The sequence below is a fragment of the Acipenser ruthenus genome, chromosome 22 (genome assembly GCF_902713425.1).
Source record: "Acipenser ruthenus chromosome 22, fAciRut3.2 maternal haplotype, whole genome shotgun sequence".
Taxonomy (NCBI): domain Eukaryota; kingdom Metazoa; phylum Chordata; class Actinopteri; order Acipenseriformes; family Acipenseridae; genus Acipenser; species Acipenser ruthenus.
Window position 1 is genome coordinate 25,417,996 of NC_081210.1, and position 288,358 is coordinate 25,706,353.

At 37.9% G+C, this 288,358-nt stretch overlaps 13 protein-coding genes and 2 long non-coding RNA genes across 35 annotated transcripts in view; 8 read left to right on the plus strand and 7 right to left on the minus strand.

The window, feature by feature from the left end:
• Window positions 1-5,560, minus strand: part of LOC131699463 (SH3 domain and tetratricopeptide repeat-containing protein 2-like) — a 12,575-nt gene extending 7,015 nt beyond the window's left edge. For 3 of the 4 annotated variants that reach the window (XM_058996230.1, XM_058996228.1, XM_058996229.1), the window contains exons 1-5: window positions 3,099-5,292; window positions 1,861-1,917; window positions 854-952; window positions 248-375; window positions 34-139 (exon numbers count right to left, since the gene is read on the minus strand). In XM_058996230.1, the coding sequence (XP_058852213.1) occupies window positions 34-139; window positions 248-375; window positions 854-952; window positions 1,861-1,917; window positions 3,099-3,324 (616 nt within the window). In that variant the 5' untranslated portion in view covers window positions 3,325-5,292. Of the gene's footprint in view, window positions 1-33; window positions 140-247; window positions 376-853; window positions 953-1,860; window positions 1,918-3,098; window positions 5,293-5,324 lie in introns of those variants that run through there. The other variant, XM_058996231.1, reaches the window with a different exon arrangement.
• Window positions 5,561-9,367: 3,807 nt separating this feature from the next.
• Window positions 9,368-81,664, plus strand: ablim3 (actin binding LIM protein family, member 3). Of its 7 annotated transcripts, XM_058996237.1 has the most exons (23): window positions 9,368-9,988; window positions 23,892-24,032; window positions 37,491-37,674; window positions 49,939-50,054; window positions 53,737-53,863; window positions 54,837-54,930; window positions 58,859-58,946; window positions 62,823-62,881; window positions 63,108-63,179; window positions 63,999-64,154; window positions 65,120-65,149; window positions 65,886-66,015; window positions 67,520-67,618; window positions 68,915-68,965; window positions 72,853-72,990; window positions 73,558-73,622; window positions 73,977-74,130; window positions 77,815-77,844; window positions 78,194-78,252; window positions 78,618-78,678; window positions 78,968-78,975; window positions 79,592-79,672; window positions 80,070-81,664. In XM_058996237.1, exons 1-23 carry the CDS (start codon window positions 9,976-9,978, stop codon window positions 80,181-80,183), a joined length of 2,070 nt encoding a protein of 689 aa, XP_058852220.1. In that variant the 5' UTR covers window positions 9,368-9,975; the 3' UTR covers window positions 80,184-81,664. The 7 variants fall into 7 exon arrangements, 1 of the variants encoding a protein (XP_058852220.1); XR_009308153.1 differs by having other exon boundaries at window positions 72,829-72,990; window positions 78,968-79,672; window positions 80,070-80,208; XR_009308155.1 differs by having other exon boundaries at window positions 68,918-68,965; window positions 78,968-79,672; window positions 80,070-80,208.
• A 228-nt stretch (window positions 81,665-81,892) lies between these two features.
• Window positions 81,893-117,287, plus strand: LOC117431141 (actin filament-associated protein 1-like 1). 6 transcript variants are annotated; one of them, XM_034051786.3, is made up of 19 exons: window positions 81,893-82,133; window positions 99,313-99,441; window positions 99,973-100,056; window positions 100,332-100,423; window positions 101,142-101,253; window positions 103,309-103,407; window positions 103,708-103,919; window positions 104,475-104,654; window positions 105,400-105,492; window positions 106,133-106,226; window positions 106,841-106,999; window positions 107,543-107,754; window positions 108,824-108,969; window positions 109,391-109,469; window positions 111,495-111,606; window positions 112,873-113,037; window positions 114,721-114,896; window positions 115,449-115,577; window positions 115,764-117,287. In XM_034051786.3, the coding sequence occupies exons 1-19, from the start codon at window positions 82,118-82,120 to the stop codon at window positions 115,788-115,790; spliced, it is 2,316 nt and encodes a 771-aa protein (XP_033907677.3). In that variant the 5' UTR covers window positions 81,893-82,117; the 3' UTR covers window positions 115,791-117,287. The 6 variants fall into 6 exon arrangements, with proteins under 6 accessions (XP_033907677.3, XP_058852216.1, XP_058852218.1 ...); XM_058996233.1 differs by lacking the exon at window positions 81,893-82,133 and adding an exon at window positions 94,652-94,838 and having other exon boundaries at window positions 106,844-106,999; XM_058996235.1 differs by lacking the exon at window positions 81,893-82,133 and adding an exon at window positions 94,652-94,838 and having other exon boundaries at window positions 100,335-100,423; window positions 106,844-106,999.
• A 280-nt stretch (window positions 117,288-117,567) lies between these two features.
• Window positions 117,568-119,730, minus strand: LOC131699464 (uncharacterized). Its single transcript, XR_009308159.1, has 3 exons — window positions 119,417-119,730; window positions 118,633-118,782; window positions 117,568-118,170 (listed from the first exon to the last, which is right to left on the minus strand). It is a non-coding gene; the product is annotated as an uncharacterized LOC131699464 (long non-coding RNA).
• Window positions 119,731-119,884: 154 nt separating this feature from the next.
• Window positions 119,885-120,838, minus strand: LOC131699465 (uncharacterized). Its single transcript, XR_009308160.1, has 3 exons — window positions 120,680-120,838; window positions 120,259-120,326; window positions 119,885-119,986 (listed from the first exon to the last, which is right to left on the minus strand). It is a non-coding gene; the product is annotated as an uncharacterized LOC131699465 (long non-coding RNA).
• A 1,173-nt stretch (window positions 120,839-122,011) lies between these two features.
• On the plus strand, window positions 122,012-130,593 carry LOC117431149 (grpE protein homolog 2, mitochondrial-like). The gene is made up of 4 exons (XM_034051808.3): window positions 122,012-122,169; window positions 126,588-126,744; window positions 126,968-127,049; window positions 128,169-130,593. Exons 1-4 carry the CDS (start codon window positions 122,087-122,089, stop codon window positions 128,519-128,521), a joined length of 675 nt encoding a protein of 224 aa, XP_033907699.2. The 5' UTR covers window positions 122,012-122,086; the 3' UTR covers window positions 128,522-130,593.
• Window positions 130,594-131,603: 1,010 nt separating this feature from the next.
• LOC117431438 (prenylcysteine oxidase-like) lies at window positions 131,604-136,565 on the plus strand. 2 transcript variants are annotated; one of them, XM_034052328.3, is made up of 6 exons: window positions 131,604-131,899; window positions 132,704-132,910; window positions 133,202-133,376; window positions 133,922-134,133; window positions 134,270-134,407; window positions 134,810-136,565. In XM_034052328.3, the coding sequence occupies exons 1-6, from the start codon at window positions 131,785-131,787 to the stop codon at window positions 135,463-135,465; spliced, it is 1,503 nt and encodes a 500-aa protein (XP_033908219.1). In that variant the 5' UTR covers window positions 131,604-131,784; the 3' UTR covers window positions 135,466-136,565. The 2 variants fall into 2 exon arrangements, with proteins under 2 accessions (XP_033908219.1, XP_033908218.1); XM_034052327.3 differs by having other exon boundaries at window positions 131,606-131,899; window positions 134,807-136,565.
• A 12-nt stretch (window positions 136,566-136,577) lies between these two features.
• Window positions 136,578-138,373, minus strand: LOC117973705 (interleukin-17B-like). 2 transcript variants are annotated; one of them, XM_034926803.2, is made up of 3 exons: window positions 138,000-138,075; window positions 137,467-137,729; window positions 136,578-137,068 (listed from the first exon to the last, which is right to left on the minus strand). In XM_034926803.2, the coding sequence occupies exons 2-3, from the start codon at window positions 137,691-137,693 to the stop codon at window positions 136,822-136,824; spliced, it is 474 nt and encodes a 157-aa protein (XP_034782694.2). In that variant the 5' UTR covers window positions 137,694-137,729; window positions 138,000-138,075; the 3' UTR covers window positions 136,578-136,821. The 2 variants fall into 2 exon arrangements, with proteins under 2 accessions (XP_034782694.2, XP_034782693.2); XM_034926802.2 differs by having other exon boundaries at window positions 136,579-137,068; window positions 138,004-138,373.
• Window positions 138,374-139,713: 1,340 nt separating this feature from the next.
• Window positions 139,714-142,286, plus strand: LOC117431440 (large ribosomal subunit protein uL24). The gene is made up of 4 exons (XM_034052331.3): window positions 139,714-139,811; window positions 140,940-141,112; window positions 141,398-141,538; window positions 142,109-142,286. The coding sequence occupies exons 2-4, from the start codon at window positions 140,945-140,947 to the stop codon at window positions 142,235-142,237; spliced, it is 438 nt and encodes a 145-aa protein (XP_033908222.1). The 5' UTR covers window positions 139,714-139,811; window positions 140,940-140,944; the 3' UTR covers window positions 142,238-142,286.
• A 2,295-nt stretch (window positions 142,287-144,581) lies between these two features.
• Window positions 144,582-154,180, plus strand: LOC117431441 (V-type proton ATPase subunit e 1-like). Its single transcript, XM_034052332.3, has 5 exons — window positions 144,582-144,835; window positions 146,725-146,772; window positions 149,393-149,520; window positions 151,047-151,622; window positions 152,941-154,180. The coding sequence occupies exons 1-3, from the start codon at window positions 144,732-144,734 to the stop codon at window positions 149,484-149,486; spliced, it is 246 nt and encodes an 81-aa protein (XP_033908223.1). The 5' UTR covers window positions 144,582-144,731; the 3' UTR covers window positions 149,487-149,520; window positions 151,047-151,622; window positions 152,941-154,180.
• A 7,926-nt stretch (window positions 154,181-162,106) lies between these two features.
• On the plus strand, window positions 162,107-174,160 carry LOC131699466 (CREB3 regulatory factor-like). The gene is made up of 8 exons (XM_058996239.1): window positions 162,107-162,241; window positions 162,639-162,764; window positions 163,117-164,209; window positions 165,025-165,219; window positions 165,361-165,550; window positions 166,436-166,509; window positions 166,902-167,024; window positions 167,304-174,160. The coding sequence occupies exons 1-8, from the start codon at window positions 162,233-162,235 to the stop codon at window positions 167,420-167,422; spliced, it is 1,929 nt and encodes a 642-aa protein (XP_058852222.1). The 5' UTR covers window positions 162,107-162,232; the 3' UTR covers window positions 167,423-174,160.
• A 1,045-nt stretch (window positions 174,161-175,205) lies between these two features.
• Window positions 175,206-178,814, plus strand: LOC117431178 (vesicle transport protein SEC20-like). Its single transcript, XM_034051873.3, has 6 exons — window positions 175,206-175,335; window positions 175,591-175,683; window positions 175,884-175,975; window positions 176,308-176,412; window positions 177,041-177,159; window positions 177,532-178,814. The coding sequence occupies exons 1-6, from the start codon at window positions 175,252-175,254 to the stop codon at window positions 177,726-177,728; spliced, it is 690 nt and encodes a 229-aa protein (XP_033907764.1). The 5' UTR covers window positions 175,206-175,251; the 3' UTR covers window positions 177,729-178,814.
• A 6,176-nt stretch (window positions 178,815-184,990) lies between these two features.
• Window positions 184,991-187,461, minus strand: nkx2.5 (NK2 homeobox 5). The gene is made up of 2 exons (XM_058996240.1): window positions 187,000-187,461; window positions 184,991-186,177 (listed from the first exon to the last, which is right to left on the minus strand). Exons 1-2 carry the CDS (start codon window positions 187,298-187,300, stop codon window positions 185,573-185,575), a joined length of 906 nt encoding a protein of 301 aa, XP_058852223.1. The 5' UTR covers window positions 187,301-187,461; the 3' UTR covers window positions 184,991-185,572.
• A 14,113-nt stretch (window positions 187,462-201,574) lies between these two features.
• LOC117431490 (stanniocalcin-2-like) lies at window positions 201,575-208,457 on the minus strand. Its single transcript, XM_034052440.3, has 4 exons — window positions 207,792-208,457; window positions 205,305-205,447; window positions 204,472-204,683; window positions 201,575-202,456 (listed from the first exon to the last, which is right to left on the minus strand). The coding sequence occupies exons 1-4, from the start codon at window positions 207,949-207,951 to the stop codon at window positions 202,039-202,041; spliced, it is 933 nt and encodes a 310-aa protein (XP_033908331.1). The 5' UTR covers window positions 207,952-208,457; the 3' UTR covers window positions 201,575-202,038.
• Window positions 208,458-249,737: 41,280 nt separating this feature from the next.
• LOC131699468 (biorientation of chromosomes in cell division protein 1-like) lies at window positions 249,738-253,604 on the minus strand. Of its 5 annotated transcripts, none has more exons than XR_009308161.1 (4): window positions 253,254-253,583; window positions 252,143-252,267; window positions 251,489-251,753; window positions 249,738-250,936 (listed from the first exon to the last, which is right to left on the minus strand). XR_009308161.1 is itself a non-coding variant. In XM_058996244.1 (4 exons), the coding sequence occupies exons 1-3, from the start codon at window positions 253,389-253,391 to the stop codon at window positions 251,555-251,557; spliced, it is 387 nt and encodes a 128-aa protein (XP_058852227.1). In that variant the 5' UTR covers window positions 253,392-253,604; the 3' UTR covers window positions 249,738-250,936; window position 251,554. The 5 variants fall into 5 exon arrangements, 4 of the variants coding, with proteins under 4 accessions (XP_058852227.1, XP_058852226.1, XP_058852225.1 ...); XM_058996244.1 differs by having other exon boundaries at window positions 251,554-251,678; window positions 253,254-253,604; XM_058996243.1 differs by having other exon boundaries at window positions 251,515-251,678; window positions 253,254-253,598.
• Between the last annotated feature and the right edge of the window lie 34,754 nt (window positions 253,605-288,358).

Here is a 288,358-nt window from a genome sequence, read left to right on the forward strand (position 1 = left end):
CAGCCAGATACTCTACAAGGAACGTCCTTCTACCTAGCGCAAGATACGTTGAGAACTTCCAGATCTCTTCTACTGTCTTGAAGGTGATGGAAAAGCAGTCTCTTTCAATGTGAACAGATACCAGCCTAGCTGACAAATCCTGTGAAGAAGCAAGTAGATATAATTTTAATAGTCATTATAAAGGTTTACAATGTGCAAGCTTTATTGTACTGTTAACCTCATCAGCATGAGCTGTACAGTATCTCACCTTGAACAGCTCAGGTATTTCCTGACCACTGCTCTCAACAATCCTCAGCCTCGTTCTGACCCCCTCCTGCAGGGCTGAATCCTGAAGCCCACATGACCGTCTCCTCACACAAAATGTGAGCTGCACATCTAGGAGACATAATACAGACACATCTTACCCTTGGCCAGTATCTGTGAATTCAACTGTTGTTGTGTGTGTTTTTGTTTTAAGTTAAAGCTGAAGCTAAATCTGCCTTAAATGAACCATAAACATGTCAGGATTTCTACAGCATGCATTCTTGTCAAAGCCCCTGAATTCCTCATAATAATAACAACCCAAATGATTGTCTTAGCTGAGGTCCTGTAAATGGCCCAAGGTTGTTATAAATCTTTTATTTTATAATATCAACAGTAAGTCTGTTTTGTTTTACAAAGCTTATTTATAGTGCTACTCGTCTTCGTAGCCAAAGCTGTGGATGATGTTTTAAGAAGTATTTACGTATACCATACCCATTCTATATATTTTTTAAGTATTTTCAAATGTATCATGAATTTGATTTTGTGATTTTTCCGAAGGCCTTAACAGTGGCTTAAGCAGAACTACTTCATTCTCCTTTGTGCATCGTACCTGTGGAGAATTCTTGCCCCGCTGCGAGGGACACTGTTTCTTCCTCATTGTCCGAAGAGCTTTCTGGTAGATGGGGTTCCATTAGAGGCCCCAGATTTCCTGAAACAAAATTCCAGAACATGTTTATGTACCGGATCCAGTCATGGCATTGGAGTTTGGTCAAAATTGTTGAAGGAGCTGCAGGATAATTAATTAGCTTCTCGTACCTTTTTACCTGCAGAGTCCAAAGTTCAAATCCCACTCAGCACACAAGAAAATCAACACCCTTTATCTTTCATGAGAACTATATTTTATTTATCATACACTATCCATGGGGTTTTATTTGATTACAACTGTAAAGAGAAATCAACGTGCACCTTGCTTTGAGATCCTCGTGTAATACAGATTGACACTTTTTAATCATACCGTAGTACCACAGTGGCTGCCACCAATGTTGAATATTGGATATTGTATATTGAATATTTCACCTTGCTTTGAGATCCTCGTTTAATATAGTCATTAAAGTAATATAACTGTAATTTATGTCTGTGACCTTTGATCTCTGAAACTGCTGTTCATATCAATAGAATGCACCACCTGTTGCCACAGCATAAAATCCTAAACTATATTCATCAGCCACATAAATGACTAATAAAAATATATTTTTTCTCTACAATCAAAACCTCAGCTGTTTTAAAAAAAAAAACACACAATCTTTGACATTACACGGTTAAACAATACAAATTTGGCACTTTGATTCAGTTCAAAGCATTTGCGAAATGCGTTATGTTATTATTAGCTGTGATGAACATGAAAACAGGAACTACTGCAAACAAGGTCTGAAAATACCCGCCAGGTGCATCAGTGTGGTAATTCAGTACTCTTCATTCCATTGTGACCAGCATCCCTTGCTCTTTCCTGCCCCAGTTATACTGCTTGGTGGGAGGTAGTGGATGGTTAATAGACGCAATAACACGTATGCTCTAGTCATTCAGTTAAATGCTGTTGTCTGTTCTCTGGTGCTGTACCTGTTGTTATGTCGTCTTCCTCTGTGAAGTCTTCATTGGCACCAGCTGATCTACACACTATGAAAAGAAAAAGACAACTGCATCTCTATAGCTTGCTCTTCCATGCTGGAGAATGTGCATGCTTAAGATCAATTGCCTACATATTCCATGTTTAATCATTGAAATGTGTTTTATATTGTAACACTATCGTTGCTGGTACTCAGTGCATTGAGATATATTTCAAGGTATTTATGAGGTGTCATTTGATTATTTGTATTATTATTAATTAGTAATTTAGCAGACACTTTTACGACTTACAGAGATTAGCGGGTGAACTATGCATCACAACTGCTGCTGCAGAGTCATTTACAATAGGAACTCAGTTTTATGTCTCATCCGAAGCACTTCTGAGTTTGTGTCTAGTTTTGTTTTTAAAAAATGGTGAAAATGCACTTTGAAGTAAACATTTTAATCCTTTGTCCTTTGTAACAATTATAGTAGTGTAGCCTAAAAAAAATGGCTCTGTATTTCTCGTGTGGGAATATAATTTAAGTTGCTATACCTGATATACACTAGAGAAAAGGGAAACGTTTCCTATGGTTGTGTGGTTCTCCAGGTAAATGGAAAGTGCTGGTTACCCAGTTAATGAGAAACGTTTCTCTAGCACTGGGAAAGTGCCGGCTATGAGAAAACACTTCTTATTGTCTTTACAGTTTAGGGAGGCTCTGACCTGTAGTTTGAAGACCCAACAGGGTAAGGCATGTCTTGAGATTGAGACGGAACATCAGGATATAGAGCAGTTATAACAGCCTCATGACTAATATTAGATAGGCAGCCGGTCTTGGAGGCCACATAGTACAAAATGAACATAAAACAACAACTCTGTAAATTGCTTTGAAACACAACGTTTCATTTTATTTGAAACAACTTTATTTTATTCAAGAGCACATTACTGTTAATGCTAAACTAGCAACACTGAACGCTGATGCAGTAGCTGCCCTTCTGTAACAAAAATCATTTTTTCCACTAAAGAAAAGAAAGTAGGAAACTAGGAGAAAAGCTTTAGTAATTCTGGCCCAAACTGACTTCAGGCAGTGATTGCTCATTGGTTAATTTCCTTAGAGAAAGTATTCTTCTTCTATCGGTGTAATTAGGTTGTTAAAAAGATGACTTAGGTTGAAAGAAGAAGCTGAAGTTGCAATGCATGTCCCCCCCCTTTGTAAAAGATAAGAGTGGTTAAAGAAAACCAACAAACCAACCTGAAAGCATGAAGTTCCTCACCAAAGAGACATTGCAGAAGAAAGCCATGTTTTTACAGAAAATGGTGTCCAAGGTTAATTCAACAAGCGCAGTGCTGAGCTCTCCAGACAAGCAGATCTGAATATTCACGCAACATTGCTGAATGCACAATGCATGCTTTGCAGATAATAATGCCAGTGTAGGTTGGTCAGTACCCCAGTGTGCCAGTGCTGTTGTGAGCATCATAACTCACATGCCTGGCATATTTTGCTTTCCTTTTTCTTATTTAACAAATAACAGCGTTCACTACAGAAATCAATCATTGTACTCTTCTTTCAGTATGTGTTCCTAGTAAGCCAAACCAATAATATACAGTAAATAGATCAAGTACTATAATGTAACATACTGTACTGTGTAATATATATTCCAGACTTTTCCCAGATAAGATGTTGTTATCTGTGTACAACCAAAAGAAAAGTCTAGAAATATATATATGTTACGTCCCTGTAATTAAGCATTAATAACACACTATACTACACATACCAATAATGATTTTAATTTTCTTAATAAATAGTAAATCTATTAAAACAAAAAGGGAAAGACACACAATTTGCCTAAATGTATAACTGCGTTTCTCTGTAGTATCATTGGTTCTGACAATTATTAGAAGTATGACATTTTGAAGTATATTATGCTGTTAACGATATTATGTTATTACAGTCAAACCCTTTCAATATAAAACAAGATGTAGTCTTTATAAGGAATTCTCCAATAGCCTGGGGAGAAATTATTAAATCAGATCCTAGTAACATTTTCAACCAATACAGACTATTAAAATGTATATGTGTAACAAATTGTAATAACAAAATACATGCAATACATATTTATGCACAATTCATATCCTCAAGCTATGATATGCTCTCCTGGGTCTTTTAAGCTATCAATCTACCATACATGTGCAAGTTAAACAGTGTTGCATTGAAGTTTTTATACATCTAAATAGCTTGCACATGGACTGGTTCTGGAGGCAATCTAAGTGATGTAGAGTAGCACCTTATTTTTATATACACAGCACGTGTCTTAATTCTGTGATAGACACCAGAGAAACATGTAACCACCTCTGAATCATAATCATTTTTAAACAGTTTATTTATCTAAACTGACTGCCCTCCCTCAAACACTGTTAAATGTGCTTCACTAGCAGTAGCAGCAGTAACAGGAAGTCTTGGTACACAACCAAGCCCAATACAAGCCTTTCCTTCTCGAACATGTTTACAAGAGTCGTGAAAGAAGAATTCAAATTCAAAATAATCCAATTAGCTGCTGTTGTGTTACCATTCCTCACTGATTGATACACAGCAGCAAATATTAAGGTTGTTAATCTATAGAGTATGTACTGTAAAGTTTAGTACTAGGCTATTTACAGGAATGCCACCTTACTCAGGCTTCCTAAGAGACTTTCACAAAGGTAGTTTAGAATACTTTCTGCTGGTGACTTTATAACACATTTATCAAACCAGGAGCGCTGAAACAGTAATACATGATTTTGAAGAACATAAATACTGTATACTATTATGCATTTGATCTGTTCATCAATATCTCTGTGATTGAACTTATGTCATTTGCATAAGAACGTGTTTATTCAGACGCTACTTGAAACATTGACTGGATCACACCCCTTGTTTAGCACCGGTGTTGTGCATCATTGCAAACACAATTTGTAGAATAACATTTTTGTCAATAATACATTTGAATAATAAAAGAATGCTATCTAAGATATCATACACCTCCATAAGCTATAAAACATCTATAGAGTAATGGTAGGATGGCAAGACATGTTACAAGAGCTACCTATTTATTGCTAAAGCATGCTGGCAGCAGTTGAAATACACACAGTATGGATATCATTTTGACCAGGAGCGGTCGTAATATGAGTTGGACTCGCTGAACCAAGTTTAGATTTAACCCTCAGAGAAGAGCTTGAGGGCAGTATTAATGCGACAGGTACAACTCATTACCAAAAATAAAAGTTAAGCTACTGCTTCGTTTAAGTCCGTTGTGGTGCTGTTTCATGAGCATTTTCACTGGCCAGCGATTCATAAACTAAAACACCATTTTTCCAAATGTAAAATAATGTTTCTAGACAATATTATAACCGTAAAGGACAACACACCACCACTTACCTGCATTTCAGAAGCAAATGAGGTCCACTGTTACGCACAACAACAACAAAAACTAAAACTAACCTCTTTCTTCCTTGTTCATGAATGTTAAAGCGCTTCTCTGTTTACTCTCTGCTGAGTTTCAGTTTGGTAGCAAAACAATATCCTGTTGAGATTGAGATTGAAAATGTTCTTTCCATTTTGCGGTACATTGCCTGTGTTCAGTATGTAAGGTACTGCCTGTCACTGGGGCAGGCCTCCTATGAGAATGAGTTGTAAGCATTGCTTTGATTCTGTTAAACCCCTCCCTCTGCTCTGAAAGGAATGCCTTAGCCTTATCTTTCACAAGACTGGTTTCCTTAGCAAGTTAAGGAGCCGTGGGGTCAGCAAAATGTGACTTATTAAAAACACTGCAGGTGATATTGCCAACTAAGACATGAATGTTAACCTGCTAACTCAGTGTGGTTTAAATGCAATATGTAAGGTTGTGTTTGTCATAGAAACACCCCTCTGTTAGAAATTCCAAAGCTAGCCTCTTCAGTCTGGTCAGAGCCAGTAGCTGTGCAAGTTCAGCTGGTATGTGAACTCCACTGCTGGTTCACTTTTTGTGTACTGAAAACATTTTTGTTTTCTTTTTACTGTGTCTTTTTTTGTGTCTTTCTTGATCCGATATTGCATTCTAAATGATTTTGTGTTTCTTGATCCGATATTGCATTCTAATGAATATTTGCCAGGGTCACACAGGGTCTAAGTGCTGTTGGGCAATGTCACCATCCCTGCCTGCTTTTGTACAGCACAGTCTAGGAGATAAAAGAGCTTTGGAGCAGGAAGCATGTCATTTCTGAAGGAGAGACAGTTAACTGTCACACTTCAATGGGAGTGTACGTCAAGGTAACCTTTGTTCTTGACGTTGCAGAGGGAAGTTGGGCAGAGAGCACAATGCAGTGTGTGAAAACGAAAGAGGCAGGACCTCAAGGTAAGATGTTCTGCGATAAGAAATTTAAAGTGACAACTTACTCATTCTTTCGTGAATTGTTTTATCTCTTGCAGTATGGGATACTACCAACTTATTAAAGCAGTATAATTTAAGATGTATATTCTTACCTATTTTTAGCATCACCTCCCCCCCCCAATACAGTATGTACAGTCGATTTAGCACTACAGGGACAAACAGCACTTCCTTGGGTTGGTTCTGCTGCTTCCTGGTACAAAACCACTTCCTGTGCTAGCTACAGGCCTTGTGACCTACTGAACTGGAAGTGATTCAATATAAAGGACAAGCAAGTTCATTTTATTTATTTATTTTATCTAATGTTGTTCCTTACAAATGTGTATTCCATTAATAAAAATAAGCAATACTGGTATGTGTCTTCAACACACAGAAAAGTACTCGTTTATTCACCAAGTGCTTTGGGCCTTATACTGCACAGTTGCCCCCACTGCAACGCATAGACCCTATGGGTAAAATAATTATTGAAAATGGATTTTGAAATAAATTGACCAGGTGCAGAGTGCAGGAAAGCTGGTTTCTCATTCCAGATATTGTTCTGCAGGAAGCTCATACACACAACACGGTCGCTCTTTTGTAGGTCGTCAATATGAGAGCGATTGTTTACCTTTTCATTTGCCTTTTGTTTCTCAGTAAGAGCACTCCAAAGGCCCAGCCTGCGACAGTGAGAGGCCCTTTTGTTTTCTGTTGGTTTGCTACTCTGTTACAAAAGCCATTCACTGCTCTAACAACACAGCTTCACCACGTGACTGACAGATATGTGTTTGCTCTAATGGCCATGATGTCCTTGGTTTGCTGATGAGTTGCTGTCTAAACAAGTCAAGTCCACTGCCTGATTGCCTATAATATTTTACAATCCAAACACATTATGGGTAACACTCATTTCCTTCATTTCTAATGGCCAGGATTTCATAATCAGTTATGACAGAATGTTATATCATGGGCATAACATCTGTTCTATCACTGTAGTTCTTTGTATTTTATTAGATTCTGTAAAACAGATCATCTATTTCATCTTATTGAACAGACATATTGTATACTATTGGTAAACTGGTCATACTCGATTAACTAACGTTTGTAAAATTCTAATTTCAATTACTGTTTTAAACACAGCATTAAATTAGAACTGAATAAAAGGTGGGCAATTGTTTAGAACAGAAGCTATTTTGACATAAAATGGTCAGTAATTTAGTTACATAACAGTGTAAAGTTTGTTAAATGAAAAATGTTTTTTTTTTATAAATGACACAGAACATCGAAATAAAAAAGCTCTAAAAATAACCAATGCACCTGAATATCTATTTGGGTGTTGCCAGCTGTAATAAAGAGGCCTCTTTATATAGCAGCATTTGGCTGGAGTCAAACTCACTTGCACACTTGCTATGGAATTATGATGTCACTGAACACCAATCAAACTACATCAGGAAAATCACCAGACAGGGACATTCTAGAATATTCGCTTTTGAGCTGAGTTCTAATTTTAGTCAGAATACTGAAGCATATTTGAGCACAGACAAATCTTCAAGAGAACAAAGTGACATTTGTACTGTACAGTATCTCCTTATTAATTTATTATGTTTACGTTATAGTTGGTCAGGAGGTTTTAGCGTGCTGCGTTCCAGTTATTACAGTGTTTTGTTTTCAAAGTCTCAAATATGCTTGGGTTCCAGACCAACACTGAATAACTTGACATATATATATATATATATATATATATATATAAATATATCTTAACCCCAACTCACAAGACCACCAACTTCATTTTAATTGCAACTTGAGAAAGATTGGATCCCCAGATATGAAAGCTTAATGTGTCAGTCAATTGTTCCCCATATCCCTCAATTGTTCTGTTTTCCTCTCAGTTCAGTGCAGGAGTATAGAATGTGCTACAAAAATAAGAGCTTTTGCAAGTCTGCAAGTCTGAAGCAACAGGCCTTTATTATTATTATTATTATTATTATTATTATTATTATTCAATTTTGTATATGGTGAGGGCATATTTAAACTGCCTCGTTAGTGCTATTATTAAGAACTGCTGATTTGCTTTGTTTGTCTTGAACAGTTTTGTCTCAAGCTCGGCCCAGGGGACTAGGTGAAAAATGCTTGGCCACCCCTGAACTAGTCAAGATTTCAATCTGTACAATGATGTTAATGTGTTTTTTGAGTAACTGCTATTTATGCTATATCCACAAGAGGGCAGAAACGTAACATGATACAGTGTATAAATATCTTCCATATCTTATGAGGGAAAAACAAGGGAAATTCTGCATAGCTTATCGGCTCTTTAACTTAAGTTAAAGACTCTAAGTAAAAATGAACTGGAAGTAAGCCAGAAAGCTTTAACAGTTTTTCATGCCAGTCCAAATCAAACATCTCAATATACTAACGAACCTTCTGCGAGTAGTTAGAAAATAGACATACAACAATGAAATCATAACTGTGATACTTTATTCATACAAATACATGAAAGGGCATTGCCCCAGGGCTAGAGTGGTTTGAATTTTTTTTTTTTGTTACTTAATCTTTAAGATTGCATTTTCCTATTTCATCAAATAATAAGGCTTTCCTTGTTTCGCAGATTAGTTTCCACTGGAGATAGGAGCGTTTCCCTGTCCCTCTCCTACTCCTGTTTTTATATATTTATTCAGAATCCCTGTTCTTGAGGCATCGCCCTTTTGAACAAATAAGTAGCTGCCAGATTTTTTAAAATAATAAATGAAAAAGTTAGAGGTTTCCCTCTTGTGGGGATGTTGTTATTTTGTATTGTTGTATTTATATATTGGCAACTCAACTGACGCTACCTTTAGTGTGCAGGGAGATTGCATTGCAATTAAAAATCTGCCCAGAATATGTTAATCTGTACAGTCAACACAACACACTATCGTGTACATTAGCGTGTTAAAAGAGGGTGCAGTAAAGAAGTAACCACATACCGTCAGCTAACTTTTACACGTGAATTCTTAAGCAAAAATGATTGTATCGGGTGGGAGGTATTGGAGGCTTCTTTAACGCCAATTAAATAATTAAGAAATCCAGCAGGTGGCAGTGTGTTGCTTATTCTTCAGCACAAAACACAATTTGAATGAAAAACACCCGTGAGCGCTGAACATAGCTTACAGTCAGTGCATCTTTCGTCTTACATGACCTCGGTAGTGTGCATTAAGCTTGACATTCTTTTACGTACACATGGCAGTCAGTGTTTACATGTCAGGTCACGGCTGGCTCTAGATTATGGGATTAGTGCAGGCAGTACTACTGTATTATGGGCGCTCAGTTCTAAGGGTGCCAGCTATAGACCAATAGCTCTGGGTTTTCAGAATACGAAGAAAGCTGGAGAAAGGATGTGACTGCACAGCATAGCACTTCCATCGCAATCATCATTCGAGGAACCCCCCCAGCAGCTCTGTCAGGGTATTGTAAACTGCTTCTTCTGAGGGGAACACCCTAAATACTGGATTCCATTCCAAGCTTTGACCTTGTCCCATTAGCAGGAGAGCCAGGCAATTCGGGAGACAGTGAAGAAGAAAGGGAACGTATCGCGAGTGGAATTTCCCAGCTTTTCAATATCCAGTGGAAAAAAAGGGAGTTATTCAATGAGTAATATTATGAACCCCAAAGCTAACAAGGAAATACATTTATTTTAAATTACTGTTCCAGACCTAGACCTATTTCTCAGCAAATAGATTGGGTTTCCTTCTATCGGAGGAGAATACAATTCTATGCACCATGAGCACCCGTGGTAAGTACATTGATTTGTGCTACTTTGCCGATCTTCTGGATTCTGTAACGTGAGACGGTGTGGTAGCATGCACGCGAGGTTTAGGGGTTCGCAGACGAAACCATGCATGGACACGGATATTATTTCAAATGTGATTTCCACTTATGTAAACGAACTGTGCAGAAATCTGTTTAATTTAGGGTTAGGGTACGAATGGAATCTGCGTGTATTGATTATATAATGCAAAAAGGTTGTGCTAACCTCCATTACACGTGATTTCGTTTTCATATATATATATATATATATATATATATATATATATATATATATATATATATATATCTTTTAATATTCATCCTAGACCCGGTGTATTCAAATAACCTGAGCCACTTGAATTCGATGATAAAGGTGCTTAAAGTATTTTCACCAAACAAACAAACAAACAGACAAGCAAATAAATAAATTAATTAAGTGCTAGTTTTGTGATGGATTGTTGCCGGTTACTTTGCAGCACTGACATGTACCACCTACTGGTTCTGTATCAATATACCATAAATCTTTTTTTAATAACATCCAGCATGATTTGCTCAAGGGATAATGCTTGAGCAGTATTTAAGTTAATGTATGGTTATATTGTTAAGCATGCTTTTACTTGCTGATTTCCTCAATATGGATTGATAATAACCCAATTATGAATTATAGCCAACCCCCTCACATCAACACACAAATAAACTCACCGCTCAGTGTTTAAGGCCATTCTGACAGCTTGAGGAGGAATGTCCTTTCCCTGTCTTTCATGTATGTATTAGTCTAATCTTCCAAAGAATTGTACTCAGTAGGAACTCAATACCTCATATCAGTTAAGTTACATCTTCCATTTTCTGGTCTTCAGATTAACTTGAATGCCCTAGCCTAATGTCTCTAAAATGCTACATTTTACTCTATAAAATATGTAGGAAGTCACTGCATTGGAAATATTTTAGTCTCTTGACACAGTTCAGTGTTGCATTAATCACCACTTTTGCTGTAGATTTTGTAAATTCACAGTTATACAAAATGTGTTTTGAATTCTAAGGATATCTTTTACCACAAACTATGTGATCTTTAAATACAGACGATGTGTTCCCTGATCAAACTCAGCACTGCTAATTTGAGCTCATTTGCAGCGTATCTTAGCTGCAATAGCTGTGTATCCCAGTGACTGTATAACACAACACTTGCTAAAACTCGTCCTGCCCCAGACTGCTGGAATTCCACAGTCACAGCTGTTGGGGAACCACCAAGTGTGAGGCTGGGTAGAGTTTCAGGCTGTCTTTAATTTAAACTGTGTAAGACTTTGCACGCGATTATCCCAGACAAGCAAGTAAAAATACTTCTGGACACACCAGTTGCCAATTAGCTTGCATGACAAATCAGATATAATGAGCAATGGACAATGAAATTTGATGTTCTGTTGCTTAAAAATAAATAGTTGATCAAGTGTGCAGTGTGGATCAATTCCTTTCTTTCATATCCAGCTATATTTCGATTTCTAATACATGGCCAGTATTGTTTTATGCATGCTTCATGGAGAAGAGAACACGTGCCTTGAGGTATGATTAAGCTGTAGCTCATCTCAAGATGGGTTCCCAGGACACAGTGCACTGCCGCACCCCTCTTTGTGTTCTATGAGCTACACATGGATACCCATCTCATAGAATGCGGTCGTGCTTGTAAGAAACTGTTTAAATTAATTTGTATACATCCAGATTCTGGAATGCATCTTTAGGCTCCTTTGAAAGATTGTCCATTGCATCAGTGGTATTCAATACTCCATTACAGTTCACAGGTCCCTAAAAGCTGTGTGTAGTTCATACCATTATTTACTGTATCTGTACTAAACTGTCTGATTGATGCATTGGCATTTTAAATGGTTAAAAAATGATGATTAGTTAAAGGGTTAACTTTTGGTAAGGTACTGTTGGTAGCCAATAATTAAGCAACCTCAAGAAGTGTTTATTTTTTCAAAGGGCCACTTATTTGTACTATGGATGGTGAAATATGTGAATTGCTGCTCGTTTTGCCTCTAAGCTTCTTGGAACAGAAGAAGTGTCTGTTTTGTCTTGATTTCATTAGTAAATCATTAAGAGGGGAAATCACGCCATGTAGTACCAGTAGGAACACAGCAAAATGATCCTTCTGGCTTGATTGGCTGTGTTGATTGAACTGCATACACCAAGGGCACACGTTGCAAATTGCGGCCAGCTTAACTGTGAACACCAGCCTTAAGCTAGTTCTAAGGGGAAATGTTTCTGTCCTTTATTATACTCCTTATCATTGTACATGAAACACAGCCTAAAAAAAATATGAGCAGGAATATCAGGGTTAATTAATAAAGAGATGGCGGTCAAGAGCTGTTCACCTGACCACGCGTTTAATTATCTGATGCTGGGTGGAACATTACATTCTAAAAATGTTCTTCTCTATACAGTACAGTTACCAATAAATACATATTGGTGTCATTGGTAGTAGTAGTAGTAGTAGTAGTAGTTTTAGTTGTAGTGTTTATCTTTGTTTGCATGTATAAACATGGTAGGAAGGTACAGTATGTCGTCACGAGCGCATCCTGTTTCTGTATTTGCCTGTTGCTTTTCCGGAATACGTTTAGAAAGACGGTGCAGGCTTTCACCGACAAGCCAGCTGAGAGAATTTGAATACGGAGCTGAAGATTCAAATCAGTTCTTCATTAGGGTCAGGGTCAGGGTTAGGGTTAGAGCAACAGCACAAAGGGAACGTTTTTTAATGTGTTTCAAATGTAGGGCAGTTTTACATCGGCTTGTCTTTCTGCACCAGGTTAAGCGCGTGGACCGTCTTTCCGCACCTGTCCCACTTTTCCAGTGTTTATTCAAATCAATAGTTCCAAGAGTTTCCTTGTGAAATGCAAATGAACTACAAAACAGACAAACAAAACAGCAGCATATAATCAATGGGCCACCACTTCATAGTGGGAAGATGGACTCTTTTTATTGACCTGTAAGAGTGAATAATTTATTATTTATTTATTTCATAATAGACACTGTACTGACTAGACTAGGCTGGACCAGGATTATAGCAGACACCCAGCAGCAACCACACAGGCACCGGGGACGCCCCCTCAGTATCTGCAGGGTGATTGAAGATGATGAACCGTTTGTGAACCTGGATAGCAGAAAGAATCTCTCTGACTTACATTTCCCCTTGTTATTTTTATGCCGTTGTTTTAATGACTGGGCTGCTCCACATATCAGGATTGACATGTACTGAGAGAGCTTTACCTTTCATAAAAAACAGAAACAAACATACAAATAAATAAACAGAATTAGACGGAACAGCAGGAAGGAGAGGGGAGTGAACCATTGCAGTAGCTTTGCACTGCCACAAAAATGCACCTGGTCCTGTTTGTCCTGTCCAACCTGTGACATGACTGGTTAATTCTTGTCAAAAAAAGTCATCTGATACAGCGATGGCGAACGCTACACCAGAACATAGGACTGTATGCCGTGTACCTGGATTGCTCTCTGTGTTTGAATACCGGTAGTCATATTATTAAGAGGGAAATGCTTTGCATTTTTTTACGCTTTTGAATTCCTTCAGAGGAATTCTCCTTCAGGTTATTCTGTGCAGCAGAATACAATGCTCCTTTTATTTAAGTTATATGTTTCCATTTACAGGACATGCAATATTCAAACAAATGCTATCTAAATTAAATACGTTTTCATCATTACAGCACAGTGGAAAATGGGGCCCATTACTCAGTAGCACCTCGTTTCATTTGTTTTAACAATTTTTTTTTAATTTTTTTTTTTTTACAAAATTAAATGTTGACTGTGGATGGAAAACAGATCCATGATATTCACACCCCAAAATAATTTTAACTAAACGTTCAAACTGCACCAACTGCCAGATAGTTGGACGTGTTTTAGTATTTACTTCACTTGCAAAATGAAAAGCAACAACAGAAAACAAACAGACATACTGTTCAAACTGAATCGCTGACTAATTTTACTGTGTTTATAAAAGGCTGACCTTTTGCTTTGAAGTGGGAAGTGTTTTTTTAACAGTGAATTCAGGTTTTACACTAGAATGGAGATTCATGCCCACAGCAGAACTTTTGTTAGTCACCGCACTATCAGTTGCATCCAAGTTTACACGCCGCTGGGTAAATAAGAATGTTTTCTTACATTATATCCATGCTAGACTAGTGAGGTATTGGTTCTTTAAGGGCTATGTCTAGGAGGGAGTACTGACAGTGTCAAAAAGGGTTCTTTTTAATGATGAGCATTCAGGTGTCCCTAGGCTAAAAACTGAAAATAAACATGCTGAAAAATATCAGCCAGCTACCTGAAAAGTCTACAAACCATGTCTTGTTAAAAATGTGAAGCAGAGTAATCTTTGGTTATCTTCAAAGTTTCCTGTCTGTGTAACATCAGACAGCTCATGGAACTTGTGTTTGCTGGTTGCTTTGTGGGGTCGTGACAGCTGGTTAAGAGCCTGGTTAGCACTATTCTTAGGACTGCAATTACAACCTTGCTACTACAGAATTAATGCTAATCACGGTGTTTGAAAACAGATGCATTCAGAATAATTCATTATGTATGAAGACATAATAATAGTTGATGGATAGTCTTTGCAATCCAGTTTCTAGTTTGTTCAAAAGTTGTTGAGGAAAGGGTTAAAAAACTTTGCTACTTTTAATCATGTAGGTCTGACATTTCCTGCTAGATACTGCCGCAGTGACGTGTATTTGTGTCGCAAGCCAAAAGCAATTCATTTAGAAGGGAATGTTTTATGTCTTTTAAATATGCTTTTATATCCAACTGCTTGAAACAAAGCTGTCGTATACTGAGAATGTCAAGTTTTAAAGCTCTGTAAGCTTTAATGGCCTCTACCAAGGGTTAATGAACACGGGGGACCTGATTTGCTGAAGTGATCAGGGAGGTCCATTACTTGCTGGCTGCATCCTCCGTTGTAGACTGAAACAAAGCTTTGGTCAAACAATGGGTGGCTGGCATCCAAGAATCATCCTTGTATGCACAGTGGGTTGTGAATCTGGAGTTACATGGTATTGCAACATTGTGAGCCCATCCTGCAGTGGGGAGGAACTCAGAGCCATTGCTGGTGATACAGTTTCTACAGAACAGTTGGTCCTTTTCTGTGGGATTAGCAGCAGGTCACTGCCAGGTCAGTGCATGAATAAATCTCCAAATAAATAGCATAGACTGCAAAAATGAAATGTTTCCATCAGCTGCTTCACCAGCCTTTTAGAGATACAAGCCATGTGCGTGCAGCTTGGTCACTGCATTCTGAGCAGTTCTTGTGTTTGTTAGGTGAGACCCATGTCCTGGAGGTTAGAGGGCATGGAATCTTCATCACATTCTCCAGACAGTTGCCACCAGGTCACACATCAGCACCTCTGGCTTGTAATGTTCCAATGTGGTATGGCAGTGAGGCATCAGTTATCTTAATGGATGTATTATTTACTTTGTATGATTCTCTCTTTCAGTCATCACAACATGGTGACTTTTTATTTATTTATTTTTTATTTTTTATTTTTTTTAAAGACATTGAAAGCACACAGGTGGCCTCAAAAGTGCTCTCAGAATCACGTCCAGTCTCCAAGTACCTCTTATATCCCAACACTCTGCTTTGGGTGGATGTATTAAATACCACGCAGAACAAATGTCATATTTCTTACGTGGTGCAGGGTGACAGGTGAATGGTTAAGTCTTTTGCAATATATGTTCTTGGAAGTTAGACATAATTCTAATAGTTAAATTATTGCCATAGGGGCACTTTCAACTTTAAACCAGGATGTGATGACAGAAACAGAATATTATACAAAGTGAATCTAAACAACAACAAGAACACACAGGTTTGGATCATTCATTTTGTATTTTCCCACCCGCACCTAGTTGACCTTTAACTTCAAAAAAGGGCAGTTCCATATAATTATAATTTCCATTTGTAAATTAGTAATTTAGATACTGTACATTCCAGAGCTGCTAATCTTACCCATCCCTTATTAATATGAACTGCCACTTACAGTATTTACTGTGCCCTGAAGATGCTGGTGAGTGTTACAACCATTGCCACAGCAGGAAGCAGTGAGACTTGCCTGTACTCTGTAATGTCAGCGTCACCATGGAAACCCAGCTGTCATGTTTAACTTGATACTTTCCACTTGATCCTTTCTGTTCCAGTGAAGTGTCTGGTTCTGAAAGTTGTACTCTTCTCGCTGTGTCATTAAACTACTAGCAAGGGCATTCAAGCAAAAATGTCTGGGAGCATAAATGCCCTTCTTACTCACACTAAAGTATCCGTGCCATTTTTCAATGGAGCACTTTGTGTTACATTCAGTGTTTTTACTAGAGCACACTAAATACATGTTCCAATGATCTAGGTTTCCATTCTTTCTATTTCATTTTTATTCCTGTACATTTTCAGTTTGAAGGATACCCTATGAAAGTATTCCCATGTTTAAGGTGCTTTGTGTTTTAAATGACTATGAATGAGAGGTGAGACAAGGAGGAGACAGTAGGAAACTCCAGTAATGACCTGGTTTTAAAAGTTTCCCAACAAGACCCACCTTATTGTTTCTGTTATCTTTCTGGTAGAAGCAAGTACCGAATGCTATACTCACATGGAGCAAATCAAATGGTGCAAGAAGGTTGTTTTAACCACAACACGGACACTGCTTCTTTAAATGTTAACAGTTCCCTTATAAAAGTTTACCTCCATGTGATGCATTTCCCCCCATGCTTTTCCCATGGTTATACTATGGATTTACCAAAGTGTATCCTGGTTTGCCATGTTTATTAATATGCTTTACCATACCTCAGTATTATTTACAATGCTGAACCATGCTTTCACTATGCTTTATTACACTTTGCTATGCTTTTACTATGGTAAACTTGTATAAGGGTTTAAACAGTATTACCTGTCATCAATTAAAATTGTGTATTGTGATTTCCTGTTGAATGGTAAAACCCGTATATATCATGAATCCAGGCACTGATAAGTGATGTATTCAGGGAAGTCAGGCATCAGGAGAGTTAACTGTTTCACCGAGGTCAACTTCTAGTTCTTTCATCAATACAAGAAGGTAACAATCGTGCTAATAACTAGTCTAGTTTATATTAGTTTATATACTGCAAAAGGAGCTTTTCTCTTCAAGTCTGTTTGAACAGCATTAAGTATTACAGGGTTCCCCCCCCCCCCCCTCATGTCTACTTGGGGAGCAATGAGGAAAGCTGATTGGCCAGCTCCCCAGGATATGTACATTAGAATGCACATTAGAGAAGATTTTGGGGCATTACATTGGTTTAATACAGTACTTAACTGGAGCATTTTAAATTGAGTAATGTTTGAACCTGAAAAGACATTTCTAAGGCTAATAATACATTAATTGCTAATCCATCACCTTCTTGGCAGGTTGCCCTACAGAGAAACGAACATAAGAATCAGTAAATTATTTAATTCAGGGGAATTCGACTGTCTTTAGCTTCATTATCTCTTCTGTTATTAAAATTACCAACTGTTCTCAACAAATCTTTCTGGGATATTATTCCAATCTCAATTAATTTTACCTTTCTGGAGGAAAAAGTGAGATTGCATGAACCCAGGCAGTTGTTATCACTGCACTGTTATATGCCTGCTTCCTGAAACTCGTTAATCTTTGGCTTGTGTTTGACTGAAGGGAATGAAATGACTTATGGGCACACTGTGGCTCATGTTTTCCCTTAAAAACAACTTTTCTTTTCCTGTGCACAGTTGCGTAATCTCTGGTTTGTTGTTTTCTCACTGACCAGTTTATTTCATGACAACCCAAGAATGAAGACTTTTAAAAGAAAGCATCAAACAACAATTCATCTTTAATTGTGTAACACCTATTACCTGAAAAAAAAAAAAAAAGAATGTTGTAGACTATCAATTTTGTAGTGAAGGTAATCTGTTTGTACCCCTACAGTGTCAATTTAAAGAAACTGGACTGCAGCTACCTTTATAAAACCTTACCACAGTATTTTTGCAGTCTTACCATGCTTTCCCCATGGTTATATTATGCATTTACCATAGTTTACCATGGCTTGCCATGTTATTAATATGCTTTTATTCGCAATGCTTATTTGTGTTGTACCATGTTTGCACGGTGCTTTATTACACTTTGCTATGCTTTTACTATAGTAAACTTTTTCTGATGGCTTTCTGATAAAGGACAGTGCAGGCTAACTATTGAATAGTGCATATCACAGCAGTAGTTTATTTTTAGTGGGAAAGTGGACACAATTGAATGACACTGCAGCTTTGAAACACCACCCAAAATGGTGTATTTTGTCTTAAACGGGCAATGGAGTGTTAAGTTAATTAACTCTTCAGTTAAATTGCTAAATGATGACCTGACACTTGCTAATGGACTGAAACGGAAACCTCGTTAGTTCTGAGGCAAGCCCGGGATACTGGCATGATAAAAAGCTGTGTTTTGGGGCCTGACTAACAGAGCTTAAAAATGTTTTTAGGAGATTTAGCCTTTGAATACAAACAGTGTGATTTAGCAGCACTGGAAACAGCCACAGCAAATGTCGGTGTCTTTCTAAGATATATATTCTTTTACTGCTCAGCAGAATAAAACTGCAGATTGCAATCAAGCTTGAAGCTGAATTGGGAGGCTGCAGTTGACATTTGTAAAGCTAAAGGAGCATATTTATTATGAAGCAGGAACTAGATAAAAAATGACAACATGAACTGTTTTGAAGCACCTCTGCCAGGTGACTGTTTATGCCAAGCAGAGACAAGCTTGACACTCAGGGATTAGTGTCAGAGAGTTGCAATACTCTATTATTTCTTGTTTATATAACTAACGTGGTAGGGAAGCTGGAATGCAATAAATGGTGTCAGTCAAAAAACATGTTTGAAAGAGTTTTTAAGAAGAATAAGAAGGGTTTAAAATTCCTTCTAGTACTGTACCTGGCCTGCAGATGAAAGGAAGTCTTCAGTGCTTGACAGTCCTTTGGCTTTCATCAGCAGTAATATGGGGGAGAACAGCTGGCTTGTACTCCTGTCACTGAAACAATGACAAGGGACCTGAGAATGTCATCTCACTGACTCGTTTTGGAAAAATTCCAGTGAACAGCTACTTTACAGAGCTCTGAAAAACCTGGATATGAAGCATACATAGAAATCATGCTTTTATTGCCATTTGCTGTCATATGGAGTGCCATGTTATTGAATAGTATTGAATCTGTGATACTTCAACTTTCATCACAGTGTATTGAATACAGCGAATGCAATTAAAGCTAGTGAGAAATTTCAAGTACTGATTTTTTGTTTCTCTGTATAAAATGCCCTTTGTTTGTATATGAATGGTGTAATGATACCACTAACAAGTCACTTTTTTACCACTAGCCTGGTGTGGTTGTTCCATGCTGTCAGGAGTTTATACTGACAAGGCCTCAGCCAAGCCTGTCCGCTCTAATCCCACATTATTAATTGTGATACTAACAGATCTTGATACTAACAAATCAGCATTAGATTTCAGACTTATTATCCTTTCATTCAGTTCAATTTCCCTTAGTAGGTGAAAACTGTTTGGGACATAAAGTTGTAGTATAAATACATATGTGAAATCATATGGTGAAATACAGTTCAATACTGGCTGCAGAAATGGAATGGTTTACCTGTCTTAGGTTCCTGTAGGCAGAAATGGCACAGGTTGTTTTCTTCTGAAACAGCACACTTGGCCTCTGGTTGTCCTGTTTAAGATACCTACACAGTTAGAAATGAGAGAAGATTATAGAGGTTATTGCGTATTCTTAGCAAACTGAGACACAGTGTTTGATTCATCTGGTCAAGTCAAGCCAAAACTGTCCTGCCAGGGCAGCCTTGCTTTTCACTTTGTCTGTAAGGACACAGCCATGGCCTGGGTTAGAAAAGATAAACTCAACCCAATTGAATCCTCTTTTGAACGTGTTATGTATACATGGAAGTCACTAAATTTAGCTTTGGGGAGCCAAACATCTCTGTAAATGTGTAATAAATACAAATTACTTTGTCTGTGACCATGGATTCCTTACAGTATAATTTCAAATTATTAAATGACCCCAGAGGGTCTTATTCAAGCAATCTATTCATTTGACCTCTATTCACTTAGCATCAATTGAATAGTACTGCTGGGTGTTTCTTTTGTCAAATGACTAAAAGACAAGCTCAGCCCAGTTTGTGCTACCGCCATTCTGCTGTGTCAATTCTATTGCTGATTGAAACATAATAAATTGTTATTTATACCTACTGTACCAACACAAAGATTAAATTCCTGTAACTCTAATATTGTACCACATGAGAGTTGTATGAGATAATACATTTGTATTATTAAGTTGCCAACATCCTGGCAAAATTCCAATACATATTCTTAACTGGCTCAATCTCACTATAAATAGGGTTACTAGGGTCCTTAAGAACAAAATGTTGTGTGATTACTACATAGTGAATCTTTGCTGCATTCTATTGTATGGCCGTCCCCACACCACTTTGTGCAAATGAGGTGCGTCAAAGCTGAATTCCCTGAATCTTAATGGATTTCTGGATATCGCTGGTGCAATCCTCTTAAGCAGCAGGATCTGTGCCAGAGATTCATTGCTTTTCTGCTGAAGCACGGGGTCTCTGCCCTCCTGGCTACGAAGCCCATCAGCACTGGATTGTTCACTTTATACATGTAGACGTTGTTGAGTCATCCCTGGCCTGAGATCCAGTTCACTGCCAGTGCTCTTAGCCTCCGTCCTATTCACTGCCACTCTGCCTCTAATACACCTTGTTTGTGTCGGCTCCAGAGCCAGGGCAGGGCCTTTTACTTTAAGCAGATGCATCCTGGGGTTGCTGGCATTTGTTCAAGGCATGTACATCACTGATACCTTTCAAATCAAGGCCAAGTACTTGATACCAAAGTAACCGAGCAATCCTCACTACTGACTGCTCCGCCCCACAGATCCCCTCTTCTGTTAGTACCTGAGTGCACCAGTTACTAGTTGTTTTGGTCTGCACATACATAGAAATATGTCAGAGAGGACTTACAGCATACACGGGAGAGTTGCTTACTTTGTAATTATACTATTTAAAAACAATAGACAATTTACGGTTACTGTACAGTATATTTAATGGCTGGAAAACCTATTGGATTTTAAAAAAAGTAGTTAGTAATCCCTGGTAACCCTCTGTCAGATACCCTAAATTGAACATTTGTTTCTTGTTCTGTAAGACTCCCCCCAATCCCTTTTTTTGTGTAAACTCTGCACTGGGGCAAACCTTTTCTGCAGTATGGAAATCATTCAGCACTATGTTTATATGACCTCAAAGCTACCATTTAAGTGTAAAGCATCTGGAGTGCTTTATCTTATTATAGTTAAGCCAGTACAGTGATTTGCAAACACTGATGTTTAATAAAGGCTATGTGGTGAGGCTACTGGGCTTTGTGCTGGAGATGGCTTACCACAAGCCCAGATCCCTCGTCCCCTTTCTCTGAGAGACCTTTAATTCGACTTAAATTATAACTGGATTATACTCTATAATTAGATTGCCGCCAAGCCAACTGCCACTAGCCCCATGCATATTGAATCAACAGAAGTCTGCTGTTTTGCTGAGGAACAGTACTGTAAAGAAAGAAAGAAAGAAAGAAAGAAAGAAAGAAAGAAAGAAAAGTTATGTGAAAGTATTTCATTGAAAGAAATGATGGTCACACAAGTTTAAATTGTAGAAATGCTGTATACAATTCTGGTGCTTGTGATCAGATTAAAACATGTACTTGGGTTAGACAGGCAAACTGCAGCCATTGCACCGGGGACTTTTTTGACCTGAAAAAAGAAACAAGGACCAGGGGTCACAAATGGAGATTAGATAAAGGGGCATTCAGGACAGAAAATAGGAGGCACTTTTTTACACAGAGAATTGTGAGGGTCTGGAACCAACTCCCCAGTAATGTTGTTGAAGCTGACACCCTGGGATCCTTCAAGGAGCTGCTTGATGAGATTCTGGGATCAATAAGCTACTAACAACCAAACGAGCAAGATGGGCTGAATGGCCTCCTCTCGTATGTAAACTTTCTTATGTTCTTATGTTCTTACTGTGCCATATTCATTCCAGCAATGAAGCAATGAAGTTGGCATATAATTCAGTTGGGAATCTGAGAATCTCCCTAAACACTGGCAACATGCAATGTAATTTAGTTTTATAATATTCTGCTAGTGTCTAAAACATGTTATCAGTAACACTCAGTTAAGGCGATCGTGCATTACTTACATGACTCAATTCTAGTCCAATGGGTGCTGTCTTCTGTTGTGCTTCCTTCTACTAAAGAAACTGGTCAGTATAAAAAAAAATACATTGTAGGTCCAGGCACCAATAAGTATAATCCCAAATCATTTATAAAAATACAGTGACTGAAGAGGGTACCATTAAACTGGAGACATACCCAAACGTGGACATGCTGTATTATGTCCTAAGTAAGTAGAAAACTATTTAACATCTTAGAAGATCAGGTAAAATATATCCAGCTATTTTTAACATACTATACTTGTCTGTCGAGGTAAGATCTGTCCATACCTGAGGATTTAGTAGTACTTATAGCCATTTCAGTGTTGGTCTTGAAATGCGTCTTATCACAGATTGACAGAAATGGGCCCTGTGCTTTGATCGCTTCAGTTTAGGACATTTGATGTGCATGCTGTATTTTCAAATTGTGTGGTTTTATTTGTTTTGTTTTGTTTTGTTTAATGGGTTGTGTCAAGCAAATGTTTAAAGAATGTAAAATTGGCAAGAGCCAGGCAGTTAAAAAGTCATTCCAGCTAGTGCAGATTTGTACATGCTGAAACGCTGTTCTTCGGGATGAGCTCCCTGACAGCTCTGAGACAGCCCATCAGCACGCCTGTCAGCACGCAGTTGAGCTGCACATTTAACTTGAATAAAGCTTAGACTAAACAGACTAAACCAATACCAATCAGCGTGTCTTATTAGGAATCCTCATGAAAGATAAACACGTACAATAGTTGAAAAAATGACTCAAAGTGATTTACCTGTACTGGCCTCTCTGTGTGGACCCTGAAGGAACAATTTAAGCATACGATAGACAGTAGTAACAGGATTTTCTTTGTCTTTTTTCTGTAATATAATTACGCCCCAAATCAATTGCACATGAAGCTATGATTGCCCTTGTCTGATACACAGATCAATAGGAAAATTGCTCTTCATTCCAGTTGCCCCATTTCACCTTGCTTCGTGACCTTGGTTTGCACATACACCACAAGGCCGAACATCATCTTTTTTACTGCAGTGTAGGATCAAGGCTAATAGGATTGGCAGATTTACAATGGTAGGTTGTGAATTCAGTGATCTCAGGCCAGAGAAAACAGTCTAGATGGAAATGGTGCAGTAAATAACATGCTTCTCTTTTGAATTGTCCTTGATTTTTATAATGTTATTTATTCACCCAGAAGTAAAAAAATAATAATAATAATAAATAACATAGGGGTTGGGAGTCATGATGGAGAGTTCAGAACACAAAAGCATCGATTCCCATCAGGTTTCAAAATTGAGCCTGTAACTCTGTTGCGGCAAGTCCTCTCCTACGGTGCTACTGAGCATCTATGCAAATAACACCTAAGGTACATGTTAACTACATTGAGTTTTACACTTCTGACATTTCAGGAGTGTTTCTTTCTTTCTTTCTTTCTTTCTTTCTTTCTTTCTTTCTTTAGTTTTAATAGTTTTTTGAAAAACCGTCTTCCCAGGTGCTTTTCAATAAATTGAAAATGAAACGGCATACATTTTAACGACTGTGGTAATGTGTACTCTCCTTGTTTACCAGTACATTGATCTGTCTCTAGTTCCTAACCTTGCTCTAACTAATTTATCCTCTTGTTTCCAGCAGTTCCCTATCAACACAACTCGTACAGCGCAGGCCGTGGCTCCTCAGTGATTCAGTGTTACAGGTGCCGAGATGTCTGCAAGGGGGAAGTGGTGAGAGTGCAGCACACCCACTTCCATGTCAAGTGCTTTACCTGCCATGGTAAGAACACACTTCATTTTAATTACCCTACTAATAAATACTACAGTGAGAAAACATTAGCCTACTTCAGTATGCTTTATGTAACAAAATGACGACAAACGGCACTTGGATAACGTTTTCACGTCATAAAAATGGAAACATTTACATTGATGACTACCTTTCAGAGATTCCTGGGCTCTAACATTGAACTGCAAAACGGAGGTACAGATCCATTGAGGATCCATTGAGGCAAATGACGCATTGAACCAAATCAGCTTGGTATTCTGGGGTCTGACCATTTAAATATTTCATGTAAGCACTAAAATCTGATTGTCAATTGTTTGTCTTACTGCATAGGTATTGGTAAATTCTCAACTGGTTGTAGCTGAAATAGTAAAACGGCTCTAAAGGTATTGCTATAGCTGCATGGGGGGGGGGGGGGGGTTGCTGTGGAAACCATGTCTGGTGACATCTCCTCCTGGGAATGGTTTATTTTCAGCAACATTTAGCTGGCCAATAAGAATTCGTCTCCTGGCAACGGCAACTCTACCCACCTAGGGAGGAAGTGCTTCTGCTATAGCATGTGAATAAAGTTCTGATAATTAACTGAATGTCACCTGCCACACAAGCCTATTTCTCTTCAGTAGTTCAGCAAGCCATTAACGCTGTTATGTGTCATACACCTTAAACCACACCATTCTAAAGCCAGGGTAGTTTCAGACAGCTTCAAATCTTCGGAAGCTTTGCGGTTCAATGGCTGTCTATAACGTCATTCATCCTCTTCCTCCACACATTCAGTATCATTCACTTGTTTTTTTGCTGTCTAACACTTGCTCTTCACCACCCTCCCTCTCTCTTCACCTCCCCGGAGATGGGAATGAGCTGCATCCTGGAGCTCTAACTGGTGGAGCTGTTGCTCGGCTCCAGGAACTTCACCACTTTACTTCTGGGTCACTTGGTGTCTGGGGTGCACTGGGAATTTGCATGCCTGCGTCATGAGGCAGAATTGCACTCTCTAGGAGCCTGTCATTTGCTATAAGGAAGAGTGTCTTGAAAATGGTTTTTGTAGTGTAGTACATCACAGTAAAATAAGACATCAGCACCACATCAGAATATTTCGCTAAACTGGAAATATGAGTACATGAGTCTTGTGCCTGTTGTACAGATGGGTCAGTAAAGTGATATACGCACGCCACAAATGATATCCTTGTAAATTAAAAACTAAAAGAAACACTATGAAAATACGTCTCAAATACATATTCTACGCTGCCAATAAACAGGATGTAGCCTCAAATTCAGAGCCACAAATGTTATACATATGTAATTACACAAAACCATAAATACTTTCAACATAGGCTTAGAGTCTCAGGCTATTTTGAGAGAAGTGAAAACCTCAGTTGCACATGCAAATAGAAATCCATGGGGTTTGTTTTGAAAACCTACAGACACATTATATTGGCACTCTGTTTCAAACTATTGCAAGATGCAGTACTAAAGTATTGAAGTGTGGTGTCCAATTGCATTCAGTTGAAAATGTTTTTCGTTTAATTTGCTTTTGAGCCAAACAAGTATAGTCCATGCATTGAGAATGTTTTGCTGACTAGAGCTGAGTCATATGAAATCGGAAAGTTGTTTCTCATGATAAAGTGGTACATTGCAGAAATGTACAGGTATTGAAAAGGATAACTAAACTACACAATACACAAATCAGTATGAGACTGGTTATGTGATACAGTCGTGTCACAATGATTTCTGTTTTTTTTTCCCCCTTTGAACAATTATTCTAATGTAAGTACTGGAAAATGGAGTACATTAACATAAAATAGTTAATGTAATGGACCCACACACTTTCAAACACAGCACCAAAAATGCATGTATTTTACAGAGGAAGTCTTCTAAAATTCATCAGTCACTTACAAAAAGTAAGAAATGATCATATGCAATATTATATTTTTAAAACAATAAATATTGTTTTGAACAATTCATTTTTATTGTGCAATTTTGTGATAAAGCGTTGACTGTTCATTTTTGGTTGGAATATGCCAACCCTTGTCAAATCCTATGTTGTTACAAATTTCTCAAAAATGTCAAGGAACAGTAAGACTTTTGTTGTGAAATTTTATACGGGGAACAATGGGACAATCAATATTAACTTGAAAATGTTTGCAATGTTCTTGGATGACATCCAGGCAAACTGGAAGCTAAATTTTCGCTCTTGCAAAACTCATTGCAAGTATTGCTTTCCCAATTATGTAGCATTCTTCCTTTCTCTTTAAACATGCATACTGTACATATTTATTTAAGCGTTTGGCATGAGGAGCTGTGGAAATGAAAGTTAAACAAATCTAACGTTTCCTTTTCATTGACTAGCAAATGCAAATGGGGGGGTGCTGTGTGTTTTTCCTTTTTTTATCGCACAGACATTGATAAGGACAGGTATATAAGGCTGTACGCAAAATATACCGTACGTTCATGTTTTCATTGCGGTAGATGCAACTCAAGGAAGCCGAGACATTGTGGGTTTAATAGAGAGGTAAAAACAACTAATGGGGTGGGTAATTCATCCATTGCTCAAAATGCCAAAAGGTCATCAGCAACATGAGAATTATATTTTAAAAACATCTAAACAGATGCTTTACCTGACTGTAATTGTACAGTATCATTTGAATGTAATTGTACAGTATCATTTGCTAAAGCACATTTCATCTACAATTATAAGGTCATTTATTTTATTGTAGCAGAAATGTGAAGCTGTGATCGGTAATTTATTGTCAATTGCAGGATCAACCCTTTAGTTGAACTTTGAAGTGATTTAGAAATCTACACAAATACCTTCATGTATTTGCCAATCCTGCCACTATTAAATAACAAGCTGAGCGCTAATGGTTTGCATCAAGAATAATGTAATTAAAATAACTTGTTATTGGAATCAATACACCATAAATACCAGTGGTTTTGTTTGATAGCGCCAGTCACTTTCATACTCACTTTTCAGTACACTTCTGTGTAACAGATTACTAATATTGAACATCTGGTAGCACTTCTATATATGTTGATAAATCCATAGGGATGAGATCATTTTAGATCAAACAAAATTAGCTCACTACTCATTTAGAAAAGCAGTTTATTAAAATATGTCAAATTGTCAATCAAATAGACACCTAACCTTTTCACTCCTAAAGCAGCCTGATGCAATGTAGTATAGAAATACTAGGGACTTTACCCTTTTAATAGTTTACCTTAGAAATGTTGCAGTTTTCCCATGAATTTCCCAAGCTTGCTCTATGCATTTACTGTTCTTTATCATGGTTGACCCGTTGCTTTGCCAAACGTATTGGTTAGCCATCAAGCTGTCATGTGATCCACCATGCTTTCACCATGCTTCTACAATACAGTAGACCTGTATAAGGGTACATACAACAGTTACCTTGTTCTCAAAATCCAAGAAGACATTAATAAAGACTTCTTGTTGAAACGCAGTTGTTAAATCATTTTACTAGTTTTTTTTTAGTATGAAAGTACACTGAACACACCCTTAGAAAAGTTTACCACAGTATTTTTGCAGTTTCCCCCCATGTTTTTCCAATGGTTATACTACACATTTACCATAGTTTGCCATGTTAAATAATGTGCTTTACCATACCTCGCTATTCTTTACAATGCTTTCACTATGCTTTATTACACCATGGGCAGTTTCTGATGCCCATTTTGACAACACACAACACACTGCAGGAAAACTAAATACATGATGATAGAAATTGAATTAATCCAAGCAATGCTTATTATAAACGCCTATAAACAATTTTATCGGCTGTTAAATGATACAGTACTTCTTTAAACTGTGTGCTTTCAAAGGGCATCCTTCCTAATGAACTTCTGTCATAGCAGTGGTTATTTCGGAGGTTATTTTGGAATTTCTGCTTGAATGCATTTCTAGTCAAATCAAAGCAATTTGGAGACAAAAAAAATCCCTCAAATTGATTCAGCATGTCTCTCTGTTTGTACATCTCAGGATTTCTCTGTGTCAGCAACTATAAATAGAAAGTAGTTTAGTTAATAAACAGGTTCTCATACAGGATTAAACCGAATGGCAAGACTATTAACCGGCATGTATTAATTGAATTGAGAATAGAAAATCGGTACAATATTTTTAAGTATCTGCTGCATTTGCAATTATTAAGTGAACCATACAAGTCAATACAGCAATGCAAGATGTTGTAACAGCTGCATAGGGATACACATCTATATAATAATCATCCACACTTATTTATTATCAGCCCGAAAACTAACAATAATGCATCAGCAGTCCCTTGTTGTAAAGTGTGAATTATTGTGTTGTGGTTTATTACTGATTTATTAATGGGATCCGTCTTTATTTAACACGTCCATTTCTGATTTGGAAGGATGTGCTTAGAGGAAAGAGACTCATTAAAATGCCTGAGACAGACCGGGTATTTGTTCCTAGATTTAATTGGGTGTGTAAAATGGCCCATCAAATATGATCAGCCCAGTTCCCCAGCAACATCATGAATAGTCTCTTTTTTTATGAGCCAATCATAAAAGTCCAGAGCGGGATTCAAAATGTCAATGAATGCAAAGCACTTGATTTGAAAATGGGCTTAAGTTAGCCGCCGTTCATGTTTCACACAGTTAAGAAAACATTAAACCATTTACCTTCCTTTAAAACCTGTGCAACTAACCCCTACTGTCATTAATTAGCATACAATTAGATTAATGACTATGTGCTGGAATTGTTTGGTAATGGACAGAAAACTACAGAATGGGATGTAATACAGTAATACAGTAAATTATCTTGTTTCTTGAGCTAGGGATGCTGTCTGTCTGCAAAGGGTGAAGTCAGTTAGGTCTCTGACAAGTCTGGCAGATTTAAGTACTTTTTTAAAATAGCAAGCCAGCTGCTACATCGTGGATGTCCCTATATGGACTCTTAAGAAGGTGATAGGACTAATCCATTGCTGTTAGTTGGCAGAATCAGCAAAGTAATTAGGACTCGATATCTTGCCAGTGGAGGGTGCGTTGTCTTTCTGATACCAAAGACACAGAGTGGGTGGGACATTTAGGATGCCTCCTTATTCTGTTACACCTACATCACAAAATGACTCTTATCACAATATGTAACATTAAGATATGCACAAGAGTACATGTGACACTCGTGACTGATTTGTGACCATTTATAAATGACCATTTATGACTGAAGTTTTTTTTTCAGGCAAACTTGATGAGAAATGATGCAACATGTACGGTATTTATTACACAAAAGTCAATTGGCAAACTGTAGGAAGTATGCATGCAAGTGGACTTTGGTGATCACGATACTTACATTTCAATTGTCACGATTCATAAATACAGCCGTGAGATGTTATATTGGAATTCTATCTTAGCAACTTCAACATCCAAAGTTTTGACAAGATATATTCTCCTGGTTTCTTTTGTTATATTCAGCCCCTAAGTTCAAGAAGTGAGCAAAAGTTCAAGAAGTGAACAAATTAGATGATGCCTCTATGAGGTATGAATCAGAAGCTTTTCCCAGCTACCACTGAATAAAGACACAGATCATGTCAAGAGTGAAACAACCAATAACAATCTGAGGTGCTGGGATTGGCAGTGAAATCAAGATGCTCATTGAGGTGTCTAAGGTATCTTAAGATTCATCCCATTGAACCAGAAAGGGATGAACAAGAGGCAGTGGGAAACGACCCGAGGTACCACACATCAGCATTCATACAGGCAATAGAAACGTAGCCTCTTTTTATTCTAATTGCACAGATTAGTGTTATTATCACATTTCAGAGTGCCTGACTGTCTGCAGGGTGTGGGCTACATTAGGATCAAGTGTGCTGGCAGTATTATGGAGGGTTATCGAATTGCTTTTCGTTCCCCTGGACCCAGATTCAGTGACATCATAAGCTTTTTTTTAATTTCACTTTGGATAGATTGGGGCTGTTCAATCTAGTATTACAGAAACAGCTAACCGCTATCTTGGAATCCTTCCGTTGTGTAATATAAAGTCTAGCCAGTTCATACAGTAATTTGTAAAACTAAATAAGGTCCATGCAGTAAATTCACAAATATGACAGAGGCAGAAGTAATCTTCTTGTGTTTCTTCTCCTTATGGGAGTAGTCACGTTTTCTGATAGCTTTCTCTTTTTTTAATGCGAATCCCCACTCAGTATACTGAAATCCATTCTAGTTGTCTGAAGAGTGGGGCGGTATCCACCATTAATAAGAAAGCCAGTCTCATGCACCCTCTCAGAAATAATTACAAACATAATATCCATGGCAACCCCTTTTTATATCAAACAACAAGATATGTGGTTGGCATACGTTTTATGGGACATGATATCTGTCAACACCAACAACTGTTCCTTTAGTGGCAAAGATTAAGAAGCATCACTATGTCTAATAGCAAGTATAAGTCCTCTGATTCAACAATAAGGTAGGCGAGGAGTGGTATTGTGGATATTTCTTTGGCACTATTATACACTTGCCTCAGCAGAAAGTCATTAAATCTGATGGTCCAAAACAATACATTTAACTGATCCTTTGTTCCATTAAGAAATATTCCGCAGGCGGTAAACAGAATCTAGGTTGGTCTGTAAAACATTTGTACTGATTTGTACAACGGATGTTTACATGGGTCCTTAACTTCATAAGGATGTACACGTTCAAATAAGCAGACTGAGAAACCAAATGTCAATGCTTTGCCAAAGCTTCCTTTGCACACCGGCTGTTGGGATTAAGCCCACAAATACAGGTCAAATATTTTTAATGAATGGGGTAAAGGGGGTATGATTCATAATAATAGTGATAAGCAGAATATTATCCTAATAAGCAGAATATTAATAATTATACATAAAACAGGTCTGGTTACTGGAATAGAGACATATGGAAAGGTATGTAAATTCTTCATTCTTCTTCACTTAAGTAATGATGGTAAATCATCAGCTTTTGCCATGGAAACCAATCCTCCAACATAGAGAATATATTCTCTTTGAGACACAAAGAAAGCATGCTGACGTTGCAGAAGGCACACTTTACGGTATATTCATCTGAGCAGTCCAACCATGTAAAACATGCACCAGTTACTTCTCCATTCTTGTATGTGCCAGAATTGCATTTACCTTCATTTAATTCAGACTATGAATAGGGTTTGATGGCTTGGCTTGATAAACAGCACAGCATGAAGCTAGGAATATTCAGATGCAGGTGTAAGACTAGGATGATAAATGTATAGTTTAACCTGAGTTAAATTCTAACCAGCAAAGATCAACTCTGCCAGTTGTGCAAGTTGTGCAAGGGAAGGATAATTATTCTATAATTAGACTGGGATGCTTTTTAATTGCTGAACTTCGCTACAGCTGACAAATTCCCAAGCAGTTTCAGAATGATGGTTTAATAGACTATTTTCAGAAGCTTTGCTGGGAGAGGGTAGGGCTCAGAGAATGACCACAAAGTTCTTGTCTCCTTAGCAACTACGTGTGAGTGACTGGCAGATGCTAATAAAATTAGACCAGATAATGATTTAGCCTTCTTATTACTCAGGTACAGGTTATTTTATTTATTTATTTATTTATTTATTTTTGCATATCATCAAATCTCCTTTGTGGGATTTTGTGATTTCTAGATTAGTTTTACATTTTAAATCCAAGAAGCAAAGATATTTTTCTGTAAGCTGTAGGTGGTGGATCTTTTTTTTTTTTATTAACACATTTTGCATCACACAAAATACCCACAAACCAATGATGCTTATGTATCATCTGCCTTGCACGGGATAGGTTTTACCTGATGTAACTGCAGCTAATAAAATTCCACATTTTGATACTAATGCAATCTTACACGGTAGTCTAAGATTTGAGCCTGTGAAACCAGCCGTTAGTATCAGCACTTTCAGGAAATAGTCTGACGTGTTTGTTTTGTGTACAGGTGAAAGCGGCAGGCAGACACTCAGTTTCTCACTATTGACGCTGTGTCCTGCAGGAAGTACTACAGGACTGGCAAACCACACCCATACAGGCAGTGGAACATGCTGTTTGGAATTAATCTAGCATTTTCATTTGCTTTTGCTCAAGCTTCTGCATTTGTATTTACTAAAGTCAGTGGATGTGTCTGCTTGCTTCCTGTCAGCATCTTTAATCACAAGGCTAGTCTACAATATTTTAATTACAGAACCTACTTATAAGCCACCTCGCATTTGGCCATTAAAGTGGTCTTAGGTGTTCCTTAGATTTGATACACAGTTAAGGATATCCAAGTTAGAATGTGTATACAGTACAGTACAGTAATCTTTTAGTTCAGCAGTTCAGAGTACTGGTCAAGCTGTACAGTATAGCAATCTGGTTACCTTCCAAACCACTTTGCACTGTGCTTCATTATGAAGCTTAAAGGGCTAACATAAAGCTTTCTTGACCTGTTGTTTCCCTTGCACTTAGTTCTGCCAGGTAAGTTGCAGAATGTATTTTATCCATACACTTAAATTCCTCATTCAAAAAGATTGATTCAATTCAGTTCAGGACACAGAGAACATTTCTGCAGTGACAGGAGTTCAGGCTGTCTGTAGGATAGGTTCCAGCTCACTGGATGATCAGATGAATAAGCTCCCCTCAGTTTAGCATAATTTGTTGGTATAAAACATTTGTGTGCAGACTGAAAGAATTTAGACGAGAAGCAAGATTTTCAACCACCGGCTTCGGTTTCCATGGTCTAAGTGTTACATGCTGATGCGCGTTTTAATATTCAATTTTTGGGAAATATTTTGTCTGACACTTTAAAGAGCTCTAAGATGTGGATCACGAAAATAGCCAAATTTAATCAGCGGGTCCTGCTTTTCATAGCTTATCTTAAAAGCTCAAGGCCATTTCTGCAGTCATAAGGAGTTTGTACATAAACACGATACAAAGTCTATCATTAAGAGGTGGAAAATCCTTTATGCAGCCAAGCATTTTAATTGCATCTGTGGGCTGGCGATGAATATATCTAAGTGTGCTATGGGCCCCATTCAAACCCAGCACACACACACACAAACCCACAGACATTTCAGATGTTGGATGTCTTACCAGCAGCTTTGCAGGGAGTTTAAGTAAACATGCTGTGTCATTTCACATGGCAGAACTTAAAAGCATATTTAATTTAGGGTGTCCCTTCATTGGGTAATGTGTTGTACCTGGTAGTTAATGTAGCTGCTGCATTGCTGCAGAACTGTTTTGTTTGAGGAGTAAATAGTACTTAATGGTTAGTAGTTTGTGATTCTTTGTTTAGGACATGGTGCACTTAAAATATGCCATTATATGATAATGCATTATAATACATAGAGTGCTGTTTGGTAAGCATGCAGTATCATACCACATGTGCACTCCAGTGAAAAACAGTATCTGAAATGATACACTTCACATTGTCCCTGAGATTAGAATAGAGAGGTGTGTTATCGCCACTTCCAGACCACTGATAATACAATTACATGCATGGGATTCCCTGTCCTTCATTTCATTTAAGCACAAACTTGCATTTCAACATATATGATAGGTGCTTTTAAGGCAGCAATAGAAGCACAGAGAAATCACCTGCCTCAGCTGTACAAACGAAGGCCAGCAGTCGCCAGGGCAACCAGCAAATTCTCTATAGCAACTGCAAGCTGAGGCCATGATTCAAGGCTCTGAAATACAGTCAACCAGGAAGGATGTATTAAGATGATGGCCCTTTTTTCAACCCGAATTAGTATGCAGCCAAAACATAGCATTCCATTACAAATAAAACAGGTTATTAAACATGTGACATGCTTTTTAAAAATCTCTCTGGCCAGTATCCAGTTAACCTGCATTATCTTTGCTTCCACCATTGATCCAGCACCCTGTCATTTCTATTATTCAAGCAGGAAGAGAATTCAAAGAGTCAAAAGATGTATTTTTCTTGGCTAACAGAAATCGTGTATTCTGTATGGATAGTTTTTCAAATGTGTTCTGTGGTGGTTTAAAAAGATGGTTGGTGATCTCAGTGAAAAAGGGACACAATATAGAAAAGAATAGCATATAGCAGATATTCTGTACAGTATTTATAGTAACCAGCCATTCAAATTATTATTGCTCTATCCTATCATGATTGATACAGACTTGCAACAGCACAGTTTATATACAGTATAATCTGTATCAGAATACGTGTCAAGGATTCTCTTTACAATACAAATGACTTAACTGTGTTACGTGTGGGGCAGTGTGTGTTACATATTAACACAGTTTCTATGTTTCTGTCTAACCCAATCAGTGAGTAAATTGATTTTATTTACAAAGTGTTTTAGAATATCACTTTACAGATCGGGGAGCAGAATTTGCAGGTTTCCCCAGAGCCACTCAGAACAAAAGCATGGAAAATGCATTGAGTGAAATTAAACTCATATATCTTCATATCCCTGTTCTGCAAAATATTTCTTGTTCCACACTCAGTGCCAAAAGGTGCTTTGTGGTTTCGCATGGGACCATGTGGAATTAATTTTGTGGTGTTTGCAAGTGCAGTGGTGTAATAAATAATGTGTTTTTTTTTTAGTTTGTTTGTATTATTGGATTCAGTCAGTCATTTTAAATTAAGTGTTTGGATTTGAAACTACAATAAATGATACATAAATTCAGAATAGGACCCAAGATGTTGTCATCTAAATTTAAAAAATAAAAGATTTGTAAAGAAAGCATGTGACATAAGGCACATATAATGGTGTTTAAATAGTTTTCTGATCTCTTAACCTGTCAGCATTCTGCTAAAACATAACCCAGTGACTTCCTTTGATTCTTTTTCTGTTTTGTTCTCACTGATTAATTCAGTATTGAAATCAAAAGCCAATACCAACTGGATGCATTACATGGAAAATACTACTTTGCTTCTATTTCCCATTTTAATACAGTAATAGCTGGTTCCAGGCAAAACAATAAAAAGTTGTAAATGTCCTGTATTGTGCTGCCAAGTCACTGTACTGCACTGCATGTAATGGGCTTTCAACTTGATTGCTAAATGCCAGAGGCTTTTTATTTGCAAGCTCAGTTTCTGTAACACCCAGATACAATAATGTAACAGTATCTGCATATAGAACAAAAAACACACATGAAGTACAGTATGTGAATGAAGTCTGTTTGGTTTTATGTCATTTCAGTACTTTAGACATGCCTTGCTTTGGATTTTCCTCTGCGTTTTGCTCTGTATTTAATCTGTGGCTGTATGCATTACACAGGCATTAGTACATTAGTACCGTAAATGTACTTCATTATTATGTATTCCCTGGCTCATGAGTGCTTAATGTGGGTTGTCGGATAAAACAAAATATTAAAAATGAAAAGTATTGTGGCATGTCATTTAAGGTCATAAATTACAGTGATCCTATTACAGTACACGTATTGGAGTTGATTCAATTGAAATTGAAATGCTGTTTAGCCCTGATGGAAATCACAGCAATGACCAGCACTGGTGTATCCTGGTCAGAGCTGGTCAATGTAAGGTTCAGGAGACATGGTGCTGGTTTTAGAGATGGGTAAGCTGGTCCAAAACAAAAACAAAAACAAATGATAATCCAAAGCCAAACATTTGAGTTTTCCTTATAGAATGAAATTTAAAAAAAATAAGTAAATCCTAGAATACTCTTCAAACCTTCTTTCTGCAGCAAACGCTCAGCCTCAGTTGAACATATCAGTACTGTGGTGGGTACCTGATTAGAAGGAAGCAATCTTGCAACATATAATTATATACCAGCTTAGAAACCACAAGTGCAGTACACAACCACCTCAAAACCAGTGCTGAAGATACCGCTGCTCCTGTAGTTAACAACGCACCATGAGGTCTGTTTCAAGGTAACGTGCAGTTCCTAGGATTGTTTTTAAAACTGGGTTCATCTTTGTGAACTTATGCACTATAAATAACTGTCATCTTTAGAAAATAAATGTACTGATGTATTACAGCACCATCTACAGGGGCAGTACAGCATCTGAGAATGAGCTTAAAATTGAACAGTTTCCAAGAAAAACATTATGTAAAAACTACCTGACTACTATTCACACTCGCTGATGCATTTAAAATAAACAAATCACATTTTAAACAGTTGGCTTTTCATTTCCTGTGATTCTTTCTAATCTTGGAGTCTAATTAGTACTTTCAGTCTTTGGTACTCTCAGTCCTTGAGGGCATTTGGGATTTGAGGTTTCGCTTCAACATTTCTAATTTAAGAAATAATTAGGTTTCCTATTACTGTGTCATCCATATTGACAATGTGTGAAAATACTGTACATTGCCCATTGCATCTTAAATTAGAAACACAGTCCGTCAGATGAAGTTATACATACTGGTACAATTTGAATCTTTGTTTAATTCTGTAAGACTGTCTAAAAGCAAAGGTGATACAAAACGCTCACTTTTACATAGTAAAACCATAGCAAAGTGAAATAAAAAGCAGTGAGAGCATCGTAAAGTATAGGTATTGTAAGCATTGTCACGCTCAGAGAGTTATGATAAAGCATATTAAAAACTGCAAAGTTCGTGTGCCATTCTACTGTGGTAAACTTGTATAAGGATTATACTACTGATTTATACACTTCAGAAACTCCAGGGGGTTGGGAAGCCTCCCATAGGAATACCTACTTCAATCTACTTCTCCATGTCCCAGGATGTACTGTAGGGTGCTGCTGATTGCCAGTGCTTAGGTCTTGTGTATTGCCAGGGTAATGTGTTCCTGATGAAAGGTTCCAGCTTACACTGCCTAGCACCTGTCTGACAGGTGTCTGCCTGGCTGCCAAGTTCCCATCACTCTCTCTGCTCAGAAAGGATCTCCTTTCAAAAGAATGCTGCATTTCCAGCTTGGCTGACAAGCGGGGGCAAAACACTAGGTGTTTTAATAAGACAGCAATGTTAAGGTAGAAAATGTACCAACTCTTGGACCAATTGTAAAATACTGCATGTTTAGTACTAGCTTTTTTGGTTGATTTCCAGCAAATATCTTTGCACGAAATGTTGATAAAAGAATCCTTTGTAAGCATGAATACTACAGGTTATGTCACATCTAAAGTAGGTCTTGTTATAAAACAAACAACATTCAAGGAATTATATTTTGCAGGTGGAGGCATCAAATGATGGATAAACTAGATTCTTGGACAGGCACCAGGGGTAATAGAGGGCGCTAATGTCAAGACCTGAACTGTACAGTATATGTAATTGCATTAAATGCCTAATATGATCTATTTTTTCTCCAAAAGGGCTTCCGTAGATGAAAATGTCTTGAAAAGAGAATTACATTTTCACAGGGGCACACAAATCCTCGTGATGAATGACATCCTTCATATTGGAAAATGTTTTGCCACCCTCCAAATACCAATAGATGAAGTTAAGACCACAAAGGAAATAAAATATACGTGTGGCTGTATATTTTTTTCATTAGGTTCCTAATTTAAAAAAGAACCAATAAAATACAAACAGAGCTCTTTGTGTGTTCTGCAGTGTGCGGATGTGACCTGGCCACATCGGGCTTCTTCCAGAAGAACGGGGAGTACATCTGCACTTCGGACTACCAGCGGCTGTATGGGACACGGTGTGACAGCTGTGGGAACTTCATCACTGGGGAGGTGGTCTCAGCTTTAGGCAGGACCTATCACCCTAAGTGCTTCGTCTGCAGCGTCTGCAGGTAAGACGTCTACTCAGAAACAATTCAGATTTTTATGCATTTTTTAAACAATGTCATATTTGCTGAGCATAGGGTTTGACTGAAATGTAGTTTCAACTCTCCATTTGGGTTTCTGGGAGTAACAGGAGAACGCTGGTGGTTTATTCAATTGATTTAAATTCAGATGCCGGTAATCATAACCTTGATGTAGCAGTAGTTGCATTAGCTCGGTATCGTATTAGAAGGAGATTAATTGATCTGTCAAGACTTTTTAAATCATCGTATCGTCCAAATTGTTTGCTTTATATTGCTTACATTCAAAATGTAATATTACACCAAAGGGGAAATTAACTGTGATATGCTATACAGATGTGAAGTGTCAATTATTCCAATATTTCATTGGTGTTATGACCTTTTATTAATTGAACAGGTTTATCCATGAGTGTAGGTTATTTATAAAGCAGCCAATGTAATTTCCAGAGGTTTGGGTATACGCTCTTTGTTCTAGGTTTTGATGGTGGGTTGTTAAGCACATGCTTTCCTGCTATGGTAACATTAAAGCAAGAGATTTTCATGTTATTCCCTCACACGTCACAAAAGATGAATGCACATGCGTTTGTTAGAACAGAGTACAATATAAATATTTTTTTTGTACTTGCTCATGCACAAAGTCCTATTTATTCTGTACATCTGGGGTACAAACTCACACACACCCACAAACACACTGAATGTATAACCAGTGTAACGGTAACTACTGTACAATATTGAGACATATTATGTGTATGGACATCAAGGGACTATCAAGAATGGAGGTGCCATCCTCACATTTCTCAAGGACTTCTATGTTGCTTTTTAAAGTACCAGTAAACTTGAATGTCCTTTAACGTAATATAAATATATAACTGCCAGCTTGTGTGATTTTTTTATTTTTTTTTTAAAGATGGAAGTCAGGTATATCGTAATGGGGGCAGAAATATCAGAGTGATCTCGGTTTCTTTACTGTCATGATTAAGTGGTGCATTTAAAACAGAGAGATATTACAATGCTGCTGCTTTCACTGCTTACATTCATCATCATTGTTTTTCCTTGAAAACTAAATTACACCTCAGTTAAACACACTGACACCAAAGCAGATTAGAAAGGATGCATCAGGCAAAGAGGAAAATGAGAAATTAAAGATTTCTGTCCAGAGTACAACTACTATACAGTTAGTAGCCTTCATATTTACACAGAACCCAAATATGTAGACATAGCATCCTGACACAAAAGGGTAAAAAATACCACTTGAAATACCATTATAGTACCAGGGTATAACCCTGAGGAAGTCCTGTAATAAGATCACCTGTGTTCATATCGTACCACTGTACTACCGTTTGTATGTCAAAATAGAAAATGTTTCCATTGTGGTGCAATACTCCCAGCGGCTCATACCCTTGTGCTACCATTATCCCAATGTTGCATTGTCATTGCATTGTTCCACTGTGCTGCCTTTGAGTTTCATTTGGAAAGGGAAAGTACCAGCTACTTTGTGCATGATGCAATCCGTTCTAGTAAAATGTTTCTCTGTCACATGCCCGATGTAGTATTTTAATTTTTTTAAAGGAAATCGTATACAGCGTTTGTAAAGAAGAAGCTACGATAAAGGATTTTATGGCCACGGTGCAGCTGTGTGTCTATTTTGAGTGTTTTAGGGGAACAGCTGTTCCTATATTTAGAGTCTGGACACCATCTAAACTAAAGCAGGACTGCTCACAGTGTGTTAGAATGAGCCCCTTATGGAAAGGAAGTTAAACACAATGCTGCTGGGTTACAGTCCCATGTGCTGGAGAGCTTGTTTGGAACACATCATTTTGCAATGAGGAGTATGAAAATGTTGCTCAATTGCCAGTTCTATTCATCACTGTAAAGGAAGTATTGAAGCCTCTGGAAGTCATTGAGACATCGCTTTGTGGTGGGCCACCAATAGCTTTGCTGTTACTCTGGAATGCATTTCAAATGGCTTTCAGGCTTCTTTTCTTTCCAGGCGCATGTATGCTCAAAGACTCCCTGTCTGTAAGCTATGTAGATACAGACACCATGGAGTCTAATCTTAACTTTGTTACACCTTAACAGCAATTATTAACTAGTTAAGTAACACTATTAGTATGTCATTGTAGATAAAAAGTGTCTTAATCCTAACTTGTTACTTCATATCTCATATTGTATTCTAGTAGTATTTGCTCTTACTGTAAACTATACTTTATTTAAATATTGTTTTTGCACTGTAACCTTATATTGCCGTGTAACACCTGTAAGTCGCCTTGGACTAGTCAAGTAACATTAAACTAATCACCTAATAGTTATATAAACTACATAGTAGTTACCAGACAATTGCTCTGTAAGTGAAACCGCTGTCAGAGATACTGCACGTACTGAACTTTCAGAAGGCCCAGATTGGCATTGCAATATCCAGTTTTAGAATGGTCACTTTATATGGCAATGCTGGCCCAAGAAGTTGACAGTGGATCCTCTTCTTTTAGTTTGTCAGCATGATAGTACCAGTTGTTGGATTCAGTCAGTATCTGGTCTAAAATATACGTGCAACTTGATGTTAACTTGATGTTAGCACAGATCTATAGTATTAATTCGACTTGTTGACTAGAAGTATAGTCACGCATGGTCAGAAAGTGGTCAGCCATGGTGAAACACAGTACATGCCAACATCAGTATTATCTTGGGGAAAAGCTTGGGAAACTACCACTTTACAATGTGACGCGTGGCCAAAGAAAACATCATTGGACCCATCTGAACTTGTCAATGGCTCCCAGCACAACCACCCCTCTTGTAAAAGTTCACAGGAATAGCAGCTGCCTCACAGCTTTGCCAGCACAATCCAATTAACTGGTTAAATGGGGGGGAAACGTGTTGGGAAATGCTCATGTGGTAAACTGTCCACTGCAGCTAGTGTACAAGTTTTACAAATATTTGCAAATTGCCTTCATTATTTTCTAATGCAATGCAAATAACTAGCGTTTCTCGTTCAGTGACGCTGTGTTAATTGCATGTGTTAACCCATGTATTGCATCCATTTCCCCAGCTAAAAAGGTAATTGAATCACTTGCCTCTCATTGCAGTGGTTTTCACATTCAGAAAGCGCACTCATCCGGGTGGTTAGCAAATAATTCAGACGCATAGGGAGAGATTCTCAAAGCATTTACCCCAGTGCACCATAAGTAAAAGCAAAAACAAACAGCTAATGTTCCAGAACTAGCTTTTTAAACCTCCTGAGTTATTTCAAGCTTTAAAAAAAAAAAACCCTGGATTAAATACTTTGTGGATATCTTAGACTGCTTGGCACATTGTATTCCTTTCATTTGCATTATTTACTTCATTAAGTTCAGTTTTGACTTCACCACGTTAGCTTCCCAAGGGCCAACAGCTGTTAGAACAAGCGTAACACAATGTGTAATACAGACAGTAACAAAATAAATTGTAGGATTCTTTCAATTGAGTAAGCCAATCTTTTTTATATTATTTTATTTATTTTTAATCTTGCAAGTTACCAGTACAGTTTCTGTACAATAAAGAATGTGGTCTCTCAGTCCCATTGTCAGATGCAACCAATTTGACACAGCTAAATACACCACCCCGAATTCTCACCTCCAGTCAGAGAAGTGTAGTTCATGGTGCTGTTCTGTTATATCTCGACTTGTATGTGTCAGCCTGTCAGTGGGCTGAGTCCTATAGGAATCGGCTCACTGCTATGTGCCATTTAGATACCGCCTCTCCCTGGGACATCAGTGGCAGCCATGGACACCATTACCATTTCTGCACTGACAAACATATTTATTATTTGTCGGTGTACTGAAAATTACAGAAAGAATATGCATCAGGAAATAATCTTGCATTAGAAGTGACCAGGTCTGTATTGCAGATAACATCCTTGCCCTAATGAAATTCTTTGCAAAATCAGGTTTTTAGATGAGAGGCAATCTCAAGTAAGCTTTCATAAGATGACACTACTCTACCTCCAAAAAAAAAATGATTGCCGCACCTTTGCTTTGTAAAGATACTTTGCTTCAGTTTCATTCTGGAACTTTCAATTAGGGGTGGGTAATGAGATTGATTGTAGTGGCATAACTAGCATGCAGGAAAGGTTTCCAAAAACATTAAACACATTTGAGATAATGATTTTGCATTAACAAACCTGCGACGTGTAGAGGCAATCATTGTAGATAGCTGGGCGGACTGCCAGCACATTATTCAAGCTTTACCTTAGTGAAGCATCTCCTGGGTCATAAAGTCCCTGGGTTTCAAATCATTGCTGGTAACATTAGTAAGCTTAAAGCAATTAGTATTTGAGCCATTTAAACTAGAATAATCCATCCTTAAGGATTTTCAGGCAACTTCAAGAGACAAGGCAGTAAAGTAAATAATTCAGCATGGCTGCACAGCTGCGTTACTGTAATAAAGGCAACCACTTGCTGAATTAGGATTCCCATCTCATAAAATAAACAAATACCAACCTAAGATTGAAATAGCTCAGCTTTTATAATGCATTTGTTTAGCTTTCCATTAATTGTTCTGCAGCAATACCTGTGTTGTGGTGAAAATGACAACCAAGTGACTCAAGGGAATCTATCCCAAAAGAGGCTCCTTATGGCTTACATTTCCCACAGTCTCACTGGGCATACATGGGTATCACAGTGCTTGATAAAAATGTCTCTGTGGCTGCAGATACTGCAGATACTAATCATGTTTGTAGAGTGGTGGATGCGTGCAGTAAACGCTCTTTACATATGAGCACCAGGTTTGTGAGAAGAACATGTCTTAGCTGCCAGTGTAGAGAACCCACAGAGGAAGAATGGAATGTGGACATGCTGTAAATTCTAGTGCTCTGAAAATTCCCCCAGAGAGAACTGGCTTTGATTTGACTAACGTGATTTTTTGATTATGGATCTTCTCAAGTACATTAACTGGACTGTGGATCTCGGGGCATGAGCTTGTTACAAACCAGGCTCAGGGTTGTAAAGTTCTCATTTAAAAATGGGTTTAAAAAATGGGTAAAAATAAATAAATAAAAAAATTAAGTAGATTCCCAATTGTCCTTATTCATTGTTAGAAAACTCAGAACTTTCATCCACCAATCAGAAACCCCATTGCAGAGCAGTGCCACATGGTAGTTGAAGGCAGAACTTTCAGATAGAACATCTGGCTTTAAAAAAGCAAAACAGAAAGAATGCAAAACTTTGAAAAGGGAAATAAACCTGCAAATTAGAGATTAACATAACAATAAGGTTTTGAATTGCAATAAAACCCAGAGTATCCAACATTACCTTGGTAGTTAACCTTAGACCTCCCTGATATGGTCAACTACCAGATGGTAATACCCTGTAACCCTGTAATCGGAGGTTGGGTTGATTGTTTAGGCACAGTAAACAACGTACCCACCTCCAAAATTTCATGAGGTCCAAGTGAGAAGGTAGGAGGCAGTCCAGAACATGGGGGATCACTGTGAAGAACTCAAGAGCAGTGGTACATGTATAAAGATTTAATGCTTGAGTAAGAAAATGCGTGGAGGGCTGGGGTTTACTTAATAAGTCAATTTGATTCAAACACAAACCTTTTGGCTAGAGGTGACCTAGAGATGAACCTAGCCTTTTCCAGTTGGCCAGTCCCAGCGGTTGATGATAGTTTGGGTTATTTATTTTTGTTGCCTGAGGTTAAGAATATATTACTGAAAATATGTATGGAAAAATATGTAATTACAGTGCAATTACTGAAACTGATGCTAAATTCCAAATACGTTGATTTTGTTATTACATAGCATTTACACCATTAAACTGTAATGTCGCATAACTGATACTATGTTTTATATTCTATCACAAGAAAACCTTTCTCCTGGAAAAATCCTTCGTGATTGAGAGAATACTAAAGTGAAAAGAAGAACTAGGTAGTATAACAGGTAGTAGGAGGTGTTTTTCTCTCCACAGAATTAGGGTAAGTCATTTGCATAACTAGACTAGATCCAGGAACTGATGTACTCTATACAGGGTTAGAAAAGCAACTTCACAATCACTCTACCAGCATGTCGTGTTAGATTGGATCAAAGTGAATGATAACAATGTGATTGAATTTACATCTGAAATGCTTGGGGTTAGATAGAGACTTGTGAATAAAAGCACAGGATAAAAAGTGCATCACTGTGCTGTATTAGAGTTTTTTTATTATTTCAATAACTGGATGGATTTATGAAATCGTGACAGTCCTAAATACAGCACAACCACTGTTTTAACTTCAATAAAATGGGGCTGATTTATGTGGTATTAAAGACTTATACTTCAGAACGGTTTGTTTCAAAAAGTTTTGCATACCATGTTGTTCTGGTTAATTAAATGAAAGTTGTGGGTAGATTTTCATTCACGCCAGACAGTCTGGCATCCTGTTTGCTGCTTCTCAGCTTCCCAGAAATTATAGGAAACATTAAAAAATCATCTGCATTCAATGCCAATTTGATTTGGTTGCTTAAAAGTTCAGACTTGCACAGCCATAACAAAAGGTATTGCACTGATTTACTAATAGTGTTGCAAGTATGTTCCTTGCTTTGGTCCTGATTGCTGGTACAGAAAGCAGATATTACTGTGTATGATGTATGTTCTTTTTAGTGTGCTGCAACTTTGACACAGACCATTAATTACAATATACTAATAGCATGATAATAGCTGTAATAAAGGATCTCCGGTAGCGCTGTCAGATACAAAGTTATCAAGCAGACTGCTCAGGACTGTCCATTAATTGAGGACACGGTGGCTCAGCTGTTTCGCAATTGGATAAAAAAAAAAATACAAGCTAATAATAAATACAGGGGATGATATAAACCATCCCTTTAACTGCTTGCTCATCACCTAACAGGGAGCTCTGGGTCTGTTGTGCTCCATTGAAAGGGAACTTTAGCTTCCAGTGCCATCACTCTTGCTCTGTACTCTACACTCATAACTATTGCTCATTTCTACAAACAAGGAGAACGCTCCACAAACAAAAGAAAAAAAAAATAAGAGCTGAAAACCCCAGCAGCAATATAGAATTTTCAATCTATAGAACTTGTGGTTTTCAGAGGAATAGAGAAATGAAGTCATGGAAACTCAACACCCTTTCAAAAAAGCTGAAGATCCTAATGCCAAGCTTCAGGTAACAAATGCTATAGTTAGTCTCAGTGGTGTCTGCCTCGAATTGGTTTTTATATAAATCTATTTACTTTGCAACTACTGAATACTAAATATTAATGAACGTTCATCATGACATTTCATCTGCTCAGTAGTACAGTATTTTGCAAAGCCAGAAGAGCCACATATGTCTTTATGAAACTCCGAAATCCAAGAGCCAATATCTTTATAGCTCAATTCTTTTAAACCATGGGATTAGTCTGGTTGCTCTTCATTGAACTGTCCCTTTGGTACTGTGGTGATCAGAATTGGACACAAGTACTGTGCGATCTCACCAATGTATTATATCATTATTATATATCCTACGATTGACTGTTTTCATTATAAAAAATAAAAAAAATTATATATGAAAATTATTAAAACTTTTTGTTTGAACTAGGTCTTAAACATGACATCTTCATAACTTTCCCATGTACATAAAAGGAACATCCTGATATCCACCTTTGACGTTTTGGATACAGCAAGGATCAACCAATAACATGTATTGGAATGGTGCCTCTTGGAGATTTGGGAAAGGCTGGCAAGAAACAAGAGACCAGCTGTGGAGGAGTTGGGATAATCAGCCAAATCATTCCCAGAGAAATAACTTCTCAGTTAAAAAAGACCCCATCCTTTGCAGGAAAAACTGCCAAGAAAACGACTTGTGAGAGATCACTGCCAGCCATTTGGCTGCGGATGGTGTGTGGGAGAGGGAGTCATGCTTAGAGAGAGAGAGAGAGAGAGAGAGAGAGAGAGAGAGAGAGAGAGAGAGAGAGAGAGAGAGAGAGTGCAATGTAATGTTGAGGAGTAACCATCCTGCACAGCCACCTGGTGTAAAACAGAGTTCAGCTTTGATCCTTTCGTCGTGGTGCCAGTAACCAGACTCAGAGTGTGCTGTCTCCATCGGTATTGACTGACTGACTGACTGAAAGATGGAAATGCAATACTCTGAGAGGGAGAGGAGAGTCAAGAAAAGACATCCGCTGGCAAAGGCTAATGCATTATTTGCTGACTGCAGTGGGATAACAATTAGGAACCCGGAAAATGCAGTTAATCATCCCATCCTAACTACAAACACTTGAATGGGATTTATTAAATGTATTTTTGAATCTTAAATTAAGGATTTGCAAAAATAATTCGATTTGTAGATGGTTTCATTATTGTATCATCCTTCCCTTAGTGTGGACCCCTTTGATTTGGATAGGATTGCAATTTAGCACAGTTTGTAATTGAGGATTATTTAATTAGGTTATATTTTTATTTTAGCACAGATGATAAAGAGAAAATAGGTTTATCTCCTGGTATTATTATAACTATTCTGTTTGAAGTCACAGATGCTGCAGCATTGGAGCCTATGTAAGCACCCCTCCACCAAGCCCTCTCAATGATCCTCAACGACCCCCCTCCCACTGAAACCATTCCATTCACCGGAAAGTAACGTTTTCAATTGTGTACTGTAACAGTATTTTGTAGGATGTATTTATTTCAGATAATCAAGACTAGTTCCCACCTCTAAACAGAAAGACTGCTTCAGAATCATAGTTAACCTGGAGATAAAAATTATTATAAGTGATTCCTTGTGATTTCAGGATTCTGTTTCCTGGCAGTTGAACATAGACCCTTATGACCTTTCAAACACCAAAAAGCGGTGGGAAGATGTCTAGTCTAATTCCACATAAACCAGGAATGGACGACTTTGATCCTGGAAGACTGTTTTATTAACAAAGTACTTGTTTTAGGACCTGGTTTAATTGTTTCAATTAAACAATTGATAACATAGGCGTGGTCAGCAAGAGTCAAGGTTGCCCATCTATGAGGTAGACACAGAGTCAAAGAAATAATAAACACAAATAGACTTATCATCATCACCACACCACATATTAGACTTATCATCATCCCCATACCACATGTGGTGTACTGAGAGTCAAACCAGCAGGGAGCTGACTAGTTGTTTAATGAAATGACACTGCACGTTGGCAGCAGAATTGAACCAGGACATTCTGTATGAACAGGGGGGCTCTTACTGCTTGAGCTAGATGAACTGTTCCCCTATCCCTAATTTGACTCCTTATAAGGCTCATTTCTGTTTAGGCCTAGCCTTTTCCCTTTTCGGTTCAGTCACCCAGCAACCAGTGTCACCTTTCATTAAGTGGAAGAGCCTTGAGCTGTGGTGAGGCAGTGTATTGAAATCAGTCAAGGAGCGTTCTCTCTGCCTGTGGCACCAACACTGTGATTGCCATCCGTTTCATGAGACAGATTACTCCTTGCAGCTGAAAAACATTCATAGAAATTATTGTGATAGCAGGCTGGCATTCAGGGTGTGAATTCAAACAAACGAAAATAACCTCTGAAAGATCCCGTTTGAATTGCCTAAAGATGTGTTTTCCAGACACGCAGAAACTATTTTTTAAAATGTAATTATTTCATGGTTATTTTTAAGTAGCTTAAAATTTTTTTTTTTTTTTTTAATGCCCACTTACCTTTTTTGATGTTTGCAATTACTGTGTAATATTGTGGGGTTTTATATATACAGTATATTATTCAGTCTGTCAAGAGTTCAGGTCTGTCAGTTCAGTTGCCCCATAGACATATATAGCCAACATGTCTTTTAGAAGTAAAAGCCAGCGCCATCTAGTGTTCAGCTATTCTGGATCAAGCTACCTATTGTACTGCACAGTTGTGTACTAGATGGTGCTGGCTAACAGGAAGTGTGTACTGTGCAGGACTTTAGATTCACAAGCATGCAGTGTATGTAACTGAAAGTAACGAGTATAAGCAAGCTGGTGTTGGGGTTCAGCCATCCTTAAAATGTTCTGCTGTGCCAAGGCTGAACCGTGAAAACAAACAAATGCTGTTTTTGCTCCATCTGTCAAACTGGACAAACTAGGCATCATTTTGTAGTGAGTAGGTCTGTGAATAACATCCCAGCCCTGAAAACAACATGAGGTGGTTCAGTGAGCACTTGAAATATGTTCCAGCCTTATAAACCACCATGCTACCCTAATAAAGACAGTAATAATAATAATAATAATAATAATAATAATAATAATAATAATAATAATAATAATAATAATAATAATAATCTAGTACTGCCATTCTGAGTTCCAAACATGTAATTGGAGCATTACAGTTTGTACATTTTGATGGCCATCTTTCACATCACTGTGTATTTCTCTGTTTTCAATCGCTGTCTTTTTGGCAGCATTTTAGAGCAATGTGTTCTTTTTAATTATTTATGGAGATGTTTCAACATAACTTTTTTGCCAAAACCTTAATAAGAGAACAGGACTGAACACTAAATTCCAGTGATTAAGTGGGACAGCAATTACTGACGCTGTTCAACATTACAGGAAGGGTATTGGAAATCACAGCTACTACACGATAGAAGGAAATATGTATAACCATTACACTGTTTAAAATGATTGTCTGCACCTCTAAATTGTATTTGCTTTAGAATTGAACTGTGGGAGTTCCCATATCAGCGCATTAACCTGTGTAGGGAGATATGCGACGTGAGTGAACGAGAAATGTGGGTGAAATGTGTAAGCAAGCAATAGAAGCTTCACATTAACCTTGTGTAACTCTCTGTACTTGTAGCATGTGCTCTCCCATAGAAAGCCTTTGGAATCTACCAGCATTGTTCTGGCAATCCACCCAAGCCCCTACAGCAGTAATAACTTACAGTAGCTTAGTGGTAGCAACACTTAAATACAGTAGTCATATCCATATAAGAAAATGTCAGCTGGCAGATTTATAGCAATGCTGTGATATCTATAGTCACTGATAACTTTCCTTATACTGTATATCACCGCAAATAGACTACAGGATTGTATGTCGTCTGTACGCTGCACTGTGCCTGAAAAATGATCATTACCCACACACCTCCTCAGAAAAGGCATATCAGTTCATCACCCTTGTGACCAAAATATAAATATGCCGGGTGCTATTTTTAGAACTGAAATTTCATATAATTAGCTGTGGTTTCTGTCACTACAGATGAAAAGCTAAAAAAAATTTAAAAAAAACTTTAGATAAACAACTTACACTACTGGTATATTTATGTGTGCAAGCTGTGGGATGCATATTCTGTTTTTATATGTTTTCAGTGTTAGTTTCAATGAGTTTGTAAGGCTTTCAACTTCTGAATGCCTTTGTGATCTGAAATGCATTATGCCGCTTCACATTGGTGGGGGGAAGAAACAGACACAGTTACAGCTTTTATATCAAACTTTTCACCCTAAAGACTCCAAAAACTCACTGTCACTCAGTCTCTTAATAGATCTATGAGCATATGAATGTGTAAGAATAGTTCATGTATAGTGTAAGAATGACAAAAGATTGGTAATCGTGATTGTGACGTTGGTGTTATAGACAGTTTATAAACAAGAAGATTCACACTTTCCAAACTGGAAGAGCGTTTGCATGGTGACTGAGTGTATGGGTTTGTCTCTTCCCCTTCAGTCACTTTTCTAAACAGTCTTTATAAAGAATACCCCAGCTCCCATTCTGTGATTCTAAAAGCTGTGCGTGGGTTGGGCCAAAATGCTTTGTTTTTGTCTTACTATAGTTATCCTTTCTTCTTCTTTCAAAGAATGACAATCATTTTCCATGTCAGCAACACATTAAAAATACAGTATGTTCAAATGCCGCTAAACTAGTCTGTTGGAAACCGAGCGACAATGTCTTCTTGTGGCTTGTTGCCTAATTAAAGGGTCTTTTTGTGTTTGTTGGAGAAGATTCCTTTGCACCCTAATGGATAACAAATAGGCTCTTGTAATTTGCTATTGGACAGCATGATTTGAAATGTACTGCTTCATTAAGTATTATGAAGAACCACTTTTAGCCCACTCATAGGAAGAAAAACATTTATTCATATGAAATCATTTTAATTATGTAGTACTATCTAGACGTCAGTGCTGTGTCAGGCAAACATGATAAGCAGTTGGCTTGTTTGTCTGTCATAAATCTTTAAAGTTGCAAACACAGGTATGTAATCCCAGTATACCAAATCTGTGCTGGGGAATCTAAAGTGGTAATACTGTTTGAGGTAACTCCTAGATTAACATGAAATTCCCATTTTTTTTTTGTTGTGGTTGTGTTACAGGAAAGCTTTCCCCATTGGAGACAGAGTGACTTTCAGTGGAAAAGGCTGTGTTTGCCAGCAGTGCTCTCATATCCTGGCCAGCAGCAATGAACCTGTGAAGATTCACGGACCAAGCCGTAAGTATTGAGCTTTAAATGTTCAGTAACAGGGAGAGTGACAGAACTGGGAGGTTAGGCCACATATTTTATTTCAGTATTGGAGTAGTAGAGCGAGGGATTTTCTAAGCAATGCAGAAATAAAGACCCACGTACTGTGGTTCAAAATATCCAAATAACCGTGATTGTGATTAAAAAGAAACTTGCATCCATAAATAGTTGGCTCACAGGGCAGTCAGTATAGTAAATTTATAGTAGTCAGGGGTGTTCTAAAACACTTTCAATTCACACTCTTTTCATAAGTCTGTCGGTTTGCAGTTGTATTATACTGAACACATTTCTGAAAGTGTAAACTACAGCTTTGTTGAAGAAACGAACCACAAAATAGAGCAACAAAAAGCCTTGCAGTCTGAAAGCACAGTTTAGGTAGGGGGGATAAATGAGACTCTCTAGAAAGTGGGTGATGATGACGAATGGCTTACAGCTGTCATTTAATCAATGACCCTTGCAATAAACTGACATGTAGCAAATTCATGTGGATTTAAGGCAGTGGTGGCTAAAAGAATACAATTTAAAAGCTTTCTGTCATTCCTTTTAATTAACTGTTCAATTATTTGTAAAAACCATCAATAATCTAGTGATCTGTAGCCGTGAACAGGATGCCTATTGTAAATGAGGGGTATTGCAGCCCTCATGCTATTAATAAACTCCTTTTGAATTCAGACAATGTACTACAGTATATACATAAATGAAATGTATCCTTATGTTCTGATGTGTTAGGAATACAGGGATATAGTATAGGCAATATAATGCTGTCAATACAGGAATATTGTATAGAGTGTTGTATGATACAAGTTGATAAGACTTGGTTGACCTTGACCAAAAAAAAATACAAACCACAACAAACAAAGTCTCACTATTAGATTAAAATAAGTTCTTGCAGTGTTTCTGAAGTGCTTTTAACGCAGCGTTATTCCAAATGGAATACCTGCTGACATATTCAGTACTTCTCTGATTGCAATAAAATGCAGTTTGGCACAGACAAGACTATCAGGAGGAAATGTGGTTTGCTTGTTCAGTGAAATGGTGATCGTCTCATTGCTGGCAGCAGCTGAGGAGAAATTTGTCAAGAGTCCAGGTGTCTTTGACAGCATCGGTCTCTCACACTCAGCACACTTCATTTCCTGCACTAAAATCTTGAATCTAATCATTTACCCTAATAATTCAATAATTCAAGACTTTCAGCAGAATCCAGTTTGCAATGAGCTTTCCCAGACAAAGATATCACGAAAGGCTTCAGGAATAGAAGAATAGCACATTTTAAATGTAGAATTTAAAGCTGATATGAAACCCAAATTGGTGCAGATTTGATACAGTTGAAAGATACGCCAGGAAAATATTAGCGACCCTAAAAAAACTAGGCTTAGCAAGTAGCAACACTAGTCCATGTAGAAGAGAATGAGAATATAACTACCATTTGTTTCCACAATGGCTGGCATACACCAGAATATAGGGTACTGTACATGAATACACTAGGTTCATGCTTACTCAGGAACCCAAATACTGTGCTAAGTTCATAACAATACAATTATTTCTACTGTAAATACAGTAATATTAGACAATTGCAGACACAATGTTTGTACACTGTGGCTGTACTGAGTCCTTTAAGACATGGCTTAATTGTATTACCCTGCTGCTTCCTTTTGATACGCTGATTCCTGCTTTGTGGCGTTGAATATCGAGCTCCGGACACCGTCCCTGCATGGGATCTGTACCTTTGTATATAAACATTGCAATGATTGATTTTAATTGGAAATAATAACAATGATCTGGAGTCCATGTGCTTCCTGTTCCGTGTGTCTATTCTGGCGCATTGTAACTGGAAAGGAAGGCAGTCTGGTAAATATACAACGTACAGGATGTGTGTGTTGGGAAAATTCGGGGTTAAAAAAGCACCAGCATCATTTCAAGGGAAATCGCAAGCTTTTATTGTTTTTATAATAGAATTGCTTCTGCCTAAAGTGACTAGACTTTAGGTATTATAACCCATTGTAAACATCTTCTTTTAAAAGTAGCTTTGCGTGTGATATAAAACATTTCACTAATCCTGTAGAAGCTATTATGGTTGGGAGTAGTACACACAAACAGCATTTGAGCTGGCTTTTTTTTATCAGTGTGCGGGCATGTTTATATCTAGTTCGTCCTCTTTTTCTGCTTTGTGCATGGCCGTGACTTGAGCTTGTATTATTGAATTGTATTGCTTGTATTTATTTAAAAATAAATAAATAATGTGATATCTGTATAATGTGAAATAATGTGATAATTGTAAGTCGCCCTGGATAAGGGCGTCTGCTAAGAAATAAATAATAATAATAATAATTGTAACAGGATAATCAGTTCTTTACAAAACAAGATGGCATCGTTTTTTTTCTAAAGGACAAACACCAGTAAAAGAATAACAACTCAAAAAAGCAATGTAACCGTTGAAGGACATCATAAGGGTTCACTTTAAGATACAGTGATGATTTAGAAAATGCAGAATGGGACTAGGTGTAAAACAGTACCTCTTTATATGTCTAACAAACATACCCAGGCTTTATTTATCTCAATGGGGACATGCATGACGTCTAAAGGAGGGGGTTTGTTATTTGATGGCCCTTTTAGCACCTTCACATGAGAAGTCCTTTCAATACCTCTATCTCACACATAACATATTGAGTAGGCACACAGGGATTACTGTGAGTCTGACTTCTTGTTTTTTGTTTCATTGATTGAGTGACAGCTGCCTTTTCTGGTTCTGTTACACTACATTGGAAAGAGCAAGGGCTGAACCAGGTCATATTCCAACACTGATTATGTGCCATGCAGTCAATGCCCTGCTATTACTAACTACAGTTAGGTCAATAGTCATCTGCTGTAGCCCAGTAATGTATGTCACAGTTTTACTTTGCCTTGGGGCTAAATGAGAGCATTTATGTTACCTAGCAATGCACTGTATACAGCACACTCCAGTCATAGGATTTTAGACTGACTTACACAGGGATGCAATGTATTCTTGCACTTGTGCAGCTGTGTATAATACTGGTTTGAATTGCGGTTACTATGTACTGGAGACAGCAGCAATGATGTAGCCACAGTGCAGTTAAACAGCTGTAGTATGAACTCTGCTCTGCTGTTTGCAAGATGCTCATTGTACCACTTTAAAATATCACTGTGCCGTTTAAACAGTATTGTCTGCAGATTCATATGAATACAGTGGCTCAAGGAATATGTTCAATATCAGTTCCAATGGCTGTAATGATAACTGAGATGATGGTAGCACATGCACTCAATCACAGCCGTTAAAGTGGAATTCATATGGAATGTGTTTTCCACATTTAGAGTTGTTGATAAGGAAAGGGTAACACAGAGTTAGAGGAGTGTGTTATAGAGCGGTTATGTTTCCTTCGCTGCAGTGTGATTCTCCCCCAGTTTTGCACTGGCAGCCCATGCTTGCATGTCTCTGGGGGAAGTTCACTCTGTATTGAGCTAAACTTCAGTACAATGAAAACAAATAGCTTTGTAACCCTCCCAAAGAAAATCCACTGCAGTTAATGTCATCTCAATAAATCTTCCGCTCCAAACGCTAACCTTTAATCATGTATTCATGATGCTCTGTTGAATTGATTTGCACGGGTCTGTCTCTCTTTTTTGGTTTTTATAGATTGTGCTGGGTGTAAAGAGGAGATCAAACAAGGACAGTCCCTATTAGCGTTGGAGAAACAGTGGCATGTGAGCTGTTTCAAGTGCCAGACATGTGGAATTGTGTTGACAGGAGAGTACATCAGCAAGTATGTATACTGGCTTTCAGGAACACGTTTGTAGACAAACGAGCAGAACTTCCAGGCATGCTGAGCGCTCTAATTAGCTGCGAACAGGGGGCATTTGTAAATGAAAAATATAATATTTAATAGGAATGCCCTGTAATGGTACCCCTGTACTTGGAACCTAGTCATTAAATTAATGAAGCATTACCAAATCTATCCATGTACTGCTATACTAATGATTTATAAATACAGCTGTTTGCATAGCCTTAGATTTTATGACTATAGCTTTAAAAGACGTCTTATTTAAAAAATAAAAAAAGATTATTTTGAGTCACAGAAAAGATTCATTTTGATGTGTGTCTTTCAGTCCTAGAGAAGAAAAATCAATAATATTCTCTGTAGTTCAGCATGCTGCAAAAAAATCTAAAGATTTGATCTCAGCGGCCGGTAGCTCTCACAAAATAATTACCAGCTAGTAGCGCTGTGTTTGCACAGAGCCAGTCAGAGCACTTGCCTTAGGTTTGAGGAAGGAATGAGAAGCAGCTAAAGTAAATGCCATTTTGAAGGATGCAACACGAGAATCATAATAAACAGTTCATGTTTTATAATTACATTTTCATTCGTCTTCTAATACAAGGTGGGTTATAATTATGCATCTGTTCACTATAGCACAGTACAGTGCTGTTCCGCATTAACACAACTAAAAATAAACAAAAAGGGCTAGCATAAAAAATCACGTTGATGTATTGTAGCTTTTTGTTATATGCACCCATATTCACTGTATTTTTCAAGATAAGCCAATATAAACTACACGTCATCAAATACTGTTCCTAAACAGCTTCCGGGTAATAATGAGAAAGTAATGCAGCACTATAATTACACTGATCGTTTTAATGAATTCAGTATTCAATAGAAACAGCATGTTATTTGAATCCTGTAGAGACACTGAAGAGTTAAGTTTCGTTTACCAAACAGAGCTGTGTTTTGTTCTCCCCAGGGATGGCGTTCCATACTGTGAGTCCGATTACCATTCCCAGTTCGGAATTAAATGTGAGACCTGCGATAGATATATAAGTGGAAGAGTATTAGAGGTAAGTAACCTTGCAACACTTCACAGTGGTTTTCTTGGTTTGGTTTCTGTTCTGGAGTGTTCTTTCCTCCTGTTCTGTCGTACTGCCCATGTAATGCTATCGCTGTTCTACAGTGACACAGACTGGAAGACTGTGGAGTTGTCAAAGATGAGTTTGCAGTCACAGTACCTGCCAGCTATGCAGTGCTGTGCATCAATTATTGTTTACACAAATATGTATACATAAAAAGTTGCAACCTCCAACAAATTCAACAGTTTTATTTTTTCCTGACTAAATTGAAACAGAAAATGATATAAAGTGAATCTCAACAAGAAGAAGAACCTATTAGTTAATATGGCTATGACACTTCATTCCGATATCAAATCGCTCTTATTACTGCTTATATCCTTCATTTCCTTCTGGAGGTCAGTCCTGTGTGTTTACTGTATGTTTTATCTAAATTAACAAGAATTCACTGTTCTTCATAAACGTTAGTGTGAGAAGGCAATGTGTTGATTTGGGTTAAGACTCGGTGTTTGGTTTTGCTTGACCTTTTGCAGTGGTACATGTTCTGCTCTCCTCCACGAAGATGTAGATTATCTTAGATTCTGGCAAAACAGTGTCTCCCCTACAGCGCTGAGTTTTAGATTTTCCAAAAATCAAACTTGGGACTCTTAAACCTCATTCAGTTGTCATGGAAACACAACTGGGCCCTTGCTTTCTTTTCACAGATGAAGATATATACGTTCAATATGCTTTGTCATGTTGATGTTGTGTAGAACACATTGTAGGGTTCAGTTATGTTCTTTTGTTAAACTCTTCAAGTACAATCAGGCAATAATGCCAAATAGACTTCCTTTCTAATTATTCAGAATAATGATATGTTTTAAAGGGCTCTCAGGGATTATATTTTTTAGGAATTCATTAACATTGTATACATGGTTATTATACTGTATAATATGATATAATAACACTGCAACATCTCCACCTGTCCATTTAATAGATGTGTAAATGCCTGTCCTGCAAGAAGAAATAATTCCTTCCTTCCTTTTGAACGACCTTGTATACACAGGACAGACGTGGTTCTGCACTAATACCCAGAGGGGCCGGGGATCTTTTTAAATTGGATTCATTTATTCAACATAGAAAAAGAAGGAATAACCTTTTGGCTGTGCCTGATATTTGATTGTCACTTAATTGAGGCCATGCGTACATCACACCCTTAATTTACATCCTCTGAGCTCTTTGCATGTCCAGCTCCAAAGCTGGAGAGATGTCTGGGGCAGGATGGTTTCTGGCAAGAATGGGTGAATTTCCTCAGTTTCTGCCCTGAATGGTTTGTACCTTTCATTAGATGGCCAGCAAAGGCTCAGGATTATTTCTAACTTTTCTTTAAGCAAAATCTAGTAATCCTGTCGATCCTAATTTAATTTTGCAGTTTGCTCAGAGCAGTTCCCTGACCTTGCTATAATTCCCTTTGTATTTTCTGTATGCATTAAAGTGAGGGTCTGTCATAACGTTATAAAGGTTAAAAGATAAAATGCTCTTGAATGAAGTGGTGACTCACTTTTTTTTCCTGATTACGGGCATCTGGGATACTACAGAGAGGAGTATCTGTCAGACCGCCTCATTATAGGCACTCAAACTCAAAAGCTGCTGGTGAGGAAAGCAACTGCCTTGATTGGGAACAAGGGACTAGGAAATCACTCTGTCTTTCTCTTTATCAGTCTGTTGTACTGAATCAAGTTCTGCGAAATCTGCCGGGTGAACCTCCCTCCAGAGAGACTGTAGCAGTTCTCATCTTCTGCCTTTGGTTTCGTTAAACAAAAAGTTCTCAAGCGCTTTTAGTGCTTCTGAGGAGTAAGGGAAACAATTCAGTACAGTTGAAACTTGTATTTGTATTGAAAAAAAAAAAATTGTGATATAGCACAGTGTCCCTGCCTAGAAAACCTAAGAATGTGCTCCTGGTGGTACATCTCAGGGAAACCCTTATTGGTGTTACACAGTTGACCATTGGGACTTTCAAACATATTCAAGCAGAAGACAATTACAAATTCCATCAAATTATTTTTAAAAGAACACTCCAGTTTAGTAATTTAGTCAACAATAAGCCCCTCCCATTTTGGGTCCCTGTGGAGCCATGTGTGATGTGTGGTCTCATTAGCCAAGGGAAATGCTACATTAATAACTCTATTACATTTTTTTCATTACTTTTGCTTACTGTCAGGTTTTCTAATTCCGGGAGGTTTATTGTGCTTTCATTAACTCTAAATGTAGCATCACTAATAATTCTTATTGCAGATTATTCTTGGAATGATGGCATGACATCATTGTGCTAGTCAATAACATTTGTTTTAGAGTATGTGAAGAGTTTTGCAGATGTGAAGACTGGTTTGATTTAAAGCAGAGATGGAGCTGCTGTTGCTAGCTTGCTGGCACAGATGGGTGTGCTAATCTTAATGTCCCATAATGTGCCATTCTTGTACAATAATGAAGCCATCCAAACAGAAGTGAACGGCATTCATTTCCAGTGCCTTGCTTGTGAATATATAGCTTCCCTGACCATGCATTGGGATAACAGATGACAAGCAATTTCTTCTGTGCCGCAGTAATGATTATTTATAAACATCAAGCTGACACTGAAATGACAGCCCATACTTGCTCAGAACACTCCCTGGAGTTTTCAGATGGATGGCTGGGCACATCAGCGCATCCAAACCTGGTGCTAGCCTGTTTAACTTCATGAGAAATGCAAGAGGCAGCCAAAAGCTGAGACCATATATATATATATATATATATATATATATATATATATATATATATATATATATATGAGAAAGATATCCAGACATAGAGACACTACACTACTTAATTCCTATACCTCTGGAATCACCCTGGTTAAAATCAGACAGGGCAAACAAAAAGAAAAGATAACCCAGACCTGCCTTTAACTGTTTTAATCCAAAAAGTATTCAATTCTATAAATGGAAACAGGACTAAATATTTTTTGAGCACAAATTCTAGACAATTCTACTCATTGTAAAACACCTTTGGTGGACCCCACGACTGAGTTATAAAGACCCAGGGGTGGCAAATCATTTGAAAGAAGCACTATTCCAGTGAGGGCAAAAGTCTTTGAAGTCTCCTTCCATCTCTCATCTACATTTATTTTCCCAGCAAATCAATGTTGTTACGAGTTCTCTCCAGGGTGAATATTGAAAACTGGAAATGCACAATCAGATGGGAATACAGTTAAATGTGTTTCAAATAGCCAGCACTGCGATGTGGCTTATACAATAGCCATTCAAATACAGCATCCAAAACTACTCGCCATCTATACTGATTCAAATTGCAACAGCTGAGAAATTCAATAATTTGAATATGAGAGGCGTTTAAAAGCAGTACATAAGTGTGGCATTGTTGAGCACAGCAGTACATCATGTGTGCTTGTCAGCAGCATAAATGCCATTAAGAATCAGAAGACATGAAAAAAGTCAACTTTTAGGAAGTCTGTGAACTGGCAAATGAAAAATGCATGTTTTTTTTTTGCTGAAATAGACTGAAGATAAACAAGGCAAGGTTTTCTGTTCCTCAGATGCTAATCCACCCTCCTGTAAAAAGTTTTGTATGAGAAAAGGATTAATTAGAGACAGGAGAAGAAGAAAATGACACCAAACTGATTTTTAAATATAAATTCTCCCCAAAAGTGGTTTTAGATTCTAACCATGCTCATTCTTATTTCCAGCATACACTTGAAGAAGATGAACAAAACAACTGTTAATTAATAATACTTCATACTTTCAGCACAGAATAAAGCTGGTACAGTAGGTGCTGTTCTTTTTAACAGCTTGTGGAAACCGCTATCTGAAGTATTTAGGTTTTAAGAAGCTAAATATTTAGTTCCATGATGTTCTTGTAGATGTCATGACATGTTCCCTGTTTTTTATAGGCTGGTGGAAAGCACTACCACCCAACATGTGCGAGATGTGCTCGCTGCAATATGATGTTTACAGAAGGGGAAGAGATGTATCTCACAGGTGAGCTGATTTGCTCTGTTCTGAGAGTTTTCATATATAAGGTTGTTACACTATAAGCATTTTTGAGTTTTTGTATAAGATTTTGGATAGCGCCCTTTGTAACGATGGGTTTGGATTAAAGTTTAAGTAAAACACATTGGATAATTGCAACAGTTTGCACACAGGGTTATCCAAAGGCCACAGGCTATTGGGCAAACTATTCATTACTATGAAAAATTAAACCACTAAAAGGTTGATACAGGATATATGATTGATGATGTTCATAAGGTGGACAACCCCAGCTATGAGTTGTAATGGTGATGGAGATTGTAAATCTAAATTCTGAGAATTGAAACCCAAGAGCAGAAGTTCAAATAATTTTATAGAAGCAGTATTCCGGGGAGAATACAGGTCTTTGTCTGATGTATCCTTCCATCTCTAATCCACATTCGGTTTCATAGCAAATTAATGTTGTTACGAGTTGCCTCCGAAGCGTAATTTCAAATGGCAATAGCTGGCGGATGATATGTTTAAAATGGGGTAGGATGAGAGCCATTTAAACACAGTAAAGTCTCATTTACTTTACTATCAAATTATTCTGTATCATTTTGTGGCATCTGTTAACACTGCAGTATAATACAGGTGTACCTCGTCAGCAATAAAAGCTATTAAAAATAAGAGGTCATGACAATATGAAATTAGCAGATATTACCATGGTACTGAACCCTAGGGGCCAGGCAGGACCCAACCTAGGGAGTCTCCACCTGGACTCATTGGCGAATGTGATGTAGTGAACTAGCCACATATGATTATCACCTCGAACCCTACAGGAGTGCAAAGCCCAATGCAGCGCTCCCTGTGAGCCCCGAGTCAAGATCAGCAACGCGTGGGATTCAAACACACTTGCATGGATCATGCTGCACTTCAAGCAGTGCTTTTACTGGAGACTACTGTGTGTCTCTTATGGCAGCCCTACCCTTGCTGCAGCACCTGAAATATGCATTCATATGTATTATAGAGGCCTGCTGTGTGTGCCCCCAAATTCTTCAGCGCTTTTTTGTAAATCATCTCTCCCATCCCTGGGACGATGTTGAACAGAGTTAAGAGAATGCATTCTGATGTCATTATATCATTTTAGACTGCAGTTCTCCTTAGATATGATTTTATGAATATATAATTACACATTAAAATGACTGCAATGCTTAAAGTCATAAGCATTTGCTGCAGTCATGACAAATGGATAATTACTGTGCAGAATGGCTGCCCAAGTGAGCACGTAATACTTGCCTAGAAGCAGAGAAATTAAAATGTTCCTTTTCACAGAGCAGTAACTCATAGAACATGATTGTAAATATCAGACTAGCCGCAAGATACACAGTTGACATATAGGATTTGTTGAGTACAACATATGCTTCTCTTCAGCTAGTGCCGTGAGAGTACTGAATTGTGTGAAAGATGGAGCATTGAAATAGAGGTAGAGTGCAGGTTATAACAGTACTGTAGAACATACAGACTGGGAATACAATTATTGAGCGATACAACCATGTGAATTTGTTTTACTCATTTTAAAAACGAGAGTTGCTTATTTTTTAACATAGTACTGTTAACATTGTACTGCATAACAGTTTCCTATTCCGCAACAAGGCTCTGATACCTAGTCTGACATGCATTGTGGATGCATCTGTGAGCTTCTCCGCCCTGGCAATACGATCATTATGGATTCCCTTATAAAAGTCTACCCTGATAAATTTGCACAGTATTTTTGCAGTTTCCAAATACTTTTGCCATAGTTTACCATGATTTACCATGTCGTTTTAAAATGCGTTGGCCGTACCACTTTGGGCTTTACAATGCTTACCTATGCTTTACTGTGCTTTCACTATGCTTTATTACACTTTGCTGTGCTTTTACTATGGTAATCTCTTTAATGAAGCACAGAGCCAGCTGTCACAGGTGGAGAGGTCAGGAGAATTGTTGAATTGTATAATTTATTTTTAAATTTAAGACAAGGATATGTCAAATAAGTTCCAGTCGTTTAGGCAAAGACTGTAGAAACATTAATAAGATCCGAGCTGAAAGTGTCAGCCAGCTACATCCTCTCAAATACCACTTACATTGATGCTGGTGGTCTGGGGTAGCAGAGGAAACGCCCATGGGTATAAAGGATACAGAAGACTATTAGATGGAGATTCATTACGTTATTATGTCAGCAATTCTGTTAACTGAAATACTGTTAGCAAAATTTCCCAAGGGTAATAAAGCCATCGAGGGACAGAGTTAACGCCTTGCAGACTAATCTCTTTGAATCAATCCCGTTCTGGCTGCCCATGGTGGATCTATATATCTAATGACAGTGTTATGACAGTGGAAAGTGAGACTGCGATACATCTTTTTATCTGAAAGCAAAGGCAGTACAGCAGATGGTTAAGCGTGTTAGGCAGCGAACAAAGAGGTCATGTGGACAGGCATGCTGGTTTGATTTTTTGTTTGGCGCTAAGAATGAATGTCCTTTCTATATTACTGTGTCGTGAGCACACTTCCAAATAAACATGATCATTTTTTTTAATTCTGAGTTTGTTAGGAGCTGAATCCTCTGCAGTAAGTATGATGATGCACAGTGAACAGGGATATGAGTCTTGTATCTCTGCGTAGGTTTGTTAGCAGCTGAACTCCACAGCAGTAAGAGTGATGACGCACAGTGAACAGGGATATTTAAATCTCTGCATTGCGGGGCAAGTGACCTGGCAACGTCACAGCATGTTCCTGGCCTAGTTTTTAGCAACCAGACTAAAGAATAACTGAATTATGCGGCGTGCCAGTGGTAAGAAAATATTCCCCATATCATATACATGGTCCTGTGGATTTAAAAAATGCCTGACAGCGTTATTCCCTTCTGTTTATTTTTTAAAAACAATTTATAGGTTTAATATCATCTCATGCAACTCTCTCCACAGCAGCTTAGAAAATACTCCCCAAAGGCCTACGACTAAAGATGCTCCAAATTTACATTGGGCCAGTACATACAGTATACTGTACAGTTTTGTTTTCCCTTTACACAATATTATCTGTACAAATACCCAAACATGCTTTCAAGGTGCAACTCATAGCTCACTGTCCCATTTGTCTGCTGTGAGTTACTGGACTTTTAGACTCATACCTGACCCCAATATCAGCTCCGGCACTGTCTGTTGTAACTGTACATGCCATCATTAAGCACTTGACATAACGCTAAATCAGCTTCACAGCCATATGAAATACCGCAATATAGGATACAAAAGGTAAATACAGGTATTTGAGAACAGTAGGATACTTGGCAGTGTTACAAATTCTACACAGTTTTTTTTTTCTTGTACAGTAGTTATTACTTAAAGCATGAGATATACATGGTTCTTATATTGCAGTAAGTGGTAAAAAAAAGAGTTGCCTGTGCCACATCATTTTAAATCAAATTTTGAGTCTCTTGGGGAGTACTTTAAATTAGCCGAAATCATATTAGTGAAGGACTAACGTTTAAGTCGTGGTGAGAAAAGGTGCTAATAAATAATTTATAAATTAATACTAATATCTAATTATCACTGTTCTTTTTAAGTGTAATTCAAATGTGCAATTTAAATTAAATATATAGGTGATAAAGTTCAAACACGTAAACTGTAGTGAATTATTTAAAAGAGAGCCCTGCTTTGGGTATTTTTATTTTATTAGAGTTCATTTGTATCCTTATGGACAAGGGTGACTGCTGCTGTTGTTAAGCGCTCTGGTGTTATGTTGTAATACCTTTCCATAGAAATTGAGAGTGTAAATGAATTTCTCCTGACTATCAGTATTCCATGGCTTGATAGTTAAATAATCATGTCTACTGTATATAGTATGTTTGAAGTTGTGTTTTTGCTGATTTAGGATCTGCGGTTTGGCACCCACAGTGTAAAAAGGCTGCGAGGGCTGAGAGGAAACTCAAGGTAAGAATTGTTTCGCCGTTTTAATAGATATAAGAAAACTGTAAAAAACAAAAGCACATTATAGTTATGCTGTTGTTTACACAAACAGTAAAACATACTTACATACGATCACATCCTCTTGGTGACAGGAGTTATTTCATTTCATTGATTCTATTTCAGTTTGTACTCAGAGGTTAGCTTCCCTTAGGCTGAGGGGAATTTACACAATGCTTGTTTGGTCTTACAGCACAGACGTACTTCTGAAACCTCAATTTCTCCACCTGGGTCCAGCATTGGCTCTCCGAACCGTGTCATTTGCGTGAGTAACTACCGCTGAATGCATACATTCTCATTGTATCTGGTGTTGTAAGGACCTTGCGTACTGATTGCATTGTCTTGATCGATACAGTGTGTTCCCATTCTTCCTGCTCAGAGGTTTATTACCTTTCTGCTTTGCCACTGTACAAATCAAAATCTGCTAATATAAGCCAATGCTGTTTCAAATTGAAGGGCATTATATGTGCTTATTGTTGTTCGCTTGCCATCAGCACCACTAACATGAAAGAGCAAACAGCACACTGGTGGATTCCATGTCCTAAGATCTCTCATTACCTTTCTATTCTGGGTGTTAGTTTTTCCTGATATAGTTAGAGGATTTTTGTATTTTTCCTCCAGGCAGGAAGGTGACATCAGTTCTCCTTTATAAACTCTTTATATAAAGCCTACAGCTTTTCACAGTGACTGTGGAAGCATATTGTCCCAGAACGAGAAAAGGAAAGTAGAGGTGGAATAGCCTATGGAAGTTGTATATAAACAGATATGAAACTCAAAGAAGGAACATCTAAAAACAGAAATCTTCTCCTTTGTGACCGAACATCACTTCTCTGTCAGTTTACACTTTACCTGCTTTCTATTAAGAGCAGTTTAGACATGCCTTGGGTAGGGGGATCCACAAGATGTTGTGCTTCTTGCTTTTGAAAAGAATCTGTGTCGGTCGTTGCTGTTGGTCATCTCACAGATCTCCATCTGCTCATTTAACTTTTCCTTTCCATGTTATCTCTTATTTATAAAGGATACGTATTTGACCTTCAGCCTGTACTGTAATTCCTTTCATCCCTCTTCTTTGTGTCCTCTCTAGGCAAAGGTGGAAAACGAGATCCTTAAGTACAAAGATCTCGCTGCTCTTCCTAAGGTTAAAGCTATATATGACGTTCAGCGGCCCGATCTCATTTCCTATGAGCCCTATCACAGATACACCTCAGATGACACGCTAGAAAGATACAGCTATGGGGAGGTACCGAGACCCAGAAACTAAACTTAAATGTGCTTTAACTGTCGATCGCTGTTGTCTGTTCCTTCAGTAATGTAATGCGGGAACATAGGGTGGTCATGATGGTCAGTGATACTCTAGTGAGTAATTCTCTGAAAGATAGTCTTGCGTGCCACCCTGAACATCTCTAACTCTATGCCACTGGCATTACATAACTGGTAAGGATGGGCAGAGTATGTTATCTGTGACTAATGATTCAAGATTTAACTGGGGAAAAAGCATTTCGTACAACACACCAAGCAAACAAGATACTGCGCATTAATTCCAATTGAATATTTCTCCTCCTTCACTTATAAATTCCCCATATGCCTTTTCCTTGCTTAAAATATAATTGAATTGAGCCCTAAGTATTCAATGTAAACTCTGGCTTTTCTGTTTAGAGTGTGATAAATGTACTGTAACTACAGCTGTATTGTAATGAGGGCATTTTAACATATACTTGTTTTGCTTGTTTGCGCACTGTGTGACATTTGTACAGTTGTTGTATCTTTTACCTTTTGTCATGTTTGGAATTCTGCGAGGACAGCTCGCTCAAACCCATACGTCATGCATCTTGCCTACAGAACAATTTTTTGGAACGATAAAAACCCATCGAAACAATGAATTCATACCTTCACAAGTACATAACATAAACTACAGTTTTGTACAAACAGTGCCGCAGTGCAATCTTAAGCCACTTTAAATAACTCTGTAGGTGCTTTATTCTTAATTGAACTGAAGAGATCCACAGATACACTTGTGTCAGCAAGAATCAGGGTGTCCAAATGTTATGATAGAACATCAGCAACCAGTGCTTTTGCAAGCTGTGACTTTACTTAGTGCTGTGAATTCTGGCAATGTGTGGCAGGCTGCGATTACTTTAAAGGCATGGATTGCATTGTGTGAACTGGACCTGACTCCTGTTTCATTTCTTATGCTGTTGCCTGCAGTCTCTGGGAACCCTTTCACCATACTCACAGGTACTTAACATTTACTCTTTCAAAATAACATGTGAACATGAAGTCCTAGTTCATGGGCAATTATCAATGAATCCTCAGCCGTGCCTACTTAGACTCAGTGGGCTTACAGTGAATCTCTTGGAGAATATTTGCTTTGAGAGGGAGCTTTATCACATAAGGAGCTGTCTCAGGCTCATGCAATTTGTTTGAACCAAAAAAGGAATTTCTTACACCCTGGGGAGTGTTAAATACATTTAATCTAAACTCTTCCAGACCAGATTAACTGTATCTAAACTCGAAACTATACAAATTGAGTGCTCTTACCAAAGCATCACTTGTTTAATTAAATGGTGATATGTTACATGCTGTTATAGCTTGTGCAGTTCATTTAAGTATTAGCTGGTGTTGCTACGCATGGGTCGCATTTAAGAGCAGAAGTTCCAGCTCACCCCATCTAACTATAATCTTGATTTCTTGAAAATGCAGATTCACTGTAATTCTCTGACAAGATGCTCTACTGTGACTGTATTTTTTAAGACAGATGTAGTAGTTATTGCTATACAATATATGAATATGAAAGCAGACAAATATAATACGCATGTCAAATTGATGCTTTCACCATTGACTGACACCCAGGTCGTACAATGGTGAAAGCTCTTATAGGTTTGTAAATTTATTTGATGTGCAGTGTTGAAAATGACCCTGATGATATGCACTGTAACACTGAATGTGAAAACATGGCTGTTTCTCCTGACAGGACATTTATGACAGTATTGATCTGAGACAGAGAAGGGCATCCAGCCCCGGATACATAGACTCCCCGAGTTACAGTCGTCAGGGAATGTCACCCACTCTGCCTCGCTCTCCTCAGCACTATTACCCATCAGGTAAGGCAGGCTCACAGGCAGGGACATGCCATTCTTTTGTAGAGATTTTGGAGTAAATCCCATTCACAGCAAATGCAGCTTAAGCAGCTAATGCAGCTACAACAGCAAAAGCCCACCCCACCCATAAGAACCTTCGCTCCCATTGCCCCACTAAAGTCGTGCAGTCTCACATATAAGGTGCTGCAATATCACACTCATAACTGGGAGGACTCTGATTGGTCTTTTAGAGGTTATTGATCTGTTATGTTGGAGCCTATTAGTCAGTAATATCCCCCACAACCACAGGTGAAGTTCCTAAATCTCACACAACACAAAGGGTACATTGACTTTCATTGCTCAAGAAGGAGAATGTGGAAAGGAATTCCCAGTATGGATGTAATGCATACATCTGGTGGTCCTCACATTTCCCTCTTGGATATTTCAGCATCTTGAAGCTCTTGGAAGCAAAAGGACCATGTTGTGGTTTGCTTGAGTGGTGGAGACTGGGGACACTCCAAGAATTTAGGAATTACTGCATCTATCACAAGTCTGGCAATGCAGCACCAAAGAACTGTTTTGGTCATGGATGTTTTTCAAGAGCAATCTCTCAGAAAGTACAAGACTTGCTCAAAGTGTCCCAGCTGTCCTCTGTATCCAAAGACTTTCACTATCACAACCATAACATCTTTCAATGTTGCACCTCTGTACTGACTCATGAAGTTCCTTGATCACATTTATTACTACATTTCTTTAATTCCAGGTTCTTCCATCACGTACTTAGGGTTAGAAACTAACGTTCGCCTGAGGCAAATTAAAACTGATGAGGACTAGTGGATGTCTGTGTCTCAGCAGTCCTGTGGGCGAGTGCTTAAAGAAAATGTACAGATATACTCTCACATTCACAAGCTTGCATTTAAAAAAATGCAGGCAAAGTCAATTTTCTAACAGGGTGTAGCAGTTCTGAACAAACTTTCATGATGCTTACAAAACAGTCACTGAGAACTGAAACCCTTCATCTCCCCATCATGCCGATTTTGCATTATTTTGAGACATTGAATTATAATTTGAATCTCTTAATTTAATCATCGCCGTGGTTTAACTGTGAACTTTCAGTATAAACAGGACGGATACACGCTATTGCGAGGACCCAGCATGATATGCTACGTGAAGTATGCTGTCAACAGTGTTGTCCACACAGACTTTATTGAGGTTCGGAATGTGGGGAAGGCAGATGCAGAAACCCAATCAATGTATCTGGGAATGAGCATTAATATTCAATGTGACTTGACCTCCATGTCCCATGCTCTGTTAGAAACCAATCATCTCCATTAATCTGTACAGTACATTAAGAGTTTCCATTAAAATATGAACTTTGAACCAGAAAATAGCCATGCCAATTTATTCTGCTCAATGCATATTGCCTGGATACTGCAATTAGATGAAGTGCTTTCTGATGCTTTCTGGGGGTCGGCGCTTCACTCATGTTCTTATTTTACTGCCTCCATTTGGCCGGGCTCCTCTGTAGGCACTGAAAGTGGCAGAAGCTCTCCATATTACAGCCAGGCCGATGTCAAGTCTGCCACTCCCACCACGTACCAAGCTCCTAAACATTTCCATGTGCCAGGTAGGCCTCCACTTTTATTTGAATTGAACCCCTCAAGGCTCCACACCTCATACTGTATCATTACATTAGGGATTCCTCTGCTGTTGGCAATGACAAGTCCTTTCTCTTTGCTTTCTGTTTGAGCTGCTGGCCTTCTCAATCTGTGTTGCCTCTGCTTGTCTCGATCTCTGGTCTCTCTCTAGTATTCAGATGGCTTTTAAGTAGCAGACTTGTAAGGTGAAGCTGACAGAATTCACTGCTAAAATGTCAGGACCATGCCTTTCCTTGCTTTTGCAGTACAATGACCTTTATTTGTATTTGATTCTTTTTTTTTTTACTTTGCCATGTTGTGGACTTCCTTGATGCATATGGATTCATACAGCAGAAGTGTTTACAGATTCATACAGACTCATATAAAAATGTGTGTTTGTGTCAGATAGGTATTAACATTTTGAATCCAAGTGGTTGAGCATTCATTCATCAACAGGTTATTATAGTTGTTTGTTAACGATTTGGTGGTTGTAGTTATGGAAGAATTTCTAATTCTGAAAAAAAAAAGTTTTGATTCCATTCAGAAAAATCACATTGTAAAGCATAAATATACATTTTGTATTTTTTTTAACCTGACAAATAGATCCTTAGTCAGTTGATTTGATGTGCTATTTTGATTACAGCTTGATTTATTTCTATGCAGCTACTTGCATAGATGGATACATGCCTCTTGTACATACAGGTGCAGAGACCCTGCTCTGGGGTGACTCGTCCCCAGTTATGGATGGTACTCATGGCCTCCCCAGGAGCTATCAGCAGTCTACAGATGTAAAGCATTATGCCTATAAATTATTCTGTGTGGAAATCACAGATTGTTTCATCTGACACCAGGATTCCCTTGTCTGCTTGCAGGAAATAGCTCCCTGGTTTCAAAAGCCCTTTCTTCAGATTGATGCTCAAATTCAATGGAACAAGAGCCTTCTTATTGTGATAATCCCAGTGCACACTCCTGTTGTACCTGTGCTTTCAAGATCTCGCTGAGATCCAGGAAGGAAAGGGGAGTTCTTGTTGACTCTTGACCCTACCATAAGCAATATATAGGAAATCAAGGAAATCTGTAAACAGTGGTTGGTAAAAAAAAAATATATCTAAGCTAGAATGACACAAAAAAGACAACAAGTTTTGAACTTTCCTGACTTTCAATGAATTCCACTTTCCTTCCTAACTTGAGAGGCCTGCCTCTTGACAGGGAGCGCTATAGAAACTTCTTGACCTGACCTCCACTCGCTTCGATATTTCACTTCTTGTTTCTCTTTCTGTCTACAGCAGCAGCAGAACCAAACATCTACAGGAAACCCCCCATCTATAAGAGATATGGTATTGTTTGTACCGCTTGCTGTAGCCTGTGGGACCTCGTTCCTGCTTTTGAAAGTATTGCGTGCGTTTGACAATGAACCCCCAACACTTTATAAATGTGTGACAGCAGGAAGCAATCAAGGAGCCTTCTTTGAGGGTTGATGGCAATTACAGGTGTAATTGTGTGCTTTTCTTCCCTCACAAATCTTATAAATGCCAGTCCAAATAAAAAGCATAGCTGCTTGAACAGCATACGCAATGTTTGCCCTTTTCAGTTTGCTACAGAGTCTGCTATATTCATAGAGGAAAGGGGTAAAGGATAGAAAGAGGCCTCCATGATTGGCTTTGAATCATGTCAATTATTAGGGAGTGACGTTAATTGGTGAGGGGAAAGGAATAGCGAATGGCAATACTCTTCATGTAAGATTAATGGATACTTTGCATTAGATTTAAAGTATTTAATCCTTGAGAAAGGCTTAACGTAAAGAGAGATTCTTTTCAAACCTTGGACACCCAATGGTGTGTGTATTCCTTTGAATACAAACCCTAGGGTCAAAGTGAATTTGGTTACAGCATCTTAGAATCAGTCCCATCTGTAGACACTAAGATAAACGTGCATTTTATTAGCCGCAGGTGGCAGCAACTTGCTGCATTTTGTCCAGGTTTCCGTCAGTTGGGTAACCAAAGGAAATGGCAGAGAGGAAATCTCTTTATATATATATATATAATAAAGGTCTGTGGGTTTCAGACCTCCAGAGAGTATCCAGAACTTGCTGAAAAAGCCTTGAATCTCCTGCTTTAAACTGTATTGAAGTCCTTAAAGGATTATCTTATTCTTACTAAGCACCTTTCTTTCACAGACTACTGGTCTATTGTTGTTTTAAGTGGGGGGGGGGGGGGGGGGTAACTATACCTTGGTCTTAAACTTTAATCTACAGTACCTAGAAAAGATCAAATGTTCTTTGAAATCTCCACCCATATCATTGAAGAAGGATGTGACTGTGCAAATAAGAAACTGTCAGTGAACTTCAGCATGTTGGCTGAACAGTTGATTCAACTGCTGTGCGTGTATGTCAGCTTTTAAATTAGTTAAAGATGCATTGATCCCTTTTTGGAGCATTATTATTATTATTATTATTATTATTATTATTATTATTATTATTATTATTATTGTTAGATTTGAGATATACAGGCCCATGTTTAAAAAATATATATACAAAAATGATCCTCTAAAAGGCAGAAAACAATATAGTGAAAAAAAAGTGGATGTATGCAACTTTATCCTTCTGTGCATGTTGTTGTGTGCTGAACACCAGAAGTCTAGCAGTCTTCTGCAGACTAGTTGAAACTTGTAGTACAGGCCTGTAGCCATTTTGTGATGCCCGGGAAAGGGGGTCTGAAAAGGGAGGGAAATGAGGGGTGACCCCTTACACATTGACTGCAAGTTAATTGGTCGCATTTATGTATTATGCTGACGCTAATTGTAGCTTCAAGTACATTCATAGTCAATGCTTACAGCATTAAACCACTTGTTTAAAAAAAGAACCCCCCCCCCTGAATTATCATAAAAAGAGTCTTGGGTTCATTGCAAATATGAAATAGTTAAAAATCATACATGTACATCCAGGTTCCTGTAATTCAGGACCTGGTCACAATATGACCTCCGTGTATAGTTGTGAATGTGTTTATTTGTTTAAAAGTTAACAGTAGGTACTGAATCCCATCAGCACCCGCTTGGCTTTGGGCCTGTAGTACCCCTGCCATTTGCAACCTGTATTTTCTTACTGTGTTTTCCTCTGGAGATGGTTCTAATCTTCCCTTCTCTGTTGGTTTTTTTCTTGCCACATATTCTTTTTCCTCTACCTTCCTGCTATACTGTACCTTCCCTGGTCACCTGTCTGCTTCTGTAAGTACCACTTTGTTCAGTACGTCTGTGTTCCAGATATCAAACTGTAGGGATTTCATTTTGAATACAGTATAGATATGTAGCCCTGACTCGCTGACACTGACTCCACGGGTCCCTTCTGCACTTTTTATTTTTGTAAATCACGCCCTTGTGTTGTGTGCTAGGTGTCTGATGTTTAGTGATGTTGAATTCAAATACTGAAACCCTTTCTAATGCTAGGTTTTCCTTAAGGGAGGCTCTTTTGAGTGGTGGGTCGAGTGAGATCAGTAAACGTAACCTACTAAATGAGCAATTCATTTGCAAATATTGAATATCTCAAAGACGACTGGCATTTTTGTTTAGCTTTTTACAAGCAGCTACCCAAGCTCTGTCCATTCACGTTGTAAAACTGAGAAATACGTTTCAAGGGTCTTGGTATTCTAATTTGTATTTTTTTTTTTTTTTTTATAGGCAATTTCCTTACCTTGTACAATTACTCTTAGGTCTATATAGCTTTTAACAGCCCCCTACATCTCTATTCAGCAGCCATAAAGTAGATCACACTGTCCTCTGAGCACTAAAGTAAACAGAAATTAAACATAGTTGGATCAGCGGGTAACTGCTGTTACAGTTTGCAAGCAGGATAAAGGGTCGCTGGTTGCCTTGGGCTGTATTGTGCTTTATATCATTCACTTAACCTGCCCTGTGTTGAGGAGAGGCACTGCGGCACATATATCAGGCAGTGTCCAGTTCAGCATGTTGCTGTCATTGTAACTGGAGCCTCTTTTGAAGGGGTGATTAGGAATTTCAGTGCTAAGTTCTGAAAGATATAACAATTATAAACCATGTTTATTTGATACAGTAATGGCAGACAGACATGAAATTATAATTTATCGACGCAGTTTTCATTGTACTGTTGGTGACTTCTAGTCAGAAACAAAGCTGAGGGAACACAAAGTCACTTTTTCAGGAACAGTGGCTTGAAACCTGGTTCCAGGAGACCGGGAGACCTAGTCTGAGGCAACTTTGCTGTATCAAATCCCAAGTCTCCCTTGGTGTGCCATGCAGTGTCCTGAAACCTAGTCTCCTGAAACCAAGTTCCCAGCCACAAAGTGGCTTTGTCTTCCCTCAGCTTAGCAGTTCAATGTATTTTTATCTATTATCTAAATCAAACGTGTTTTGATGAGTTGGTACATCTGTGATTCTTGGTACACTGTAATAAGTAATTAAGTCAATTTCTAATAATTCATTCACTATGAAATGTGCTTCCTGAGATTCCTTCAGTTTTGTTGGATGGCTATGGCAAATGTAAAAAAAATTTTGATGGCATATGATAGGAGAATGATAACCTGGTGGCTTACATATATACTTCCAAACATTAAGATATAAAAACTAAGCGTTTGTAATTTGTTAGTGTGGACATTGTTAGGTTTATCTATTTTTATAATGTGCTGTTCAGTTACCAAAATAATCACTTCATTCACAATCATGTTTTCATCAAATATTGATGGTGCATTATTTAGGCTGTGTGAGTAAGGTATTTCTGTGGCCTGCAAAACTGGAAAAGAAGAGTGCAAAGGTGCAAATCATAAACACCTCACAACCCGGCCAAACAGGGCAATGCATCCTAATTGGGTTACAAGCTTCTCTACTGAAGACCAATATGATAGTTTCAGAAGTGTAATATCTATATTCGTTGGCAATATAATTTGGCAAGGTTTTAGGTGGTACAATGTAGTAACATTTGTATTTACCTAGTACCTGCCTACACTACACATGTGTTATTACAAAGTATTTAATTTGGTGACAAGGTGTTGCTATGGTATTGCAGGCAGCCTCGTGTGTAGTCCTCCTGATCCATTAGAATATCAGTGAATTGCGATAGGAAGATCCTAGGATTGTTTCTTTGTGTCAGATGACAATTCTGGTGAAGGTCTTACTGCAGTGTTTTTTGACAGTGGCTTTTGTTCTCTTTCTTGTGCATCTCGGAGCTGTAAAGGTTGTTCCCCGTCTCTCCACACAGACAACCACCACTTTGCAGGAACGAAAAGCAAGACCAGCGAGGATATTTTTCAGTATTCCAAATTCCCAGCTGCCTACTCTCCACACCACTATGAGCAATCTGAATCAGACTACTATCATTACTCAGGTTCTCCAAAAGGTAAGGCTCTGATTTATTTGTTAATCCGCCATCGTGGCTGGAACACGTATGAAAATCTGCTGCTTGTGCACTTTATGCAACTTTTCATTTCTGTAGTTTTTCATGCTTTGAGCTGACCAGTTCAGAATCATTTTCAAGATCGTTTTCTTCTCTTAAGTGTTATATTTTTTATTTTATGCATTGATTTATTTTGATACAACAGCCCCTAGTAATGTGCTATTTGCACAACTTTTGTGTGTAAGGAAACAGATAGAGTGTAAGGAAACAGATCTGCTTACACTGGAGTAAAAGACGATGATAAATAACAGTTAAAGCATTTAAAATTATTACAGTAGAGCCTGTGACCAGTGGCCAGTAGAACTGTGACTAAGTTATATGTCTATCTAATATGATTTAAAATCACTAATGTAGATATACCCCAAATTGAAAATGAACCCAGCTTGAATGAGGTTACGTGCAGGTTCTATCAAGGATTTCAGATGTTCAACTGTAATCTGAATGTAAACTTCATATACATGCATGTCAAGGAGTTGGCCTAGACTTGACCTACTCCTTCTGTCTCGCCAGCCCCAAGAGCTCGGAGATTCTCATCGGGAGGAGAGGAGGATGGCTGGGATCACAGCCTCCACAGGGTATGTCCATACTGTTTTACTTCTGTCATTCCTACTATTTCAGTGCTCTCTATTTTCAGTGCGCTGTATTAATTTGTTGCATTGCATAGCTTTTTTCTGCTCTGCTGCCTAGTGAAAGTCACAAGGCCTCATCAGATCCTACAATCCAGTCATATTTCATTAGTTACCATATGGTTTTAGGCTCACTGGGACCGTTTTGGGTGAGTTCAGTTCTTTTAAAGCTCACATTATAATATATTTGGGTTGTCTATTACCTCTTTTCTGTGAAAAAAAAAACAATTATAATTCATGCCAGGATTGTGAACCTGCCAGGACTACAAGGTTTCCCTCTTTTTGTGTTCCGACCGGTTACAGATCCAGAGTAGCATCGGCAGAATGATTCTGAAGGAAGAGATGAAGGCGCGCTCCGGTTCCTATGACAACGACCCCTGGGCCAGCGCTCGCAACTCCCGCAGCGGCAGCAAGGAGACCCTGCAGAGCATTGGATATGAGCCGTCAATGAATGGATGTAAGGAACTGTGTCACTGAACAGAACTACTTCAGTCTGTATTGGATTTGTTGGGCTTCCGGCCTATTCTTATTGTATGTGTCATAATCTTGGATACAAATCGTCTTGTGTTAATTAATACTGCTGGGACAAATATTCAAACAAACACTGCTTCAAATTTATTTGGAGGCAACAATGATCATGTTTGAATTCCTTCCTATAACAGAATATATAAACAACTGTATGAAAAACTTACTGTGAAAGGATAACCAATGCATATATTACCTCTGAAATAAATATCGGCTGTATAGAAGTGTTTCTCTGCTATTTATAAGGTAATTGACCGGGTATCAGTTTTATTTCCCTCTTGAGACTGCTTTACTGTAATAAGTTACTGATTATGATTTTTTCTGAGCTATTTCAAAATGAAAAACAGTGTGAAAATTCAATTGCATTTAAAAGAATATTCGAACATGAAAGAAAACCCCACGTTCACCCCAGCACTATGAAATACTTTTTTTTTTTCTAATAAAGTAGTTATTGCTGCACGGACCCTAAAGCAACCCCTACACATGACCACCTGGAATGGAAAACAGTATGACTTCATTCCCTAAACCCCTGCACACAATCCCATCCTACTACCCATGTCTATATTTGCAGAGCTGCAGTGCGATGATAGAATCCGTTCTTTTGATCTGCAGCTGTTATGGAAACAGACATTTTTGTGGAGGATTTCCTTAGCTGTGGAAATGTTAGGGGACATACAAGAGTCAGTAAGTCTGCAAAGCAGATGCCTCAGCCTTGTATGGAAGAAGGGCAGATATAGAAACCTCTCCAAGGCTTTGATCATTCAAACTTTAAAATCACACACGAAGAAAGACGTGAATAATGCCAATGCAATTGAGCTTGTTGCCAGTAAATCCATCATAATTGGGGACCTGCTAATTGCCTCCAAATTAAAAGCACTGACAGTGATCTTCATGGGGAGTTGGTCTTTATGTCAAGGTCTGGAGTCACTGTAGTATGTATTTTTTGTTTTTTGTAAGCATTACAATTGGCTTAACATAGACATTTGTAAAGACTTTGTTCGGGAAAAGCATGTTAAATAATAAATGCAGGTTTGCTGCATTTCTTCCTAGCATTCAGGTTTCTGACTTGACGCCAGTGCGCTAATCAATTCGTCAGGGCTGTGTAACCCTTGAGAGCTCAGGTTTCTAATGAGTGGGTACGGTAGACAACCCAAGCTCCCCAGCTTCCTGTGGCTGAAGCATTAGCACCGTAACAGCCACAGTGCCAAAGTCACCTTCACCTTGCTGGAAAGGCACACTCACTGCAGGAAAGGGTACAGCGAGTGCCAGAGGAAAGGTGACATCAGAAATTGTGGACACACCTCAAAGTACACGCCAATCACTGCACTGTAGCTGCACTGTACTTACACTTTTGTTACATTGTTTAATACATATATTTACAGCTAAACTATATGATCAGGAAAGTACCTTAAATATTAAGTATGTGTGGTTAATGTATGCAGTTCCAGCCACACAGTCACATAATTGTGTGCTAAGTGCATGCAGTAAATGCTCTGCATGTAGTTACTGTATCTGTATTTTGAAGTGTGTCCATAATTATGAATAAAGTGTCTTGGAAATATTTGTTAAATACAAGTGAGGCTCATTATACTTTTTTCTACATTCATTTCTCTCACAGGATTTACTCACGTCGTTCCTTTCTCTCTGTCTCTCCCCTCACTCAATTTTCCTCTCTTGCAGTATCCTTCATACTCCCTGTTCTCTCTCTCTCTCTCTCTCTCTCTCTCTCTCTCTCTCTCTCTCTCTCTCTCTCTCTCTCTCTCTCTCTCTCTCTCTCTCTCTCTCTCTCTCTCTCTCTCTCTCTCTCTCTCCTTGCCATCCCACTCTCCAGCATATTTTATAGATGAGGCTAATGAGCTAGTGTGTTTTTCTGAGCAAGACTTACCCATTCATTAGAATGAATGTCTCTACTGGGAGCAGGGGAGAAACAGTTAAATCATCACTGGAGACATGCCCTCTCTGCTTTGGCTGTGCTGTCTGTGCCGTGACTTAGAAGCCTCAGACACGTACAGGAATTTCTTGAAACACAAGTCACTTTTTGCCAGATTAGGGGCCATATTTTACTCCAGTCTTTAATGAACTCTTATTTTTTTAAGAGGTAAAACACAAATCAAACAAGTTATGTATTTTAATTATGGTTTCCTTTCTCCTTTAAAAAAATAGGACTTAATTAAAGAGCCTAGGAAACGTTTTGAAAATACGGCCCGAGGAGATCTTGGACGACAGTGTTCATCTTTGTAAAGTTGGAGGTTTATAGCTGTATCCAAACAGAGAAATACAAGTCGACGGAATGTGTATATTTATTCAGACGTTTGCAAATAATTACCTTCCCCCAATTTGCTCAAATTAGTCTTTCGATACAGATAATAGATAGATAAAGGAGACATAAATATTACACCACTTTATACCGGATACTGTTTAATGGAAAATCTTTACTGGTGGCTGCTAAGTCAGTAAACAATGGCTGCTGAAGGAACATGACAGTGATGTGCTGAAAGACTGCGGCTCCCCTCGCTCCAGGAAACTTGGCAGTGCCAACACAGCTGCCAGCACAGGGCTGTGTGTGCAGACTGCACTAACTGGACAATAATGTGCATGCTGCTGAAATACCTAGGACACTGCTCTCAAATGCACAGGGAATTGACACTCTCTAGCAGAGCCATGCAGCGTGCAAGGCAGGACGCGTTCATGGATTTCACTTCTAAATGTTTTATGAACCAATTTATTTTGTTATAAGGAAAATCAATAAGATGCAAGGAGGAGGAAATGTCATGTATAGGCATTTAAAAGGAAGTTGGAGGGGATGAGGAGGTGCAAATGCATTGCATTTATCATTTCTCTTCTTGCTTGATTACAGTATCTGACTTAATTAGTGTTAACTTTCCCAGGGCAAAATATAACAGGAGAAGAAATCTGAAGGGTCACTGCTCTGTTTTTTATGGATTTTTCTTTGCAAGTATTCCTTGCTGGAATGTACTTTTCTGTGATGATTCAGTGCTAGGGGACAGCGCACCAGGGTGGGGTCAATGCAGGTGCTGCAGAGTGTCTATTCCAACATCTCACTTTCAAAATCAACTAAATCCCTGAAAGACTTGCAAATCAGTCTAAATGTTTCCCTTGCTGATTCCAAGAGGAATGTGCACAATAATGCGTGGATATTACACAGCTACTGTAAAATGGCCCCAGTATTCAGTAGATATGATCATTGCAATATCGTTCTGGAATATTAAGACAGAGCTAGCTTTTTCTTTTAGCAAAACAACAAGTGAAATGCTAAAAACTGCCTTGAAACTGCATTCAGCTATAAAATAAGTGCCTTGCAATTTAGGACCATTAAACTGTAATTGCATTTGTGCCTGCAGTTCACATCCCTAGACATGCATTGTAATTACACTACCCAGCAGTTGCATCTGAACATGCTGTAGTTAACAGGGATTGTTAACAGTCTCTGATTTAGTGTATAGTTGTTTTGTTTTGTTTTGTTTTGTTCATAAGATGGTCAATAAAAGTTTATGGCTGGTGTTGTCGTTAATGCAGGAGCAATAATTCCAGTGAATTAGAGATGCTGTTTGACTGATTTTCTAATTAGTGGATTCTCTCCTGTTTCTAATTTCAGCTCCCCGGTCTCACTACACAGCTGATAGCGGTGAGTATATTATTATTTTGGGGGGGGTCTCGCTATTTTTGAACCCCTTGGTTATAGGGTACTTAAATTGTGTTCTGTGATAAATATAACAATGTGGCTTAAATGTAAAATAGACGATTTTTTTCATATGGTGACAGAGTTAAGATGCTATAAAGGAGTGTGTTACATGCAATGTCATGCGCCCCCTGCTGGCTTTTGAAAGAACTTCATGTGTTTCAGTCAACTGGTGTGACGCAAGTGCTTTTCAGTCAAATAATCTCAATAATAATCCTATGAAAGTTAATTTGATCATCAAGTTGTCAGATACTTACTGTTTTATATATTTGCAATATTTTTTTTTTTCCCCCAGATTCTGTTATTTCTAAGTCAGCCTCTTTGCCTGGTTATGGAAGAAATGGCTTACACCGGGTAAGGCTAGTGTGTCCTTAGGATTTACTTGTCTATACAACAGGCTATTCATGCTAAGTTTACACTGCAATGCAATGCTAAGGTTACACCCATTACAAAGAAACAACAACAGCAGCAAATAACAGATACAAACCTTCACATGTCGTCAATCTGCTACCTCTTAAGCCTTTTAAAGATGTCCCTCAAAGATAATTCGAAAGTGAAGAATGCTGTTTTTAAAAAATCAATTACAGACAGGAGTCTGGCATCTGATAACAGTTTATTGTTCTGGGACGCTGTTAACAGAAAGAAGAACACATGACTGCTTTTGGGATTTTGTATTCATGTGCGCCTCATTTATTTTTCTTGTTTTCTTGTTGTTTTAGCCGCAAAGTGCTGATTACTTCCAGTATGACAGCAGCAATGCAGTGAACTGGGGAATGAGAGGTAAGCTTTGGCATATAGAATGTAGTGTATGTGCGGCATAAGTAGACTGCTACGTGTTTTGAAATACCGTATTGTATATTTACAAGAAATAATATATTTACATAAGCACAGTATTGGTCCATTAAAATAATTATTCATATAACTGGCAGTTAGATTCTAAACTATTTTTCCAGCTAGATTAAAAGAGCACATTTAACCCTTCATCTTATACTCTGAACGGACCACTATAGTAAAGCTAATGAGGTTTATATTTTTAAATTTTCTTCTTTTTTATTTTTTCATTCTGCAGAATACAAGGTAAGCGCTCCTGTTTGGAAACACCCGCTATCAGCTATCAACAAGGTGGCATTCATAAAAACCCTGATTCATCAAAAGAAATGAGTTCCCTTGGATATTGGGGTTTGTGGCTTTGCTGAAGGAGGAGGTGTTTTAAATGCACCAGCTAATATTACAGTAGTAATGCTGACACTGCATTGCTGTTTGATAATTGTATAAAGTTGCTATAAGGACAGTGATGCCATAGTTCAAATGAATTCCCAGGGCCAGTCTGGTTGTGTGATACGCTCAGTGCAGGTGAAGTTGATGTCAGAACACATTTCTTATGTGGCTGTTAATTTATTTTAAATATTGTACAAATAAATAACAATATTTTAAAAGTACTTTACATACCTGAGCAATGAAGACAGAAAAATCGCCACTGCATTGGCAGAACTACCTATAAAAACACAGGTCAGTGAAGAGGTTTAGAAGATGTGTGCTGTTGAATATTGTTGACAATAGAAGCTAGAAATGGCAAAGCATGTGGTAATTACGAAACCAGGATTCAGGTTTTCTTGTAAGCCTTCACTTGGGATGTGTCATTCCAAGTTCAGGTAGCCACCATTATTAACATGCCTCTCTTGTCTTTCTCAAGATTTATTCTTATGAAGCGCTATTAGTAACCACCAGGGGGCGAAACAGGCTGCCAAAAGAAGTAGACAGAGCCAGGTTAGAGGTGAGCAAGCACGTGCACTCATCTCCTCCAGGTTTACCCTGCTCAATAAGAGGTTCCACATGTGATAAGCATTTTAAGAAGCAGCAGTGATTGCTCAATACTATTGAGGGAGCTCAACAACTAAGATGAACAGTACATGTGAATAAATATGTATGTATTTGCATTTCTTGATACACATGTATACATCTTAAAATGAGGTTTATTATTTTAACATAAACATATGGAATTGAATACTGTATTGTTTATTTTCAATATACTAACTATACTTTTTTATTTTTACACTTTATTCTGTATTTGTGATTTTTTTTATGTGAAGATTAGAGAATTATTATTTTTACCATTACAAACATTAAAAACAATGTTTGTTTGTTTTTTTCGTTTTTTTTAATGTTTTTAGCGCCATTTGTCTCCAGAGGAGTTCTACCATGTGTTTGGAATGACAATCGCAGATTTTGACCGCTTGGCCTTGTGGAAGAGGAATGAGCTGAAGAAACAAGCACGGCTGTTTTAAAAGCAAACACATTATTGTGTTTAATACCTTATACTCTTAAGAGAAGGGACTCATCAAGACGAAACCGTGAACAAAGTTACAGCCAGAATGCAACACTGTTTTAAACCCATCCCCCCCCCCCCCCCCCCTTTGCAAATGTATTGAACTTTTTTTTTGTATTCCATTTATAGATTCTGCCCTTTGTAAATATGTCTTCCCAATTCTCTTAAGAGCTAAATAGATATTGTAGCATTTGGGCTTTTTCTTATGGGTTGCATCTGCATAGCAGCAAGCTGTATGACTAGAATATTAATAACATATCAGCCAGTGTATCTGACTGTTTCAGAGTGAAAAATGCAGCATCACTTTTTACCTTTCAAGAAATGTAATGCATTTTAACAGAAACGTCTCACAAAAATATATTGGCATTATATATATTTTAATTCATATTTGTGTCTGTGTGTGTGTGTGTGTGTGTGTGTCTGCGTGTTCGGTCAGGTTATAAGCATCACATGTTTTTAACAATTCCATAACCCTTTCCCTAAAACCTTGTTATTCCAATGGAGCACATTAAATGAATTGTTTCAATAATGTTTGAATGTGTTATTTGTAAATTATACAGCTTTAGCACCATGTTTTTGTGGCTCATACCTTCACCATACACATGTTTCAACCCATTGAAAATGATTGTCACAAAGCAGTGGCACATAAGAGAATGTATTAAGGTCTCCAGGATTGTCATGCATTGAAACACTGTGCTGTATGGTGGCTCTGGTGTACCACAGGGCATGCAACCCAAGTACCCATACTGGGGATCTTTACGTGAGTGGATTGTAGGTTGCCTTGTATTTTTTTTTTTTTTTTTTGCAAGCTATCAATGCTTTCAGAAAAAGACACCAAAAAAAAAGTTTTTTGGTTTTATATTTTATTTTTTAAATGGGTTTGCTTCTGTTTCTAAAGACTACTTTTTTTTTTGCCTGACTGGAACTCCTCCTAACCCCTTCCTCGTAGTTTATAATGTTAGAGGGAGGTTGTGTGTTTTTTCTTGCATTTAAAAAGAAGTTTGTATTCTTCGTTTTAGTTTTGGATGACTCTACTGACGCAAAACGAAATGTAATCTGTCAAGCTACATTTGCTGGCCTTTTGTTTTATTTTATTGTATCCAGTCCCAGGAATATGTTAACAGGGACACTTCTGCTTATATCATATGATATTAACACCAATGTCGGTTGTTAATTGATGCCATTAATGGTTGTGGATTGTTTGAGGGGCAGCACAAATTGCACAGCTACAGTAAGCTGCAGGTATCCTTGCGCTTTTTTGTTGGTGTAGTGCACCTGTGTTATAAATAACTTCTGGTAATTAAGAGGGAATTTTTAAATTGTATTTTTTTTTTTTTTGTAATGATCTACAGCACCTAGTTACTTTATTTATCTGTCAGTAATGTATCAACATACTATGTATAAATAAAAATGCCGTTTAAATAAAAGAATACCTGTCTTCTGATATATTTACCCATCATCAGCCCCGAACACTTCACCATCAATCCTGAAAAACCAAATATCTTCTAATACGGCCTTTATGTCACTTCCATACAAAACAACCAGTCTGCTATAAATATGTTAGCCATGCGCATTAGTATAGCACTGCTATCTGTTTGACTGAATCTGTTCCTCTGTTTGAATATGTGAATACATGTCCTGTAATGGACTTCCCAAAAGGAGATCATGCTTTGGGTAATAAACAATTCCCTGAGATGATGGACGTGTAAAGAACACTAGGACCCAGAGGAAGTTTCAGCTGAGGAAATAGGAATTAGGAGTCACCGGGAAAGTTCACTGTACAGCATGTCCACTGTATCAGTTGCTCTTCGCAGGCATGTATCTTTTATTATGAACTCCCGACAAAACTGAAAACAAACTGCAGTTTGTTTTTGGAAAATTCGGCACATTGAAATGGAATACGACAGTGGTGAGTACCTTGAACACCAGCTTGCTGTCTCGAGTGTCTTTTTATTTTTTTTCTGTGTCCTGTACTGTCATCATTGTGATTGCAGAATGATGCAAAGTGTTGAAATGAATTTGTTTAGCGTGATTAATACGAAGAGATGCGTGTGATGCAATCTATTTCATTCACTTGAAAACGTTTGGGGCTGGTGACAATTGCGGTGCCCAGCGGTTGAGTGCTCGGGGGAGGTTGCCAACAAATTCAATTACAAACGTGATTTCTGTATGCCACGGTTTGACTCTCAGCATGCATGCTATAGAACAAAATAGAACAAAAAATTGAGCGACAAGTTTAAACAATAAATACATTAACTACAGTAATTGAATTTAAAATGGTGTCGCGTTTTTTCTAAGATAAATTGACAGTGCTTCATTTCAATTACTGAGACTGTAAATATTGTTGTATTTGTTTTACTTATCGTGTCGTATGATTTATGTACCTGTTCAACTTTTGGTGGGAAATGAATGCAGTAAAAATTAAAAACCCGGTGCTGGTATTTAAAATGTAAATTATTTAAAGTTCAAATTAAAACACGTTGAAAAATGATGTGGCTGGCACTTGTAAATGCATTTTGTATCGAAATAGATACACATTTAAACGTTTTCAAGTATTCAAGTCCTGTTTTAACTCATTATGCAAAAAAGAAACTTTTAAAAAAGGGGATAGTATTTTGACCAAATTGGTACACCAATAGATATGTTCAGCATCATCTTATATGGTCAGGTCAGATTTTTACTTCACAAGAGTCCTGTCTTAGCTCTTGAAACCTTTGTATGCCTTCCATACAAAATGCCTTAGGCACCTGGGGCTGTTATCAAACTTATTTTTAGCACTAAAGGGAATCATTTACAACTCTAATTGCACAGCAGTTCTAGCCTTTAGTCTTAGCTTAATCAGACACACCATGATTTTATTTTTATTTTTATGTAGGCAACTTTTACTTAAAAACCTGGAATTGCTCAAACTGCCATGCAATTGGAGATCTAAATTATACCCTGCCTGTTCCAATATCTACAGGCACAATTTGACTTACAGTATAAACCAGCATTAAAAATTGCCTTCTAGAACGCAACACGATACATATTTGTGTGTTATGCTTTTGCTCACAGTGTTGTGAGTTTTCAATGATTTGTTCCCATTCAAACTCCAGATGATGTGCAGTCAGCCTAGTAGCCTAAATTGCCACTAACAGTATTCATTCTTGACCTGCACCCACGTTTCTGTTGCATTTTGATAAATCAATCTGGCAAGTAGGTTTGTGTGCCTTTAACACTCTGTGAGTGATGATGCCAGGGAAGCAGCTGTATGAGCTGCTGACAACAGGGTATTAGTTCAGAGTTACTCTGTGGTCCAAGAGCACAGGAAACAGCATTAAAAAAAAAAAAATTCAAAAAAGGGCACCATGGCAGCTGGTTTTCACCTTTAACATTATTATTATTATTATTATTAATTTCTTAGCAGACGCCCTTATCCAGGGCGACTTACAATTGTTACAAGATATCACATTATACATTATTTCACATACAATTACCCATATATACAGTTGGGTTTTTACTGGAGCAATCTAGGTAAAGTACCTTGCTCAAGGGTACAACAGCAGTGTCCCCCACTGGGGATTGAACCCACAACCCTCCGGTCCAGAGTCCAGAGCCCTAACCACTACTCCACACTGCTGCCCATAAATATCTAAGTAACTTAAACAGCATCTGGCCCATAGGATATGTTTTACTTTTGCTTTTTCATTTTATTTAATCAAATTGGAAGTTATATATATACAAAAAAAATTAGAAACGGCATTGATGTATTTACCTGGAAACAACACTTTAATGGTGTAGTAAAAAGCAATTAAATAAAACTGATCAGATTTGAAGAAGAAGAAAAATAAAAATGAATAGGCCGGATGCAATACAAAGCAATTATATATTACATTGGAGTGTCTGCACTGAGACAATCCAAGTTGTCTACTGTGTACAACAAAGCAGTGGCTTATAAATACACGACTGATAGCTGGACTCCGTTCTTATACTCAACACTGTTTATATTACATGAATTCTGACTGTATAAGGATGGCATCTCTAAACCCCTTGGTATTTCATTAGGACTTTAAAGACTCTTCTACTCCTTAAGGAAGGCACCACATATGCATATCCCCAGCAATGGGGACATAGTGAATGCACACGTGTCACACTTTAGAACAGGAGTGACCAGAGTTGGCCCTCCCACTCCTGGTCTTTGTTCCAACCCTGTTCTAAATCATCTAATTGAACCAATTAAACCTCCATCCAGACCTGAAGTAGTTCATTATATCACGGTACCTGTTAAACCTGGAGTGGAATGGTTCTTCAGTACTGTGATTGGACACCCCTGCTTTATAATTGTACAGATATGTAGAGAACCATGTAATGAAACTTGGTTAATACATTCATCAGCACAAGGTATCCGAATTGTCTTTCTGTTGGTCACTACCTGTATGTCACACTTCAGTTTGAACATGTTCATACTGTGGCTGCAGTAGGTCATGATAATCTACGAACATACCTGTTTTACTGATGTACTTGTGTAATTTGGAAAGGTTTGTGATGTCAAGATCCCACGTCCTTCCTGTACACAGAAACACACACAGGCATTAGCATGCCTTCAGTTTTAACTCAAGTCTGCTGACAAGATTTAGCTGCCATAAACATTACATCAAACAGATGTGTGTACTGTTGACAAGGGGAGGGAAACCAAAAGTAACATTCATTTCCAGCGATGTCCAATATGTGGTTAATAGGAGTGACTTGTTTCAATAATGAAACACTTTTGGGATGAAGGCACATCTAACTGGTACGCGAAGGGGGACAAATGTTGATATTTTATCTTCAAAGCTGGATTTCATAGATATCAGAAGTGACCATCTCTAAAGATAGGCATGGAATTTCACCCGCTGAAAGTGACATCTGTCATATCTCTGGCTATCTCTGTCACGGACAAGAGCTATAAATGATGTTAAAATTATTTGATGTAGATCAGACGATTTCACGCATTATAAAAAAAACCTCCTGGGTTTAATTTCACTGATTTGAGGTATTTGGTTTGTGTAATTAACCCAAACAAATCACACTCCTGCAGTTTCACAGTTCACTCGATTTATATTACCTTTGGGGGGAAAAGGGGGAACATATTGCCCTTGACCACTAACATACTTTCTAGTGGACTGGGTTTCAAACTACACAGAAATACTGTCCAGCATGAGGAACCATTGGAGTTTCCACTGCAGTTTTCTCGAGTTGTACGAGTTTCCAGGGTGGGGCTGTGCAAAGAGAGTATTCCCCCTCTCAGGGATTCCTAGCCTTGCTGCTCTCCCTCCTGGGGACTCTACACAGACACATGTGTGTTCTTTAGATTACCCAGATCCCTGCGGTTCCTTCCTCTGAGGCCACATTCACGTAGATGTTTCCCTCCACTGCGGCAGGTGAAGGCCAGGGCCTGGACACTGTTTATTGCTGAAAGAAATACTTCCTCTTCTGCTCCCATCCTGGAAACAATCTAGGTCCGTCCGTTCTATTTGTACAAACAACAGGAAAAAATAATCAGTCTAACAAATGTTTGTGAGGTTTTTTTTAGCAACTGAAATGTATTTTTAGGAGTACAAAGGAATAGGAAATTAATTAGGTTTAGATAAATATCCCCCCCCCCCCCCCTTATATTTACATTATTATAATAAACACCCTCCGATTCAACTCATTAGCCTGAAATTAACATTGGGTTGTTTGTCGATGCCTCACAAGGTCTAATCTATTTTAATCCAGCCTTATTCTCAAAATAAAAGCACCCTAATAGTGATGCAAGGTCTATTTGTCCAACAAGTTCTAGAGTTAAATGAATTCAGATTACTTAAGGAAGGGTTATCAACTTTGTTCCCTGCATTCAGGAACCATCTGCCACTAAAATAATTTCTGTTGAAAAAATGGTGCTGATTTATAACATTTATTGACTATTGTTGCATGTTTCCAGACAGTCAACCAAAACTGGCACTAATTACCATTTGTGGACTGGAATGATGAGATTTGTCTAAAACCTGCAGAAATACGTTGGTGGTTAAAGAGTTAAACCTGCCTTTATTGCTGACTGGGCTGTGGGTATGGCATGGGGTACCAATGAATGAATGAGAGTGTGGAATTGGAACGCGCTTCAAAGAGGTGCATGAAGGTTCTCCTCACATCTGTTATCTGATTGGTGGAAAATGCAAAGGAAAGAGCATCATCAGAAAATGCCTGACCCCATGCCAGGATAATCCCGTATTGTTCCTTCTCCATTGTTCTCCAGGATGACTATATTTCCTTCCTAAAACCTGATGGTAACCAAGAAAAACCTGAATTTGGAAACAACCACATATTTATATTGTGCTTGTTGGAGCAGAGGCAATACCCTTTTATACTCCCTACAAACATTGTCCAAATAAATAACAAAACATTATTTGGTGGGGGAGGGAATTGCTTGGAGAATAGATGTCCAGTGAGTTCTTTCTGAAAATCTTGTGGTTTGTTAACATTCAATAAATGGAAACCATTAACAAGGCACAAATAATTTTAAAGTATTCTACATATTTGTTTTTTATTCCGCCTACACATATGTTAATAAATGCTGCAATTGACAAGACAGGTCTAGTGTGAAGTGCAAGTCTCAAGCAACGGAATGTATAAAAGGCCTGTGTATCACTTATTTAAATAAAACATTTTAATAGTTCTATCATTTCTAACCAAGACAATTGACAACTTGTTTCCTTATCCTTATCAGATAGCTATTCATGCAAAACATGGTATATTGTGGTCTATGTTGCACTTTTTAGTTTTTTTTTAAGAAAATAATTGTAATGCGGTAGAGGGGGTAGATACACATCTCATTCTGAGGGGTGACTGCCTGTGCTAATCCCAGTCTTTTGGGAACTAGTGGCTGACCTTGGATAACTGGGAAATATTCTTGTGGCTCAGCCCTGTAATAGTCTTGCAGGACCCAAACTCTTTTTTTTTTATCAGGCGTGTGCTTTTGATCCTGTGCAAAGTCTGCAATGTTTTCTTCTAAAAGGAAAAACAAACCGTTAATGTTACACAGCTGTAACAAAACACCATAGGTGTAGACGGAAGCTCTTACATTGATGGTTTGTTTATTTCTAGTTTTTAAAGTTAGCATTTTATTCCCTTCAGCCTCCACTGTTAGCCCGCCGTTTATCCCCCAGTGAATGTGCTGACATGTGACTGAAATAGTAACACATCAACGTGCTTATTTAATGTTATCGTAGCGAAACACCGGCAGCTAAAAAAACAGCATGAGTGTTTATTTTACAAGGCCTAAACCTGTCGGATCGAATTTCTCAAATGTAAGCGACGGCAGCAGTGTGGCCTGCCACTGACTTATGGTAGTGTGTGCCTCTGTTTGGTCTTTGGTCCCGCTATGAAAAGACAAGTGAGAACATTTTCTTTAGACATTTCTAGTGGTGGTGGTGTGGTAGTATTTTAGTGGGCCCTATTCACCAAACTTTTTTAAAGATTGTTTTTTTATAAGCGATATCTTAAAGTTTAACAGTGCTTTAAAAAACAAGAATAAACTTCTAATCCTCTCTAAAATCAAACTGTCCCTTGATACTGTGTCGCTTTACAATAAGCTTAATACAATTGCTTACTGGCTATAATATTAGGAGGCAGCAGTAGTGTTCTAAAAATATAATTCATGAATCTGGACAAAGCATCTACTCTTAATCACACAACAATGGAGAAAGCTTTGTACAAATCACTGACTGTATCCCGAAGACTGGAATTCACTTGCAAAAAATCAACGCTGCTCCGACACATAGCTGCCCAATGAAATCATACAGCACTCTGACTAGTTTTAAGATATGCTAGATGAGAAATGGCTGAAGGCTGAAGACCCTCATTGTTTAAGTGCATTGAGTCACTTCTTTCATAAAGTTGGGAGTGGAAATCAAAGAGGCATTAATGGAAGAGTACAGAGCGGATCATTGATCTTAAATGGGATTTTATCAGGGCTGGAAAGATTCATTTCCAATCTAATTTGTCTGTTTTGTTCTCCTCTAGTGCAGATCAAAATAAAAAGGGTTTGCTGAACTTTGTTGAACTTTACTAATAAGGGACTTCCTCACTACATATGGATAGTAAAGACCACATTTAACACTGTGTTCAAGAGTAGTTAGATACCTGTAATTGTGCTTGCTTACTGTATAACCCCATTGTGAAAACGGCTTGGAGCACCTTCACAGCGTGCAAGCTGCTATGTGCCTCGTGTTCCCCATGCATACTAGTGCTGTTAATAACTGCAGTAATAATGTGGAAACATTTGATTAACAAAACTAATGTCATTCTTTCAAGTAACAACAGCTTTTGAAGCCTCATGTGTGGTGGTGTAGGTCTCAGGACCTTGAAACAGAAAGGAACTTCAAAGGGCAGACCCTCCTTTGTAGAAACACAAATCAACATCAAAGCTGGTAAGCGGACGAGCAGGTGTACAACAGCTCAGAACCCTCTTGTCTCAAAGATCGTGGAAAATCTATAAACTACGTGGCAAAATTAAATTAAGTTTTTAGTCGTGAAAAGGCTTTCCCGTGATATTTTTTTTAAGTTTTAAGTTCTTGCAACAAAAAATGTAATTGATGTTGAGCAATGTACATTTTTTAAACACATTATTAATCATATATTTGTGCAATACTTTATCTCCTGTTTCAGTTGTCATTCTTTGTCTTTAAACCCAGACTCTCTCAGTACATTCAGGCTACGTCACACTGTGCAGTACTGTGATTGTCTTTTGGCAAACGCACTTCAATGAACTTTTAAGGAAATGCGCTTCTCAGCCCAGTTGTATGGCTGGATCCGGTTCGTCATTTCCAGTCATAAAAAGCAATTGTCGCTTTGGAAGTGACCGCTTAACGTTGTATCTGGTCCCAGCAGAGGAAGGATGCCACATACACACTTGTAGCGGATGAGCCTTGTGTCCTGATCTGTTGGTCTTGATGAATTTATGACATTCCACTTGCCTTGTAGACATGGAATTGGGGAGTGCGGGGGCGGGGGGGGGGGCTGACATGATTCCAGGGCTGCAGTTCCAGAAGCAGTATTGGATTAATAAGGCATGTTTTCATTGAGATACAGTATACCCAGCATTGCAGGCATCATCTGCTTGCTAACAAACTACCCTTAAAGTATGTTACAAAAGTAATAGAGCAACAGAACATTGTTACTGCATACTATTGACTGATTTTTTTTGTCCTGGAACACAAGAGTGATTGGAATTAAGCCCCTGTTTTTCTAATCAGGAGGATCATGATTATTTAATACAGCAGAGTACACCGTGTATTCTGGTTTAATGTAACAACTTGTGTTGCTTCCTGCACAGCCAGGGCTCCACCAGCAAGGGTCACTGTAGAAGGAAGCAAGGATCTTCTAAAAGTAGTACGACTTATTAAGACTTGTCTGGTCACCACACAGAACAGTTATGTAACGTGTGGATCACTGTTTCGACGGCTCTGTTTGGGTTTTGACTGAAATGCAGCCTAGTCTTTAGGAAAGCAGTTTAAGAAACGATGCTGTTGTAGAGTACGGAAAGGAAGCAGAAGGGCCTGTTGATAGAAGTTGTCGTCGGGGGCGACAGGAAAACGCAGCTGGACTGGACTGATCTAGACTGTACTATATATCTTAACTCTACTCGGTTCTTGTCTGACAATGTGGGACAGCAAAGACACAAAATTAATGTATCTAACATGGATGGAACCCAGATAAAGGTCAGCGCATTTTGCCCCTCAGGGACCTTTAGTCTGGATTTAGTGAAATTTGTTTGGGTTGTCGAATTCTGTCCCTGATGAGCAATTACCCACACTGGAAAGCTACCGTGGGGGAATGTGGCACAAAGGGAAATCTCTAGCTCCATAAAGGAACTGGTGTGTTGCATAAACTCTACATCCACAGGCTGACCTATTTTCTTCTTACCCATGTACAGGAGACTGTGTCCCTCAGCCAGTTCTGACTAAGCTCAAACATGATTCATATCATTCCTGAGCTGAGGTACTTAGTACTCCAAGGCATGTTATTCTGACCACCTTGAAAGCTGCATAGAATTTTGAGTTTTTGTTTGGTTAACATTTCATGAATACTCTCTGGTTAGTCTTATCTTTGAATGCACATCACTAGCTAACCAATCCATTAAATGTTTAACCACAATTTTTGATACAGCAAAGAATAGATAATCTTCAACGGGACATATGTTATTGTGTATTGGAAACCCGTCTAAAAAAAAAGAACATTTTCATTTGCTTTCTTGTTTTTCTTAGAGCACTGAGTGTTTGCTTTTCCTGAAACACACCTTAATCTTCTGTGGGGAGCTGTGTTGACCCCGGGCCATGCCACAATAGACAGATGTGACCTGACCGGGCAAGTGGAGCGCAGTCAGAACATTTTGTTTTTTATTATAATAAAGACTATGTTTGTACAGAACCCTCCATTTGTACTGTACTTACTGTCCTGTAATGAGTGTAAAGGTTCAGTTACAAACGTTATTGTTCCCTGCTGCTTTGTGTTTCTTGTTTTTATTGTGCATTGTGTCCAGCGGCTGTTTATCAGTGAGGAGAGATGCCCAAATGGCTATCAAGAACTTACCCAGTACGTGTGGTCATCCTACTTCCTGTGCACGGTTCCTCTCACCACCTGCCACAGTCATCACAGCCATTGTCTTCACCTAGCATCACCAGGCGTACAGTATGCATTCCAGTGGGATTCCATTTGAATATATTGTGAATCAGTGGCAGATACTTTAAAGTTACCAGTTCATTTATTGCACAAATACTCAGATAGATGGTAGGGATGAGGACTCATTTAAAGATTTGCCAAGGTAATCAAAATGGCTTATCCCAAGAGAATAGGGAAAGTTAATTATCTTTTTTAATTACGTATCAATTTTTATAAAACTGGCGAGTGCGTGACCCCTTGGTCCCGCAAGGGAGGTTAATATAAACAAACAGCTGAAACAACCCCGTTTCTATAATGAGATACGAATCCCAAGAGACAGAGAACTCAGCGAAGGAATCCCAGGGTAAGAAAAAGAAAATTGTATTTTGCTGCGGCAGGAGTGTGTAGAAGTGAACATGGTCAGTTCAGTGAGAACGGGGAACAGTAGATGGAAGGTCAGAGGTCGATGTGTTTAATCATGCTAGTGACTTACACTGTAAGGTGATCACGGGCGGTGTTTCCTGTGCTGTCGTCACTGACCTGAGGGACTGCAGGGCCCTGGCAGCTGACAGGGTGACCCTGGCTACTAGGGAGGGGGCCAGCCCAAGGTGTAGGGTGGTCCATGGGAACAGGGACAACTCGGAAACTCTGAGGTGGTAAAGTTGGCCTGACTCGGCAGGGAGTGGCTTTGGGGTTATTTAATACTCTCTCTGCGAGGCCAGCGGGTTTAAACAAAGACAATGGAAGTCTCTTTCCTGCATTAGTCGAATGGTTTTATTTTATTGTGTGGTTAGTGCTAAAATAATATCAACACATCCTAAACCATAGAGTATATGAATTCACCTACCATTTCTTTGAGAGAACTGTTTCCTGTCTAAAAGTTTAAAAGTGCACACATGTTCTTTACACCCAATACTCACCAGCTGTGAAATTAATAAGCTTCGGTGGGGGGGGACCTTCTTAAACTGTTATTGAAACTCACTAGCTATAGAAAAGAATTTGAGCTGCTTAGTCTTGTGCCTTCTGGTGTGAAACTTCATCCTTTTGATGTTCATTTTTAAATAGCCTTTCTAAAAGTAGTATTTAAATACAAACAATAGAATTATGAATCATTAATAGTTTGAAATCCATTCCTATTGTGCCTTAATGACTGTGCGATTGCAGGGTCCATATTGAACACAATACAATATATTTTGAATTCAAAATGAAGGTAACTCTGTTTCAATCACACTGTAATAACAAACTCCATTTTACACAGCACTGCTTTGTTTTGACCTACGATCCAGTGTTGTGGCGTTGTACCCGATGTACCCGATGGCATCATTGGCGGAAGTGCCAGCAAATCCAATCATATTGGTTTTGTAGGATTTGCAAAAGTTAAAAACAACAGAGGAATGTCTTCTCAGCATTGATGTTGATAGCAAAGCAAAGAGGCCCATTGAAATCTGGAAATTAAAGTTGAACTAACAACGTGGGGATGCAATTGCTGTCCGAACTGTATGAAGTACTATTGCTTTAAAAGGACTCTGAAACGGTATACATTGCAAATACAACTGTAACATCACTTTTGATGTCTCTTAATTAGTACTGTTGAAAGCAGAGCCCTTTGTCACTGCATTACACTGTATTAATGCTACTTAAAAGAAAGTGTTTACACGTTTACAAACTAATGCACAATAAAGACATGGTTAAAATATGGTGCTCTCACCCTTATTCCCTCACAAGATGAACTGAGGCCTGTTGATATAGCTCTGTAGCTCATCCTAAGAGAGACTCTTATACTGACCGGGCTTAGCTTTGAAAAAGCCATTTCAGCTCCCAGGCGAGTCTGCAAAGCAGTTGCCCTGACCTGTTTCTGGAAACGGAAGGGAGATGCATTTTAAAGAAGATGCAGTTGTGTTTCCTCAATAACATAAATCCATCAACAACCATGAAAAAGAAAAGCATTCTGAGGCATGCTTCATGGGTTAAAGGGTCAGGCTTTTATATGACTTGGAGGGTTAGAATCCAGCAGGTTGGCATAGCTGCAATGTTACTGCTTGCTTTGTTGTTTCAATAGAAAAAGTGGAGGGTTTTATTTATTATAAAAAAAGTCTCTACACACTGGAACATTCTGTGGTGGTCATATATAATTGCAAAAAAATGTGCACCCAAACTGATGCTATGAAAAGTTATTTAATATAAAATAATAAAATGAATAAGAGACAAAAGTTTCAGGAAATAAAACATAGTGTTTGTAAGCAGAATGTTTTAAACTTTGTTTTCAAAATGAACGTAAACGTTTGCCCCACATCAAGGACAAGACAGTTGGAAGGGGTTGGTGTGGCAGGGTGAGGTTCTCCGGTCACATGATCAGTAGATTTGGTTTAATTCCACAGGGATGGGGTTCCCTGCAGGAAAATGTATCCCTGACTCCCTCCATTCAAGCCATGTGAGAATGTGGCTGGAATGGAGGAAACTGGAGCCTTTGATTGGCAATACAATTGATCAATTAAGGATTAATCAATCCACCTGCAAAAGGCATTGGATTATAAAAGGGCATAGATGCTTGTATGCGTTTAGACTTTGCTAGTAAAGTGTTTCTTTTCTTTAAAAAGCCTGCTGTGCTCTTTCTTTTGTTTTATTTGAATTAACTTTAATAATAATGTGCAGCATCCTGTGCTTCAAATGGAATGAATCGGTTGTGTGTTTCCTGCCTGATCGTGACCACTCGGGCCACCCTGACACAGTTCCGCATTCCATAGGATTGCAAAAGCAAATTCATTTAGCGCATTATGAGCTCTGCGAGGCATACAAACAAGCCTAGTTATTTTCTCAACCACAAATGGCATTTAAAAGTGTGATACTGTAATGTTCTTGCAGTAAAAGAGTTCTTGTCTGCACACAGAGTCATGCTGTTGTACCAGCAGTGTGGGGGGCGGTGTTCAAACCTAAGACTCAAGGGCTCAGTTTCACAGTCCACCTGCACAAGACTGCTGTGAGAACGACTGTACGCGTGTCTCTGGACATGAGTCACTACTCGCTCACTGCAGAAATGAAAGCTGTGGTTTGATGGTTTTCAGTTCTTTCCTTTTTTAACCTTCTTTCCATTACTTCATGTTTTCCCTCATCCCTGTCCACATATTAGTCCGTCTCAGTGCAGTTCTATACATGAAGCACTTTCTGCATTTTGTTCATTTGTTTTGGAGTTACATTTTCGTATTTATCTGTAGGAAAAATCACACAAATATGGCAAATAAAGACTACATTTTGACATAAATGTAAATGTCTGACAAAGAAAAATATTTAGAATAATGAAATATTCTAAAGTGTATTGCTGTATTACTAACTGAACCTTAAGGTAGTCTAGCAGCCTAAAATGTTCATAACCATTTAAGAGGCATATCATCTCATTTATGATTTAAAATAATTACATTTTTTTTAAAATGTCACCAGCATCATGGGTATTTTAGTAAATGGGATATTTGCTTTTGAAAAAGTTCAGTTTTTTTAAAAAAAAAGAGGTGCAAATGTTGCAAGTGGATTTGTAAAGTTCTATTACAAATGGGGGGGGGGGTATCCTAACATTCTTTATTATAGAAACAGGAATCTCTGTGTTGACAAAAAGTGCAGAGCGCTTGGCACCAAGGTGCAAACTAACACCTAAGCTGAGGCCACGCCCCTCGGCTAAGTCCCTTTACATGTGAACAGAAAGCCTATGGAACCTGAGGCACTAATTAAGCCCGTGACAGAGGTGGTATTCTGAGATAGCACAGTACATTGATTCTCTCCAGGAGGAGGTACAAAGAGCTGTGTGAGACCCAGGCTGATAACCAGAGAGCCGGGAGGGATTCCATGTGTGAGCGTCCAGCTGTCTGCAGAGAAACTACAGTCGGCTACTTGGATTAAATTGTGTGTTTTGGTGACCACATTTTTCGGGGGAAAATGGTCAGTTTTTCTTACACATCAGCTGTTAGTGGTAAGTATGAGTTTGACTTACCATAGTATGTTTTACTGGCAAACTGTTGTGTGAGCAACCTTTTTTCTAACTAGCTCTGTTTGTATCAGATTCATACGACTGAAGAGTGTGCTGTACATTTTTATGAGAGGTATGATGCTCATTGCTCATTGCTCATCCTTATTCATTGCAGGATGGACAGTGAGACACATTACTGCAAGAACTTTGTAGTTTCATTGGTGGTTTATTTATGATCGCATTATAGAGCAGTTGTTTTCCTTTGTGCATACTTTGAAGACTTTGTCAATACATTATTCAGAATCCTAAACATCTGGTAAGGTAAAGGCAGAAAGGAAAAGCTGAAGTACTGTGGTTGATTTTTCTCTTTTGTTATTTGTCTTTAATTCCCCCTGCTGTCTTCCTTGTTGTGTTCGGAGCTGTTGGTAATAGCACACACTGTAAAAACACATTGCCTGTGCATCGCACTGCTGTCGTCTTGTGTAAGTGTGAGGCACTCTGAATAATCCTGACAGTGAAAGCTTTGTCATTCAGTGATTTAACAGATTCCACGCCTACTTGTGAAAAAGTAACTAAAGCCGGTTAAATTTCAACCAAAAAAACGTACTTGCTAACCGTTTTGAAAAGTGAATAGTAGTTATTTTTTAGGTTTGTAATTAATCATTTTGAATGTTTTGTAATGCCTCATTTTAAACATTCAGCTGACGAGGTGTAGTACACTTTTTAAAGTTTTTATTTTGAGATGGAGGTGCTGCTTGAAAACCTTCACAAGGTGTCTGATATTTCTTTAGCCTGTGTTTCTACAGCAGATACACAATATTGGCAGAACCGTTTAGGCAAGGAGCTCCTTGCTTCGTTAGTACCTACTGTATAATCTATTAAATATTGCTACAATGTTAAAAATGGCTAAAGAGCATTACAGTATACATACTAGCAATGCTAGTTTTGTCCTGGTTTTATAAGTTTAAACTTATGTTTTGGGATTCCAGTAATCCCTTGTGCTTAAAAATGTAGGGATGCAAGTTAAGTTCCATAAATCAGTTAAGTGATGTCATGTGTACATTTGTTTTAAGATATTTCAAACGTTAAAGGGGGTAATGTAACTCAACACCACCCCCTCACTAGTGACCCTTTCAAAAGCAGGGCTTTGTCTTTCAGTAGACATGTTATTATTTTTCTGTTGCAAGGATTGGGCTGCTTTTTGATTTAAAGAAAACAACAATTCTTGCTGGGTTGCAAAAAAAAAAAAAAAATACAAAAGAAAAAGAGCTGACAGCAGTGGAGGCTGAAGCTAATCATGTGTCCATAGGGGGGGCAGGCCTGCTAGTGAGTCTTCCACACAGACCACCCAACTTACGCTGGGATATTTTGTCTTCCAGGCACTTCTGTTGGTGCCTGATTCTGGCAGCTTATAATTCCTTACAGAAATGTGTCTGACAGTCCAGTTGAAATTTAGATGAGAGCCTCAAATTTATCATGTTTTTTTTAAAAACATTATCGGCCCTAATTTCCCCCTCAGTTCTCCTTGATGTGTGTAGGGATATTACTTGCGGCCTCTGGTGAAGGTGTGTAGCAAAGGTTACCAGGGATAAGGATCTGTTTTTTTAGAGATTCAGTCCATTGACACTTATGACTTATCAGCATGACAGAAATCTCTGAGGTGCTCTCCCACTAATAGCTTTCTGTATGTTAGAGCACAACCTGCTGCTGTACTGCATTAGTCACCGGAGCGACAGCTAATAAAGCCATACACGTAGTTAACCCTGTGACTGGGGTGCACACCCACCGCGCTCCTGGTGCTGTGAGGCCCTGTCTGTGTGAGCAAGCTTGCTCAGCTGGTTGTTCTTCACTTTATGATGTGCAAACCCCGGAAGATTGTTTTTGGCCCTGGAAAGCTTGAAATTCAGGTGTCCCTTTATTAAAATTCAATCTTATAAGGTCTCTCTGTAATCCCCCTGTTCAATTTCTCCTCACATATGGAAAAGATCTTCATGAGCAATGTGTTACCAATGCATGCAACCACAGTTTGCTGACAGACAAAATACATCTTTGTTATTAATCCTCTTTATGGAATACACCTCCAGGCCGAATAATACAAACCCATATAGACAGTATGTAGGATGGCTATATTCCATGTATTTACCCAATGGGACATTTTTATGAGCCAGGAAAAGTCCAGGTTGAGTTATTTCAGTGTATACAAAACAAAAAAAAGCCTGTGGGCAGAGAAGGAGTGGGCAGTGTGCTGGTATGTCTGGAATATGCTCAAGAAAGATATACTTTCTGAGTTTATAGCTCGGTTCAAAGCAGGTCAGATGTCTCTAAAAAAAAAGGTTGATATTTGGAAATGGACAATTTCTTAGTCCCTTCTAATTTTTTTTGAAACTTTACACATATTTATTGGCACATTTAAACCAACTTTAGTCTGTCTGAAAGGTTGCAACATGAAGGCTTGTGAAATACCCAATTCCACCAGATACTTAAGAGCCAGATAATGAGAATCTACAACTCAAACAATCTCTGTGTCTATCAGCACCATGTATATAGACTGAGACACAGCCACCATGGTGTGTAATGCAGGCCACTAAGTGTTTTTAGGGTTATTCCTGCTTTCAGCATAAAAAGGGACAGGTTTACTGATTTAAAGTTGACAAAACTAGTAAGAAAAAAAAAATATGTGCAGGAGCATTATTCTCTTCAGGCCCAATCCCCAGGCAGCTATTACAGTGGTCAGTGCACTTGCATGAGGATAAATGGCGAGTTTTGTACTGTACTTTAAATTGTTTCTTGGGCGTCCAGTTATTCCTTCTTCCTCGTGACACTTTATTTTAAGAGTGTGTTAAAAGGTGTGTTACACACCCACACAGTCTCCTCATCCCTGCTCTACACTGAGAGCTCCTCATCTGCACAGTGTAGCTCTGTCAGATAAGCAGGCCTCCGGCAGGTCTAAAGTTCAGAGGAACAGACAAGAAGTTAACTGTTTTTTATCTCTTTTTAAGACTTTCTTTTTCTTCAGCTGATAAAACCTACCTTGTTTATCAACAGAAGTGTTGTAAGCTCGCGGTTAGGTGACAGACACATTTCGTCTAGTCGACTTCTAGTCAAAACGTTTGTCATTGAATTTAAGTTTCTGTTAGTATTTCTAAATGCAGCACTAGGTGTTATTCTTTCCCATGCCATGTATTATATCCACAAAAATAATGTTTTGCAAAAAACATTTTTTTTTTTTTTTTTTTAAATCTTAATTCACAAACATAAAGTAAATCAAAGAATTACCTTTTGTTTTTACTTTGTATTGCATGTTTTTTTCTGAGCATAGCAGTTTGCAAATTGTTTTCAGCTAGGGTAATAAATGGAAATGCCAATTAGTTATGGAAGTAGCTGTTTATCCAGCAGATGGGTTTGTAACAAACAGTCCATTCCTATTTCCCCACTGATGTCTGGTACCATGAAATTGGATATGCTGTCTTACTGAAGCTGAATATTGCCAACTAAATTGTAATTTTCTAAGATAAGCAAGTCATTTAGAAGTAATTACATAGTCTACAGTTGCTAACTGTATTATTGTTTACCATTTATTATTTAGTGTTTAAAGTTATGGATTGAATACATATTTTGACGTGCAAAAGCTTGTGTCTGTACCACAGATTCTCACTGTGAGTGGTGTGCCCGCACAAAGTACATGACCAACATTTCAGTAACTAATAGCATCCCAACTGACTGCCTTTCACAATTTAACAGGAAACAGACATTTAAGCTCTACAAACAACTGCCTCCAGTTGGTGGGAGTGGTAGAGCTTTGGTCACTGGTGCAAGAAGTAATGTGAATTATTGAAATAGAGGGTGTCTCCCTGCAGGGAGCTTGACTAGTGTTGTTAGCCTATTGCTCAGCAGCGTGCTTCAGTGAACTCCGAGGGAGGATTGGCAAACAGAACTAACGGAAGCATGTGAGTGCAGGCTGGGGTGGATAGCTGTCTTCAAGTTTATGTAAAGCAACATCTGCTACACATTGAGCGTAACATTGCATTGCAAAGGGGTAGTCAATACTTTAAATGGGAATGCTAGCGTGATGCTCTGTATTAAAAATGTTTTGCAGGGAAATCAATGAACTGCATCAAATTGTGACCACAGTTTCAGGGTGCGAATCTCAAAAAAAAGCCCACAGTGTAACGAAGTAATTTGTTTGCATATTGGGAGAATGGTCAGATTCAAACCTGAGACCTAAGCCAGATCTGAACCTTGTCCTCCAGAGATGAAAAGGCTTATGTATCAATCCCATGTGGAATCTTCCACCTAATACTCTGTTTAATGAAGCCATTCTTTTTTTTTTTTTCATGGAGAATTTACCCCACACAGAGGTTTTATTTTGGGGGGGGGGGGGGGGGGGGGTTCCAGAGGGGGTACCAGGTGCCCATTGATAGTCTTTGATGAGCAGAAGACATCCAGAGTTAAACATGTTGTCTTCTTTCTATTTCAGTGTTAGAACAGCTGATCCCAGAACTGAGTGTCCTGTTGAAACTGCTGGACCATGAATACCTGAGCACCACCACGAAAGAGAAGAAGACAGCAGTGAGCAACATCCTGCAGAAACTCCAGCCATCCTCCGGTGTGTGATGCCAGCAGCTGTGTGTTTAAACGTACAATAGCTCAAGCTTCTACTGTACCATGTCCTGACAATTTGAACTGCTGTAAATACACCTAGTAACATATTTTCTAAACTGCATGAAGTGGTACATACGGTGCTTAAAGATGTTTCATTCTAAGTTACTGATCAGGAAGAATTGATAATGATGAAGGATCTATTATGAATGTGTGAGGGATTGTCTTTAACAGATACTTTGTTTTTTACCATGCTACTTCACATATACATTCTGAAACTGTGTGGAACTCAATTCATTGAACTTTAAGCTGAAAAATATAAATTCCTGCAACAAACAAAACTGATGTGGATTTTTTTATGTCTTTGTTATTGAGGGCGCCTTTATCAAATCAAACTAAACATATATATATATATTTCTCCACCTTATCTCTGTTTAATGCACTCGTGAACAAAACGTATATTTCCCTACCGTGTTCCCCGAAAATTGTTACATTTGAATGTGCTGAATTTTATATCAATGTGTATGTTCTGTTGCAGCGAATGGAACAGATTACATATATATGAACACTACGGCTTATGGGAATGGGACTAGCTTTGTGGAATCTTTATTTGAAGAGATTGGTAAGTGTAGAAACCAGTTTCTATTAATTAGGCACTTCTAGATTTTGTTCTCTGTGAATTAAAATTTTATAGAAGTAATTTTGTGCGGGATTCAAGTAAATAATATGATTAAATACTTTTAAGATTAAGTGTGTTGCGTTCTCTAGGTGAATAGTTACAGCAGGAATGTTCAAACTGTGAACACATGTTACAGGAAGTCAATGAGTGTCACTGATTCCAATGGGCCATCCCTTTGTTCTAATGATGTTCTCTTACATGTATGGTGGTTAATAAAGCAGATTGTAACATTGGGACTCTCAAAGACGCTCCAGAGGAGAAGAAAGAGGAAAGCGAGGCAGAAGCCTTGGAGACATCACCTTCTAAGACAGTAGGTCCTTGTACTTTACTGCCCTTAGCGTTTCAAGAGCATCCCTTTATACAGAGCTTGTAAAAGGCTCGTTATTTTGATGGAAATGGAGAGTGACGTACATGGCTGAGTGACTCACGTCACCTTTGTTTCACACAACTGGATCCAGCAATCCATTGTTGGGGGATGTAAAAGCGGGAATGTCTTTAACCTGTCTGTAAAGGGTTTACATTTTGAAGAGCTTCCGTCAGACTTTTTATGAAGAGGCTGACCTAATACAGTCATCCAGATTTCCTTTTGTTGCACATTTACAGGTGTTGTGCCTCTTTTAAAACTAGCCCCACAGACAGTGTGAACTGAGCCAATTAAAGTGGCCTGACTCGGTATGTTCAACTGTACGCTCATAGGAATACTGAAAAAAACACATTTACATGTAGTCGCATTTAGACACTATTTTCAACTAGAAGCCCTGATGAAAACATCTTTTGAAAAAGATTTTCGGTGTTAAAAGTTCTAGATGTCCTGTGCACTCATGCATAACGATTCACAGGCATCACGCCAGCAGCATGGTTCTGCCTTGTTTCAGACTGTGTGTGTGTTGCATTGAGATTGTATGAAATCTGCACATTGCTGTTAATAATATTGGTGTTCTCTGCTTGTTTGAATGAGCAGGCTGGTGTAAGGCGTGACAGTTGCTGCTGTCTCATTAAAAATGTCTGATTTCCTTAATGTTTTGTAGAGTACAGCTGATACACCTCCTCCACTGCCCACCACCCCACCTCCTGAGGATTATTATGAGGAGGCAGTGCCCCTGGGTCCGGGCAAAGCACCCGAGTTTATCACCTCAAGGAGTAAGTACTAACATGATTCGCCTCCAGGAATAAGTGCCTAGTGCATGACCTCAATAAAAGAGTTCTAATTGGGTGCCTAACTTCAAGACGTTGAGTAGATTGAATTCTGGAAAAGCTGTGCTCTTGATTTGTTTAAAACTCTAGGACTACAACACAGGCATATACTTTTCACTGCTGAAAGAAAGGTCAATGAGAACGCATCTTAACAGAAGCAGAGCTTGGGTGGGGTTCAGTAACAATGTGGACAACAGTATCTTCCGTAGCAGAATTGAACTTACATTAGAATGCTGAGTGGTACAGGAAACACCTGTAAAATAAAGGACTTGGGTAAAAAGGAAAGCTGTCTGTAAAAGACAGGGCTGCTATTAAGAGTTAAAGGTTGTAACAAAAGCTGCTCATGTATGTTCAGGCAGTCATTAGGAAATAAGGGCTGTGCAGAGTCAAAACATGACCTCTGGCTCTTTCTATCAACTGTTTCCTTTCAGCCTGATGACCTGTTGATGCAGGTGACTCTTCGCTTACAGGCTTCGACATGCAAAATAAAACTGGCAGTGCCCCAAAGGTGAACACAGTTCACTCCAGATAGAAACAGTGCCAGTTACATTCATGTGATTGTTTTGTGCACTGAAAAGGTCTAATTTGATTTAAGCCAAACAATATAGGCTATGCAATGCAAGTAATTTCCAAACTACAAATCAACTTTTAATTTACAGAAGGATATCAAAATGGCCATTTGTTATGCCGTCCAAACTTAATTCAAGGCATAACATTTCTGTGCACCCATTGTTATTTTGTGATGACAAACTGGTTTATGTAGAGAAAAGAGAGCAGAAAGGTGTCGTCTAGACTGAAGGCCCTCCACTTTATAAAAGTCGGTACAAATGGAGGGGTAGGGACTTGAGACTGGGAGCGGTGCTCCAGTTGATTAATGACTGAATACAAATTTGAAAATAACCCCAATTCGAAAGCCTGTGTAGCGTCCTCTCATGCCAAGACATCTCAATGCATTTTACAGAGAAAAGATTTTTGCACAGCGTGCATTGTAATGCATTAAAAGGGAAAATCTCTGATGTATCTGGCAGAATTCCACATAACTGTGCTTGAACTGTGCTAGCTAAAAAACAAGCAGCCTCCCACAGTAACATGTTTTTGATGATTGAGCAGAACTTCAACAAGCGGCTAACTCAATCGTTTCTAAGGTCATCAATGCAACCTGCCAGTGCAGAGGAACTGTAGCTGGAGCTCTTTAATTCAATGCATATTTAACTTCAACTTGCATGTTTGTATATTTAATTGAAGTAGGATGGGGTGGTCCTGATGGTACAATAGGCTTGGAAGAATGACAGGAATTAGTGTGAACTGTGTGTGTGTGTGTCGCTTGGCAGGCCAGCGCAAAGCACAATCTCCACTGCCAAGAGTATGAATTTGTTTTTAATGAAGACGGACACTGCCTGTGGTCTTTACCATTGAGAGTGCTTTCCTGTGAGTTTCTTTCCTATCCTGTACAGTGTTCCATTGATTTTTAAATAAGATTAGGAGTGAGTAATTATTAACAGTGTGAATTTCCATTCACAAAAAAAAAGGTGCAAAGTGCACTTTGACGTAAATAGTATTTTAGTGATATCTGCAAGCGTAAATGGCTCAAGCTGGTGGCTTTGTACTTTTACGGTATTATATTCAAAGACTAGTTCCATATAAGGAATTCCACGGTTGCACTGTTTATTTTAAGGAGCTACAGTCTAAGCTAAGTACATTGTTTTGAAGAAGGTTATTTATCCCCAATGTATCCCAGCTGGGCTACAGTTCTCATTTACACTGGCTCCTTGCTTCCAGTCCTTTACTGTGTTACCTCTTTATAAACATCGACTATGCGGGTGTCAGTGAGATAGCAGCCGATCATCACATAAACAATAAAACTGTCCTAATATTGTATTGCCAGAAGAACAATATTGTTTTGCCAGTTTATTCGGGCTCCGAGGTAGGCAGTTCAAGTGAAGGCCTTGACGAATCCTACAGTGTGTTCAGCTTCTAATTCAACCCTCTTCTTTCTATCAGGCAGTTCCAGCCCACCGAACTCAATAGAAGATGGATACTATGAAGATGCTGACAACAACTATCCAACCACCAGGATTAATGGGGAACAGAAGAACTCATGTAAGAGCACTGTGTAGCAGACCCTCTTTGAGCATAGAGCCATGTTATGAGCAGGGTATATATATATAAATACCATCACTGTATATTTCTAAGAAATATAATTTATTCCCAAGGGACTAAAACACATTTATTATGTGTGCAAATATTATTTGCTTGACAAAATAACTTAATAATGTGATGGCATTCATATTAATAGAATAAGAAAGAGACCCAAAAGTCCTGTGATAGATCCACTGAGCTTGAAGAATTCAGACAGATTTTACTCTCTCATTTCTCATAAGAAATAATTTATTTTACCAGACAACGATTCCGATGCGATGAGCAGCTCGTACGAGTCCTATGACGAGGAGGAGGATGATGGGAAGGGACAGCAGCTGACGCACCAGTGGCCTTCAGAGGAGAACTCCATGAACCTGGTGAAGGACTGCCGCATCTGCGCCTTCCTTCTGCGTAAGAAGAGATTCGGACAGTGGGCCAAGCAGTTCACTGTCATCCGCGACAACAGGCTCCTGGTGAGGCCCTAACTTGCCATACAATACCATACAGGGATGGAAAGAGAAAATGAAGCTCCCATTGCTTAGACATTTCATGTGACCTTAGTCACACTTGAGCTTAATAACAGAAAGATGTAAGATAAAGTATGTTTTACTAAGCTTATAGTAAAGCCTGGAATGGCTTAAACTGATATGCAATGGGTGTCTTCAATACAATATAACTAACATTTATTACTGTTACTGATTATTTTCTGTGGACATATGTCCAGACCACAGAGTTTGCATAACCGTATTAATGGAGTGGGAATGGGGTTTCACAACTAGCACCTTCTTTTTAATGGCGTTCCGGGGAACTCACAATATATTAGGTTTCAGTGAAGTTGCTGTTAAAATAAATTACTATCCAGTTACTACAATGAAACATTACAGTGCCTCCAGGGAGTACAGAGCCAGACTGAGATCGGATGACATGGTGCTTTGAAATTCCCCAATAATTTAGCCAGTTTATTCTAGTAAAAACAAAATGACTGCAGTCTTCCTCCCTAACTATACCGTGTTTGTCTTTATCTTAAGTGCTACAAAAGCTCCAAGGTTCAGAGCCCTTACATGGACCTGGCCTTGAACATGTGTAACGTTATCTACGTTCCTAAAGACGGGCGACGTAAGAAGCACGAGCTGCGCTTCTCTCTGCCTGGCGCTGAGGCCCTGGTGCTCGCGGTGCAGAGCAAGGAGCAGGCTGACGAGTGGCTCAAGGTAACATCGATTCAATTAACACATCGCCTACCATGTCTGTTTGCTCTCTGTTGCTTGCAGCTATGCTTTTGTTGGTGGTTCTTGTTCCTTACTTAATGAACTTGCATGTTCCTTCTGTGGCAGTCATCCAGAACTTTAAACTATCAGTCATAAACTCGGAGGCACGAACTGTAAGAAAGCAAGTCACGAAGACAAATGTTTAAACCGGTTTGAGTAATAAACAGAAGTTTTGCCTGTTTAAAACCCAGCCTTAGCATTTGCCACAGGCTCTTACTTATCAGGGCTGTTGAGGAGCACAGCCGGAACACACGGTCACTTGCGTTCCTGTCGGCTCCATAATCTCGCTCTTTTGTTTTCCGTTCTTGCTTGACATAAACAGACCCATTCAAGAGAAAATAAAATGTGCTTCTCCTAGGCTAGCTCTGTGAAAGTGTCTCATTGTGTCTTTGGCAGCATGACTGATAGAGTGGAGCCTGTGCTTATTTACACCTAATCCCTTCGTGCATGTTTCCATTTATTGTCTGGTTGTGCAAGCTGTTAGTAGATACAAGGCTAAACCTACACATGCAGACTGTCTACAAAGAGGCAGGCTGAGTCAATACAGGATTTTACTGTGTCAAACCCATGGCTAAGGTATCATTTCAACAGTTACACCGCTATAGCTGACTCAGTGTTTTATAAGCATTAGCTGTAAACTTGTTTCCTCTTTGTTTTAGAGATCATGTCTTAATATGCTTTCCTACAGGTGATCAGAGAAGTCAGCAGCCAGTGTAATGGGGTTCATGGGTTAGAAGGATCAACCTCACCAATGATTCTGCGGAAAATAGAACTGGACAAGGTAATGGGTGGTGCGGATTGCATATTTATGGTTGTTGTTGACAGTATATTTACATATGGAATGCTTTAAGTGAAAGAGCTGGAAAAGACCAAATATTTAAGCAATTCATAGACGACCATATGCCAGCAAAGGCACATAATTGTCCATTGTGGTAAATAATTGTACTATTTACTAAAGGCTTCTGATTCTTGTAACTGTTGTTGTCTCAATGCAACATACAGACTGGGAAATGCTGTGTCTGGTTTCAAAAGCACTGAGGGTTTCTCAACATGATAATTAAAGAGTTTGTTCCATGGGAGCTTAGAAAAGGAGCATGCTGTGACCTGGGGAAATAAATCTAAACACACCTTCTGTTCTGCATTATATCCCATTAAGATCTAAACATAAAAAGCAATCGTTATTTTGGTGATATAACTTGCTGGCATAAAAAAATGGTAAAGAACTGGTGATGAATATGTCCTTGAAACCAAACCCAAAGCGCTAAGGTAGAACAGAAGGCTGCTATTCCCAGTGTAAGTGTACAGAGAGCAGTGTGGTCAATGGCAGTCCCTGGGAAGGTAGAGACAGACACAGGACCGAGGCTTCCTGACTTTGTTTTTCCAGCCTGTCTAACAGTTTGGTGCTCTGCCTGTTTCCACAGAGATTATCCGTGGATAAACAGACCTCGGACTCGGACAGTGCGGTCACGGGAGACAATAGCAGCCCGGTGAACAGGAGGGAAGGCAGGGATCATGGTAAGAACCTGCTTGCACTTTCTCAAGCACATCGACAACACTAGCCTCAACACCGAGAGATGACCCTGTATGGGGTCTGTTTACTTGCAATGCTGTCATACTATTCTTGTTTCATTTTTTAGTTCTCATTTTGTATGCTTAGTTTTCCATGCTGTCAGTAGAAGCACAGTAATTATTTATAAGGGGATGATCAGGTTTTAAAAGGGTGTTGTCACTTACTAGTAATTCTATGTGCTTTACCACCAGTTACAATGTTACGCTTTCAAAGCAAACTACTCAGTACAACTCCTTTTGTATGGTTTATTATACGTTGCTATGCTTTCAATGTGGCATACCGGATTGACCCTATAAAAGAGATGCAGTACCATCAAAAGCTTTCTGGTGCACATGTGCAGTTTATAATGTCACGGTTTTGTACAGCAGTATCCCATTCCTCCTCTCAGCATTACCCCAGTGAAACAGCTGTGACGAGACAGACTGACCATATCTCCAAAAGCTTATGACAATACAAGTTCCTGTGTTTGTGTGGAGGTTGTGTTTTCAACACTTAAACAGTCCCAACAGTGTGTTTATCCCAGCCAGTCAGTGGTTATTTCATCTCGTTGTGTACACAGCAGTTAAAGGGAAGAGAAGTGGCCTGGCTGAATTAAAGGGCTCCATGAGCAGGGCAGCAGGGAGGAAGATCACAAGGATCATCAGCTTTTCCAAAAAAAAGCCTACCACTGCTGAGGACACCCAGACATCTTCTACTGATGAGGACGTTCCATGCTGTGGTTGGTTCCAGGGCTATACTTAGCCTCCCTCGCTTTTTAAAATCTGGAATCCATGTGATTATAAAAATGGCAATGATATCATACTGTATTTATGGAGAGAAAGAAAAGTAGCAATTATTCCATTACTATTCTCTGTTATAATGATATACAGTTATGGGTGAATCAGTTTAATTGTGAAACAATTGAAATAATTAAACTCTTGGTTTGGTAACTGTGAGGTTTATATATGTTCAATATTTTTTCATTCTGTAAATTAACATTCAGAAACTTGATACAGATTGGGGCCTTTTTTGTGTTTTTTTTAAGCTTTTTGTTCAAAGAAGGAAACTTAGATTTAGAAGTGGGTGAGTTAAGTTGTGTAAATAAAAGCATAACTTATGTTGAATTTGTCCTTTTTTTAAGTGGTCTGGAATCCTGATTGAGCAACATCCACAAAACAGGATGCCTCTCCCTGACTCTCTCTCGCTGAGGGGGACAAGCAGGAAAGAAACCAGAGTGGGCCTCTCTCTAGTATACTGACGCTCATGTGGGTGTTTTCTCCAGGTTACCTGAATGTGCTTGTGAACCAGTGCTGGAAGGAGCGCTGGGTCTGTCTGAGAAGGAATATTCTGTATTTCCACAAGGACCGGTCGGACCAGCGAACCCACGTCAACGCTATCGTGCTGCAGGGCTGTGAGGTGGCAACCGGACTAGGCCCCAAGCACCCCTTCGCTTTCCGACTGCTGCGCCACAGCCACGAGGTGGCAGTCTTGGAGGTACGGGAGAGCGCTGTACCTGTGTTTTTGGTTTTCATTTTTCAAAAATGTCCTTTGAATTTGTGTGGGTTTATTATTAAATTAGAATGTAATGCCATTGACACAACGATGTGGTTTCATTATGAAACTCATCGTGGAAGACCTCAAATATCAGCCTTTAAAAGAAGTGGCATTTGAACATTCTGGGGTTTGTGAACTCAAAAGCTGAGCACTTTCTTTTATTAAAGATCCCATTATGATTAGATGACAGCGTGAAAGCAACACAAATGACATTCTCAAGCAAATGAAAGATACAGATAAAGAGAAGACAAACAACCCTTATTATTCCATTATTATAATTCCACTGTAGGATTTGCCTTTTATTTAGACAAGCATAAAACGCTGAACAATTGTTTTGTGTGAATTTCCTATCTGAAAGACTGCATCATAATTAAAATGAAGACGTTTGTAAATGTTTGAGGTAAGGAGGAATACTGAGCTGCAGAGTTACTCAGGATGTTGTGCAGGTAGTTCTTAGCACACCCCACCCCATCTGTAAGAGGCTTTTCTGTGAAGTGACATGTCAAGGTCCCCATTCATAAAAAATGTTGCCCTTCCCTGCACGCTATCGAGCAGAAACTCAAACTCCATTAACTTCTCTCTCCGCCGCGCTGTGGCAGCACATCATATCACATTAAGAGAAAAAAAGTACAAACTTTGTTACTGTGCACCTTCTCTACAGCCTGTTGAAAGCCTGCCATTTCATTTTAACTCTGCCTGCTCCTTTTCATCTGTGGCCTTGAAGATCTTTGATTTAGTATTGTCCAGTGTATATTTCCTATGTGATAAACACGACCACCCTTTGAAAGACTGCTTTCAAAGTCAGCTCACATTCTGTATTCTATGGCTTTGAAGTATTATACCCTATTCACAAATCTTTAATGTATAAGTTATTTAAAGAAAGTTGCATTTATTAGTAAAATGCTGTCTATAGAACACGTTCATGAATCTCTTACACTGAGCTGCAGCTTTGTGAATAGAGCCTGTTGTCTTCTATTCCGGTACACCGCTGTGTTCTATGATTGTTTAGGCAAGCTGCTCTGAAGACATGGGCCGATGGCTGGGACTGCTTTTGGCTGGGACTGGATCCTCCACAGATCCGGAGTCTCTGCATTATGACTATGTGGATGTGGAAACCATTGGCAACATTGTTGACGCTGTCAGGCATTCCTTTCTGTAAGTGCTTGTAGTGAACAATCCGTTCAGAACCTCTGTGTTATGTGGGGAAGCCTCTGCATGTGCAAGCAGGGGAAATCCTACCACTCTAACCAGTCAACTCTCCTACATCGTTGTGCCATTATTCTATTGAATCTGTTTAGGACAGGGGACAGGCAGTTATTAAGACGTACCAGTGTGGCGCACAATAGAGACACACACTTATCACCAGCTCGTTCAGTTGCAGGGCAATTGGATTGAATGTTTGCATTGGCATTGATTTCTGCAGTGTAGGCCAGTAACAATTTGGAGTTTGGTTGAACTGTGCCACCCACTGTATTTCTTGCTAGTGAGCAATACAGCTTAACTTCAGGAGATTTGTTTGGTTCTCCTATGCAGTAATGTCATATTCTATGATACCATACTCCTCTTCTGTCTGTAGCTGGGCAACCTCTTCTTGCAGCCCTGGAGGAGTGATTGACTCCAGGACGTATGATGATGTACCCTACGAGCAAGTCCAGGTAAGTTTAAAATCCTGCCTTTAGCAACTACATGTTGAGCAGCTCATTGACTTTTGAGCTCAACGTGGAATGTTGTGAAACCCATTGAAAACTGTAAGGTTTTACATTTGTATTTATTTCCATGCATTCTAAGCTTTACCAGTAGAGGGCGCTCTGCTGGTGCAGCGTGAGAATTAATGTGCAGTTTTCCAAGTTAGCATTTTGTCAATGTAAATCCAACTGATTGACACCACTGTCTTCAAAACCCTGTTTAAATTTACACACTTAAGTATTTGGACCAAATAAATAGGTCTCCCTTATTTAAAGTTTTAAGAAGTGAGGTTATCTGTTGAGCAGAACAGTATGCGGTTCAACCACACAATAAAACCTTTTTTTTCTAGTTTTTTAAACGTGTTATTTAACGTGTCAGCACACATGCAATATCATCAGCAGCATTTCCACGTCTACACTCAGTGGTCTATAAACATGGGAGAAATCGGGCTGTGAACAGAGCTTTGGTACCCACCTTTCAAGAACGACTGCTAAGTAATCATATGCTGTCATGTAAGGTGTATCCCACCCCCCACCCCCCACTGCCCAGCCCTGCCTGTAAATGGAGGCTGGACATCCCTGTAAACAAATCATTTCAATTGCTCCAGATCAAAATCAATCTTGTTTTAAGAAACCCAACATTGTATTTCTTCTGGTCGCACTCGACTTTCTAACAATAAAATGTGATCCCCTGTCAAGCGAGGGCTGCTCCACTTACTGACTGCTTCCCCAGATGTTCCTTTGATGGTCAAGGACAGACTCCTCTGATGGGGGGTCACTCGTTACACATGAAGAAACATGCAGTAGTTTGTTCCACCAGTCCCTTTCTCTGCATACTGTCTCTTGTGTTCTGCACTAGATGAAGTGGTGCACTTGAAGTTTCTGATTCAGGGTTATATGCATAGAAAGAAACCTCCATGTATGTTCCACTGAGTATGTTTGTGATTGGGCTGCATTGCAGATGTCTTCTGGACGTGATGTATTTACTGTGGAAAACTTTTATAAGAGTTGGCATCTTGACAAATGAACCAATAGCCACACGATGTATTGAAAACCTAGTTCAACCTTGGCATCATCAAAAGCATAATGGTTTGGCTTTATTAGCTACAGCACTTTGCACGCAGAACATATCCCATGGTGCTCTATGACTAACAAAAGGCTTGGCTTCCAGGGCCAGTGTTAAACAAGTACAAGATGAAATCAAGTATGGTCCAAGGCAGTCCACAGGGAGAGAAGAGTGGAAACTTGTATGGATTTTGTCCAAAAAAACAACATTTGAATCAATTTAAAGGAAGAGATTAAAAATGAACTCTCTGTAGATGTGTGCAAAAGACAGGTGTAAGTTGAAAAGCAGACATGCACCCTGGTGTTTCCCCTGGATCATTAGAAACTTTAAGAGCAGAAAAGCTCCACCTTGACTCTTTAAACAATCCAAGGAAAACAAAGCCGTCCTCCTCACGGCTGGGCGCTCTCCCAGGCTGACGGGGCTCGCTGTGCTGGGTTTAGGTGTCACTCTATCCCCTCTGCAGCTGTGTGCAGACAGACCCCTGATTTCCATGTGATAGCCCCTCCAAGAAACCAAGCCTTTCAGTGCTTTATAACAGGGTCTTATAAACTGAGGGAAAAGAAAGCAGCTTCCTGCTGTGTGCACCCGTAAAATATTCCTGGGGCTGATATTGAAGCAGTAAAGTACCACGGTTACAGTACATTAATATGCACTGCACTGTGTTTCGACAAATTACTATCATTAAATACAAGTTGGAATTGTATGGTGACTCTATACACTTCTATTGCATTTTTTGTCATAGGTGAAACCGTACTTAAAAAGTAGAATTAATTGCTGTTCCTCCCTACCATTAATATGCACAGCATTCTAGATGCAAAACCTTACGTAAATATTCTGATTTCATATACATTGTAAGAAAGCCGTGTAAGAAAACAACACTTCAGATGGGATAAGCTCACGGTTTTGTCTTTTTTTCCAACATGGTCCAGATGGAAGAACAGAAGCGTCCCGCGGTGTCTCCAGTAAAACGGCACTCATCCTTCTCCAGTAAAGAGACCCACAAGATAGACCCACAGGTTAAGATAAAACGCCACGGCTCAAGTAAGACTTCATATGAACCGGAGTCCTGCAGCCCTGCTAGACTCCTGGGTGTCCTGCCTTAAGTACCCGTCTTTATTTTAGTTTGTAGTCTTTTCCCAAATGCAGTCTCCTTTTAAATAGTTCAAGTTCTTCATTTTTTACAGCTGAATGGATTCCAAGTGCTGCTTACATTTGAAGATCTTTAAAGACTTTCTTGCAGTCAGTAGGACTGACTTTAGATTTATAATGTATCCTCTGGTAAGGACTGGAAAGGGATAAAGAGGGTTCACCCAGTGATCGCCTCCTAGTGTGTATGGGGAATGGGGTTTCATCCCAGTGCTGATGACCATGGCTTCTCTTGCAGGGCATGAGTGCAAACTCAATGCGAAAGCAACATTGAACTACTAGAGTGTGTTAAAGCCACAAACGCCTTCTTTGAAGAACATTGAAATTCCAGTGATGCCTTTACATTTTATGGGGACCATAAAATGACACCGCCTCCCCACCCTGAGCCTCCACCTCTTGAGTTCTTCACGGTCATTGTTTTAAGCTGTCCGTGGCTCAGTAGGCAGTCCAATCACACTCATCGAAGAGCAATAGCATTGGTGGGGTGGGTTGGGACATGGAAGAATTGCCATTGCTAGTCTCAGGACAGGGATTCAGCTCACCCCACCATATTGTTTTTAAGTGTTATATGAAATTGTTTCAGAATTGATTAATCTAAACTAAGCCACTAACTTTATTAAATTTATTTTTCATTTGAGTATTTTAGTAGATTACCAATATTGTATTGCTTTAAATTCCCATAATTCCTGAATGTTGGTTTTGGATTTTTCTTGTGTGAAATAGGGATTATTATTTTTTTTTTTTAACTAAATGTACAGTCTAGTTTACTGTAGTCAGTATAAACTCACCCAGACAATTTGAGAGCTAAAACTCAGAACCGCTATCTGCTGTTAAAGTGGTGGTATTGACAATTGAGGTTTTTAACATCTAATTGGAGTTTATTTCTATATTTGATACCTCAAATACTACAGAAAATACTATGTTTAAGTGCTGCATCATAAAAACACATACAATGAGACAAACCTTTCATTGTAGGTTATTAAGGTTATTATGGATTTTGATAAACTTGTTAGGTTCTGCTCTCTCCACTGAAACATTTCCAGTAATAAGCACAGGGAAAGTCATGGCTGTACACATCCCTTCCAGCCACACCTGCCTGCTGTAAGCTGGTGTTGTCAGCTGAACAAGTGCTTATCCTTTCCTTGTGTGTTTCTTTTCTAGATGCCAACCAGTATAAGTATGGGAAGACCCGCGCTGAAGAAGATGCAAAGAGATACTTGAGTGAGAAGGAGAAGCTGGAAAAACAGAAGGAAGTGATTCGAAATGAACTGGTAGTGCTGCGCAAGGAGAGGAGAGAAGTGAAGGAGGCTCTGAAAAGCACCACAGGTACTTTATATTCTTCACATACAATCAGATCTAACACCATGGGAAGAGTACCTGCACACAGATATTCTCCAATACAAGATAATACCATACAAGACAATACAATGCAAAACAATACAATACAGTCTTCCATCACAAGGACCCCAAAGCACCTTGCACACAAATACATTAATACAACACAGTAACAAAACTGGAATTAAAAAAGGACATAAATACAGTCCTCATTTGGAAGCTAGTCAGATACTGCTACTGAAATGTCACTGTGGATCTCCAAGAGAAGACAAGAGCCAGAATTATAATAGAATTATAATTATAATAATATTAATAGAATACTCTTTTTATATAGGTCTGTTTTTAATTACATCCCCAAATGGACATTTCAACAGACTTACGCGTTTGGAAGCTGTTATTTATTGTATTGTAATAGATAAGAAATGGAAAATAACATGCTAGTCCAATGTAGCATTAAGTATTTTGTTCTTAACAGAGACGTCTGCTGCTAAAATGGTGATAATCCCTGAGATTTTTTATTACCACATAAGATTGAGAATTTGTTATAAATTGATATTGAAGATACAATGCACAATGCAATGGAACCCGGTATATTTAACAGAATATGTTCTAAAATAGTAAATCAACGATGTGGAACATTTGTAGAAATGTTTATGTTTCTTAAAGATATTAGTAAATTGCTATCTTTCTTTGTGTACGGTTAGGCTCATTTTATGATTCCTTTGTAGTTAAAAAAAATGGAAATTGCTAGAAATGTTCCTTATAAAACCAACCCTAACTTTTTACAGGCGCTAGTAGTATCAACAATTATTTTTGAGGTCACTAGATATCTACAGCTGAGAATCTACGACAATTGAAATTAAAACCACCCATTAAAGTTTGCTTCCATGTTCAGTATCTGGTTCAGTTGCTCAGGGTATTTGAAGGTGAAAAGGCATTTGAAGTTAAGGTATTCATTACTGTGTGTAGGGACTGTGAACCATTTCCTTTCCTCGCTTCAGTTACTTTGGTGTCGAAAGGATATTCTGCTTTGCTTCACATCCTTTAAGTGTTCCATTTAAACTTGAGTATGCGTTATATATGCTATCTAACTCTAGTGACTTGATTTTAAATATTTTAAATGCTGAAATGCCAGGACTCACTCAGATGGTAAAAGAGCAGGAGAAAAAAACCGCCCACTTTCTGCATAAGTGGGAAATCACTTATTAAAACAGTGGTACTCAATTCTGCCCCTCAAGATCCATTCCATTCCTGATCTTCAATCCAAGCAGGTCCTAAATTAGTTCATTGCCTCTTAGCAGGTTCAATGAACTATTTTAGAACCTGCTTGGAGTAAAAACATGGACTGGTGTGGCTCTCAGGGGCCGCAATTGAGTACCACTGTTTGATTTCATAGGGGGATACTGCCCTCTGGTGGTCATCATGAATAGTGGCTACAAACCATACACTCTTGTCTATACTGCTACACCAGCTAATGCCAAAGAGCCTTTACCAGAACAGAATCACTCCTTTCATTCTCCAAAGACCGGCTGGCTATTAAGGTTTCACTTAGGAACCACTTGTTGGATTTTGCTGAACCTGTGCATGGTCATTTGTTTTGTGTAATGTGTTTACATCACTGTCTGGGGGTATGTTGGTAATTCACACAACTTGTTTTATTTATGGGTGATCTAGGTAAGAAATCGAAAGCCCTGGAAGAGAAGATTGCACAGTTGGAAGAGAAGTGTCGAGAGAAGGAAAGCCAGCGAGTGGATCTGGAGCTCAGCCTGACGGAGGTGAAGGAGAACTTGAAGAAGTCATTAGCGGGGGGATCTCTCGGGGCAGCCGGGGACAACACGACTGGCTCACAGGTACACAGCTCTCCACACCCACAGTCCCCTCTGCCCAGGACTTCCATCCAGTCCCATATATAAAGAGTCTGGTGCGTTACTATTGATGCCCTAAAGGTAATCTGTAGAGATGTAACAGCAAGCACCTTAACCACAATGCAAGAGCCAGGCTCGTCTGCATTTGTGGTTTTAGAGCTTTTAACCTCATCTGATCTCACCGACAGGGGACAGCATCCATAATGGCAGTGTATCACATAGCACTGCCTATTACAGAGGCAATACAGTGAATATAGTGGGCCTGTCCATCCATCCGTATATCTGCACTTAGGCAGGTCACGCATTAGAATTTTACATATCCAAAAAACCTAAATGTGCATATAGTGAATGATGGTCATGGCAATCTACTACACTTCTTCATGATACTAATAGTTCTAATGGGTGATGTGTTTGTTTTGGATTGTACAGGTGTTTTTATCTTGGTTCAGGGGATATGCATTCCTTTATTTTAATAGACAGATTTAATCAGGCTCTTGATGGGAAATCAATTTGATTTTTTTATTTTTTTGGTCAAAGAGCTCAGGAACAAAAAGTGAGAGCAACTACGCAGAGCCTTACCTTCCAGTGAACTGTGCTTCAGAAATCCGAAAGCGCACCCCGTCCATCACTGCCTCAGGGAAAGGCAGTGTCATGAAGAAGGCTAAGGTATTTATTTATTCATTTATTCAATGAGTTCTTAAGTGATTTACTAATATAGTCTGGTTTTCTTTTTTAAAAAGGGTTTAACCTGAGCTTCCTCTGAAAAATCAATCTCTCTCTCTCTCTCTCTCTCTCTCTCTCTCTCATTTAGGTTATTGTTCTGTTAATGTTTCTTTCTTTTTTTGTTTACAGGAATGGGAGATGAAGAGAGGAACCTAAGTGACTGTGTGTCATGTGGGCACTTCAAAACTGAGAGAGGTTTCATTCAGCATAGAGAGCATTTTGAAATGCAAATTCAGAATCTATTCCAGTTTCATCTTTTGCTATTTTCAGAATGCCTTATGTCATTTTGTAACTAAAGAAAGAAGACTGATTAGTATCTGCCATGGTGTTTGTCAATCAGTGGGATTACTAAGGGCAAGACGGACAAAAGGGTCTTTTATATATAAAAATAATGCAGGACTTTCTTCAATTGGTGTCCAGATATTTCAGTTACTCTTGCATTGAAATGTAAGAGAAGCATGATTTATGAATACAGGGTCCTGGATTTCAAAGCTTGATAGTGTACACTGAGCAAATCCTCCCAGTGTAAGTTTGGAAAGTAATTAAGTACATGTAAACTTTAACTGAGCAAAACCAAAGAGAACTTATTTTGTTAAATTGAATATATTTCCTCAAACTTCACATACATTTTGAAGTGCAGGTCTGTAGTGTATAATGTTGACATTTCTGTATTACAAATTTTAATTTGCCACCATCTGTGAATTTAAGAGTGTAATTAATAATAAAATAGCCTAGAGATAGAGAGAAGATAGAAACTAGGAATTAGATATTTCAGCTGTGTGTGTCAAAATGCACGCTGTACATGTATTTGACTGTAAGAATGCTGTAAAAAAAAAAAAAAAAAAGATTGACAATTGTTTTTATTTAATTTTTATAGAATTTTCTGACCATTTTAGATAAAATCCAAGAGATTTTCTTTTTTAAAAGTTTTTTCTTGCTTTGTTATTTACATTGAGTATTAGTGTTCTTGTGTATTTTATATTCAGACAGTATGTCTTTAAGATAAGTTTTTCTTAAATACTAAGAAGCCAAAAGCCAGGTTGCAAATTTTCCATTCCAGGTTTTGGCTAAATGTGAGGATAACAGGATATATAGAATTTCTAAAAATACTAAAAGGTGACGGGTAGATCTGTACTGACCTAATACTAATACTGCAGTTGAATACTTAAACTAAAGCTAGTTAGGACTTTCAACTGACTGCCATCTGCTCTATCATAAAAAAACGGCAAGGGCACTTCAGAAAACTGAAAGCATGGGTATTCCTGGAATTATTTTTAAAAAAATGCTCTCCAGACCTGCCAGAGTATACAGATAGGTTCGTAGACACATGAAGAAACTAAACATAGTAAATGAATTAACACAAAAGTGAACCGATAAATTGAGTTTCACTGCTGGGGCCGTTTCATGTATGAATCCATTTCCATATGGAGTGCTTCAAAGTGCGTAGATCTGGTAGAGAAGCTGTGAGCTCCAAGTCTTTGTTAACAGAAGTTCTTCTTACCCGGATTCTTTCAGCTTCTCTACATTGAACTGGTTTCTCTGTTTCAGTAACTTCTACTTGTTCAAATGTATGCACTTTAAAATATGTTTTCAATAACTAGAGGTGGCGATGGACCACCCAGTGAAAATAAAAGAAGCATTATCTTTCCCTAACGTTTGTGTAGATGTGTCTTTCTTGAGACTCATTCTTTTTTACAACAAGAATAGGGTATTAATGAACTGAGGAAACCAGTTTCCAAAAACAGCACTCGTCTGGTGCTCTAAACATAATCTGCAGAGGCAATATAGTGCCTCCAATCTAAGCAAAATGACAGCAAATTACCTTAAAAGAACTGTTGTCAAAATACAGCACTCATAAAACAAATGTTCAACATATGCTTGTGGAAGTGGACAAAAAACTGGTAAGACATATTTAGCTTGTGCTTACCGGTCTGTTTTTACTTTACAATTATAACATTAACCAATAGATCCACAGTGTGTATCTACAGTAGGTACAAAAGCGATTCACAGTCTCAACGTTCATTTCTATGTTCACCAGGTAAGAAACAACATCATAATGATCACTTTTTGATCAAGGCTAACCCCAGTGGCTCCAGCACTCCTTAGTTCCGCATTCACACCTGTGCATACAGTTTATAAATAGTTTAAAATGTGCGTTAACCCTTTCAGTTCTCAAGGTCCCATGTGTTAACATGCCGTCGGAAATCACATTGGAACCTAAGTCCCAGTCTGAGGTAGTGTGTAAATATAGGTCAATTAAATGTCCTGTTCTGATGTATACTCAGAATGATATAACTGAATATTGCATTCTTCATTCAATGTTGCAGCAAAATTGAGGTTGACTGTTTTACCACTTTGTTTCCAACCCAGCCTATAAATATGATATATACACGAGCCCATCTGTTACACACACGTCTGCATCATACTGCTCCCAGTCTGCCATCATCTTCAGCTTCCTGGACATTTCACACACAAAGTCCAGAGGCTGCAGCACAAGATATAGCTTTGTCCCATCATCCATTCTTTTCAACAGCCTCTGAAAAAAAAAAAAAGAAAAAAAAAGTTTAACCAGAATCATACCTTAGTGTTGTGCCAAGCGTTCTTCAATGCCATCTAGTGTTCACTTGTTGTATTACATCAACCTTACTTGCACATCTACCTGGATTTGAATTAATTCCCTTATCTCTAATACTCATAGAAAGTACTTCAGCTGTTTCAGAATTTAAGTGAGGTAAGCCTGATTTAGAGGGTTGGGAATCTCATGACTATCAATAGTGATGAGTCTAGAAGTTAAATATTTCAGAAACAGTTACAGCGAAGGAAACATTTGAACCTTACAATACATACTGTGTAAACTGCAGTAAACTGTACGAGAGGAAATAGCAAGCTTTGCAGGATAGATGTTTTATTCAGGATACACTCAGAAAGGAGAATGCTAATCCTCATTGTAATCCTCCCCCTGCTCAATAACCTGCCTCCTACAGAGTTCAACACAAACCTGGGTGGACCTCTTGTCCTCCTGAATCAAGCTGACAGGTTTGAAGTTAATCTCAGTGATGCACCAGGGGACTGTGCTTTCAGTTGTGACAGCCATTGGACAGTCCAGCCCACACTGGGAAGCACTGGAGCCAGGAGTAATGTACCTTATCTGTACCGACAAACAGGACGAAAACACACAGCAGAAAGAGGCTCTTATCAAAGCAGTGGGCAAAAGCTGCTTCGTGGTACATTGAAGGAATGCTATATCTGTACAACTTGAATTATTTCTTGTTTTTATTACAAATATTAGTGATTTTTTTTAAACATATTGTAAACGAGCAAAGGTCCTCACCATTATGCAAGTGCCAGGCTCCTCTGCATTCATGGGTACAGGCATTAAATCTTATGTCTCTGACAGGGGTCACAAAGTGTAATGGCAGTGCATCACGCAACACTGCCGATTACAATATGTTATATATTTTTTTTAATTCTTTTTCAAACTGTATCTGCCATGAAAGGGTCCAGGAGTTCCACCTACACCCATAGCTATACCGATGACTTTCTTGGAAATCCATTGCATGAGAAGCAACACTTCCTTTTCAGTCAGTGGGGTTGTGTCACAAACAATAATGCAAAGTTTAAAAACAGAGATACGATTGCGGAACTAAGGATGTTAAACATGTGTCACATTCCAATACCTTTATTGTTTTTATTTCCATATACTTTTTTTTACCTTGCATTGTGCATAAAGATTGTAAAATGCATATATATTTTTTTTATAATGAAGAATATCTAATTCCTACCTTGGGCCCATCCAAATGGATCCCCCAGTCTTCTCTGCAATCTGTCCGAACACAGGTGAAGACACTGGCCTCTGGCAGGCGCCTAATCTCCAAAGAGCTCTAATAAATGGATAAATAAGTGTGAATGTGGTGATCTCTACCATGAACCTCAAATGCAGGTCAGCTATCTGCTGCTGTTGATGCAAAGTACCATTTCGTTAGCATACTGCTTGCTGAATAGCTTCAGGTGGTCTATGTTCTGTGGGATCATGTTGTTCAGTTGACAGACTTCATCTCCAACGTGGAGTATCCTCAAGATATTGATCTTCCCACATTCTCCAGCCTGCAATACTAATGTGCAAAAGAAAAGGACAAAGACAAATCACCAAATGCACTGTACCTTCCAGAAATCAGATCAGGACTGTACTACAATCTGCAGCCTGAATGGATGGATGTTGTTTCGGAGAATGACTATGAACCTTCTCTTACCAGATCTTATTTTTGACTTGGAGGAATGCGATATTGTTGTGTATGAACTCTGTGGGCAGACTGAGAGTTATACTCCTCCTCTGTTGTTCGGATTTCAGTACACTAAAGAACAATGAAGAAAAAAAAAAACATTTCTGCACATAAATACCACGTTTTTCAGTGATTACTTATTTCAGCATTGGCACAACTGCCAACTTTATTTTAAACTAAGTCTAATTAACATTGAAGACATTGAGAAAGACGTCTTTGAAACATTTCTTATTTAATTTATTACGTTACTTTCAGTATTTATAAATGTTAGTAAGCTAGTTGTAAAAAAAGAGCTGCTCATCAAAATGAAATGTCACCAAAATGATTACTGTAAGACAGCTTACCTTGGATCAAATATACAATCTTCTTTGTCATAGCGTTTTATTTCGTATAGCTGACTTGGATGGATTTCCTAAATAAAAAAAAAAAAAACTGTGATAAAATATTCTATAAATTGGTTCAACTGGTGTATGTAGTATATTTTAAATGCTATTTTTAATGGGTTCCAAGTTTTAGAAAGAACACATCATCAAAATAATATATTATCTATTAGATGTCTATTTCAGTGGACGTAGACAAAGTGCTTGCATTTTTTAAAATAGCATTTTCTTATGTTCTTATTTTAGTGATCAGTTTTTACTGAACTGTGTTTTTTTTCATTTTTTCTTTTGTGCTGCTTGGACTAAAAGCTTTATCTAAAACTGTTGCTGTTAAACCTAGGATACCTTTTCAACAAGAAGGTTTGCTGGAAAGCAATGTGCTTACATATTGTTGTGGAGAATGGTGGTGTGCCCTCTGCACACAGGCAGGGGCCGACCGTTTCAGAGCCAGAGGAGGCTTTTCCATAGGCCCTGGGACACTGCGGCATACGTGCTTCAAAAAACAAAGCAGACATCTTTTACCTTTCTAACTGAGACAGCATTCAGTAAACAGAGTTATCTGACTTGTATTCCTGTTTCATCATTGTATTTAAAATAAAATATAAGTTCCGAGTAGCACAGTGAATTGTTTTACTAACAATGATAGCATGAAGGTATAGCATGGTCCGACGAAGACACCGGCTTTGACCTTTGCCTCAGACAGCTTAGGGAAGAAGTCTTGAAGGTACTTGAAGGCTGCCGACTCCTTATCTAGAGCTGTGCAGAAAAAATAAAAAATAAAAAAAAATCCTGTACTGTTGTTTGTTTATCTACTAAACATTTGACAGCAGGGTCATTACTGTTTTAATAACTAAATATATGTTAACTATGTGATAAATATATGTTACAAAAAAACTGGAATGCAGGTGATTTCAGTAACACTGTCATTTAAAAATAATAAGGGCAGCAAATTAATAGAACTTCCAAATGTTTAAATTATTACATAGGAATAACATTTGGAAGTTCTATTAATGTTAAACACCACTGGGAATTTAAGAGTATTTTACAGCACTGGAGAATTATTCCTGGATTGCATCAACCAAGTGTCCTCTAAAATAGGGGGAGTTTCCCAGTGTGAAAAATGCTAAAAATAAAAAAATTAAAAAATTAAAAATCACTGTAAATCAAATAAAATGTGTTTATATGATATAAACTCTGTTAAGCAATGTCAAACTTGACTACTGTGAGTGTAATCCTGTTTAATTGTTCTAAACAAGACATTCATGGTGCGTGTTTTGGCCTGCATCATCTTGAATGTAAATACACTTTCAAGTTGTACTCGCTGGTGTTTACCTTTCAGTTTCAAGGTTTGCTGATAAGCAAAAACGGCGCTACGGATATTAAATCCAGCACTGCCTTTTATTCATATATCGTCAAACTGTTTTTTCCTTTTGAGATGTTATCTTGGATCTGGGATAAGCAGAGGATGTGAGGATCTTATTCTTGATGTTAGAATAACCACGTTCACTAAATCTTAGAAAACTCATGTTTTTAAAATCCACATCCGAATAAAATTGAAATTAATGTGATTGATTATTTGGGGTTTTTATTTGATTACAGCATCCATGATCCTGTCTGACTTAGTATTATTGCCAGTGCTTCAATCAAAGCCCCTTTCTTGGTTCTATGTTGTTGTATTACGCCAGTGCCAGCTGGGTGTTGTAGTACTATCATACCTCGCAATGCCCTATGGGTCTTGTAGTTATACAGTTCACATGATCTGCGCGGCTCTCAGGAAGGTTGTTATACGAATATGGCTATGCGTTACCTTCGGGCGGCTGCAGAGAATCTGAATCATTTAAAGTGTTTAATATCGCACTCCACCAGGATTAACAAGTAAGAATGCAATTATCAGGAATGTACTTAACGAATATGTAGAACTTGCGATAGAAACAAAACGTGGTTTACATAGATATTTATGCTCCTCCATACCATACATAGTGCTGCTGGAGAGGCAGCGGGTATTGCGCAGCTCAGTGTGTGTTACTGCCGTCTGCAGTTGACCTGAGAGAGAACAACGTAACATTTACATTTAAAGAAGTGTCTGTCACTGAATGATGTGTATTTTAAACCCACAGGTATCTGTATGTTTTGTAAGACTTAGAGGGTAGTATGAATGTAGAATATGCCTGAGACGCTCCGACTGAGGCTGCCTAAGTTTGTCTCCAAATTGCAACGATATGTAACCCAGACTCTGAGGATGACCGGCGCTTTATGTATATTACTATTGTATTAGTCTTATTTCAGAAGACACCTGTTGTGTCAGTTTTTGAATGTTAACATAGATTGCAGTTGTCCAAGGTACAGTCAGATATTTTGTTAAATGAAATTGTCGGCGTGTGACTGGTGACAATCTAATTATTTATATTTGAGGTGATTGTAGACGAACCCTTAGATATTATTATTATTTTTGCTGAGTTCAGTCAAGTTCTTAATTTTGTACGTTTTCTAACAATACAGATTTGGAAGTGCAATGTCGTAGCACAGCCTAGTCTTACTGTCTATTAATTGTCATGCCAAATTGCCTCAACACTTGGTGTTAAGGCAATTTGGCATGATGATGGCTTAAAATGCGATAACGGTAGTAGTTGCAGTGTATTGCCACATTCAGTTAAATGGTGGCATTTTGTTGTATTTTTAAACAGCGATTCTATTTTCGGCTGTATAAAACAGAAAAGAAAAATCAAATGCAGGTAGCGGTAATGTAATAATGTATCTTTCAGTTTGTTCAAAGTGCGGTCTAATGTTTACTCGGCACAACTAAATGTCTCAGTCCATTCCTTTTGGAATCCATTCTGCTGAGGCTGCTATTCACGTAGGCTTTGCTAGGGGACTGAGACGACACAGCGCCAAATGAGGCGAAGTCCTTACGCTGCTTGCTTGCCCTTGCACTGCAGAAGTGGAGATGAATGCTGAAATCCCGAAAGTGTGGAAATATACCAGTAACTTATGTAAAAGAATGAATTTGCTTCAAGTTTGCCTTTAAATAGCTTTGTGTTTTTAAAATTTAAAATTATATGTAATTACAATTATTTCGATTGTTCCAACCTGTACAGTATTATAAGTCTTGGAATAACGTCTTTGTCATACTTAATACACAGAGTTGACGCATGAAAATTCAATATCAATACATTATTGTTGCATTTAATACCATGTTGCAGACTCTAATTGTGTTAAGTTGTTAATGATTTAAATGTATTGCTTTGACACATTCATTATATAAGTGACAGCTCATTGATTATACTGACACATCCTGGGTGGGCGCAGAGGGCCCTGAGCTACTTATCAAAATAATGAAATTAAAAATAGAGATTCGTAAATGTCTGCCGGTTTAGTACAGCTCTTAATTACTTGCTTCTACAATGGTTTGCACCAATTCCATGCTTTTTTTCTTCATTTGAATACATTTCAATATCATTTAAATTAATTAATGCTGGCAAAGTGCTAATTTGATAGCGGGTGCAGAACACCAGGTGAAAACCATTCTTTACATACAGCACATTTTTAGTGGCCGCTAAAGTCCCACTTTACAGACGCTAAACATGGTTAGTGTGTGCAAAACTGCAATTTTGACCGCAAGATGGGTTTTTGCAGCCGCAAATCAGTTTGCACGTAAACTTACATCAGCCCGTTAACGTCAAAGGTATTGGTTCATGTACTGATTTTTTTTTTTCTAATGAACTCGATGAGATGAATTGTTTTATGCTGTGCACATAGAAACACTGCAATCAGGCAGTCCTTTGTACTTGAGCCTGTCAAATGTACAAAACATTAGTGAACTATTAATAAGCGTACATGCCAAACACAAACCTGTGATTATTGAACTGGAACACTGTACGTGCAGAAAAGGACAACATCTCGGTATCAAGAGGATACAAGGTCTGGTTTTCCAATAATTTCTGTACAATAATGCATACAAACAGAGCTAGTGTGCTGGCTCTGACACATAGTACTGAAAAACATGTCCACATTATTTTCTTTAAGTTGTGAATTCAGCTGAATCAATTTGAATGCACTTAGCTTCTTAAGGGGTTAACTAGGGTACAGGGTACAGTTTTGCTACAATTTCTGTAAAGATGGTCAAAGCCTAAAAATGTGTGTTTTCTAAATTGTGATTGCTGACATCGTATGTCCAGTTTTTTTCAGTAGCAGTGTTTAGTTCTAAGTGGCAGCTGACAAGTGTATAAAGACTCAATGCAAATTCTCCACATGCAAGAAGATTCTTAAGCCTTTAACTAAAATATTTGCATGTTCTCAGTATTAGGATCGTTGTGCTAATTTCACCAGGGATTTCCTTTTAATACACATTTCATGCCAAGGTTTATGATCTTAATTCCAAATCAGTAGGTATGCATTAACTATATAAAAACAAGCCACACAAGGAAGGACTACTGCATGCATTAACTGCAACAATAATTACAATTGTACGACTCTGTGCAGGAGCCTGGAAATGAGCCAACATTCGGCTTCAGGGTATTTGAGTTTGATATTCAAATTGAGACATGCTGTGGAAGGACTGATAAAGCCGGCCAGTGTTTCTAAACGTGATGGTAACCATGACTGAAGAAAACTCGCTGTTAGTTATTTTTTCATTTTTTTTCTTTTTGCAGTCGTGGCTATTCTGGCTAAGGGAAACCAAAACGTTTGTCACATTGACTTGGGAAGGTTTGGTTTAGGTCTGGGGGAGAGGTGATATTTCATGCACATCCACACCTCCCCCCAAACAAACATTCGCTGTGCTGGAGATCAATCAGTTGTTCCATTTGCTTCTCAATGCTAGATGCATACTTCATTTACTATTCTGTGAAGCATTTGGGCCTAGTGCAAATCTGTCTCTTGTTAAAATGGAAGAGGTAACTGTAATTGCTAAATTGTCTTTAATGGTCTTTGCCAGTTGTATTGACATCTTATCTTTTTTTTATATATATAACATATGGAGAGACTGATACATTCTTGGTCCAAAAAGGGAAGCCATTCATTATTCCTTGGTGGTCCCTGAAGCCATCTGTCTGCCTGTTTAAATTGTAAAAGGGCCCATTCTCTCACAGCAGGAAAGGCGGAGATCATTCATTGACATGGATCAATAGATGGTCTCAGATTTTAGGGGGTTGTCATTGGAGTTCTGTTTGAATTTGCAACCAACAGGCATTTTAGAAATAACCTGATGATCTTAAAATGGTCTGTACCCAAGCGGTTACTGATTTTTAGACTATAAAATACATGCAAGAACAAGAATTGCATTTTTATTAGGCATCCTTCCAACAGCTTTTTAAAAGTACCAGATCACAAAACACACTTGTGATGTAACTGCTTCTTTACATTTTATTATTGGCTTAAGGCTAAATGACTGCACACAGTAATGCTAGTTTACTAATGAAAATGAATGCTGCAGTTTAAAGTTAATAGTCTACATGTTACCAGTAATGTGGTTTTTTTTTTTTTGGTGGGGCGGTTTTGTGTCAATAATGGTACCTCCTCCTGCTCTCCAGGATGGTGCAAATTACTTTCCTTGAAAGATTCTTTTTGTTACAAATCGGTATGGTGATCCCAGTGTTCTCATTCCAGTGTAATGTAAAGTAGGTAAGAGTGGGCAACAACTAGGGTGTTTAAATGACCTTTGAATTAAGACTAAAGAATTGCCTTAATAGTGATATTATTATTATTTTGTTATTGTTATTATGTTTATTATTATTATTATTATGTTTATTATTATTTGTTTATTTAGCAGACACCTTTATCCAAGTTGACTTACAGAGACTAGGGTGTGTGAACTATGCATCAGCTGCAGAGTCACTTACAACTACGTCTCACCCGAAAGAGGGAGCACAAGGAGGTGAAGTGACTTGCTCAGGGTCACACAGTGAGTCAGTGGCTGAGCCGGGATTTGAACCGGGGACCTCCTGGTTACAAGCCCTTTTCTTTAAAACCTGGACCACACCGTTATCCCATGTTGCTTGCAAACTGAACCCATTCTGTAATGTTGTGCTCTAGTCTTGTGACCTCAAAGTTTTTTTTTTTTTCCCAGGACAGTAGAGAGTGTCACACATTTGTAAGTGTACAAGGAATTACAAAGTGTTTGTTATTTATTTGGTTGTGCATTAAACAGAATGGTATGGGATGTTTTCCCATGATTGAACTGTATTTCTTGTATCAGAATGCTGTTCTTTGGTGAGAGTTGTCTTGTTAGATCAGGTGCCCTGTTGCAATGTTTGATTTAAATGAACTGAATGTTTGTTTTCCCTGTTTTTCAATAGGGGATCCCAGTGCTTGTTCAGTTCGGCTGCACATCAAAGAAGCGCTGGGGACGAGAACAATGTGGACGACTCCGAGGATGAGCCAGGGAAAACTATAACAGTTCGCATGCTCGAAATGAGAGCAAGTAAACTTGAAGAACAAGTTCAAGATCTCACAGTAAGATTTTTATTAATCAAACACTATAACTGTATTCCTTATTGTATCAATTCTACTAGTAGTTGTCTGTCTTCCTAAATACATTATACCAAATGTAATTGAAAAAGTTGGAATCTGCTAAAGAGACGAATCCTGGGTTCAGACAATCCTGAGAAAGAAACTTGCAAGGATCTGCTGCCTGTGCACGTTGTCAGAAGTTACACTTTCTTCTTTGCTTTTATAGGCGAGATATAAGAAAGCTTTAGCTGATTCTGATACAGTCAGAAGAAGAACTCAAAAATTTGTGGAGGATGCAAAGCTCTTTGGTAAGACATGTTTTGTATTATTGGAATTGTTTGTTAGAAGGACCCTGAGAACATAACACACAGAGCTGCTGACCAAATTAAATGTTAATAATTTTTTGTAAAAACAATACATTATATGCAACCTCCATACTGTCTGTACATACAAAAATGTTGAATGTGTTGAATGGCCTACTCTTCAGCCTATTCTGCAGTTGTATCTTGCATGCAATTTGCTAAAAAGCCTTTGGGTAGTAATCTTCGTTTTAAAAGTACAAATACAAATTGGAATTTATTATACATTTATTATACAAGTTTAAAGTGGTAACCAAGTTTTAAGATCAACTTTCTTAGCACTTGTAATAATCAACAGTTACTGGTCCCACTTTTCTTCTGTTGAAGATTACCTTGTATCATTAGTACTTGTTTTTTAATTTTTTTTTTTTGTTCTGATCAGTTATCAAAAATACCCAGAACAGTACACCTGTACTAAAATGAAGATCTCATGCAGTGTCTTACAGGTACATGCTAGTAATATGCAGGTATTTTGAATTAGTTGAAGATGATGAAGGATGGGTTTTGCTTATATACATATGTAATAGAGGTCGGCACGGGTACCAGGAAACCCAGGTACCTGTCAGGTTTAAAATTACCCGATCTGGGTCTCTCTTTACTACCTGGGTATCAATTTTATTAATTTGAGAATTTGAACAAAATGTAGAAGATATGACAATGCAAATATCCAAGCTATATATTTAACCAACAAAGAAAAGCCACAATCAGATGTGTAATAACTGGTCAGACAGCATTAACTTCCTAGTTTGACAGCTTTTTATTTAGTGTCCCTATCTATATACACTGCCCTCCAACAAGCGTGGACAAGTAGCTTAGTATCGCTTAATATATTTGAATGAACAAGCTGTCTCTCGAGGGTGTTCACACACACACCTGCTGTCTATGAATGCTGAAGACATTGCAAATTCCATGGGTTATTAATTCTAAATAACATCTGTTGCATACTTGGTGGTGGGTAAGCAGTTCTCTGGTCATACATCTACAGGGTGTGAGTAGCCATCCAAATGGTTGTATAATGGTTACTGTGTCATGGGTGCAGCTGTATAATTGGTATTTGTCTTGTTGCAGGTATCCAGAGTTTCTGCAGAGATTTAGTAGAGGTTGCAGATATGCTGGCGAAGACCACAGATAGTGTGTCTGAGGAGGAGCTCGGTGATCAAAACCCAACTCTCAAGAACCTTTATGACGGACTTTTGCTCATTCAAGAGCAGTTGCACAGTGTGTTTGGCAAGCATGGGCTTCAAAAGATGACACCCATTGGTGGCAAATATGACCCCTATCAGCATGAAATTGTCTGCCACGTAGCAGCCGATGGTTCAGAGCCTGGCACAGTAACGGTTGTAACCCACGAAGGGTATCAACTTCATGGGCGCACAATTAGGCACGCGCATGTCGGAGTAGCAGTCGAATCCCAAGATTGACAGCAACTCCATTTCAACTGAGACCTACTTCAGCTTGGCATTGCCTCTTATGATTTCCTGTCTTCTGAGCTATATATATATATATATATATATATATATATATATATTAGCTCAAAGAGCCAGCTGCCCATACAAACATTTGTATTGTACCTTTTGCTTCTTAATATCCTGTACAGTCTTTATATATTTCCTGTTTCTTTTTGAAAATTATGCTTTTATATTTTTTTATTTGATACTTAGTTGCTGATGGTCATTCACAGAATGTAGGATTTGTTACCAATTTTCAAGGTACCGTAATTGTTTGAGATTTTCACCCTCAACAATTGACTCGTATCACAATTGAAAGTTCAAACTTTTCTCGTGCAAAAGTAAGACTTTCAGTATTATAAATTATCCTTGAATTGTTTAGTTTAAATCTTTATTGTGATGGTTACTGCACTGAGTGGTTAAGTAGATCTCCCTTTTCCCAGATTTTTTTTCCCCAGTATATCCACAGATAGGTGGTTGATGCAATCCAGAGTGGTTTCTCCCCAGTGCTATAAAATGTGCTTATATAATCAGCTATGGCTTGCTATGTCAGTTTTTAGGTTGATCAATTCAACCCCCAAGTCATTGAATTAAAGGTTAATTCTAGTTTGGTATACCAGCAAATTATTTAATTGTGTGACTTTGTATATTTACCACCAGTTGTTTGTTACGTTAGCATTTTTCGAGTGATTAGTCACAAGTTCTATCGCCATATGAGGTTTTCAATATTTGCTTTTGGAAAAGGCATATGGAAACAAGTGTCTTGATTTTAGTATTGTCATAAAAGATAAGAGATGCGAGGTGTGTTCTACAGTTTGACCCTGAAAGCAGCTAATAATGTATGGGCCTGAGATTAAATGAGATGCATGGGATAATGCATGTGTACATGTTGTGTAGAGTACAGCAAGGTATTTAAGACAAGGATATTAAAGAAGGTTAAATCCATTTGTTTATTTGTATTTTGTATTTAATTTGCTTGTAGTACATCAAGAACAAAGTTGTATTTATTGAAACATTGTATTTCCTTTGGATGCTGATACTTGCCCACGCAAATGGTTACCAGTGTCGGGTTGTTTAAAAACTGTTCTCTCTTCAACATGGAGGTTATCTGTCATATCCTGCATGAAAAACGGCAAGTTGGCTAGTTTGTCTTGTTAATACAAGAATGTTTCAGTAAAAGTGTTAATCTTCCATTCTGTTTTACTATTTAATAATACTTTTGTGACTGGCACTGTTTGTTATTGCTTTGGTAATATAAACTTTGCATTACAGTATTACATTTGTTTGTGCAGATTAAAATACCCCAAGTGAAATCCCTGTTAGACCCAATAGTAATGCCATTCAGTAGATTTATTACTGACTGTGCTACATAGCTTACAGATAACTTTGTGCATATTTATTTTGGCCTTGTCTGTAACCCAGCTGAAACTTTCTGTAAATACGTATTTGTTACAATGTTAAGAAATAAAAAAAGAAATGTCCACGAAATGCAATTGACTTAGCTTTATGCTTGAAAGACATTCAGATTTAGAATTTGTTATTAAGCAAGGTATAATTACTGTATAAGGTGTTGATTTGAGCAACCTGTACCCTGCCAGAATAAACCACTGCTGGATTATGTAGAGTATGTTATAACACCGGGGAATCATCCAGCGTGGCATTAACCATTTACCCGTTATCCTGGGATTGCCCTAAAAAGTAAGTGGATATGCTATGAAAAGTCCAAAAGTTTTGCTCTGTTTTATCAAGTCGGGGTATATTGTAGGCTAATCAAATCGATCCCTAAATCAAGATGAAAATAATTCAGTGTCACCGAACACATTTTCTCCTAGTTTTGCTTTACAGTCTTTTTTTTTTGTTTATTTTTTAAAGTTCTAGATGATTTGTTACTAAGTGAAAAATAATCTCTTTCACATTTCTACACCAATGGGATATAAAGTAGAATACATTCAACTTTCGGTGTAAATGTACATGGTTGTTTATCTTAAAATGATTGTTATCAAAATAGCACTTAGTGCAAGTATCCTTTTAAACAGTTTTTTTTTTTTTTTTAAATATGTTTTGCAGCCAGTGTCTACTGTACACATTTAATTATTTTTATACATTTCTAAATTATATGTACCTAAAGTTTATGGTTGTACAGAAAATGTATGTTAGAGTTAACTTCAAAGCGAATGTTTCTGTATTTAAACAGAACCATATTGAATTACTTATGTTGGTAAATAAAAGTTGATGCCAAGCAATAAAGAATAATGTTTTGTTTTTTTTTTCCATTTTTACTCACCCCCAATTTGTTGTAAATTTAAGCAGGCTAGAGCTTCCTCTGTTTCCATTTTGCTAGCACTGGATGTACAAGTCATCTTAAAAAGCCATCCTTTTCACTTGCCTGTACAGACAGATTTAAGATTGAATACAAGTCTTGGTTTGCATGCACTTGCTCCAGTTTCTATTTTGAGAACATTAACAGCTTATTAAGCCCACAACTGTTAGAAAAGAGTGTTATACAAGCAGTCAAATCTAATTTCTAATCATCCTGTATTCTGTTATAATAATGCAATACCTACAGCCTTCCTGTATACGTTTTTACAAAAATAATATCTTTAATATGCAGTGTACTACTTGTTTTTTAAAGGTGATTCTAAAGTCGGAAGGCCGCCTTTAGCTATAACAGCACTGATAGCTTGAAGAACCAATTCATACAGTAGATGATGGAAGACAAGAATAGAGGGGCCCTAGACGCTTGCTGTGAAGTATATTCCAATGAAAGTGCCTGACCTTGATTAGCAAACGTCACCCCAGGAAAGCGGGTATTAGGAATGTGAAGGACCGGCTAATTAAAGTGATGTATTCGCGACCCCTTCTGTCACAAAATCAGCATTACGTTATTTCCCGGTGCATGCATATGTGCAGTCACCTGCTGTGTTGAGTTATTGGGTTATCTTATCTGCTTCAGAAACTGATATACAACAATGATTTGAATCTCGGACATTATGCAGTTGTGCTTCAAACCTTGTCCACTGTCTCTTTAAATGTAGAACATTAGTTGGCTGATAAGACCACCTGACCGCGATCGTAGAACAACAGGAACTGACTGCTACGCGGCTATTCTTTTTTCAAGTCGTAGTGGAACCGGAAGAGGAATTGTGTAATTGGCAGTGGATGCAGAAGTGGTCCAAGATTGTCTTTAAACTATAAATAATTTACACATTGTTTTTAATCTTAGTTGTACTTCGATTATGTCCCCGTGTTTAGTACGACTATTGAGGTGTTTTGCTTTGTTAATTCCGTGCATGTCAGTCTGTGGCGATTTGGAATTTGCACACGCTGATGGAGCTCCGCCTTCAAAGATAGGTATGGATGTATCAAATGCACATTTCATGCTGCAACTTTAGTTTAGGAAGCATAAGTGTGCGCGCCCATAATGAGTAGACACAATGTTTAAACTTTACTGACACGTAGCAAATCAAAATAAATTACTGGTGCGCAAACCCCTATGATTTGGGTAGCAACAAAAATAAATAACGGACTGTTTATTATCGTGTTTACACAGGTTTGCATCAAAAGAAGATTGCAAAATGATTAATTAGAAAAAAACTATGTTCCATTTACTATGTGCTTTGAATATTTGGTTAAAATAATGACTTTCCTAATTAAGGAATAACCCAGCTCTGTACGATGTACTGTGTTTCTGTGTTTCATAGACATCGCAGTCAGCTTGCTGTGTGCACATGACAGTCACTTTTTAAAGTTTTTTTCTTATCCTTTACAAACATTTTCCACCCCCTCTGATTTAACTGGTATAGCCTATTTGTACTCCAATTACCCTGTTCACTGTTTTCTTCTAATCGGTTTGTGCCCCTTTCTTCAGCACTAACTGCTGCCTGTGCAAGAAACACTTTTTGTTCTATTTTTAATCTTTCTGAAGGAACCGTATTTGGTGCAAATGCTTTCTTCGGGTTCTGTTTCATTTTCAGGGACAGCCACATCTCCCTTGCAAACCCTAACCCTGATGTTCCTTTTCCTGTAGCAGGATGTTACCACAGCCACACTATACAGTAAATAAAGACAAGAACAGTAGAACACGCTGAATAAAATGATTGTTCATGGTCTTTTTTTAAAATGTATTTTTACTGTTCAGTATTTTCCCCTTAACAGCGGTGATTGGTGCTGGAATTGGAGGCACAGCAACTGCCCATTTCCTTCGGCAGCACTTTGGGCAGGACGTGGAGATCCATGTTTATGAGAAGGGCAAGGTAGGTGGCCGCCTGGCTACCGTCACTGTGAACAATCAGGAGTATGAGTCTGGAGGCTCAGTGATCCACTCCTTGAACCTCCACATGCAGGACTTTGTCAAGCTGCTAGGTAATTCAAACACTGTATTGTAATTCTCAACCCATCAAGATGTAGTACCGTAATATTGTAAAATCTATGTCCCTAACCTAGGCAGGCAATACCTGCCTCCCTTATGCTCTGTTTAGCTCAACTTTTCAGTTTAACATATACCCACAACTGAGTGGGTGTAGTTAAATTATTACTTTTTAAATATTTATTCAGACACAATGGGGTGAAATCCTGCTCTCTGATTAGTGTATAATGCAGATTGGAGATCCCAAGCACTTATCACTTTGGCTGAAGCGGTTTTTCACCCTGCAGGGCTGAAGTACAGGAAGAATTTTCCTAGGAAGACAGCGGTGTTTAACGGGGAGCACTTCCTACTGGAGGAGACAGACTGGTACCTGCTGGACCTCTTCCGGCTCTGGTGGCGCTACGGGATCAGCTTCATCCGCCTGCAGATGTGGGTCGAGGAGATCATGGAGAAATTCATGAGGTAGGTAAGTGGCCTGCACAGTGAAACTGATATCTCAGTTTACTGAGCAACGTGCTGGAAATCAGCAATATTGCTTGGTTCTGGTTGTGGTTAAGGATGATTTTAAAAACAATTGTAGAAACTACTTTGCTAAAATAAAACCTACAATGCATTACACAGAAAGTATGACACTACATTCCCATACAGAAAAAGCTGCTGCTGGGAGAATACAGGAGAGTTTTTGTTCAACACAGAAAAATGCATTCTGCCTCTTTGATCAAAGAATGTGGATGGTTGAACTGGTTGAATATGCTAAGATGCAACACCTTTCTATAGTAACTGTCTGTCAGCGGGGTAATCAAACTGAAGATCAGTGGTTGCAAGCTAAAATGTGAGCTTTACAAATGCTTTTTTTTCCAATAAGTGACTGAAATGCAAATGAAACAAACTGTTATTTCCAATGAAGTAATCATCTGTGCATGATAACAGACCTAATCCAGCCCTTAATTCATATGCAGTTTTCCCATGTTTGCTTCTCGCAATGATGTGTGTCTCTGTCCTGACAGGATCTACAAGTACCAGGCACATGGCTATGCATTCAGCACTGTGGACGAGCTGCTACACTCCCTGGGGGGATCCTTGTTCATCAACATGACGCGGAACTCAGTGTCCGAGTCCCTGCTGGAGCTTGGCGTGTCCCAGCGATTCATTGACGAGGTCATCGCAGCAGTAACGAGGGTCAACTACGGCCAGTCTGTCAGCATTCCTGCTTTTGTAGGTATGGAAGACTGAAAGAGCCATTGTCTAACTGGCTGACCGACTGATAGCAGAAAACAACAGGGATCATAGTGTGTGGTTTTGACTGTACATTAAATCTTTTTTGTTGGTGTACCGGTTTTCTTTCTTCTCTGCAGGGGCAGTGTCCTTAGCAGGTGCTCAGGCTAATCTTTGGGCTGTCGAAGGCGGAAATAAATTAGTCTGCTCTGGTTTGCTGAAGGAAGCAAAAGCCAACTTGATCCATGCCCAGGTGACCTCAGTTTCACTTGTGTCAGGTAAGTGGTAGTCAAACGCAGCAGGACGGTGTGACTACGGGCAGCATTGTGCATCCCTGGCATTTATTAAATCTTAAATATTAGATTTGTTTGAATACAGTGGGGTGGTGTTATATGTTGCTATACCTTTCTGTGTTGCACAGTCAGCTTTATTTCCCTAAATCCATAGTGTACATACTGTATAAGTAGTGTCATAGTTTAAAATATGTATTGTGGGTACATGAAATCCATGCAGTAATACCTGAAGGTTTTAAAAGCTTCTGTTGTGTGTGTGTGTGTATGTGTGTGTGTGTGTATATATATATATATATATATATATATATATATATATATATATAGTATATGTGTATATACTGTATATATATATATATATTTATTTATTTTTCTTAATTTCCAAAGCAGACACAGCCCAGTACCAAGTGAGTTACACAACAGAAAAGGAGAAAGGTTCTGCCATGTATGACATAGTCATTATAGCAACACCTCTCCAGGAGGGGATGGCCAACATCACTTTTGAAAACTTTGAGCCTCCGATCCCGGAGCTCCCTGGAGCGTACCACCACACTGTGGTTTCGATCGTGCACGGCTATCTGAACTGCTCGTACTTCGGCTACCCAGACCCCAAGCTCTTCCCGTTCACCAGCATCCTCACTACCGAAGCACCTGCCCTGTTCTTCGACAGCGTGGGGAATGTCAGCCCTGTCAACATCTCCAAGGGCTTCAAGAAGAAGCAGCCCCAGGAAGCTGCCATTTGGAAGGTATTTTCCCCGCAGCCTCTGGAAAGAAAGGACCTGAAGACCCTCTTCAAGTCTTACTACTCCGTCCAGGTGACAGACTGGCAGGCCTACCCTCAGTATGGCTCAACTAAGCGCCTGCCACCCATTGTTCTCCATGACAACATGTACTACCTCAACAGCATCGAGTGGGCGGCAAGCGCCATGGAGATGAGCTCTGTGGCTGCCAAGAATATTGCCTTGCTGGCTTACCACCGGTGGAATAGGGAACTGGAAATGATCGACCAGAAGGAGTTCATTCACAAGATTAAAACAGAGCTTTAACAGCTGGCTGGGTGCTAATATCGGAATCATTTCACGTCGGAATTAATAATGAAATAAAGTGGCTGTTAATCGAAAAACCTTTTCAGATTGCTTCAGAAGTTGCTTCTGTTGTGTGTGTGAAATGATTTGTTGTCTGACACAGTCTGCATTTCGTTGAAATATCTTGAAATATACACACAATTGAAGCACATGTACTGTTTTGGTCGGGGTTCCTGACTACATGAATCGTAAAAAGACTTTTTATTTATTTATTTATTTTTAAATAGATTGTTAGTTCATGTCAAGCAGATGTATGTTTTGGCTCAAGCCTTCATCAGTGGATAGCAGACATCAGTTCCTTCAGTACAGATGTAGTATATTTTACTGGATTCTCGATGTGATAGTACCATCTGTTTTTTTTTTCTTTCTCAATATTAGCCGTGATCCCACTTATCAAACCACTATTGCTCCGTGTCTGGACTGATCTGATTTTTGTAATGTGTTTTTTTGTAAAAACTAAGTCGCTCTGGATAAGGGCGTCTGTTATAAGAAAATACATACATACATTAACAACACAGATGGTTTTAGAACTGGAAACATGCGCCATGGTATATTACAGTATATATTACAGCTATAAGAGGCTGTGTACTGCTGTAAGGTAATATATTTGATATATTTGAAATCAATGATACAGCACTGATATTGTTAAACAGGTTTAAGAGAACAGCGAAACACGTTTATGAAAATTAAAACAAATGTTAATTGGAGTGCTGCAGCTGCTCTGCACTAAGGATAGCTGTGTGTTTTTGTTTGCTGTTGCTTACTACAGTATGTATGTTTTAAAGGGAACTTTAATTCCAAACGGTACCTTTGCAGGCTGCTTTTAAAACGAAAGACTAAATCTAAAATATGTAGCCTCCTTGGCCACTGAAAACTGAATTCAGTCATGCTTGGCTCCTAACAAGTTTGTATTTATTTAATTAACTTTATTTTCACATAAGAAATGGTTCACTCTGGTTTAGCTAGTGTATTGTATGGGTCCAGGTATTAACAAATATCATTTTATTAAATGAAAAAATTGAAATAATGGTTCTTAAGTCTTTTATTGTTTGATATTTAAATGAAAAGACAAACACAATCTGGAAACGCCCTGAATTGAATCTGTTGGCGCCATTATGCCATTAAAATACTTGCATAGAACCACAACGTAAACTGCAGTGCTACCATCGAATTAGGGAATTGTTTAAACACATTTAAAACATTCAGCTTTACAATTCAGCCTTTGAGAGGAGTACATTAATTTAATCAGATAATAGAGATCACATGAATATTAGGGTTTTTTTTTTTTTTTTTTTCAAGCAAGGGTGCATTACTCATTTAAAAGATGCATGTACAGCCAATCGCTATGTTCTCCATGGCAGTTCTGTATTTCCGGTTGCATTTCTTCTTTCTCCTCCTTTGTTTTGGACCATCGCAGAACTGTCTTTTCACAGGGATTTTTGTGTAGATTGGAACGCTTGTCATCGTCCGATCTTCTTGCATTGTGAAGGGGTTAATGCATCCGGAGCAGAGGCAGTGGGCTTCAGGTATGTCTGTTGGGATTCGTGTCTCATCGCGATTTACTCTGGAAATACAAGTGAAACGAAACTTGAAGTAACTAGATTCCGTTTCTTGTACAAAAACACTTTATTTTTTCACTGTCCGGCAACACACAATGTTCTGCATATGACAAATTCTGGCTTGTGAGGCTGGATTTAAAATAATAATACAACTATAGAGGGGTGGCTAAGCATGGTATCACATGTGATAGAGAAATGGGCATTACAGGGTGCAGAGTACTCCAATGTTGAACTATACAGGTAAGACCACCTTTCTAAAAACAGTTCAGAATACACTTGCGTTCATTTAAAACCGCTTAAAGGACCATGTAAAAGAAAACCGAGATGATCCAGAACCAAAGGGGGTCGTGACATGTTTTCATAATTGGAAGCCCTGATTAGTATATTGATAATAATCACTGACCTGTAGGACCAGGGAGACAGGCTTCTCCTGTTGGACATCCACAGCCGCAGATCAATCTCGCACTTGCTGCAAGACAGAGCCGAGTTGTTCTGCAGCTGCATCACCATGTCATTAATGCTCTTCTCATAGTCCTCCTCCATCGAGCTCCCCGTGTATTTATGTTTGACTCTTCCTTTCCTTTCACTCCTAATGTCTTTACCTTCGAAAGATTCTGTCAATGTTGCCATAACGACAAGGACTGATGAAAGCGCCAGCCACAGCACCTACAAAAAAAATAACCTCATTAGAGTTCATTTCTAATGCTTATATATATATATATATATAAAGAAATGTACATTTTCTTTTGATGCAAATCTACAAATAAAGAAGTTTCTTGTGAATTTAAGTCGCTGTTTGTACACTTAGTGTTCAAACAGGTACTTTTTATGTGTTTTCCTTTCATAAAAGATGCAATATAATTTCCGGTCAGATCAATTAAAATACAAACTTCAATCAACCACTATGCATGATGAGTACTGCTCAAATCCACTCACTCACCAGCTGGTCATCTCTGTTGGACATCTCAGTGGCAGCTGATTAGGATGCCTGATGGCTGCAGACTGGTAGAGCAGTGAAATGGACAATAAGATAGAACCAGTAGCAATAAATATATATATCTAACTAATCCCCCGGACCACGTGTGTTCTGAAAAATGACAATGACCTTTTTATATTTACTGCATTGTTGTTTGCAAAGGGTTGCTACATTGTTTTCACAGAACCTCACCTTACAGACCAGTCATTGTTCACAATAGAATGTTGGTTTCCCACAGTGGGAACACTGTTAGTTGTTTGCCAAAAGGAATTATAGTCTATTATAAAGGTAGCTGGCTTTTTAGGGCTCAAGACTGCATAAATATAATTAAACGACTACCATTGTATAAACACAAGTTTTGAAAGAATCTCTGTAAAATTAAATGACAAACTTTTATTATAAATTTTTACATCAGTTTTACTATGCTTTTCCTGTGGTTTTTCCTTCCACGCCCTGAAGCGACCCAAATCTGAAGCGACCCAAATGGTTCTTTTCTAACTCCCTTTCATATCGCCCTGGATAAGGATAAGCTTCATTACTTTATTCTTATATATATATATATATATATATATATATATATATATATATATATATATATCAGTTGTTTCAATACATATTTTCAATTCAACAAAACCACATAGTTCAAACATTGCTGTAAAGCCAGTACAAATATGTTGCAGTTCAGCACAGTACAATTCCAATAAAACAATTGCTTTATTGCTTGGTCCTGGTAGCTAGACCAACAATGCTGTCTGTGTCGACCTTTTATTCAGCACACCCTGTGTTGACATACTGTAAAAGATATCTGCTCACAAATACACAATTCTTCGTAAACAGAATGGTTTGTTTGCAATGCATTTATACCTATAGTGGTGTATGGTTCCTTTACAAACTGCTTTGTAAGGGTGGGAGGGAGCACAAGTACAAAGCTGTACCATTGAAAAATTGGATGTGGTCTAATCAAGATACCATTATGGTAACAAAAAATTTGTTTGGGTCTTTTCATCAACGCAGCCTTTCTGAACAATAAAAACTGCTAGCTTAAGACATAAAAAAAAACATTTGGCAAAAGATGGAGGCAGAACTGTGACTGCTTTTCAGTTGTCTAAATTTTAGAACAGGCTACACTCAGTGACCTCCATAAAGCCCCATACCATAGTTTAGATACGGGTGTACAGGATCAATTCAACACATTTTTAGGGTCAACTTACATACTAAAAGATATTTTCCTAGAACTCTGCTAAACCTGGTTTCTAGATATGGTAAGATATGATACACACCAGGATGTGAATTTGTTGTCCTTCTCTGGTCCTGTACAGGTGTGCCTACAACACCCAAGTTAAAAGACAGAGGGCCTAAGGAGAGCTATTAAACCAGGTTTAACAGGTACAAATATGCAATCTAAGTGTGAAAAGCACATTGAACAATATTGAGTATTACAATTACGTTATTTTCATTTTCTTAATAGTCAGTGGTCATAACAAGAACATATTTTTCTTAATTAAAGGTGTTCTGTGACGTTATGAATCGCATTTTTGCATAGGCATGCTGATGTAATGTAACGTTCATGTTTCGTGTGTCCGTGCTACTGACGTCAAAATAAAACGAGGACTGACAAACTGGCTCCTGCGGGTGGCGCTGTCCCTGAATGCCTGTGTTGATCAACCTCTCGTTCACTTTATTGAATATCGCGGGAATAGCGCGCCAACTAATTCCAGCGGAAGTGAATGCGAACTCTCTTTTCCGGCGGCCATAGTGGATTGATGAGCAGGGTAAGGACTGCTGGAGATAATTCATACCGCTATATCCGTAAACATCTGCTTAGTAGACACACTTACCCCAGCAAAATTACGGTGTATGAAACCAGACATTCTGCTGTGTATTAAAAGATCATTATTAGGATGAGATGACGAATTAAACATTAACAGCTACCTGAAAAGAAAATGCCCGGGCCTTACGAGGGAGATAGATGTAACTTGTTTTTAGCAGGCATGGGTTCCTCAATACCGTGCGAGTTTATAAAAGTATCCTTCAAATATCCCTTCAACCACACTTGTCGCCAGTGTTTTCTCAATTACATACATCAAAATTTCTGTCCTTGGTGGTGAATCACGCTCCACAATATATGTAATATATAGTGGAATAACTTGAACATTTAACTGTGTATTTTTAAAATATATGTGCATGTGCATGCATTGAATAAGAATGTCTTATAACAGAGTGTGCATGTCAGTTATGTATTTTAAAACTGAACATAGTTGTATAAATCACCGTACATGTGTTGTCATGTGAATTTGGTAGCGATAACTAATTGTGTTTCAATTTAAACTGCCTGAGTTATTTATACATTTTTTAAAGATATACATGAATGTGCCTCTTTTGCTTTGCTTGGTGGAGTTAAAGTACGGGTTACTGTTTCTGAAAGTGTAAAGTTGTCATGATGGACTGTCGATTCAAGCTGTATTTTGTATAAACATTTCAGATCGCAATGTACATTTGCCTTTTTAAAACTATGTATAGCATACTTCCACCTGTACATTTAACGTTGATCTAGGTGGTGAGATGCCTGCAGCTATTTTTGTGTGCATTTATATTATACCTGTCTACCATAGTCTTGCCTACCTTTGAAACCACCTTGCCAAACTTTGATGTAGAGATTTGTGTAGTTGTTCCTTTTTTATTTTTTATTGTGAATGGTTTTGATTAATGTCTGGTGTACACATTGTGCTTTCAGATCTATCCATATAGCTTGTGAGTTTCTCAGTCCTTTTGGCTTTCTTTGTTGTTGTAAATCCTTCCTTTCATCCCTTCTGACTTGTATCATAACTTTCTACTGTGCAGAATCAGCTTTCTGGATTTGTCTCAAAGACCCTGAATATCTTCCCCCTATTTTTCCACAGCCATCATGAAGTTGAATCCCTTCGTCACGTCGTCTCGCAGCAAGAACCGCAAGAGGCACTTCAATGCCCCTTCTCATGTTCGCAGAAAGATCATGTCATCTCCACTCTCTAAGGAGCTGAGGCAGAAATACAATGTCCGCTCCATGCCTATCCGCAAGGATGATGAGGTCCAGGTATGTGTTCATCTCAAAACTCAATTATATTCACCCAGATGTGTCTTGTACTTGGTTTGGGGAACCAGTCTTGCTTTTGAACAATTGATAAAAACAAGAGCATTTGATCATGGGCGTGTGCTCTTGATCTTTAAGTGTTGGCTGTATCTGCAGGTTCATCATAATACATCTTGTGATGAACCATGCGAGATATGAATAGGCATTTGTATGACAAATGAGTAGCGAACATGTAGAATGTCAAATCTATTTCTATGATTTTTTTTTTTTTTTTTTTTTAAATTCCAGGTCGTCCGGGGACATTACAAAGGCCAGCAGATTGGCAAGGTTGTCCAGGTCTACAGGAAAAAGTACGTCATCTACATTGAGCGAGTGCAGCGTGAAAAGGCCAATGGTACCACGGTGCACGTCGGCATCCACCCTAGCAAGGTATGGTGATGCTCTGTCCTGGGTCACGTCCAGAAACTGTTTACATGCATGCTGTCAATCCTTCATCCAGAATATTTAGGGGTCAGAGTAAAATGAAATATTCCATATTCCTGTGAACTGGATATTCAAATACGATGTATGAACAATGCCATATTCTGCACACCTGTCTTTCCCCTGGTCCTGTATGAGGCAGTAAGTACTCTGGAATGGCGTACTGGATATCTGCATGTAAACGCAATGGGGAGAGACGAGTACACCTCTATGTAAACAGATTATCCTGCATACTTCAGTGTTCCAAATAGAATGTCATTTGTTTTGAATGTTTTGCTTTTTGTTAAATTTCTGTCTGGAAACTGTATAAAAAAAAAAAATTAAAAAATGCTTGAATTGGAGCTTGTTGAAGAGAAACATTTTTGGACTAAAGTTGGATTAATTGCACCTGAGATTTGAAAATAACTTTTGAGCAGGTTTTTCACCTATTCCAAAGGCTAAATGGTAGAAGAAAATGTTATGAATATACTGTGTGGTATAGTTTGGATGCTTACAAACTTCAATTCGCCTTGCTTCTAGGTTGTGATTACCAGGCTAAAACTGGACAAAGATCGTAAGAAGATCTTAGAACGCAAAGCCAAGTCTCGCCAAGATGGCAAGGAGAAGGGCAAGTACAAGGAGGAGACCATTGAAAAGATGCAGGAGTGAAATGGTCTACGTTTTACAAATGCCAATAAAAGACTGTAAAAATCCCAAATGTCGCTCTTTTTATTACTGCATTGCTTGAAATATGTAAATCCTTGTGTGTGTGTGTATGTGTGCTCGTGAGTAAACCATGTGTGCCTAGCAAAGGATATCTTCTGGTGTTTACATATTGAGGGACACACACAGCCTATATTGAAGTGAAGTGAATGTTGGTAAGTTGTCACCAGATGCATAGTACGTCTACAGTAGGTTTTGATCATGGGTAACTTGGCATCCTCTGCAACATATTTAAAGTCTATATGATGGATGGCAAGGACTTTTCACTGTTGGCGATAGAGATGTTGAACTATGTATGCCATGCCTTAATATCTTTTACTGCGGAACCAATTGATGACACATTGTTAAATTCTTTGAGGAGGTTGAGGTTCTGAATCTGGTATTTAAATGTATTTTTCTTTACGTATTTATGTAACATTTTATATGCATGTCTAAAGAACTGCTTACCCAGTTATAAAATAATGCTATCATGCATTACACAATGTTATCAGTATCTGGGGAATGGAAGAACCTACAATAGGTATATGCTTGTAGCTCCCTGTTTATTACATTTCTACAGTGCTGTAAATAAACTGTTCATTAGGAACAACTTGTGTCAAACACAGATTTGGGGGGGGGGGGGGGGTACAGTTTCTCATTGAGGAATAGTCTTGTAACTTGCTAATTCCAGTGGGGGTCTTTGCAAAAGAGGCCAAAGTACCAAGATTTCTATCAAGTACGTTTAAGCTTCTAAAGATCAGATGTTAACAAATATTTTCATTGTCCACTTAATTCCAAGATCCTTGAGTCATACTTACTTTAGAGACGATCCCTGACTATTTCAGATTGGCAAGAAATGGCAGTATCCTGATTATAGAGTCCTATAAAAGGGAAGCGAGTATGGGAATACTTCCTACAAGAATTGCATCAAGGATCATTGTTACATTGTGTAAAGTAATACTTTGTATACATCAGCATTTTTTGAAAGAGTTTGATGTGCTGCTTCCACACCAGTACTAATTTAAAGCATGTTAACCCAGATTACACTAACCACCTTGAGTGAACAATTCTGTAAACAAAAAGGACAATACCACAGGGGAGCAAAAATGGTAATTGTACAGCATACACACTTAATGAGAAAGGGAAGTATTTTCCTCTGAAGTGTTTAAATTGTAGTATGGATTGTATGGTTTCCCTTTGATAATTTAGAGGGAGTTTGGGTAACCTGTACCTGAGGACTTGATTCTCAGTTGCTCTGTCTTCATGGTTCTGGTCTCTGTCATTTTATTGTTCTTATTATTTATTGCTTTTATTATGTATGTCACACCTTATAGTTTTATATACTGGATTTCATAAGAACCACTTATCCCAATGTAAACTTTTTCTGTCACACACATACACATCTATAAAATTTCGGGTTGACTTAAAATTTTTACAAGATAGCACATTATTTTTACATACAATTACCCATTTATACAGTTGGGTTTTTACTGGAGCAATCTAAGTAAAGTACCTTGCTCAATGGTACAGCAGCACACACACACACACACACGTAAAGTTTATCATACATTATTGAAAGTGTTATAATTGGGGTATGGAAACTTTCTATGTACGCGTCCCAGTAGTTCACACTAACAGGTAGTTCTTCAGTAGCTCACACTAACTGTTTATTCACTGATTAAACTTGGTATGGACAGTCAGTCTGGTGGAATATGGAGACATCTGTCTATAATGATGATTTTCTATGTAATGACACTGGTCGCTCTGATTTTTCAGAAGAACTTTAAAGTAACACTTTACTGAATATATTATATATTCTGTTTGTGGTTTATCAGTTTAGGTCATTGTTTGACCACTTCGTCTGCAGTGGTCATTCATTGCTTCAGTAGCTGTTCTGTACATTTGAAGAGCCTGTTTTTCACAGGTAGTACATGTAGTATTTTTATTTTATTTTACTCCTATGCCATGGTGCTCGTTTGACTGTGCTTTTCTACTTGTCTTTCCTTTTTACATAGACTGACCAAACCCGTTAGCTCCAGTTACAGCTGGATGGCTACTTGAAAGAACAGGTTACTGTAGTTTTTCTAACGCAGATTTCAGCCAGACCAACTGTTACATGCACTTCCCTCTATGAAATCGTGAACACATCATGACACAATGTAAATACTTTTCTGGTACTGGGATTCGAGTCAATTGGATAACCTCACCAGATGAGATTAAACGACTGCGTGGAAAATGTCTGAGTGCACGCCCAACACAGTTCCCCTGTCACGTGATAGGACTGGCAAACATCCAATTACTGAAGGGCAGGGCTTCAAAGAATCATGTGATATCTGTTTTCTGGACTCTGATGTAGTTTGTTCCTGTTGCGTTTAGCAAGTTCCGACTTTTTGAAGTCTCATAATAACTAAGCGACTGCTAGTAGTACTAAGTGTTATTTGTGTCACCGATTTGCATTGAAATGGCGTACGCAAGTTTTATGATCTCGGCCATTGTAGTGACAGTTTTTTGGGTCATCGTCGGCGGTGTCATTCCATGGTTTATCCCAAAAGGACCAAACAGAGGGTGAGTTAGTTTATATATATATATATATATATATATATATATATATAGTATAAAGTTATTTCCTTTAAGTAAATGAATGTCGAACCTCAATAAGCCTTTTTCATTGCATTTAAGCAACAAGTTAAACTGAGTGCGCAGCAGACAGTTAGTGCGTACGTCGTTTTTTTTTTGTTTTTTTTTACTGTACTTCTGTAGTGTGTGTTGACTAGTCAGACTCGTCACTTGTAACATTTTGAATAAGTGTAAATGCTAAACGCAGATGCTGAGTAAGTGACATGGGCTGTTTATTCTTTTTGTTATTTAATTCGTAGAACTGCTGTGAATAACTAACTAATTTATTTTAAGTGTCTTTCGTTTTTAGTCTTGTGTTGTAAGAGAACAAGAAAAGCTTAATATTGTTACATTTAGAGTGTATTTTACTGTAAAGTGTATGGCGTAGGGTATAATTAGGAAGTGGAATGCAATTGTGAAATTAGGAAAACGTCTTTTAAAACAAACACGTCATGTGATCCAGTACATTAGTGGTCCTCATTTTAAACTGTCAGATTTTGTTCATCACCATGAAATAGTGCAAAAACCAAGGTAAAGCAGCTAAAACTGGTCAATTCCCTCCAACAATTAAATCAACGTTTTCATACACGAACCTACTTTTTTTTTTTTTTTTTTTTTTTAAATCCCATAGATGATCATAATTTGAAAAAAAAGGTTATTAAATTGTGTTTTTTATTGACACTTGAAAAAGAGTGACATTTCAGTCAGTCGTTTTCTCTTGGGTATCCTAAAACACTCCATACTAATAAATGAACGCGATTCATATGATTCACTCTAATACATGCTATTCACATTCTAACAGGTAAAACACATCTTTTTTTTTTACTTCAGATGTTAGATATGTTGTGTCTAGCAGGAGTTATGGTTATAATGTTTTAGATTCTACATTTTAAAAAAGAAACATTACCATTTATTAGTCAGTGGGCTGAAATGTATTAGTTGCAAAGCCATGTGATAAATGTTCCTTTAAGTTTTCAAATGTCCTCATACAGTAATACATTCCACACTGACCAGTTTCCTGACCAAAATGGACAAATAAATCATTTATTTGTGTGGATTTAAACAGATGACAGTTATTATATATTTTTTTAACCATATGATTACACCAATATAATTTTATTATACTGTAGTTATAATATTAGTTGCTAAGAAACAAGAGTTGGCTGACATTGGCCAAGTTGTCTACCCTACAGTGGTTTCAACTGAACTCTGTTAGAAATTAGATGTTGAAGTTATTAGTTTCTTAAGGTACACTAATACAGACTACTAAAAAAGTAATTAAAAAAAAAAAGTTTAGTTCCTCCACTTCTCACATTTTTACTTTCCTTTCATTACAGCACCACAGAGATGCCCTATCCTCACCTATAGAGCTTCAGTCAATGTATTTGTTGGACAGAATGTCTCTAAAGTTAGAAGTCCACATAACACATCGTGTGTTATTGAAACTCAGGGAATTTCCAATTCTTGAAACGGGAATGGTGTTGTAATTTGGTTACTGATTTGTGAAACTGCCATCAGCCCTAAAATGCAACTGATTTCATACAGTACTGTGGGTGGTGATCTGTCCAGTATCTGCATACATTACAGTATATTCAAAATACAGGACCTGCTCAGTGTCAAATACTCCAGAATGCTTGAAAAATTGAATTTGGTGGAATATAATATATATAATTGCTTAAATAAACATTTTGTACGCATAGCAACGGCAGGGTTTATACAGTCGGGGTTACCTGCTCTGTTACAGAACACCCACACTTCAGACCTGTGGACCTCCTTTTTCTGGATAGAAAGCGACATACATTATTCTGAATTCAATTGTTATTTTTCCTTGTCTCCAGGGTTATCAACACAATGCTGGTGACGTGTGCAGTGTGCTGTTATCTGTTGTAAGTATAAACGCCCGGCAGTTCCAGAAGCCAGTGTTGTTTGGGGTGGTTGTGATGGGTATTGATTGAGCTTGTGGAGTGTTGCAGCTGGAGGCATGACTTCCAGTGAGGTTATTCTCTTTGGCATCTAATCAGTGATGGGTGAATTGTCTGACTTTTACAATGCTTAAATTCGTAACAAAATGAAACAGAGTCACTTGATATGTCTTGTGTAACTGTCTAAATGCTCCAGCTTGTAGACTTCCAGTGTGTAGTGGACTGCGGGTTGAAACAAGGACAGATTAAAGTATTTTAAGGCAACATTTTTATTTCTGCTACAGAGCTGCAGCCTCCCAGGTCTGACTCGTTATGCCAATCAGAAAATGTAGCGGGAAGCAATTCTGTTTTCTGGTCAAATCTGCTGAAAGTTGGTTGTTATGGTTTTGGGGAACAGAGCAACATTCTACTTTTTTTTTTTTTTTTTTTTTTGGAAATCGCCAATTATTTTTTCTAATTTTCTCCCCAATTTGGAAAGCCCAATTGTTTTTTATTTCAACCCGGCTCACCCCTGCCACCCCCGCGCTGACTCAGGAGAGATGTAGATGGACACACGCGTCCTCCGAAACATGTTCCGTCAGCCGTCCGCTTCTATTCACTCTGCAGGCCCGCCATGCAGCCACCTCAGAGCTATAGCGTCGGAGAACCATGCAGCTCCGGGCAACAGGCGCCCTACTTTACCATTTAACCTCCAACCGTGCATAACATTGCTGTCCAGAACCAAGAAACAACATAAGACCCATGCAGAATAGCTCCCCATCTCTCTCAGTAAGTTACAGGTTAATGAAGGAACAGTGGTTTTAAATGACCAACACGAGGTTCCAGATACTGGAGGTATAGGAAATGTGGTTACTTCAGGATAATGTATTAGTAATGTGTCTTTTATATACAGTGCATTGGAAAATCCTTTGTCAGAAGGAAGTGTGACTTGCTGATGTTTTGTCCTTGAAATGTGCATTGCTCTGGTTTATACCAGACACCGCTGGCCCCTTGCCTGTAATGTCTGGTTCACTCACTCATTGCAGTTGTTTGTAGAGAAAACATTATTGATGTGTGTGATACTGAAAACAAAGTGAGTCCTGTGGCACAGATGTCCTGGAGATGGTTTGGATTATGCACATTTTTAAAGTCCGTACCTTTTTCATCAGGATCTGCAGTAGCTGGTTCTTCGCTCCCTACCCTCCCCCGTTATGCTGTGCATGCAGCATAATGTTTGCATACATTTTTACGGAAGGGTGTTACAGTAAGGGGTACTGCATGTGTCCAGGAAAAACAAGATTAGACTCATTAGCCAATCGAGTATATCTAGATGCTTGAAGGCTTCATCCCAGCATGTTTCTGGTACAGTAAATCCCAGTATACTTCAGAATGCTAGCTTCTTATGGTGATGGCCATACTGGTACTTGCATATTGCAGTTTGTACCACTAGATGGCACTAAAACACTGATAAATGAATACAAGTTACTTGTTTTTATGGCCCCATTAAATCTGATACCATTAAGAACAGAAAGCCTTCTATTAACATATTTTTTCCATGGGTTTTTAACCCTAGTTACATTTCAAAACGATTATTTCAAATACATTCTCCCTAAGCTTCTGTTCAGATACCGTATTTGACAATCTAAAAAGCAGTACATTATGAAATTTACAATGCATTTTGGAGCAAATTACATAATTCCAGTCCAGTTTGCCGATTCTTCTTCACTCTCAGTGTAACAGTTTAGAGTGTAGCAGTGCTCAGTAGCCTGTAGTACAATAATCCAGCAGCTTTTTGTTTCAGCAAACTAAACCTACTGAGAATTCCTCTCATTTTAACAGATTCTACTATATAAATATGTTTTATTGTGATTGTTAGAGATTGACAATTCGTGTATGTTTCATACCATATACTGTGAAGTGCCACATTGGAGAATGCTGTGGCTTTCACTGGCTGTTGCTGGGAAGTTTGCATGGAAGTTTAAACTGGTCATGTAGAAGCTGCTTACAAAACACACTGTATAACAGAATGCATAACATGAAAACTATAGGTAAAACAAAACAGAATAATACAAAACCTTAATAAAGAAAATAATCTGTTCTGTACCAGCACTTGGAAAGTAACATTCTTAAATGATAACATTATAATACACCCACACTGGAATTGATATGGGCAGGACACTCTGAGCATTGGTGAAAATTCTTCACATTGCGTTCTTAAAGAAAGTGTGCTTCTGCAGGAGACCGCTGTGAAAGAGCTCTCTGTTTTTAAGGCTGGTGTGCCAAGTGTGACAGCTGTGCTAATTAAACAGACTGGAATGGGAGCTGGAACCTGGGAAGCTGAAGAAATCCACAAAGGAGTGTCCATTTAATCCATTTGAGGAATCTTTTTGACCTCGTAGAAATTGCATAGCTTTAAGTTTCTTGCCTATTTGTCTGGTTTTTTTTATTTGTATTTGAATAAAACTTGGAAACGCCTTGTTGAAACATTTTGCTGGACAGTTAGACTGATTTATTCACATTTAAGAATGCATGTATTGGAAACGAAGTCTGAGAACTAAACAAGTTATAAAACAACTTTTCTTTATTTTTTATTTTTTTTTTACAGCTGGCTGATTGCAATCCTATCACAGTTGAATCCTCTTTTTGGGCCACAACTGAAAAATGAAACTATCTGGTACCTTAAAGTACACTGGCCTTAGATGTATTGCTGTTCTAATACTGCTCTGTGACCAGGTGAGAAACATGTATGCAATTCACGGACATTCATTGGTCCAGCAGTCTGTACAAAAAGGTGCCGTGAAACCTTGGACCATGACTGTAAGTTCACATTGAAGGGTTAATACTGTATTAAAAGAGAAAACAGCAAAATGATCTTCAGTGTAATTTAATTCAACTTACTATAAATTATTTAAACAAATGCTATCAACACTAAGTTAAATGCACAGTGCAACAGGTGATTGAAATGTACATTATGTAAGATTTTTTTTTTATCTGTTCCTTGCAAACTCTTTTAATATGGCCCATTTATGAGGGATTCATAAAACACAGTATTTTAACCCAGCTGATGCTGTTATGAGAAAACAAGGGAAATCATAAGCAGTTTAGATGTACAAAGCTTCATTCAGTCTGATTTGTGAAGCAGTTTTATTCTTTTCTGCTGAGTAATAACCATTCAATTGGGTGAAAGGCCTGGCTTACTGCCCAGTGCCTGAAAGAGGCCTTGCAACTACTGCACTGAGGGCCTGCACCACGCAGCCAGAGAAGCAGAGCTCAGGGTCCAAAGAACTGGTCAGAGAGATTTCTGCAAGTTTCCCAGAAGAGATTCCCATGGTATTTCATTCTCTAAATAATCTCTTTATCTTCTGTCTGCAGAAAGTCATGGGGTCTGACTTAGTTTTAACCGAATGCACTGTCAGTGAGACATACCAGTAAAACACGCATTACCAGTTTGTTTAAGGCTAACATGTTGTTTCATAAGACCAGGTAGAATGTCCAGTTCCTGCCATTGCAATTGATCATCGTACAATTAAATCAGATGCTGTTGATTTCCATAGGATGGAAGTGCATCAGCAGCACACATGCAATCATCACAGGGCTATTATTCTTTGACCTGGCTGAAGTCCATTTATCATGTCACCACACTGCAGATTCATGCCCTGGGAGCAAGTACTGGGATCCCACCTGACACCAGTCATGTGCAGCAAAGAGAATTTCATGTTTCTGGTGGGGTCCTAACCTATTGCACAGTGAGTCAATCTAAATCTACAGCGTGATGGCGGGTTAAATGGACTTCACCAGAGTCAAAGACTTGTACGAAACTGGTTACTCTAACGTGAGGCAAGAAGCTGTGTTTAATACAGCTTTAAGTATGTGCAGAAGTATTGGATACAATTAAGCACCTACTGTTCTTCCTGTTAGTACATAAGGCTTACCAACCACACCAATAAACTCTGTATTTACCGCCATAAAAAAAAGAAAGATTACGCTAGGCTACCTGATTATAGTTTAAGTGTCTTACACAGAAGAAAAGGGGAGATAGATACATATTAGGTAAGTTTACTGGTCTGCTGTGTTTTCTAGACCTGTATAAAGGTCTGTAGAATTGAAAAAGTTCAAATTGTTCTGAAATGTGTTTATGAAGAAACAGTAGTAAATAATGTACACCAAAGGAAGTAAACTTGGTTCTCTGGTTAGTTTGCACTGTAGGATGAGTTGTTAGTTTACAGAAATGAACTTTTTCTTTTTCCTCTCCCCCACAGAGACCTGTCCTGCCAAGGATGAGCTCCTCTCTGGTCCTTACTTCAAAAACATTCTCACCCAAGCGAATGGTCCTTAATAACTGATGCCTTACCGAAAGTGCTGTGTGACCTCATTAAATATTTAGAATAACTGCCTTCTGTTCAGTTTGTTAGGTTTAAACATAATCCCTGTAGGATTTGGAAACAAATCTTTATCAGATGTAAAAGATTAGTTAATGTAAATGATGGATTCTGTGTCCTTCTGTTAATCACTATGCCTCCGAAATGCAGTCTTCTGTTAAACCTATGCCATGGATGTACATGTTTTTAAAATATTTATTTCCAAATATGGAATGTATTTCAAAATGTCACGGTGCCCTCAGCTTTCTGTCCTCGCATAAAAACCTGTTCACAGAAGCAATAAAAAAAAAAGTGTTTCCATCTGGTCTCAAAAGTTCATTAATGAAAATGTATTCAATTATTAAATTTATGTTTATGTATTTCTCATTCTCCCATAGTATCGTGAATGGCATAGTGCAGTTATAGTTACAGTAGCCACTTCTGTCTTGAAGAATACTGTAGTACCTTAAAATGCTGGTTAAGTATACTTTTCTTCTATAATACAGTGTTTTCTGTTGAGCTGTACTGTATACAAATGAAAAGCAAAAGCTCTTATTTAAACTGTTCTTGAAGTTTACTAATTTAGGGTCTGCTTCAGGATTTCAAAAAGCATATAGAGATTTATCACATGCACCCTCATTCAAATGTGGGCTTTATGTATGTTTGATTTGATGACCAATAAACCAACACAGCTAAAATGTAAAAGGGATCTTGGTTTAAGATCAGTGAAGATTGATTTCAACATCAGGGACAAAGCTTGTGAGTGCCCTGAGAATGACATCTTCTCTGCTGCTGAACTCTGTCCCTGGAAGTCTTTAGAAAAAGGCACATCTCGGCTATTAAAAATAGAAGACATTTGCCCTACCAGTTGTTACTTGTTAAGTAGGACAAAAAGAGAATGATCTTTTTTTTTTTTTTTGCTATTACTAAATGTAAGAAAAATGCAAGGTTTTGTTTAAGTCAAGGCAATTAACGTTACCTTGCCTGCTTATTTACATGGTTAGCGTTCTTGTACTTTGTGCCAACCTCTTTCTCCACTTACACCATGGATAAACTAGATTGTTCATTCTTTCTGTCTGACTATCTAGCTCTGCCCTTCTCCCTCCATTTAATTTCATTACAGTTTATTCAGTGAGATCCCAAGTTGAAATCAATGTTTTGGATAAGGTCACCAAATGCTGCCAATTTGTTCTTCACTGTCTTCATTTTGCCTTTATTTTATTTCATGTCATTACTTTCCATTATTTAAAATTATTGGATTGAATTCATGAGAAAACCCTTGAGACACACCGCTGTGTTCCTGAGTCAGGATAATAGGAGCTAGTACATTATTAGATGTAAAAAAATGATTAATGTGTGAAGTAGCAAGCCTTCTGAAGAGAAGGATGAATGGAAAGACGAGGTGCTCGTCTTTAGAGAATTAAATACAGTGGTGTTTTTTTCCACCAAAGTGTAGGCTACTATTTTCAGTGTTTGAATGGTTTTATTATTGGAGAGAAGCATATACATTTTTAATGCTTTACAAGTGTTGGTGAAGGTTGGTATGAAGAGCCTGTAAGCTTGGTCAGAATCGTCAAATAAACTGCAGCCACCCCTCTCGTTGCTGTCTTATTTTAGCATACTCTGTCAGCTTGACAGTGCTAACTTCAGGTGGGAGGGTAAAAAAAGGCTGTTTCTTAATATTGCCTTGTTACTGCTGTACTCAAATGTATATAGCCATGTTGCACCTGGCCCATTTCAGAAGATTGGCAGGACACAGTACATTAATTTATTTTCTTTTTTTTTTTTAATTTAGACTTCAAAACCACCAAGTGATTGGTAACAATGGGCAATGAGATGATTGGATGCTGTACTCCCTCTACAGCAAGCTTGATGCATTGCACCTGATAAGTTTCTTACAGAGTTTCACATTACAAACTACTACTGGTCCAGCTGGAAACTTGCTAGAAACCAGAGCTCACCACTGCAGAAATATTCAGGGGGTGTTCATCATGGTAGAGAATAAGATACCAAGATATTTTATGAGATTTTATGAGAAATGTAACGAGACAGATCCCATGCCATGTTGCATATTGCATACATACACAGTATACATCATTTGAATCAATTGAAATGCATTTATATAGATTTTCTAAAACCACATACTGTGTTCCAGAACGCTGTGATGTCAAATGGAATAGCAGCAGGGATGTGTGGGCGGGGTCAGGGAGGTCAGAATAACTGGATTGAAATGAGGGACAGTTGATAAGTGGGTATATAAAAACAGAGAAACCTCATCACTTGCCACAAAGGCACATAACTGCTTGCCTGTCTGCCGCTGAATTACATTATTGGGAAACTTGTCATTACTCTGTGTGGTTTAAAAGTGGATAACAAAAAGCTTACACACCACTTTAACATCCTTTCATTGTCACTGGATTAGACCAGTTTTATCCTTTACACCAAGCCTCATATGAGATACTATAAAAATAGAAATAATAAATATATGTTGCATAATGCTGCATTTTAATTTTTAGGAATACTTGTGTTGTTACGTTTGTATTTATTTACATAATTAAATACCATTCAAACAAGCATGCATGATACATGTATACTTATATAAATAATAATAAAAAAATTACATTCACATATAAATTAGTTTTACAGACACTACAGTGAGTCTAAGAATTTGTCTAAAATTCGCATAGACAAACCCAACCTCCACTGCAGTTAACACATCTAACGTATACATTGCAATGCACGTATATTTTTTTTACCTGCTGAGTTTAACTCCCTGTCGCGGCTGGAGAACCAAACTGATTGATGATTCTGATACTGGCCCAGTACTGGGGTACTCAACTGCGCTATGATTGGCCGACTCTGTACCATGTGAAAGGGGAGTCACGCGCTTTCCAGTAACCCGTCAGGAAGAAGATAAACAAAACAAACCAGAAAGGGAGAAAGCGTGGAGTGCATAGGATTGGAACATTTTATGCAAATAAAGATATAAATACTGGAATAATTCAAACCTAAATCACCTTATGGGGAGCCTTAGGGTGAGTAAAAGAGCTATTTAATGTTCCTTTAAGTTGCCGCTTGTGGAAGATCACTGAACAGCACCGTAACAAAACAAATCAGTGAGTGAGTGCACAAAAAGCATGGAGGCCATAGCTTATACAGACGGGATTTAGGTCCTAGTGAATATACACCAAATGCATTTATTCACCCAAAAATATCATTTTTGATGTCTGTGTTTGCATTTTTTCTGTTTTCCCTGACTGTGATGTTATATTTTAAGCTGTGAAGAAGTGGTTGGGTTATGTTTGGTTTACATCCCCTTTATTTAAGTCACGAGTTCTGCTGAACTTAAATGTCTGACCTGGGACATGTAAATATGCTAAAGTTGTCTGTAAAATGCCATGTTTCGTGAATATTTTAAATAAACGATGCTGTGTCACCTTTACCTTTAGTAGAAAAATAATTAGAGTCATTTTCTTTTGCAGATCATGCTGCACTTGTATTTTTTTCTTTTCTTTTATCAAGGAACATTATTTATGGAAAGCAATTTTGATAAATTAGAAATAGTCTATAGTATTTGGACATATTTATTTCTCTAAATAGGCGAAACGTCTCGCAACTTTTTACATAAAATATAAATACAGCATTACAAAAGTTACCGATTAATTCTAGCATTTTGACGGTACACGCCCCCTTTTGAAAACATGTACTACAGGTTTAAAAGAAATGTGTTGGTATTACCCTAAAATCGGTTTGTGGGTATTTTCGAAAATGTCAATAGAAAGATCTAGCAAAAAAAGATATATAATCAATTTGATTTTTAATACATAGATCTATCTATATATTGTTATGTAACAGCCAAAGTCCCGTTTGTCAGCACATCATTTGTGGAAACCCTTCTTTTTAAAATGCACACGTAAAATACAGTAGATATTTGTATTTTTTTATTATTATTATTATTATTTAATTTAAATAAAAGGCCCTTTTAAATTCTGTTTATACTTTAGCTCAGCCCGTCCTGAAATGGGTGGGTGTCGCCTGCCGTGCACTTTGCTTTAATTGAAAGACAGCCGACCCAATCTGAGCTGGATTGGAAAGCGTTTGGGGATGATGTGAGCGAATAGTGGTGGAGTGAGTGGGCGGGTGCTCAGCGCAGTTGGGTTAGGTTTGTTTTTGTTTTGTTTTGGAGGCCATGTTGGTGTTCACAATTGGAGAGTGTTGTTTGTAGGTCAGAGCAGAGTAGGGGGGTAGACTGTTCCAAAAATACACCGTGGGCATCAAATAATGTTTATTATCCACAGTTAATACAAAAAAGGTTACAAAGTGACGGCTGGCAATCCAAGCAAAGTAATGACATTAATGTTGATAATGACACAGTACACTGAGCCGGACGAGAATAATGCAAGCTGCAGTGTTTTGTAGGTCAGGGCTTTAAATGGTGCAGAGTTGTGTGTAAGTAGCGTTTTTCACTTTAGAAATTACCAGAGCAGATTCAAGTACTGATAAACCTTGGGAAAGATCGTTGATATTGTGAGGAAAAAAATACATCCTCTTAGCAGCATTTTCACGCATACGTACAAGCTGCAAGTTTGTACCAAAAAAAAAAAAAAAACTGTGCCCATTATTATTATTATTATTTTACCTCCAGATTGCCCTGGACAGTAACGTAAAGCCTCTAGATCTGGATGGGGAATCTCTGATTTGGCAACACTGCTTGTTCAGGAATTGATAGTTCTGCAATTTACTGTAGTTCTTTGTTCATGATGTTAAGTTTTTTTTTATTATTATTTTCAGTATACTTACAATTGCTATAAATTGTAATGGTAAATATGCTTAAGAGAAGTGAAAATGTAGGTAACTTGTGCACTGAGATTCAGCACCTGTTTTTATTTTTAATATGATCAGCTGATAAAAGGTTTGTGCAATTTAAATGGTTGACACATGCTTGGAGAGAATCTTTCATAGACCGCAGATCCTGTAGAACTTGTATGGATTTTTACAGATAACCTGACAAGGCTGTTTTCAGGACTGTTAGTAGCACACAAAATAAAGGACATATTTCCATATATATATATATATATATATATATATATATATATATATATATATATATATATATATATATATTATATTAAATTGAGTAATCTTAAGACTGCACATTTATTATACATTTCTGAATTAAGGGACACCAGTCTCTATCCTTTCACCTCACATACATAAGAAATGATTCCGGTTGCTGTCAGATGATTTTCACTGTATATAAATAGAAAACACAGACATCTGGCAAACTGTGGTCCTGAATGCTGAATTTGAATAGATTGTTATTGTGGTGTACAGTAGCAGGTGGTACTGTTAAATTGACAGAGACAGAGAAAATCACTCTGTGTGTCCCAGATAATGAAATTGCCAAGTAGAATAATTGGTGTTATAAACAGCATTTCGAAGACTATGCATTGAAAAGGCACAGATGCTGATCTTTGGAAGTATGAGATGATGGTGCATGGTGGGCTGTGTTTATTTTTGTTAGATGGCATTTAATTTACAGGAGGGGCCTATAAGAAGTGGTCCCAAACACAAGCTACACAACAAACACCTATTGCCTATAATTGTATAAGCTCTATGATCCCAATTAAGTAACTGTATAGCAAAATTATGCAGTACATCAATAATATGCCAAGGTGATTCTTGAGTGATTTTGTCACCCTGAAACGTCGAATCCTCATCAGTTTTTCCCCTTATCCCAGTCAAACCTGTGTTGGAGTAAAGTAATCATCTCTTACTTATAGTAGCTTATTCCAGCAGTGGCAAGCAGGTTATCTGAAGAGATGAACAGAATTTCAATAAGATTACTTATTGATTGCATGGTCAGGAATGACCACTGACTAAACTATGTAGGAACACAGAAGAAAGAATGTGACATTTAGGTGTATTTCCTAACAATGTACAGAAAAAAAGAAAATCTGCACCACAGTAGCTACGTAAGTGAATCCAAAATTAGACCAGACATTCAGAAGCACCAAACCTGCACAATGTGGATAAGAACAGAATGCTAGCTGTTACATGTGTGCATACTTTATGTCCGCATTTAAATTAATACTGAAACCAGATATTAACCTGTACTCTTCATTCATATGTGATTGGTTGCCTAATAATTCAGGATTATTACAGTAGTTGTCTGTTCCTAGTATACTAACTCCCCCAAAACACACTTCCTTTTCATTTGCAAACCAAACCACTCTACAGCACTTCCTGTTGATAACACTGAAGCAATACTCATCTCTCAGGCAGTAAAATCACACAGGACTGCAAGCTGTGTTTGCTTTGCCGGAGATGCTTGTTTAAGGCAAGTGGAACCATTGGCTGACATCGGCATTAGTGCATGTTTAAGAAATAATGCAGAAAGGATACATTACGTGAAGTTTAAGTGGTACTGTAGATCACAATCAAAAGGCAAGACACATTGTCGCAGGCTCTAGGCATTGACAGACTGCTTCTTCCTAAAGCAGGACAGAGTCAGATCTTGGTCTGTTTTCTCACAAAGACCATTTTCAATAAATACGTGTTAAGCGGTCCAGTGGGATTTTAATATTTGAGTGAAAATGTAGCCTGGAATTCATGTGGGAGGAGGCTGCGAATTTATGCCATGCCTTGCTTTATTTTAAACTGTGACAAAAGGCAAGACGTATTTCTGTACAGTATGTGCAATAGCAAGTGAGTGTTTTTATTGCCATTGATCACCAAAATCAAAACAATGTGAGCAACCATGAAACACACGTACTGTACAAGTATTCTGAAACATCATACAGACGTGGGGGTACATTAGTTTAAGAATCCACATTTTTCAATATTGTAACCAGCCATTTAAACTTAGTGTCACAAAGGGTTGCAAAACAACTCTCCCACATCAGCTGTTGTCAGCAAGAGAAGGCTGATTTGGCTATTGGCTATAGTTTTACTGGGTTCAAAGGAAAGAGCTGTGAAGATAAGTTTTAACAGCTTTCCCCATGCATTGTAAACTTGTCAAGCCTTAAATAGAAGATTTTAGAATAATCAGGTTTTCTTTACAGTCATCGCCTAAAAAAGGGTGTAGAACTAATCAGCTAGTCTAATAGAACCTATTCTTTTAAATGCTACTTTTCTGAAGCGTATTTGCTTGGGCAAATAACAGTTTCATCTAGAAAAATAGATACAGAGGTCTTTAAACAAATGTACTCACCAGGCTCTACAGTACGCTATATCTGTATATAAATATTTTACAGCATTCATCTATTTATTGTCTATCCATTATCATATCTATCAACGTGCATTTTAAAAATGTAAAAAGAATTGTACTTTTATATTGAGCCGTTTGTTGTGTTGTGATGTTGCAGCATCACCTTGTACACACGCCATTAGACTACATCAGTCTAGTTCAAATGAACGTTGAAACTCTTTCAAGTACAGCATCAGCTAGGATCTCGTGCCTCCAGTACCCTGCTGTGCTTCTCCCAAGCCTGAGGCTTACCAGTAGTACTGCATGACAGTTCTGCTGTACCAGGCCGCAGCTCTGCAGAATCTGACCTGTTCATCGTGATTAGCAAGACTGCATTTGCATTTATGAAAACAAAGCTCTACTGTACAGTACTGTACATTTAAGTTAATTGTTATTTACTTACAGTTTCACATTATACCTCATGGCTGTGCGACATGCTTTCTCTTCATTTAAAGAAAAAAAGGATCCAAAAGCATTTGTTATGTAACATTTATAATATTTTTTTATGCTTGGTTGTTAGTCTGGTAACATACAGTAGGTTGGCAGCTTTCTCCTCCAGGGATATGTTGAGAACTGATTGGCTTTTGAAATTCAGGCCCTGAGTCTGTAGAAAGCTCAGCCTTCCCAGCAGTGCTCCTCGTTGGCGCTCTTCCTGGATCTCTCAGGCATTCAGGAAATAGCATATTAGATGCTCCCTTTCTCTCAGTGGAACCAACAGGACACAGTCTCATTCAATGCTCTTCTGGTACATTGCTGTATACTTTTTGTAGACTTGAGGCCTGTTTTTTTTTTTTTATATATAAAACAAATTCAATTTTAATGAAATACAACTAACAAGAAATTACTCTGAGTAACAGTTTGACTGCCCCTACCTGGAATGAAGTTATTTTTTGCTTGTTAAATTTAGGTTCAGGTATAAATGTACACTTGCTTTAAAATCAGGCCTCTTGAAGTTTAGAAAATTCAGCCACTTCTAATGCATATTGGATGCAGTTTCATAGTGCTTCATAGGTCTTAAAAAGAACCCAGGACTTCAAAGAAAAGCAGGAAATTAAATTCTTCCATCTGTTATGATTGGATTGTAACTCAGGATTGCAATTTAAGGACCTTGTCACAAATGCATCTTGGGACCATTATTAAGGCTTACAGTACATGTACCTCAAAAGTTGGAGGTAAACAAGCCTCTTTTTATTGAGATCTCATGTACTACTTCAGCAGTTATGTCTAAAAATGTTTTTTATGTTTCCTGATTGTAATATCACAAATAATTTAGAATTCTAATTTTCAGCATCACTGTGCTACGTTAAAATCCAAATCTTAGTTTGCAGGCAAGATGCTGTACAGAACAGGAAAGGTTTTGCATCTGTATTTAGTACAGAGTGTACCATAGCTGCCTGAACGTAAGTGATACATTTCAGTTAAGAGCTACTGTAATAGTTGAGACAGCATTTATGTGACTCATAAGAAACTTTACTTTTGTGTCTTTTTAATAAAATACTGTAGGGTATTCCTTTTTTTTCTTTCTCTTACAATATGTTTTTAGAAAAATAAGTTAATTTTCAGTAGAAAGTATGTTACTTACTTTGCATGTACTTCATAAACTGTAGATTTGTGTCCGCCACAAGCTTCCTGATGACTGATAAGTTAGTTAAAATAAGTTTGCAGGGCAGGGTTAAAAGACTGTATCAAAATACTGGCTGTCTGGCTGTGAGTGCAAGTTACTGAACTGTTGATAAACTGGGCAATTATTTAAATAAATATGTTCTGTTATTAAAAATACAATATGAGGCTTACTATGTTGCTTCAATATTTAGTTAGGTTTTTGTTTTTCCAATAAGCTGTAGTTGTCTCTAGCTGGCTTTCAGATACATTCTCTGATGGTGGAATGCTGATTTGACCATTTATTTTATTTCAGAAAGTGATACAAGTCAGTGCACTTTTCATTCTGCTGAATCCATCTGCTTTCTAGTACAGTATAATATAGCAAAACCTCCACTAATTGGAACCCGGCGGTGTTTGTAAAATAGATATTTAATAGAGAATGCATCCCAGCTTTGTCAGCACTACCTACTGCTACTGTAGAAATGATTCATTTACATAGCATTTGAACACTCCTGCTGTGGTGGGGTCGACTGCACTCCAGAATCCTATTTGCTGAACAGAGGAGAAGGTCAGTGCCTGGCAGGGAAGAAGAGCACAGCGGAAACCTCCAATATAAAAATAGCTGTTTAAAATGATTTTGGTACTGTATAGTATGTGTCATTTGTTTTCACTTCTATTCCTGTCCAGCCTAGCACAAAGTGTTTATATTGCTTGCTGAACGGAAACCCCTGCATTCTTCTGAATAGGCTGATAGGAAACTGAAAGGGTTGTAAGATGTGATATTATTAGTTGTTGTGTACAGCTTGCAGTTTGCAGTGTGGTTGCTGAGTTTTCCCTCAGCCCTGATCAGGTGCTTTGCTGTGAACATTGTTTTAATGTAGCTGTGCAGCGTTGCTTATCATTTAGGAACAAAGCCTTCTGGTCCTGAAAAAACAATGCTGAATAAAGTATGACACTTATCACCTGGTCTCTCAAATCTTAAGTCAAGATTTGCATGATATAGGTTAATTGCTTAGAGGAACTGTAAGTGCTTCTTACAGGTACAGTACTGTACACGTTTAAGCTTAAATTATTAGCTTTCTTTAACTGTGTTCAGCAATTAAACTCCTTAAACTTAACACCATTATTTACACAGTTGTCTGTCCAGAACCGTGTGACAAATGCCCCTGCATCTAAGTTTTGTACTGATACATGACATTATGCTGATATTTGAACAAGGGTTTAATCTTATCCCTGATGCAGGGATAAAACACTTCAGAAGTATTCTAAAGGTACATGCTGCAGACAGTATCTCTAACACTGTGGTGGTAGCTGGTAAAATAAAGGTTTCTATTTAAAAACAGGTTATCTATTGTGTGGCAGGGCAAATCCCTGCATGTAAAAATGTGTTGGTGGTTGGCAGGGATAGGGTTAATTTCTGTCTCTGTCAGATAAATATGGGTGTAATTACAGTGTAATTTGTTTAGTTAATTTAATTGATGTCGCCTGCCTGTAATCAGCAGGCAGGTATATAACAGTAACCAAAGTCTTAGCCGTCCGATCTAGTTAGAAACTTAAAAAAACAAACAAACAAAAAAAAGTATAGTTTAGTAGTCCATGTGGGAGTTATCTTTTATTTCTGTTAATAATAAAACGGCACGAAAGTGCTTTAAAAATGGAATTTCTGGGTCTGGGTCTGCTTAAAAGAGGCAAATGAACCTTAAAATAAGTGAAATACTTTGCAATTGCTAAACTGTGACTGTGACTTCCGATATGCCAAATTAAAAATATTGCATGATAAACTATGACTGTGCAACAGACTGTGATAAATGTAGTGCAATACTGGTAGCTAGTCATAAGTGATAGTGTACTATAGCCAGTTAAAGTGTTCCCCGCCTTTCATGACAGTCACTATACATTACCTTTTTCCTGTCTGCTGTATATACAGCCATTTTCTATCCCTGTCCATTAATGAATAATTCTGTAAGAAATACAAAAACTCGCTCCAGATACTGTAATTAGGAGAAATGTATGCTTTGTTGGCTCTTGGTGCTGTTTTTTTATTCCTTTCTTCTTTCACAATAGAAAAGAATTAACAGAAGAGGACCAGACAAGCACGCTTTAGCAAGCCATTGAGGCTATACAGAAAACTACCCGGTTGTGATGGAATTAATTAATTAAAACAAAGCTGGAAACGACGGCCCCCGTGACACAACAAAAAAGTTTGGAATTAGACAGAGGGGATCTGGGCTTGGCAATGCCTCAGGTAAGCTGTTGGGACTGTGAATGGCTCAAATCTGTCTTGTCTTTGGTGTTTTACCTTTAATAAGATGCTGTTCAGTATTTACCACTAGGCTAATTATATGTACCGGTGTAGAATACTGATGTTAGTAGAATTAAAATGAGGGTAAATACCTGCTATTGTTAAGTTATTGGTTGCTCCAAGTTTTGTCCAACAAATTGTACTGGTTAAAGCTTGAATAACTGAAACTGCATTATCTTTGTTATTTACTACAGTAGTAACCTTAACAGTAGCGTACAATATATAGCATCCTTGTTAAAAAACAAACAGTATATTTGCTTAATGCTCAGCCGGTTCCCTTTACCGGTTCAATGCATCTTTGCAGTTAATTAATGTATACTGTATATGTAATATTTTCCAGCCTAGCATTGGTGAGATGGAACCTCCTTTTGGGGATGCCTTTGAAAACCACATGTTTTCTGATCAAGTACTGACCAGCACAGACCTGTTGTCCAGCAGTTCCGATCCAGACTTCATGTATGAACTGGTAAGCACTGAGTAAAAAGGGAATTTATGTTTATGGCATAATGAGGCCATATTACCCAAACAAATAATACAGTTCTAAATGACTATAAACAATTTAATGACTGTCTTGTACAGTAGTACGTTCATACTTAGTCATTGAACTTAACATGCATAACATGTTACAACAAATCTTTTGCAGTTCTACACTATTTAACACAGTTTAAGATAAATGACCATAATAAAATATGACGATAATCATTTTTTGTTCTAACCCTAACTTACTATATACAGTTGCACTAATTATAATTGTTGATTCCCCCTCAGGTACTTACTATATACAGTTGCACTAATTAAAATTGTTGATTCCCCCTCAGGACAGAGAAATGGCTTGCAGGCAAAGTCCTAGAGGTGATGTCCTATCAATTGAGGTATGCAAGGACATAGAAGAAGTTCTGGACAGTGACCCGACATATAACTCAAACTTTGAACAGTGGGATACATACTGGGAAGACTTAACCAAGTACACGAAGCTAGCCAGCTGTGATATCTGGGGAACCAAGGAAGTGGATTTTCTGGGACTGGATGATTTTTCTAGTCCTTATCAAGACGAGGAAGTCATTGGAAAAACACCGACCTTAGCACAGCTTAACAGTGAGGATTCCCAGCCTGTTTCAGATCTGCTTTATCACCCTGATCTGCTACCGAGTCAGAAAACAAATATGCTTGCATCTTCCTTAAGTGGGAAGAAAATGCTGAGCAGGCTGCCGACTTCGTCTGCGTCTTCTGCGAGAAACCCCCTTCCAGATGATGCGGAAAGCTTTCAGAAAGCCACCAGGCCTGTACCCTCCAGCACAGAAACCATCAGCAAAACTCAGATACAGAGCGCTAAGGTCACATCTTTTCATTCTGATACCAAGGGCTATGTCAGGAAGGCTAAAGTCAGGATCAATACAGCACCACTCCGACCAGCAGCGGAGGCCTCGCAGGCCCAGGCTGGCATCACCATTGGCTCTTCATTTAGCGAGTGCAGAGTGGCAGTGCCTGAAATGAAAGCTGAAAAGCAGAGCACAGAGATCGCAGCCACCGCCGCTGCTCCTGAGAAAAGCACACCCCTAGTGGAGACCCATGAGCTCTTCACCTCTCCTGGTGTGAGTCAGGGACTACTGCCCACCAATGCCTTGGTGCTGGACCAGTCTCAGAAGAAGGAAGAGCACAACTACTCTCTCTTTGTGACGGACGAGGGCATGGAGGAGCAGCCCAAACCAGAGATGGAGGAGGAAGAGGAGGAGGAGGAGGAAGATGATCTTGAAGAGCTGGAGCTGGAAGATGAAGACCATGACGAAGGGTTTGGGAGCGAGCATGAGCTCTCAGAGAATGAGGAGGAAGAGGAAGAGGATGAGGAGGAAGAGGAAGAGGAGGATTATGCAGATGATAAAGACGACATGAGCGATACCTTCTCTGAACCAGGTATGTGTGTTTTTCAGATATTTATGTCAGGGAGGCTAAAGTGCTGTGTAAATACACAAAGCAGAGCTTTGGTGTTGCCAGGTTTACTTCCTGCATATCTGGTAAGGCAGGTTTTCTTTCAGTAAAAAAAAAAAAAAATTATGGAGCTGTAGTATGGTTTGATTAATCTTGAAATTATTTAAGTGTGTGTGTGTGCGCTTGTGTGTGTGTTTTATGTTTGCAGTTAACAGCCGTTTCTGTTTAGTAAGACAGAGAGACAGACTGCTTTACAGTTTAGACTGAATGAGCTGCAGCAGCTTGTACGCCTTTAAGATTTACTGCATTGTGATCATTCTATAAGTAAACCATAGTTTCTGTATATGGCTTGGTCAACATAATGTTTACAAAATAGGATCAAGTTTGGATTCACAAACTGCCAGCGTAATCTTTCTGCAGTTTATGCTTTATTATGACATACCCACCCTGCAAAATAAAGTAAGCATGTCGGTAGACCCTTAAATTAGAATGTTCTGTTTTAGCACTACTATTTTACTGCACCTTGAGATGCAGTAGAAATGAAAAGGAATTCAATGTTGTATTGTATATTGTATTGTATTATTTCAAAGTTTAATTTCAAGGAAAGTTTGGTTGTTGCCCAAGTAAGGTATTTGACTGATGAAGCAATGTGGTTTTTTTTTTTGTTTGTTTGTTTTTTCCCCTATTGGTGATGTATTTGGAGGACAATCCAAGTGTTTTTCTTAGTTATTGATTTTCTTCTTTAGTTCATTAATGATTGATCGATAAGCTCACCAGCGGATTGCTGTTTTGTATTTCAGGGTGTGACAATGACCAAGTGGAAGACCTGAAAGGGGTGCCAGCTGGATTATCCAGAAAGAGAGGCAAAAGAAGGTACTTCTGGGAGTACAGTGAGCAGCTGACGCCTTCCAAACAAGAACGCATGCTGAAGCCTTCAGAATGGGATCGAGACACCCTGCCCAGCAACATGTTCCAGAAGAACGGGCACCTGCACGGTGAGGGCTTTAACACAAAAATACACTGCCATTCCCAATCACATTACAGTGTATCTCGTTTTCATGCTACATTTTTAAAGATCAGTTGAATGGATAGGTGGTCTAGCACATGCCTCATTCTGTTTCTTCTCATTCAAACAGGGAAGTACACTGTAAAGAAGTCTCGCAGAACCGATGTGGAAGACCTGACTCCGAACCCCAGAAAGCTTCTTCAGATTGGGAATGAGTTGAGAAAGCTAAACAAGGTGATCAGTGATCTTACTCCAGTCAGTGAGCTTCCACTAACTGCCCGGCCACGCTCTCGGAAAGAGAAGAACAAACTAGCTTCCAGGTAAGAAGATCCAAACTCTGGAGAGAAAAGATCCTCTGTGAAGAGTATTCCTGGCCATTGCATATAGTGGGGGTGCCTGTACATATGCATAACACTTAATATGTTTGTTACCTAATAAAAGTTCTTTGGGTATCAAAATATAGGTCGTGACAACCTGTTCTGGCCTCTGGTTAGGCGAACGAAGGCTATCCAGTTATATCACAATTGGATACGCATGGGTCTGACTCTGCCTGAGCTACTCTTCATACTGTGGATGCAAATCTTCTTATTAACTTACTTTTCATGGTAGTAGCTGTAATTTAACATTGTAAAAGAAAATGTTAACAAGACCAACATGATGCTTACGTAAGTGTTGATTTCAGTTCTTGTATATCTAAACTATAAATCCCTCTAGGCAACAACATAATATACTAGTAGTGTTTTATTTAGAATTTATATAAAGTCAGAATGTGTTGCTTGTTTAAGACAGTAAAAAAAAGGCTTTTTGGCAAAAATCTGATATTCTTGGAGTTCACATTCTTTTGGCTTGAGCTGTGATGCAAAAGGTCTTTTTTTTTTATTTTGCTCATTCGCCTAAACTGATCTGTAGGCCAATCTCAACCACCACACAGTCGAAAGCGACTAATTAAAGGGCTTTATATGTTTTTGTTTGTTGGCAGTGACCGTTTCTAGTCCTGCATTTTGAGTTATACACTCTCACTTCCCTTGGAAACTGCTCACACACAGTATACATTCACATTTTATCTACAGCCCTTACAGTAGACACATGTGGAAGTGTATTTTAATTGTGTCACAGAAAAGGAAGAGGGTTGGCTACATTCATTCTCCAATGTGTTTTTTCCTTTTTTTTTTTTTTTTTTTTTTTTTTTTTTTTTTAACTCTTAGGGCTTGCCGGCTGAAGAAAAAGGCACAGTATGAGGCCAATAAAGTGAAACTCTGGGGCCTCAATACAGAATATGGTAAATATGTTCTTTTTTTTGGAAGCAGTTAATTTTATAACTGCATTACACCTAAGCATGTCTAAATACCTTAGAGTACTGTACTAGAACATGCAGAATTCTATTGTGGTTATATATCCTAAATGCTGTCTTTGTTGGAAAACACCCAAAATTTAAATGCTAATTTAAAAATGATCCATCGATTATCAATGTTGATTATAGCGTGTTATATTTTACGTGTTAGTTAAAGTGTACTGTTTTATCTAGGATTATGTAACAAATTATTTATAAAATTTGGGGAAAACATTTTTAATGTTTGGTACACAATGTAATACATAAAATAAAATAAAAAATCTGAGTATGACTGAAAGCTGTCTAAAGGTTGTATTAAAGTGAAATATTTGTATTTGCAGATAAGCTCCTGTTTGTGATCAATGCTGTCAAACAAGAAATTGTGACCAGAGTGCAGATTCTGAGAGAGGACAAGGGAACCAGCATGACTGAGAAACTTGACCGGCTCATTAAGGAAACTCTTGGTAAGAAGCACATTTACAAGAATCTGCTATGAAAGTTTCCCGGTTCCCAATTCATAAACTAAGGCAATCGTGTTACATCACCAGATCAGGTATTTACAGGTTAAAGTCTGGATTATATCTAAATGATAGCCCTGCTGTAGCCATGGCAGTGCTATGGTGCCATTACATAGCATGCCTCTGTAAACATGGCTATTGGCACTGTAATTGTTTAGATTTTAACCAGGTTAGTCGGAAACCTGTACATTTTCGTTTCAGTTTATCCTTTATTTTGTCTTTTAGTGAGCCCTCCTGTAGGTGGGCAGACGTCGGACTTTGTTAACCAGATCTTGGAGAAGACGGCCAGTGGAGATCCAACAGGAGGCCTTGTGGGACTCCGCGTGCCGACATCAAAAGTGTAACCTGTTGCCATGGGCCAACAAGAGCCCAAGGCAGAGAGAACCATCCGCGCCATTAATGTGATACTGTAATCTCATAATGTTTTGCATGTTCATTTACATCAAGGAATACATCTACAAACGTAATATTTAGAACTGTGCAACAAAAATGCAGGATCTCTACATTTACTGTGTTTTCCTCGCCTTCCGTGCATGTGGCTTGTAAATGTCACTAGTTACAAATTATGAAGTGAAAACAAGAAAAATTATACCTGCCAGGGAAAAAGAAACAGCACTTTGGTGGGTATGCTACAGAACTGAAACCTACAGCAATTGCTATCCAAAATTCTTAGCAGTATACATAGTAAATGCAACATAGACGGAGCATAAAAATTGAATGTGGTTTAGATGAGTTGGAGATTTTGTTGGCCGTTTAGATTCCAGCCGAGTAGGAAATGCCAAAAAGTCTACGCCTAGTTTAACATCAGCCTTGTACTCTGAGTTACGTAGTATGAGTTTGGCAATGGAAGGTTCCATTATTCCCTTTTAGCATGTTTGGGGGCTGACAAAAGGGAAGGAGGTTAAGGAGATGATGGAACATAAAACTACCATAACAAAGTGGTTAAGATAATAGTTCACATATTAGTGCTTGAATAAATGAACAAGATGTTAATTTTCTTCCATACACTTTGGTTGAAATCACGACATTTGGACTTCGTAGACTTTGCTAGTATAGTGTATAAAGTTTTAAATTCTTGAGCTTAATATATAACTTCATGTGTATGTACAAAGTAATACTCATTGTGCCTTGTATTTAATACAGAAGTTTAAGAAAAGTGCTTTTTACAAAAGAAGAAAGTCTGGATGATGTATAGTACAGATGGATAATTTGTGGATTTGTAATGTATTTTAGCTCTTTAAACTATTTTGAATGTACATAGGAATATTTGGAAATGTAGATATATGCCACAGAGTCTGTGTATTGTATCATAAGATGGCTCTGAAAATAACTTTTGGTTTTTGGTACTTTACCATGAAAAAACTATTTGCACACTATATTTTGATTGTTTGTTTTTTGTACCAAAGACGAATGCAACAAAAATGGCAAATAGCCAGTTTAAGTAAGGTTTTGCACAGCTTATCTGATACCGTATTGAATGTAGAAAACGTGGTAGGGTCAGGGGTATTCATTGAACTGTGAATTCATTGCTTGGGTCCAATTCTCTACAGGAGCATTCACACATACTTTGTATAGGGTTGCTGTTCCTGTTGTTGGCTTGTGAAGTAGACAAGTTTGTTAGGAAAAGAGTTTGGAATTTTTTTTTCCTTTATAAATTACATAAATGCGGTATATATTGTACTGACTTTTTATAAAGAAAAGAATAGGATAGAAGAACATGGAGCTTTCAATGTACCTTTTATTTAGCTTGTAAAATATTACCAGAAATAGCACTTGACGGATTATTGCGCATGATACATTTCTAAAAATCTACTTCAGACTGTTAAAAAAAAAAGAGAAAAAGTTTAAAAAAGAAAAAAAAATTAACTTTATATATTTTTGTACAAGTAGCCAATATCTTTTTGTTGAGTAGCAAATTATTCCATTTGAAAAATATTTAACTACAAAAAAAAAACAAAAAAAAACTTTTGCTTTGTGTTTGCACTGTATAATATCTGAGGTTATCTCTGTGTTTTTAGTGCTGAAATCAGTAGGATGCTTTATTTATTTTTTTTAAGAGGGAGTCATGGAAATAATGTAAGGTCAGTGTGTTTCTGGTTTCTTTGGGCTTTCTTAAATATCTGAAGACAGGTTTGCCATCAAAGAGAGTGGAAAGGTAAATGTCAGGTTGGATTTGTAATGTCTGGGATGGAGAGCTTTGTCTGTAGAAGACCGAATAAAAGCGCTAGTAAAGTATTAGTAAACTAGTAATTACATCTTTAAGGCCTGTAGCCATAAACTGAGGTAGAAATATAATAATCCAGAACTTAGACGTTCATAGCAGTTAGAACATGTGGCTTGCAGTTAACCTTAACACAGTACTGTGTAAGTCAATCATATACAAGATTATTAACAAAATACCATTAATATCCAAAATACCATTAATGTCCGTTATTATTTAGCCCAGTTTTGTAGTATGATATTTTCAATGTATGGGATCCCATTTTCAGAGACATATTTCATGTTCAAAAGGCAGAGCGGTATAGCCCAGATAAAGACGGTAGATTGAGAGATAGTGAAAATTACTTTAGTCCGAGCAGTGTGGCAAATTCATTTCAGTTGATCAGCCAATCAATTGTTTTTGTTTTTCACACATCTTAGTTTTTTTTTTTAAACATTATTGTCAAAATGACAATCATAACAGGCAAAATGCAGGATAACGTCTGTTCAGAGACACTGCTAGGTTTAAATTGTAACAGAGTATTGGCTCAATAGCTGTACTTTTAGCTTATTTAAGTAGATCAGTGTAATGTAAAGTTATTTTTCTATTAAATGTCACACTGAAATACCATTTTATTTACCATAAGGTGGAGCATGTTCTCTTGAAATAAGTCTGTTTAGTGATTTCATTAAAACCCACTTCTTAACTTGCTTCATGCTATCCTTGTTTCCATGGGCCAAAAAGTCCCAAACTCAAGTCGGCCAATTGTGGATCAGGTCTCAAATCATCCAGTTATTTTGAATTTATGTATTTGTTTTCAGATCTATATCTGATTGATTGAAACCTAAATGCTTTTGAGCAGGTCCCAGGAAACAAGCAATTGAAGAAAAAATAAATATAACATGCCTGATAAGAGCAGGTTGACAGAGTTGACCTCTTTCTGAAGACATTTTAATGATAGTATTGTCAGAATCTACAACATGCTGTATTTCTGGAACTGTGTGCTTTTCAGTAAATTTAGCTTGTAATTTAACACTATACTAATTTAAATGACCCTGCTAATAGATACCAAATGTATTCTATAAACTTTTACTGTACCAATTTACCAATTAGCTTACGAGTAATCATTCAGTTAACATGTCCATGTTTATTTAATGTTAGAGGTATTTTAAGATTGGCATTTTACAGAAACCAGAATTGATTTAAAGTGTAGGTTTTTTTTTTCTTTTATTTGTAAGTGTAATGCAAATAGTTTATGCCGTCCTGAATGCAGTGTTTCACATTGTAAATAAAATAAGCTGAAATGTATCTTTTAAATGTTGAGTTTATATTACATTGATAGATATATTAGAAAAAAAAGCACTTTGTTTAAAAAAGAAAAAAGAATAGAATTTTGTATATTCCTGCCATTTGCTGCTAAACCTGGGCTCATCAGAATGCTGCAGCGATGGAGACAAATCTAGAAGCGGGCAGCCGAGCCTCGATTTTCTGGGTTCTAAAGTTATATCTTCAGTTGTCTTCAGTAGTTTTCCTATGGAAACTGGATGCTGCTTTGGGTGTACTTCAGGCTGATATACAGTGTAGACGTGTCAGTTCTGGATGTTTCCAGATGTTTTTTTCTTTCTCGTTTATTTCTTGTATAGGAAAAAACGTGTCCAGGCGTATTCACGGAAGCTTTATCTTGTGAATGGTGAAATAAAAACTGTACTGTACTGTAAAAGAGGTTTGCAGTGGGGAAACCAATCAGAAACAAACTCCCAATACCGTGCCAACCTCCTAGCCTTTCGCAAGTAAAAGTTCAAATGAAACTATATATTGCTTTGGCAAATTATGCTGGCTTCTAAGGTACTGAGTTAAGACACGGTGGCCGGTTAAAATGCTAAATCAATTAAATAGTTGTGTCTTATTAATGATGAAGAAATCATCAGGCATATGTCAAACATAGCTGCCATGGGCTGTGTACAGCATTATATTTATTGCTGTCACCCCAGCACTAGTAAAGTGTTATTGCGGGTTTTTACTTTTAACAAGACGAACGCAAGCTGTGCAGCTTTACATTTTACCAGGGGACTCTGTGGCATTTAAACAGTCTAGAAATGGTTGTACTTCCATACCAGTAACTTTTTTTTTTCTGCTTCCTCTATTGACATTGAGACAAGACATATACATTTATGTTTAGTTTTTTCAAAATAAAAAGTATCCTTAATTGATAAAAACCGGAGATGTGTATGTGTTCTAAGTGATTTATTTTTGGCTTGCTTTCATGTTTCAGTTTGTAGTGTTGCGACAACAATGCTGACAGTATACACAACTACTGTTGATAGTGCACTATGCAGACCTTACTCTTGTGAGTAAGGCTGTACATTGCTTTAGAAATCAACTCTCCAAATAAAATTGAAAAAAGGCAAGAGCTGTTTCCTGTTTGCTTCACAGACTTGAAATTCCTCTGCATGTTACTACATTCAAATCTGTTTATATTGACCACTGGAGTGAGTATGGACAGGTCTTTTATGAACAGGTGGTCTGTAATACAAGTGTGACTGTACTACATTTTGGTAAATTCAAAAGATAATGTATCAAATAAAACAACTGATGATAAATTGACAATGGCAATATCATCATAAATGTTTGCAGATGTGTTGATTCTTTATGGTGGAATGCTGTAATGTTTAGGATGATCAGCGAATTGGCTTACACTGAGAGGTGGATTCATTTAAAAAAACAGATCACCTGCTTTATTTCCCTGTCTGCTGAACTTCCAGGTGTAGGAGGACATGTCCTGAACACACCCTCACAGCTATATATATTGTATTTGTTTTAATTGAATCCACCCTTTTTTCTTGGTCATTAAGAAATACAAATACATAACAACCAGAACAAACCCACAAATGAAAAAGTGCCTGCTTTATCAGGTGCCTTACTTCTAAAATGAAAATTGAATCTATATGCTTAAGAAGATTATTATTATTGTTATTATTATTATTATTATTATTATTATGTGCAAGATTATTTATCCCATCAGGCCAAGGTTTCTGACTGTTTTTACATTTAATTACATTTAAATCAATGAGGTGGCTCTCATTTGAAATAAACAGTGGTTCAGACACAATTTTCCTTGAAAGGTGAATGCTGTCTACCATCAACGAATCTTGAAAAAAGACTGTGCCAGATTCACTAAGCATTTGCTACAGGAAAAGGTGTGCAACATCTTTATTTTTTTACATTTTATCCCAAATTCTCAGATGTTTTAAAATATGTTATTCTTTAATATTATCAAAAACTACAAGATATTCCATCTAATTTTGTAACCTAGTTGGTCCTTTTACATGCATTTAAATCTAGTGCAAACTTTGCCCTGGGGTATTTGCTTTGTGAATGTGTGGTTTACTAATCAGTGAGACTATCCAAAGAATGTTGCGATCTTCATTCAAAATAATTTAAACTTGTTTCTCATTAAAGATCTCTGTATGTTCTGTGGTTAACTTATTCTTTGCTATACACCGATATTTTGTATTTCTTTTGTAGTTATGGTCTAAATCTGTAATTTATTGCACAAGTCTGAATTTTGATGAATACTTGCCTTCACTGCTGCTTTTTTTTTGGCCATACAGTTTTCCCAATTTTTATGTTGTTTTTACTAATTTTTTATTGTACTTTATAACATCAAAGACGTGTGTGTATGAAAAGGAAGGAGGACCATAGCTGGGTTAACCAATCATATTCAAATGATTTTGTGCCCGGATGCTATCGCTGAGTGTATCCTCATGGAAGGAACAATATTAAATGTCACCTTTTGTGTCGCATTAAATAACCAGTCGATGTGCCTCTCAATTTCATACATGACTATTCCATAAACTATCTGGCAGTTGGCTTTAAGCTGTTCTTTTCAGTGAACAAGCACACACATCTCTAAGAGACACCGAATGATTTGCAGTTCTAAGATGTCAAACATTTGACAGTGCATCAATAAAGCAAAATGATACTTGCTTTGCTCTAGATCTGGTCTATTGTGCTAAATTTGCTACAGCTCCTATTTTCAGAGCTTCTGATTTTTTTTATATGATGTTGAAACAGTAAATTTAAACCATGTTTGCTCAGATTATAGCAAATATAGATTATATATGGTGTAGCATAGGGTTTACTTCAAGTCTGATCCCTGCATCCAGGGGCTACCTTTGAGATAAATAAACCTACGAGCAAATAATACATATTTAGTTCCCTGCAATGAATTAAACTTCCTTCAGAATTTAAAAAAAGAATAAAAGTGTTGATTTTAAAAAATAACATTAATTCTACACATTCACTGCAAATAATTATGAAAGGTCTAACCCCTTTTAACTATTTAGATGACTAGCATGGGGCTTGTAACTAAGTAGTTCTTTTGTGTGTACTCCCCAGGTGTAACATTGTATTTCATTGCTAAAGGCTCTGTTCTAGTTCTTTGGTGACATGTTAAGCAAATCTGCAGTTGTATATCCTGCTGAACCTAACAATAATGGTCATATTAGTCGTGTCTATATATGTAGCTCACATATATGCCTGTTGAGCACGATCTATAAACAGTTATTACATTTATGTTGGTTAAATATTGTGCTGTTTTTTTAAATATAATTGTGTGTTTGTATGAGGCACAATAAAAAAAAGAAAATCACTGGAATAAAAAAATGTGTTTGTCTTCAAAAGAAATGGGCTGAAATTAGAACGAGATCTTAATCCGTTTAGATCTGTTGTTAATTGTGCCTCCTCTTCTTTTTTTAGTTTTATTTTATTTGTTTCACAGCATTGTATCGGTCCGAAGCTGATACTACAGTTGCTTATAACCATAATAGTCTGATTCCATCATTGTTTTTAATATTTAAAAATAAATAAATGTTAGAAACAGCTCTGGCGTCTGTGGTATTATTGTTCATGTTTTTTATCGAATTACTAAACAAGAACCAAAAGTGAAGTAACCAGATGTAAATAACTAAGGAAAGGTATTCCCACCGGGATTAACAGTGTCACAGGGTTTGATGAAACTTTGGGACCTAATTAATTAATTAGCTTTTGTTTCTATGCAATGCATCTGTTTAACTTACAGATGTAAAGGTGTAGTTCCTCATGTTCCCTTATCCATGATGGACTTCACCTATTGGAGCCCACCATGCATTTTACGATGCAATCCCTTACAGTATTGCAATGGACAAAGCTTAGTAAATCTGTTCCTTTGAGTTTGTGATCTTAATGCTAATGTAGGTGATTAATAAAATTTACCCCAATACACATGCATATAAAATACAAGTTCACAGTAAAGCAATGTTTAATTGTATGCACACGGGTATTAATTATACTTTGTGATTTTTATTTGTTACTATGCAATTCCCACCACTTACTGGCTGTATCCTATATATAACACATCAATCTCTAGCTACTTAGGAGCTGTCAGCCTGAATAATGCCAGGGAATAATACATTAAATGAGAATTATTTTCTTTTCAACTACATGGACAGTGCAGTACTGTACTTCCTTACATGCTGAACCTCCCACGACTTTCTCACGCAACACTTTTCATCCATACATTTAATTTTATGAGGCTGGTTTGTTTGCTTCTTAAGCACTAATAAAAAGGTAATTCTGTCTTGGAAACTCACTGAAGTACGAAAAGCTATTATTACACCCTTCTGACAAATGGTATTGAGAGACATTTGCCACTTGGTGGCTGCCATATCTTAATGGCCTACTGACCTACAGATAACAATGTTCCAAGAACTCCAGCATGATGTAATTCTAAATACATACATGCAGCAGAATATACAGCATTCACGTGGATTTAAAAGGACGAACATTGCGTAATTGGCAAAGAATGTAATGACTCTCTGTTGTACAGCACGTCCAGTCCACACAGTGGGAACCCACACTAGCGCGTTTCAAAAAACGCATTTACTACGTTTTTGTGTTCTGTATGATCCCTGTGAGGTGCCGTAGTCATCAAATATGGCTGCTTCCCAAGATGTCCACGTACGAATCTGTAGCCAAGAAATAATAAAATACGATCTAGAAATAAAAGCCCTCATTCAGGTAAACCTTTTCCTTTAAATCGTCTTTTCTTAGGCTGACTTGTGCATGTTGAATGTAGATAATTTTATTTAAAATAAATGTAGTTATTTCTTGTGTCAACACGAATCGTTGTCACGCGGATTGTCATGTTTACTAATCTTATTTTTTATTTTTATTTCAGTTTGTATTAGCATACTGGCATATGATTTTAAACCTAAAGTGTGTCTGTGGTGGAGCCTATAGTTTTCATGTATTATTCTTTTGTAAAAACTCTAGGATATACGAGAATGTACAGGACCCCACAGCGAGCTGACAGAATTAAATTCAAACGTGAAGGACAAAATTAATCAGCTCAGAATGAGAATACAGGTAAGTATAAATGTTTTTACCCCGGTCAGTACCATTATTTTGCTTTTAATTAAGCCTTGATATAATTATAAATGTCCTTATTACATGTAATAGAAGTATGTTTATGATGCCACCCACTAAAACACAAGTTCTGAGGGCAGTGGTGGATCATTTTTTTAAAATAAAAATAAACAAATCTAATGAATTATTGAATTTTGCAGGATCTGGAGCAAATGGCTAAAGAACAGGATAAAGAATCTGATAAGCTGGCTCTGTTAAATGAAATGGAGAGGCATCGAAAACAGATGCTAAGGTACAATATTATGTGCCATTAATTGCATTTCAGAGACTAGCGCATAGAGCGCACCTCTTTAAAACATCTGCATATTCCAAATTGAAGTACACAAATTCAAGCAAAGACCCAAAAGACATTCATCAGAAGAATGGGCCGATCAATAATGCTTGTGTTAATATGAAAATGAATTACTAAATGTGGATTTTAAGCCTTGGTTGGCACTCCTGCTGTATATTAAACAAAATGGTACATGTTACAATTTTTTTTTTACGGAAATACATAAAGTTTTCAATCACATTAATACGTAGAAAAGGCATGGCTTTGAAAATCCTTGTCTTTGTATTTTGAAGTAATCAGACAGCGTGGAGGAAGGCAAACCTGTCCTGCAAACTTGCTATTGATAACTCAGAAAAGGATGATCTTCTGCAAGGTGGGGATTCTTCAGCAAGGCAAAGGTATTCCCAGCTGTTTGTAGCCCAACATCACAGGCTCCTTTAGGCTGTCTGATAGAGCAGAGCTTCACGGAGAGGAAAGTTACAAATGTGATAAAGTTATTTGGGTATAGACTTTTTGTTGACTTTAGGCTAACTATTTCATAGTTTTAGCTCCAAATTTAAAATCTATTTAACTGAAACTGTTTGTTTCAAGTTATAGATGAAAAAATAGTTATAGATGTAATACAGGGATAGAATTAAGACTCTCATTGCAAAGCAGTTTGATCCATTCCTGGTTTTACTATGAGTTTAATAAGACACACCTGAGCTTGTTACATACACACTGTGGCTAATCAAGTAGTAAAACCTGGAATGGGTGAAAGCGCTATGCAATAGGAGTCTTATTTCCATTCCTGTAATCTAAAGTAACTTTGTAAATAATGTAGATGATTAAACTATGTATCTGTAAATAATAAACAGTTTCTGTCCTTGGAGGGATAGTACAGTTGGAGAAATGAACAGTTTTTGATATAGTTTAAATGACTAAAAATCTTAATACAAATTACACCAGAAATTTGGTACTGGTAATGTTAATCTATGGGTGCTGAGTTGTGGTCTTGAGATGACAGCATTCATTTATTTATTTTAGAAAAACAACGAAACAGAGCCTGGCTCAAACTTCCAGTGCTATAACTGAGAGTCTGATGAGTATAAGCAGGATGATGTCACAGCAGGTCCATCAGAGTGAGGAAACCGTGGCAACGTTAGGTAAGCCGGTCTGCATAGCAACGGAAGAACAGCTTGGTAACGATGTTAGTGAGACGTTAGATCCTGTTGAAACACAGCCACATGGGTTTGTCTGTTGCCTCCTGTTGTGTTCGTAGGAGCAAAGTGTGTGACAGAAATTCTATTTTAGGGATATTATAAGTTCTGGCAATTAGCAGTGTGAAAGTGGAGCAGTCTAAAAGGTGAACCGCTAATGTTTTCACCGGATGCAAATACATATTGTACCACATTTGCTCTGTTAATTGAATTAATTTCTCACCCGCTAAAAAGAAGTTTAACTCATTAAGAACAACTGCCTGTCTATCTGTCCATCTACAGACGCTTCCTTATTTATTTTATTATTTGTTTTCATAGCCACTTCGTCCAGGACAGTGCTGGAAACGAATGAGGAGTTTAAAGCAATGACTGGAACAATACAGTTGGGACGAAAGCTCATCACAAAGTACAACCGAAGGGAGTTCACAGACAAGCTGCTGATCTTCCTAGCCTTAGCTCTCTTTCTGGCCACAGTTGTGTATATATTGAAAAAAAGGCTCTTCCCATTCCTATAGAAAACACCCACAAAAACCCTATAGCAAAACAAATTCTCTCGCTAGTGTAATTGGACTTTGCTAACACGGCACTGTCTTCTCTGTGGTGTTGGTGTAAAACTAGACTTGGTCATCAAGATTATTATTGAAAGTTTGTCGCTTATTATAGACCACCCACTGTTTTTTTTTAATTAAGGGTTTGCCAGTTTTACCCTGTACAGGAGACAGATGGCAAGGGAAAAGCACTTAATGAAATGGCTCTGAGATAGAGGGGAACATGCATTTGTGCGTTGATTGTTGTGGCAAGCAGATCGTACAATGGCACTTTTTTTAATTTCAAAAAATGGGTTTTAATCTATTGTTGTGTTGACCACTTCAGCACAACTTTTTTTTTTTAGTATAGAGTTTCAATATAAAACAAAAGTAGGGCCTCCCTTTCCTCTGTCTGGGTGTTTTCATAATGGGTTGCTACCTAAATTACAATCCCTGATGCCTTTATAATAACTGTAAAAACTAATCTTAAGATTCTTTTGAAGTGCTGATGTAACTGAATCACTGTAGGTTCTGAAAACACGAAAGTGCTTTTTCTCCAGTTTACAGAATTGCAGACCACTAATATTTGTGGGCTGTTTGTTTACTGTATTGGGAGAATTATGACCGGATATTAACATTTGGATATGGGTGCTAATTAGAGTGATTCATGTGCATAGTCAATGCAATTGTCAATAAAAGTACAGTCGGTCACTTAATGACATGTATGATCATGAAAAATACCACATGCAAGAAGATACAGTAGTTGTTTTAAACTGTCTTAACTTTCTATGATTTGATTGTTAATTGTATTACATTCCTGTGTGAATCTGTAAATAATATATTTCAAAATGTTTCAATTTTAACTTATGGCAATGTTACCCTTTAATTTGCTTTGTAAGTTTATTATTGTAATGGTCCCTTGGCTTTGTACTGTATATAGGCTAGAGATTAAGAAATGTGCCTCATGCAAGAAATATCCCTTTTCTAGGACTATAGAAATATGCATGGGAAGCTAAGCCAAATGTCTTAGGTAAATGTTGGAATTGAAAATAAAGAAAAGTGTATGTGTTGAAAGTTTTGTGAATTGCATGGTAAATTCATTGAAAAGCTGATAAATGTCTAAAATGGTTCATAAATGGGGGTGCTGTATCTTGGCAGTTTAACATTACAGTAACAATAGCTGTACTTTTTTTCAAATATTCTTCTTCAAGTCGCTGAATGACCTTTTGTTTGCTTATGAGGCAAGTGACGTGGCTCAGAATTGGCAGTGTTTCCGTGTGCTATCTTATATTTTAGATTTGTCGAAACAGGATTTGTCAGCTAGTGATGCAGGCCTGTGTGCTGTAGCAGTTGCTGCTGTGTGTGAAACTGAAATGGCTGTGGTACTAATCATATCGCTGGTGATAAAATGGCATGCGCTCTCGTCTTTTTCCGAGATAAGACCCGGAAAGAACTTTTTTTTTTTTCTCCTGTGCACAGCAGACGCAATTCATTATTTTTAGAACAACAGGGACAATGTCTTCTTTTCAACACTGAGAATAGTTAAGGATTCAGTGACCGTTCTTATAGAATCTGTGCTACTGGATCATTACAGATTGGTGTTTGTCAGAATGTATAGGCTACAGTATCAAACAGAACTGTTGGTTGGAGACTTGTGTTAATGTAGCTGTGGCGTGTGGACAGCTCTTTTCATTATGGTTCTTGGTCGTTTTTTCTGTGTGTGTGTGTGTTCTACTTCTGCTTTTAAAGCTACTCTACAAGGAAGAACAGAACCAATATTCTTATACACAGTTCATTTCCCAAACAACAAACAAGCCTAAAGCATAGATTTATGCAGTTATGGTTCGGTTATCACGGAATTGCATTCTAGTTTATTTGTTTCGTGATTTGCAAACAGTTTTAAAATGTAATAATAAAAGGTAAATCTGTAAAAAAGTTTCTTGTAGTTTTACCTTCATGATCAAGTGTTTAAAGTGACGGATTTTGTTATGTTGGTCAGTCTAGTATGCGTTAACTTCAGTCCAGGGTGATCTGACATCTGTGCTTGTACTGGACATGCATTTTAGAAGCACCTGCTGCTGTGTATTCATCTGTTGTCTGTTCCCACCTTAAACAAAGAAAAACAGATATATCTATCCTAATGCACCTGTAACGGCGATTTTACCTGAGTGAGTCGTCGCTGAATAATACTGAATCAGACACAGAGCAGTGGGTGTTGACATGCTCTCCTACTCGATGTAAACGCAGCTTTTCACTGGTCTGTGTAGCCATGGCCGTTCAGTAGTCTCGAAGGCCGACGCTGCTGCATTCTTAAACAGGCGTAGACTCCCCGGGCACCCAACCCCCCCCCCCCCCCCCTCCCCCCTCCCCCCAGCCAATCAGGACGTCCTGATCAGCTCAGCTCTGGGCAAGCCCTCTTGTTTACTAAGCAGCAGCACAGCTGAACCTCCCTGTCACAGCACAACCCCCCCCCGCAAGATGAATTTTGGGTCTACAAAATCTATGTTTACATGCACTATTGGTTTACATTGGATGGTCCTTTTTCTTTTTGAATAAGCAATGATAGGGTCAGAATAATACAAGCAAAACTCCTCACTGTCATTAATTCAAGCACAGTAGCAGTGATGTGATGTTTTGAGGGCCTTGTTGATCTATAATGATCTCCATGAGAGGATGGAAAGTATCAGGAATTGTCAGTCTTCCCTTCATCAAAATGTTTAGATGGTAGACCATTTTGGATAAAGCATGCCACACATAACGTCCGTATGCAGTATTTGGTATGCACAATTTAAATAATGCAAATCCCTAATAGTGAAGGGTAGTCAGGCCAGCTATGCCTTGCCAGCCTGGAATCCATGCAGATGGACGATAGGTCAGAAATATACAGCTAGTTAAAAAATTCAAAAGGTCCAAACCGCTTTCATGTATCTGTGTTCCTAATGAGCTGCCACTCTCCTTTGCAGCGTGCACCTTCAGATCAACGACAAATTGACTCTTGTCCTTTAAACTCCATCAACATGTCAAGTGTAATGTGGGCTGAAAAGATGAAGCCAGGGTAATGGGATTTGGCCTGTAACGTGTCGATGTGAACAGCTGGTAGTATCTAAACATGTTGGTAAGAAAAAAAAAAAAAAAGACATCTGGCATAGAAGTACATGAAAGCTCGGCCCAAAGCTGGTCTCTGCTTTTGCAAATCGCTTCTTTGAAGTTTTTTCAACGGACAGTTATTTTCCCAAAGGAACTGTATCAAAGATTTGTCAGTCTTTCACTTCTAATTGTTTCATATTAATAACCTCGCTACAGGCTTCCCATATTTGTTAATTTGGACTTCAAACTATTGTTTGAAGTGTTCAACAGTAATAAATCTGAATACTGTACATGAGGATGTTGTATTTGAATCCACAATTAATGCCAGCTGGTAGTTAACCCTTTTAATTCTAGGGATGTCCATATGCTAACACAGTGTTCGCCTATACATTTTCAGACTTGTGATAATGCACACTGGTCTCAAAAACCATTGCAACTTATCCATGCCATCATGTTGCTAGTTTCAGGACAGACAGCTGTCAAAAATTGTTGTGAAGTTTGGTTAAGGCCAGTAAGATACATGCACATTAATTATTAAAAGTGTTCTTGGTTAACATACTTGCTGTTGCCTGTATTTTTTATTACCTCTGCATTCTAAAATATTGTAGTTGGACACTCATAGAAGAGTGACACTTTTATGGCCATTCTGTGCACACAGATATTCAGTTTAGGACAGTCCATCATCATGCTTTTCTTCTCTGTCGTTAGGGATCAAAAAGTCAACCATAGAATAAGCAACAGGGTGGCAAGATGTATTCTTGTAAGAAAATAAGCCTCACATGAGGCAAACAGGACGTCTTTAATTGTAGTTATGAGGTTGAAACGCTAGACCTAAACAAAGGGAAGTGTTTGCGTGACTCTCACCGTAGAAAAATGAGGCCTTAGGGACTAATGACAAAGTACACAGCTGACAGTTCAGTATACAAACTCGGGCCTCGTGGCTTGGTGGGTACTATTTTTGTGCTATGCTTTACAACCTAATATATGTTAGTAACAGATTGAAAGAAGGCTTTTAATAGCCACTTTTACAATTTAGTGTGACATGAAGCAAATGACGGTGGTTATTTTGGGTGTGTTGAATTATTTGATTAAAATAAATGTAACAAAACCAATTTTTTTTTAATGTTATCCATTGGCCAGGAATGATGAAAAGATAAAATCCTCGCTTCCAAAATAGGCATACATTTTAATAAACAACAGCTCTCAGAAATGCAGAGGCGCCCTAAATACTATCTATTTGCTACCAATTCAGAATGGCTGGAGGTGGTGTTTATTTTTGTTGCTTTCATCCTCAAAATGTTTCTGCTAAGTTGGGCCATCTCTTGCAGCTATAGACAGCTGTAACGTCCCTGTGTGTACAAGAGGGACGGTCCCATGAGGTAGCAAGGACCATTCATCTTCTGCAGCTCCAGTGTGAGTTGCCCTACAAAGATATTTTGGCCAGCTTCATCCTGGATGGCCTCAGTGGGCTCCAGTGACTTTGCTGACCAAGGCTAAGTTAAAGTCCTTCCTGCACAGTTCCTTCCTAGTGGGGATGGACATCACCAAGATGGCAATGAACCTATCCAAGAAATAACATTCCCTCCATAGGAAAAGCCTAAGTAAATTAAAACCATTAAGAATAACATGGTTAGTTTAATATACAGTGCCTATAGAGAGTCTACACCCCCTTTCAAAATGTTCACCTTTTGTTGCCTTATAGCCTGGAATTAAAATGCATTAAAATCGTTATAATCTGTTGAACAGTGACTGTTAAACCAGGTGTATACCGGCTCCTGTGGATGGCTTATCGATAGCGTTAGATGACCGCGTCGAGGATCACACGTATCTTTTATTTACAGTACACTTCGTTTCCATTATGTATCACAACTGACTGACCATTCGAAAAGGTTTTTCAGAATGACCACGTTTATCTGGAAAACAAGAAAACGGGATCAAATCTTATTTTATCTTTCTCAACTGTTTCAGCCCAAGAGTAACCGAATACTTCCTCAAGTATGTGCGCTAACCGTGGATTAAAATGCGACTTAATGCATGCTTCGTTTGAACCAGCATTGTAACAGTATATATAAAGAGTGCCATGTCCTTGTCAAATCTTCAGATTTACAGAAATATGTTATTTTATACTCGGATCTATTTATGTGTTTACTCCGTTAAAACCTCCCTAAATTATAATGTTCTGTACAGTAATATCCCGCGTGTCGCGATATGTACACTTTGAAGTAGTACCTCTGTGTTATATTTTATTTAAAGGGTTCAGCAGATTCGCTGTAAAACGTTGTTTTAAAATTCTACTTAGTTAACAACGTGTACGTATAGGTCATTGTCATGAAAAGTGCAAGATTATGGCACTATTTAATTTGCGTTAAAATGTGTTAAATTCTGTGATGGTTCATCCTACATATTTGAAATCAACGAGATTATTAAGAAATCATTTTTTTTCTTATGTTTGATTATAAAAAAGTAACATAAATTATTAAATGAACGCAATAAAACAGAAAAATAACTGTCCTTAGTATCGTATGTATTCACACAGGCACTAATTACAACAATTCAACCTGCGTGACCACCTTTGAATTGCTCTTAAGCGGACTTTATCTATTATAAATAGCAAATTAAATGAATTACTTAAGTCGTTTCAGAGTTCAGAACTGTTCCAAAACCTGAAACGCTTGTCTTGCCTCTACCGGTGTTGTTCAGAGCACCAGACGTGCTAAACCCCATAGAGCCAGCGTGATGTGTCACCCGACATCTCCGCCACCCTGTCTTGTGTCCTGTTTACTGATTCACCAGATAGACATTCTGTCAAAGATTGCTCTAATTTCCTTAGCTCACAATGAGTGCATGGATATCCTTAATAATAATAATAATAATAATAATAATAATAATAATAATAATAATAATAATAAAGTACCAAATACAAGTACAGTATATTAATTTGTGTTGTATTAAATAATAAATAAACGTTAGTTCAGATACTAATAGTTTTGTTTCTTATGTAAAAAATATGTATATACTACATAATGAACATAATGTAGATATTTTATTTAACATAATGTAATTAAAGTAACTACAAAATGATATCGCAAAAAGTTTATGGAAGCCATAATAGTACGTAGCACAGTATTTCATGTTAGATTTAAACATGTCACGTTTCCATTTTTGTCATTTTTGCGTTAGCATATGGAAAACTACAAAGCGGCAATCCGATTTGTAAATGTAATATTATTCAGCAGGTTTCATTCGACATGAAGCAGCATCGGTTAATTCTATCGTGATGCACAGCTTTCGGCCATAGCTGTACATCCTGGTTGTCGCGCGATCTTGTTCGGGGCCATGCACCATAAATTTGTGTGAAATCCTTCTCTCTACATTTTCCAAGAGAATTACATGGCTGGGCCATGCGCAGAAAGCATTTAACAAGGTGTGAAGTTAAAAACAACAAATTGTATGAAGAAAACAAAACACTGATGTTAAAATAAATACATAAATAAATCAGGATTATTATTGGCTCCCCACACATGTATTTGTTTCTGTACTGCCTCCCTAATTACCATTGCAGCTTGACAATCTACCTAGCAGAAGTGATGTATTTTTGTTCTGTAAAGTGTACCCTTTTCTCCTTTATCCATGTGTAAGACCTCGGAAGAGGTGAGGTGACCCAGACATAGTAAAACAATTAAAGTAAAACTAATACAACGATTATTCTGTATTTTTATTGTTCATAAAGTCCACCTTGCCCATGAATACTAGATGTTTGGATTTTTTTTTTTTTTTTTTGCTAGTGTTTTATTTCATTATTTCTATGTATTTGGATGAAAGCATAATAATGCACGAACGTGGTTTGTAATATAGCAAAAATGGTTAAAAATAAATTCAACGAAACTTTTATTTACTTACTAATTTATGTATTTATTTATTAACAGCATTACATCCAAAATTCGAATGTTTTAAGAAAAGTGTTAAACCTAGTTGAAAATAATATTGTTTCTTAATTAAATATTTGTAAATGATTGTAATTTATTATTATTATTATTATTATTATTAATAATAATAATAATAATAATAATAATAATAATAATAATAATAATAATAATAATAATAATACTTTAAATGTGACAGCACCACATTTATATATGAAGGAAAAACAAAACGAAACAGCCTTGAAGTCCAAGTACACGCTTTATTTAAAATTGTATTTGCTTTTCTTACAATACATATTTTAGGTCATGTTTTTAGTCGGTCAATGAAATATCCCATATGCATCAGAGCAGTACAGTAGACAACCTCTGACTTTCTAGCTAATAGTGCACCCCACGATATTCTGTCAGCGTTTGAAAAACACCAAACCATACAATTCATCAAACAATCCCAACAGAAATAATCAAATACAGTATCTGTACATTTTAGGGCAATAATACATATTTATATACATTGTTTTCAAATGCATTTGACAGTGCAAAATGTAGACTACTAGTTACACATCAGAATAATCTTTTAAATGTATCGGAATTACAGCACCTTCTTTCTCTGCGGTTTTTTTTTTTTTTTTGTCTCGTGATTTTTAAGTATCTAAACTTTAATTGTCACTTCTCACCAATTTAAGTTTTAAGTTACAATTATTTCTTTTTTTTTAAATGTCCGTTTTTAGGTTCATACCAATTGTTGTACTTTCTATCATGAAAACCTGTGGATTAAACAAACTCCTTCAACACAACTAATGCCATTATCCTAAAAAAAAGAAGCTACCAGGCTCTGATACCATGTAATGTAGATACTCCATTGCCAGGCTGGAAGTGAGACGGTACGTTATTGAAGTCGCCAACACTAAAGTTCATGTAGTTATTGCTGGCTGGTGACGATTGCATGGTTTGCATTGCTGTAGCTGGATAGTTACAGGTATAGTTTGTGTTGCAGGTTGGGTTGGTGTAGTTGGTGAATGTAGGGTAGGCATTATAAGTGTAATGGTTGATGCCAACGTTATACGAAGTACTGTAAGCGGTGTCTCCTATGCACGGTTTGCCATCTCTGACCAGCACGGGCACTGCGATGCGCCTCGGAGGCGGGATCCCAACCATTTCCAGCGTTTGGTCCTGCCGTTGTCTTTTGCATTTGTATCTTCTGTTCTGGAACCAGATTTTGACTTGAGTGGAGGTGAGTTTGAGGACGCTGGCCAGGTGATCCCTCTCGGGGGCAGAAAGATATTTCTGTTGTTTGAACCTTCTCTCCAGCTCATAGACTTGGGCCTGCGAGAAGAGCACTCGAGGCTTTCTCCTTTTTCTTTGTCTTGGGCGATCCGTTTCTTCTGCCTTCTCCTCGTCCTCGGTGTCTTTGTGTGCTGAATAGATTTCTAAAGCAAGTACAATATGTTATTTAATAGTCCTGTATTAAAGTCAATAACAATTATTCAGTGGTCTGTATCAGTCCAAATCAATTACTTTTTAGCTGGCAAAATGCCTATGCAACTGGGCTAATGGGGATGATTTTGTGGAAAGAAATTAAAACCTATATGATACAGAATATCAATTAATATTTTCTCTACTTGTAGTACGTTGATGTCAAACGTTTGATTACAAGCGATTCTTCTCTTTAAATAAATACGTATTCCATTGATTGCAAGCTACTGTTATGTGTGTGGGAGCGTTTATATTTTAATGTTTTTATGAAAAATTGATAAACTATGTCATATAAATGCGCCATAACTTTAAATTAACAACACATAATAATGCTGAATTAAAACTTTAAACCAGCATAGTGTATTGCATTTAGTTAGTTTTCAAGAGCAAAGAATGTATTGCCAGTGTAAACCTGTGACCCAATAACAACAGTACTAATTACTTTATAATACACGTGCTGCTTTTAAATAATACGTTATTGAAGGCCTACATATTCTCATTAAAAAGCACCATATGTATTAAATACTACAATCCATGATTTTAAATTGTGCTGGATAAGTTTTACATACATTTAAATCTGACATACGTTTATCGTGGTCAATAAAGATCACATAAGATAAATCAGATTTAAAAGTTCAGATCATTGGTATAGTCAATATGAACACTGCGGTAATAGTGTATTGTCATTCTATTAAACAATAAATTGTTACTGGTGTACCCAAAAAACGTATAGATAGATATATATTAATAACATTGTGACCAAGAATGATAGTTACCTTTTTTCTTGTTTCCCTCAAATGTGTCCAATTTTGCGTCTTTGTTGACATTCATTTCCAAGAAATTTTTGCCATAAAAGGCATCGGCGTAGTTCAGACAAGTGTTTTTGGTGTCTTTGGTCTGAGCGAAATCTTCATTGAACAGAGAGTCTGCCGACGGAATCTCGGTATACGTCTCCTGTTTAAATGTCGCCAGCATGCAGGATGATACATCCAGAGAAGCCATTTCACTTTGGTTTTGCTCCAGGTTTAATATATCCTTCACAGAAAAGGGAGTTGACGTCATCGGGCTTGGGAACATGGTAAGGAAACCCTGGTAAACCCGAAGAGAATAAATGATCCTCGTGCAATTAACACGGCAAAGCAACCACTAAACCCCAAATCGTGTCTTACAATGAGGGTCTTCAAGAAACGTGCATCTTTCCTGTAAACTTTGTTCGGTGTTGTGCGGGGCTAGATCATGTGTTTTTGGGCACAGGCGCCAAAAGGAGGGGCTTGAGTCTGTTCTTGGTGGTCACAAAAGGTGTAAATAGTTTCCTATTGGTCTCATTTTCTATGATGACATCACAAATCCAAAATTGCAGGTGACCTTAAAAGTATATATCAAATCCACAATTCTTATTAAAGAAATTGTAGCGTTTTCATAGTCGTATTATCCTGTTATCCGTCACATGAATATTTCAAGCTAACGAATGCCTCAATAAAAAAGTGTCATGTAACAAGAAAACCCTGTATGTTTTTTTTAATCAATTAATTTAAAAACTCCGTTGTTGCTTATATATACATAAGCTACTCCAAAGGACCGATTAATGTAGACATGTACTTAACGTGTGAGTTCAGTTTTATAGAAATACAATAATGCCTTTTTTATATATTTTAATTGAAACATAAATCTTCATTTAGATTTTTTTTGTAAGTCTGTTTTATGTCTATATTACTATTCATCCAAATGATCTTTCCCGGAGACGGATTCTATAGTGTCTTTTACTCCTGAATGTTTAAAGAGAGCGATTGCATTTTGACAGTAACATACATTGCAATGAATACGAGTGGAAAATGACAAGCTTTCATTTGAAAACAGTCATTATTGAACTACTGGGGGAGATACTAGCAAACATTCAGACCTTCTCCTCATATGTGTCAAATTAAAATTCGATGACACGTCTGGATGATTTTGTGCATCTAAGTCCTTGAAAGTGCCTGGCCACTTCACTTCTTTAGCCCTTATATTTGCGCACTACATTGAAGTTAATACTGCAAAAGCCAAGCATGCTGTCCAGTATCCCCAGAAGAGACGGTAAGAGTTTACTGAGCAGTCTTTGGGGTATGTTTAAGATATAAGGGGAAACTGGGCAGACTCATGTTGGGAGGAAGCCATCGACATGAAGAGACAACAGGTTGCTACTTCTGGGAACCCGAAACTAGCAGTTACATACTCATGTCTTTAATTGAAAGATGTTGAGTTGATCTTTTAATTATTTGGATGTGATAACAGATTTTTAAGAAGGAATGGTTCTTCAAGAAACGTTTGATGGAACGTTAAATAACAGCCCATACTAAATATACATAATATCCCTAAGAAGCTTGTGGTTGGGGTGAATGGTTAAGGTGGTTGATAGCGTTTGCGCCTTGGACAGATAGCATTTATTGTCCGAGATAAGGCACTCTTATCACGTGAAGTAGCAACATCCGTTTCAATTAAAATTCCAGTTTAAAATGAACAGTAGCTACCTTCTGAATGAGGATTATGCCCTCTGTAACATTTCATAATAATAAGGTATATCAATTCAGTAGAGCATCTTTAACCAAATAGCGTTCCAATTGAACATTTTTAAATCCTCAAAAATGGAAAAGAGAAAAAAGACTAGCAGCCTAAAAACTTCCCACTATAGCACTATACTTCCCACTTTTGAGGAGATCTTGTTGCGAACGGGGCCCTGAGATTGAATTCAGTAATGGCAGTACAGTTAAATATTAGCTGTATTCGGCTGTATACACTCTTACCATGACTACCACCGAACATGGCAAGCCTTGTAAACAAATATCTGTTGACTCTCTTGACGCTAGAGCAGCTTTTGTCGATGCCTATATTTATATGCTGAGTGTATGCAGAATAGATTGGAAATAGAACGCAGTTAGATGGCAGTTCTCATCACTGGTGAAGGGGCTTCTTTTGGGTACAAAACACTGCCAATATTGATGTAGTATTTATACAAATCCGTAAGCATATCTGCGCAGAATTTGACAGCAAATACAAATAATGAAGGTGTTGTAAACAATTGATCAATAAACGTAAAATGTCTTTAATTAACGTGAAATTTAAGACAAATTGCCTACTGGACGGGGAGGCTATTTATAGGTTAAGCGTTTGGAGTTAAATTGTGCGGTGTTTGCTTCAAACTGTGTAATATATACATTGAGAGGTGGACTTAACTATCATTAGAGATGTCATTAATGCTTGTGGAGACAGTTATTGGAGACAGACAGTGTTATCGTCGGTTTTTATCTTTAACAATACATCACATTTAGCACTGTAGTTGAAGAACAAATGGGTTCTTTGTCTTGAACTTCGGGTCGGTGTTTATAGTTTTAAAAGAATATTTGCCAGTGTTAGTCCAGGGATTGACCCTCTGATAAATGAACATTAGCACTTTGTGGGACTACTGAATCAACAAAAGGGCTCCATTGGAGCAATAATTGTTGGAAAAAAGGTAAACATGCAGCGGAGTTAAGGGAAACTGTTTTTTGTCAAGGTGATTGATGAATCTTTATAGTTTTTCTTGCAGCAGACTCGCAAGAACCATAGAGACCCCGTTAACCGCCCAGCCCTGAAATAAAAATACATTCCCTCATTTACAATATTCTGCTATTTCAACAGTTTCACATGCCGCTGTGCAAGCTTTCTTTCTTTCTTTCTTTTTCTTTCTTTCAACTTGTATATTACAGATGTTTTTAAAACACATTTATTCATTTTCTGATTTTTAGATTTTTAATTATTTTTATTTTTAAAATAGGCATATTTAAATTACCAATTTATTTACTGAGGAATGCAATTTCCACTGCTTTCTCGTCTGTTATTTTAATATTATATATAATTATTTCGTTGTCCCTTTATTTTGTATAACTTGCTTTATAGTCATTAATTTATTGTATTAATAAAATCAAATAGATTCTATGTAAGAAAGGGGTAAGCAGCAAACCGATTGTATAACAAGTAATGTGACTTTTGAACTAACGGGAAACTAATTTGTTCTTCGCTATGATTGTATAATTTGTTCATATTCAGAAATGATAGATACATTTTAAGACACGAACTTGTAGAATTTACAATTTTTCAATGTAAAAAACCCCACAGTGAATTACCGCATAGCACATGGTCAAATAAAAATATCATGTTTGCAATTTGCTTTTAATTAGAGATTTTTTTTTTAAAACAGTATTATTTTACTGTTAGTTTTAATAAATAGCTCGTTATTTACCACAAAGGTAGGTTTATTTTATTTTATTTTATTTTGAAGCTAGGACCATGGCATTAATGATGGGTGGAATAAACGACCAACGCTTGTATTATTTTACTGAGCTCAAAACCACAACAGTTGTTCTTAATTTTGTACTGTAAGGCAGTCGGCGTGTGACATTCACATACTAAAAAACAATTGTGTAAACTTGTATTCTTGGAAGTGGTAGAGAGAGCATTCATTTATAATACAATGCATTGGGGGAAAAAACAACAAACTGGAACCTTTCTGTCAAGAAAATCCATGAGCGGGAGCAACTGAATACGTGAATGGTCTAAATAAGCGTGGCTGCTCCCTTTAAAGGAAAAACCAACAATTACTTTCATGGGTGTTAGTCTTGAATGAATCTACTGACCTTTTAAAAAAAAATAGAAACAGACTTAATGGTGACTAAATAACTAAAAAATGACGTTTCTTATGCAGTAGATCAAAATAGTGTAATGTATTGGACGGTTGTACACGCTTTGCATATCCTCAATGAACCGTGTTAAAATGTAGATAGGGGTTCTATTAAGGAAAACAAAAAGGGCGTAGAACAAGCTCTGTTATTTAATTACAGATGTAACCAAAAATAACCAAAACCAAAAATATATGTTTTCATTAGTAGTTTATATATGATTGCGATAACCTATAATTCGTAACCATTGTGAAGTCAAGCAAAAGTGTTATGTAATTAACAGTTTAATAACGACAATGGGTTTGCTTTCACTTGCTGTAGTAAGTTACAATATAAAAATGGTTCACTAAAGTAATTCACGAGGGCAACATACTAAAAACAATCAGACGCGATCAAGGTGCTTAATATAACAAGTTTTGACAACAAAGAGCACCATATTCCAGCTTTATAAAGTAGATTTAAATGCCTGTTTACCAAAAAAAAAAAAAGAGAGAGCAAAATGCAGATTACAAACCCTGACTTTCTGCCGCCCTAAAGAGGTCCCCAAAAAGAAATGTGCCTTTTTTGTAGGGAGCTGGCCAAGGAATGCTTCAAAACATAACTACAAACTTAGACGAAACTACTGGAAATTATTTTACGTTTCTTCCGCATTTATAAACAGATAGTGCTTCCCTTTTTTTTAGGAATCCATCTTTTATTCACGTCTCTAAACATACTCTACCCAAGTTTACGAGAGCGTAAACTTGGGTAGAGTATGTATCGGTGTATTTAACATTTGTTAGCTGCACGATTTGTAAAACGGGTTATTATTCTACTTACTGAACTGTATGGCCTGCGTATTTTAAAAAGGGACAGAAAGCAGTTGGTTGTCAAATAACGTTGCGTTACTATTATATATTACAAAAAAGAATGCATTAACAAACTGTACAAACTGCTAAAGGTCAGCTACACAAACCCTTACACTGCGTGTGCTGTATAGCGTTGTGTCATTTGTTACAACTTGTCTTTCTTCAGCACATTTTCCAGTGCAGATAAAGAGATAGATAGTGATTCTTAAAAAACTTCCTGTTGCGAGTAGTGTGGTGTGTATTATCGGTGTGAGAAGCTGAAATCTGCTGTGGTATTTTATCTCGACTTGTCTACGGTGGTTCCTACCCCAAGTGTAGCCCGGACAGACGCCACGCGCATTAGGACCAAGACTGGTGTCTTTCTGCCCTCTTCAGCCCTTGTCAATCACACTGTCCAGTCGCTGCGTTTGCTCTTTAATGTCAAACCATTGCAATTAGCCTAATGGAAGCTAATAAACGCCAATACAAATCCACAGTAAGAGTGGTAAACGGCATTGCAGCTCCTGTATGCATTCAGGCGTAGAGTAATTGATAGCATGCCTGACACTGATTTGGTTTATGGACTATATTCATAACAAACATCATGGTGCTGTTTGCACAAGGGGGGGATAATAATTGCCAGGTCTTAGAAATGCAAATTGCATAGGGGTTTATTATTTAGGGTAAAGTTTATATGCAACTGACGAATTATAAATTAACTGATAGGCCTGTATTAAAAAAAAAAAAAAAAAAAAAAAAAAAGCATCTGTGGTTTGCAGCGTAAAAATGAAAAACAAACTGCTACTCTTACATAACTACTAAGATGCTCGTAGAAGTCAAATTAATCTTGTGACGTCGGTTAATGTGTAATTATTCTAGCCAATAGGGATATAGATTTACTTTTGCGATAGAATTATTTTCTTGTACAATACATTTTTATTGTATTTTTCAAAAGTCATAAGCAACTTATATATTGGTAGAAATAATCTAATAATAATAATAATAATAATAATAATAATAATAATAATAATAATAATAATAATAATATTTAACACATTTTATTATCGCATCACATTTTCCTGAACAAACGTTAATCACTCCGTTAAATACATTAAAAAAAAAACATGTTACATTATCTGCGCAAGACAGATATTATTATCCATTTATAAAGCTTTTCGAAAGAGCGCTTTTTCCCCCTTTAATGCAATTAAAGCATTCTCTGGTGTATAGTATATGTTTTTCTATGGTGTTTAAAGTGTTGATACGGTAACAGTTTTTTTTTTCTTTCTGCTTTATAAATATGACAGATATCAATTAGATTATTATCGATGCTCCCAAAATAATTACCGTAAATTGAAACATCAAATGGGAGAGAAATATATGCCTTCCATAAAGGAAGTCATTTTTAGTTCTATTAAAAAAGTCTGATCCTTGCTGGCTGGTTTTACATGACACACAGCACAGAGGGCAATATTTGGTAAGGCGATAGCTGTTAATCTTTGAATAATGTATGTTCAGTATTAGCAGTTGTTGGATATTGCCCAGAGAAACCTTGAAGAAAAACAAGATACAAATAAAATTACACCAGATGATTCCTGTCACATTTATTTTCCTTTACAAGGCTATCCACCAGGGCTATCTAGTACAGACTTGTATTTAGCAATTGCCTGCTGTGAGACAGCAGACAACACGTGCAGCAATGGAGTTTTTAAAACTCATTACAATGCTGTATTAACAGTCATGTTGCATTGTAGATTTCAAGAGGACATTGGACTTGTCCTTGACCCGGCGTCCAATTTGAACATTTGCTTTGGAGCTTCGCACTTTCATCAATCAGAAATCTATAGAGATAAAACTACTGTCACCCAAGTGACATGACAGACACCAGCATAATGACATTTATTGTCCAGGCAAGTGTTTAATTACCGGTACTGTTGATTGTTGCTGATATAATGCACACCTTCAGCCCCAGTATTGATAATAATCAAATAACCTATAAACACTGTTATTGTGTTAACAAACAAACAAACAAAAGATTCAGACAAGACACATTATCGGAGCCATTGCGGCTGATGCCAGTGAAACAAGCTGGGAGTCAATGCTTGAATAGCAACAGCAAGGAATGAGTTTATTGTAAACATGGCATCTTATTCTGTGGCTCTTAAAGTCTGTGTTTGACAAGCTTTCCATTTATGTTCTGCTGTGATTCGTCAATTCAGTTTACTCAAAACATAATTCACCTAATTGTTTTCAGAGTTTCTTCAGGAGAAGGTACTCCGAAGGGAGAATGGGATGACCCTCTGTGAGTCTGATAGCTTCTTGGATTACAAGAGACATTGTTTTAGGTTTACCCGTAGCGTAACACCTTTTGGGGATTGGGTAACACCTCCAGGGTCACACCAGGTAAAGTACAACCCCAGCCCTCTTCTCACTGTGGCATCACATCCTTAAATAAGCCCCAAGATTGTGTGCTTTACATGGATATCATCTAGTGCACATTAAACAAACCCAACACAGTTTTCAAACCCAACCTTTTAAACAGCTAACCCACTCTAATCTGCTGACCAACACCATCAGTATCACTAGTTGTGGTGCTTGAGTCTGACAATCAGATATCCCAATTTAGCACAACAGCCAGTGATAGCATACTGCCTGGGGACAGAGTGGGAATTAGGTCGCTTCAGGAAAAAAAAAACACAGAAAGATTTGCTCTGTTCCCTTCTTGTCCTGCAGCGTTGGATGGGAGTGATCAGTCCCTCTTGATGTCTTTAACAAGAGAAAAGTACTTAAGGATGCAAGTCCCTGTCACTGATCCACGACTTAAACCCAGATAAAAGTAACACACTAAATCTCCCAAAGAGACCGTGTCTTACACTGAAGCCTTCTTTAAACTGTGCCAAGAAAAGAAACGAGATCAGAGGAGGGTATTGATCCTAGTGCCCTAAGTAATTCTGCACATCTTGTGCTGAAAAATTGGACATGCAAGTTGTAAAAACCAAAAGGCAGCCTCAAAACCAGAATCACCAGGGCAACAAGTGGGAGTGTGGCAGAAGAAGCTACGGTAAAAGAGAAAATCTGACATGTTCAGTGTTTTGGACACTCTAATAGGAATATAAAAAATGCAAATAATTGGGTTGAGTTTTTACCATTTTCCCTATTAGTTAATTGTGATATTAATTTTCAGTTTGTTTCATGATTGGTTTCTGCTAAAACCCATTCTTGGTGACCCACAATTGAAATGATTGTTTCCATTATGATGCTCATGCTTGGGAATGGTGGTGATATGCAGAGATAGCCTGTGATGTCGTTTCCTGTTCTGAGCCATACTACGCGGGTTCAGCCTGCACTCTGAGTGGGGAGGGCTGGTGATGACCCCCTGTGAGTCAAATAGCTTCCTGGATAACAAGAGATGTTTTCTTTTAGTCAGACTCTTAGTGTGCATGGCTCACAACCCCAGAGTCACATCAGGTGAAGTATAACCCCAGGTCTGTCCACAAACTACATCCATGATTTAGTGTTTTAAAATTGATTCAAAGGGAGGCAGTGTTTAGATTGAAAAAAAGCCTGACATATTTTAAAGAGAAAGGCACTTAGACGTGCAAGTCCTCCACACCTTAAGCCCAGATAAAAGTAACACATTAAATCCTCCAAAGAGACAGTCTTACCCTTAAGCCGTCTTTAAACTACACGTCCTCTCCTGCCAAGAAAATAAAAAAAGAGATTAGAGTAGGGTATTGATCCTAGTGCCTGAAGTAATTGTGGGCATAATGCTGAAAAATAGGTCATGCAAATTGAAAATACCCAAAAAAAGCCTCCAAGCCAGAAGTAATAGCTTTGCTGTTATTATTATTATTTATTTATTTGGCAGATGCCAAATACATTAGTAGTGCAATGATGCATTAGCTGAGGATCCAGTAACACGGTGCTGAGGTCAGGCAAGACCAGTGCATAGTAGGAGGGGCAGATCAAGAGATCTACAAGTGTAGTTTAAACAGGGGGGGTCTTGAGGAGGCGGTGGAAGGCAGTGAGAGATGGAGCAGTCCTGAGGTTCTCCGGTAGCTGGTTCCACCACAGACATGTATCCAAAACACCATAATAAACTGTGTGCTTCTCCAGGACAGTACTGGTGTAAACCCAAGCTTGTGAAGGGAAGCTGCATTCATTGGGGACAGGTAGAAGTTGCCTGTGATATTTCCTTTTCTAGAGATCTTTTAGTTTCATCCTGCTTTAGAAATGATTGTCATCTGACCTGATTGCAGTATGCTCCTGGAGAACATGATCTGTCGCAGTAGAAACGATGGAAATATGAAATAAGAAGGCTCTAAATATAAAACAGCGACTCGCCTAACCTCCTTGCAAGAAAAATACAACGAAAAGAGCTTAAGCAGATGCACAGGTTTTAGAGCACCATTATTAAAAAGGTTTGTGACTAATGCTTTCCAGTATTTAAGATGTAATAATCACCCATCCAAAGCACCCAGTTCGACAATGACATAAAAACTGTTACAATACTGTTTATCTTGGTACGATTCATCACAGCGCAGGGTCGTATTGGACAATAAATACAACGAGATTTGTTTAGGTTCTCTGTGAGAACACATTTCCGTTAAGTAAGACAAATTGATCAAATAGCCTATACAGTACCCGGCCAGAAGAGATCTGATATCTGTCAGCATGAACACTCCCCAGACAGTGGTCTGGGTGGATCAAGTGTCCTGAGCCGTGTGTGGCATTTCAGCTCTGCAGGAATACAAAGGAAACACGTATTGTCGGTCAGGCTGTTCTGTGGTGGAACAGGACTGAGTAATTCTGTATGTGAAACAAAACAAAGGTGAAAAAAAGACTAACCCAAATCTGTGAATTCATAACCCCATAAGGAAAGAACAAGAAATCCACACTAATCCAGTAACTTTTCGTATAGTCTTTTGTTTTTCTTTATCACTGACAGTAACTTGTGCTAGGATTATATTTTAATTAAGGCATGCTTTTCTAAAAAAAAAATACCAATTTACAAAAACTACAAATATTTAATCACAGCACTGCATAAAATGCACTTCATTGTTTTGTTTTTTGCTACTTTTTAAAAGTGGGGTTCAAAGCATGATTTCCTAATTTTAACCCCAATTTTTTTACTGAATGCCGCGTACAATTATGAGACCACAGTATGAAACATGAGAATGACTTCTCGGCTCCAAAACCAGAATATCTTCTAACATAATTAAACAGGCCTTTTCTACATTCAGAGGAAATGGTGCAAGAAACACACTTTGAAAAATAACGTTGCTCAATTTGTTTTTAAAGCGTGACACAGTGACAAACCAGAATTTAGTTTGACCTTTTTGAAATACACTTTCGATGACCTGCCCTATTAAATTTTAATTACGGCGTTAATATCCTTATGACATCTTTATTAAAGTACCAAAAATGAAAAACTATGACAACTGTGTGTGATTATAAAACAGTAACACTGCATTAAAAAAACAGCTATCTGAAGCACCGTTTTTTTTTTTTTGTATTGTCATTTAAAATTGAATCCTATTCTTTTTGCCTGTTGAGCTCCTGAAAATGTGATAACAACCGAACAAATGTTTTTGGTCTTTCTTTTGCCCTCATTCTCATTCTTTGAGAGTATTCCCTGAGCTCTACTGGCTCACACGCTAGCCAGCTCGTCCAGTCCAAGGACACTGGAGTTCTTAGAAGTGACTGCTTTAAAAGAAAACCCTTCTGCTAACCCCTCTCTGCTTATTCCCTGCCATATGTCCATTCGCATGAGACCACTGTATTTGAGATACCTTTACAGTGCCTGTTGTAATTATTTGATTCTTTTATGAAAAACATGTCAAGCGAATTACAGTACCCCAGCACTGCACAGAACCAGAACCGCTTCACATGTGTTTAACATTACGGTTACCGTGGGCTGTGTGTTTATCATACGCTGTTGTTTGTGTGTGTGTGTGTGTGTGTGTTTCGGCAACTTGGGTATATAGAGTAGCTAGAGAACTTAAAACCATTTCCTGGTTTTCAATCTCTGTCTATATTGCCCACGTCTTTATGAAGTCAAACAGACTCCCACCTTTCCTTATTTATACACACATCCCAGCTGTAGCTCATATGTGCTAATCCCATAACACAGTATCCGACTTTGAGCAAATCCTTCCAGTACTTATACAAATGATTGGGGTTAACTGATATAGACATGGAGGCCACCTTTTAAAAACAGTGGGACATTATCAGACTGAATGTCATATTAACTAGGCTTTTTTTTTTTTTTGACGATAACATGGTGCAAAGTTTGCCCTGGTACAAATGGTAAGATGACACGTTTATACAACCTTCAATGATCAAGCTGTGCAAAAGAATCTTTGGGGACACATAAATTGATGCATTCCATGGAACAATTGGAATTGGTGCTCTTGTCTTTTGAGAGAGAACCAAACTGAGACTTTCAAGCATTGTAATTGCATAGCCCTAAGAATTCAAACATAACCCAAGCTTTCACACTCTTATTCAACCGATGTGCCTGCAGACCAGACGAATGTTACTGTACAGTGTTTAATCACTCCATATATTTAAAGGTTCAAGGAGAAAATGTTCCCCAGTTGGATAATTAGACCGATTGAAGCTTTTTGCCTGCGTCACTAGTTTTGTCTATGAGATAATTTAGCTGATGTTTCGGCTGTTCCGTCTCCGGAAAAAACCAATCTTATTGGACTGTTAGTTAAAGCAATAATTCTCTTCAGATGTACGTCAGTGGTCTGTATCAGTACATACATATACCAAAACCCTTTGCATCTACTGTACCTTGATGCTTCGGGAAGCCAGCACAGGCTTCCTCAGTTAGCACACAGTGAGTAAGAGAATAACCAATTCCTTTTTATCTTTGTGAACATATAACATCTTTGCGATTTAAATAAATAAATAAATAAATAAATAAATAAATATAATTATAATAATAATAATAATAATAATAATAATAATAATAATAATAATAATAATAATAATAATAATAATAATAATAATAATAATAATAATATGACATTTAATAGGCTGTGTGGTCCAGTGGTTAAAGAAACAGGCTTCTAACCAGGAGGTCCCCGGTTCAAATCCCACCTCAGCCACTGACTCATTGTGTGACCCTGAGCAAGTCACTTAACCTCCTTGTGCTCCGTCTTTCGGGTGAGACGTAGTTGTAAATTACTTTGCAGCTGATGCATAGTTCACACCCCCTAGTCTATGTAAGTCGCCTTGCATAAAGGCGTCTGCTAAATAAACAAATAATAATAACACTACAGAATATACAGCACGTGTTATTTTCAAAGAAGCCTGCTGCTATTACAGAGTGCCAACACTAGAGGTCGTCACAGCTCTTGTTTCTATCAGCATTACCTGTCCAGTGCCCCGGAGACTGGGGACAATAATTCACACCAATCAAGCTTTTACACTCTGTGAATTTACTACTGATATTGGTATAAATAACATATATTAAATGGTCATATATCCATGTTTGCCGACAACGTGTCACCCTGCAACCTGTGGATGATTCATCAGATTGGAGTGTCAGAGAGTTGTTCTATTGGCATATGACATCATTGTGAGAGGTATTTGCACATTTACAGTAAGTATACTCTTTGAGAGTCTGTTTTAATAATGGTTCTGATTATATTGAAGGGGAAGCCTCTAATGACATAACAAAACTGTGCCACACAATTCGGCACATCAAGTCTTAATGTAAAAAGCACAGGGCTGATTGAGGTGTCCAGGGCAGGTGTACACTGAGGTGTACTGACAGAGTTGAGGAGCATATCTTCAAACACACCAGTAGCCAATAGCATTGTCCCATAGCCCACACTTCTAATGAGCACTGCATTAATAGGCGTCACATTTTCATAAACATATATAAAAAATAAAAAATAAATGGGACTTAAATCATGTCCTTTGCTTCTATTTAAACAAACACAGCGTCTGGAACAGTTATCCTTCGGTTCCCTGCAACCATACAAACTGCAAGGTCAAAAGTCATGAGTTGACATTTTCTTCCAAATCTTTTTGAAGACCAGAGTACTACCAGGACAAGGGGAAAGAGTTAAAGAGCCAGCAGCACAATTTACAGAACAATATCTAGCACAGCCCAGGTGATGTCATCGCTGTTCCCAGTGCCTCTGCTCTTTACTTTTACAGGGTTATTACATCATATATATATTTGTAGTGTATGTTCTGACCACACTTGTACTCTATTCAGAGTGCCAGTCTGGCTGAATTCATAGCAGTCTGTGACTGCTTTATGTGTGTTCATGTGCACCAGGGATGTGGTTGAGAGCATTTGATCTCACACGTCAGACCTGCACAGAGAGCCCCTCATTGTGACAGACTGGCCTGGAGGGGGTCCAAGCATAAAGATGGTACTTCAGCTACACAAGATTTCACTTTGCAGATCTTTTCTGTGCCTTAAACTGCAGATTCATGTTACCTCCAATAGCATTCACATGCTTTCCAATGGGATGTGCTTGGAATAACATCCAGCTTATACATTCTTTGGTAGTTTTTTTTATTATTCTTTACGGTATACTATACTAGTAACTCTGTAATACTGGTCACAAACCAATAAAAAAAAAACAAAAAAAAAAACACTGGATTTTTTCAATAAAGACCAATTATATACTGCGTCCAAAGTGCCAAAAACTGTAGAATGTATATGTATATTCTACGCTGTCCAGATCTAAATAAGATACAGAAATATATGTTGATAATTCAATACAAGTACAAATTAAACAAACTACTAAAGCTGGTTAGACATAAAGAAATAGTTTAATAAATAATGCATAACACCACTGTCAATAACATTATGGAATTGTATAAAATTATATTAAGTCGCTTAACAAAACTCACTAGTGGCATTAATATATACAACACAGGTAATGGAATATGATGGGATGGGCGCAATTCCAACAACTTATATAACGGACAAAAGAAACTGCAATAAATAGAAATGATACATATTTACAATATAGATAATAAATGGAATCAGTAGACAAACACATAAACCTTCACACAAAAGTTGTCACAAACAAAAATACCCACAAAACCCTGATTTTTTTTTTTTTTTTTAGTTGCTTGGTTAAATGCCTGGCTTTACAAAATAGCTAACTTATATAAAAGCACAAAATAGGAAGAAAATTTGAACGACCATAAGAATACCAGTAAGGCAGTTTCAAGTGTTAGCAGAAACACATTCCTGCCGTCTCCCAGCGGAATTCCAGGCCTTGGTAAATATTACATTTTGAATCACAGAACTCATGAAGTGCCTCGTGAAGGCATAGCCTAATTCCAGAAGCTGATCCATAGGTTACTTTACTTTGTCGGTATTGAACAGTAAAGACCTCTAGAGACACTTTATTCTGGTTTAGTTGGGACAGGGGGGTGTGGGGGTGCTACCAATTATACAAAAAACAACCTTGTTTTAATAAAAGAAAAAAAAGGTTTCAAGTAAAGTAATATGGAATATGTGTGCAGTTATGCTATACCTTTTGATGATTGTTTCCCTGAATTTGAAATGCCAAAAAAATAAATAAATATAACATTAAAATAAAAAAAAACTGGTTGGTTTCAATGACATTTGATAATGATGTATTGTTTGCAATTGATCGTGTTAATATCAGACAGCGACATAAGGGAGGGAAATGCCAGCGTAGAACTATTGTACTGAACTATTTTCAAACTCTTCCTCTGGCAAAAAATCAATTTTGTTTAATTGAGGCTTCTTATTTATGCCAGTACCCTTGTGTACTATATGTTATATGTGCCAAAACAGGACTAAAAACCAGTGCAAGTTGGTGTTCAATCAAGTATATAATTAATATACAAACAGATCTCAAGTTATATACTGACATAAAATATATGACACACATCTACTGACAAACCTGCACTATTCTAAAGAAACTTTTAACTTTAAGCAGCATTATTAACCTATCAATGCTTGGATACATATAGTTTCAAAAAAATGTAAAGGTAAAGAAGGAAATAAATAATAACAACAACAATAATAATAATAACAATAATAATCATAATCATAATATTATAATAATAGAAAGATGTTATATGATTTTAAAGAAAAGAGAATACAGTATCTGGAAATGGATTGAGAATAATCAGGCCATTCATAACGCACTGCACCACACATAACCTAAGCTTTCTGGTGTATGATTTTGGAATGTCCGTTGATGGGAAATCTGAGTTTTTGTGTTTAAAAAAAAAAAAAAAAAATGCTGAAAAGTTCTGGTGGAGTCTGCGTCTCTCTCCTTCACCTCCTGATGTCTGTTGTTAAAGGGTCTTCTTCATCTGCGATGTCGGTTTCCCCGCTGAGACGTCTTGAACTCTGACTGCTGGACCGAACTCGGGTGTGAGCGTTCAGGTGGACCTTGCTGCCTTTCTCTTTGTCTCCTCTGGAGGTCCTGGTGTGGTCTCGCTCGGGTTCAGGGTGCTGATGGCTCGGGTCAGCGGGGTCTCTACTGCCACTCTTATTGCTACCTTCTCCGTGCCTCTTCTCCGGGGCCCTGGTTGCTGCACTCTGCTCTCCCTGCTTGCTGAACGCACAGAAGCCCAAGCTGTCGCACAGAGCGCCCCAGTTCTGCTCACACTGGACACGCACGCTCCGGGTGATGGCCTCCTTCACCTCCTCCCCACAGCTCAGCAGGATGTTCACCAGCTCCACGTAAGGTCTGCAATTAAGAAAGAAACACACGTTGAATGATCTCGCAACACCTCGTTTTCAATGACCGTAATCAATCCAACACATGCACTGTAATTACAAAATATGTTACAAGCTTGTTACAATGTTGAAGACTTATCAGCGCTAAATGAACGTGGGGTTTTGCATGTGTGAACATTCTTTCAGAATTTAAATGAATAAACGGATGTACCGTATTACGCTAAAGAAACCTGGCACCCCGTCAAATTAAAGTAAGGGAAGAAACTGTCTTCTGTACAGAAGACTGTGTGCTATTTATTTCAGACATCATTAATGCATTGATTAAATAAAAAAAAGTATTATAGCTAGAGGCCTTTCCAGGTGAATGTTGGCATTGTGAATTAGTTTTGACTAACTGGGCAGTCTACAACAGTCATTAATAAAACAAGCTTATGAGTAAAAAACCAAGACAGATCCACTGCCCAAACTTTCATGATATCATAGGAGCAAGGTCTTAATCATTCAAACAAGAGACCACACTCTGAAGGAATGCTTGGTGGCCTAAACGTGGAGTGTGGTCCTGTTTCTGGAAGTGTCTCTTTTGGAGTGAGATGAAAATAAACACCAATATAAGATAAATAACTGGGTAATGGTGTGGTCTACCCTTTGAATGAAATAGGCCTATGGTTATAGGACCAGTCCAGAACTCCCAATAGCCCTCCACATACACTTACCACTTAACACTCTGCATACCAAGAAAAAGAAACCACACACTAGTTCTCAACCAGCAACCAGACCTTATAGTTTTACATTATCAAGAAATGCCACTGTGATTGTATGTCTGAAATTCAATTCTCTCTGAATTCAGTCTGTGCCGTGTGGCACCCTAGGCTGTAGTAGAAGTTTAACTGTAAGTCCTCCTTGAAGTTAATTTAACTTGAAGTGTTACTTCAACGCAACACATGTGGAGAACAACCACCTCAGTCAACATCTACAAGCAGTTACGTTTCTGGAGATATGTTCCAGACACGCGGCAGTTATCCCACGTCTTCTTTTGAAGGAAATTAACTAACTTCATTCGCTTGGGTTGTTTTGAATGTCTTGAGGGTGTTTTCCTTACAAATTCAATTACAGCAGTAACTGTGACATTTATTTTCCTCGCATGTCTACTTTGAGTTGAAGACTAACTGGGTTGCAGTGTGACTCTGAACCTAGATAGTTCTGAAAATGATGTAGGTGCAATACCAGTGGGTACCATACTGCTATTTTAAAACAGCATAATGCATCTCTGTTCTGTCTGTAAAATACAAAATTAGAGCTATTAGTGTCATGAAAAAGTAAATCACCATGACCTATATACAGTATGCACATGTCAAAATGTGAAAGTGAAATACAGACACTGTCCTATACCCACAGATTCTAATACTCTCAATAACTTGTGCTACAAATGTCAAAACCACCAGGTTAATGCATGAATAGTTATCATAGTTATGGCAGAAAAGGTATAGGTATTTAAAGAATTCAGCAATGAATAAATGGTGCTGCCAGCCAATGAGACAGAATGTGTTGTAATGAAAGCCCTGTATTCAGATGGGGTGCTCAACCTGATTTCACTCTGATAACAGCTGCCTTTCTGTTTCAGCTCATTATTTTCCTTACCGGTATTCATTTCACAAAGAGAACTGAAAATCAGAGCTGGAATATAGGTACAGTCATACCTGCTTACATGGCTGCTCAAGGACTACGGATTTACCAACATTATTATTATTATTATTTATTTCTTAGCAGACGCCCTTACCCAGGGCGACTTACAATGGTTACAAGATATCACATTATTTTTTTTACATACAATTACCCATTTATACAGTTGGGTTTTTACTGGAGCAATCTAGGTAAAGTACCTTGCTCAAGGGTACAACAGCAGTGTCCCCACCGGGGATTGAACCCACGACCCTCCGGTCAAGAGTCCAGAGCCCTAACCACTACTCCACACTGCTGCATGCTCACTTGTATTCTAAACATTCAAGAGGTAAGTCAGAAGCCTACCCCTTCAGAATGAGGTCTTGAAAGTGGATCATCTCGACCATGACAATGACGTTCTCCTTCGCTGCTGAGCACAGGTTATGCTTGAGGTAGCACTCTTTCTGCAGCTGAACCACCATCTCCTTGATAGCCAGGCACTTGCGGCTGATGCAGCTAAATTTTTGTCTCAGACCATGAGCCATGCATTTGAGCGCGTCTTTGATAAATGACTTACCCTGGGAAGATAAAAAAAAAATGCAATTCAATTCATACTTTCCATTTTTGTCAACAGCAAAGATTTTCACTATGGTCTCACTTGGCATGGCTCGGCAGCCTCCCTGTGGCTTGAAAGGTGCACTGGAAGGCTCATGATACCCAGCATTCCTGATGGAACAAGCTGTACTGTGAACTGCTGGAGCTGCTAAGCGAGTATGAGTGCAGGGTCTTTATTGACTGCTAGAAGCACAAAACTCTGCAGTGTATGAAACATATAACATTTAGCTGTTAGATAGACAGAACGCTACAGCTGCAAGCTGCAACCAGAAAAAACAAAGACCACTGTTTCAAGCCACCTAAGCGGCACAGATGTGGTCCAGTAGCAGCTAGCAACTGACTGGGGAAGATGACAGCTGCAGAGGACAGTGACACCTAAAAAGGAATCAATGAATATGCACAAAAAGTTGAGCATCATGTTTTTTTTTCTGCCTTGTAACTTGGCATAGCTTATACTGCACCCAACCGTAGCTGCTGTATGAAACACGTTAGCTTTTATCTTATTACAATGTATACTTTGTGGTCTGTGCCATGCAATTATCAATTCTCCCTAATAACATCTAAACAAAGTAATAAATGCTTACCTGTGCATCAAACTTTCCTGCATTGTGGAGAAAATTCATGCATATCTCATGCAGTCCTTGGATTTCGCAGGAGTTGTTTTCAAAACACTCAAAAACGCCACATCCAACGTCGCCAGCACTGACCAGGCAGTGTTGTATCTCAGCTAGAAAGAAGGACAGGAGGGTTGCAATTAGATACTCACCAATACATTCAAACTCATACCTTTCACGTAAGGCTGTTCATTTGAGGACTTGTGGGATTCATATCATGAACTTGGATTAGACTGCCACCATGTATTGTAAAGTCAGACAGTTTTATTCCTATAACAAGGCACTTACCTAGTTATTTATCCGTGATTATATCTGAGCACATCAACAGATTATCCCAACCCCAGAGCCAGAAGGTAATTTATATTCAGCATGATATAGCACTGTGTAAGTAACATAACTAAATTCAAACATATATGAATTGGAATGTAACTTCAGAATCTATACACTTCTATTTCATGTAACTAAACAAATTTTGTGTGACAGATTTTGTTCACCTTTATAACGACTTTGCTTTGCTGTCTTGTTTCAACGACGTCCAAGGCCCTCGAGAGCTGTTGCAGCTCAATACCGATACTACTTAACCACTAATTTCACAAACACGGTTGGTCGGAGAGAGATGAAGGCGTGAGGAAAGATCCTATCTGAAATGACATACACATGGCACCTGACGCCGTGTGTTCTCTGCTGTAGCCTACCGTTGTAACTGTGGTAAAATAAAAAAATAGCAACATAGACAACACTTGGATAAAAAACGTTTTTTGATACTTTTAATAAGATGCTGCTGTTCTACAGTACAGATATATGTCTTAAATTGATTATATATGGCGAAACGTTTAAAAAATATTACGCAACTTATTTAATTGTATATTTCTGTAGATGACATGTATTTTGAACTGATCTAAAGACAAGAGGATTGCAATACATTTCCATTGATAGTGTACGGCTGACATGAACTATTCAAGTGCCGTAAGAGAAACGTTGTAAGAACTTGTATATACAAGACCACAGATAAATTCAAATTAAGGACTTGGGAAATTGATTGTAAATCGTTGTAGGAGAGCTAATCAGTTTAATCACCACCGGATGACGGGGTGCTTGTATTTGTAAATGTGAATTTAAATAAGATTTCATTACATTTTATATAAATACAATAATAAATAAACCAAACTTGAGAAAAAAAAAAAACAGCTGTAAAAAAAAAAAAAAAAAAAAGGTTATAGTTTTTATTGTGCGCAAAAATATTCATTCTGAGCCTGGTGAAGAAACAGCCAATTTGCCAAAGTCCTAAAATAATCTCCAGAAAAAACGAAGAAACGTATTTAGGTATTTCACAATCGTTTAAAATAATGATTTTGTTTTAGGTTATAAATATATATTTTTACAGACAGGAGCAGAGTAAAATATCGGCCAAAAAAATTTGGATTTCTGGGCTGGCTTCTGGATTTAAAAAATCCTTCTAATCAACAAAACGGTCCTCTATGAACGAGAGTATAGAGTTTAGCTTTAATTTCTTCTGTGCTGGAAAATGAGCCGCTTTGCTTGTATTGGCATTTGAACGGGAATGTGCTTGGATCGCACGAGCTGGCCCCAACGTTCTGTGAACTGCACAGTGTTGTTCACATGTGGGAAGAGTCTCTAATGAGCAATCGTGCAGTTCGGCTCGTTTTGGTAGGGTTTGGAGACGGAACGCAAATGGTTACATCCTAATTCATTTGTTCACAAATGGATTCTGCGGGTTTTGGAACAGCTCCAGTTGGTGTAAGCCAAGGAGGATCTCTATAGACAATACAAAAGGGATCAAATCATGAGACGCGCACAGTTGTCCTTGGGTCATTGCACCATTTCGCATTGTATGAATTACACGAAAAAAAGTTCAGCCCACTTTCAAAGATTTTAAACTTGTAATACTGTGCCCTTATGTCATGTTGGGTATTGCGGATGAACTGTAGTCTGCAGATTCAGCCATCTATACAATCAACTGAACGTTTGACAAACTAATAGTTAATACATCAGATATTCGGCATTATTGATATTTCTTTTTAATACTGGCTTAGTAACTAGTACCATGGTTGTTTGGGAGAGTTTAGATGTATTTTAAAAAGATTACTGTGCCTTTAAGATAAGCAACCGTAACCGTAGCCTGTGCTATTATTAGTTTACTGAGATACTGAATGGCTTTCCTCGTGTATTTACAAGGCATCGGTTTTCTTTTATTACTATTTGTTTAAACTTAAGTGGCCAATGCAGATATGTTGTACAATATTTAGCATTTTTAAAGCGACACAAAGCTATTAGAAAACATCAATTTGCTCTTTGCAAAACACGTGTAAGCACATACAATACTTCCAGCAGCATCTTATGTCCCTGGCAGTCTATCGTTTAATATTAAATCCGAGTGAGCCACGCGCTACACTCACACATTTGAGCCGCATCAATGGTAAATTGCCGTAGCCTTACCTGTATTCTGCAGAGAAAGGCGTCCTTTTTGTTGGCTGGACAATTTTTCCCTGTCTTGCTGGTTATCTGGAAGATCTGTAACATCCATCGCCGCCACTTGATCAATGGCTGGGAAAATCAGCAGGATTGTTGCTAATGTAACCAACATTTCTGCTTGCATAGTTTAGATTTAAAACTAGCAGAATTTTAATTATTATTATATTTATTTTTTTTGTGTAGGTTTAATTTACCACTGCTTACATTAGCCAGCTGTGAGGTGGTCTCTGTTCAATATTGCTGAAAAGTGACTGGAACTGTAAGAGATGCTGCCTATATTTCCAAAGCTCTGGTGTCAGTTTGAATGAAGGAGTAAAGCAGGTGTTGTCATTCGGGGCTCCTGACCAATCACAAACAGAAGCATCCATATCCAAGTTTGAGGGGCGTGGCTGATCTGAAAGTTCTCCAGTCGGAAGATACTTACAGTCCAAACTTTCTCAGCTATGGTCAGAGGGCGGTGAACTTTTTACAAATGTTTGAATACAAGACTTCTTTGTTTGGTAATTTGATTGTCCAATAATGTGTTATAATGTGTAGTACATATACATTTGCTTATACATATAACAATATTTCATTAACACGAAGACTTCAATGCGCAACAATCCTTCCCTATGATTTGTTGCTCATTGTAAAAGTCTCGTTGCGATGCAGCCTTTATAAGGAAACAGTGAACTTTAGAAAACACAAATTGAAAAAAAAAAAATATGCCTTAGCATTATTAAGCGGAGTGACTTGTATTGTTGGAAGTAGTTGTACAATGTGCTAGTTCTCATCACATTCCTGTCGGCATGGTGTCTCAATCTTAGAATTATAGGTAATGCAAAACTTTTGGCCACAGCTGTATATACAGTACCACCTTGCTGCCAAATGTGTAACACTGTTCGTCAGATGCGGAGGTATTAAACGTTTAACCCCTTTAGGAAATATATTCTCTAAATGCCCCTTGGACCTTGGGATCTCCAGGCTGGTGATGTATTTTTATAGAAACCTGATCACACACACACGTCAGAAGTCTAGATTCGCATTCACTGGTTTATCTGCTCAATGGATGTGCACGACTATAGTACCTAATCTGAAGATGATGCAATCTCACAGCAACATTACTCTATATATACACCGGACAATGCTCTTCATCTGGAAACTGCTCGGAGGTACAGGGCACAATCTGGAATAATAATGAAGAAAACAATACAATAGAGGGGGATATGCCTTTTTTCTTTTTGTGTAGTTTACAATGTGTGTGTGTGCGCGCTGCGCCGATATCTACTGTAAGGTGAGGGCGACGAAACGTGTGGCAATTTATGAAAATAAGGCATGACGTAACGACAAATTCTTATAAACACAGATAGCGAGTATTGAAACGGTAGCGATAAGAAATGTTTTTAATGTACCTAATGTTAATCCCTGTAATTTCAGCCCTGCCAACACACACACACACACACAGACACGTTTGTTGCCTTAACGACAAATATTGGTAAATGGCGCAGGCTGTTTTGGGTTTTGCAGCAAAACGATGCTTAAATTTATTTGCTACCATGAACTTGTTCATTATTTGCATCTGCAGCAGCAGGTTTCGAAGAAGTAGTCGATATAGCCGACCCTGTATTAAAATAAATACATCTACTCTGATTTATAGAGTTCGTTATAAAACTCTTTATCAACACTACCTATGCATAGGTCATATGTGTTGTAGCTAGTAGATAACAAGTTGGAAACAAGTTCTGTATCGGGTCGAAATTACACTCGTCTGAGCGATTACTTTCGCAAAACGATAAACTACATTTCATCAAAACATTTTTCTAGCTCAATTTTGTTTTCTCTTTGCGTTTTTACACCGGTCCACTTAATTATATACATTCATGTCAAAGCGTTTTCGGTACTGAAGCTGCATTACGTTTACCTAAATACTTTCTGTGTAAGATTAGCCCTTATAATATTTCATACAAAACAAAACAAACAAAAACATCCTAATTCACTAACGTCTGGAAGTTTTTCACTGGTACCACCATCTACTTGTTCCACTTTATTTTTTTGTTTGCTTGTTTTGCAGGTAGCTTCCTAAAACAAAATCGCATTTCCATTTCTAAAATTAAAAACATTATTGTAGGCATCAATTTTCTCAATGGCACGTGTGCAAGCAATGATGCGTGTCAGGGTCACATGCTCGGACTAGTTCATTGTGTAAAATAAGGAGGGGTGGAAAATCTGGTGCGTTCCGTCCCAACAAAACAAGTTAACCATCGGAATCATAAAACCGTTTGAAAATATTGTTAAGGAGTTGTGAAAGGGGGTGGGAACTGGACAAATCCATGTCCCTCCCCACTACTAAGAGTGGGTGGGACTTGACCCACTGCCCCCCCCCCCCCCGAATCTGCGCCTATGTGTGTGTGTGGTCTGCATTCTAAAGAGACGAGCGTTTGTTATTCTTTAGGTAACAGAAAATGTTTGAGAAAAAGGTACATCGTGTGTTTTGTTCATTGTACTGTAACAGTCAGTGTTGCCAAGTTCGCAACAAAAAAGGGGGCACCGCTGCCATTCTTGGCATGAGTTACATCCGTCACCCATCTCTTTGGAATGGCAGCTGTTCCACTCAACACATCGCCCCACAAAGATGAGAATACAGCATTCAGACGTCATGTGACACCAAGAGAGCGGGCAAAGCAGGGCACTCCATGATCAGTCAATGCATAACACTACATCCCATTCTCTACAGGACAGGCTATAAAAATAGCTTTCTCCCTGCAAAGTGTTCATTATGTTAAGGGTACTACAATCTAATAACTGTGAATAACAAGCCACAAATCCCGCTCTAAACTATATTTTGCGTCAACTATGTTAAGGATATATAAGTAACAATTTGACAGTGTTCAGGGTATTTGCATTTGAAAACAGACAGTTTTAGACAGTTACCATGTGCCGAAATTCAGTTCTTGAAATATAAAATAACTGCTGTCAAAGAACTCACTTTTTAGTTTAAATAACATTGTAGAATCTAGAATTTGCACTTTGAAGCACTTACATTTTTACAGAAAAGTGTTAGGTGTCAGCATATTTTGTAGAACACAAACCAGTAAGTTTGCAGTACAGTACTCTGTGTCCACTCATATTCATATTGACGAACAAACACAATTAACTACAGTATTGTAGGCTACAACTCCTAATCACGATTTTGTCGAAATCACTTTTTGGGCGATTTAGAATGTATTTATCAGTTGTGTAAATTACACAAAAACTAACTCAGCAGTACTGTATCACTGTAACCCGCTGCTAACACATTCACATGTATTGGTGGTTCTGTTACCTAAACGTGTCTCTCAGTAATCCAAATAGACATTGTAGTGTTCAGCACGCATAGCGCCTACTTACACTGCCGCATAACCACGGCAAGGTAAACATTGAAGTTGGAATGCAAAGCTTTCTCTTTGTTAGGAACGGCTCCCCTTTAGCTGCAGTGACTGGGTTGTGGTAGTGAATGCTTTATTTTCTGAAAGGAATGTCTCTCCAGCCCCCTCCAGTTACAAAAATCCAACCTTCTTGAAGAACACACCCTCAGAGCTGACCAATCAGCGATGGCCTGAAGCCGCAGGCTCCCACAGCCCCCACAATGGCACAGTTTGCTGCAGCAATGAGCCGGACAGACGTATGCCCAACGACGGGTTTATAGCAGGAATCATACACGGCATTGAATTGATTTAACTATCTGATTTTATTTTTTCAGCAAGCTGTATGTTTATGTTATGATTAAACACTTTGCATACTATTTCATTATTATACATTATAATTAATGCACAGTACACAGAAGTAGCAAGCACTTTAAATTATAACAGCTGCAATTTCCGATATAAAACTACAATGCTAAAACCTCTCTGTTATAATCCAATTCCACACATATTATTTTGCTTTATAAATATCATTTTAAATACAAAGGGCATAATTGCTCACCTGGACATCTATTTAACTGCAGCAGTTTGTTTTCCCTGTTATAGACACATCAGCTGCTGCTCCACTGTGGCAAGTGAAAATAAATGTTTCTCATACAAGTTGTAGATTAGATTTAGGTTTGCAGGGGAGTTGACTCCTTAGCGTTACTGTCTTTTAATATTTTTTGAAAAAAAACAAAAAAACACTTGCATATACAATTAAAAAAAAACATAATTATGTTAAATTATGGTGAATTAAGACCAATTACGACTAATCTAATGCATGTTTTAACATGCCTTACAAATACATATACGCATTGGAGGTATGTACATTGCAACACACAGCCTAGTACTGACATGGGTGGTTCCTTGTCACCTTTCTGCTGTTTATTTTGAATTAAATCCTCACATATTGCTTGGCTTGGAATCCATCCCTTGAATTTGACATTCCACAGAAATTCTAATGCGTTGATAAAAGTAGTCTGTTGAACCTAAATTTGCTTAAACATTATGAAGCCATGTGAATCTGCCCAGTCTGTGAAATACATAAACCCAAACTCTCTTCACATTACTGGCTGTGTTGTTGGGTTAGCTGAACACCGAGGAGGAACAGCATTCACGAGTGAACTTGTGCAGCACTTCCCACTTTCCCCATGTTAAACTGGGAGCAAACATTCAACCTCAACCTTGCGCACAGCAACACAAAATACAAGGGGATGTATTCAACTGGTCTAAACACTGCCCTCCTTTAAATCACTAAAAAGACTCCCCCTGCCATTTCCAATATTGAAATGCACAGACATGCATGCACTGTTACATGTTTGAATGTATAGCCGTGGTAGTCTGTATATTATCTCAGTGACAGTATTTTGATCTACCAGCGATAGAGCAATTGAATAGACCCCAAGGTCCCCAAGATTATTTTATTTGCATTGTCCCTTCAAACTAACAGTCACCCTCCACCCCTCCATAAAAACAGGGCTAAATACATAAGAACATAAAAAAGTTTACAAACGAGAGGAGGCCATTCGGCCCATCTTGCTCATTTGGTTGGTTGTTAGTATCTTATTGATCCCAGAATCTCATCAAGCAGCTTCTTGAAGGATCCCAGGGTGTCAGCTTCAACAACATTACAGGGGAGTTGGTTCCAGACCCTCACGATTCTCTGTGTAAAAAAGTGCCTCCTATTTTCTGTTCTGAATGCCCCTTTATCTAATCTCCATTACTGACCCCTGGTCCTTGTTTCTTTTTTCAGGTTGAAAAAAGACATTGTCAATACCTTTTAGAATTTTGAATGCTTGAATCAGATCGCCGCGTAGTCTTCTTTGTTCAAGACTGAATAGATTCAATTCTTTAAGCCTGTCTGCATATGACATGCCTTTTAAACCCGGAATAATTCTGGTCGCTCTTCTTTGCACTCTTTCTAGAGCAGCAATATCCTTTTTGTAGCGATATTCATGCCACTCAATGACTATTTCAGGTGCTGCATTTAGATACACTTCAAACCACTGACACGTTCTCAATCAGATAGCCATTATGCGGCATTCCTTCATGTCATCTTAGCCCTTGAAAGCCTCATGTTAAAACCGTGTAATACTTCATAAATCGTAAAGCACCAATAAAAGAAAAGGTGCTTAAGGTTGCTTGCACGACTACTTCTCAATTGCTCTTTAGCATTAATTAGTATAATAGGCTTACAATTGTGTCATCATTGCGGGTGTCTAATTTAATAAGGTAATCAGTGGCAGATCTAAATAGCGTCACTCCTTAACTGCGTTAATCAAGCTTTTTCCTCCGGGTGATTGATTTACCCACTTATAATAACCCATTCTCACTCTAAAAAATGATGTGCCGTCATCGCATTCAGAAAACACGAATGTGAATGAAGAGAACAGCAATCACAAGGTTTCAATGCATGTTGATCTCGCATTATTTTTAATCTCAGATTTTGAACCTCGTACAATGAAATGAGGTTTGAAATGAGGTTTGATTTTTTTAAGGCAGTGGTACTGAGTTCTGATGCTGTTTAGATCATTAATATAGTCTGCATGTTTTGGTGAACTTTGTGCATTTTACCAGACATCCTTGCAGAAATGGATGTTCATGGAATTCACAGCAAATACACTTTTTATGGAATTCACAGCAAATACACTTTTTACATGGGACCCGTGCCCACGGGTGTACCTCCTGCATGATGATTTATTTAAATCTTTTCAAACTTTTATTGCAGTTGGGCCCCACAAAGACAAAGAATGAGGGTGGTGTGGAAATAACTTTGGAATGACTCTATTTTGCAAGTACTTGCATGATTTTATTTTAATGTATGAATAATATCACACCTACACAAATGGCTGCTAAGTAACATTTATAATATTGTATTAAGTTATGTACCTGTCATAACCTGAAATGTAATTATTTAAGCTATACTGTGTGTAATGTATGCAAATGCATGATGTCACTTGCACATGTCATGTGATCCTCTAGACCTCTACAAGCTGTGTAAGAGCTGTGTAAAACAATTAAGAAATATACATATTAATCTGGGTCTTCCCAGTAAAATACAGATTTAATAGCAACAGAACTTTAAAGATAAATCAAGGTTAACAAATAACATAGGAAGAGCTCAGACCATGATATTATTATTATTATTATTATTATTTATTTCTTAGCAGACGCCCTTATCCAGGGCGACTTACAATTGTTACAAGATATCACATTATACATTATTTCACATTATACAGATATCACATTATTTTTACATACAATTACCCATTTATACAGTTTGGTTTTTACTGGAGCAATCTAGGTAAAGTACCTTGCTCAAGGGTACAACAGCAGTGTCCCCCACTGGGGATTGAACCCACAACCCTCCGGTCAAGAGTCCAGAGCCCTAACCACTACTCCACACTGCTGCCCTATTAAGCATATGGTACCTCTTAGGGCCCTTACTGAGCCCAAACTTTAGTTGAGACTTGATTACGGGAGGAAAATACCTCTGGAAAAAACGAGGATGCAGAAATCAGCCACTCCTGTGTGCCACACCTTCTATATAGCACCTTATACCATGATTTCATCATTTTGGCAAGGCTGTCTCTATACATACACAGCAGGTTATTCATTTAAAGACTAACGTCACTGACTGACGTTAAACATATACCATCTCACCGCAGCCCCTCCCATGAAATTGCATATTCGGATCTTCAAACCTGTTCCAAGTTCCTCACTGCTATAACAAGCCCAGCAATCCTTGTTAACCCTGTCTTGTAGATTCCTAAATATCCTGTGGGCAACTGTCTTGTAAATTCATATCCTGCGACCCACCAGTCCTCTTTCAATCGTACTGCTGGGGACTGAAGATAATCACTTTGAAGGTTTCGGGTTACATTTTGATTCAATTAGATTTAGGCGTAGATTAGATGCTCCTGGATGAGAAGCTGTTTCTGAAGCATTTGCTTAAAAAAATTTAAATGATTAATAATCACTAATCATAAAGAAGAGAGGTTCCTGCAGATGTTCTGGGAATCTGTGAGACAGGTGCATCTGGTTATTCAGTAATATTATTATTATTATTACAACACATGCCATATTACAACTAGAGGATGCATCTAGTGTACTTGCAGAAAACGGTCCCTCTCAGAAGAATGTGTCGCCTTGTACACTTAATGAGCCCTGTAGTTATCACTTAATAGCACTTGAACATTTTAATTAGCACATTACTTGTGTAAACCCTCATGTCATGTTGCAAGGTAATTATAAGGTTTAGAGTCACATGTTCTTATAACAACGTTTTGCTATAGCAGTAGAGAAAAGCAACTCTTTGATATTGTATGACAGGGATAGGAATTCCTTCTCCAGCACTGTGTAGATCAAAGAGCTGATTTCTCTCTTGTCAGTTTAAATGTGAAAGCCCCAGAGCTGTGATTGATTTAAGGAACTGATTTGTTGCAGAGCTCAGTGTTGCCGGTCCTTCAAAACGTCAACTTTAACACCACGAGAAGAGAGAAAGCAGGAACTGTCTGAAAAAGCTGTCAGGGATGCTGAATCACTGGAGAAACATACAGTGCAAAACAATGAATGGATCTGCTGTGCCGTATCACAGCTACAATATGCTATTAAAAAGACAAAACTACATTTCAGCACTCTGGCACCTGTATTGCACTAGTCTCCAGGTACTGTTACATTGAAATCTTGCAGTTCTCTTCAACAAAAGTTAGCATAAAATCATCTATTTATGTATACAAGTAATTAAATGAAATCAGTGTAAATGAAAACAGGAAGATTGTGATTAAAATTATAATTTGCACCACAGTGAATTTTTCAGCGTGCTAATGCTTTAGAAATACAGCCCATAATGTCAAAAAAGATGACAGTTTAGTATCAAAAATGTAAAACATGTACCCTTCATACTCCAGCGCAATAGTCTTAGGTTAGGAAATGATATCCAGCTATCGTGTAAGCAGTAATGGTACATGTTTCTCATTTCTACATGTGTGTTGTATAGCTTTATGTCAGAATCATGAGTTACTGCAATAAAACCCCCAATGAATGATGACTTTGGACAGCGCTATCCATTTAAAGACCCAATTCGTCCACCCTGTTTACAGACTTTGCATGAAAAAAAAGCAATGATGGGCTTCAGACAACTGAACTGTGTCAACCACAGTACCTAGTAATAACATTTATGTTCAGTATAACATTTATAAAACAGATGGCCGTTGTTCGGATTCATTCAACTGGAAATGGGTGGTCAAAAAATAGAAAAGTTTGATTAGAAAGGTCATGTATATTTATGGGTCTCATGCAATTGCTGGTCACACATCTTCAATTGACTTTAGGAATTCAATAAGAAAAGACAGTTTTGACTTGCATTCACCCGTGTATATTGGTGCTATTTTCACCAGTAGTTTATTGAAGTGTTTCCTATTTTGGCTGGCAAACATTTCACGATTTGTAATATGTTGGGCATGTCCTCATATTAGGAGTTCAAATAAAAACAATACACCTGAAGAAAGATGGAATTATTTTTTATCAAACGTGACATACGTATTTACAGGTTATTATATGATCCTGTTACAGAAGCTCAGCTATTAACAAATAACAAATGGACTGATTTTGCTGTGAACAAATTCAAAAGGAAAGGCACTACACCAGTAACACTGAACTGAAATCTATTTTCATATAGCGCCCTTCACGCCAAGGCACCCCAGAGCACTGTACAAAGTTAAAAATGAAATAAAACAGCTCATGTATACAATACACTCCAGTTATAACAAATTGTTTAAAAGCACATTAAAAAAAGTATGTTTTCAATTTTGATTTAAAAGAATCCAGTGTTTCAGCCTGCCTAATGGTAATCGGAACAGAGCTCCACAACCGAGCAGCACAACAGCAAAAAATTCCAGCTGTTTTAAGACAACTTTTTGGAACAATTAAAGGTTCTGCATTTTCTGATCTCAAAGAGCGACTAGGAATATACAGAGTTAGTAGTTCTTGGAGATAGGATAGCCCTAATCCATGAAGAACCTTATAAGAATAACAGTGACTTCCATTCAATAGAGTTGGTAAACAAAATCTAAGTAAATACAACCTTGCCCCTCAGTCTTTAAAATACAGTTCATCTTACTGTTTCCCTCACATTTTGTCTTTTTATTCAAAATGGTGGCCTCAATGACATCTTCAAGAGGCAATACCTTGGGTACCAGGAGCGGCTGCATGACTATCCCACATGCAGTACAAACCTGTATAATCCAGTCTCTTGGGTGTTCACTGAAACCTAGCTATGCCTTGCGCCTCACAGTGTCCCTGGGGGTGAGGTTAGCTTTTTTTCAAGTTATTTGCTTCTTGTTCCAACTAGTTTTCAATGTTAATTGTCCTGCTTTTTTTTATTATTATTGTTCCTTTCATTATTCTTGTTACTTTTCCAGTTCCCGCTTCCCTTGTCCCTGGCCTCTCAAAGCAATGCTAATGGCAGATTCCGGCTCAACGGTGCTAACATATCTATGTCAGGGTTAAATAATGACCTACATGTAAACAGCACCACCGCTGAGCTCTCTTTGTACACCTTTGTTTGTTTCATTATGTAAGCGAATAAGACATTATGCCTAATGGTAAGAAATCACTGATGCTGTGCTGTAACAATACACAAAAGGGAAACATAATGTATGGCAATATATTGAAAAAGCATTGCATAATACAGTGTATTGGTTAATATAGCAAATATATTAGAAACCGCAGAGCTTTCCCATTGCAAGGCACTACCACACAGTTTTGACCACGGAACTTTCAAGATGTGATGTCTATCTTTAGAAAAGCATAATGATATAGTCAGCTACCAAACGTCCTGGGCTCTATTGTTTAAATATATAACATTTTAACTGTGTTCCATATAATACCCGTTAAAGCTTGAATAATCGCTATAACCACAAAGCTTGAGCCGAGAAACATAACCACGTTCAAGGCAGGCCAGATGTTTTTGCTTAATTTTCAGCCACAATCACAAATATCTTTATTACATGCGTAGTTAATTATAACTGTTACATTAACACATCTGCTATTGCTGAAAATGTAAAATTAGTATTATTTAAATACTTGGACACCACCAACACTGGAAACTGAATATCTATGAGCTATTGTACACAGAATTGACATACACTTTGTACTACATCTGTAAAAGAAATGCTGTCAGTAGACCCACAATCGCAGATAATAGAATAGTGGTTAATTTAAAGGAAGGTGACTTATTTTGTAATATATTTACACACTTTCCCCTTTACTACACTTTCCATCATGCATTAAAGATTGTTGACTTTGTAAAGTGAAAGATCACATGGTTATGTAAGTACACATTCTGGTAAAAGGTTAACTGGGAGGGGGTCAGTCACCTGACCACTGGATCCAGCCGCAGCAAAAGCTAACTTGATTTGATTCCCATGCAGCAAAGCAGGGGCGTGCTTTCCCAAGGCCATAAAACAGAAGGCATGAAACTCAATCTGCCCACCACAAGGCCAGTGTGGAAGCTGCCATGTGATCTCATATTTAACATCTTCCTTCCCTAGAGCCAGGGTCACAGAAGAGAAGAGAGGAAAAATAGTGTTCCAGAACTACCTGTGCTCCCATAGGCACCGACCCCCCCCCCCCCCCCCCCCCCCCACCAACCACAGGTCACATTCCCCAAAGTCACTTTGATAATTAAAGCACCTGTTATTTCCACCTGGTCCCACCGCACATGAGCTCAGAAAAAGGAAGCGGATTAATCACTGTGACAAGTAAATAATGTGGGGTTACCCATGGGTCAAGACCTTGTGCAGTTGCCAGGAACAGAGATGGCACCAACACTAAATTAAAGCGAGCTTTGACAAGTGATATGCATGGACAAGCTTGTAGAAAAGGTTGCCACTAATATTTCCAATAGTGCATGACATGCTCCTTTAACATGAAGGGGGACACATTGGGATTAGTTTCTTCACCTAACTTGATTGTTTAACTAATCAACAGCTTTTTCTGCTGCAGCTTTAACTTGTTTGATAATCTCCAGCATCATTTACAATCGATATTCACTTAAATCACTCCCTCCATCAAAGTGATTTGGAGTGATCAAGTCTGGCCATTCCAATATCAAACCAGGGCTGCAGTCTACAATCTCGTCTGAAAGGTTACACAAAAAGTAAAAGAAATTGCCAATATGTATCCTGTTTTAGTACAGTATGATTCCCAGTTATAAATTAATATAAGATATTTAGTTGACGACCCACCATTTGGCAGAGACCTCTTTAGGTGACTTTCCCCATGAGAGTGAGTTGAAGAGACAGCCCTCAATCCTAACTGGGGCTCATGCAGTCCCAGTTCAAGCCAATTTGATCTTGGTCTGTTGCCAATAGAAGCAAACCAGACTGATTTCAAATTGCTTTCAACACAGTCCCAGTGCAAATGAAAACTTTTTTTTTACTATTACTTTTATCTCTGGACAGTTAATTGTTTTATTATGTTTTAAATGTACTGTCAGTTGCTCTGCGGCCTACTGTTTGACCTTGTTCACGAAATGAGCTGCTGATCTAATACGGTCCGCATGTAGGACATATGAGTCAATACTATTCACATAATGAAAAGGCTAAAACATCCTTTGTGTTCATGAATAATTTCACAACAATCTTTGATTCAGTACTCAACCCTCACGAAGAGTAAGTGTCTCATATTCCAGCCTGGTCATTTCAGCCATCTGTGTCGACAAATAGAACAACATAGGATCTAACGTGGTAGGGTCAAATGGAAATCAGCATGTCCCTGAAAAGCTTCAGTGGCCACATTGAAACCGAAATCTTCACCCTGCACAACCCACTTTACTTGATTTATAGCATTGCACTTTTTTTTCTCAAACAATTAGATGTAACAGGGCTTCATCTCTTATTGACCAGAGCCAGCTATATCAACATCTAATTAGATTCAATTGTGCCAGTGCAAGTTTTTTTTAATTTTGTCCAGGCTTTGAGCCATTACTTTTAATATATGCTTCTCCCAAAGCACTGCACTAATAAAATCATTAAGACGCCAGGGTGCCACAAGAGCCTTTCTGATTCCCTGCATACAATTTGAACTATAAATATAATAAAGAGTATAGTGTTATAAAAAAAGAAACAGATGTTCTTAACTTGAGATGTTTGACAGGGTGACTCATTACACAGTACCCACTATACTGTACAGCCATATGCTTTCACACAGGGTATGCTTCTGTGATTGACCAGGAATGAGGACATTGTACATTGTATTTCCAGTTAATTACAAGGGAGAAACAATAAGAGGCAGTGCATATTTATTTATCTGTTTGTTCGTCCAATCCAAACCTGCTTTGTGGGTGCATTTGAAAATGGAATTCTGTTAACATGGCACTCTGTTGCAAAGGCTGCGAATTAAATTAGATGGAAGACTTTATATAAACAGTTAGCTTGCCAAAAAAAATATAAAAATCTTTGTGAAACCTCAATAAAAAGCACACTGGTAAGAGCAAATAAAATTACTATTCAAATCAATTTGGCTTTCAGTAAACTAACTGTAAAAGAGGTGATTTCATGATTCAGGTGAATTTACGGGCCCATCGATGCAATAAAAGGTACAGAAAGAAACTGTTAATAGCAGCATTCTGTCATGGAGTGGTTTCAGCCCAATTCAATGAGCTGGGAGCATGTGTTAATTATAAGCTCATGAGATACACATGGAGCACTGTAGTGTGTTAATTGAAGAGATCGCTCCACCCTCACTCCATGTAGTAAAGAGATTTAAATATTCCCAAAATGCTTTTACTCAGCTAAAAAGTAAATAACATGAGATCCTAAGCACTAGATAGAATATACATTACTTCTTCCTTTAAGGTCTTTTTTTTTTAAAAAGTCAATAAGTGCTGCTTCTACTGTGAGATTGACTTTAACCGTACACTTCAGAAAGTACAGACAGATCTCTGCTTAAGACATGTACTTTTTGTGGCAGAGGTATCTGGTATAGGATATACTGCAAGTACTCAGTTCTCACTATTCAAAATGCTTTAATCCTTTAAACCCAGGATAAAATAAAACACAAATCTACACTTGCATTTGAATGTGTCTTTGTGAATTCGTATCTGTCCACCAAGTTTGCAGCAATAAAAAAAAAGTAACTTTGCTTGCAAAACTATAAATTATTCCAGTAGCCTTGATGGAAAGCTGTGGCTTTGTACAGACATTTCCAGCACATAAAGGGATACATATCATAATACCCGACAGTGAAGCTTGTATGAGTGCTGATAAGCGTATTCAACAGACCAGGTTTTTACTTCACAGTTATTTTCGCTTCTTTTCTTAATGTTCCAGCTGACAAGGTTCTAAAGATTATGTCAATCCTGTTAGTAAATAAAAGATGTTCACTTGCACACACAGGCATATGATGAAACAGTTTTGTTTAGCAGTCACTGTAAATTTACCGGAAAGCATAGGAATTGACAGCAGCTAGCCATTTCTATCAGGCAGTACTAAATACTGCGTCCTGAAGCTGATATGAAGCGTTAAGTTAACCAAGAGGCAAACTAAACATCTGGAAACAGCCCAAAGCTGGTTCTCGAACATAGTTATGTCCAAAGTTAGTTACAAAAGTTGTATAACAAATATTAGCATATATTTTACAGTAGATGAGTCATGCAAAATGTCTAATACAAAAATGATGTCATATTTTCCCTGACAAGTATTACCAGGTGAGATAAAACCAAAAGTAAAAAAATCCAACAAAAAAAGCAAAGAAAAAACAAAACAAAAAAAAAAAAAACACAAACCCAGTAAATGTAAATGAGCAAAACACAAAGAGCAAACATGCATTTTATTTATTTTGCCTTCGAAAAGGTTATCTGGTATAATCTATCAAGGCATACCTTTTACATTATCTTACAAAAGAGTCTTGTTTCTAACCTCGAATGGGCACATTTGAGGTGAACAGGATCACATTACATCTTTTTTCTTCTTCTATAGAAAGGTTGGCAGCTGGGTTGAGAACTGACGCCATTTTAAATAGTCCAAATAGTGCAACAGGGCAAGTATTGCACTGAGATAATTAAAATGTGTGTATTGAGGTTATCAAAATCTAACACCTGAAAGTGCATGTGAGTTTGTAAAAATGCCAGGGAGAGTCATATTTAGGGATCTGAAAGACAGCTTTATTTAGATCAACCACAATGCATCAGGTTGATGGTGGATCAAATCTCCTGAGTCTGCACCTCAGAGTTGGCAGTTTGGTTGTGAACTGTCGAGAACTCACTTATGCAATCTGGTCATTGTTGGAGCAGAGTGCCTGCCTCTGTTTCACAGTCTACTGCTGACGAATGGCTGGGCACAGGCAGACTTTGGCAAAGTAGAACCTATTGAACTTGCCAGTTCAATAGTCTCTGGGAAGCAGAGCAACGGTGTTGGTCTTGTTTCATAATTAAGCAATGAGCACACAGGGCCTTGGTATCTGACCTACCCTGCTATGTTAAAAGTAGTGCTTTCCTTTTCAAACTGATTTTTAATCCCAAATTTACCACGTGGTTCACGGTGCAGCAGATTCAGAAAATATGTACTGTAAGTAGGAATCTAATTCTGTAGAAAACTGCAAGTGATCTATACCTGCATACCTCCCACCACTGGCTTCACAACTGTATCAGAGTGGCTCTTTGCCACTGTCCTTTCACTGTCCTATGGATTTTGCTTGATATTCAGAAGTGTCTGTAGATACCCAGGGTTAGGTCTACTGTGATGGAATTGCCTTTGAAAATGTTCCATACATGGTCATTTAAAACGTTGTACATATAGGATTGTAATGCAGTGTAAAAGGTCCAAAAGGAAGAAAAAAAGCATAGAAAGACCTGCAATGTTTTGTGAGTAGTAAGTACACAATTGCTGTCATAACATGCGGGGCCACTTTCGTACTGGTATAGTTTTAAAACTGGAGCATCAGGGATTAAACTCCATCTGTTTTTACGCGTTAAACAAAATCTTTGGTTCCCCTTGGTTTTTGCACATGCGCTTCAGAACATTTCTTTTCAATGTCATCATTCTGTTATTGGGGTTATTGATTTCATCAAGGGACAATAGTGAAACTTACAGAACATTTTGATAAAACAAATTCAATTCAACCTCACTTCATTGACTTGTTAGTAAAACACTGTAGTTCCTTTTTACCTGTGCCAGAACGTCAGAATTTCGAAAAACAAAAAAAATTTTGTCAAAACAAAAATAAGCTAAACAGAGAGGGTCCATTAGAGACTGCCGATGCATATTAGAGGTAAGAGACATGTCTTTCATTATTGGATCTTATTGGATACCTCTCCTTTATATAAAAGGCAACGGGGTACCATTTACATAATTAAGATTTTCTTTTTTTCTGAAGTTTATGAAGTTTCCATTTCGTCTTCAGTGATGTGGAAAAACATTAGCATTGCTGGCAGGGATAGCTTTACGTGTGTCTGTAGCTGCCTTCGGCCCCATATGGTTTGCTATCTGCTGAAAGTCAGCGCCTAGAATGTGTAACAAATGAGAGTGCCACACATAATGGAAATAAATATACCGAGTGCCTGTGGCTTTCAAAGTGGCCAGTTTTATGAGTAGATGATTAATCCCTGATATTTGGACACATCTGCGGCGACATATTTGCATTCAGAACAGATGGTCACCATTAATGTACCACTAAATTAGGTTATGCTCAGTGCATGAGTTGTCGGAGCATTGATTTAGTTATTATGTAGTTATTAAAATGGTTGTATCACGCAGTTAATAAAAAGTGGTTAATAAAACAGTTAGCGCGTGCCAAAGAATATAAAACAAGGAGTTAAGAACATAAGAACATAAGAAAGTTTACAAACAAGAGGAGGCCATTTAGCCCATCTTGCTCGTTTGGTTGTTAGTATTTTATTAATCCCAAAATCTCATCAAGCAGCTTCTTGATGGATCCCAGGGTGTCAGCTTCAACAACATTACTGGGGAGTTGGTTCCAGACCCTCACAATTCTCTGTGTAAAAAAGTGCCTCCTATTTTCTGTTGATCAGCAATGACCAAGGACTGGACATTGGAAACTTTCATGCCTTACCTCTATACACCTGCCCTAATATACAATTAATTAAACAAATAATAATAATGTGTTAGCAGAGAGCTCAGTGAATGAACACTTTTGACATTCTTTAAATGACAGACATGTTGTAGATGCTGGAAATCCAATTTTGCCTACAACTAGTCTGCTTTGGCTAACAAATAAGGACAAGCTTTAAAGGTTGTGGGAACTTATGTTGTAGCCTTTGTGAGGTTCAGGAGGCAGAGGAGAACTGGCTTCCTCACGTCACGAACCAGGCTCCCAGTTTAATAATCCCTGTGGTTTGTCTCGTGCTTTTTATCTGCATTGGTTTGTCCCTTCCCCTTTCTCTCAGTCTGCTTTGCAACAGGTGATCCTTTTCTGGGGATGATGTCACATCCTCTCCTCCCTTCCTTGGAGGCTCTGTCTTGACCTCCTTGGCCAAATCATACCCTATGTTCTCATATTGATCCAGTCATCTAGTCTAGTGATTAACTACATAACATCCAATTACACTGTGAGAAACATAAGGTTACCATATATATATATATATATATATATATATATATATATATATATATATATATATATATATATATATATATATATATGTTGACACACACAAAATATAGACTGTAATCTTATTATTTTGTATTTAATGTTCGTCTACTGAATGCTGGCTGCTCGGATCTCAGAAATGATTCAGTGAGGATTGCAGGGTGACAGAGTATCTTTGAGATATTATAACAAATGTTCAAAGAAACCATGCCACATGCTGGAGCTGTCCATCAATACAGAAAGAGTGTCAGTATCAGTTCCAAAGACTTCTTCAATTGGAGTTTCCAAATCAGCAACCGTTCTAAAACTGGACCCCTCAGTCCCCGAAGGATCCCCAAGAAAAAGTCATCTAAACCACAAGAACACAATCATATTGACACTGTCTGCCGTGACGATCACTTGCAGCATCTGGCCACATTAAGTTACTCAAATTTTCTGTGATCAATAATTAACGCTAGTCATTGTTGGCTGCTACAATTTAGAAACTTTTTAAAAAGTTTTTCTTGAAGTTTAAATAACTGTGTCTATTCCCAAGATGACCAGACTTAAAATTACCATTGCTGTTATCTCCTTTCTTTTAAGATGTCAGTATTTCAGTAGAACTATGCTAAGGTGTATGAAAACTTGACCTGCATGTAACCAGATTTACAGTATAGGTGAGAGTGCTTGTGATATTTTCAGCGCTTATGAAATGGGAAGTGCACTATGGCTGCACTATGGCTATAGCTGGACATGGGGAAGACATGTGCTATGTGAGCTTCACCACAATCTCCCACAATCTTCTTGAAAAACCTCCCCTGCCATCCAGTGATGGGCCTCTTCTGAACATAAACTACAAAATGTGTTGATGACGCTTCTTTGAGATCACACAAGGTATTTAACTATAAATATTATGCTCATAAACAGACATTCCGTTTTCTTCACATGTTCCCATTTTCACTAGGAAAGACTAATTTACAATTCAGAACACACCAACTAAAGGCTACATTGAAAAATCCCTTGAAGCAATGAACAGAAGTATCACTACAGCTTTCATACTGGCATCACAGCGTTTGACAATTCTATGCTAATGCTTCTTGACTGCATGGCCAGAGAAGCATTTTTGTAATTCTCTGTTTGAACTTCATAGACAGTGGGTGCACTTCATTATGATCACTTCACTATTTTTTTCTCTTGTGGAGGCTAAATAGTTTGTACATTTGACTAAACAGATGCAGGGTAGCTTTATTACTAAAATACCTCTGGGCAGATTTAATATGCATGCTTTCTGCCAAAAAATAAATGTCTGTGAGGGGAGCTTTAAGTTTTAGTTTAAGATTCATTTTAACCCATAATAAATACTTATCTGTCTGGAAACAAAAACCACATATCCTCTACCATTATTCATGTTTTTGGCATAATTCCATACAATTGTGTTTAATGGCATCCCTTCTAGTTGGGCCTGTAAATTTAGTACTAGTCACTGTACATCAGACGTTTCTGTCAGACAACACATTTTCTTTATTTGACAATTCTTAGTACCAGAATTTGTCTGTCCCATATCCTTTCCATGTAATGGTAATGTGCTACACTATAGTTTCTCTCAATAGATCTGTGTTAATATGAATCACACTCGTTCACAGCATTATATATCATTTATCTGTATTTTTTTACATTGAATTGGTCTCAGGATCTCCACAACATAATTCAGTAACACATTAAATCTGATTTGCTCTGTCTATAGCAAAAGTGCCTAAATTAAAACATAGATGGCTTCAATAAAAACTAATATTGATTGGCCTATTGAATCAAAGAGGTATTGTGACAGGGAGCAGTTAGAGGTACTAAGCAACCAATGGAGCAGTTAGGATTGCCTGGTGCTGAGCTGATCGGGAGCTCCGGATTGACTGAGGGGTGTGCCAGGGGATGCTGCGCGGATCTCAGAAAGCGCCTGTGCTACAGTCTGAGGCGCCGGCACTGCCATGCTACACAGAGCGCCACCTTTATTTACATCAAGGAGGAGAACGTCCGCTCTGCAGGAAAACTACTACGGAGCCCTTCAACTGCAAAATGGTGCCTGTGAAGGCAACTCAGCCAGGGCCGTCACAACGACCCACAGTCGCTGGGAGGCCAGGACTTCGGGAGCAACAGCAATAGGTTAGTTTAGGGGATGTTGATCCCAACCATGTATTGAGAGGGTACTGTAATGTAGTAGGTTCCTGGAGTGGGATGTCTCGCTTACTGAGCCTAACGCTCGCCTTGTATGGAAAACTTTTATTTTTAGCTTTGTTTTCTTTTCTTTTCTTTATTAAATCTGGTGCTAGGATTACCATTGTTGGTACCCTAGCGTCAGACCTGTGTTGTTCTGTGCTCCTGTGCGGCGTGTCAACACCCAGTGCTCTGTGTCTGCCTCATTATTATCCAGTGACGACCCACACATGTAACAAATCCCTATTACAGGTAAAATATACAATAACGTCCATCCATGTGTTACAAGAACAGGGTTTTGCCGCATTAGGAGGCCATTATGTTTTTGTTGCATTCCTTGTAGCCTACTCATGTCAGTTTAATCTTATATAATCTGTTGTAAGCATTAGTACCAAAGGTACATAACACATCAATAATTTAGAACATGATGGTTCAATTGTATTAGTTTGAGCTTAAGAGCAGGAATAGCTTACATATGAAGATCCACTTCTCATCAGATATGCTTCTCCTTAAATGAACTTTGTCCACTTCTGAAAAAGAAACTAGTGATGAGGATACAGGTCAACGGCAATTCAGAAGTATTGTGTTTCAATTAAAAGGGTCACTGTACTGCAAAGGATGAGCTAAAGGGACATGAATGCTGCCATTTAACTTTAGGCAAGGATTTGAAAAACTCTTTCCAGAACGATGGCGGCTCATATTTGTGAAGCCCTGTTATCATGGTGCCACTAAGGATGTACATGTTGTTCTGCTTTTTAATTATCTGGAGGACGTGGTGCAGGGACATTGGGTTAGAGTCATTCAATTAGGACAAGAGCATGGGAATGAAGCTGAAGCTATTCATGCATCTTCAACCAAAGATCTGCCACAAGTGCATGATATCTGTTACTTTAATCATCATTGTCGGCAACAATGGTGGCTATTATCTGTCCACACCTGGACACTGTCCAGTCCAACTTCTTGCCAAGGCTTCAAATTAGATGCTCACCCGATCACTCATTCTCTGTTATAGTCATGCTGCATCTTTAACCAGATCTGCTTCAAATCTTTTTATTTACTTGAAAATATGTGAACAGAAAAAAAAAATTAAGTTATGTATCTAGTTGATTGATCTATTATATTTCTGTAGTCTTCTGGAAAATATGCAGCAAATGAGCAATTCACACAAAAAATGTGGATGGACTTTTCCATTTCAATCCTAAATCACAAGCACTCTCAATTAAATCCAGTTCCAAATAAAAGTTCAGCTATTGCATGCTACCTCCTTGGCTTTTATTTATGGTGCTTACTAATCATGTTACATGTGGAATTTTCCTGATGCACTTCAGATGTCCTCAACAGACAATGCAGCAGGACAAAAAAACATTGCTTTTATATCGCCTATGTGTTTAAAAAAAATTAAGAAAGAAATACTCCAAACACAAACGAGAAGGTAGCTAAAGAAGGATAATATCCACTTGAACCAACAGACCAGAAACGATAAAACAGGTAATGTTTTTCTTGGTATCTTCCATTCTAATTTTGATCTATTACCAATGGTACATGTAATCTAATATTGTAGTAGTATACATATTGTCCTGGGTGTTGATTTGGTCAAGAGCACAGGTCTAAGATTTCAAGAAGCTGCTTGATGAGATTCTGGGATCAATAAGCTACTAGCAACCAAACGAGCAAGATGGGCCAAATGGCCTCCTCTCGTTTGTAAACTTTCTTATGTTCTTATGTTCTTAAGAGCCCAGAGATCTTTGGGTTGAATTCAATCACATTTTGGCTGGCTTTGTAATTAATTGGCATCCCTGCCCATTGACATCAATGGAAAGGGCTGGATGCGAACCGCAAATCATATATTCCCCAGCATTCAGAGTGACTTAAAATGACATGTTGTCTCGCAAGCCAGTGTACATACTGTAGCTAATGCAAAGAACACAGATTGTAACCTGTTTCAACAACAGTGGTCAGGATTATTTCCCACAGAGCACCACGCTAATGAATTGGCATCTCAGCCATTGAATTGAATAGAAAGCTGCCTTGCTATCAGTCAGTTTTCGACTCTATAGCTTTCTTCAAGGTTAACCAAGAAGAATGCTACACTGACTGAAATGTCAACGACAAACCTATTTCCTTCCTAGATTGTCGCCATGGCATAATCCTTTCTTTTTATTTCCTCTGCAGTTTACATTTGGGTTATCATTCAAAAGCAAAAAACACAAATACGTGTTTAGAGAGCAGTAGTGCCAGTGTTGCACTGTGTACTGCCACTAATGTCATTTGTTCATTCTCAAGAGCGCGCTGGTTTACCGGTGGTTTTATAGACATGTTTAGTTGAACAAACATTGCACACTAGGAATGATCTAAGGTCTGAAGCATTTGTTCTGTTATTTTGTGAATAAACTCATTGCTGATAATTCATCGTAATCACTAGTTTTCCAAAAAGGATTGTCATTTTATCTCATTCAACCCCATTTAGTAGACCCATCTTTTGCTTATTATACATATTTTATGTTCCATAACCCCACAATTTGGGCACATCGTTACTCTTTACTGTTTGCTGGAATGGTAATCTAAAGGTACAATGTTTCCATTATATGGCACTTGAAGGGATCCGTTGATATGTCTAATATTATGGAAAAAATGATGGGTCTTAATAAAAAGTGATTTATAAGCATTTTAAAAACCGATAACAAGTTGCCTTCTGGTTTAGTCAGATCTCAGAAGCTAAGCTGAGGTAATCTTGGTCACATGCTTGCTTGTGTGATCTCATGCATAAGTTAATCAAGGCCATGTGTTTGTTAATTTGTTTTTTCTTCTTTTATGCTTTCCTATGAGTGATAGGAAAGAAAGAAAAAAAAAACGTCCTTTCACATTGCCTACAAAAATCATTATGTGATGAATTATAGGTAATGTGTAATAAATGGTAAAGATAATTTAAACATTCAGCTCTATGAAGAATGCCCCCATAGAGAACCCTTTGTCTGAAGGGCTGATAATCTTAAAGTGATGCAGCTGACCTAGCGTCAATAAGCAATATTTTACAGACTCCCACATGCTCACGATTTACAGGGACATTGAATTAAATGCGGTCCTCACAAAATGAGAACCTAAGTGCACTGCACCACTGCCTCTTCTGTTCTCACACATCAATAACAGTTTATTCTCTTTGTTTAGGGACATTCCATGTTGAAAGTGAAATACTAAAGGTTAATGCATGTATATTCTTTTTTAAAAATCCATTCAGGTCTGAGAGCAAAACTGAAATGCGAAAAGAGCTAAGTATAAATCATAGGCCGTTCACAGATCCATTCCAGACAACATTTTAAGTGCTCTATGATGACAAGTACAGTTGTCCTCCGTGTGCAGAAATATTTTAGGACCTCTCTCTTAAATACATTTTAAAATAAATATCATAATAAACCACATATTATACCAATACTTTCCACTTTGAAGAATTGCGTTACAAAACGACTGGTTATTGACCAATGCTAAGTTGCAAATGATCTACAAATATGGTGGAACAAATAGAGTATAGTGTCAACCCTAATTTGGGCCCTAAATCATTACCCTGTTGTGTGACAGGCCACAAGTCATTTGCCAGTACTTTCAGAACTGAGGCTGTCCTGCCAGGCCGAGAATCCACTGCAGCTGGCCAAAGAAAACACTGGGCCAGTGCCAAGATTCTCCCGAGTCCTGGCTCCGAATCTGCATTAGTAGCTTTGGCAAGGTGCCTTGGAACCAAGTACATGCTACAAAAGTTTACTTCAGAACTATAAGGTTGCCAGTACTCAATAAATTTGATAGGTTCGGGCAAAAAATAAACTTAAAAAAGAGGATTGCATTCCATTTAGAGCATGAAAAAAAAAATAACATCAGATGTTTTGGTAGAGATTGTTAATTTGGTTACTCTGCATGTTGCAGATCTAATCTGTGGTTTGTACCTCTGCCATATAATGGACAGCACGGCAGAAAGACTGCATTGTAACAAAGACCACATTGCTGTGAAATGCACGTTCCAAACCATCCACATGCATGCATATTTATATTAACAGTTTTTTTCAGCTACTAAAAATAGAGACTAGAAAATATTTTTATTTTAACATGTGTCAACACTATGTCTATGTTGAAGGCACAGTTTTTTTTTCCTCATAAAAATTCCTCTATCATGAATCTACTGTTTCGTTAAGATGAAATTAAATATTATAAAATATGCTACATTGTTTTTGCATGTGTTAACAGTTTTTTCCCCCCTCATTTGGACATTTATTAACAAGCAATCAAAATGTTAAAATGTTGAAATGCTTATTATAAAAATCTATAAGTTGTATGTAATGTTACTCATGGATTGGCCATTACAATGGGGCAGGTGTTCTGTAGTGTACATTTAGTTTGGAACTGCAGGTAAAACCATATAACAATGTATACTTACTGCAAAGCTGCCTTATGCTGTATTTTGTTTACTGTAGTCTTCCTTGGTTTACCCATCTACATCAGGTTTCTTATTTTAAGTACTGGAAGTAAAGTTGAGATGCAGACCATGAATTCTTGAGTTACCATGGCAATTTTTGGATTTGCAGCCATTAGAAAATGAAATTCATACACCCTGTAATATCCAAGCTGCAAAGTACACAAAACCGTTCTCAAATCCCACCATGTTACAGTAACAACGGCAACAAAACAACACCACTATTGCATCTTTCATAACATAGCATCCTAGGGTGTTATACTATCATTATTCAACATTATTCAGTGAGTTTATATTAAGACGTAGCCAGTAACTCAAAACTGCAACATGAAAATGGAGTTCTTTTAAATTCTACATCTAGGCATGGAAACCATAATTGTTAGTTATGTTTTTCAGCCATGTTTATTTCTGAGTCTGGGGTTCTAATTAGCATATTTACCCTATTATTACTGTGGTTTGTTTTTTAACCTAAAATGTCAGCATTGCGCATGGATGATTAGTGTGGCTATCCACAATTACAGATTTCCGAACTGTCTGAACTGTTATTAAGAAAGACAGCAGTAACAGATCACATATAATGTAACAGTAAGTGCAACATTTGAAAGGGTGCTCTGTTTTAAAGTCATTTAGATGTAGGGCAACAATGCTTGAAAACAGAGGAATTGCTTAAACCTGTTTCTCTACTTCCTGCACGCCCCCCAACATTCGCCCCAACACGCCCCCCAACATGATTATAGGAGGCTGTGTGGTCCAGTGGTTAAAGAATAGGGCTTATAACCAGGAGGTCCCCAGTTCAAATCCCACCTCAGCCACTGACATCTCTGTATGACCCTGAGCAAGTCACTTAACCTCCTTGTGCTCCGTCTTTCGGGTGAGACATAGTTGAAAGTGACTCTGCAGCTAATGCATAGTTCACACACCCTAGTCTCTGTAAGTTGCCTTGGATAAAGGCATCTGCTAAATAAACAAATAATAATAATTCGGAATCATCTGTTTCCAAGGAACTGTGTTTTCTAATTTACTGGGAGACTGTTTGCAATTGTCTGACTGCATGTCACACTTACATTTTTACATATATCTAGAGAAGCTTGTTTCTATTTGGTACTGTACTTTTTCAAAGGAAAGTCTGTATGCTTTCTTAGTTAGTCTTCCAGGTCGGATCAGATACGAGCTTAAACAAAAGAAAAGGTCACAATTAAATGCACAGCATGTCAATCATGCATTCCCCTAATGACTGCCATGCTTTGCAGCTGACTTACTGAGTGGGGCATATCTATCTTTTGCATGGTTTTGCCTAAGATTAAAAATCTTACAAGGAATTGACCAATACATTTAAATGCAATGACATCTCAGCCCATTGGTTGGTTTAATAAGTGCAGCCTGCTATCCATTGTGAAATGTCACATGTGCACTGTACAGGAGTAATCCTCTCCTTTAAAAGAAGCATTACAGTATGCTTGCATGAAGATGACATTTGAATCTTATAAAGATGAGCAAGACAGTGATATAGGAGCCTGGCTCTGGGCCATGCCAGATCGGGTGACTGCTAAGTTCTGAGCTGGCAGCAATACAAATTATTCCCATTACTGTCAGCCATGCAGTGCTTGGAATGGTAATTTAAATGGAAATCTGATGTACTGTATACCTAGTTCCAGATGTTTAATATATATACGAGTTGATGAACTGACTAAGCAGAGCAAATCAATACTGCTTGTTCCCAGCTCTCCTCCTCATTGGCTATTAGGGGCTCAGCAATTCACACTGCTAAGAATAGGTGCAAATCCAACTTCATTGCTGAGAAGTTGAGCGGGAAATAATTATGCCTCACATTGCATCCATTAGGGAACCAAATCCCAAGAAGACTGCCTGAGACCAGTTAAAACAAGCACTAGGTTTCCTATAGCCATAAGACCTTTTTAGCTACAAATGACCTTTCAATTGCACTAAGAATTGCCTCCAGCGTACACTTGTACTTGTTTAAAACATTCTGACCATTTCTGAAAATCAATGGTAATATTAGAGACAGTGGTGGTATTATAATTACAGTTTTACTAAACGTATACAACAATACACAGGGAGTAACTTGCATGCTTTTTCAGCATGAGAAGATATGTTAATATTTTATAAAATTTGTCAACATTGAACATTAAGGCTAATTCATAGAAACAACTCCCAGAATCATATTACTAACAGGGTAGTAAATCCATGCCATTGTTAGAAATACAGCCCAAAGTTTACGGATGTCGTGCTGTGTGGAAAACCAATGAAAATGATAGGGTTAAGCAAAATGATATTAAGGACACGAGGAGCCAGGCAGTGTTGCGATGTTAAAATAGTGAGTTCATTACAGCCAGAGCAGCAGCTGTCCATGTGAAGACAGCTTTAAGCTTTTCCAAACATGATTCACATTCATCCAGCAGACCTGACAGCAGCAGAAGTGCAGTCATGACCGACGCTCCCTGTGGTGTGTCTTTACCTCCTGGTGGGAATACAATGTGCTGCAAATGTTTCATTTATTGCCTGCGACACCAAAGAAATCTAAATTGTTTGCTTCCCTGATATGACTACACGTGTTCCCCATTCCTATCACAGCAGAAGCAAGGCACTGCACAGTATTCCATGAAGCAAAGCCTCTGGAATATTTGTAACCTTTATTTCTGCTTCAGGGTTCTAGGAAAAGGTATAGGATACATAGCAAATGTTAAAGGTGGGGTTGCGGTTTACAATCAGATCCATGAATCTCTTCTTTTGTGCACTGAAGTAGAAGGTTTAAAAATACAATATCTTAGTGTTAACAAGAACAAAACATTGAAACACACATTCTGTATCATGTAGTACGGTTCAACTGGCATTCAAGTGTGTTATTAACCCAGTACAATAAATGATAAAATTATCTTTGAGTTTAAACAACCGATGCACACACAGACGAATGAATGACATTAGCATACTTACACTGCCTATTTCAAAAGTTTCTTTTTTCAGTTCTATATCAGGATTCTTCACAACACTTTTTTTTTTTTTTTTTAATTTACACGTCTTCACCGTAATAGTTTAAAGACATCAAATGGGTAACCTTACAGAGTAAGCAAGTCACAACAAACCCGTGTTGGCAACAGGATCTCTTTAATCAGCACACAGGCTATTATTTCAAGGTTTGCAAGGTTTTTTAAGTGGCCAAAGCTCCTATTAGCAGAAATATAAGACCTCCTTTAAAAGAAATGCAACGCTCATCATTCTAAAGCAGTGGAATAGGGTAACCAATGCTGCTGTACAGTGAATATTAGGTTGCTTTGAGACACCACAAGGACTCTGTTTCAAAACATAGAAAGCTGGTGGTGTGAAGCATCAGCTCTGAATTCTGGATGCAATAACAGAGACCAAATACACTGAGAGCCATATAGTATTACATTTCAAGAGGTGGTAATGTAGAGCAAGGTTATTATTACCAGGTTATTATTCTAGTGTTAGAGGTTAACACCACTGTTATTTCCTGCACTGCCTGGCTTGACTGTATAGGAAGGAGGCGTAGCATTTAGAAACACACAGGTCAGGAGGCATACAAATAAAATAAACAGGAAACCAAAAGAGCTCCACACTACTTGCTAGTGAAAGGCCAAATGAAAGAGATATGTTTTGCGCTTAGATTAAAAACGACTGATCGACTCAGCATTTCAGATAAAATCTAAAAGTGAGTTCCAAAGGGAAGGAGCTCGAAAAGGAAAAGCCCTTGAAGCATTGGTTTTTAATCGAGTTCTTGGAATAACCAAGAGGCCATCATTTGCCAATCTCAAAGCAGGAGCCGGTTTATAGGGAATAAGTAACTGACGCAGACAGGCAAGGCCAGAACCATGACTAGCCTTGCACGGGAGGAGCAGTTTTTTTTTTAATTTTTTTTTTTTTATAAATTTAGTCGTCGCCAATTTCTTACCACGGTTTTCTCCCCAATTTTAGTATGCCCAATTATTATCTGTATCCTCAGCTCACTGCTCGCAACCCCCCCGCCGACTCGGGAAACGGCGGCTGGAACACGCGTCCTCCGAAATGTGCTCCTGCCAAGCCATCATTTTTCGCACTGCAGATCCACAGCAATGCCACCAGACCAATAGTGCCGGAGGACAACACAGATCTGGCGGCTCCACTGCAGAACCACAGGCGCCCTATCGGCCACAGGGGTCGCTGATGCGCGGTAAGCCGTGGATTCCCCTGCCGACCTAAGCCCTCCCTACCCGGGCAGCGCTCAGCCAATTGTGCGCCGCCCCCTAGGAACTCCCGGTCACGGTCGGCTGTGACATAGCCTGGATTCGAACTTGCGATCTCCAGGCTATAGGGCACATCCTGCGCGGAGCGCCTTTACTGGATGCGCCACTCGGAAGCCCGGGAGGAGCAGTGTTTTGAAATCAATGCACTGCTTCACAGGAAGCCAATGTAGTGACCTTAAAACTGGGGAAATATGGCAAATAGACTTAGTGTGTGGAAGTATTCTTGCTGCGGCATTTTGTATCAGCTGCAACCTATTCACTGAGGCATCAGAGAGAACAGTTACAATAATCAGCCCTAGAGGTTGCAAAAATCAGCTTTAGCTTACAAATAAATGAATCACAGCACATATCAAAATTAACAGACATTTAAATAACTATATGTATTTTCTAAGAGCAAAATTACTACGTAATTCTTCAGATCATAAAAGTTATTAAAGCAGCAGAAATAAAACAACTGACTAAGCAAACTAAACCCCAAACAGACCCCAAAAAGTATACATACACAGTATAGGGAATATGCCAGGGCCCAACTGAAAATAATTATTTTACAAATTAGCAATATGGCCTAACAAGTAAATAAATAGATTTCTGATCCCTCTGTGTGAAGCAAGATCCTAAAAACAACAATAAGTGTCACACTAGAAATAAAAAAAAATAAAATACCTGCTTCATTTACAAAATAATGGTCATGTTTTTATTCAAACAGTCTGGTTTTGCTGCTGTTGATTCAAATCTGGAATTAAATTGTAATATGAAATATGATTCAGTACAAATACTCAACAATTCAAAAAGTTATAGTAGCACACTGTCACATATTGGTGTCCAAAAACATGGGACACTGACTCAAAAACACGCTGTAATAAAATTCCCTTCTGTAAATTTCCTGTGACTGTGCAGAAGCACTGTTTTAAATTGCTACTTAATCTTCTGGCTGACACATTCACCCCAATGACTAACTTGAATAGGAAATGTATCTCCAGGCCTGGGAGGAACTTTCATGTGGAGATATGAATTATTAACATGCCCATGAGCTGACAATGAATACGGTACTTTTGTTTGACTAAACATGTAAATAATTCATCTGAGATGTGCAGACAACAGGCTTTTAATAATACAGGTATTGAAACTTAAATCAACGTAAACTCTCATCAATAAAAGAAGCACTGACAAAAAAAAGTTTCATTTTTAATCTTTTCAGGTGTTCTTTTTATAAAGCACTTTGGGACGGCTTCAGCTGTGAAAGGTGCTACATAAGTCCATCATTGTGGTCGTCGTATACTCTGCCAAGTGTTTAATCTGTAGTATTTTGTACTTAATCATATCCTGATGTAACTTTCACTATTATCTGCTGTATTATTGAATTGTGGTTTGTCACACTTGAGAATTATTGTATTTCTTGTTCTTATTGTATGACTTATATTGTAACACTTGAATGTATTTGCTTGCGATTGTAAGTCGCCCTGGATAAGGGCGTCTGCTAAGAAATAAATAAATAATAATAATAATAATAAAATAAAAATAAATAAATAAATAAATAAAAACAATGTTGTTTGTGAACTCCTTAGCCTTTGCTTTCTGATCTGCATTATCAGTTCACAAAATGACAAAAACCACGCACGAAAAAACAATATTTTTTTATTATTTCGTTTCAGACTGCCACCTGGACTGCGGACAAGTAACGCTGCCGTGAATATCCAGGGGAAAGCAGTGAAAAACAACAGTGTGTGCAGACACCAGGTGAGACACACGCACCGCCAGGGTCATCGTTCACTCTGCAAGAGCAAACGAGGGAATGCTCTGCTGAACTGTGCTGATCTTCTTCTCCGAGGGTACTCGGGGGTTAGTCTTACAATAGAAGCCATGAAAAAAAGTATTAAAACTGCACATGGTTTCATGCTGGAACTGTGTGTACTGCAGACCCATGAGGTTTTGGGACTGCGGAGCTACCATGCTGACTGGTGAATAAGAGTTCCTTGGCCTGGGAAAGGACTCAACTAGAACTGCAGGGAGTTTTTTTTTTAATGCTTTTGTATGTGCTAGAATGGCTTCACAATGAGAGTGGTCCTTTTTGCTTAAAAATTTTAATTTAAAATGCATTGGTGTTGTTTTTTTTATTTTGCTCTTAACATAGGCTTCGTTATGGTTATGGAAATCACTCTGCAATTACCTATTTTAAAAAAAAAACACACAAATTATTTACAATATTTCCCCCACGAGTTATGTCAAGATATTCATCTGTTTTTGTTATGCAAGAATTAAATAGACCACATAGAGTTTATTTCAAGGCTCTAATGAATTATGATGACGGAGGCTGTATTCGATAAGCTTACAGTAAGTGTGAGTAGAGTGCATTGCAAGTGTGAGTAGAATACATTCTGCTTAAAGAGTACAGACAGGTAAGCAGTGGATTTATTCTTGATCGGCTGGCTCTATGTTAATAAGATCAGGAATTTGTTCTCCATAAAGACAATACCCTTATTTATTTTTAGAATTATGTTATGTGCCTTTTTGTATTATAAAACCCTTTTTTTAAGGATCTCCAGGTCTTTCTAAGGAGACATACCAACATAAACCCACAAAACATTTCAGCAGGCCTGCATTTAAATGACAGACTTTATAACCTCACTGTTGTTATTCCTGCTGTACTTTAAATAGCTTTTACAGCAAGGTATATTTACGGTGAAAACAACGTTGTTTTCTTAAATATGCCAATAATTATATCTTCTTTGAGTTCGAAAGTATTAAGTTATAAATAGCAATGATATTATGGTCCTTTTCTGTAGCATGACCTTGTTGTAGGTGGACTGAATGATATAAAGATGGAATGTGTAATGCTATGTCATGTCTGCAGGGTAGATTTAAGGGAAAGATCACATGAGCTTACTGTCTTGGCTGGAGGCTTGCAATGGCACCAGCCATCCTGCCTGAGGAACCCCCGCTCAGTGAATCCATAGCAATTGTGTTCTCCTCACAATCACCCTCTTGTGTTGTAAAACGGTACAAACTGTATGCTAGAGATAAGGTCAAGATGACATGTTCCATTCTATTCAAAGTACCTAACAACGGTCATATGGAAAATATTTCTGCATTTGTTATGCTGCGTGATTGTAATTGCCGCAAGAAGTTGGCCCCTTGCTCTCGCCTTCCATACCCTTCAGCGCATTACATTTGACTGTTCAAACATATAACGTGTACTTCAAAGTATTGGATACAGTTCCGATAGTTGGTTACAACATTAGTTGCCTGCCGATATTCTCAGTTTAATAGAGTTGTTAATTTGCTTTTAAAGTTGTGTTAGGCATGTGCCCGAAGGTGAAACCTGAATCCCTCACTAATTTGAGAGACTGCTGCTGATCATGCCAAAATAGCTACTAACAGTTTGGATTGAAGCACAACTCTTCTTAGCCTGCTGGTCTACCTTCCTGACCCCCTAAGCCAAAAGCAGAGAATGTGATATTCTAAAACGTATGTAAAAAGTGAATAAAGGTGACCAATGAAGGGAGACAATGATACTCGTAAATAGACATGCATGAGTGGGATAGGAATCAATTCATATATAAACAGATATAAGCCTCTACATTATCAACCCGACCTGACCACGAACCGACAATTATTTACCCGACCCCATGTAAAATTCTTGTTATTAGACCCGGATCCGACCCGGCCTGAAAAAACAGTGGAACGCCTTTCCTTTCCCCAGCTTAGTATTTGCACTGACTAGATACAGTACAGTGGGGTTCTTTTTCCAGTCAACCTGGAAATCTAGCTGAACTACAGACAGTGGTTATTCCATCATGAACCTACACTGACAACTGTAAAATTAAATATATAATATGTTTGTGTAAAAGTTTGTGTTCCTTTACCAATTTCATGAACTGTTTGGGCTGAATATTATAGTTTTGTTTCACCAACAGTGAGAAAAAAAAGAGAAACAGTATCTTGATTTAAATGTCATCCATTAAAAATGTATCCTGGTTGACACAATCACATTAAGCTTCAGGATATTTCCATCTCTAATTCCTTTATGTCCGGTTATTGCACTAAATTAACTTGTTATAAAGTAGTACATTATACTGGTGTATGTATGTTTTATGCCAGTTATCAAACCACATGGAAGACATACTCTCACACAATGGTTAACAAAACCCACCACTCCTCTTAACTGCCATACAAGCTGTATGGTCAGAAATGTCAACCCAACGTTGTTTAAAAATGTTGCACCTTCATTAACTCCTTTTACGGAAACAAAGCTACCTATTTTCTTTACACTTCTGTTCATCGTCTCCTCTTAGAAAAGTGATACTTACACAGTGTTTTTATTCTAAAACCAGTGCATACTAGTAATGGCTTCAGACCCAAAACCTCTCAACTGAAATGCTTGTATTTCACGCCAAGCTAGCTATTATGCCATATTTATCTACTCCAAATGTGACCCTTTAATTACAAATTTGTTCTTACACGAAGGGTGTTACATCTGCTCTTTGTAAAACATATACTGTTTTTTTATACAAGTTGGCAACCACTTCAGCTCCTTTCCTTTCAGCTGTGTTTAATTTGAAATTTGCCAAACTATGCATATAATTATGATAAATTATGTTCAAAAAAACCTTACTGGTGGGTGAAAACGACATCTTTGTAGCATTAAAATGCACCACATATCTTCTGGGATTTTAAACGTAAACCGAGAGAGTGAATTTTTTATTTTTTTGGCTTCTCCCGTTTCCTCGTAAAGTTTGAATGTATCTGGAATTGTAATTGTGATGTGTTCTCTGAATTCTTGGGTTGTTAAATATGGGTTTAATAGCGTGCACTACAACAGTAAATAAACCAGTGGCCTCTCTGTCATTTTAACAAACACATAGTTCAGAAGCCAAAGTGTTGGCATTAAGTAATCAAAAGCCAAACTGACAATTCTTATCCTGCACACAACAGATACTGAAGCTGAAGTTATATGATAAAGTACACAGCAACATCCATACTGGTACATATTTGCTGCTTAAAGACCAAGTATCCTAGTTTTAAACTGCATGGTGTTGTACATGCATGCTTTTTCAATTATTAACCTTTTCTGTGCTGTTTTGCCGTTCTCTCTTTTTCCCCATTTTGGAGACCCACCTCCTTATTGGGTTACCTGAGATTGCTTCGTGCTTTTTCGAAAACCTGTAAATCAACTGCCAGGCATCAAAGTGCTACTTAAAAATAGCACCGACTTTGTTTCAACAGACTGCAGGAATTAAGATCTGCTCCCCACAATAGAAGTAACCTGCTATTCTAAAATGACTAGTAATGATATTAAGTTCTTTTGTAATACATATTTGGAAATTACTGATTAAGAGGTGTGTTTTCAGGGCCTGTTGAGAATAAACTATGATGACTATATAAACTTTTTATAGATACAGTCTCTTCTAATAGAGTGCATGTCAGGGATCATCCGGTCCCTGGAGGGCAAAGATTAGCCCTGAAGGTGTCTGCTTCAGCTCACTGGGCACCTGGCTTTACTACATTTTGCTTTTCTTTTTACTGTGATACAGTATTCTGTAATACACTTTCAATCTGCAGGGTGCAATGCACAAAGGGTTAAAGCAATACATGTGATTTGGTTGGTAAACAGAACCCAATTTCAGGCACTTGGTTATGTCTCGTGCCTCCTAACACCCTAGGGTTTTAGTTGTCTAATATTCACCCACCCCTTTGAGTGCCCTATTGCTTAACGTCTTTAGTTACTTTACACACCTGTGTTCCTCTCACAACTTTCCAGTTTCCTGAAACCTGTTTCTACAGGTTCCTGCGTTAAACAATGATCTAGGTGAGTGATAACTGCTTGGGAGCAGAACATGTAATTGTAGTGTTCCAGTTTGCATATTACATCACTCACTTGCAACCTCTCATTCCATACTGCAGTAATGTCACCACATTGTGAAGGGGCCACACGGTGGGAGGCTAACATGAACACAGCCAGAATAAAATCTGCTTCAATTGGGATTTACCTCCAGACCCAGCACAGCAGCAACTGGGTTTAACAGTGAACTTGAAAACAGTTGTGGTTGCAAACATAAAACACATAATTGAAGCTGCCAGTGCAAGATCATTACATGACTTACTTTTTAAAACCCGAGAAACTGTTGTTTGAAGTGTCCTTCACGCTGTAAGTGTAATTGGTTCTTGGTCTGATTAGCTACCATAAATATTGCTCAGAAGGGTTTGGTACGTTGGCACATGAAAACTTTAGTCTTATGTCTACCGTTGAAACCATTTACTACAAGGGTACTGAAGTGCTGATGGCTTCACTTGTTTGTGAATAATGAAAACTAGGCTACAGAAATTGCACTCTAATGAAAGCATGGTTAGGCTGAGCAACCCAAACCTCACTCTCCTCAACCATCTGCTAAAGCATGGTAGTGACCACACAACCACGTTTGAGAGTGTGTTCACAACCAGAAACTTGAAAACGCCCAAACCACAAGCCAGATGGAAGAAATGAAAGGAATTGTACCAATGTGTGTGTGTTTTTGTGCAGTAAAATCTATTGTATTTTAAATTACATGTTGAAACCAAATAGCTTTAACTTCAAGCTTAAGGAGCATATGCACTGGTGCAGGTTGCAAAGCGTTGTCAAATCTGACAGTGACTCTTTACAGGTGTGGAACACAAACTCAAGACAGCTGGATGGGATCTCTCCCATCTTTCATGAAACCAGTAAATTACCCCTGTCAATTCTTTCACGTTACATTATGCATGTGTTAAAACAATCAAACATAAATTCATATTTGAAGTCAAGTAGACAAACATTTTGGTCAACGCCTTCACCTTTCACTGCACCATTTTTAAATCCTTTTTTAATTATTTTTTTTTTATCATTACAATAGTTTCTGATGCCAGAATACACTGTTACTAATGTCATCCATCATTGACCTGTACAGAATGTTTTTGTGGTCGATGCATGGGATTTTGAAGATTAATAACAGCTTATTATAGTTACTTGGTTCTTTAAAAGAGATTGCTGGAAGTTTATTTCTTAAAGACCCGAGGCTGCTGGATGAAATGAGGAATGTTTTGTTCTCTTATTCTTCAGGTATTCAACAATGTGCTGCATGTTACGTCCATCTAATTAAGCAGACAAGATGACAAGAACAAATGTAGAATGTAGTGGAGGTCAGGTGACACAGCACCACTGCCTGCAGGTTTATGCAGGGTTACTAGAACGTTATCATTATTCACATATTATAACTCTATGTAGCATTGATAAGCTTGAAGCCAGTTGGTGAAAATATACATTCCAGTAATAATCTATTATATTGTAATGTCCTCTACTAGAAACTATTAAGTGTGTGTGTGTGTGTGTGGACCTGACCCATATCATATGCCATGCCATATATAAGGCCTAGATTAGTTAGCTGGATTTAAAATAATCTGAACCCAAGCTAAATCAGTGTCTTAAAGGGGTAGGATAGTGGGCCTCTGACAAGTCTGACAAGTATCAGCGTCTGCAAAATCAACCAGGAAATCAGGGATCGCTGTGTTTATTTAGGAATGGCAAATACCCCTCTATACAGTTATAGAGCTGCACAGTACTGATTGTTTTATTAGGAACTCCCATACTGATAAAGTGGCTTATATTATGTCACATTTGCATGCTAATGTTCTATTTGCAGAATCATGTCTTTTTGCCTTTTCTAAGCATTTTGTATATATATATATATATTTTTTTAACAACCTATAATTTGCACTGTGCTTTACAACACTTTTGCCATGATATACTGCAGTAAGCTTCTCACAATGCCACCTTAGAACCTTTTACAGTGATGCCAATCATGGCCCTTATCAACTGCGTGTGTGGTCCAGTAGTTTGTTTCTGTGAAGAAGCTTGCAGACAACACATTGTTGAATCACAGGGGAAATAGTCATTGTTATAAAGCTAGAGGGGTTCACATTAACTTAGAACATGATGCCCCCTTGTGGTGCATCTCAATGGCAATGCTTTGATGGTCAGATAACCTGAAATAACGTTGTGTTGGAAAATATTTGGTTGAAAGCATATGTTATTCCAAAGGAATTCATGATGTAGTCGTGGAAACCGAATCATTATTTTGAAGCATTACCCATATTTGTTGAGTGTAAATTTCAGGTTGTTACTAAAACACTCCTTGGGAGAAATGATTAGTAAGCTTGAAAACGAATAGTCAGTACTGAATGTGTGTCACACCACGTGCGGAAGCTGCCTTGACATGCTTACATTGCTGCAGTTACCTGACTATGTACTTGGCCAAATACATAACTGGTAGTGTTACATCACTATTACCACATGATTACACAGTAGCTACAATTAAGCAATCCCAATATTTTCTTACACACGTTTTATGAATAGCTATGTGCTCACCCCCAGCACAGGATTATAAAGTAATACACTAGATAGGAAAAAAAGTTTGAATGCAATTACTTTTCTACTGTAAAGCATTCTTTTTTTTTTTTAAGTTAACCCCACATTTATATGAGGCGTAACCGCTTTGTGCTACAATGAATAGTGCTGGTCTGTCATTAGCTGCATGACTATTGTAGCAGACAACTCTGTCTGCAACTAATAATTTGCCAGTTTTTACTATTGCTGTTAAAACATTCAGTGAGATGTAGGACATTCCACCCCCAACTACAATATCTCATCAGATTAGGATATCATTTAACAATGAAGCAACAACGATGTTTCTTGAACCAAGACAAACAAGTTAAATAAATGTATCCTTTTCTATTTACTAGTACTGATGATTCAGGTATGTATACAAACACCCTTCTGTCAGGGTTATAAAATGACACTTGAATAATCAGCCACAACCATTCAATTCCATTTGGGGACCGGATAACTCCGTTTTCACTGTATCTCTTCACATAAAGTAAAAAATATGATGTGGAGAGTTACAGTTTCCATTTGAACTTCCATATTGGTTGTGTTAGTGTTGTTTCAGATATACACCGCAATCCTTGATGCAGACCACATAACAGGAGGGGTCAAGGTAAACTGGTGTTCAACAGTTTTATTGTGTGTTGAACACCAAACGAACCAGAGCGGTACCTAAGGTGAACCAAAAAAACAAAAAAAAAGTAAATGCTATTATTCAATAATATTCCACCCCGTTTCACGTCATTAGACATTTATATTAGTCACTGACTGAATTAAGACACAGTAGTAGTTTGAGAGGTGTTAAATGACTAATTAATATTTGCTTTATGTTTGTTGAAATTTGACTTCAGATTTACACAACTATCATGTGGATGTTGCACAGTATACTGCATTGTGATGACCACAAATCCATCATCCAGGTAGATATTGTGATTATTTACAGTAAATGAGTAGCCTTTCTGTGCTTAAAGTGCTTCAGGTGCCACTGAAAAGTCAATTTTCCAATCCTCTCTGTACCACTCCAACTAACCAGTCCTCATATTAAAACAGATTGAGTTTCACTCCACACATAGAGGACTGGCCACCTGGGGTCTGACTGCTGTTAGTGTTATAACAATGTTAAAGGTCAAATGTGTAGAGATACAGGGTAATAGTCATATAGCTTTAAGAAATGTAAGAGGACCACAGAAATTGAACCTCTGGATTTATAGTGGAATGTATCAGGAGATTGCCCACTGGTAACTGCACACCGGTAACTGCACACCGTCACTAATCTGATGATGGCATTTAATTGCCGTTTAATTTCAGTCTTACAAACCTTTCTCGTTCTACTTTATAAGCTTCCAAACTCCTAGGCAAGTCTCAGCCACAAAGTCTGCATCTGAAGTCTCTTTGTAATTAGCCAACTGTACACTGATGTAATCTTTGCTATGCAGCTGTTTCTCAGTGGAAGAAGTAAAGAAGTATTGCAAAATACTGTATAACTGGCTCCATAGAAACCATAAGGGACAGCCCTTAGATATTTAGGAAATCGATAACATATGATGGACAAATCTGTCTCTATCAATGTGGGGTTACTGGGAAGGAAACTCAAAGGAAAAGAACCATCAGGAAACATTCAGCAGTTTTATGAAGTGGAAATCATGCAAGCTGAAGTTCTTGGATGGTATCTACAGTACTAAGGAGAGTCCCTTGTCCAGCTTTCACACCAGACAGCTGAAAATTCTTACACTTTAATATTACAGGATCATATTCCAGAGATGGGGGCACATCAGCAAAATGTCTTAATAGCCGTGGAGCACTCCTGACGAAAGTTTGAGTCACATAGCTGGATCCTCGTGGTGAAACCTAATATCACGAAGTGCTGAGAGTAAAGTTTAGTTCCTACATATCGGCTAGTATCAGATTCAGCACTGTACAGTTGTCCTGAAGAGTTCACGCTCACTGGCTCCATTATAGCCTAATGTGTGGAAACCATGAAGAGTACTATCGTGTTTGCAGTCAAGGCATCCCGACCAATGTCACTAATCACAGCAGCTGTTAATGTTCTAATACGTAAATTAAGTTTACACTTGCAAATTTTGATACTGCTGTTTGGTTAGGAACCAAGGAACAATTTAATTCATAAAGAAAATTCAAGATTAATACAATTAAGTATATGCTTTATATTGAGTAAATAAATACATGACTTTAATCATGATGGTAATAATAATAGCAATAACTATGACTACTACTACTTCTACTACTAATAATAACATAAAAATACATATTACAAAAACAAGAATCCTACCCCTATTTAACAGAAAAGTTCTTGCACTTGGTGAGTAAAATGCTGGGTCACTTCTTTCTGCAGTACAGCTGGACACCCCATTGTATCTGTAATATTAATATTGCTCATACCCAAACCTAAGGCTTTCACCCCAAAAATCTAGGTGTCAAGAACACCAAATCTTCTAATCGACCTGCATTAGAGAATTACATTTTATCAACTCAAATTCAATTTCATTATAACCCATTCGTTCATGAGTTATCACATCGATGTCAAAATAAACTTTAAAAAATCTATGACAAACATTTTGACTAGTGTTCTTTGTCAATGTCTTTATGTGTCCATGGAAAGACAAAGGCAAATGCATCCCCTCTCCTCCCCCCCAAAATCCTGATGGGGAAAATGATCTACTTCCAAGGGTTTTTAACTGTCGAAACAAGACCAGCTCTATCTCAAGAATGATGCTACAACCTTGCCACAAGCCTGCTTTTAAGAAAGCTCAAGGCAATTATGTGGTCAGGCTGCACATGAGGAAATCTACCACTTCCTGGAGTACAGCTAATGGTGCCAAGCGCTCCAAAATGACTTGCCATGATAGTTGAATGAAAGCAATTATTTGAACGGATCTCACATTTGAAATGTTTGTTGCTTTCAGATACAGTGATGCACTTGTTTATGTGTGTCGCACATATTTTTTAATATTCATTGTATGTAAATATGTAAAAAGGACTCAGAATTTACCAGACAAAGTCCAAAATTGCAGACTGCTAATATTTTTAAGCCTAAACCGCTAACCTTCTGTCCTGGTTTTAATCCCTCAAAAGGTGGCAACTCCATCACATTCACTTATGTTTTGATTCTGCTAGCAATGTCTCCACCTAGTGGTAAACAATAATATCAGTAATTGACTGTAACAGTTAAACCTACGTCAGTAACTTAAGTGAACCCCGGCAAGGATATATACAGGTTTACCCGGCAAGGATATATACAGGTTTGTCCACAGTATCTCGAAAAGCACCCCATAGCACTTCATAATGGCCATGTAGTTTCATCAAAACCACACAATAAAACGATAGCATGTCACCATGACCTATATTCACAGTATGTTTCATCAAATTTATGCAAGCCGTCATGAAGATTGAAATCCACATTAGTCTAACCAGAAGTTAAAGCTCTTATGGATTTTGCCAAGACAAGCCTGTCTGCTAAGAAATAAGTAATAATAATAATATGAATTCTTCAGGACCTTTTATTGGGTCTGTTTTTACATTTGAAAGCTTCAGTCTGACCAAATACCAGGACTTGTCTACAGAGATGCAGTGGGCAAGCATAACATGTTTTTTGCTTAAGCAAAAAGTAATATAATAAAATGAGGTATGAGTAGACCTGCTAATTGAGTCTGTCACAAAGTCAGGATATGTTGGTCTTGTTACGACGAATTCCTATGAAGTTAAAACGAAGGGGAGATATTCCATTTTAGTTAGAAATTGATGAATGCAGTAGGGGCCTCAAGATACTGAAGACTACTGTTTGTGATTCCCTTAGCCAAGAGTTCAAAGAAAGAGTGTAACTAAAGCCAATTATATTATATCCCTCTCCTGTCCCGATTTGTATTTCTCTATGCAGAGAAAACCCATTAACGGCATATATGCACCAATTAGAAGACAAATTAAATGTACTTAAAAAATGTAAAAATCTTGTACACTGTTGTTGTGTCCAAGTGATTTGGTTTAAAAATAGTTTGACATTACATAAGTTTGCATGATTTTATTTCAGCTGGCATTACTAAGTATTTTTCGGTGACACCACAGAGCAAATCACTTAACCTGATTGAATATTCACTGATAAAATATTCCATGTACAACTTTGTTTTTCTACTCTTGAGGATTTCTTTGCATTGCTTCTCTGCTTAAAAATTCAGCCAGTGTCTTGTACTGCGAGCAAGAAAGTGGTGGATAACCGCAGCTGGAATGGCTATACTGTAGACAAGACAAAGCATTTTTTTATACAAGTCTGTCTGACCACTTTTGCTATGTAATTGCAACCGCTTGGGTAAACTAAGTAAGCCTCATGTACGTGTGCAACAACTGCAGAAGAAATATAACATCTGTATGAAAAAAACATTATTCCAAACCTTCAGACATCTCATTGACGCAGGACGTACACAGGCTGCCTGTCAGAGGAACTGCTTACTGGCAGTGACACTTCATTCCAAAAGCCATAACTGTGCTGGCATACAATTTGAATTACTGTAAAACACCCAGAATGAGCTAGAACAGAACACAAATATATCACCTCATTCAACCTAACTAGCTTCTTATTCTGATTGGCAAAAAAATGTATAAACTAATATAAACCCTCCAAAATAGTTCAAAATGTTGTTGTTTTTTAACTTTATTTACCAAAAAAGGCTTTTAAAAACAGTCCCTTACAAAACATTATTCAAAACTGTCTTGTGAATAGGGACCGATAATGCAACAGGAAATTTATAACCTGTATTTTTTAATTTTTTTTTTTTTTAGAGGAAGTGGCAGTGTACGGTACTAAAGGTATCACTTAATATGGAATACAATGCAAAAAGTAATAGATACTTTTGCCAACAGCTCAAGGCTATATTTTTATAGTGGATGAAATGAGCAAGTCTGGTCAGACCAACACTCTCAGCAATGCGAAGAATGCAATGTGATAAAAACCTTAACAGCACCTTATCAACAGAACCTATCGTTAGGCTTTATTTTTCAGTACACCCATTTAACCTGTTCAATAACCATCTGTCATAGCAGAAGGTAACATCATCCTTGACAGTCACCGTTGCAGAAACTGTTTTTGTAGGGTAAAATGGAGAACTATTGTGCATGGCTTGATAGTGAATGAAACAAACATATTTAGGATACCATTGCATTTGTGGTTGATGGATTTCTCACGTGTTTAAAGTTGGATGGAACTTGTGAGGTGATTGTTTAGAAAGGGGCTTGTGTGAAATGCAACAAATGTCTTGACCGTTTGTTCATGCATGTATTAATCTATCCCACATTAGCAGCAACTGAGTCAATTCACTTGAAAGCAATTGGCAGAATGCGCTGGCTACAACCAGGCAACACTAAAGGGGCGGGAATTTGTTTTGGGGGGGTGGGTGTAGTTCCACAAATTGTGATTTGACAGTTCAGAATGTCAATCACTCCTCCTTGCTACCCCACTGGCTTTGCCTTACTTTGTTAATTGCCTGCTCTTAGTACACATTTTGATTAGTGTAATGTAGTACAGCCTGTTGTTCATGCAAGTATAGATACAAAAGGAAAACTGCACCAGTTACGCTGCCTGTATTTGAGTACTCCAAGCTAGTGTACTCATGTTTTTATTTAAAATTTCCAAACCTACTACACACCAGTTTTTTGGTAATTGTACCAGATATGCAACAATGAAGCTGTTTCATTTACCATTACATTTATTACTTTGAAATAAATGTTTTACTATAAAAGGAGTTTGTTTCTTTCTCACAATAATGTACATAAGAATTTACATTGTTGTGATCAATATTGACCAAGGCTTTAAAGTCATAGAAAACACTTTACAGCAGATTAACCCATTGCCTATACTGAGAACTGAGCACCAGACATGCAGTAATGACCTCAAATGGCCCTCATGCTACACATGAGAAGCTTTGAGCTTTCTGTGGACCACACAGGATGGGTTTGCTGGCAGCTGCACCCCAGATCTGAATGATTCTTCCACTTCTGTAATACAAAACATCCCAACAACCACCAAATAGCACACAGGCTGAAATATTAGATTTTAAATGCAAACTTTGATTTTTATGAGAATCATATGGTCCAAAATGTGTATGTGTTATTTACATCACGTCCATGCCATTGCTGTTTTACGCTTCAAAATCCCAAACAGTGATGTCGGTCAAAAATGTCGACATTGTTCTTTGTTTCCTAGATGTATTCAAATTTTACAAACTGAACTTCTACAAAACAAAAAAATCCTATAACACCAAAGGCATTAAAAAAACAAAGGAAAAAAAAAAAAAAACACACACACACAGCTGGCCAGATTCTTACACATTTTAAGGCCACTGCATAAACTATTTGGCTACAGTATTATATTTTTCCAATTGAGGGACAGTATTAAAGTTAAGTGCAATTTTCCATGTAGCAGCAAAAAATTAGGGTTAGAAAGTCTGAGTAAACCCTTTAAACATCTGCAAAAATGCTTGATAGCACAGGCTTTCTAAGCTGTAATAAAATAACCTTTAAAAATGTACTGTGCTTTTTTCACTGTCTATCATAAGTGTTTTAGCAGTCACCAAAACCCTGTTTAACAATATCAAACATTAGTTTACAGGCGATTGAATTTTTTCTGGGTAATTTTAGTGCATCTTTTACACCAGTTGCTCTTCTCCATAAACTGCATAGACACGACTGTCTATGATACAGCGGCTATTGTTTCGGGTTATCAGAAATGACAACTGCAGAAAAGATACAAATCCATAAATATGTTACAGCATCATCTGAAAAAAAAAGAAAGAAAGAAAATAGACAATTTAAACTAAGCAAAAAATAACTAGCTTGGGCATCTGACACAGACGACACTGTTTTACATCTGTTTACAGACAGAAGAATGTACTTTATGTAAACCCAATGCATCTTTTAAGTGAGCTTTACAAATAAAAATTGTGATTCGCTAACTGTTAAACACAGATGCTATTTTTTTTTTTTTTTTTTAAGTTAACTTGATACAGTACTTATTACAATATGCATTGTGTCGATTTATTGGCTGAATACTGACGTATGACACATATGCTAGAACAACTTCAGTAGTCATATTAGTACTATGTCCCCTTTTGCCACTGTGTGCATAATTGTGTCATGCTGACTTTCCTATCTATGTATCTATTTTATAACGCATGCATGTTTCTTTTTTTTTTTCCCACATTTCTGGTAGGACAACTTCTCGAACTCCACAGAGTTCAGACAAACTATTTAAAAATGTCTAAAATATTCACATTAAAAATCGTAACCGAAGGGGGATTATAAGGAAGGCAATTTCTTGAACTTTTTACCAGTAGTCTGCCGTACACAGCCCTACCCTCTTTGGTGTCGCTTCTGAAATGCGGAGGTGCCTGACCTCATGGTGTACTCGGAGTGGTGGGGAGCGGCTCCTGCTTCTCAGGCTCTGCATTTGGAGCTGGCACTGCCTCCTCCTTCTTCTCGGCAGCCAAGAAATCATGAATGGCGTTCTCTATGTGGGGCCTGAAAATGTGATTAAGTTTGGGATCCACCACCTGAGTAATGATTCTGTCCACTCCAGCCTCAAGCATGCCTGACCTGCTCAGAACACAGAGATATACTGTATTATTGATTCAACACAACTCCAATTAGTGAGGTCAGACCAGAAAACATTAGTGTCTCTCATACTGTCAGCCTTGATTAGTGAGAGAGCTGCAGTTGTGTGCAGTGTGAGCAGGACAGTGGTTGGCTGTGTTATGCACATTAACACCATGTGGCACTACAGCATAGCAATTACTTTATGGCACGTTGTATTAAACTTGTGCATTTAAATTCCATTGTGTAAAACTGTGATAATAAATACAAAACTACTGCCTACCAAATCTAAAAAAGGCAGTAAAAGTTTTGATGCAGGTTTTCACTGATATAATATGTATAAAGTATAAGAATAGGTCATTCGTATTGCCTGTATTTTAAAATGCACTTACTGGATGACACTCTGCCTCAGTCCATTGCGCACTTGGTTCTTGTTAATGTTCGGGTTCCACTCCTGATTGTCCAGGTGCGTGGACACAAAGTTATCAACCTTTTGCCTGAGATTCTGATAGGCTGGCTATAAAAAATAAAAATTTAAACCAGGAAAAATATGAGACAGTTCTACAACGTTTCCACAATGTTTCATGAAAATAAAAGCTACCTTTGGCATTGTGCGAGTGTGAGTATTCATGTTTTTGTCTTAATTCATAAAGCATTTATTGTGTCTGAATTGGGTGTCTGACACCTTGAGTCGTTTCAACACTTATGGCAGAGCAAAAATAAAGAGTCACTTTGTTTAGATCTCAACAGGACTTTTCTTAGGGTCAGCAGCAATAATAATAATAATAATAATAATAATAATAATAATAATAATGTTGTTTCTATTATATTGCAATACATTATAATATAGGCCTATTAAATGCCATTCTATTCACACTAACACACTTCTTTTAGGTAACTTAGGCAAACATTTACCACACAGAATGGACAGAAACACCCTCGTTTTTTGCTAGATTATTAACGCTCACAAATGACTCTGTGTTAATTTAAACCCTAACGTTCTTTTCTGTTAAATATATTTCATATATTTATAATCCATTCCACTATGTAGCACGGGTAAAATGTCTACTGTCAGAATATATTTTGGCTCTTTGAGCTAAATATATATATATATATATATATATATATATATATATATATATATATATATATATATACACACACACACACACACACACACACACACACACACACATACACATGTATCGGATCACAGATATTGCATACCGAGTTCTTAAATAACAAGTAAAGTGGTTTTTGGTTTGACGTTTTCCATTCACTCCAAATTTTAAAAAATCAATCAAGTCACCCACAGTGCAGCTCAGCTACACAAATACATCCGAGTCATGAGCCAAGGCAACAGCTAACCTGTAATTAAAACGACATCACAAAAGAAAGGCGTGCATGTTGTTTCCAGGGATTTCAAATTTAACAATACACCGAAGGTTTTAGACTGGAAAGCCATGGCAACATTATACAATTAAACCTAGCACGCTCACTCACTTTTGTATCGACATCGGCTAGACAATCTCTGCGGAACTCGTCGAACAGGCCACGGCTCTTCAGATGGTCAACAATGAGGCCTATGACCTGTGGGTCTCCGGGCGTAAGGTTTACTACATTACCACTGCCCTCGGCCATTATACGCGATTCGTCAATTTAAAACAGGTAAATGATGACCATTTAGAATATAACGTACGCGTGACTATAACTAACACACCGGTTTGGCCGGGGTTGAAAAACAAATCGATGAAAACAGTCTCACTATGCAACCTGGGAGTTGTAGTTTACTAGGCTTGGACGTATCTGTACAGTAAAAGCAGATCACAGTTCTAGAGCTGATTCGATGTTTAATGGCCTACAAATACCATCGAGCTATACGGTATTGGTTTTGTTTCCTGTAGTCGTGGATGACGGGAAGTGTAGTTTTAAGGTATCAAAATGATTGAAGATGTGGTGGTGAATCCATGTTTCTAGCTCTTCAAAGAACTAACGTCCTATTTCCCTACTGTGCACATTGTATCTTTTTCAATTCGGCAATGCAAGACTCCGCTTTTTAAAGGTGTCGAAACAAAAGACTCTTTTGAGATAGCTGTTTGCACGGTTTTAATGTTGTCTTTCGTTTTGTTAAAAACACTTTACATTGAAGTTATACACATATACAGGTTTTGGTTAACTATTCCGGTGAATATATCTTTTCACTTCCTGACACCATTTTAAGTCTGGTGTCACCAGTTACTTTTAATCTCATACCCTGACAGTGTTTGCTTTATTTGATGTACCATTTCCTCTTTAAGATAATTAGTCTGTTGAAGGTCAATGGTTTAAACAAAGCTTTACCATCTAACACTCTCATATTAAACAATACCGAGTAGTTTGGGGATATTAAAGGGAATATATCATTTAATTCATAATGAAACCTGCCCAAACCGAATGCATACTTACATTCTCCATATCTCCAAGGTTGTGACATCTTTAATGGATCAATATCGAGGTCAAAGAGCAATCAGAGTACTTTTGAAAGCTTGTTACAGTATAGAGACTGGGGACTGAAAAGAGTTAATTGAGAGGAGGGCAGTGGGTGGTCAGCATTGAGCACCGGAGTTGCTTGAAGGTTGTTGCCAGGCAACTGCAAAGCTGCACTATGGTTACTAAGAGACTAGGGTAAAATCAACAGGCCTTCAGGTGAATTATAAAGCAGTATGATCCCAGGTAGCTTTTTAATAGGCTACATAGCATTCTAAAGGGAATAGACATATTAGAAACCTAAGACAAGCATCCAAATGGTATAGCTAAAAACAAACAATTGCCTCTCAAATTGTAATTTCACCCTGTATCCCTAACAATCAATGGTTATTCGGAAACCCTTTATTAAACAAGATTAGGTATGGCACGTGCTGTGGGTTAAGACAATCACATTGTAACCCACCCATTCGAAAGGATAATTGCTAAAATGTCCACTAACCTCCCTCTTTATCAAGGACACTTGTATTATGGAAGACCTGAACCCAATTGTTCACCCTTATGAAAGATATATAAAACACAACAGCAAGCAACAGAAACAAAGAAACAGACCCCCATGTATACATTTACTGCCATATAAATATCTAAATGATCAATTCATATAAAGCAAAAAAATAAATCAATTTAAAGATGACAAAATTAAGTCTGTGTCCATTAGAGGGCGATCTTGTTTAATAATGTCTTGGGTGGGTTGATATGAAGAAGGTTTTTTTATTTATTTTTATCTCTGCAATTATAATGTGTAGCTCACAATAAAAAAGATACAAGTATATCAGATTTAGAAAAATCTGTAAGAGGAATATCCTTTAATTATTTTATTTTCTGTGCTCCTATAAAACACCCCCTGTCAATCACCTTTAGCAATAGTACTGTCAATGCTTGAGCAATATTACTTGTTGCTTATTGGTTGAAATGCATGATAAATACCAGCCCATATTATGAATATTTAATCTGGATGCACTATGATTATTTAACAAGGGCAACACCCATATTATGTAATGTTAGCAGGGATGCCTATTTGTCTGTATGCTGTCATTAAAACAAGGAGATCCCTTTTGCAGTGTGAGGCGAATGAGTGTTTTTTTTTGTTTTTTTTTGCTGGAATTGTGTGAAACAGTATACACTGTAGCATTATTTAAAATTGCATGCCAGCTTGTAAATTAAAGCAGACCCTTTTTAAGAGGCTGTACAATTTGTGCCTGGTATTGATTCTTTTGTCTGTATTTATTATTCTTGTTTGACAATTTCATTTATTATGTGAGTGCTTGGTAATGTATCACTGCCCTGTATCCCCCTGGGAGGCCCTGGAAAACAAAAACAAGATGCTCCGCCCCTCTCATGATGTTCAATAAATACAAAATCTAATGTACGGGAATGAAAAAGCCATTGCATTTTTAAACATTTTTTTTTTTAATCAGAATGTATTGATCTCCAGTTTAAAAGCCCTATTCTTAGCATCAGGGTGATGAGTCACAATGTTTCCTCTCCACAGCATCTGAAAAGCCCTCTGTGTGAGTCACAGAATTCATTTTGTTCCCTGCAAGCCGGGTTCAGTATGAGCAGCAACAAGAGCTAAAGAACCAGCATGCCTGCTCTCTTATCCTGTCCTATACATTATGCGCCTGGTTGATCTAAAGCAACCACAGCCTCATCTTGCTAATCGCAAATGTTCACACGATACTCCCTGAACATGCAGAGTCAGACATAGGCTGCATAATGATTTGGGTGTGGCGTCTAATTACAGCTCACTTGCAGATGACTTTATAAGAACAAAAGCTTTCTTGATAGCCTGAAAGCAAGATCATTGTAGAAAAAAGGCAAAAAGAGGCAGTTCCTGGCAATACAGTGAATGACAGGGGTAAGATCTGGAGTTGCATCCCAGGAGCAGTGCATACAGAGTTACAACTGCCAGCTCCCATTTTACATTCTAGGAAAAGGCAAATGAGCTATTTCTGTTCTGTTGAGAGCAGTGTCTTAACTAGAGCATTATAGCAGTGTTTCAAATGACCAGGAGCTGAGTGCAGAGACCCATATTAAGCCCATTTCACACCCGCATAGTGGGACCCACCTCAGGATGTGGGTCAGCACACTTTGAGCCGGGTCGAGCGAGACACAATGCATGATGGGAGTTTGTAAACGGATGAAGTAACAAACAGCCACACCTGCGTGAAGGTTTCACTTCCGCAAGGAACATTTCTGTTTATTCTGTTTAGCCATATTTTTTTGTTGATTGAGACACGCCATGAGCCAGATTGCAGCAGGGATGAGGAAACATCTACTCTAATCAACATTTGGGTTGACGATTCAATCCAGAGAAGCTGAACACATGAAAGTGAGATCATGTTAACGGGTAGGGCATGCCAGTGTGAAAGGGACTTTAGAGGTATCAGCATCAGTGGTAATGTTGTACTCCGGCCAGTAGAGGGGTTATAAACATTAGAGCAACCTTTACTGACAGCTTTTGACCTCTTTATACACCTACTGGCCAGAGTAGTGTATTACTACAGGTATAATACTTACACACTTGTTACAAAGTAAGGATGACACATTACATCCATTTTGTCCTGTCAACATGTCCTACTGACGCTAGCTGTGTATTGACAAACTCCTTCATGACTCGACTGAACCACAGAGCAAGCCCATTGGTTACAGATTACTATAACCACAAGATAGAAAAGGGGCTGCAAAAGCCCACTGTGGCATCTCTTAAAACATTTCATGATCGTTTTTGAAAATAACAAGACTGCTTTTTACTAGGTTATTCCTTGAAAAAAAGAAAAGGTTAGGCAGCTCATATTAAAAACATGTTGACAAAAGTACTATATCGAATTCCAGGACATCGATTCCACTAACCATTGTGTGGAAGCTGAAGTGTGCATTAGCTCATCACGCATTCTCACACATCTTAACAACCTCGCATTGGCCAAATAGTTGGCAGTTTTTACTGCAATGTCCAGACAACCACTGGAGATGGAATTAAAAAGCCAGTTAGTGAGTCTTAGGAGTAGCAGCTTTTCCAAGCCGCCTATTAAAGTGTGAATAAGTGGAACAGATAGTCCCAGCCAGGAACATTATGTTCTGAAGCGCCCGCTGCATGCTAATAAAGCAATGTAGCAAACAGTACAGGGTGCGTTTCTTCTGCACTTTCTACATCAAACAGTGGGATTTAGCAAGAAGCATTCTCCTTTGTGCCCCAACAATATTTCTTTTTAAATTAAGTCCTATGTTTTTGAAAGGCAAAAAAAAACCTTGTTAAATATACAAAACTAGAACCAAACAACTATTAGAAATACATAATTCCAGGTCTCTTAAGAAGCCTCAATTTGTTTTGGTTTTTCTAACATTAACATTTCAAGTTAAAAGTACGAGTAAACACTATATGCCATTACGCCATCTTTTTTAAAAGGCAATGCATGATGGTAATTTAGGTTTCCTAAGTTGTTTCTTATGCTTAAGATAAAAAAGTGGAGCAAAATGTTAATCAATCCGTCCCATACTGTGCTTTCATTTTAAATGTTAAATCAAATGATCAAACATGGCCTTGCTGTATGTTTTTGCATCCCCCTCAGGGAAGTTTGCTGTTGAAAATGTGTATGCTTTGCCAAAGTAATTAGAACTCGTTACAAGACTGTATTTCACGGGTCCCTACCCTTAAAGATGTACTATCTAAGGCTGTAAAATTCATTCTCAAGCTCTTGATTAGCTTCCATACCTTTTTCACTGCTAGTCACATGGTTAGTCCCCAAAATTAGCTTTAGGTTGCTAATGACGACCAATTGACCAGAGTTTTTTTTCTCCTGGAAGTGAGTATATATCATTTCCTACCCATGCTACCTTTTTGTGCAAGCTTTGTTTAAATAGCCATTTCACATGCATAATTTATCCAGCTTTTACCTGTTAATAATGATGCTAGGTATCAATAATGCAGTACTGGGCCTGACTTTGAATATAAATATAAATAGATGATGTACAGTGACTCTATAAATGTCAAAGCTTTTACCTGTAAGACACTTTGTATGACAGTGGAAAACCATTTGCTGCAAAGCACACTTCAATGATTTTTAGCCCTGCTTGTACAGAAATATCAAATCTTGGGACCCAAAGTCCCCTGCGAGACATGTCATTCAGAATTTTATATTTGCTCTTTTCTGGATTTTTGTTTTCCATTAAAAGTGATTTCCTTTTAACATTGTTATTGTATCTAAGAAAGAAAAAAAAACCCTAAAACAAAACCAAAGCTAATGAATTCTGGTATCCCCACCTTGTTTTTACATAACACTTGCAACTTAAATAGAAGTCAAGTAAATCCACATTAGGAAATGCATATGTTGTAAGCATTAGAACTTAAGGGCCTACTCATGGTGAATTGATGTTAATGAAGGGTATTGGAAGCATGTGTTAGTCCACACATATCTGAATTACTAACACTATTTCTATATATTAAAGTCTTATGTGTTATTTTGCTGCAGGACAGAATATGCCACCTGGCTCCCGTGCCAAGGATCCACACATTATTTTCAGATGGCTGGTCCAGGAACTGGGAGGGTTTAATTAGATACAGCTACACTACAGCTGGTGAAGGATGCTTAAGGTTAACTGCAATGGAAAGAGACATCCAGGTATTACTGTACAATAAGGCATTATTTACAATCAGTATCCTGGTCCACATTTATAAAGCTCTTTCTCTCCAGTGCAAAATTCAGGCAGTGGTGTCTATTTTAATGATCAACAGTGGTGGATCTAAATGTTGCCAGTCTTTCATTCTACATTAATTCTGCTGGTGTTAAGTCCCCGGGGGGTGTTTTGATGTATTAATCCACCTTATTAACATAATTAAAAACCATAAAATACAGAGCGTTGTGATATTGAGATCCTGCAATTCATAAGTCACTGCCCTTCATAACCAGCCTTAATGTCAAAAACATCTATTGCATTTGTTTTAAGGCACAGGACATCTTGTGATATCTATAAGCAATAGCTTCAGACAGATTCTCTTTAGTTTTAGATACTGAACAACCATTTTGTTAACTGTGTAAAACAAACAATGTATCAGCAACAGGCTTGATAACCTAAATTTGCTATGACTGAGACCTGTTTCCATTTGTAAGAAATTGTGTATTCTGCACGTTAAGGGGTTACATACAGTATCTTAATGAAGCTATTGGTGTGCCTAAGCATAGCTGACAGCTATCTTTCACACATAAGCCTCCATCCCCACAGCTACAGGGTGAAGCATGCCTGGCCATGGCACACAATTCCCAAGGATGTTTAGCTGAGAACAGAAATGAAACATTAATGAATAAATAAAGGCAGCAGCTGTTTGCATTTATTATCACAAAAAATGTGCCGTATATATTTTAACGATTGAATTGCCAGTTGATTCAACTAGTTCTGAATCCATTCTTAATCCATAGTATACAGATTTTAAATCTATCTGAACAGAAGTTAAATATATTCTGACATTTTTTTTTTTACAGTAGCAGAAAAATCTTGTTGTTTGCACATCTGATCCATCAGCAATGTTTGTCTTTAATCTAGTTTTGTTTCTGTATTCCTTGAAATGTAATTTGGAGCTCTCTGAGCTTTGCAGTGGTATGGCTAAGGAAATGAAATGCTTTGATCACTGTCAACATCTTTGCAGACAAGTGTGTGGATTCGACTTGTAATATATTGCTGTTTTTTTTTTTTTTTTTGGAATGGAAACTACTGAGACATTTTTTTGTGTCCTTTAATCTAATTTATGTAAAATATATATATATATATTATCATACAAAAAATGATCTCAATCTCCTACAACACTTAATAGACTCAGGACGTTTTGCACATGCAAAGCATCGAGCTGTGTCTGTCTTTCAGCTTTTTTAAATCCTCACTTAGTTCAGTGAAGATTCACAGTACAATTGTTCCCTCTTAAAGAAAGCTGAAGGTGAGGGTCGCCGATTTCAATTATGTTCACGCAGTTGTAAAGTCTACTGCAAGCCCAGCAGGCGATGAGGAGAGCTGTGAGATGTGGATTCGTATACATTTTAGATCCCTTTTTTTGCTCTCACCATTGAAGTGTTTTTTTTCTGTTACTGTTGTGTGCCTGACATGACATTGCAGCTGTGTCCTTGTACAATTCAGTAGATTCTTCAACTATAAAACATTAAAAATGGCAGCTGATAAACTTCTTTTCATTGAAATTTAAGCACATACCTGTACATGGGGGTGGGGGATAATTCCAGTCCTTTATAAGCTAAGAGAAATAATAATAATAATGTGTTTCATGAGGAAGAAAAATAATTTGAGGCTTGTTAGTGCGCCTGCAGTTCTAATCATACATTAACACTCTGCTGGGACAAGCAGCACTCCACTCTTCTGATTGTTCAAAGCCGCACGGGCTAAGGCATGAGACCCAGCTGGTGACATCAATACCATCTGTAGTATACAGAAGTGTCATTGGTGTAATGGCAGGCCTTCGACAGGATATTAGTTCTGGCAGAAAGTGCTATTTAACATCTAGTAATTACATGACAGCTCTGCAACAAATAAACAAACAGACCAATTCAATTTACATTTATATACAGAACGGTAGTCCGTCTGATGAGACATCCACATTTAGAGAAATAAAGCCATTCAGAGTCACTGCATCTTATTCAGCCATTTCACTTGCTTTGTGAAGTCGTTTCCAATTCACAGCACCTAAATGATTCAGTTAAAAAAATATTCTCACCTAAAATACTGAGAGCAAAAGAAGTCAAGCAGACAAACATTTTGGCTATAGAAGAAGTTTTCAGTTTGAGAATGAGTAGGTTATTCAGCATAGTTGCTGTATAACCATCCCTTTTTCCTGTTGGAGCAAAGTGGTGTCTAGAAGTGATTCTAACTCGATAAGTACATCTCATTTTGAAAATGAGGGTCTCTGGGGGACCACCGGGCCACTTAATTGAACCCCTAATTACACTTTATGAAATATTATACAGTACATCTAAACACATTGTGTTTGCTGCAGCAGATACAGGGTGGGCAGGATGCAGCCTCCAGCCTTTTTGTGACACACTCTACAAGGTTTTCAATATGAAGTATAAATACATAATAGCAAGAAAATTGTGGTATGCTATTTTAAACAATTATAGCAAAACACAACATTGTCTGTATCAGTAGTGTTCTGTATTACATTCATACATACATCCATATCCTAAAAGTATACTGCTTTTACATGTATAATTAATATATACTCATACACTCATCTCATCTATTGTTTCCCTTGGAAGTTGATTATATGGGTTCCATTTCTCATGATAACTGTACATCTGTCCTCTCAAGTGATAACCACATTGTCAGTGTGTGTTGCCAGGCAGCCAAGGATTGAATTCATTGCCCATCAGGTCCCAATTATGCAAATCATCTCTGGGACAAAATTACCTATATTCATCTGCTGAAACTTACACTCACATCTGCGATTCATGTTTGCAAATGTATGCTGATTCAACTAGATATTACAGTCATAGTTCATTATTCGAAGGAATGATCTGCCTTTAAAATAGTAGAGTGTACAACCTAGTGTCTCTGTAAAAGCTGGATTAGTACCTTCGCTGCATGCAGATTAAGCAGTATAAACAGAGTGATAACTGTAAATATACACCCTTCTACTCGAATATCGATGCTGTAATTAACTAACACGTGTCTGCCCTATGGAAGAGGATGTGGAGCCACTTACTAAGCCTCTATTTCTTTAAGTAGTCTTTTACTTGCTAAATCTATCTACTAAAATTATCCTTGGTCCAAAACAGTTGGTAAAATAAATAAATTCTACATTAAATCACAAGTCTGTTTTAAAACACCTAAGAATCTCCCTAACATATGATTTCCCATTGTAGTTCCAATACGCACTGTTAGGGTGCAGCCATGAAATAAAATAATAATGAAAACACAAAAATACTGTATCTAAACTCCTATCCCTTATAACCATGTGGTTCATAAGAACATAAGAACATTTACAAACAAGAGAAGGCCATTCGGCCCATCTAGACTGGTCCTAGTAGCTGCTTGATCTTAGAACTTTGTCAAGCTGGGTCTTAAAGGATCCAAGTAATCTCCAATTCAGTCAGGGAACTCCTGCGATAGATAGAATATTTAATACAGATCAGACACAAGAACACATGTATGCATATTATACATTCTTGGTTACACATTTAAACATATAATACATCTTTTTGCCTCGCCTCGGGGAACCCCTGCCCATACATTTCTCCACTGATAAATGGAGAGGTTGACTGTGGGGAAGCCATGGGCAGGGGGCAGGATAGCTGCCCCCCCCCCCCCTCAGACGAAGCCAAAATCAGATGGAGGCTGGGGAGGAGGAGGCGAACTCTAACTCATAGCAGGAAGGTAATGGATCAGGTAAGATTTGAATCCTTTCCCTGACAATCACTTGACAAGTAATTACATCAGTAAATCTGGTACTGCTATTTCAATTGACAATTGTCTGGTTATTAACACTTAATAAGCTTGATTTAATTGACTGATTAAAAGTGAGTTCCCTGCCTGAACCACCGCTTTGCTTAATTTCATTTCCAACTGTGTTCCCTGGTCCTGGGTTCTGTACTGTGCCTAAAGTATTGGTTATCTCCTTTTAAGATTTGAAGTCTTTAACCATGTCCCCCTATTTCATATTTGTTCCAGGCTAATAGATTCAGGTCTTTCAACAACGGCCCATTCATGCCACACTTCTTTCCTGTAGTTTTTCAATAGTTTTGCCCACATGACACGTAAAAACCACATAAATTTGATTTTCAAATTTTACTCAAGTTCTCAAATTTATGGCCAGTCAGTGTAGTCAAAAGAAACTTAGACAAACGTTTACATTCTTTATAATTGTCTTCTTCCTTTAGTATATGCCTTCAAGTAACATATTCTAAACAAATCTCATTATTTAGAAATCATTTCATATAATATACAACTCGTCAAGAGGCGTGATATAAATCTTTATATACAAGGTCTTTACTCTGCAGAACCTGCAGTAATAACAAAGTCTGTCATTTAATGTGACACCGTCTGAAAGAGCAGATAGTACGGGCTTTGTGGTGACTCAAGCAAAACACATGAAAATGAAGCATATACGCATTCCAGTTGACAAAGAACCATGCTAAATGCATTGCAGTAAAAGCATTCAAGGCTAGAGAGACTGTAAAACCTTCATACTTGTGCCCTTAACTGATTGTGGTGTCGGGTGGCATTGAAAGCACTTCAAGACTGCTGTCACAAGTTGATTTCAAGCACACATGCCTTGGGTACAAACTGCCATGCACTGAAAGAGCTGCATCGGAAGGGCAAGACCTTAGAACTAGATTAGCCTTGTTCTCTTTCGATCTCCTGTTTCCAGGGCTATAGAAGCGGTGTCTCTTTCTGAAACATGCAGGAACGGTACTAGATATGTGTATAGAGAAGGGCCAGGTCTCTTGACAACATAAATATTGGTTTTTCCCTTCCAGAGATCTGAGTTTGCACGCAGCTTTAATGACAAGTGAACCAGGGCTGAGTGATCTGTGCTGATTCCTTGATGGATGTTCTCTCTTTGCGTCGTAAACACACAGCACAGTTTGCACCTGTGCTCTTTATTCAAAAACCCTCTTTGAGAAGTTCTGGCAGTGAACTCAGTGAATGTCCCCTGCACCCTCAACCTCCCATTTAAATTAGTTCAAATACATTAGATAGTGGATGATTACAAGATACCTCCTGCAATTCATATTCTAAAAAAAATGGCTTTGTTCCCATACCCATTCTATTGAGATGTTATCCCAGAGTGGTTCACATTTGAATTCTGAAGAATAATGAGGAGTTTTACCCCTTATGCTGACCCTTTGTATTTAAGTTTCACCCTTCTCAATGTAATACTTCATTACAGAGTGTAGGTAATATATTGTGCACAGTACAAACTCGAGTGGCCACTTCATTGTTTAAGGGTCTTTCATGCTTTTCAGCAGGGTACGGTATTGGTAGTCTTAATAAAACGTATTGACAGCTACTAATTTGGTATAACCCTCCTTCTTTTTGATGGCTTGTACACACAAGTCTAGAGGGTATCAATCAACTGCTCAATACTTAAGTATTTTTTTCAGAACTGGATATAATGAATGACGTTTGCACCCCAGTGCTAAAACATTTGATCAGAATCAGCATTTATTGCATGCTACTACCCAGGGGATAACATTATATGAATATAAGGAGCCAATACACATTGGTACCGCTGCAGGTATTTAAGGGTTTCTTTTATATGAGACATATAGAGCATAATAAATGGACTGCGGGGTTGAATTAAAATGTTTAATATAACACAGCTGTTGAGGTTATAAACTGTAAATGAATATCGTTAATTAGATGCACAATACACACATTGAAACCTCATAGAACATCCATGTTGAAGGAGCACCTGTCAACTACTCTGATTGATCCCTTTTATTGGTCCCATGTTAAACAAGCCATCAGTAGATTTGATTGTATGTATAATATAAGCAATAATACTGTATATACACGCTGCATCGCAATACTGTCCCAATTATTCTTGCACGGTAGTGTGCCTATATATATATATCATTTCTCATATGTCACGCTACTGTTCCATTTGTCATCTATTACATCCTTTTAGTGTTTCATGGCAACCCCTCTCCCCTCTGTCTATCTGTCCCATTAAGAAACCAATGTCTCTTTTTCCATGGCAACGCATTAGAGAGCCAGCTCCACCCTGTAAGACCAGGCCTGCCACTCAGAGTGCAGACACATGCCTCCACATCACAGGGTATCATTTACAACCACCAGCAAGTATATTGAATAACCCTCATGACAAAGGACCTTGCCTCTACTGTTTAGTGTTTGGACAGATGATTGATCTGCTGGATACTGATTATAACCCGCTGTCGACCTTTCCTCTCAGAAGTAATTAACAGCCTCAGAAAAATCAAATGCATTTCTTGATCCTGAGATTTTCTTCCCTTTACATAGGAGTAAAAGAGAGCAAAGATCTACAATGTCTCTAATCGCTGTTAAGATATGAGCATGGTAAGGACAATTAAAGGTCAAAGGATCCTTAGCAAGATGGCTGCTGTGTGCGTTTGTAGTTTGATCTCTTCCATAACATGGGACTTCTCTCTGAAGCCAGTGTCATTGTCTTCAAGATTCAAATAAAGAAAGAGAAATAAAAAATGTATGTTTGTTGGTTTTATTCATTCATTGTTCTCAGCGGAGTCCTTGTTTTACAGTTGGGTGGAAGTAAGCCAAGGTGGTCCTTCTGTAAACCTGTGCTGCAGTCTTTAGCTCTAACCAGTCAACTGCACTGCACTGCCACATTTCACCGTGCATTTTCCAAAGCAGAAGCAGCAGCATTGTAATTAGCCTAACCTCATGCCCAGAGTGCAAATGCATGGGTGGAGATGGGTGATCTACAGCAGACTTCCTAGGTAACACTACACTTTGGTATGTTTTCGTGGTGATTAGCAGTGTCTAAGAATATCGCTCCCATCTCAGAAGGCTGCAGGTGCGACCTAGATTGTGTACAATTGGGTTCTTCATGCTTGCCTAGCTATTAAATGAATTAAAGAAGGCATTTAATTGTCCACTGTTTTTAGTTTCAGATGCTTTGGGCAAGTTTAAAATTGGTTTTAATACTGCTTCCAGACCCTGTGTAAACAACCTTCAGGTAATTTCCCTACACAAAGCTGTTTTTCTAAACAATTATTATAATTCTGTTTGAAGCTTGAACTCACCTTATCTCAAAAATAACATATTGTCCAACCTGTTATTCACCGAGTTGAAAACTTCCTAATTTGTGAGGGTGGGTGTTCCAGATTCTTGTTTGTGACTTGTTTTTCTAGATTTTTATGTTTTAAAGGAAACAAAACACACATTTTGAAATCAAGTTGGCTGCTTCTGTCCCTATATCCATTTAGAAGGATTTGGGTATTTTAATTATACATCATTCACTTTCATTGTAGGTCCCAGCGCATTAAAAACAAAACAAAAAAAAACAAAACTGCAGTGTAAGATTTATAAATGCAAAGTCGTTTTTGGGGACTGAGGAGGTGAATGCTTGTGAAGCTTGCTATACTAAAAGACTGAAAATAACTGTCCACTGATAGGAAATGATGATTTGTTCCTGGTGGTGTCCTTTCATTAGACATTTCCGTGTTTCCCATAGAAAAAGCTTAGTGCAACCATATGTACCTCATATATACTATTTGAAATGTATTATTGTAATATTATGCAAATCACGACGGGATTCCTCTCTTTGTATTTATGTTTCTTTTATATAAAGAATGAAAGTTACTCTGCATATCTCAAGCTATTAAATATTCTTGAGCTGACAGATTTTTGTCTTGATGAGGTATTCCCCAATTCCATGCACATTCCCTTTCTGTGATGCCTCCATGTGCTTTTTTTATCCGAATAATTATGCGCTCCCAGGCATCTACTGGCAAGGCAGCTGCCGCTCCTTCTGTTTCCTCTGCCCCAGTCTGTCACTCATACCTTGAGGATTTCTCTGCCATTGCTACTCTGGAAACATGCACATGTATCTACAGACGTGCTCAAATTTGTTGGTACCCCTCCACAAAAACGAAGAATGCACAATTTTCTCTGAAATAGCTTGAAACTGACAAAAGTAATTGGCATCCACCATTGTTTATTCCATATTTAATAGAAATCAGACTTTGCTTTTGATTTTTTATTCAACATAATATTGTAAATAAGAAAACAAATGAAAATGGCATAGACAAAAACAATGGGACCGCTAACCTAATATTTTGTTGCACAACCTTTAGAGGCAATCACTGCAATCAAACGTTTTCTGTAGCTCTCAATGAGACTTCTGCACCTGTTAACAGGTAGTTTGGCCCACTTTTCCTGAGCAAACTGCTCCAGCTGTCTCAGGTTTGATGGGTGCCTTCTCCAGACTGCAAGTTTCAGCTCTTTCCATAGATGTTCGATAGGATTCAGATCAGGACTCATAGAAGGCCACTTCAGAATAGTCCAATGTTTTGTTCTTATCCATTCTTGGGTGCTTTTAGCTGTGTGTTTTGGGTCATTATCCTGTTGGAGGACCCATGACCTGCGACTGAGACAGAGCTTTCTGACACTGGGCAGTACGTTTCGCTCCAGAATGCCTTGATAGTCTTGAGATTTCATTGTGCCCTGCACAATTTCAAGGCACCTTGTGCCAGGCGCAGCAAAGCAGCCCCAAAACATAACCAAGCCTCCTCCATGTTTCACTGTAGGTATGGTGTTCTTTTCTTTGAAAGCTTCATTTTTTCATCTGTGAACATAGAGCTGATGTGACTTGCCAAAAAGCTCCAGTTTTGACTCATCTGTCCAAAGGACATTCTCCCAGATGGATTGTGGCTTGTCAATATGCATTTTAGCAAATTCCAGTCTGGCTTTTTTATGTTTTTCTTTCAAAAGTGGAGTCCTCCTGGGTCTTCTTCCATGGAGCCCACTTTCGCTCAAAAAGCGACGGATGGTGCGAGAAAATGACGTACCTTCGCCTTGGAGTTCAGCTTGTATCTCTTTGGCAGTTATCCTTGGTTCTTTTTCTACCATTCGCACTATCCTTCTGTTCAATCTGAGGTCGATTTTCCTCTTGCGGCCGCGCCCAGGGAGGTTGGCTACAGTTCCATGGACCTTAAACTTCTTAATAATATTTGCAACTGTTGTCACAGGAACATCAAGCTGCTTGGAGATGGTCTTGTAGCCTTTACCTTTACCATGCTTGTCTATTATTTTCTTTCTGATCTCCTCAGACAACTCTCTCCTTTGCTTTCTCTGGCCCATGTTCAGTGTGGTGCACACAATGATACCAAACAGCACAGTGACTACTTTTCTCCATTTAAATAGGCTGAATGACTGATTACAAGATTGGAGACATGTGTGATACTAATTAAAGAAACTAATTAGTTTGAAATCTCACTATAATCCAATTATTTATTATCTTTTCTAAGGGGTACCAACAAATGTGTCCAGGCCATTTTAGAATATCTTTGTAGAATAAGCAATAATTCATCTCTTTTCACAGCTTCTTTGCTTTATTCTATGACATACTAAAGGCATGCAAGTATAAATGATAAAATAGCTTTTAATTTCATCACTTTTCAGGAGGAATGAAGCATTATTTCAATGAGCTGTAAGGGTACCAACAAATTTGAGCATGTCTGTATAAGTTATATGCCGAAATATCAAACACATAAAAAAATAAGCATTTTACAAACAGAGTTTAATATAAATCATCAAACGATGCTTAATAATGTATGCCTAGTTCTGTAAGGGCCTTTTGAGCAATGGATTGTTTAAACCACATATTATCAGCAGCAAATACAAACCTCTTATCAAGGGTGATAAGAATTCACCTTTAGAATATTTAACAAATACGGCATCATAAATTAAACTTGCTGTAGTGGGTAGATTAAGCTTTTCAAGTCACATGGAAAAGAAAAGGATTGCATATTTGACTGAGCCTGGAGCAGTGTTATCCACCATGTCACAGCCCCAAATCACAAGTGTAACAATGGGAGCTGCGAATAGCAGGAAATAAACAGTATCCGTTTTGAGAAGGTACGAAGGCATTAAGAATATATTTAATACATGATATTTTGGGGTCTTCATTTAAGAAAATGGGGTCCCTTATGTGCTTCCATCCATCTGTCTGTCTGTCTGTCACACTCTACACTCTGAACACACAAGATAACTGCTTTGTTTTTTCACCAATCTTCAACAGCTTTTATCATAAACCCCTAAGCCTCTAAAGTTGTTTTGGATTGTATTCCTGTAGTTTCTTGCTTGTGTTGTCTATGTGGTAACAATCGCTTGCTGTAGAGGTTGTAACCAATATACAATTATAGAACAAATAACAATGATACAAAATCTATTTTTGTGTAGTGTGTTGTAGTCTTCCCTGTTGAGCGCCGTTTGTTTTCTATAAACAGATAAATCAGTGAAAACTGTGTCAAAAGCTGGAGGGTACCAGGGAGGAAGATGGGCAGCTGTAATTGTATCACATGTGGGGACAGGATTGTATCTGGAGTGTCGAGGATATTCTGAGTCTGAACTTTCCCCCAGGGTTATATTAACTGAGTCAATAGAGGCGTGGATGAATGCTCTCTTTGTACGAGAATGCTTGGCATGGGGCACTCTATTAAGGTATCCACACTGCAAAGAACAAAGTACATACACTGAGGCATGTGTGGGAGGCAGCGAAAGGCTTTGAATGTGGGCAGGGAACTGCATTGTCAAAGACTTGCAAAGACAACTAGTCACCTTGCACTAAGACAGCTGTGGTGCAGCAGTAATACATTGTATATACTGTATAGCAGCAGTAATATACTGTATATAGTCTTAGATAAAAGTTATTACGTTCCTACTTGGTTTTCCAGCCAGAAGCAAGAAAAATGAAAAAAGGCTGTGGCGGGATGTGAACCCAGAGTTCCTTTTCCTGTAAGCATCTGACCAGACTGCTTTTTTTTGCATACATGCAATATATGCAAAAAGCAGGTATCATATTCCCTATGAAAGTTCAATTAAAGGTTAAACAACTACCCTAGCAAATATTTATTTTTTATCCATCACTGATTCTCATAGACCCTTATCCTTTACCAAACATTTGCTTCAGTGAAAAGCTGCACCATCTTTTTTTGTTACTAATAATCATAAGAGCTTATGATTCACACTGTAGCCTTTGAACACAAATTCTTGGTTGTTTATTTCAAGTTTTGAAACATTAGAAGACATAAAGTTAATTTTCACTGCCGGATGACAACCTGTCTGCACTGGAGCAAAGTCCTGTAAATGGAATAGTCATGAGTCATGTTAAGCCGTGGTTTCCTTTATAGAAGACTTGCAGTGATCTGGGCTGAAAGTGTCAGGCATCGGGCTGTTTGAGATGATCCGGCGAAGCAAAGCCCTGTTAAACAGACAGGTATACGGTATCAACCCTGTCCTGTAGATCCTGCCTTCTCCAAGCTATACTATTACAGTAATGTTTTGAGAGAAGGTTTTTACAGCGTTTACAAACACATTTAGAAACTTGATCCTAGCTCGTCTCTCTGTTGGTTGTCCATGTGTTCCACAAGTAAATAATTGAACACAATAAATAAATAATGATTTCAGTTTTCCACAAAGAGAGTCAGTCCCCCACTATCAATAGTCAATTCCTGCAACCCAAGCCTCCTTTATCCTTACAACACAGAAAAGCATCTTCTTCTTACAGAATGCTACCAATGTAAAGCAAGCAGTGGGACATTTTCTGCTTGATGGTTACCTGTAATACAGTAATTTGAGTCCTTAATATATATGAATGCAGCCCACGTTTGGTGCTCACCACTAAAAATGAATCTACTTGGGTAGAAGGCCATTCCTACACTGTGATTTTAAAGCCATTTTTTGTTGACTTAGCAACCTATTCATAAAAGGTCCAGCATTTAAACTGGAGGTATTATTTGTGACCATGACTAATTATTAATACAGTCATGATATAAAAAGGTTGTAAAAAATAAGTAATTATTTTAAGACAATAGTATTTTATGAACGACAGCGTCTTTACTTATGGTGGGGACAAGATCAATTCTATGCATTAAAGCAAGAGGATAAAAAACTTCTTTCCATTGCTTCAGTAAAACGGGTCTTGTAAGGCAATAATTGCATCCAGCTAAATAAAGCAGCAGTGTGGAGTAGTGGTTAGGGCTCTGGACTCTTGACTGGAGGGTTATGGGTTCAATCCTGGGTGGGGGACGCTGCTGTACCTTTGAGCAAGGTACTTTACCTAAATTGTTCCAGTAAAAACACAACTATCTAAATGAGTAATTGTATGTGATATTTTGTAACAATTGTAAGTTGCCCTGCATAAGGGTGTCTACTAAGAACTTAATAATAATAAAGGCTGGTTCTGAGGGAATGGAGGATATTGTGTTTTCAATGAACAGATGCCATTGTTTGATCATACAACCCAGTCCAGTGACTATTGCCTTTTCCTAGAAGCACATCTACATGTTTTCTTTCAAGGCCTTCAAGTCGCTCCTTTAAAATGGAATTCCCAAACCGGTTCACGCATGGTCTATACACTGCACCCTTTCTGTTGTTGTTAATTCATGTCTGCCATGGATAATCTGTGACTTTCATTGCATGCTTTTTGGGCATATCTGTGTCTAAAGGTTAAATGTCAGTGAAATGTAGTGTGTCAAGTCATAAAATGAGCTGGGTCATGGTGACACTGTGGGTGAGTTCATTGGTGCCTGTACATCTCCGGATTACATGGTTGAATTTACTCTTGTGTTACGAATCTTAATGGGGTTGAAATTGTTTATTTGTGGATTCTGTATATGGATCATGACAGAAAGGAACATTATTTTTGTAAAAGGTACATTTATTTTTAAGAGGTGTTACCCTAGCTAACCAACTTGTAATGTCATATTTTTTTTTAACAACAGTAAAAACATAGTCAAATGAAGTAGATTACAAATCCTGTATTACTTTCCTTTATGGGATTGCACAGCATTATAGTATTATTATTATTATTATTATTATTATTATTATTATTATTATTATTATTATTATTATTATTATTACTGTATGGTGTAGAAAATTACAAGTTTTATACTACAGTATTATGATTCCAGGATTCAGTCATATACCAAAATGGTAAAGCAATACTTTAAGTATACTAGATGAATTCTAGGTATTTTTAGCTGTGTTCTGGTCAAGGTCATTGTGTGCCAATATTTAACAATTGAAGAGCCTTTGACATAACGTAAAAATATAAACCTTCCCTGATTATCGGTGATATGATTTTGGGAGTAGAACAGTTCTAGGATTATTGTACGGCAGCAGAATATTTCTGAGGTTGAAAAATTTGAGAACAGCCCTTAATCACGGGACCTTGACTGTTACCAAACACACTTGTTGCTATAAATAGCTGTTTATAGAGGGCTCGAGACCACAGTGATCTCAAAGAGCAATCTGCTTCTCATGCAATGACTTCCAGCCTGATCCGAAATAGGTAACTGATTAAAACAACACTGCGCAGGCATGTGTTTGTGACTCTCTTTATAGAGATGTAGGCACATCTGTCATTACGACATGTGTTTAGCTGGGGTATATTAATGCACTACACATGCCAGCTCTAGGATGGGTCATCTGATTACTCTGCCTTCCTGTTTTAAGACTTGAACAGCATCAATCAAAAACGATGGTGAAGTAAAGGTGATCAGTAATTACAGAGAGAGAGAGAGAGAGAGAGAGAGAGAGAGAGAGAGAGAGAGAGAGAGAGAGAGAGAGAGAGAGAGAGAGAGAGAGAGAGAGAGAGAGAGAGAGAGAGAAGGATGGAAAGAGAATTCTGATTAGCAACAGAAACTGTATGCTGCGTTGTTGTGGCTTTAATAAAGAAGAAGCCATTTCATCTTTCTATGGCGCGCGCACACACACACACACACTAATATTTAGGTTATTATATGAAAAATGACATACTTTGGTCAAGTATGCAGGGTCATGCTTTTATTGTGATTATGGACTTGTGGTTATTTATGCTTTTTTTAGTTTGTATGAATAAAACACTGTTTGATATTCATGAAACTGTTGTGTTGTTCGCTTCTTTTTTCATTCATATCAATTTGTATTTGTATTCATACCACCTGACTTTTTAATCTTTAAGTAACTCACAAGTTAAAGCTTTAAATAGGGCTCAATATTTCAATGAGGATAAACACAGCTACTTACTGGAGTGTAACATTAGGCCTATACAACGCTGGCTTGATTATTTATCGTCTTCTAATAGCATTACATTACAAGAAAGATAAAAAATTATACATATATTCTAGAAATGTTTAACAATACGTCATTCATTAATTTCTAACCGTAACTCTGTGTCTAACCCAATCATATTTGCTCTTACAGTGCGTCTTCATTGGTTTCTGCTGGAATTTCTCAGGGCAAATGCACTTTTGATGAAATCAATGCAAGCATTTCCCAGGCAGGAAACTGACTGAATAAACAGGCTCTGGGCTCATTTAGACTTAAACTCATATCACAGTCAGACTGTAGAACAGCACAGCAACAGCCCTGAACCACAGAGCCCTGTATTAATTGATTGTGACAGCCTGGGATTGTGAGGCACCTTGCAACAGGAGTAACCCCTAGCCATGGAGCCTTCCTTTTAGTCATGGAATGCTCTTCCACCTGTCTGACTGATAAAGAGAGAGTAGCTCTGTCTTAGACCGGGACACAGAGCAGTCTCTGAGAGTGGAATTTTAGGAAGAAGAGTTGAAACGGAACTGAACTGATAAACGAGGAGTGAGCAATACCTTCCATGCAGGGCATTCCGTCAGCTGCTGGTTTGCTGATGTCAGTTCCCTTACAGAGGATTGGGTGTTATTCAAAAAGTGCCTGGGGACTTGGATTGGGACACTTTTGCTTAGCTAACTAGCAACTGTTGTAAATTCAAAAACACATTTAGTGCCTAAGTTCAGATAAACTATTACTTGTTTAACCCATTAAAGTAAATACTATAACATTATATATATATATATATATATATATATATATATATATATATATATATATATATATATATATATATAATACAAATGATGTAACTTCATATCAGAGTTTACCATGGTGAATTTAAGGGTTAACATTAGATTTTACAACGGCCTCAACCTTTACTGCAGTGTTGCTTGTTTATTTTTGGTTTTACATGAACCAGCATAACCTGCTTTTCAAACAGCATGTCCACCTGTAAACTCACCCAACCGGATCTGACAGCTGGTCATGAGCAAAAAAACACAGGTACAGTATCTACTGTTTAGGCTGTGGGACTTTAAACAAGACTTCTCTGGGCAGCTAGCATGCTTTTGACTATACAAAAATGAAAAACTATAATTTTAGTTTATCACTAAATGTATACTAACACTTAAAAAAGGTTGGTGCTGTAGTAGTGTTTTAGATACAGTACTTATCAGAAAATGCTCAGATTTTCCTCTCCTTCCCCACCTCTGACTCCACCATCTCCTCCCGTATCTCTACCTGTCTGTCTGCTATTTCCTCCTGGATGCACTCGCATCACCTCAAACTCAACCTCTCTAAATCTGACCTCCTTTTCTTTCCCTCCTCCTCCCCCTCCTCTGATCTCTCTATCTCTGTTCCTCTGGAATCTACCACACTCTCTCCCTCTTCCTCAGCTAAGAACCTTGGAGTCACCCTGGACCCCTGCCTCTCTTATTCCCAGCACATCTCCACTCTGGCACGCACTTGCAGATTCTTCCTGAGCAACATCCGAAGAATCCGACCCTTCCTCACCAACTATGCTACCCAGCTCCTGGTCCAGGCCCTGGTACTCTCCCGCCTAGACTACTGCAACTCCCTCCTGGCTGGCCTCCCTGCGTCCGCCACCCGTCCGCTCCAGCTCATCCAGAACTCTGCTGCTCGCCTGGTGTTCTCTCTACCTCGCTTCGCCCACGCTACTCCACTACTCCGCTCGCTCCACTGGCTCCCGATCACCGCTTGCATCCAGTTCAAGACTCTTGTACTAGCCTACAGATGCCTTGATCAGACTGCACCCAGCTACCTCCAGACCCTCATCTCTCCCTACACCCCCACTCGACCTCTCCGCTCCGCCTGCACTAGAAGACTGGCTCTACCTCCGCTACGCTCCCCTGCCTCCCGAGCCCGCTCCTTCTCCACCCTTGCTCCGCAGTGGTGGAACGACCTTCCTACAGATGTCAGGACTGCCCAGTCCCTGACCACATTCCGGCGCCTCCTTAAGACTCACCTCTTCAAACAGCACCTGTAGAACTCCTCTGTTGTATCCTGGGACACTATCACCCTTCATTTAAATATGCTTTATTTTGCTCTTATCTGCCCCCTATTTTACTGCATTTAATCCTGTACCTCAGAATATTGTAATCTGCCAAGTGTTTAATCTGTAGTATTTTGTACTTAATCATATCCTGATGTAACTATCACTACTTAATCATATCCTGATGTAACTTTCACTATTATCTGCTGTATTATTGAATTGTGGTTTGTCACACTTGAGAATTATTGTATTTCTTGTTCTTATTGTATGACTTATATTGTAACACTTGAATGTATTTGTATTTGCTTGCGATTGTAAGTCGCCCTGGATAAGGGCGTCTGCTAAGAAATAAATAATAATAATAATAATAATTATCAAGTATTGTGTCCAAAATACTATACTGTTAAAGTCAGGCTTCTTCAGTGGTGTTCATATAAGTTTCAGTTTTGAATAATGTCAAAGGACGGTATTCATAATCAGCATATTCATGTTCTATTATAATCAAACACAGTTAGGTAGTCACACTGATATTCCCTGGGGTGGAATATGTCATTTACCTGTGGTAGCTGTTTATTAGGGTTATAGTCAACCCAAAGGTCGTCCCTTTATCACTGGTGTGGAGAGTGAAAGGTTTAGTCAGCTGCATTACTAGAAGTCTTCTGTCCCCATCAATTATGTTTTAAAGGGAGACCAAGTCTCTTTCCCTGCAGTCAATCTTACAGCTCTGAAGAAAGATGTCATTTCATTTTCACCAGAGCAAACCTGCTCAGTGTAACCATCAACGACAGCGGCTTCAAAACAAACTCAGCTGTTCTGAGGATGTCACTGTTTTGGAATGTTTTTGACATTCTGAGTGCAGATTATAAAAGCAAGTATGGCTAGACGAGACACTTCAAGGAAACCGACAAGAATTCTTGTCATAACACAATTAAAAAAGAGACTCATGATGTTTTGCTAGCGAGGTGTCGCAATAGTGTAAAAGCAATTTGGATATAGTCTGATCAATCCAGCTCACAGGGTGGAAGGAAAGTACCAATATTCAAAATAGGGTGGGTTCTAATAATATGACAGGGCACAGATGGTGAAGACAGTAAGTTGATAATATTATGTTAGGCCACAGACAAGGATTTTTTGTGATGCAGAGAACATTTCAGTGGAAAAACAAAAGCGCCTGCTGAAAACACATTTCAGTAAGCTTGTGTGTTGTTGAAGACTGGCTCATTCACAGACAAAGTTCTTCTGGGGATAGCTGTGATGTGCCAGTCTGCGTCACAGACCTCACCTAATAGCTTCTAGACTGAGCTTGTTAACTTGACAGACAGCCTCGCCTCGAAACTCCTGCTTCTTGACTCGGAACCAGTGGTGTGTATTTGATTAATCTTTGTAACCCTAATCTGTGTGTGTGTGTGTGTGTGTGTGTGTGTGTGTGTGTGTGTGTGTGTATGTGTGGATTGCAAAGCCCTTATAAAAATATAGTCCACAACAACTATACTTAGGTCAATCACATATACCATAATATAAATATTTTAACAGGGCACTAAGAGGATAGGGTGAAATTATTAAATGATACATAATTGACTTATTAGGACCTTCATACAGGAAGCAAACATTTCCTTATGTCCTTGTGTTGGAATACTACTAATAATAGAAATACTACTCCTAATATTAATAATACTACTACTAATAATAGAAAAAAAAACATTATTATTAATACAGCAGGGGCTATCCTCCTGTCCTTATTTTTAATCCCCTGTGCAGTCCCTGGTTACACTGCAGGCATGGGAAGGAACCAGTCACATGGCAAGCACACCAAATCACATGGAGTGTGCATGTGCAGCCAGCACTCTGACTCAGACAGTGAGCTCCGGAATCTCTATTTACAATCCCACTGGAGTCCGGCTTAGGCATCCTTGGTATGCATACAAAAGAGTTCCGTATCTGCCGGCATTATCAGCAATGATACCATCCAAACTGCATCAATGCTTTTTCAACTGCTCCTGCACATGCTTGCTAAAGCTGTTCAAACCCAGGCTGCAGTTGTTACTCTGTTTTATACAGATATGTAGACACTGCAGTAAAAATGTGAGGGTTGCTGAAGAGGTAGAGCTGGTTAAAGTGAATTGGCTGTCAGTCTTTCTGTCAGGTTGTAGTGTTATACCTCACAGGGCGAGCAGGGTGAAATAGAATTTCTTGAGATGTCTGAGCGTTGCATTATCTATGAAACTGTTGATGTGTGAGTGGAGATAGATGTTAGCTCTACTGTGCTTTGGAAATAAAAACTGTTTGATGTCACAGATCATGTCGAAATGAAACCTTGAAAGTCTTCCTGAAATTTTATAGCTTTTCTGATATAATGTTGCATGATGTTACAACTAAATTAATTTAAACATGACAAATACTATCCAAAACATAGGATACTATAAGCCAGTGAAAATGTGAATATTTATAAATTCATACAAATAAAACCATCATTCTGTCCTATATCTAATTCGTATGAATGTTGGGGTTTAATATGTTTTATTAAGTGTTAACAGAACTTTGTATATCTCTACTTGTGATATTAAGCCGAAGGTTAAGCAGCTGGGATACATTTTAACAGTGCAGACATTTGGTGCAGCTCTGTATAGATCTCATTGTTTCCCTGCCTCCCTAATCCAGTCATGGGAGCTGAGGGATCACATGCACAGTCACATAACAGGATGCTCAATGCAACCTTTAATGAACTGCTACTCCCATAATCTTCCATGTACAAATACAATACCCTGGTTAATCAATAGTCATAGGATTTAAATCAGTGTGTTATATCTGGAAAGGGAGGGGTCTATATAGTTCTCTCAGGTTTAGTGTACTGTATACAATTCTAACTGTTATTGAAACGTTCGCCAGGATATTGAGGTGTAAAGACATACATTTTATAGGTAATGGAATCCTTAACTCTAAATAGAATATGCCGTCTCAATTGCAAACCTTCAACAATGACATTCTGTCCACACTGTAGTTCCAAGGTCCCACTGCCTTGCTTGCATCTGCACACCAGTGAATATTTGTCATGCCTTACATCAGTAGAATTCAAACATAGTATTGTGTACCGAACTCTACTTTATACATATACAAAAGCCACTTATTTAATAGCTATTTATTTGTATGGAAACTCTTTATTCTTAAAACAAAGGTTCTTAAAAAGTTCCACTGCAATTGGACAAGCAGACATATCCCTGGACCCTGTACGTTGATGTCAGCGGCTGAATAAGCACTTTGAAATCCTAATGCAAGCTGAAACAGAGGACAAGGCAATGATGTGAAACAAATGTACTAAGACAGTGTTTGCTTTGAAGGGAATAAATACTCGCATTTACTAAAGCCCCCACCCCAGAAATACCTAACATCAGGGAATTAAAAACAAACAGAAGAGGGATGGCGACACGCTGCAGAGCCGTGCTCGATGGCTGTCTGGAACGCTGTTCCAGTATGTTATGAATCATGTCAAATAGTGGTGGTTGGTTGTTGTCTTTGACTGGAATGCATTTAAAGAGCCAGGAGTGTGTACCATTGTGGTAGGTGCCAGCAGTTCACAATCATGCCTCAATCATGAATTGGAGGGATCCCTTCCAGACTTTGGCATGTTTTTCAGACATGTGGCAAGTGTGCCAAATTGTTGGGTTTTGTTGCCAAGTGTACTACTGTATTAGTAACTTGTAATAAATACAAACATTTTTAGATCAAAGCTAAAATTTTAATTTTGTGGTTTCCTAGCTGAAAAATAAAGGTCTTGTCATTTTATAGCGTCTTCTACTATAACCCTAAATAAATATATTAAACACAATTTCAAAATCATCTTTCTTACATTGTAATTTGTCATATACTCATTTTTGTACTGTATGTGATTATGTATCTGATGCTGAAGTTAAAAAACTCTCTAGCAGCTCCTGTTTCTAAAACACCTGTCCACAATCTATATTTAGTCATCTCTTGGCACATTTTTCGCATGGCACAGAGGGGGAGGTACATTTTTTTTTTTAGATTGTCAGTGAAAATTTTAAGCAAAATATTAACTGATACATTGTGGTCTTCGACATTTCGGACCATTTTATTCACCTTGTACTGGTTTGCTTTATTAAAATAACAATGGAATGAATATAAAAAAAAAAAAAACTTCTTATCTTTTCTTCCTGAGCTGTGGCACTGTAGCTAGAGCTGACAGCACAATACACACAAGAACGAACATAGAAAATCCTGCTGGCCGTGCGTGAAAACAGGTCCTGTTTGTTTAATGCAGTCAAGGCTCGCTAGTTCTGTTATGCAAACAAAATGCTATCCCAGTCACCCTGCATCAGTGTGACCTTTGTGTGTCTAAACCCCCTGGCAGATGGGTGATAAACAATCAAGGGAAAGTCAGGCAAATAAAGCTCCTGACATGAGGCCTTTACTACGAATATGCAAAAATCCATTCAAGATTGAGGAGTCAGGCCGGGCCCCTCTCATTTTGAATGCTCAGTCAGGACGTTCTGAGAAGGCACTGCAGTAGATGTGAATGTTCATGCCTGTTCAGGCAAAGCAAGTCTTTTTACCTGAGGGGCTGACAGAAGTGCATCAGAAGAGGCGAACGCTTGGCACCACTTCAGTCCCCTGTGCTCTGTTAACACCCTTTCTTCCCTGTAGAAATGACCTCATACAGCCCTATCCTTATTTGAGCATTTTGCTGGGAAATAGTTTTTCTGCAGTGACAGCATGCAAGTCTCTTAATGTGACCCCCGAGTCACTGCTATTTAATTACCAAAGACGCTGCAGTTCCAAATTTGAACTTTTTTTCTGTTATAAATGGCACCACACAACATCTTCTCAGCGTTAAAGAAATTCTCAACATCTTTCTCTATAACCAGATGAAAATAAATAGCTGGATTTGAAATACTGTGCTTCCAACAAAAAAGATAAATGTCTACAGGCCCTTCAGTCAAGGTCCCATCTGCAGAATGTCCTCTCTCAATTTGTAGAAAGGCTTTTATTAGAGCTCTATTATGTAATAAGACAAATTGTAGGTCATTCATGTGATGTTCCTTTTTTGTAAAGTGTTGATTTATCTTTTTATTACAAAAGTGCTGGCAGTGTCTTTTAAAAGGGATGCAAATCTTGGGTCCACAGTAAACATAAACGGATCATAGACACATTAAAGGGTGTTAAAAGTATGTCAATATATTTGTAAAAATAAAAGTGAAATCGCAAATAGAGAAAATAGATATTCAGTTATAAGAAACTTGTCATGCAAAACTCGCAATCTTGTTTATGATACATTTTGCCAAAAATGTAACACAAAATAAAATACGTAGGAGAGACAGGTACAACGTTATATAAAATAATACATTCATCTATCAAACATAAGAAATAATAAAGTCAATGAACCAATAGTTGAACACATTACAAAAAAGGAACATAACATGACTGGCCTACAATTTGTGGTTTTAGAAGAACTTAAATTAAATAATGTGCAATACCATAACGGAACATAAATGGATAAATAGACTCAATACCATGATGTCTGAAGGTTTAAATAGAAAGGAACAGTAGATTGTTACATCATTAACCATATAGTAAATGACATCACAAACACAATAATAGATTTGAATAGAAATAAGTGAGTGTAGTTGCCATGGCATCAAAAGCCTATAAGTACCTCCACTGTGTTTTCCAACACTTTCCCTTGACAAATGTATGTTAAACACACTGAAACGTTGGGAAGTTGTCACTTTTTCAATCCACAAAAGACTTCACTCTGAATTCGCCCACTCTCAAGGACATTGTTTCTATTCGTGTTGGTTGTGGTTGTTTAGTTTGTAACTATGGTTTTTAGCTGTAGTTCCCTTATTTGTTGCTGTCTTTTTGAACTGTGTGGCTGGCTGTTGTCTTATCTCTTGGTGACACTTGTGTTGTGAAGGTGGTTATACACCACATCTCAATTAACTTCTTTGTTTTAGTGACCGAAATCAAAAAGCTTTTTGCAACATTGCACTTCTGTTGCCTTGTTGATCCTCACACTTTATGCATTCAATTTTCCACTCCCCCCCCAGAACGCTATGAGAATCTCACTCAGCCATTAAGAACATGAATGGTTTGTGGCAGCCAAAAATAGAATGGGGCTTAGAGTATACATTACAGTTTGCCTACAGTACTAATAAAAACAGATCAAAATACCACCTGTTCAAGGATTGTTATTAAATGCTAAGACCTTCAGACTATGTTTTAGGTTGCATTTTAAAAGGGTTGTGTTTAATTCAGTACAAATGATGAAATGGATGGTGCTTGCTTTGCAGGTATTGTACAAAACCTATTAAACAAATGGATATCATATTTTAATGGCGGAATCACCACATCATATCATCTTTAAAGTTATAAAGTATACTTAGTATCTGCACAATATGACTGTCGTCTGTGGTTATTTTGATCTTCTTACTGTGTACACTGTGAAGCATATCACAAAAAAGCTTTTCACAACGTTTTACATTAACTGGCTGGCAAAATGCCTGTTTCCTGTTTTCCCTGGTCAGCTGAATAAAATGCATCTAACAAGGAATGCGGTTAGACTGCTTTGGTTACCTATCTCTTTATCTAAACCGGTGTGCAGTGCAGTGCAGTGCAGTGTGTGGATCATCCAGGGAAACGTGTTCTAGTGCTCAAACATGTGCAATAAATACAAACAGATATATTCTATTTTTAGCTTATGTTACATTCAGCATCAGTACTTCATTGGAAACATGTCTAATCTATGTTCAGGTTGTCAAAACGCACACCAAGAAGGTAATTTCTGAAGCCTCCAAATGGGGCCTGTCTGGTGTACCATTCCTAGTTATTTGGCCAACCATTTATAAGATGGAATCACCTTGCTTCACAGACAGCCAATCTAGCAACCATTCCAAAAGAGTCAGGCTCCCTGGAGAGCGAAGAGAAGCACTAGATGGCTGACATTTCCTGCAATGACTGTATTATATCTTTGCCTGAATGTAAGTGTGTCTCTTTTATTTTAGACAATATCAAGAAATTACCAATAGGCCCCTGCAATTTGCTTGATCTCCAAGACTATTATTATACTAATTGAATTTCAGTCCCTTTGTCACATTGCAGAGTGCAATCCTAGCTGCACACCTGCCAGTGGTTTGTGTTATATCCCTGCAATTTCACCCAAGACCTGGAAACCAAAGTCACATTATATACAGTTTCTCTATATACAGTCACATTAGATCTTTTCTAACCTATTTTTAAATTACAAGATTTTTTTTTTTTTGCATACAAACCATGATTCTGTCTTCTCATGAGAATATGCTTAATAGCGATGCAAGAATTCATTGCAAAATGCTTCATCTACAGCATAGGCTTCAGTGCACAGTGCAACACTAATATGCTTACCTATCTCAAGTCCACACAATCAGCTTTCGTGAGTATTTTCAAAAGCAATAGCTAGTAGGCATGGCAAATAAGCAAAAATCAGTAAGGAGAAGCATACAGAATACAGGGCCATAGACAGCTAATGGCTTCATAAACAGCCGTCTAAACAGTTTTATGGTCACGATAAGTAGATTTTATAAAACAGGCTTTGAAAAGCATTTTAAATGAGTTAGCATAGAACCCATAATAAGATATGAAACAGGTTAAAAGTTAAATATTAGGAAAAGTAATACTTAAAGTATACCTTTAAATTGAATAACAGAACAAACATTCCCAAAAAAGAGCCTTTTTGAAGCTTTTACGATGCGTTTAAAATGTTTGTATTCTTGTCTTAGTTCCCTGTAGTTTTACTGCACCAGTTATGCTGTTACTGGGGCAGCAGTGTGGAGTAGTGGTTAGGGCTCTGGACTTTTGACCGGAGGGTCGTGGGTTCAATCCCCAGTGGGGGACACTGCTGCTGTACCCTTGAGCAAGGTACTTTACCTAGATTGTTCCAATAAAAACCCAACTGTATAAATGGGTCATTGTATGTAAAAATAATGTGATGTATTGTAACAATTGTAAGTTGCCTTGGATAAGGGCATCAGCTAAGAAATAAATAATAATACTAATCTGCTCAACTTGCTTTACCACTCACTGCATTATCAGCCACCTTCATCTGGGTTCTTTTTGTGAAGTTATTTCTGTCTTGATAAGATTCCTCCAGTGCACAAACCCTTTTTGCTAAATTTGGCATATCTAACACATCAATATCTGACATTCCCAAGCACAGCAAAACCCTCTCTTTCGAGGCCTCACTGGGGATTTGAATGAATTTTTTTTATTCACTCGGAAAACAATGCTGTCAGAAACACTTGCAAAGGATGGATTGCCACCATTTTATCTTAAAGCCATGGGCTTTGCTCTGATGACAGCTAATGTGCCTTCCTCCTACATTAACATGGCAAGTTGTGGTTCACAAACTGCAAAGGAGATCCATTGCTGTGTGTATGTGTATATGTAGGCTATATATGTAACCCAAAATGCCATACCTACCAAATTGGTCACTTCCCTGTATTCCAAATCCCATTGAAGGGATCTTAACTAATCTCAATTAATGGGTGTAGGTAGAGATCAAATATGACTCTACAAAGATTAACAATATTAGCTGAGAACTCCCACCTCAAGTGTTTTCTCTCAGCAGCAGCCTGCACCATTTGAAACCGGTTTCAGCAGCTGTACTGTATGCAATGTATTTTTATGAACTCTAATCTCTGTCAGCACACAGCCCCTGGTCCTTATACCTACAGACAGTTTTGTTGTTGAAGGTCATGAGGTCTGTAATTGGAGGTGTTGTGGCTGAGCTGTCAGGGCTGAGGACTGGGAGATGGTCGATCAAGAAAATAAATGCCAGTTTAGCCAATGACCTACAGCTCGCAAATGACCCTGGTCAAATGACTTCCACCACAAGACAGAATTCATGCAGCTGTGCAGCTGAATGCAAGCAGCAACACAGCTCCACTGATTAGAGAGGCAGTAAATAAACCAGGAATAAAACATTGGAGTTTTTTTTTTAAACCTTTGTAAGGAATTTTATCTTAAACTTACTGTTTAAGGTGCAGTACTATGTATGGTTCTAAAAAAACTATATATATATATATATATATATATATATAATTACAATTTGAGTGGAAACGAAATGGTTTGCATTAAAGTGAAATTTCTCTGGGTACGGTAGTTTGCCATTACGGGCTGCGTTTGTCCTTAAACCCAGGAGGTTATCCTCTAAATGTTTGATGGAAAGAGAGGGGTTGTTAATTATTATGCTCTGATGTGCTGCACAGAGCCATCTGGCCCATGTGTGTGCCTGCAAGATTAGAGAAAAATGGCAGCCTCTCTGAGGAATCAGGTTTTAATAATAAAGGTGGAATTTAGACATCTACCAAAGTGTTTCTATGGAATCTTTGAATTCAGAACTTTTGCAGAACTAGTTGCTCATCCTATTTCTCATGTACTCCCTCCTCTAAGCTATACTGTTTTCTTCTTTGTGGTGACAACCTTAATAAACATACATATTTAGACTGGCCTGTATTAAATCAAAATTATATCCATTTGTTTATATATATGCATGGGTCTGTACTGTTGTAGTCATAGTCCAGGCTATAGACCTAAATCCCAGCTAAGGCCTATGAATTTGTTATTTTAAGTTTAGGATCTATCTATCTAGAACAATTAACTTAGTCCTAGAGGTCAATGGCCATAACATAATCTCCAGGGGACTGATAGAAGATGAATGTCTGTGCCGGGGGGGGGGGGGGGGGACGTGGGGGGGGAATATGTTGTAATTTACCAAATCTCTTTGCAAACCTCTGAGTGCAATTTGCACGAACTCAACAGTAATAAAGTCATATATTCAACACAATCAACTGGGAAACCATAATATTAATGCAAAATGTGTGGGATGTACACTGTATTTATTAAATGCCATTACCAATAGCTACAGAGATGAATATTAAACAAGTGCATCTACTGGTACTGTATTATTGACCTTAGCTTGTTGCTGAGAAGAAAGTAGAAATGCCAACGCTTCATTAATATGAAGTGAACATGGCCCATTCCAAGCTTGTTAATATCAAACCTTAATTCAACATTAATCCCGAACAGACACAAATAAATAATAACAAAAGGACATATATTAACATGGCCTTTCTTGATGTAGTAAGCAGAGGAAATCCAGTTGGCTATATTATCTTTCAGAAGAGAGAAATTAGAGCTGGCGTCTCTATGGATACTGTTCCGTGGAGGAATTTAAATTATTGATGAGACCCTTTCAGACATCATTCAGTGGAAGATAAGTTCCAGCAGCTTCTTACTCAGCAATTCTTTATCAAACTGTTTCAGCACACTTAGCAATGTAGGAACAGAGATAGGTCAATCTGCATGTGACATCAATATCCCAACAGGAAGACCCTGCGATGCAGTGCTTTAATGCGACGGCCTGTCCCTGCTGCAGTTCCATGTGTTTAATTTAGCATGGCATCAAGTGATTAAAAACCTTCCAATCCCGAGGCTCCTGCACTGATAGGGAATGCAGCCCTGTTCTGTAAATGCGAAGGAACCAGTTAATATATAGTGTGGGAGCATTTATTAGTAACATCCTGTGCAGAAAAATAAAAACATTGAGCTAGTTTATGTAAAGTAATGACAATATTTAATTTCAAGGCAAATTAGCAATGCTGGTTAGAGTATTATGTAATTATGCAATATTTTGCATGTTGTGGCTTGTGAAAAAATCTGGGTTGAAGACGCAATTCAGATCTACTGTATAAGGTATTTTCCTCTAATTAACTCAGATCCCAGCTTTAGCCTGGAAACCAAAGTACATTTTGTAGATATTTTGAATGCAGGAGCAATGGCACTCTAGCATGTTAAACGACCAGCACTTTGTGTGATTAAGATCACTTTTTAAATATTTGATAGTGTACTACATCAAATTACATGGAACAATGGCTTTGTTTCAATTGGTGTAGCAAACGTAATCTTGAAAAAGCACCGTTAATGCATTTTTTTATGCAATAAATGATTTAGCAACATAGCCCACATCATTGATATATAAATGAATAAGTAAAACAGAAGGAAGTGATAAAATGTTTTGTTCAATTTCTTTTTCAATTCAACAAAAAAAAACAAAAAAAAGGGTCCAGTATTTTATCACATGATTTATAAATGACATATTATTGAGCACTATATCATTAGATTAGGAAACTAAATAAAGTAAAAATGTGTGTACTACTTTAGTTTATGGGTTTGTCGGAAATCTAGGGTCTGTAATATTTTTAACCCAGGTTCACGTAGACAATCCCTCATACTGCTGCAATACCACTAATGATAGCAGTATCTATTATATATATATATATATATATATGCAACTTTTGAGGTTGCTTTACAGAATAAAGCTACATAATGTACAGTACAGTATGTGTGGCTTTTGTATCTAAATACATTTTAATCCTTCAAATCTTCTTGGGTGCTGCAGATGCTTTTAAATAAAATGTACCAGCACTAATGTGGGATTCCATAACAGTCTTAATTTAATAATCCAAATTGTGGCAGTATTTAGGTCCGCCACTATTCAGACCAGTCCACTAACACAACCCTGAAGTCTTCAGTTAATGACAGAAGCAGCCATGTTGAACAGCACAATGATGCAGCAGTTTAACATCCTGTGCATTGATGAAGGCAGATTGAACCGGCCTCGTTTTCATTAAATTATGTAAAACAAAGGCTGCTTCTGCCCGTCGTACCAAAGCATTTACTGGGCACCACATGTCCACAATGCTTCAACATGTTTCGATAGAGAACCGGCATGCAATTTGTATTTATGTCATTTTTTTTTTTTGGCGTGAATGCTTTGTGTTTATGCCTCATAATGTAGTTCATATAATCAATAGATCAAAGGGTGATTTTGCAGAAGGAAAGCTGACTGATGGCACTGTGTAACTCGGAAACTCAATCTCAGTTAATCTCATCCCCCCAATTCACTGGCATTCACACTTAATGCAATACTATTTAATATAATGAGTCCTGCAACTATTTCTTGCTAGCTTATTGCTTTAACATTTATTGTTGCCTGTGCAGTTCTGCATACCACTATTGTTTAAATCTTAAAATACGTCTCCATTCCCTTTGTGCATTTAATATATATATAAAAAAATATATAAAAACTCCAGGGAAGGCACTATTTGCATGATTTTACTATTTCACTGCAACAAGAACTGTCACTGCTGAGATCCATTGTAATACACCCTTATTGGACAGAATTGGATGGTATCAGGTAATACAAGCCAAGATAATGGTCAGTTCCCATTATTCTGCCTATGATTACCACCCTGAAATGCAAGGTCCAGGGTTTCATTTGGGTAAGCCCAAACCATACATATGCCTGTAACATTGACTTCTGATGCATATACAAAATAGGTGATACAGCCTTAGTGCATTCGTAATGTCCTGTGAAAATAATCAAGCCGTAAAGCTCGATTACAGGCTGCAAATAGCAGCCGCTTACTTTAATGAGATTTCTGGCTCTGGCCCCAGCTGTTGTGCACAAGGCACTCTCCATGCTCTATGACCCATCAATTTGCACTCCTACTGGTAATGAGATTGATCCTATTTCCTAAAATGGGAATCAAAGAAAGCAGGTGATCACCCCATAAATGTGACCCCACCCTCCTTCTTTACAACTGCACTAGGACAGGAAGAATGTAAGGAAGATACAGGCAATTTGGAGCTGAAATTCTTGCCTGTACCCACCTAGTTAAAGCATTGTGTAAATACTGTATTGCACTGCACTAGAAACAATATAACAAAGACAGAACCCCCTCTTCATAACTGCTATTTAATTTAACTCATCCTTTTACTTCCTATAATGCAAATTCATAATAATAATAATAATAATAATAATAATAATAATAATAATAATAATAATAGCAATAGGTATTTATTATGTTTAGCTTGACTGTGTTTGAATAAAATTACATTTTTATGCTGTAATAATCTACAACACTTATGAGGGTAAACACCGGCCCAACTCTTTCATCTTTATTAACAGCACTCCACTAATTGTTAAAAAATGGACCAGCACAAATGAGAACCAAGACCCAGGGAGATGTTGGGCTCAGATCAGCACCTTATACCTCAATTGCAATGTACGACATCTGACATGCTTATAAATGTGCTCACATCCATGCATCATGATTATGTGTTGGTTTGCAAACCTGAATTAACATCTCCATGTCCATCATTGAATATTTTCTTTCAAAACAACAAGATACAATGATCAAGTGGATCTCACAGAATTGTATTTGTT

Coding starts and splice junctions, on each gene's coding strand:
- ablim3 (XM_058996237.1), top strand. Junction 65,150..65,885: donor CCCTTTCACCATACTCACAG/GTACTTAACATT, acceptor TTCTCCTGACAG/GACATTTATGACAGTATTGA. Junction 79,673..80,069: donor TAGACAGAGCCAGGTTAGAG/GTGAGCAAGCAC, acceptor TAATGTTTTTAG/CGCCATTTGTCTCCAGAGGA.
- LOC117431441 (XM_034052332.3), top strand. CDS start 144,732: ATGGCGTACGCAAGTTTTATGATCTCGGCCATTGTAGTGACAGTTTTT. Junction 144,836..146,724: donor CCAAAAGGACCAAACAGAGG/GTGAGTTAGTTT, acceptor CCTTGTCTCCAG/GGTTATCAACACAATGCTGG. Junction 146,773..149,392: donor GCAGTGTGCTGTTATCTGTT/GTAAGTATAAAC, acceptor TTTTTTTTACAG/CTGGCTGATTGCAATCCTAT.
- nkx2.5 (XM_058996240.1), bottom strand. CDS start 187,300: ATGTTCCCAAGCCCGATGACGTCAACTCCCTTTTCTGTGAAGGATATA. Junction 186,178..186,999: donor TGAGGGAAACAAGAAAAAAG/GTAACTATCATT, acceptor TACTTGCTTTAG/AAATCTATTCAGCACACAAA.
- LOC117431178 (XM_034051873.3), top strand. CDS start 175,252: ATGGCTGCTTCCCAAGATGTCCACGTACGAATCTGTAGCCAAGAAATA. Junction 175,976..176,307: donor CATCGAAAACAGATGCTAAG/GTACAATATTAT, acceptor TGTATTTTGAAG/TAATCAGACAGCGTGGAGGA. Junction 176,413..177,040: donor GATTCTTCAGCAAGGCAAAG/GTATTCCCAGCT, acceptor TATTTATTTTAG/AAAAACAACGAAACAGAGCC.
- LOC117431149 (XM_034051808.3), top strand. CDS start 122,087: ATGGCTATGCGTTACCTTCGGGCGGCTGCAGAGAATCTGAATCATTTA. Junction 126,745..126,967: donor AACAAGTTCAAGATCTCACA/GTAAGATTTTTA, acceptor TTGCTTTTATAG/GCGAGATATAAGAAAGCTTT. Junction 127,050..128,168: donor GGAGGATGCAAAGCTCTTTG/GTAAGACATGTT, acceptor GTCTTGTTGCAG/GTATCCAGAGTTTCTGCAGA.
- LOC131699466 (XM_058996239.1), top strand. Junction 164,210..165,024: donor CGATACCTTCTCTGAACCAG/GTATGTGTGTTT, acceptor TTTGTATTTCAG/GGTGTGACAATGACCAAGTG. Junction 166,510..166,901: donor GGGCCTCAATACAGAATATG/GTAAATATGTTC, acceptor TTGTATTTGCAG/ATAAGCTCCTGTTTGTGATC.
- LOC117431438 (XM_034052327.3), top strand. CDS start 131,785: ATGTCCCCGTGTTTAGTACGACTATTGAGGTGTTTTGCTTTGTTAATT. Junction 132,911..133,201: donor GGACTTTGTCAAGCTGCTAG/GTAATTCAAACA, acceptor TTCACCCTGCAG/GGCTGAAGTACAGGAAGAAT. Junction 134,408..134,806: donor CTCAGTTTCACTTGTGTCAG/GTAAGTGGTAGT, acceptor TAATTTCCAAAG/CAGACACAGCCCAGTACCAA.
- LOC117431440 (XM_034052331.3), top strand. CDS start 140,945: ATGAAGTTGAATCCCTTCGTCACGTCGTCTCGCAGCAAGAACCGCAAG. Junction 141,113..141,397: donor GCAAGGATGATGAGGTCCAG/GTATGTGTTCAT, acceptor TTTAAATTCCAG/GTCGTCCGGGGACATTACAA. Junction 141,539..142,108: donor TCGGCATCCACCCTAGCAAG/GTATGGTGATGC, acceptor CCTTGCTTCTAG/GTTGTGATTACCAGGCTAAA.
- LOC117431141 (XM_058996232.1), top strand. CDS start 94,805: ATGGTCAGTTTTTCTTACACATCAGCTGTTAGTG. Junction 103,408..103,707: donor TGGGGAACAGAAGAACTCAT/GTAAGAGCACTG, acceptor TTATTTTACCAG/ACAACGATTCCGATGCGATG. Junction 111,607..112,872: donor GATAAAACGCCACGGCTCAA/GTAAGACTTCAT, acceptor TTTCTTTTCTAG/ATGCCAACCAGTATAAGTAT.
- LOC117431490 (XM_034052440.3), bottom strand. CDS start 207,951: ATGCAAGCAGAAATGTTGGTTACATTAGCAACAATCCTGCTGATTTTC. Junction 205,448..207,791: donor CCTTTCTCTGCAGAATACAG/GTAAGGCTACGG, acceptor CCTTCTTTCTAG/CTGAGATACAACACTGCCTG. Junction 204,684..205,304: donor CAGGAAAGTTTGATGCACAG/GTAAGCATTTAT, acceptor TTATCTTCCCAG/GGTAAGTCATTTATCAAAGA.
- LOC117973705 (XM_034926802.2), bottom strand. CDS start 138,027: ATGTCCAACAGAGATGACCAGCTG. Junction 137,730..138,003: donor CCAACAGAGATGACCAGCTG/GTGAGTGAGTGG, acceptor TTTTTTTTGTAG/GTGCTGTGGCTGGCGCTTTC. Junction 137,069..137,466: donor CTGTCTCCCTGGTCCTACAG/GTCAGTGATTAT, acceptor TTGTATTTCCAG/AGTAAATCGCGATGAGACAC.
- LOC131699468 (XM_058996242.1), bottom strand. CDS start 253,391: ATGGCCGAGGGCAGTGGTAATGTAGTAAACCTTACGCCCGGAGACCCA. Junction 252,268..253,253: donor TAGCCGATGTCGATACAAAA/GTGAGTGAGCGT, acceptor TATTTTTTATAG/CCAGCCTATCAGAATCTCAG. Junction 251,754..252,142: donor CTGAGGCAGAGTGTCATCCA/GTAAGTGCATTT, acceptor TGTTCTGAGCAG/GTCAGGCATGCTTGAGGCTG.